The sequence below is a fragment of the Chiloscyllium plagiosum genome, unplaced genomic scaffold (genome assembly GCF_037043375.1).
Source record: "Chiloscyllium plagiosum isolate Xiang-an unplaced genomic scaffold, Cpla_swu_hap1 HiC_scaffold_8, whole genome shotgun sequence".
NCBI classification, from domain to species: Eukaryota; Metazoa; Chordata; class Chondrichthyes; order Orectolobiformes; family Hemiscylliidae; genus Chiloscyllium; species Chiloscyllium plagiosum.
The window spans coordinates 19,683,681-19,913,947 of record NW_028270146.1 but is presented as its reverse complement, the minus strand read 5'-3'; the positions used below and the strand labels follow the sequence as shown (position 1 = coordinate 19,913,947).

General features: G+C 42.1%; 3 protein-coding genes across 5 annotated transcripts; 2 read left to right on the top strand and 1 right to left on the bottom strand.

Moving 5' to 3' along the window:
• Positions 1-10,562: 10,562 nt before the first annotated feature.
• Positions 10,563-57,919, bottom strand: LOC122553380 (activator of HSP90 ATPase activity 1b). 2 transcript variants are annotated; one of them, XM_043697067.2, is made up of 10 exons: positions 57,811-57,919; positions 57,510-57,607; positions 40,202-40,392; positions 38,382-38,464; positions 36,039-36,156; positions 33,775-33,863; positions 30,382-30,510; positions 24,618-24,719; positions 23,816-23,867; positions 10,563-13,104 (listed from the first exon to the last, which is right to left on the bottom strand). In XM_043697067.2, the coding sequence occupies exons 2-10, from the start codon at positions 57,587-57,589 to the stop codon at positions 12,932-12,934; spliced, it is 1,017 nt and encodes a 338-aa protein (XP_043553002.2). In that variant the 5' UTR covers positions 57,590-57,607; positions 57,811-57,919; the 3' UTR covers positions 10,563-12,931. The 2 variants fall into 2 exon arrangements, with proteins under 2 accessions (XP_043553002.2, XP_043553001.2); XM_043697066.2 differs by lacking the exon at positions 57,811-57,919 and having other exon boundaries at positions 57,510-57,774.
• A 19,856-nt stretch (positions 57,920-77,775) lies between these two features.
• On the top strand, positions 77,776-140,177 carry vipas39 (VPS33B interacting protein, apical-basolateral polarity regulator, spe-39 homolog). Of its 2 annotated transcripts, none has more exons than XM_043697060.2 (20): positions 77,776-77,841; positions 79,720-79,809; positions 81,535-81,634; positions 84,708-84,854; positions 87,970-88,038; positions 89,790-89,854; positions 104,130-104,186; positions 105,361-105,453; positions 107,567-107,600; positions 113,108-113,210; positions 113,806-113,833; positions 118,771-118,844; positions 120,670-120,745; positions 123,248-123,382; positions 125,725-125,766; positions 129,241-129,330; positions 134,865-134,951; positions 136,279-136,368; positions 137,531-137,635; positions 139,506-140,177. In XM_043697060.2, exons 2-20 carry the CDS (start codon positions 79,720-79,722, stop codon positions 139,524-139,526), a joined length of 1,506 nt encoding a protein of 501 aa, XP_043552995.2. In that variant the 5' UTR covers positions 77,776-77,841; the 3' UTR covers positions 139,527-140,177. The 2 variants fall into 2 exon arrangements, with proteins under 2 accessions (XP_043552995.2, XP_087845757.1); XM_087989631.1 differs by having other exon boundaries at positions 77,807-77,825.
• A 2,314-nt stretch (positions 140,178-142,491) lies between these two features.
• ak7b (adenylate kinase 7b) lies at positions 142,492-224,862 on the top strand. The gene is made up of 18 exons (XM_043697055.2): positions 142,492-142,609; positions 148,263-148,439; positions 150,653-150,761; positions 160,795-160,889; positions 164,298-164,399; positions 172,550-172,633; positions 182,080-182,168; positions 191,560-191,650; positions 192,843-192,917; positions 193,922-194,071; positions 201,588-201,716; positions 203,359-203,485; positions 206,811-206,939; positions 214,890-214,958; positions 215,610-215,807; positions 220,276-220,496; positions 223,027-223,185; positions 224,664-224,862. Exons 1-18 carry the CDS (start codon positions 142,511-142,513, stop codon positions 224,700-224,702), a joined length of 2,142 nt encoding a protein of 713 aa, XP_043552990.1. The 5' UTR covers positions 142,492-142,510; the 3' UTR covers positions 224,703-224,862.
• Positions 224,863-230,267: the final 5,405 nt, after the last annotated feature.

Sequence of the window (230,267 nt, the reverse complement as noted above, 5' to 3'; positions counted from 1 at the left end):
TGCCACATTCACCACTGGCTGCAAGCTTGGATGTTTATTTTAACAATTGGTGTACAATGACACCCAGGTCTGACTGCACCTCCCCCTTTCCCAATCCATTGCCATTCATAATTTCTGACGGTAATTGCTTTAAAACAAGCTCCAGTGAACAGAGAGCCAGTATATCATCAGATTTGAAGCTATGCTAGTGTTGGATTATGCGAGTTAAAAGGGGGAGGAGGTGGGCAGATAAACTTATACATTGGAATTTACTAGTATGGTAAATGGTGATATTTACATAGGAGGAAAACCATTTCACCCAGCCAGGAGACCATAAATTCTTTAATTTTTTTTTTGTCACCTTCACTTCCCAAATGCAGAATTAGTTTGTACTCAAAATGGTTCCAGAGTTCTCTGCCTCTACTGTTCCATCTGAGAATCCATGTATCAGTCACTTTATCTCAAGATTATCATTAGGATTGTGGACATTCAATTTATGGGTAACCATTTGGCCCATCTGGACTTGGTCAGCAGTGCCAATTTAATCCTTTTAATTTCCTTCTCCATGTGACCAGCTTTGCAGTACTTCTCCATAAACTGGTGCTGCAAGATGTACTCATTGTGGTTACAATGTCACTGAAAACAGAATCTCCAGAAGCTTTTTCATCTTGCATTCATCAGCATAACTGCAAGAATGCAAAATCGTAAATGATCACAACAATTTGTATTACAGGAGGAAAAAGGTACTGATTGGTTGTTTGGTAGTTTCACTCTGGTTGAGATTGGTCATGGAATATTTCCTACTGCTTTATCATTGGGGGAGAGGCAGAGTCCTTGCCAATCAGGATCTCTTTTCTTCCTGTGGTATAAATTGTGACAATTTGAAGTTTGGCTGTCTTTAATGAGTGCAAGACAAAAAAGATTCAACTTCTGTTTATGTTCTGGAGTACGGAAAGATTAATGTCTCCCTCAGTCTGAGATGTTTTGCTGTCTTACACTGTACTGGCTAGAGTACATTGCATCATTGAGGAGAAAGTGAGGTCTGCAGATGCTGGAGATCAGAGCTGGAAATGTGTTGCTGGAAAAGCGCAGCAGGTCAGGCAGCATCCAGGGAACAGGAGAATCGACATTTCGGGCATAAGCCCTTCTTCTTACATTGCATCATTATCAATTGGGAAGATAATAAGTGTTTGGCTCTTATTTGTATGGATCAGAATTTTTTTTAAGACAGAAACTGACCTTGACTTCTGATACTTTATTCAAATCAATAAATGTGAGCATTTTGTTATTTCAGTTTTCATATCAAAAGGCTTGAACAGGAGAGGACTGTATTTAAAATGTTCAAAATTTGAGCATTTTTTGATTAAATATAGTCTGTCTAGTTTCTAATTGTATTCTGTTCTGTTTTAAAGGTTAAGTGTTCATAATAGGAGTATTGTTGAGAACAGGGATATTGTCATTTTTATCATATCCAGTAATATAACGAGTTGATGTGTGAAGAGACTGTGATTATTCATTACTGCTTTACATTTTCTTTTTGAAGTGAATGCGCTTTTGCACAGTAGCTGCACAAATCTTTGAGCCTTTTCCAGCTTGTGTGAATTAGTGCATGCAGACATGTCAGCAGCCTGGCAAGTTGTGGTACACCCTCCCTTCAGTTTCTAAATCATTGGGGTATGGGAAGATGAGCAGGTAATTTTTGCTGAGATCTGCTTCTCTACCTGTGTATGCATTACACAAATGCATAAGAGGTGAGGCTTCCTGATGCATTTACGTGCCCACTTTTGATGAAAAGACAAAGACAAAACTTCTTCTACCAAACAAAAATCCAGTTGTTTTATTTCTGGAAATTCTCTCCCCACTTCCTGCGCTCCCTTACAAAGCGACAAGAATGAGAGCATTGTTTTGATTTTGAGTTGCCCCAGGTAGTCATTTTAATGTGGAACGAAGTAATAGTATGAAATTGAGCTGGGGTTTGTTTGCAGCTGTCAGAGTAATGGGTATTTTGTTTTACAAGTGCATGACAATTAGACAAAGAGGCTGATCTATGAATCCTACATTTATTAGTTGCAGATCTACACATTATTTATGTCCTTAATTGTAAAGAACAAGAAACTCATTCTGATTCCAAAGCTTGTGGATAATTGGAAAGCTTATGTTAGCACTCTACCGAGACCAGAAGATCAGTTTTCCTCTCCATTATTCTGGATAAATACAACATGGTCCTTTTGTGGGCGAATTAAACCCTTCTGTGATTGCTTTAATTACACTATTTTCAATACTCTTTTTATACCATCCTTATACTTTGAGGAATGAGTTTTATGTGAAGTATTCTCCATGCATTTTAAATTGTAATATTATTGAAACTGATCTTGATGTTTTCCTGTTTTGAGGCTAGTCCAACCACGGCTGGATAACTGTGCAAGATTGGGTGGTATGTGAATGGCCAGTTTTCAGCCTATTAGAGACAGCTTTTCAAAATCCACTGGGGAGAGCTTCTCTTTCCTATATGAAAGGAAGTGACTATTTCAGGAAGCTTGATATTTACACAGAGAGCATATGCTTTTTGGACTGTTTGCTTTTATTAAAATGTTTAGTGGTATGGTGGTTCTGGATTCTGACTTGGAGTTACTGACACTGTGAGGAAGCTGGTCTCGCTTAATGAAGAGCAACGACAATTCATCATTTTGAATTCTCTCCACTCCACAGCCAACATGAGATTTGTTCTGTGATTTTTTTTTTCTTTTTTCTCAGCAACTTATCTTTCAAAATTAATCCTGTACTTCAGCTATAACTCCTGCCCTTATAAGAAAGCATAAACTAATAATCTGTCTTCTGTACTTGTTATTTAATGTCATTAACATACATAGTTAACAATAAATGTTCAAACTAATCATTTGAAGGTGGACAAATTTCAGGGCCCAAAGATATGGATGGGAGAGGGGGGAAACACCTAAATATATGAACCTCTTCAAACAATTCCCTTTTTTGTCAGAATTGCAGTCAAAGCATTATTGCATATTCAAGCATAGTGTGTTGTAGACTGACTACAGAGAGGGACCAATTTCTATAATAGCTATTAATTTTTAAACATAGCAACCAAAAAACGTTTTTAAAAGCGATGGAAATGTATTGACAGCAATCATTTTTGACAAGTTAATACATTTTTTTCAGTTTTAAGAAAATGTTCAGTCTTACCTTTTTCTCTCTCAACCATCCCTACCCCATCCTAATCAATTAGTGATCCCTGTTTATTGGCAAGTGTATCTCTGGGTTTAATGAAAATACTGATGCCTGGATGTTTTTGAAAAAAAAATTCCTGTAGCTGATTTTAACTGTCTGACGATTGTAGTAATTAGAAACTTAACTGTCATTTTAAAGATCCATGAATGTGTGAGAGAGACAGAGTGTTATGTATGCATGAGAGATGTTCTTTCATACCTGGTATTCTATTTGGAAACAGTTAGATCAGTGGAACTTACAATGTATAGTCCTCACTGAGCTTGCTTGGTTGACTGTAACTAAGATCTTTTAATGCTGATTTGTGAAGAACTTCATTTAATTCTTTTTGAAGCACTGGCTAGCATTCTTTAATTGGAGTGCTTGATTGTACCTTTTTATGTATAAATATTCTGTCCCATATCTGGGACTAAAATATTAAAAAAAAAAACTGCCTTAAGTCAACTGCTCCTCTTGTCATCTTTTTGTGTGTTCCTGAGTTTTCACGGCATGATTGCAGTGCCAAATGAGGAGCTTGTGAAATGCAGTCATGGTTCAAATGTGAGGTACAGCCCTGTTTGTACAGAGCAGTGTTCCATGAGAAGATTGTCCATACTGCATACACTGGCTGACCATGTTGGTTTGGGGGTGGGGGAGGGAGCTCTTCTTGCTCAAACATGGTCAGAGTGGGGCACCTTCGCTGCTTGTAATAAGGACACTGCAAGATTTTTATGCTACCACTGAGTCAAGATTGATGCCTGTTGTCTTTCATAACTAGTGCTACTTCATTGTCATGTTTCTGATCTACGTACCCCAAGTACTGTCCATAACACGTTGGCACAACATTGACTGGAAGAAAGGTTTCACTGACATTTTGGCCTCTTTACAAAGCTTCATTTAAAAACATTTAAGACCATAAGGTATAGGAGCAGAATTAGATAATTCGGCTCATCTTGTCTTCTCTATTTGAAGGCTGATATGTTTTTTGACCCCATTTTGCCTTCTCCCTCTAACCCTTGATCCCCTTACTAATGAAGAACCTATCTGCCTTAAATACACTCAATGAGTTGTCTCCACAACCTTCCGTAGAAAGGTTCTACAGATTAACCACCCTCTGCCTGAAGAAACTGCTCATCTCAGTTGTAAAGGGTCGTCCCTTCACTCTGAGTGAAATATGATGTGAAGTCCTTTGATTATAGGAGTTCGGAATGTCATGGTGAGATTGTACAGGACACTGGTGAGGCCTGTTCTGGAATATGGTGGCCAGGTCATCCGTTATAGGAAGAATATTATGATGTTGGAGAGGCCTCAGAAGAGATTTACAAGGATGTTGCCAAGTATGCGAGGTTTCAGTTATAAAGAAAGGCTGCAGTGAAGGAGTTTGAGGAGTGACCATGAAGAGCTTTATAAAATCATAAAGGGTATAGATAAGGTAAATGGCAAGTGTTTTTTCACTGGGGTGAGAGATTTCAAGACTAGAGGGCATATTTTTAAGGCGAGAGGAGAAACATTTAAAATGGACATGAGGGACATTTATTTTATAAAGAGTGGTTTGTCTATGGAATGAACTTCGAAGAAATTGTGGATGTGGGTACAGTTACAATATTTAAAAGACATTTGGATACATTCATTCATAAGAAATGTTTGCAGGGATGTATGCCAAGCATAAACAGGTTGGATTAGTTTGGGATTATGGTCAGCATGGACTGGTTGGACCAAAGGGTCTGTTTCCATGCTAACTCCATAATTGTAAATGGATGTGAAACCTCATCTGGTTCCTTTTTAATTTTAGGGAAGGAAATCTGAAACCAGAGCAAAGAGTGCAGAGGACACTGAAATTCTGCAAAGTATACAGTTAGGTTAAGCAAGTGGGCAAGAGCTTGGCAGATGGAGTGCAATGTTGGTAAATGTGAGGTCATCCATTTTGGTGGGAATAACAGCAAAATGGCCTATTTTTTGAAATGATGAAGAACTGCAGCATGCTGCTGTGCAGTGGAGGTTCACTACAGATTGAGAAGACTAGGATTATATTCATAGGAATGTAGAAGAATGAGGGGAGTCTTCGAGAAGCATAAAATTATGAAAGGAATGATTAGAATAGAAGCAGGGAGATTGTTTCCACTGGCCTATTCCTATTTCTAATATTGTTTTGTAAGAATGAAGGGATTTTCCACAGACTTGTTGAATAGGTATAGTGCATTTTTATTGCAGATTTAGAGTATTTTGCTTTGACTCTTGCCAAAGGCAAATATCAAGCTTCATTAACATCTTGGCTTATCATGGTTTAGTTACTTTTTGATGCATTGCAAGCATGTGAACATAGCCATTTGAATGGATGTTAAGTAGTTATACTAATTGGTTTGACTGGCGAGGTGACACTGGAGCAATTTAGTACCACCTCCATTTTCCTGAATCTGCCATTCTCTCTTTCTCCTGACAACTGTCCTGATCTCACTAACCTCCTCTTTAACCTGCTTTTTCTTTGTACCCACTGTCTTCATCTAATCATGTTTCTATCTTCTGGTGTCTTTTTTTTACCCTCTATCTTCCTTACCCTGATCCTTCACCCTTAATGGTCAGTGGTACGAAGGCAATCTCTAAGATATCCATATTAGGCTCCATATTATGCCATTACCTCAATAGCCAAAGTTCACTCCCAAACGATCAAATTTATGACTGCAACTATTGTCAAATTTAACAAGTGGAGGCAATGGAAATTGCTCTCCTTCAAAGCAGTGGGAAACAAGGGTACGAGAAAAGTGAACATTTGTAGTTTAAAATGAACAATCCAACAGAGATGCTCGAAAGCTCTCCACTTCCATCAAATGGATGAACCTAACACCAAAAGTGATCTCGTGCCAAAGCGTGTGTGAACACAACTTGCAAAAACCTTGGTTTTTTAAAAAAAAATTAATCAAAGTTAAGAACATTAGTAACATTTCCTAATAGAAATGATCACTGAAGCAAAACTGGTGAAAGCTGTACATTTTATTAGTGCCTTTCTGGTTGGAATTGTTTGTGGAGGTGAAGGGCTTATGCCCGAAACATCGATTCTCCTGCTCCTCGGATGCTGCCTGGCCTGCTGTGTTTTTCCAGCACCACATTCTTCAACTCTGGTACTCCAGCATCTGCAGTCCTCACTTTCTCCTAGTATCCCCACCGACCCCTTGTAAACTTAAGGCAATCCCATCTCATTCTCAGAATAGTTACAGATCTGACAATTTGATGAAACCGAGAAATAGGCAGCCATTTGGGCCTGCTCCATCATACAATGTGATAATGGCTGATTATATGCTGTTCTTGCTTTCTCCCCAAACATTTTGCCTTTAAAAACTACATTTAACTCCTTCTTTAGGACACTCAATGTTTTGGCCTCAGCTGCTTTCTGTGGTAGAGAAATCCACAGGCTCACCACTCTCTAGGTGAAGAGATTTCTCATCTCAGTCTTAATACCCTATTCCTTGTCCTTAGGCAGTGACCCCGGTCATGAGAATTGAACTGTTTTAGTTTCTGAAGTGTTTACGCAAGGAGACTTTGGAATCCTCAAGTGTTAGGCCACCAAAATTGTTAAAGTTTCATGTCTGTGTACTCAAAGGAATTGTATTCAAATCTCCATGACCCAAATTAAATAGGAAGTCAGTGAGTTATGACAGCAGTGAAATTTCTCTGGAATTAAGTATCTGTAAAAAAATGGGGGAAAAATGCTAAAACTTTGTTTTGCTATTGTTGTTAATGTCTTTCTACCTGTGGTATAAATAATAGCTAATTGGACACAAAATTGGCTTGATGGTAGAACGCATAATGGTACTAGAGTGTTGTTATTCAGACTGGATGCCTGCGACCAGTATGCCGCAAGGTGTGTTATGTCCACTCATGTTCACCATTTATAACAATGATTTGGATGAGAATGTAAGAGGTTTGGTCACTAAGTTTGCAGATTACACCAAACTTTGCAGCAGACAGTGAAGGTGATTTTCTAAGAGTACAATGAGATCTTGATCAGATGGGCCAAGTAGTAGTAGATGGAGTTTTATTTATTTAAATATAAGGTGTTGCATTTTGGTAAGGCAAACCAGGATAAGATTTGTTTGTTAATGGTAGGACCCTGGGGAGTGGTGTTAAATAGAGGGACCTAGGGTTGCAAGTTTAGTTTCTTGCATGTGGTGTCATAGATAGACAGGGTGCTGAAGGAAGTGTTTGGCATGCTTAAGAGCACAGTATAGGTGTTGGGAATGTCATATTACAGCTACACATGACATTGATAAGATTACTTATAGAATACTGCATGCATTGCTGGTCATCGTGCTGCAGGAAGGATGTTGTTAAACTGGAGGGTTTGGGTTAGGAGTAGCTGGACAAGCTTGGACTTTTTTCCCCTTGAGCATTGGAGGCTGAGGGGTTACCTTATGGAGGTTTATAAAATGAGGTGGTGAATAGCTAAGGTCTTGTTCCAAAGCTACTGGAGTCCAGAACTGGAGGGCATAGGTTTAAGGCGACAGGGGGTGTATGTATGGAAGCTGCCAGAGGAATAATAGAGGTAAGTACAATTATAGCTGTCCTTTGCATATAACCTTTCCAAATGTCTTAAATGTTATGAACCAAATGGCAAATAGGACTAGTTCAGTTTGGGATACCTGTCAGCATAAACAAGTTGGGCCAGATGGTTTGTTTCCATGTTGTGTTTACTGTATGACTCCAATAGCTTTGCTTTCTTTGTGTTGCATAATTCAGCTCAGTTGTTCAAGATCAACAGCTATCACCATAACTAAAAATAAAATTGTGATCAATCAAAATGTTTCATTGAGATTTGATTTATGACCCCAGTTGATATTGCTGAACAATTGTTTCAATGAGATTGTCTTGTTTTTCTCAACTCCCAGCAGAGTGGTTTCCCACCAGCTACTGTGACAAGCGGTGTACGGTGAAATCAGTAGAAAAAGCAACAGTGCTTCCCAATATCTTATGCTTGTTGCAACAGTGGGAGAGTGGAAACAGTTCGCAGTATCTGATGAGCAGCACCATGCACCACTCAGTACATGGGGGCAGTGAATCTCTCACCTTGGGCCTTTGCCCCTTTTGCTTGGTACGCACTGCTGTGACCATGGGTTTGCAGCGCAATTATGCGGCGGAGCAGAGAACATGGTGAGTATGGGAGCAGCAACATGCAGAGCTAGCCCTTTGGAGTTGAATCTGGGTCATTATTCAAGTCTCAATGAATTATCTTGATGATCACTTTTTTAAAAAAAAGTTATGGTGACAGCTGCTGTTGATGTTCTTCAACAATAGAGCATAATTATGCAACACAAAGAAAGCAAAGCTATTGGAATCAGTAATGCAACATGGAAACAGAGAGTTTGGCCCCAAGTTATCTATGGTGAAAGGTTTGTCTGTGGGGTTACTCATCACCTCTCCTGTGTTATACATAGTGTATTCCATCACTCCTCACTTGTGTCATGTAGACTGTAGAATTGCTTGCTGCAGTATTTCTAGCCTGAACTGCTCTTGTCAGTGTTTATGTGGTGAGTCTAATTCAGTTTCTGGTCAATAAGTCCCAGGATGTGGAGGAATTCAGTGACAGTAACACCATTAAATGTCAAGGGACAGTGGTTAGATTGTCTCAACCTGTCATTTGTGGTAGGACGATTACTTGCCTCTGGATGTCATCCAGATCCTTTTGCACTTGAACATGGTCAGCTTCAGTATTTGAATTATCACAAAAGATGAACTTTGTGTAATCATCATGTATCCTGGTGGCTAGTTTTCTGTATGTTTGTCCAATGTAGTGTTTATTACAGTGCTTGCAAGGTATTTTGTCAATGACATTAGTTTGCTTGTTGTCTGTATAGAGTTGTGGGGTATAGGTAAAGTAGTGTTACTTCTGCAATCATAATTACTTGTGCAATGTAAATGAACTCACCAGTATATAATTGTTTCAACCAAGAGCTGAGTCAACAAGAATGAAAACTGAAGGAAATAATTGTTTTTGTGTTAGCTAAAATGTGCATACAAGAATGAAATGTGCCTGTAAACAATGGTAGATGTTACAGACAAATAAGGTGCTGTGAGGATGTAGGTTAAGCCAGATATGCTTGTACAAACAGTAGTTATAAGCATCTGTTTCCCACTTCCGCTAAAACAAAAAAAAACCCCAATTAAAAAGGTCATAAGGTTCAACATGGTTGAGGAATGGGAGGAAACAAGTAAGGGAAACCGATGGCAGTGAAGGAAGATATACCTAACAATGGACCACAGCAGGATGTGGTGAAATGGCTAAGTAAAACTTATACTTTTGTTATGCACAAGGCCAGATAAGGCAAGATATAAACAATAGTATGGGCACTGGGTTTGGAGTAGTGTATCCTATAAGATATGTACTCACTAAACTCTGCATGTCTATTTTAGGCACCACACTTGCAAGCGTATAAGCATACTGATTGTTTGCTTCAGATCTTGTCTCAGACTGAAGTTATTGAAGTGAGTGAGCTTTGTTTCTCACAGGGTCTTTCAAATTAATCAGCTGCTGTTTTAATGTATGGTGGGTTTGTGAGCTACCACGATGCCAAGGAGTCTGAATAGTCTGACAGTCATTTCCGATAGGTCTTTGATGTAGGGGAGAGTGGTTAGGATACATTGTCAACTAGTTACAGACATAACCCACTCACTTTACATACTGATGAGGAAGGACACCACTTCAACAGGGACATCACATCAATCCGAGGATAGGCCAAACAGAGGCACACACAAATTCCTAGAAGCATGACATTCCAATCGGAACTCTAGAAACAAACACTGACTTGGATCCCATTTACCACCCCATGGGAAATGATGTCACCACAAAATGACACCACCAACCCACAGAAACCCAAACAAATAGGAAGCAGGGTACACCACCAGTGCTTCATCCAGAGGTTCCCTGAAGAGGTTACCTCGTAGGGTGTCAAATGTTTGAAAACGAACCTTCCAGCTCAGCGAGCAAACCTACATCCACAGTTGAGCACAGAAATATTTACTAGAATGATTCCAAATATGAAAAACTTCAGTGAAGTTGTTGGGACTATTCTCCTTGGAGAGAAGTAGCTGAGGGAAAATTTGAGAGAGAGAAGGTTCTCTTACTTCTAAAAGGAAGAAGATCAAGAAGATATAGATGTAAAGTTATATGCAAAAGTAATAAAGGTAAGAGAAAAAATTCTCAGCAAGTTGTTAAATCTACACCATTCTTTTGAGCCAAGACTCATGATTATTCTCATGTTATCCTTTATCAGAATCCTTCTCCCTTCACACTAATTTGTAACCAAAAACCTAAAACTATGCTTAAAACAATTAATTGGCACATTCAAGACACTGGAAATCTAGGCACACAAATGTTAAGTAGAAATTGTATTTAATAAAGTTAGTTGTCACAGTGTCATATGTACATGGGAATGGACAACCAACCTACACCTACTGTTCAGACAATTCAGTATGTTAATCAAATATCTACCAATCCACTGTTGCCAACTCGAGAGCAGGCTTAAAAAAACTTTAGTTCCACAAAAAGCACAATGCATAAGTCACCCGAATTAAATCTTGTAGTTTGATCCAATCAATCTGAATAAACCTTTCTCACAGAGTTGAAAGGCACACAACATAGTCAGCAATTTGTGGAGAGGAGGAGATATCTTGTTTGTTTTGAATTGCAATCAACTCCTGGATAATTTGCCCCAGTCTGCTGTCAGCTGGAATAAAATGGCTGTTCACCTGCAATCTTTTTTTCAAAAAAGTTGCTGTGGAAATCAAGATGAAATGACAAAAAGGAATAATTTTGGCAAGACAAATAAAAAGGGAGTTACCTTTTACCCTCCATACTAGAAAAATCTGATGAGAGAGGGAACAGACAATATTATTACTAACTGCCATTAAAAACTAAAACATGTAGATGATCTGAAATTGCTGAACTCAAATTCCAAGTGCAGAAAACTGTCAAGTGTGCAATTACTTTGCACTATAACCCCTGCTGTCACTTAATCTCTCCCAACCACCTCCCATAGGCAATTGTTACTCTAGCTCACCTGCTACTCATCCTCTACTTGATTAAAACTATTACATATCCAACTTTTCTTCCCCCAGTTGATTCTAAACTTTTGTTTTCTCTCCACATGCGCTGTCAGACCTGCTGTGTATTACCAGACTTTTCTATTCCTTTCTAATATTTACCTAGATTTCCTTAAAATGAATTGATGCTACTTGCTTCAAATGCCACAGATTTATCTCAAATTTTCTGAATTTCATTGTTGAGTACCTTATATTTGTAGCACCTAGTTCTTTCTTCACGATCCAATTTAACAGTGAAATCAAATTTCCCTAGGACATTGCTAGTTGATTTTAAAATGCAATTCTTTCCAGAGTTTCACTTAAGTTTTCTCTTTTCCACTCACACCTACCTCCACTCTAACTCAATTCCTCTTGCTTTATGTTCCTACTTAACTCAGATTTATTTTCAGTGGTTTGTTTTTTTTTTCAAATATTGAACCTCAGTACTCTGGAGATTTTCAAATGCTGTACTTCCTTCAGCCTGTCATTATTAGCTCATACTTTCAGCAAACTGCATAAAATTCTAATTTGAAAGGCAAATTAAAAAAAAAACATGCACAATGCTCTGCTCTAGCATTTCCAATGCCAGTATCAAGACTACCTATTCTATGTGCTCATTAGTTTTTTTTAATTTCAAGCTGACTTTTGAGGGAAAAAAAAAGTGTTAAATTAGGAAATCTGAATATTTACTCCCTTGCAGTTCTTTTGAAAGATGCAGTATTGCCTGTTATGGAATGAAAACAAAACAAGTTTCACAGTTTTGCAAATAGTTGCTTTGATGGACTTTCATATGATTTAAAGTTTGTAAGTGGTCCAATTCAATGAACTCATAACTGAAACCCAACTGAAAAGTTTTTGCTAGACACAGCAATTACATTAGAACATACGTAAAGCACCTAATCCACCAGTCATTTAAAATAATTACATTTGACAAAAACAAACCATCAGTAAAGTTTTTCTTCCACTCCTAGCTTTTATTTGATCCTGTCACTGTCACATTGCTATACTGAGTTTATCAGTGAACAAGCATCAGATGCAAACAGATGGTTGGTTTGAGATCTGCTTTTCTTGAATAGCTGCAAAAAGGTAAAGGTGCCCTTTTCAGATTTTGGGAGTAGGCAAATACCACAGATGAAGGCAAATACTGCACATGGAGTAAAAGGGAATGAGAGATTTATGGTTTGTAGGTGAGTTAGTGTGGTGGTGGGTGGGAGAGGTGGGGGAAGACAGGAGGAGGGGAGGGGGAAAGGGAGGGGCAGAAAGCAGAAGTAAAACTTAAGGGAAGGCAAGAAACTTCTTTAATCTCTCATTTGCTCTTCATGTACTCAATCCACACAAACATGAAAACTGAAAGTATGTTGCAATCACTACTGGTGATGAGATCTAGTCTTTTACACATCTCTACAATATAGTGGAAAATTCTCAGATCTCAATTTCACAATTGACACAATTGACTCTCATTCTTTCCCATTCTAAGGCTGTACTTAACTGAATGGAGATTTTTGGCTGCTGGAATAAAAAAAGGACATTCTTTTGAAAATATCCACTGTCATAGTTGCAGGTTAGCTTAACTAACAGAATGAACAGAACAGTGAAATGAACAAAGGTCTAAAGCTTTTCGGTATTCATAAGTTAGCTAGGTGTTTTCAGATAGATCATCCCTTTAAAACAATCGTACATTGTATCCAAAAGTCTGCTTAATGCCTTCAAAGTAGTAACGCTGCCACCCTGATTTCGTCTGCTCTTCCTCCCTCACTGGGACACCTTTGCACTCCACTTGAAGTTCTGTTCCATCATCCTTGCTGCAGAAACTTAGTTTTATAGTTGCATAATGTTCTGAAAATAAGGTAAAATCACAATTACCAAGTTTTTCAACAATCAGGCAAAATTAAACTTCAGATTTGAAAATCAAAATCAAATGAAATAAAGTAAACCACAATTACATAATGCATTTTAAACATGCAATAATTTAGCTTGTGGTACACAACTTTACATAGAAAAACCCCCAATACACTTTGCAAATGCAAACGCAAACCAAACAAAAACCCGACAAAGGCAGATTGCATTTATCTAAATTAAATTCTAGGTTCTGAAATTTGGAAAGGCAATCAGGGCAGGACATATACACTTAATGATAAGGTTCTGGGGAATGTTGTTGAACAAAGAGACCTTGGAATGCAGGTTCACAGTTCCTGGAAAGTACAGTGGCAGGTAAATAAGATAGTGAAGGCAGTGTTTGGTATGCTTTCTTTTATTGGTCAGTGCATTGAGTACTGAGTTGGAAGGTCATGTTGCGGCCGACATTGGTTAGGCCACTTGTGGAATACTATGTGCAATTTTGGTCTTCTTCCAATAGGAAGGATGATGTGAAACTTGAAATGGTTCAGAAAGGATTGAAGGATATTGCTGGGGTTGGAGTGTTTGAGCTGTAGGGAGAGGCTAAATATACTGGAGCTGTTTTTCCTGGATCAAAGGCTGACGAAGGACCTTAGCGATTTATAAAGTCATGAGGGACGTGGATAGGGTAAATGGACAAGGTCTTTCCCTGGGCTTGGTGAGTCCACAACTAGATAGCATAGGTTTAAAGTGGACTGAAGGGTCTGTTTTCATGCTGTATATCTAAAACTGAAAATGCAAGCCCTAAAGCTCAGTGTCAAATTTAAAAGAGGGTCTTCCTTAGGAGAGGAAACTAATTTAAAAAGATGGAATTTTAACCTGGGATAAAAGGCAGCTGAAGACCTCTGCCTAGAATTAGAGTGAAGAGATTTTAGGGTGCAAAACAAAAGGCCTGAAGTAGATGTGGCAGCAGTTGCGGTGGTTGGGAGCAGAGAGCTGCCTTTTTAAAAAACACTGCAGTCCTTAGGATATGGAGACAGCAACAGTGCACAAAGACTAAGTTCCAGGATTTTGACCCAGTGAAGGAAGACACATTATAGTATGGCTTGGTGGGAAATTTGCAGATGATGCTTCCATGTTTCTCCAGCCCTTATCTTGAGGTAATAGAATTTGAGTGTTTAGAGGCTGTTGGTGGCACCTCAAATGTGTTACTGCAGTGCAACCTGCAAATCATACACATTCTTTCGATTGTGGTGGTGAAAGTAGTGAGTGTTGACAGTAATAGATGCTGGACCAATTAAGTAGGCTGCTTTACTCTGAGGGATGGCAAACTTCTTTAATCTTGAAGTTGCACTTATCCTGGCAAGTAGAGTGTACTCCATCACACTGTTGACTTGTGCCCTGCAGATGGATAGGGTTAGGGAATGAGGTGAGGAATTGCCTGCTGCAGGATTACAAAACATATCTGTTCTTGTAGCCAGAGTATTCATATGCTAGTCCAGTTCAGTTTCTAGTCAAATGGTGATCCCCAGGATGTTGCTTGGAATGCAATTCAATGTCAGGAGGCAATGGTTCAATTCTCTTGTCAGAGATGGTCATTGTCACCACCAGCGCAAGATAATGTTTCTTGCCACTAAGTGTGGATACTGGCCAGGTCTTGGTGCAGAGGTACACAGATTGCTTCAGTATTGGAGGAGGAGTTGTGGATGATGCTGAATACAGTGCAGTGTGCATCCACACTCTGACCTTGTGATAGAATGAAAATCATTAAGGAAGCAACTAAAGACACTACCCTAAGAAATTAGAATATTTACTCCCTTGCAGTTCCTTTGAAAGATGCAGTATTGCCTATTATGGAATGAAAACATAAGTTTCACAGTTTTGCAAGTAGTAGCTTTGATGGACTTTCATATCATTTAATGTTTGTAAGTGGTCCACTTCAATGAATTCATAACTGAGAAACTCCTACAGTGATCAGCTGAGGTGATTGACTATCAACCACCATAGAGGTAAAAACAATGACTGCAGATGCTGGAAACCAGATTCTGGATCAGTGGTGCTGGAAGAGCACAGCAATTCAGGCAGCATTGACATTTCGGGCAAAAGCCTTCATCAGGAATAAAGGCAGAGAGCCTGAAGTGTGGAGAGATAAGCTAGAGGAGGGTGGGGGTGGGGATGGAGTAGCATAGAGTACAATAGGTACCTGGGAGCCACTGATCCAGAATCTGGTTTCCAGCATCTGCAGTCATTGTTTTTACCTCGTTGATTTTAACCCTACTGCGAATCCTCTTGCAAGGATGCCTGCCTTGAAGAAGTTTTCCTCCTCTCTCTACAAGAATCTCAGGGAGTCTCTCTCCCACTGCAACTCCCAGGTACCTATTGTACTCTATGCTACTCTATCCCCACCCCCACCCTCCTCTAGCTTATCTCTCCACGCTTTAGGCTCTCTGCCTTTATTCCTGATGAAGGGCTTTTGCCCGAAACGTCGATTTTGCCTGTCCTCGGATGCTGCCTGAATTGCTGTGCTCTTCCAGCACCACTGATCCAGTATCAACCACCATAACCATCTTTAATAAAAGAAAACTGAATGCTGGAAATGAGAGCAAAACAAATTGCTGAAGAAACTGAGCAAGTCTGGTAGCATCTGTGCACAAAGTAATAAACAATGTTTCAAGTAAAGTGACCCTTCTTCAGAGTTATTAGCAGTAGGGAAAAGTGGCATATATGCTGAGGAGGGTAGTAGTACAGGAGAAAGTACAGCTGGAAATAAGGACCACAAGTAGATGAAAAAGTGCTGGTTGTACTGAAATGGACAAGAGTGTGGGGGGTGGATAAGTGTACAAACAAAACTGGCATTCAGGTACTAAAATTATTGAACTCTACTGGCCCTGCAGCCTCCAGGGTTTAAAGTGGAAAACAAGAAGCTGTTTCCTCCAGCTTGTGCTAAGTTTTGTCGAAGTACTGCAGCAGGCTAAAGATAGAAACATTGGTCATGGAACACTGCTAATAAGGGAAGCAACTGTAGCTTAGGGTCATTTTTTCCAAACAGAATGTAAGTGTTCCACAAAGTGGTCGCCTAATCTGTGTTTTGTCTCCCAAATGTAGAGGTCACACTGAGCAGTAAATACAATAGACTAGATTGAGTGAAGTGCTGCTAAATTGCTGCTTAACCTGGAAGATGTCTGGGGCCCAACATTTCTGCTGCAGTCACGGAAGGTGTAACACCCGCCTGGTTAATTCTACCATCCGTCTGGAGCCTTAAATAGTGAGGAGTGTGGAATTAAACAGGCGGGTGTTACACTTTCTGTGGCTACAGCAGATGTGTTGGCTCCATACATCTTCCAGATTAAACAGCAATTTACGTGCACCGCTCAATCTAGTCCACTGTATTCGCAGTTGACAATGGTTTCCTCTAGATGAGGAAGACGAAATGAAGATTGGGCAACCGAACGCAAAAATCATGTCAAGCTTTCAGTTCCCGGTCACTTCAACACATTGTTCCATGGCAAGTCTTTCCATCTCAGGGCGACTGCAGTGCTTGAGCAAAGGTCAGTGTAAGCTGGCAAAATAGCATCTCACTGAACTTCAACATCAAGTTCAATACTTTCTTTTAGTCCCTTACACACCCCACATCTGTAACAATACAGGCTGCTTTCAGAACAGGCAGTTGTTTCCCACCAATTTATGGCCTCCATCATCAGCTTTTCTTTTATTCAAGCTTTATGGTCCTCAGCACAAACACCACTTTTTCCTAGCTACTAATAGTTTGGGAATAAGATGAATGGATCCGAAAGTGTTAACGCTGCTTTCCCTCCACAGACAATGCCAGTCCTGCTGAGTTTCTCCAGCTTTTTTTTTCATTTGCTTAAACAAGTATGCGGTTTTGGAAAACGTACAGGGTGATGGACTCAGGGGAACGTAGCACGAACAGCCAAGTTTCTGATACCGAGACCAGCTCTAATGTAATGGAAGGAAAACTGTGATAGGGACTCTCTAGTCAGAAGCAAACAAACAGATGTTTCTGTGGCTGACAGTGAGAGATCAGAATGGTGTGTTGCCTCCCTGGGCCAGGATCAAGAATATCTGAGTGTACAGAATATTCTCAAAGATGAAAGGGAACAGGAGGCCATTGTGCACATTGGAAATAACGACACAGGAACAAAAAAAAAAAAATTCTGAAGGGAGAATATAGGAAAGTTAGGCAGGAATTTAAAAAGGAGGTCCTCAAGGGCAGTAATATCTCGATTACTCCCATTGCTACTAGTGAGTGCAGGAATAGGATAGAGCAGATGAATGAGTGGCTAAGGAGCTGGTGCAGGGGAGAAGGGTTCACATTTTTCGATCATTGGAATCTCTTCTGGGGTTGAAGTGACCTGTATAAGATTAGATTGCACTTGAACTGGAAGGTGACAATATACTGGCAGGGACATTTGCGAGAGCTGCTCAGGAGGTTTTAAACTATTAAGGTGGGGGAAACCAGGGAGATAGTGAGGAAAAAGATCAATCTGAGAATGGTTCAGTGGGAAAAGGAGCAAGTCAAACAAACAATGCAGGCAGGAAAAAAGAATTAGGTAAATTAAACTGCATTTATTTCAATGCAAGAAGCTTAACAGGGAAGGCAGATGAACTCAGGGCATGGTTAGGAACATGGGACTGGAGCGTCAGAGCAATTAGAGGCATGGTTCAGGGATGGACAGGATTGGCAGCCTCATGTTCCAGGATACAAATGCTGTAGGAAGGATGGGGGAGGGGGCCCCCGAGACACGAGGTGGAGTGGCATTTTTGATAAGGGATAGCATTAGGACTGTACTTGGGGAGGATAGTCCCGGGAATATTTACAGGGAAGTTATTTGGGTGGAACTGAGAAATAAGAAAGGGATGATTACCTTAGTGGGATTATACCATAGACCCCCAGCCCAACAGTTAGCAAGAAATTGAGAAACAAATTTGTAAGATCTCAGCTATCTGTAAGAATAATAGAGTGGTTAAGGTAGGGGATTTTAGCTTTCCAAACATATACTGGGCCTGCCAGTGTTAAGGATTTAGATGGAGAGGAATTTGTTAGCTGTGTACAAGAAAACCTTCTGATTCAGTATGTGGATCTATCTACTAGAGAAGGTGCAAAACTTTATCTACTCTTGGGAAATAAGGCCGGGCAGGTGACTAAGGTGTCAGTGGGAAAGCACTTTGGGGGCAGCGACCATAATTCTATTAGTTTTAAATAGGTGATGGAAAAGGATAGACTGGATCTAAAAGTTGAAGTTCTAAATTGGAGGAAGGCTAATTTTGACATTATTAGGTAAGAATTTTTAAGAGTTGATCAGGGGCGAATGTTCACAGGTAAGGAGACAGCTGGAAAATGGGAAGCCTTCAAAAGTCAGATAACGAGAGTCCAGAAACAGTATGTTCCTGTTAGGGTGAAAGGCAAGGCTGTTAGGAAATGCTGGATGACTACAGAAATTGAGGTTTTAGTTACAGTATAAAGGCAGTAGGAGTGTACTTAACAGGGAAATCAGGAGAGCAAAAAGGGGACATAAGATAGCTTTGGCAAATAGAGTTAAGGAGAATCCAAGGGCTTTTACAAATACATTAAGGACAAAAGGGCAACTAGGGAGAGAACAGGACCCCTCAAAGATCACCAAGGCTGCCCATGTGTGGAACCGTAGGGAATGGGGGAAGATACTAAACTCGTATTTTGCATATGTCTACTGTGGTGAAGGATACGGAAGATACAAATGTGGGGAAATAGATGGTGACCTCTTGAAAAATATCCATATTACAGAGATGATGGTGCTGGATATCTTAAAATGCATGAAGGTGCATAACTCCCCAGGACCTGATCAGGTACATCTAGAACTCTATGGGAAGTAGGGAAGTGATTGTTGGGCCCCTTGCTGGATATTTGGAGCATCGAGAGTAACAGGTGAGATGCCAGAAGTCAGCTAACGTGGTGCCACTATTTAAGAAAAGCTAGTAAGGAAAAGCTAGGAAACAATAGACTGGTGAGCCTGACATCAGTGCTGGACAAGTTGTTGAAAGGAATCCTGAGGGACAAGATTTACGTATTTGGAGGGGCAAGCACTGATTAGGAATAGTCAACATGGCTTTGTGCATAGGAAATCATGCCTCACAGACTTGATTTGAGTTTTTTGAAATAGCGAAGAGGATTGATGAGGGCAGAGTGGAGTACGTGATCTATATGGACTTCAGTAAGGCATTCAACAAGGTTCCTCATGGTAGACTGACTAGCAAGGTTAGATCACATGGAATACAGGAGAACTAACCATCTGGATACAGAACTGGCTCAAAAAAGGTAGAAGACAGAAGGTGGTGGTGGAGGGTTGCTTTTCAGACTACAGGCCTGTGACCAGTGGTGTGTCACAAGGATTGGTGCTGGGTCCACTATATTCTGCCATTATATAATTGATTTGGATGTGATTAAGGAGGGTACAGATAAGTTTGTAGATGACACCACAGTTGGAGGTGTAGTGGGCAGCGAAGAAGGTTACCTCCGATTACAACGGGATCTTTTGACCAGATGGACTGAAGTGGCAGATGGATCTGAATTTAGATAAATGTGAGGTGCTGTATTTTGGAAAGGCAAATCAAAGCAGGACTTATACCCTTAACGGTAGTGAGTGAGGGGGGGGGGGGGGGAGAAGAGGAGTGAGGGGAAGAGGAGTGAGGGGGGGGGGGGGAAGAGGAGTGAGGGGGGGGGAAGAGGAGTGAGGGGGGGGGGAAGAGGAGTGAGGGGGGGGGGAAGAGGAGTGAGGGGGGGGGGAAGAGGAGTGAGGGGGGGGGGAAGAGGAGTGAGGGGGGGAAGAGGAGTGAGGGGGGGGGAAGAGGAGTGAGGGGGGGGGAAGAGGAGTGAGGGGGGGGGGGAAGAGGAGTGAGGGGGGGAAGAGGAGTGAGGGGGGGGAAGAGGAGTGAGGGGGGGGAAGAGGAGTGAGGGGGGGGGGAAGAGGAGTGAGGGGGGGGGAAGAGGAGTGAGGGGGGGGGAAGAGGAGTGGGGGGGGAGAAGAGGAGTGAGGGGGGGGGAGAAGAGGAGTGAGGGGGGGGAGAAGAGGAGTGAGGGGGGGGAGGAGTGGAGTGAGGGGGGGGGGGAGTGGAGTGAGGGGGGGGGGGGAGTGGAGTGAGGGGGGGGGGAGTGGAGTGAGGGGGGGGGGAGTGGAGTGAGGGGGGGGGGGAGTGGAGTGAGGGGGGGGGGGGGAGTGGAGTGAGGGGGGGGGGGGAGTGGAGTGAGGGGGGGGGGGGAGTGGAGTGAGGGGGGGGGGGGGGGGGAGTGGAGTGGGGGGGGGGGGGGGAGTGGAGTGAGGGGGGGGGAGTGGAGTGAGGGGGGGGAGTGGAGTGAGGGGGGGGAGTGGAGTGAGGGGAGGGAGTGGAGTGAGGGGAGGGGGGGGGAGTGGAGTGAGGGGAGGGGGGGGGGGGAGTGGAGTGAGGGGAGGGGGGGAGTGGAGTGAGGGGGGGGGGAGTGGAGTGAGGGGAGGGGGGAGAAGAGGAGTGAGGGGAGGGGGGGAGTGGAGTGAGGGGGGGGAGAAGAGGAGTGAGGGGGGGGAGGAGTGGAGTGAGGGGGGGGGGGAGTGGAGTGAGGGGGGGGGGGAGTGGAGTGAGGGGGGGGGGAGTGGAGTGAGGGGGGGGGGAGTGGAGTGAGGGGGGGGGGGAGTGGAGTGAGGGGGGGGGGGAGTGGAGTGAGGGGGGGGGGGGGGGAGTGGAGTGAGGGGGGGGGGGGGGGAGTGGAGTGAGGGGGGGGGGGGGAGTGGAGTGAGGGGGGGGGGGGGGGGGGAGTGGAGTGGGGGGGGGGGGGGGAGTGGAGTGGGGGGGGGGAGTGGAGTGAGGGGGGGGGAGTGGAGTGAGGGGGGGGAGTGGAGTGAGGGGGGGGAGTGGAGTGAGGGGAGGGAGTGGAGTGAGGGGAGGGGGGGGAGTGGAGTGAGGGGAGGGGGGGGGAGTGGAGTGAGGGGAGGGGGGGGGGAGTGGAGTGAGGGGAGGGGGGGAGTGGAGTGAGGGGGGGGGGGGAGTGGAGTGAGGGGAGGGGGGGGGAGTGGAGTGAGGGGAGGGGGGGAGTGGAGTGAGGGGGGGGGGGGAGTGGAGTGAGGGGGGGGGGGGAGTGGAGTGGGGGGGGGGGGGGGGAGTGGAGTGAGGGGGGGGGAGTGGAGTGAGGGGGGGGGAGTGGAGTGAGGGGGGGGAGTGGAGTGAGGGGAGGGAGTGGAGTGAGGGGAGGGGGGGGGAGTGGAGTGAGGGGAGGGGGGGGGAGTGGAGTGAGGGGAGGGGGGGGGAGTGGAGTGAGGGGAGGGGGGGGGGAGTGGAGTGAGGGGAGGGGGGGGGAGTGGAGTGAGGGGAGGGGGGGGGGAGTGGAGTGAGGGGAGGGGGGGAGTGGAGTGAGGGGAGGGGGGGGAGTGGAGTGAGGGGAGGGGGGGGGAGTGGAGTGAGGGGAGGGGGGGAGTGGAGTGAGGGGAGGGGGGGGAGTGGAGTGAGGGGAGGGGGGGGAGTGGAGTGAGGGGAGGGGGGGGGAGTGGAGTGAGGGGAGGGGGGGGAGTGGAGTGAGGGGGGGGGGAGTGGAGTGAGGGGAGGGGGGGGAGTGGAGTGAGGGGAGGGGGGGGAGGGTGGAGTGAGGGGGGGGAGGGTGGAGTGAGGGGGGGGAGGGTGGAGTGAGGGGGGGGGGAGGGTGGAGTGAGGGGGGGGGGAGGGTGGAGTGAGGGGGGGGGGGAGGGTGGAGTGAGGGGGGGGGGGGGGGAGGGTGGAGTGAGGGGGGGGGGGGGAGGGTGGAGTGAGGGCGGGGGGGGAGGGTGGAGGAGGGTGGAGTGAGGGGGGGGGGGAGGGTGGAGTGAGGGGGGGGGGGGAGGGTGGAGTGAGGGGGGGGGAGGGTGGAGTGAGGGAGGGGGGGGAGGGTGGAGTGGGGGGGGGAGGGTGGAGTGGGGGGGGGGGGAGGGTGGAGTGGGGGGGGGGGAGGGTGGAGTGGGGGGGGGGAGGGTGGAGTGGGGGGGGGGGGGAGGGGGGAGGGTGGAGTGAGGGGGGGGGGGGGAGGGTGGAGTGAGGGGGGGGGGGAGGGTGGAGTGAGGGGGGGGGGAGGGTGGAGTGAGGGGGGGGGGGAGGGTGGAGTGAGGGGGGGGGGGGGAGGGTGGAGTGAGGGGGGGGGGAGGGTGGAGTGAGGGGGGGGGGGTGGAGTGAGGGGGGGGAGGGTGGAGTGAGGGGGGGGGAGGGGGGAGTGAGGGGGGGGGGAGGGGGGGGGGGAGGGTGGAGTGAGGGGGGGGGAGGGTGGAGTGAGGGGGGGGAGGGTGGAGTGAGGGGGGGAGGGTGGAGTGAGGGGGGGGAGGGTGGAGTGAGGGGGGGGGAGGGTGGAGTGAGGGGGAGGGTGGAGTGAGGGGGGGGGAAAAGAGTGAGGGGGGGGGAAAAGAGTAAGGGGGGGGGAAAAGAGTAAGGGGGGGGGAAAAGAGTAAGGGGGGGGGAAAAGAGTAAGGGGGGGGGGAAAAGAGTAAGGGGGGGGAAAAGAGTGAGGGGGGGGGAAAGAGTGAGGGGGGGGGGAAAAGAGTGAGGGGGGGGGGAAAAGAGTGAGGGGGGGGGAAAAGAGTGAGGGGGGGGGAAAAGAGTGAGGGGGGGGGAAAAGAGTGAGGGGGGTGGAAAAGAGTGAGGGGGGGGGGAAAAGAGTGAGGGGGGGGGGAAAAGAGTGAGGGGGGGGGGAAAAGAGTGAGGGGGGGGGAAAAGAGTGAGGGGGGGGGAAAAGAGTGAGGGGGGGGGAAAAGAGTGAGGGGGGGGAAAAGAGTGAGGGGGGGGGAAAAAGAGTGAGGGGGGGGGAAAAGAGTGAGGGGGGGGGAAAAGAGTGAGGGGGGGGGAAAAGAGTGAGGGGGGGGGAAAAGAGTGAGGGGGGGGGAAAAGAGTGAGGGGGGGGAAAAGAGTGAGGGGGGGGGAAAAGAGTGAGGGGGGGGGAAAAGAGTGAGGGGGGGGGAAAAGAGTGAGGGGGGGGGGGGGGAAGAGGAAGTGACAGAGGCTGGTACAGGTACAAGTGTTTTCAAGGGCATTATCATGGGAACATGAACATGAATAGGAAGGTTTAGAGCAATATGGGCCAAGTGCTGGCAAACGGGACTAGATTAATTTAGGATATCTGGTCAGCATGGATGAGTCAGTCAGAAGGGTCTTTTTCTGTGCTGTCCATCCTTATGACTAACTTATTTTGTCAGGTATGACTCCAACTAGCAGAGATCCCATATCCCCCAATGATTCCCATTGACTCCAGTTTTCTTGAAGCTTTTGATGCCATACTGTCAAATGCTACTTTATGGTAACTACCCTCACTCCAAGTTCGACTCTTTGTCCATGGTTGGATCAAGTTAATGAGGAGGGAGCGGAATGGCTGTCTTATTCCAACCTGAAATGTCCGAGATCAGGTTATTTTTTACAGGTGTTATCAAGTGGTACTATCAAAGACTTCCCTCCATCACTGACAATAGAGGAGACTGAAATGATAGTAATTGGCCAGGTTTAATTTGTCCTGCTGCTTGTGTACAGGACTTGAATAATTTTCTATATAGTTAGGTAGATGCCAATGTTGTAAGTGTACTGAAATAACTTGCCTGGGCTAGAATCAAGTATATACATTGTACGGCACTACTCATTAATGCATTGAGAACTTTAGCCAATATAAAGTTTAGTCAAATTCTTGCTCTGTCGGGTATAGTTATATTTAACAATTAACTCTACAGGGACAAAAACATACCAGTTGGCCATGACTTGTACCTCCATTTCATAATAATCCGTTGCTCGGAAACCTGGTCAATAAAATTAGGTCATCAGTATGTTGATAGTGTTTATGTGAAAACATCACCACTAACAGCAAGCACTACTCCCCACGGTCATTCCCCTCTAGAAGTCAGAACTTACTCTCACATCCTTCACATAGGAGCAAAGAAAAAACAAAAATTATGAAGTCACTACACTAAAATTAGCCTTAGTTGAGAGACTTCAGCACTGCAAATTTTACTACAGATTCACATCGCATGTGGTTTTGAATTTCTCTTCTCCAGTTTTTGGAGAAGTAACAAGCATGGGAAGGCTTTTCCCTTGTAAACACCAGGAACCAAAATTTTTTGGATAAGTGTGGGGAAAAGCAAATCAAATAAAATTTTGATTCAAAAATTCTTCCCGTATCACTACCCCCTCCCCCAATCAATTTATGGAGTGTGATCCCAGAAATTAAACTGCCTCTAAGTATGAGTTGATAATCAAATCTTTTAACATGACAATTACCTACCAGAAGGGTGAACTAAATATTTTGTGCATTTCAAATTTAATCTTAGTTCAATTCAACATTACCATATGGGTTCTTATATTAATTTCTGAACACAAAATTAGATAGAATTATTTTTTAATCAAATCACTACCATATGCTACCACTTGGATAAATGTACCTTAGATTTAAACATCAAGAGGCATGGAAAGTTGACTTCGATTCTAGGCCCCAAAAAGATTTTTAAAGTCCCCAACTTGTGATGCAAGATTTTAAAATCACAGACACTCACCAGTTCCAAGAATTCCCCACTGACATTCCCATCTAGAAGTCGAAACTTCCCTCCTTTTGTAGCCTCAACAACTGCTGGTGCATGTGTGAAAGCCTGAATAAGCTAAAATAAGATGAACGGTATCACGTCAGCTTTAGAACAACGAAACATATAACAAGGGTTTCTCTCTCTCCCCTCAACTCCATTAATATTGTTAACTACAACTCAACTGTTTCATTTTAATGAAACAAGTTCTGAGACAGAATTAATTACAACACCAGAGAAACGAGTTGATAATCAAATCTTTTAACATGACAATTACCTACCAGAAGGGTAAACTAAATATTTTGTGCATTTCAAATTTAATCTTAGTTCAATTCAACTCTGCCTAAGGTTCTGGAGTGGTCAAATGTAACAAGGAAGGAGGGAAGTCAAACTACAATGAACTTTCAAATTTGTGCCATGCAACCATTTTAATATAGGTCATGTGCAGCTGTTTATTCCTTGCATGGTGTGTTATGGGTTGCTACATATTTCACAGCTTAGAAAAATATTGATTATAGGTCAGCTAGCTGGAGTCATTGGGAAACAATCCATTAAAACATGAACAAAGTATCAATAAAGTCAGTTTAAATAGGTAGTCAACAGTTTGATGAAAATGAAAATTAGTTTGATAAATCTAACCAGTATGATAACAGTACATGTGACTGAGAAATCAATGGATGCTCTATATTTGGATTTTTAAGAGGAATTCTATAAAGTTAAAGATTGCTGTGCAAGATAAAGACTCATGAGATTAGGGTAGAGGCTTGGTTTGACAGAAGAAATTAGAGCCTGTCAAATAAAGTTACTGCTGGGATGCTGCAAAGATCAGCATGAGCATCAACTGAAATCTACTTTAATTGTGGAGATAAACCACAGTATATCCAAGTTTGTCAATAACAATACTAGATTTAAAAGTAGGCTGTGAAGATGACAATTTGCACAGGTATACAGAGGATTTTGTGGACAGGACAGTGTAGATGTAGAAATGGAGAAATATTTTATCGTCTTGAAGAATAAATTCATATCACCATAGAAACAAAATAATAAAATTCTGATATCTAGAAAAATTGGGATCATGTGATTGGTTTTCAGAGGTCAAGCAAGCTATTAGGAAGGCAAATTATATGCAAGGTGATTGAGTACAAGATTAAAGGAAGTTTTACAATTGTTAGAGACCTTTGATATCCAGAGTTTTGGTCTTCTTTACCCAAACAGAAGACTATACTTGCCTTAAAACCAAACCAGTGGTGGCAGCACAGAGCTGGACAGTCAGGAGGGACTTGCCCCGAGACTCCTCAGCACTGACTTTAGAACCCACAAAGTCTCATGGCTTCAGGTAAGACACAGGCAAGGAAACGTACTGCTCATGACTCTTCTCCTCCAGCTGACAAATCAGTACTCTGTTAAACAACACTTGAAGGAAGCACCGAGGGTGCCATGGCCACAAAATGTTGTGCGCGCGCACGTGTAAGAGAAGAGAGAAAAAGGAGGAGACGTCACTATCTACCATGGGTCCAAAAAGACATTGCTACTGGATGGGCTCTGTGGCAGGTGGTGAAAGAACCAAGATAAAAAACATAATTCACCTCATCCTTACCGGTCTACCAGCTGCAGATGCATCTGTACAGTGGTCACTTTTAATGATACAGTCCTTGTGGAGATGAAGTCCCGCCTTTATATTAAAAACACACTCCGTTTGGTGTGACACTATCACCATGCCAAAAACGGGAGACTTCAAACAAATGTAGCAATTCAAGACTGGGCATTCATGAGACATTGTTGGCCATCAACAGAATTGTACTCCAGTGCAATCTGTAACTTCATGTCCTGGTATATACCAACTCAACTACTACCAAACAAGCCAGGCTCAAATGGATAGTTCAGGAGGGCATGCTAGAAACAGCTTAAGGCATATCTATGACACCAACTTTTCAGGTCAATCTGGTGAAGCTACTTAGACTTCTTGCATGCCAAACAGCATAAGCAGGAAGTAACAGGCAGAGGTAAGTGATCCCACAGCCAGGAGATCAAATCTAAGTCTGCAGTCCTGCACATCAAGTCATGAATGGTGGTAGACATTTAAACAACTCACTAGAGACGACACTACAGATATCCTTATCCTAACGGTGGAACAGCGCAACACATCATAAAGATATGTCTGCAGCACTTACAACAATCTTCAGCCAAAGTACCAAGTGGATCATCCATCTCAGCCTTCTCCAGTGGTCCCCAGCATCACAGATACCAGTCTTCAGCCAATTCAATCAATTTTAACTTGGTATCAAGAAATAGAAGGCAGTGGATATTTCAAAGACTACAGGCCCTGACAACATTCCAGCGACAGTACTGAAGACATGATCCAGAACATGCCACTCTGCTAACCAAGGCATGTCACAACATGGCATTTACCTGACATTGTAAACGTTGTTGAGGTACATCCTGTTCACAAAAAAGCAGGACAAATCCAACCTGCTTGATGTCATCAAGCAGCTTTCAAGCAGCATTTGCTCAGCAACACAGTTTGGGTTTTGCCAGGGCCACTCAGGTCCTGACCCAAATATAGCCTTGGTTCAAAAATGATCAGAAGAGGTGAACTGTAGAGATGAAGTGGCAGTGTGAGCTCTCAACATCAAAGCCAGTTTTGAAGAAGTGTGGCATGAAGGAGCCTGATAAAAAGTCATGTGTACTAAGGGCAAATTCTCCACTGGTTGGTGTAGTATGTGGCACTTTGGAAGATGGTTTTGGTTGTTGGAGGTCAGTTATCTCAGCTCCAGGACAACTCTGAAGCAGTTCCTCAGGGTAGTGTCCTAGACACAAATATCTTCAGCTGTTTCATCAATGAACTTCCCTCAGTCATCAAGTCTGAAGTGGGGATCTTCATTGTACAATTATCAATGTTCAGCAACATTTGTGACTCCTCAGATACTGAAGCAGTCCATGTTTGAATCTGGACAATGTCCAGGCTCGTGTTGATAAGTGGCAAGGACCATTCATGCCACACAAACACCAGGCAATGACCATCTCCAATAACAGACAGACAATCTAATCACCACCTATTGACATTCAATGGGGTTACCATCACTGAATTCCCCACAAACACCATCCTGGGATGGATACTACTGACCAGAAACTCTACTGGACTCACTACATAAACGCAATGGCTCCAAGAGCAGGTGAAAGACTAGAAATACAGTGACAAGTAACTAATTTAACTCCTAAAAGCCTGTTGACCACTTAAAAGGCACAAGTCAAGATTGCAATGGAATACTCCTCACTTGCCTGGATGGGGGCAGCTCAACACTCAAGAAGCCTGATACCATCCAGGGCAAAGCAGCTGGTTTGGTTGGCACCATATTCACAAGCATCTACTCCTGCCACCAAACCTTCAGTACACACTGTTGCTATCTACAAGATGCACTGCAGATATTCAAAGATCCTTAGACAGGACTTTCCAAACCCATGACCACTTCCATCTAAGAGGGCAAGGGTAGCAGATATATGGGAACACCACCACCTGCAAGTTCTCCTCCAAGCCACTCGCCATCCTGACTTAAGTATCTTTCCCTTCCGTCACTGTTGCTAGATCCAAATGGCATTCTGCATTAACCTATAGCATGTGGACTCCAGCAGATAATCCCTACAGCGTGGAAGCAGACCACGTAAGCCCATCAAGTCCACACTGACCCTCTGAAGAGCATCCCACCCTGACCCATCCCCTACCCTATCCCTGCATTTCCCATGGTTTTTCCACCTAAGCTGCTCATCTTTGGACTATGGGAGGAAATAAGAGCACCCAGAGGAAACGTATGCAGATATGGGGAAAATATGCAAATTCCACAGTTACCTAAGGATGGACGTGAACCCTGGCGCTATGAGGCAGCATTGCTAACTACTGAGCCATCCTCCACCAGCACACAACCACCTTCTCATGGGCACTTAGGGACAGGCAACAAATGCTGGCCAGCCAGCAATGCCCACCTCCCACAGGTGAGTTACATAAAAACTATTTCCATGATGGTGATTGGTAGTCTACAACTAATCAAGCTTTTACAATCAAATCAAGCTTGGTGTGGTGCTCTCACCTGCGCTTTGGCAAGCTGTAGGTTCCAGGCTCACTCCAAATATTTGAACACATTTAAAACTTTGTTGAGAGAAAATGAACAGCCAGTTAGACAAGCACAAACAGAGGAGAGCCAGTATGGATTGAAGGGTAAATTATGTTTAATTAACTGGACTTTTTTTGGTGAGGTAACAAAGGGCAGTGTAGTTGATTACTGTACAACAATTTTTAAAGTATGATAAAAACATTTGCAAAAGACTTTAGCAAAACAAACTTCCTGGGCATAACACTGGCCAAGGATTAGCAAAGATGATAAATTGTACTCCTTTCGTGACCAGGATTAGGGGATATCTGGAACTCTGCATTGTTCACCACTAGCACCACTGCAGTCAGATATAATGACGGGTTTTGTAGAGGACATAGAAGTTGTACAGTAAACTGTAAGAAAGGCTTACTGTTGCAAAGTTGTCCAACAGACCGATGAAATGAATGACACTGACAATTAAAATTCAAAAAAAGGTGAAGTAAAGGGGGCGGGGGATGCAGCAACAATACATCTGCTTTTAATATTGTACCATTTTAACAAAAACAATCGAGACCAGAGAGCATTTGGCACAAATCTTTGAAGTGACAGGAGAGATTAACAAAACAATTAAGAGAATATACAGAATTTGGAGTTATTTCAAGAGGCAAAAGCAAACAGCCATAAAACACTACTGGTATCCAATTTGACCACTACCAGTTAAGGATACAAAGATTTGAGGTTAAGAAGTAGAGAATGATTCCAAGTGAGAAATTAATTACATGAAAGTAGCTGGTTTCTTTGGTAGCTTGAAAGCCTAGAAAGACTTGCAAGGATCCCATGCAAGGATACCCGGCATGAGCAAAACCAATGTAGGTGTACAAAATCCCATGCAAGGACTGCACAAAACACTACATAGGACAGACAGGAAGACAGCTAACGATCCTCATCCATGAACACCAACTAGCCACAAAACGACACGACCAGCTATCCTTAGTAGCCCCACACGCAGATGACAAGCAATATGAATTCGACTGGGACAACACTACTATTATAGGACAAGCCAAAGAGAACAGCCAGGGAATTCCTACAGGCATGGCACTCATCCACAGATTCAATCAATAAGCATATCGACCTGGACCCAATATACCGACCACTGCAACGGACAGCTGGAACTGACAACCGGAAGCGGCAGAGACAAATCACTATAAATGCCGGAGGAAAGATCACAGAAGCGCTTCACAGGAGGCTCCCAAGCACGGAGGATGTCACCTAGACAGGGGACGAAACGTCTGCAACACAAATTCCCAGCTCGGCGAACAGAACCACAACAAATGGGAGCTCAGAAGTAAAAAAAAATCAGTTCTGACATCAGAAAAGCACTTCACGCAATGAGTCATTAGAATTTAGAATCCACTTTTACACAGTAACAGCCTTCCAAAAAGATATTTGAAAGGAGAAAATAAAGAGCAGCAAGATTGACATGATTGATTTTTTGAAGTTAAAAAAAAAATTGGGGATAACTCAATGATCTCTTTCTGTTGCATGGACTTTTTTGATTCTTCTGCCAAAAAAAGAGACAAGACAGCAGCTCCTAAATCTTGACATACTTCACTACAAGGTGTACTAAAGCAACATACATACTGTTTCATACTTGCCTCTTGTGTAATGAAGATTCTGTATAATTCTTCTGGTGATGTCATAAAGTAGTCCTTTAAGTTAAACTTACAGGTTGGAATCTTGACCCCAACTGATGTAAGCTGACTGGGTAAGTGCCCCACAGCAACCTGAAAAGAAAGTAATTCATGTAAAGTATAGCACAATGACAGAGGAAGTAGTAAAAGCTTCCAAGAGCAAGGTGAAACAGTGGATTAGGAAGTCACCAATTAGTGATCAATATGAACAGCTAAATTCATTATTGAATTGAACAAACTGAAAATCAAACAAACCCAGCCTTAGATTGCATTAACCTTGGACTATGGTTTTTAACATGAGACAAAAATTATGTCACCTTTCAGCTCTAGTAGGGAAATGAGAGTTTGACTTAAGCTCTATTGCCTACTTTAGGTGAATTAGTGCCATACTACATGCATTTTTTTTTTAAAAAATGTCACAGCTTATTTGCTATTGACAGCAATTTTTTCAAAAGCCATATCAATAGGGGGATTTAAGAAAGGTGGTAAGGAAAAGCCAGGGAACTATAGACCAGTAAGCCTGAAGTTGTTGGAGGGAATCCTGAGGGACAGGATGTACATACATTTGGAAAGGCAAGGATTGATTAGGGATAGTCAACATGGCTTTGTGCGTGGGAAATCATGTCTCATGAACTTGATTGAGTTTTTTGAAGTAACAAAGAGGATTGAGGAGGGCAGAGCGGTAGATGTGATCTATATGGACTTCAGTAAGGCATTCGACAAGTTCCTCATGGGAGACTGGTTAGCAAGGTTAGAGCTCATGGAATAGAGAGAACTAACCATTTGGATACAGAACTGGCTCAAAGACTGAAGACAGAGGGTGGTGGTGGAAGGTTGCTTTTCAGACTTCAGGCCCGTGACCAGTGGTGTGCCACAAGGATCGCTGTTGGGTCCACTGCTTTTCTTCATTTATGTTCACATCCAAATCACTGACTTAAGAGGTAGATTTAGTAAGTTTGCAGATAACACAAATTGGAGGTGTAGTGGACAGTGAAGAAGGATACCTCAGATTACAACAGGATCATGATCAGATGGGCCAATGGGCTGAGAAATGGCAGGTGGAGTTTAACTTAGACAAATGCAAGGTGCTGCATTTTGGAAAAGCAAATTAAAGCAGGACTTATACAATTACAAAGGTCCTGAGAAATGCTGCTGAACAAAGATCTTGGAGTGGAGGTTCATAGCTCCTTGAAAGTGGAGTTGGAGGGAGATAGAATAGTGTAGGTGTTTCATGTGCTTTCTTTTATTGGTCAGAGCACTGAGCTGACTATCAGAGCTGGGAGGGGCTCCAGAACTAGAGGGCATAGGTTTAGAGTGTAAGGGAAAAGGTACAAAAAGGGACCTATGGAGCAACCTTTTCCACACAGACGGTGGCGCATGTCTCAGAGGAAGTGGTGGAGGCTGGTACAATTACAGCATTTTAAAACAGGATGGGTAGAATGAATAGTAAGCATTTAGAGGGATATGGGCTGAGTGCTGGCAAACGGCACTATGTTAGGTTAGGATATCTGGTCAGCATGGACGAGTTGAACCAAAGGATAGATTTCCATGCTGTACACTTCTGACTCTGAAAAAAATTCAATACTTGAGCACCCAGCATCAGATCAACCTTTAGGAGATTTCCATTATGCACATCTAACGTTTGTAGGCACTGAATAAAAAGGTTGCTGCCAAGTGAACAGCTGAAAACTTACTAAGAACTGATTAATGCAAACCCAAAACAGAAAAGTAGTTTTGATTTTGTAATAAAGTGTGCTCACGTATCATTTAGAAGTTTAAGCTGTTTCAGACCTTTTTTTGGAGGGAATAGGGGTGGAGGGAGAAAAATGATTTAAATGCTATTTTAACAATTAATGTTCAAGAATTTAATTCCACAACACATGAAAAGGTTTCAGATGCCATAAGTCTAAAATATCCATTAACCATAAGCGACTTAGTTGGAAAAACAACACACAGTGGATTCTATACATCACTTGGATAGTTTAATCTGGATGCGAGAGATGATGCATTTGAAGTCAAATGCAAGACTATGAAGTAAAAGGCTGGACCCTTAGGAGCACTGATATACAAAAGGAATTTGGAGTGCAAGTCAGTAGCTCCCTGAACATGGCAACACAAGTAGATAAAGTGCTAATGATGTATGGCACGCTTGGTTAGAAAATGGAGTCAAAAGAATTGCTAAGTCAAGCTGCAGTTGCATAAAACTTGAATTAGGTAACATTTGGACTACAGTGGGCAGTTCTGGTCACCACACTATAGAAGTACATGGAGGCTTTGGAGAGCGTGCAGATGAGATTTACCAGGATATTACCTAGGTTGGAGTGTATTAGCCATAAGGAGAGGTTGGCCTAACTGGAATTGTTTGGTTTTGCTTGAAGAATTGAAGGCTGAGAGGAACTCGATAGAAGTTCATAAAATTATGCAAGGCACCGATAGGCTGGATAGGTCAGTGTTTCTCTCCCCCCCCCCCCCCCCCCAGAGTATAAGGGGCATAGATTTAAAGTGGGAGGGAGAAAGTTCAAATGGAAAAATCAAAATAATCACAGATGCTGGAAATCAGGGGAGGCAATAGTTTAGTTTGTATTATTGCTGGACTGTTAATCCAGAGACTCAGATAATGTTTTGGGGACCTGGGTTTGAACCCTGCCATGACAGAAGGTGGAATTTGAATTCAATTAATATCTGAAATTAAGGGTCTAACGATGACCATGAATCTATTGTTGATCGTCAGAAAAATACGACTGGTTCACTAATGTGCTTTAGGGAAGGAAGCTACCAACCGTAGCTGGTCTGTCCTACATGTGACTCCAGACCCACAGCAATGTGGTTGATCTTTAACTGCCCTCTGGACAATTAAGGATGGGCAATAAATACTGACTTGGCCAACAATGCTCTCACCCCATACATGAATATTCTTTAAAAATCAGAAACATTAAAATAGATATTACTGGAAAAATTCAGCAGGTCTGGCATCTTCTGCGGACAGAAATCAGTTAATGTTTTGGGCCCAATTTCTATTTTTGTGGAAGTTTAAGAGAAGGAAAAAGTTTATTTTTAAAAATACACAGAGGTAATGGATGCCTGCAACACACTGACAGGGGAGGTACAAGATGATATGACTGCAATGTTCAATAGTCATTTAGACAGACAAACAGGCAGAAAACAGAGGGGTATAGGCCATGTGCAGGTAGATGGGGTTATTTTAGATTGGCATCATAGTTGGCAGAGATATAGTGGGCCAAAGTCACTTTTCCTGTGTTGTACTGTTTTATGGTCTATTAGGACACAGACAGAAAAATGCTAAAAAAAAAACTGTCAGCTATGATTTGAAGAGCAACACACAAAATACTTTTTAACCTTTGTCTGATGATCAACCTTGGGCTTCGATTTTGATGGTTCTTTTTGAACTCCATTAACCGTTGGCAAGATCATTCCCTGAGTAAATTCTGAAATAAAATCCAAAAGCAATAGTGAATTCTAGTGTATGAACAGAACAAACTTTATATACAGCCCATCAGTCGTGTCAATTGTAAACCTAATCATTGGACAGTAGGATACATGATAGCCTAATTTGCAAACTCGTACATAAAGCAGTGATCTTTATGATCAGAAAATCCATTTGATGATGGTCGAGGACAAAATAAACATTGGTATAACACTAGAAGGATTCCTTTGGTACACTTCAAAAACAAGCATTATTGGATTTTTACATTTTCACCTGAGGACAGATACTCCTCTTTAGAGCCTTTGTTCAGTATTTCACCTGAAAGATGAACCACCAATACAGTAAATGTTTGGTAGTGCACTTTAGTGCCAGCCTCAAGATTGTGCTCCAGGCTCTGGAAAAAAAGAATCACAGGATTCCTACAATGTGGAAGCAGGCCATTTGGCCCATCAGGTCAATACCAACTCTCCAAAGAGTATAGCACCCAGACCACCTCCCACTCCCAACCCCATCCATGCAATTTCCATGACTAACCCACTTAAGCCTACATATCCATGGACACGATGGGTAATTTAGCATGGCCACTCTTGGGTTCGTGGAGCTCCAATAACAAGCAGCTTGACAAGCTGCTGCTTAATTGATACTCCGTCTATCACAATCACAGTGACAAAGTGGCATCATATCCCATCTACAAGATGTCCTTAGTAACCCATTCAAGGTCTTTCAACAGTACCTTCCAACATGTGCATCTACCACATAGAAGAACAAGGGCAGCAGATGCACAGGGACATCACCTGCAAATTCCCCTTCAAGTTACGAAACCTCCTGTGCGTAAGTTGTGGGGTCAAAATTCTGGAATTACTGACACACAGGACTGCAGGGGTTCAGGCATCACTAAGGGCAATTTGGAATGGACAACAAATGCTGGCCTAGCCAAAGATACCCACATCCCACGAAAGAATAAAAGAAACACTATCCCCCAAATATGGAATTCAAAAATCCTCAGCTTTAATAACTAATGGCTTAACTTCTCACTAATTGTTGAGCTGAAGCATATCACACAACTCAGTTCCGATCATCTTTTTACATTCTATACTTTTTGACCTACAATTATGTAGCCGTCTACTATTTCAGTCCTCAAATTTGTTGCTAAACCATTTGGTACCATCTTCCATGAAGTACTTTCAAAAATTAACTCTTTATGCTGCCTCTTAGACAATCTCAGGATTGAGAATGATTTTTCACTCCAGTTCTATGGATTGAGATGAATAACAAGTCCAACATGAAATGCATAGATTCTTCCACATATTGTGTAGCTTGTGCTCGAAAAGTTCGGTAAGTGATTTGGAGGTTTGTGTAGTCTCTGCAACATCACTAAAGCATTTCACTGTCTTCTTGGGCATCTCCTGTCATAACAGAAGACCTATTATACGTTGCATTCATCACTGCAGATACACAATCTTCATCCGAAATCCAGGGGGTCAGTTGTTATTCAGAATAAATAATATTTTCAGTGAAATTTTTAAAATTTACCTAACAGCAGACAGATATGTGAATAGTAAGAGTGCTAAGACACAATTGACACCTGTCAGTGCTGGGCCACATTGCTAAGTCAATCTGACTGACATGGTTCAAGTGGGTGTGCAGTTGGGTCACCTGCTCGCACACCAAAATGACGCTCCACATTCCACAAGAAAATTTCAGATTTCAAATAAAGGATTAGGTACCTATTCTAATCTTGCACTCAAAAGTTAGCCTAATACCACAGCCCTTATCTACAACAGCTTTACTATGGTGAAGGTGCTATAAGCACAGGATTCTGCCTGTGTTAATAAATACAAGTCTCTATAATAATGCTGAATATGGTAATTTCCAACCTCAATTCCACCCCCCCAACTTTAAAAAGTATGATTATATTTTGCAGTGGTGTTCTGTATCTGGTAGCAAGAGGCTCAGCAACTATAAAGGCAAAAGAAAAAGTCAACTTAGACCTAAATTTGAGTTAATTTCTAGAATTAAGCCAATGACAGCAGCTCATGTGCAAAAATGCTTTAAATGGACAACTAAGGATGCAAGTGTTTAGTTGACATTTAGTGTGCTTCAAGGCTTGGTTAATTTGAGCATTGATTATGGTTTTCCTGGCGAGCAAAGTTTTCAATGTTTACTCTACACTTACCTAATTTCAGTGTATCAATGTAATTGAGGAGAGCTTCCCTGATCTTCTTCACGCCTTCGCTTTTCATTAAGGCCAATAGTATTGTGTCAGGCTCATCTTTTGCAAGCCCAACAGTAACCTGGAAAACAAAATTCAAACATATATTCACTCAGTCTTCCAATCAATAGGAGTCTAAAAGCAGGGAAAGACAAATTGTTTAGAATCACATTGTGCGACAACTTCTTGCAATTACCTTTTCCTGCATTATTACCACAAATTTCAATCTGTCACAGTATAAATATACTGTTGATGAAATGCAGTTGAGAACATTAAAGATTGCACATTAAATTAGTTTTAGATGAGCAAAAAAAGCCAATTTTTTCTCTTTCACAAAATCAGATACCAATAACTTAATCAGGCAACATAAAGAAAAGACACTGCAGATATAGACATTCAAATGAAAGAGATATATCTTAAATAAAATCAACAGATATTTGACAAAAGCAAAAAGCTTACGCCTATCTTTGAACTTTAATTCTAGACTCGCGCATATACAGACATGCAATCATTTGACCCAACTGAGCTAGTTAATAAAAAGTCTAACTGTACTAATGCCATTGACGCAGTGTTGGAAGCTATGACAATGCTAATTAATAAATACTATTGAAGCTGAAAGATTTTACAAACCCCACCATCCTCAATGGATGAAACATTCTCAACCATCCTCTTAGCCTTCTATTGCTTCGAGTAATCTATGCCCTTGATTATTGACCCTTCTACTAATGGACAAAGTGTCTTCCTATATGCACTTCTCAATCTTATATACCGCGATTTGTTCCTCTCAAACAAAACAATCCCAATCTCGCCATCTTTCCTCCCTCCAGTCCTTGCAGCATCCTGACAGGTCCCCTTTGCATCCCCTTTCGTAAAAACATTTTTATTGTGACCAGAACTACGCACGTGACCCACCTGTCACCTAACCAGTGTTTTAAACACATTCTCAGCATAACCTCCCCGCTATAGAATTCTACAGCTCAACTAAAGGCATATATCCCATATACTTTACTACCATATCCATTGCCCTGCTACCTTCAGGCTTCTGTGGCTTGGCATATCAAAGTCCCTCTGATCTTTAATACTTTCCAAGGTTCTACCATTCATAGTGCAGTAGCATACCCTGTCAGCTCTGCAAGTATATTACCTCATCTTTGAGGGGAATTCCATTTGTCCTTGCCCTGCCCAAATAACTAGCCTATGATATCCTCCTCAAATTTTACTCACTGCTAATTTTAATGTCAGTCGTGAAATTCTTGACCATAACCCCAGTCAAGTCCAAATCAATAACATACACTATAAACAAGGGCACCAGCACTGAGCCATAGCTACTGGAAACAGATTTCCAATTCCAGAAACATCCCTTTACCATCATCCTCCACTTCCCACCTCAGCCAATTTTGATTTCAATGTGCCACTTGCTTTGGACACCAATGACTCTTCCTTACTTGAGCAGTCTGTCATAACAGACTTTTATCACCAGCCTTGCTAAAGTCCAAGGAGAACTTCTTTAGCCAGAGTGGTGAATTTGTGGAATTCAGTGCCACAGGCAGATGTACATTTAAAGACGGGAGATAAACAGTTTGAGTATCAAGGGGATCATGGGTTGTGACAAAGCAGGAAAATGGAGTTGAAAAACCCATCGACCATGATTGGATGGCGGAGCAGACTCGTTGGGCTGAATGGCCTAATTTCTGCTCCAATGTCTTCTGGTCATGCAGACTATAAATACATTATCCAGATCAACATATTAATTGACTTAAAACCGATTGATATTGGAAACAAAATATGAAAAGTAAGATTAAAGCAGCAATCAGCCTCTACAAGCTTGGTGCTACACTTGCAGGAATAAATCCTTTTCAAAATATTAATTAATAAATATTTCAAGTCTCAGTCTCTTTTGGTGTACATCTTGAATGTTATTTGTAGGTCATATTAAATGTAAACTACACGATGATAAAACTGGTTGCACCCAGAAGATACCTATTAATAAAATAAACAATTAAGAGTTTCTCACTCTAGTTTGCTTCACAGAACAACACAGGTTCAACTTGCAACTTGGGTTCCAATTTTGACTGTCCCAGCCTCTGTTTAGATGATGAAGAATAAATAGTACAAAGGAGACACAGTCACTTTTTTTTTTTAAAAGCAGCACTGGAAGAAGCCTGGAACAATTCTTATTTAAGCAAAGCAAACTAAAGAAAAAATGGCAGATCCAAAACAAAAATGGCTCATTTGACAGTGACTCATGCTTCCTCTGAAGAGCAGTTCAATTTAGACCAGCATACAAACAATAATATAAAAACTTACATCTACATCATCAATATCATTTTCATCTGAGAGGTTTGGTATCTCCACAGTTCCTTTATATTTAATTCCAGTTTTTGAAGTTCCTATAATAAAAAAAAAATCTAGTTTATGATATTTCCACCTGTATCACTATCAAGTCCAGCAGGTGAGGGGAGGGGAAATAAAGTGAAGGAAACTTAACCAGGTTTTTAAATTATTTGATACCAATAAATGTAATCAAGGTGAAAACACCACCACCCTCCCATTTTGCCAATTTGAAAGTATTTCTATTTCTCCTCAAAAGTATCGTACTGTATAAGCTTCATACTTCTTGAAACAAAAACTCCAATATAATGAAGGTAATTAGCTAAATATCTTGTTTACATACACAAGAAACATGGACATCAGAAGCCACTTTCAGTGCAGTGAGAAACTGGAAGTGTAACTTGCAAACCTGGTATAGAAATAGCAATACAGGCCACAAGGCATAGTTGGGCGGCATGGTGGCACAGTGGTTAGCACTGCTGCCTCACAGCGCCAGAGACCCGGGTTCAATTCCCACCTCAGGTGACTGACTGTGTGGAGTTTGCACGTTCTCCCAGTGTCTGCGTGGGTTTCCTCGGGTGCTCCGGTTTCCTCCCACAGTCCAAAGATGTGCAGGTCAGGTGAATTGGCCATGCTAAATTGCCCGTAGTGTTAGGTAAGGGGTACATGTAGGGGTATGGGTGGGTTGCGCTTCGGCGGGGCGGTGTGGACTTGTTGGGCCGAAAGGCCTGTTTCCACACTCAGTAATCTAAAAAAAAAACCACAGTCTGCACTTTTTTGAATAATTAACTACACTGGAAAGCCTCATCTTCAAGAGAAATTTTAAAATCCATTGTACTTTGAATTTGAATATGGAGTTAAAATCACCAAAGATTGACTCATTCATTTTCTCCAGCCACCCATTTTGCCATCCTCTTACATCATGCATCTTGCTTTAGTGAAATTTTGTATAACTGAACTGGTCACCTTTTCCTATTCATGGACTTGTTTCTAAATGGTAATCTGTTAATTGAAACTTCATCATCAGTCTTGGTCACCTGTCACTTTGCATACTCCCTCTTCATTTTCTAAAACTGTCAGCAACAGTGTCATTTATTACTGAATGCTATCCAACAGACATCATTAGTATTTTTGCACAGGCAGACTGCACTGAAATCACAGCCTTTGCTGCCAACTGGTCAGCTTACAAACGTTAGCACATGTAGGACCATCCCCAATATAAGCAATACCATGTTTGGTGGCAATGGTTATAAACAGCTTTAAACTCTGATGCAATTTTAGCTATTAGAAGACAGCAACAATTTTTGTTACGACAATTTAGTAACTAAAATCAAAGAAACAGTGCACCAGCACTACGAAACAATTCAGTTTTGGACATGTAGGGGTAGTATCAAGCTTAAAGTTGTCCCCTATAGCGTGTGTTTTTACTGGAAGAAATGGGCCTGCAACATACATTCATTCATCCCTCTACACAAGGCTTTTTGCCAAGATACTGTTCCATAGATTCTGGTCATCTAATGACATTATGACGGCATGGCTAGAGTCACATTACCATAGATAAAGTTGTCTTCATTTAACGGAAATGGGTGTGAATATCAAGTTATTGATGAGTGAATAAGAAATGGATGCTGGCTGTTTTCTATCCTTTCAAAAGGGTAATGCAATATTCTCATCACTGCCACAAACAACATTAGTTAACAGGCAAGACTCAAAACTTTTCTGAACTGTATTACCACACTACTCTCTTTGTAAATGGGATCAATTGCTTAGGTAAAAAAGGTTTATGTTTTACTCACCTATCCATGACATGTGGATGTTCCACTCAAAGAAGAAAATCAGTTTTCCTTTTCTGTTGTTAATTGAAGCTTCACCATCCATCTTGGTCACCTCTGTCACTTTACATACTCCCTCATCATTTCCTACACTGACTGCCAGCAACAGTGACTTAAGCTTATCTATGGACCAATTCGAGGCATCTCTTTCTGTCCTGTTAATAAAATTGACATTCAAATTCATCATGAACAAGTTAATGACTCAAATAGATCACAAGCTTTAACAGTACATGCTAGCTTTGAAGCTATCAATTTTAACCAAGTGCAATGTTTTCTAAATAAATGCAATACATTACATAAATTTCAAGTACAGAAGGTAGACATTTGACATCCTGGAAAAACTTAATCTATCAGATTATACAAACTGTTTGTTCGGGGCTGTCATAAAACTTAAGGTCATGTGTTTATGATTTTACAAGCATAAAATCATAGCTCAAGCCAGTGAAAATTTTACAGATGTGAAAAAGGCACAATTTTGAGTCAAAGATATAGCTGTGTTTTAAGTTGGTTTAGTTTCATGAACTTAAAAAAGTCACTGTCGTCTTACCAGACCGTACAGTTGCTCTCTCATTAAAGAGGTTAAGGGTCACATGCCTCAGGTGAGAGAGAGGTTGAGTAGAAAAGCTGGTCATGATAACCTCAGCTGGTACAGGACTTGAACCCACACAGTTGACATCACTCTAAATTACAAACTAACTGTCCAATCCACTGGGCTAACTGACTCCAACAAGCAATGTATATTAGTTGTGTGGGTTTTTTTTTGAGTTTCACATATTTTGTAACTTATGCATTTAGCGGTATCTTGCATCGGTACTTTGCAATCAGTTTTAACATTCAATCCAGTAATAAAGGTAATTCTGGAAAAACCAAAAATACTCTGATCGCAGGAAAGTAACTTCAGTTAATGCGTTATAGCATTAACAATAGAGATGTACAGCATGGAAACAGACCCTTCGGTCCAACCCGTCCAGATATCCCAACCCAGTCTAGTCCCACCTGCCAGTACCCGGCCCATATCCCTCCAAACCCTTCCTATTCTTATACCCATCCAAATGCCTCTTTAATGTTGCAATTGTACCAGCCTCCACCACTTCCTCTGGCAGCTCATTCCATACACATACCACCCTCTGAAAAGGTTGCCCCTTAGGTCTCTTATATCTTTCCCCTCTCACCCTAAACCTATGCCCTCTAGTTCTGGACTCCCCGACCCCAGGGAAAAGAAAGACTTTGCCTATTTATCCTATCCATGCCTCTCAAATTTTGTAAACCTCTATAAAAGGTCACCCTTCAGCCTCCGACGCTCCAGGGAAAACAGCCCCAGCCTGTTCAGCCTCTCCCTATAGCTCAAATCCTCCAACTCTGGCAACATCCTTGTAAATCTTTTCTGAACCCTTTCAAGTTTCACAACATCTTTCCGATAGGAAGGAGACCAGAATTGCATACAATATTCCAACAGTGGCCTAACCAATGTCCTGTACAGCCGCAACCTGACCTCCCAACTCCTGTACTCAATACTCTGACCAATAAAGGAAAGCATACCAAACGCCTTCTTCGCTATCCTATCTACCTGTGACTCCACTTTCAAGAAGCTATGAACCTAAATTCCAAGGTCTCTTTTTCAGCAACACTCCCTAGGACCTTACCATTAAGAAACACTGGGAGTTCACATTTCATACTAACCAAACATAAATGACTTCATTGGTGCCACATTATTGCCAGTGAACAGCAACATTGACAAGCTGATATAACAAAATATAACAGGTTGATATGGCAGAAGTGGTGATTTAAAAAAATGACTAGCAGATCAAAGAATGAATCACAAGAGTGTAGAAGTAATGTCACTTAAGATGACCATTACCTTCTAAAGAAACATAGCATAAATTTGGCATACACCATTCAGCTAATCGGAGACTGATCATATCCAGTGCATGCACTACCAAGCCAATTAAAGTTCAGGATCTTTCTGATCATGCACAGTGATTAGTGTCAAGCAGAAGTTCATGAGCAGAAAAACTTACAAGCTTGGTGCACAAGAAAGGAACATAGTTCAGAAGGAGAACTTCAGTCAACTGATGAGGTAAAAGACAGACCCAGGCAACCAGTATTACAAGCTGGTACCCAGAGGTGGATCAACAAAAGAACAGATTTTATGAAGCATCACATTCTTGCACTTATTGCAAGCTTAAGAAATTTGTGAAAACATTTAGAAGATCCATTTCAGGTCTTGAAACTTCTCAATTCAGTGTACAATTACAGCTTACTTCTGGGTGTACTCCAAACTCTTGGCAGTAGCAGCGTGTACCTTCTGCAAGATACACTTCAGCCATAAGGCTCCCTTGACATTTACCTTCTAAACCCAGGACCAATACCACCTAGAAAGGCAAAAGATAGCAGATACATGGGAACACCATTAACTACGAATTCAAACTCCGAAGTGCACATAATTCTGACTTGGCAGTGTTTTGCCTTTCCTTGGCTGTCGCTGGAAGAAACTCCCTACCTAAAAGCATCGTGGGTGTATGTACCTGCATCCAAAGAGCTACAGTTCACTACTAACCTCAAGTGCAATTAATGATGAATACCCAGACACACAAGTGCCATGAATGAATTTTTTTTAAAAAAGTCAATGGAAGCATGTTTATAAATTAAAAATGCAACTTCTATGTGGTGCTACGAGCAGAGTATTGCTTAACTCAGCTTTGTTAGTATTTCAGTAAACCTTCATCCATTCAAGACGGGAGATTCCACTTCCCTCTTTAAAACTTTTCCTTCTGCTTCTTCAATGTAGGCTAAATTAACTGGCGTGATCTTAAAATCCTCACGCGCAGTGTATCAACTTACTTCAAATCAGAATCAGAATCATACTTGCCACAAGAACCAAAGCCCTTCAGGTCAAATACACTCATCAGGCCTAAAGTAAGAATGCAAAATTTCTAATGATGAAAATAATTCATACTGTAGGAAGAAAGGTTGCTGATAATGACGTGCAAACTTGAACTGAAATAGAGCATAAAACTATCTACAAAGACAATATCTATCCTGGTCAGGTTGTTGGCTTTGCACAATGCAGAGTGAATAAACTGTCCATCACACACAAAATAAAAACAGCCTTCCTTCCACTGACTCCGGCTACACTTCCTTCTGCCTCAGGAAGGCAGCTAACATAATCAGAGACCCCTCCCATCCCTGTTGCATCAGACCGAAGATACAAAAAAGTTTTAAAACACATACCCACAGATTTAAGAACAGCTTCTTCCCCACTGTTAAGAGTTATGAATGAACGTCTCATATTATAGAGTTAAATTTTTCTGAATCTTCAACACAATATTCTGCACTTTATTACCCTGATATACTTACTTAAGGTTTGATTTGACTGGATAGCACAACAAAACAAAATTTTTCACTATCAGTACATGTGACAACAATAAATCAAATCAATCTACAGGTCAAAAGGCTGCTACTTTTGGATCTGAAAGCTGCCTGGTCCACCTCAAGTTACCCTAGAAAGGCATGAACGCAAATTGAAACAACCAAAAAAAAAATTTCATATTACTGCCAGATCACAAAGGATGTTCTGCTTAGTGCACACAGCTGAGCAATGGTGTGCATATATTGATGTGATGCCAGGTACACTTGACATTAATCAGATCAAACAGCACATTCCTTCGGATTATACTCAACCAGTTTATGCTAGCAAACATCATGGTAGTAAGTTTAGCTAAGTTAGATGACATGGATCCAGGGAAAGCTAGCCAACTGGATACAAAATTGGCTTGATGGTAGGAGACAGAGGGTTGTGGTAGAGTGTTGCTTTTCAGACTGGAAGTCTGTGACCAGCATTGCTCCGCTGGTCCCACTGTTGTGTCATTTACATAAACAATTAAGATTAGAATATAGGAAGCATGGTTAGTAAGTTTGCAGATGACACCAAAAATGGTGGCAGCGTAGTGGACATCAACCAAGGTTATTAAGGGTACAATGCGATCTTGGTCAGCTTGTGGAGGAATGGTAGATGGAGTTAATTTAGATAAATAAGGGCAGTACTTACACAGTTAAGGCAGAGTACTGGTGAGTGCTGTCAAGCAGCAAGACCGAGGGGTTCAGGCACATAGCTCCTTGGAAGTGGTGTCACAATGTAGACAGAGCGGAGGTGGTGTTTGGCACACTTGCCTTCATTGCTCAGACCATTGAGTATAGGAGTTGAGACACATGATGTGGCTGTACAGGACATTGGAGGGGCCACTTTTGGCCTACAGCATATAAATCTATTCCCCCTTCTATAGAAAGAAAATTAATTTGGAAAAGGTACAGAAATTATTTAAAGATGTTACTGGGACTAGGTGAGTTTGAGTTACAAGGAGGGGCTGGAGAGTAGGAGATTGAAGGGTGACCTTTTAGGTTTATAAAATCATGAGGGCCATAGTTAAGGTGAATAGCAAAGGTCTTTTCCCTCAGGTCGTGAAATCCAAAAAGAGGGGGCATAGGTTAAAGGTCAGAGGAAAAAGACTTAAAAAGGAACCAGAGGACAACATTTTCACAGAGATGGGTTCGTATGTGGAATGAATTGCCAGAGGTGGTGGCAGGCACAGGTACAGTTGCAACATTTAAAAAAACTGAACAGGTACAGGAGTAGGACATGGCCAAAATACAGGAAATGGGATTAGTTTAGTTTGGGAAACCTGATTGCCATAGACAAGTTGAACCAAAGGACCTGTTTACGTGCTGTGAGACTAATTGGACAGCACTTTCAGAATAACCTTGAGCGTGCCAACAGCACACTGAATATTCCCAACTGGAAATAATCAGTGGAGTTTCATAACATGGTCTATTTAGACTTGCAAGAAGTGATATATTTCATATACAACTGTTCTTTGCAAACAGAAATAATACATTCAAACCTTAAGGAACCTGTCCTGCCCTTGAGGATCTGAAATCTGAATACAGGTTGAAGTAACTAGTTGTCAGGAACAACCGCTTAACAGATGTTCTTAATTTAAGCAGCAATAAAATGGATTCTCAGTGTAAATAATATGGCAAAATGGTTGTGGTTCTGTTCGCCAAGCCGGGAATTTGTGTTACAGACGTTTCGTCCCGTCTAGTTGATATCCTCTGTGCTTGGGAGCCTCCTGTGAAGCGCTTCTGTGATCTTTCCTCCGGCATTTGTAGTGGTTTGAATCTGCCGCTTCTGGTTGTCAGTTCCAGCTGTCCACTGAAGTGGCCGGTATATTGGGTCCAGGTCGATGGGCTTATTGATTGAATCTGTGGATGAGTGCCATGCCTCTAGGAATTCCCTGGCTGTTCTGTTTGGCTTGTCCTATAATAGTAGGTGTTGTCCCAGTCGAATTCATGTTGCTTGTCATCTGCGTGTGTGGCTACTAAGGATAGCTGGTCGTGTCATTTCGTGGCTAGTTGGTGTTGGCAAAGATTAGAACAAACAGTCTTACCGCAAATTCAATCCAAACTCTGGGTCAGATATGTGGATGACACCTTTGTAATCATTAAAAACACAAAGAGAACACACACCGGATCATCAACGCCACACTCACAGGAATCTGATTCACGAGAGAGGAAGAAAAAGGACAACCAACTCACATTCCTAGACGTAATGGTACAGAGAACACCTAACAGAGAATTCACCACAAAGGTATACAGGAAAGCCACACACACAGACCAAGTCCTGAACTACGAAAGCAACCACCCCAACACACACAAGAAGTTGCATCAGACACTATTCAAGAAGGGCCACAACACACCGCAGTACACCAGAACTGCAAAAAGAGGAAGAAGAACACCTATACAATGTATTCACCAAAAACAGATACCCGCGCAATTTCATCAACAGATGCCTAAGGGAAAGACAACGGAACGAGGACATGCCACAACCCAAAGGACTAGCCACACTACCATACATCAAGAGCATTTCCGAACTGACAGCCAGACTACTGCGACCACTAGGACTCAACAGCACACAAACCAACAGCCACTCTCAGACAACAACTCAACAGGACGAAGGACCCGATACCCAGTATGAGCAAAACCAATGTAGTGTACAAATCCCATGCATGTCTGCACAAAACACTACATAGGATAAACAGGAAGACAGCTAGCGATCCGCATCCATGACCAAGTAGCCACAAAACAACATGACCAGCTATCCTTAGTAGCCACACACGCAGATGACAAGCAACATGAATTCGACTGGGACAACACTACTATTGTAGGACAAGCCAAACAGAACAGCCAGGGAATTCCTAGAGGCATGGCACTCATCCACAGATTCAGATTCAATCAATAAGCCCATTGACCTGTACCCAATATACCGGCCACTGCAACGGACAGCTGGAACTGACAACCGGAAGCGGCAGATTCAAACCACTACAAATGTTGGAGGAAAGATCACAGAAGCTCCCAAGCACTGAGGATGTCACCTAGACAGGGGACGAAACGTCTGCAACACAAATTCCCGGCTCAGCGAACAGAACCACAACAACGAGCACCCGAGCTACAAATCTTCTCTCAATCTTTGAATGGCAAAATGGCTTCTAAGCTGCAAATTGACAATTCTGCTAAAAGCTGCATAAGAAACTGGGATGAGGTTTGTCCTCATGTCCCTGTAAACTGTTTGAATGGTAGGGTTTGGGGCCTGGCTTTGCTGCTCCTCTCCCTTGTAAAATTGCTGTATCTTGTATGCAGCTGTAAATGTACCTGTTTGTTGTAAACTGTTTTTATAATTTGATTAATAAAAAAAGCTGCATAAGAGGTCCGTAGCAGCGAGGGTGACCATGGTCGGGGACGTGCTGGTTGCCAGGGGCCTGGGCGGGACCCTGCCACAGGACATAGCAAGCAGAGCAGCGGTAGAGGTCCGGTACGTGGCCACCCCCATCTGACGCCTTAAAACGGCGGTGCTCGGAACCGATGTAGTGCACCAGTTGGAGGATGCTCAGGTGTGCGGTGGGATCCCGTCCACGCTCACCCCAGCCCAGACGGAATTTCACATTGGCCCCAAAGTCCCGAACTCCCCATGGGAGCCTGTGCCCCAAAACCTGAGCTGCCTCCAGAATTTTAATTTTGTCCCTTTTAAGAACGTAAAAAGGCGGGCCCTGTATCGACTGCTGCTGCACACTGTCCACCTCTTCTCCCTCATCCACCGTCCGGACACGCCTTGGCGGTCCCCTTTTGCCACTGGGTGGTGGGGATCCCCAGTGGAGGGCTCTCTACGCGGGAGTCCTCCACCTTTCTCTCGGGGATCTGGGGTGGAGCGTGGTGCACGCAGCGGTCCCCTGCAACCGCAGATTGCGGTGGTTCACAGACTCCCAGCCCAACTGCTTGTTCTGTGGCGCTATGGAGTCAGTGGACCATGTGTATATTGGGTGTGGGCATTTTTAATTTTCTTTTTTGATTTTCTCAAATACCTCCTCTGCTTTTGGCTGCACCTTAGTTCCACACTCCTGATCTTCAGGCTCCTGGTACGGAGGAGGGAGGGCAGGTCTGAAGACCTCCTCGTGGGTTTGCTCCTGGGCCTGGCCAAACTGGCCATAAACAGGTCCAGGTAGCGGGCGGTGGAGGGGGTCGTTCGGGCCGATTGCCTGCCTCTCTTCCGCGGTTACATTAGAGCCTGGGTGCCCTTGGAGAAGGAGCACGCGGTCTCCACCAACACTCTAGTTGTTCAGGGAGAGGAGGGCGCCACAGGGAGTGGAGTGCATTATTTCCCCTTCCAATTCTATTTTGATTTAATCCCTGCCCTCCCCTTCACTGTTTGATCACACAGCATTGCCCTTTGATGTGAAGGGCACTGCTGGTCACTGGCCACTCGGTTGTTTTCTTTCTTCCTGGCGGTGGAAATTTGAATAAAAAAATAAGCTGCATAAAATGGCTTTTAATTTTGATATGGCTGCATAACTGACTAACTGCATAACTGTTTCAATAGAGATTAGCAGACAATGCTCCCTTTACAGCATAGAAATAACTAGACAAGACATTACTGGCCATCCTAACTGACTTTCAAATGTAGGTGCAATGGCTCAGTTAGTGAGATAAGGGTGGCCTGAGTATTGGAAAACAAAGTTGGTTTCCAGGAAATATCACTGGATCAAGTACCTGCCAAATAAAGCAATATTGTGTATTGATTGGTAAATGTCTGAATGTACTATGCGATCATAGTCTGCACCTTTAAGAAAAGTCTAAAAATGTCTTTATTTTAAGCCATGTGTGCAGCTCCTCTGAGGAACACAGAAGCGCATAACCTCTATTTCTGGACGATCTGTGCCTGGTCATAAGAAATAGAGTGTTAAAGGGCCAGACCGATCACGAGTGTTTATTGAGCGATTGCGGAACCGAGACACCCAATCTTCACCCGGTTATGACAACACATCGGCAAACAAGCATCAACTAACAAACTTTATGATCATTTGAAACATGGTAAATTTATCTTGATAAATTCTAGATGAAATCCTTGTTATGTACCTCGCCAGCAATATTCATGTTCTGCACTCAAGCGAAACTGTATATTCATGCTCCAGGGCTGATGTCCGAAACAGAGATTCACCTGCTCCTAGGATGCTGCCCGACTTGTGCTTTTCCAGCACCACATTTTTCAACACAAACTGTACATAAAGTTAGTATGCTATAATTATACCTTTCTTATAACAGTAATGTTTAACAAACTGATGAAGGCTGAGTAGAGGACAAGGCATTATATTTAGCTCAAGAAAAGTCTAACTAAAGAAAGAGCAGAGTTTAATTTTGTGGTCTTCTTAGGAGCTAAAGCTGCAATCAGCTTTAGTTTTCCCTCATTAGAGGGAAGTGTCCCCTTTACTCACAAGATGACATATACGGTTTTAAAAAAGGTACAGTAACATGCATCTTTCCCATCCTAAGCTTAGCTCCATTTCAATGTTCCCCTTGTCTTTTTCAGAGATGATTCTAATGCTTTATCAATTCATCACAAGCAGCTGACAAGCATGTCAAAGCACATTTGATAGAAGCAAGCCAACAGATTCACTCAAATCACTAGATTCCCAGTGATTCTTCAATCCATGTAATTTACTGCCAACATCCCTGCTCCCAAGTTTAAGGGCCCCTAAGTTTCTTCATATCATGAAGTGAGGCAATGGCATCCTTATCAATTAATACTGTTTAAGATATTAAGGACAGAAAACACATCCAATTTCAGAACTGACACTAACCAAACCCAATTAGTGCCCATCAAAAAGTACACAAAACCAAGTTCATAAGGGGATTATTAGGAATACGCACAGCTTATCAAAAGGTGCCAGAAACACTCCAACATGGGAACATCTGACCAAAGACCTACCTTAACCATTACCTTCTTTCACTCCTCACCAATACTACCTTGAGACCATAATAGCATGGAGGGAGACAGAGGCCTGTCAATCAAGCCTGCACCACCATTCAATGAGATGTGATCTGATAATTCACAATTCCACTTTGTCTCATAACCCTTGATTTTCACACTAATTTTAAAATCTGTTTCGCTCAATCTTGAATAAACAGTGACCATCCATGCTGCGAATTTCCAACAACTGCAGTATTCTAGAGTATATACATAGTTTATCTGCTCAATATACATTTTCATTCACATCATTTCTGGTTCATTTCAAAAACTGTGCATTTAATGGTGACACAGAAAAGGGCAGAAAGGAGGAAATGAACAATACAAACAAACCTGAGGAAAGTATTCAGCATCTACCTTGATTCTATCTAAAAGAGGACTGTATGCTATTTTTATTGTACAACCATCTCATCACTGTCAACTAACTATGCTTGTTAAACAATTCCAACATTTCTATCTATTGGGAAGGCAGCTCCAGGTTATTGTGAAGGTAAATCTAGTACATTCAGAATCAGCCAAGTTTATCATTTCTCGCTTCTGCGTTCAACCCTGTCCTACTTACAAGTAGCTGGTTGAGAGAATAGCAAACTTGGTTCTTCTGTATACATTCTTGTGTATTTAAAACAATAAAAATCATCAATCTAGAAACTCAGTTTATATTCTGGAAACCCAGGAGTGAATCCCACCATGGCAGAATTCGAATTCAATAAAAATACCTACAATTAAGAATCTATCAATGACTATGAATCATTATCACTTGTTAAAAAAGTCACCATGCTCAATCACAGCAACGTGTTGGATCTCCTCTGCCTTCATATAGACGAGCAAGCCACTCAGTCGTATCAATTGTTATAGTGTCTACAAAGACATAAAACTGGATAAACCACCTGGCATCAACTTAGGCACCTGAAAAAAAGACAAGGACAGAAGCAGCCCTGTTGGCCTTGCAAAGGACTCCTTCCTAACATCTGGGGGAATAGTGCCAAAATCAGGAGAGCTGTCTCACAGACTGGTCAAGCAGCAGACTGGCACAGCCAAACTCAAAGAACCATACCTTACAGACAGACAATGTCCCAAGCACCACGATCACCAGATATGCCCTGTTCCACCAGCAGAGATGATGGCACAGTGGCAGAGCAAAACTGGAATCAATGGGTATTCGGGGCAAACTCTGTTTGGGCTGACTGTAGTTATACCTAGTTTCCAGGGCCCAACCATCTTAAGCTGCTTCAACAATGACCTTACCTCCATTATTAGGTCAGAAGTGGAGATGATCGCCGAGTGCAAAATGTTCAGAAACACTTGTGATTCCTTAGATACTAAAGTAGCCCACATTCATAGTGCAACAAGTGTATATCTGGTCTCTTTCCTATTTGAAGGATGTTGTGAAACTTGAAAGGGTTCGGAAAAGATTTACAAAGGATGTTGTCAGGGTTGGAGGATTTGAGCTATTGGGAGGTTGAATTGGCTGGGGCTGTTATATAAACAAACAAACATAAAAGAACAGATCAGAATCTAATAATACTGCAGGGAGTACCTCACCTCCTGACTCCCCACATCCTATCAAATATCTAGAAGGCACAATTCAGTACTGCGAAGGCATATGTCCCACTTGGTTGGACAGGTATAGTCTGACACCATTCAGGACAAAGCGCCCCACCTCATCGGCATCATATCCACAAACATCCATTCCCCTACACCGACATTCAGTCGCAGCAGTGCATACCATCTCCAAGTCGCATTGCAGAAATTCCCTAAAACGCCTTAGACAGAACTTTCCAAACCCACAACCACTTTCATCGAGAAGGACTAGGACAGCAGATACACCATCACCATCTGCAAATTCCCTCCAAGGAACAAAATGGCAGTCCTTCAGTGTCACAGGCTCAAAATTGGGTAATTCCATCCCGAATGGAATAGTGGGTCAACCTACAGCACATCCCGCACGGCCCGGTTCTAACTCCTTCCCAAGATCCACAAGCCTGACCACCCTGGCCAACCCATTGTCTCAGCATGCTCCTGCCCCACTGAACTCATTTCTACCTACCTCGAAATGGTCCTACCCTCCCCTAGTCCAGGAACTCCCCACATACGTTCGAGACACCACCCATGCCCTCCACCTCCTCCAAGACTTCTGTTTCCCTGGTCCCCAACGCCTCATCTTCACCATGGATATCCAATCCCTCTACACCTCCATCCGCCATGACCAGGGCCTCCAAGCCCTCCATTTCCTTCCTCTCCCGACGTCCCCAACAGTACCCTTCCACAGACACACTCATTCGTTTGGCCAAACCGGTCCTCACCCTTAATTCCTCCTTCGAATCCTCCCACTTCCTCCAGACCAAAGGGGTAGCCATGGGCACCCGTATGGGCCCCAGCTATGCCGGTCTCTTTGTTGGCTACGTAGAACAGTCCATCTTGCGTGATTACACCGGCACCACTCCCCACCTCTTCCTCAGCTACATTGATGACTGCATTGGCGCCACCTCGTGCTCCCGTGAGGAGGTTGAGCAAATCATCAACTTCACCAACACATTCCACCCGGACCTAAAAACTTACCTGGACCATTTCTGACACCACCCGCCCCTTCGTAGACTGCTCCATTGCCATTAATGATGACCGGCTTGATACCAACATTTTTTAAAAACCCGACTTCCACAGCTACCTGGATTACACCTCTTCCCACTTTACCTCCTGCAAAAATGCCATCCCATATTCCCAATTCCTCCGCCGCATCTGCTCCCAGGAGGACCAGTTCCACCACAGAACACACCAGATGGCCTCCTTCTTTAGAGACCGCAATTTCCCTTCCCACGTGGTTATAGGTGCCCTCCAATGCATCTCGTCCGCATCCTGCACCTCCGCCCTCAGACCCCACCCCTCCAACCGTAACAAGGACAGAACGCCCCTGGTGCTCACCTTCCACCCTTCACATAAACCAAACCATCCGCCAACATTTCCGCCACCTCCAAACAGACCCCACTAACAGGGGTATATTTCCCTCCCCACCCCTTTCCGCCTTCCGCGGAGACCGTTCCCTCCATGACTACTTGGTCAGGTCCACGCCCCCCTACAACCCACCCTCCCATCCGGGCACCTTCCCCTACCACCGCAGGAATTGCAAAACCTGTGCCCACACCACCTCCCTCACCTCCATCCAAGGCCCTAAAGGAGCCTTCCACATCCAAAGTTTTACCTGCACATCCACCAATATCATTTATTGTATCCATTGCTCCCGATGCAGTCTCCTCTACATTGGCAAGACTGGACACCTCCTAGCAGAACGCTTTAGGGAACATCTCTGGGACACCTGCACCAAATCAACCACACCACCCTGTGGCCCAACATTTCAACTCCCCCTCCCACTCTGCCGAGGACACGGAGGTCCTGGGCCTCCTTCACTGCCGCTCCCTCACCACCCGATGTCCGGAGGAAGAACGCCTCATCCTCCGCCTCGGAACACCAACCCCAGGGCATCAATGTGGACTTCAACAGTTTCCTCATTTCCCCTTCCCCCACCTCACCCCAGTTCCAAACTTCCAGCTCAGCACGGTCCCCATGACTTGTCCTACTTGCCTAAAATCTGTCCACCTATCCACTCCACCCTTCCCCGACCTATCACCTTCATCCCCTCCCCCACTCACCTATTGCACTCTGCTACTTTCTCCCCACCCCAACCCTCTTACTTATCTCTCTACCCTTCAGGCTCTCTGCCTCTATTTCTGATGAAGGGCTTTTGCCCAAAACGTCAATTTTACTGTTCCTCGGATGCTGCCTGAACTGTGTGCTTTTCCTGCACCACTCTAATCTAGTCTCTGGTTTCCAGCATCTGCAGTCAGTCAGTAATTGTTTTTACCTAACCTACAGCACATGGACTACAGTTCAAGGAGGTGCTCACCGGTGTCTCAAGAGTAATAAATGATGGCCAGCCAGTCACATTGACATCCTACAAGTCGAAGAAAAGAAAAACAGGTCTAGGCCAGTAGGATTCTGATTTAACTCAAATTCCTGATGCCTACTTTTCTGCCTTTCCCACTGTCAATTCCCCTATTGATCAAATTTAATTGAAAAATACACAAGGACTCTGCCTCCATAACTCTACAGAAGGACTCTCAACCTTCATGAAATTTCTCCTTATCTCAGTCTGAAATTGGCACCCCTTTATCCTGAGATTATGCACGGTAATTGTAGATTTTCCTGTCAGGGAAACATCCATTCAGCATTTATTTACCAAGCCCCTTTAGAATCTTAAAATGTTTCAATAAGATCACCTCTCATTCTTCTAAACACGAGTAGAGAACCAACCTGTTTAGTCTTTGATCAAAGACAATCCCTCCACATTGGGATCACCTTACTCAACCTTCTCTTAACTCCAATGAAAATGATCTTTAAATAAAAGGGACAAAACCGCTGACAGTATTCCACACGTGATTTCACCAACATTGGTACACTTTCAGTAAACTTCCACAATCATGCGCTTGAAATAAAGGGCCATCATTCCTTTAGCCTTCCTGATTATCTGCTTCACTTCTATGCTACCTTTCTGTTTCATGTACAAGTATCCTAAAGTTCCTTTGTGTTCAAAGTTTGTGTAAGATTTGCAGCTTGGGTGCCTGTTATCATGGTTGCGGGTATGTTCGCTGAGATGGGAAGCTGATCTACAGATGTTTCATCCCTTGTCTAGGTGACATCACCAGTGCTTTGGAGCCTCCTGTGAAGCACTGCTGTACTGTCTCTTCTGGAATTTATTTGGTTCTGTTTCTGCTGCTGCCAGTTGCTCATTGTGGTGGCCAGTATATTGGGTCCAGGTCATAGCGCTTGTTGATTTAGAGTCCATGGGATAAGTGCCATGCTTCTAGGAATTCTCTGGCTATCCTCTGCTTAGCATGTCTTATGACTGTTGTGCTGTTGCAGTCAAAATTTGTGGTCCCTGTCATCTGTGTATGGCTCCTAGGGATAGCTGGTCATGGTGTTTAGTGGCTAGTTGGTGTTAGTGGATGTGGATTGATAGTTATCTGCTTGTTTGCCCTATTGTGTGATTTCTGCAGTCTTTGAATGGAATCTTGAAAATTACTTTAGTCTTGGACTTGACAGGCAAGTTTTGTCTGAGCGTGGCTGTCGGTTTATGAGCAGTCATGAATACCAGTGTTCAGAGAAGTCTGGCTGTCAGCTCAGATGCTTTTTACTTGAAGATAGCATGGAGTGAGAGTTAGGTCACGGCACATCCTTGTCATGTTGTTTATCTGTTAGGCACCTGCAGACAAAGTTGCGGGGATAGCCATTGTTGGCAAATACTCTGTGAAGGTGTTCTTCTTCCCTTCATAAGTTGGGAGTGCTGCAGTGTATTGTAGCCCTTTCAAACAGGGTCCTATTGCAGCTTCTCATGTGTTTGGGTGGTTGCTGTTGTAATTCAGGACCTGGTTGATGTGTGGGACTTTGTACACTTTTGTGGTACATCCACCGTTCTGTGCTCTTCATACCATCACATCCAGGAATGGGAGTTGATTTTGCTTTCCTCCTCCCCTGTAATTATGATCCCTGCGAGTATGATGTTGATGATCCAGTGTTCTTGATTTCTGTTCCCTTAATGTTAACACAAATGTCATCCACGTATCTGATCCAGAGTTTGGTTTGGATTTGTGGTAGGGCTGTTTGTTCCAATCTTTGCATCACTGCTTCTGCTTGGAGCCCAGATATGGGTGAGCCCATAGGTGTGCCATTGATCTGTTCATACATTTAGTTGTTGAATGTGAAGTGTCATCAAGCACAGGTCTAGTAGTTTCAGTATGCAGTCCTTGTTGATAGATTTCCTCGTTGTGTTGTCTGTTCTGCCTGTCCAGGAGGTTGGCTATTATCTCCCTGGCTAGAGTTTTGTCAATTGAAGTGAACAATGCTGTTACATCAAATGAGACCATTGCTTCGTCCTTGTCTACGTCTACATTTTTGATACTGGCTCAGAATTCTTGCGAAGATTCTCCAATCACTGGGATTCATGACAGCCCGTAAACCGATAGCCATGCTCAGACAACTTAGGAGGACAAAAGACCCAATACTGACCATGTACAAGACTAATGTAATTTACAAGATTCTATGCAAAAACTGCATGAAACAATATACTGTATAGGGCAAACAAGCAGACAACTAACAATCTGCATCCACAAACACCAACAGTCACTAAATGCTACAACCAGCTGTCCCTAGTAGCCACACACATGACAGGGACCACAAATTCAACTGGGACAACACAACGATCAACGATCATAGAGGCACAAACAATGACTGCAGATGCTGGAAACCAGATTCTTCCTGATGAAGGGCTTTTGCCCGAAACGTCAATTTCGAAGCTCCTTGGATGCTGCCTGAACTGCTGTGCTCTTCCAGCACCACTAATCCAGAACAATGATCATAGGACAAGCTAAACAGAGGTTGGCAGAGAATTCCAAGAAGCATGGCACTCATCCCACAGACTATCTACGAGCACATTGACCTCGATCCAATATACTGGCCGCTACGATGAACGACTAGAATCAGCAAATAGAAGCAGCAAAAAATGGAATCAAATAAATTCCAGAAGATCAGTACAGCAGCGTTTCACAGGAATCTCCAAAGCTTGGAAGATGTCACCTAGACAGGGAAATGAAATGTCTGCAAATCAACTTCCCTTTATGCTGCAGTTTTATGTAGTTTCTCTTCATTTAAGTAATATTCTGTTCTCTTGTTCTCCCATTCAAAGTGAAAAAATTCACATTTCCCACAATATATTCAATGTTTTGTCCCCTGACTTAATGGATAGTTTTCTAAACTTCTAGTAGTGCCCAAAATCTGACTTTCCACCTACTTTTGGTCTCTCCAGCAAACCTGGCTACAACACATTTGCTTCATTCCTTTAAGTAACAATTCATATTGCAAATAATGTGATCCCAGCACTGATCCCTATAGAACTCCACTGGTCACAGATCTCCAAACCAAATAAAAATCACTTTGCCCATTCACTATTTCCTGCACGTTAGACAATTTTTTATCCAAGCCAATATTTTACTTCGAACACAGCTATTATTTTACAACCTCACCTTTTGTGAAGTATCTTGTCGACCTTCTCCAAATCCAACATCATCTCCAGGTAACCCTCTATCCACTCTGTTTGAGTCTTCCTTGAAAGATTCTATTAGTCAGACATAATTTCCCTTTCATGGACTTATGCTGACCGTGCTTCATTAGGATTTACCAAGTGTTATACTATTACTTTCTTAATTATTTTTCCAATATTAAGCTCAAGTTTGTTGAAGTTTTGACATGTATAACTGAAAGTTGCTCAAACCCATGCAAAAACAAACCCCTTACTAAGGTTGTGAATGAGGTTTGCAGATGAGATGGGGGGGGGGGGGGGGGGGAGAGGAGAGAAAGGAGAGAAGAGGAGGAGTATGGAAGCAAGGGATCGGGAAGAAAAAAACTTCGATCCCAACCTCACGTTATATTTAAGCAAAACGATGGCACAGAGCTCAGTAGGTTTTATATATAGAAAACATGAGTTATCAAAACAATTCTCTGCAGACTACCAGAACTGTTAAATCAAACAAAATAAACATTTTGCGACAAACTTTGCTATCTGGTAAGGAGAAAACATGAAACTGAAAGAATTAAACCAATATATACATTTTATACATACACACGCAAAGGATAGGGAGCAGGGGAAGAGGGGGGGGGAAGCAAAGAATAGGGAGCAAGGAAAAGAAAAAGGCGAAGAATAGGGAGCAAGAGAGGAATATGGAGCAAGGGAGAGAAAAGGGGGATAAACAGGGTGCGGGGGGGGTGGGGGAAGGAAGACTAAAAAATAGCAGAACAAGAGACAGATATGGAGCGAAGGAGGAACAAAGATAGAGCAAGATCCACAGACAGAACAGGGGTTAACAGCATCCTTACCAATGCCAATTATTGACATTAGTAGCATCGGCCCGCTCCTCCACGATCCAACGCGGGTCGCCCTGTCCCCACTTGGCCATAGTGACAAGTCGGAGCGGCTGGGGAAAAGGTGGCAAACGAGACAAATGAATTAACCCGGCGGCGGCAAGGACTCGGAACACCGCGGCTGGGAGAAGACCGGCGGATGGTATTTCAGCCAGATTCTGGGGGAAATAAGAATGAACGTCTGGTGTGTTTTTTTTGGGGTGGGGGGGGAAGCGTTAAAAATGCGATATAATAAGCAAGGCCACAGGTTACAAACCCTGCCCGCGGAGACTACTCTTCCCCAAAGCGTCCCGCGAGCCGCTCTCCTCCAGTCTTTATCCGGTTGCCGTCAGAACATGCTAGAAAGCCGTGACGTCGACGGCGCCGGTTAGGTAGGCGGGGCCTGACTAACCCCTTCATCCGCACTGTAACGCTGCTCGCCAATGATCCTGACATCACTTCCGCCCCGCAGTGCGCTTCACCACCCTCCCGCTATTGTATTTTGCTGACGTGATGGCAATGAGCATTCCCACGCTTATCCAACCCCCATCGTCATGACGCTGACGCACTCACTGCCATCCGCCCCTCTTAATTGACTAGACGCTAAAGCACTTCCGCCCCGCTGCCTCCCAGATGCCCTACATTCCGGTACCCACCGACCTTCGTCGTTCTATTGAATGCTCACTGAGGAGTTTTATTTACCCTTTTGATCGGCTAGGTGAAATAATATTAAAAAAATTAATTTTGTTTGTTTGAAATTGTCTGATCTGTGATCAAAATCTCTGGCTGTGTTTCTTTTATTTTTGATCGTGGGCCGTCGCCAGTTTTAGAAAATGCTAGAAAAGCGAACGTCATCATGTGGAACTTTCTGGATAGTTTCCGGAAGAAGCTCCTTGTGAATTTTTTTCTGGTGACTGTATTGGGCATTCGCTGTGATTTAGAAAATCCATAGTATTCAGTTTTTCGAAGAGTCTTTACTGCATGGAGCTAGGCCCGTCATGAACGCCACTACATCAAACATCTATGGATTCTAATCCAATTTGGATGAGAATAGACAGGCTTTTTTGGGGGGAATAGTTTGCATTTCTACATTGCTTTGGTATTGAGAAATAATTTAGTTGTCTAACGGATTCCATATTCGGTATACAGTGTTGGGAACCTTATCATTTAGTTGTGTCATTTGAAGCTTGTTCATTAAAAACATTGTATACTTTCACTAAAATAAAACAAAGTACAATGAATGTTAAAGTTCTGAAATAAACCAAACCCGAAATTGCTGGAGATACTTGGCAGGTGTGGAGAGAAAAACAGAGTTGCAAACATAGACCAGTCCATCGCACAAACCATTGACTCCATCTATACTTCCCACTGCCTCGGGAAAGTAATTAATGTCATCAAAGACCCTTCCCACCCCTTCCATCGGGCAGAAGATAAAAAAGTTCCAAGATACGTACAAAGTGATTCAAGAACAGCTTCCCTGCTATTATCAGACTTTTGAATGACCCTCAAATGTAAATTCTGATTCCTGTCTCTGCATCTGTTCTGCATTCTGTTTTCCTATCCTGCTGCACTTTGGTACGATCTGCCTGTACAGCATACAAAATAACATACTTCACTGTTCCTCAGTACAAGTGACAACAATAAGTCAGTCTATCAATCCCAGGAATCATTTGTTGCACTCAATATATATTCATCACAGGCTTCTTGAGCTCAGGAGACCAAAGCTGCACAAACATTCAGAAGTGTGGTCTCACCAAGGTCTTATGCAATTGCAGCAAGACATCATTGCTTCTGTACTCAAATACTTTAAAGGCCAACAGACAAGTGCCTTCTTTACTGCCGACTGCACCTGCATGTTTACTTTCAGTGACTAGCATTGAAGGACACAGAGGTCTTATTGCACATCTTCTTTCCAATCTATCACTATTCAGATAATAATTCACCTTCCTTTTTTGCTACCAAAGTGGATAACCTTACATTTATCTACATTATACGCATCTGCATTTGCCCACTCATTCAACCTATACAAATCACACTGAAGCATCTTTGCATCTTCCCACAGCTCACACTCCAACCAAACTTTCTGCAGTTACAAATTTGGAGATAATACATTTAGTTTTCTCATCTAAATCATTAATATATATTGTGAATAGTTGACCTGGATCCCTGCAGTATATCATTGGTCACTGGCTGCCACTCAGAAAATGACTCATTTATTCTTACTTTTTGTTTCCTATTTGCCAGATAGCTCTCTATTCATGTCAGTGCACTAACCCAATCCCATGAGCTTTAAGTTTACATGCTAATTCTTAAATTGGGCCTTATCAGGTGCCTTGTGAAAGTCCAAGTCAATCACATCCATCCGATAGTCAACTGTCAATCATGATTTCCTTTTCATAAATCCATGACTGTTTTCCAAGTGCTTTGCCATTAAATCTTTTATAATGAACTTTGAGCATTTTCCTTATTACGGATGTCAGGCTAACTAGTCTGTAATACCCTGTCCCCTTCTACGTCCTTTTTAAACAGTGAGGTTACATTGGCTACCCTCCAATCCAAATGAATTGTTCCAGAGTCTAGAGAGACTACAGATGACTACTATTTCTAGAGCCATTTCCTGAAGTACTCTGTGATGTAGATTGTTGGGCTCTGGGGATTTGTTGTATTTATTCCTAAAAAATTCCTCAACACCATTTCCCGAACTAATACTGATTTTCTTCAGTTCATCTCCCTCACTAAATTATGAGCCCCAACATTTTTATAACATTATTTGTGTGCTCCTTTGTGAGGATGGAACCAAATTATGTATCTGATTGGTATGTCATCACTTTGTTCCCTATTATAACTTTCTCTGTTTCTGATTGTCAGGGATATACATTTGTCTTCACTAATCTTTTTCATTTCACATATCGCTGGAAGCTTTTATATTCATTGTTGTGGTTCTGTTCGTCGAGCTGGGAATTTGTGTTGCATACGTTTCGTCCCCTGTCTAGGTGACATCCTCAGTGCTTGGGAGCCTCCTTTGAAGGACTTCTGTGATCTTTCCTCCGGCATTTGTAGTGGTTTGAATCTGCCGCTTCTGGTTGTCAGTTCCAGCTGTCCGTTGCAGTGGTCGGTATACTGGGTCCAGGTCGATGTGCTTATTGATTGAATCTGTGGATGAGTGCCATGCCAATAGGAATTCCCTGGCTGTTCTCTGTTTGGCTTGTCCTCCTCCTACTGCCCCCTTGACCATGACCCCACCCCCCACCACCAAACCATCATCTCCCAGACCGTCCATAACCTCATCACCTCGGGTGATCTCCCATCCACCGCCTCCAACCTCATAGTCCCACAACCCCGCACCTCCCGCTTCTACCTCCTGCCCAAAATCCACAAACCTGACTGCCCCGGCCGACCCATTGTCTCCGCCTGCTCCTGCCCCACCGAACTCATCTCTGCGTACCTTGACACCGTCCTGTCCCCCTTAGTCCAACAACTCCCCACCTACGTTCGGGACACCACCCATGCCCTCCACCTGCTCCATGATTTTCGCTTCCCCGGTCCCCAAAGCCTTATTTTCACCATGGACATCCAGTCCCTGTACACCTCCAACCCCCATCACGAAGGACTCAAAGCCCTCCGCTTCTTTCTTTCCCGCCGTACCGACCAGTACCCTTCCACTGACACCCTCCTTCGACTGACTGAACTGGTCCTCACCCTGAACAACTTCTCTTTCCAATCCTCCCACTTCCTCCAAATGAAAGGAGTAGCCATGGGCACCCGCATGGGCCCCAGCTATGCCTGCCTCTTCGTAGGATATGTGGAACAATCCATCTTCCGCAACTACACTGGCCCCACCCCCCACCTTTTCCTCCGCTACATCGATGACTGTATCGGCGCCGCCTCGTGCTCCCACGAGGAAGTTGAACAGTTCATCCACTTCACCAACACCTTCCACCCCGACCTCAAATTCACCTGGACAGTCTCAGATTACTCCCTCTCCTTCCTCGACCTTTCTATTTCTATCTCAGGCGACCGAATCAACACGGACATCTACTACAAACCGACCGACTCCCACAGCTACCTGGACTACACCTCCTCCCATCCTGCCCCCTGTAAAAACGCCATCCCATTCTCCCAATTCCTTCGACTCCGCCGCATCTGCTCCCAGGAGGACCAGTTCCAAAAACGCACAACCCAGATGGCCTCCTTCTTCAAGGACCGCAATTTCCCCCCCGACGTGGTCGACGATGCCCTCCACCGCATCTCTTCCACTTCCCGCTCCTCCGCCCTTGAACCCCGCCCCTCCAACCGCCACCAGGACAGAACCCCACTGGTCCTCACCTACCACCCCACCAATCTCCATGTACAGCGCATCATCCGCTGTCATTTCCGCTACCTCCAAACGGACCCCACCACCAAGGATATATTTCCCTCCCCTCCCCTATCAGCATTCCGTAAAGACCACTCCCTCCGTGACTCCCTCGTCAGATCCACACCCCCCACCAACCCAACCTCCACTCCCGGCACCTTCCCCTGCAACCGCAGGAGGTGCAAGACTTGCGCCCACACCTCCCCCCTCACCTCCCTCCAAGGCCCCAAAGGAAATTTCCATATCCGCCACAGATTCACCTGCACCTCCACACATATCATCTATTGCATCCTCTGCACCCGATGTGGCCTCCTCTATATTGGGGAGACAGGCCGGCTACTTGTGGAGCGTTTCAGAGAACACCTCTGGGACACCCGGACCAACCAACCCAACCACCCTGTAGCTCAACATTTCAATTCCCCCTCCCACTCCACCAAGGATATGCAGGTCTTTGGACTCCTCCATCGTCAGACCACAACAAAACGACGGTTGGAGGAAGAACGCCTCATCTTCCGGCTAGGAACCCTCCAACCACAAGGGATGAACTCGGATTTCACCAGTTTCCTCATTTCCCCTCCCCCCACCCTGTCTCAGTCAAATCCATCAAATTCAGCACCGCCTTCCTAACCTGAGATCTTCTTCCCGACCTCTCCGCCCCCACCCCAGTCTGACCTATCACCCTCACCTTGACCTCTTTCCACCTATCACATTTCCGACGCCCCTCCCCCAAGTCCCTCCTCCCTACCTTTTATCTTAGCCTGCTGGACAAACTTTCCCCATTCCTGAAGAAGGGCTTATGCCCGAAACGTCGATTCTCCTGTTCCCTGGATGCTGTCTGACCTGCTGCGCTTTTCCAGCAACACATTTCCAGCTCTGATCTCCAGCATCTGCAGACCTCACTTTGTCCTATAATAGTAGTGTTGTCCCAGTTGAATTCATGTTGCTTGTCATCTGCGTGTGTGGCTACTAAGGATAGCTGGTCATGGCGTTTCGTGGCTAGTTGGTGTTCATGGATGCGTATCATTAGCTGTCTTCCTGTTTATCCTATGTAGTGTTTTGTGCAGTCCTTGCATGGGATTTTGAACAGCCAGGGAATTCCTAGAGGCATCCACAGATTCAATCAATAAGCACATCGACCTGGACCCAGTATACCGACCACTGCAACGGACAGCTGGAACTGACAACCAGAAGCGGCAGATTCAAACCACTACAAATGCCGGAGGAAAGATCACAGAAGCGCTTCACAGGAGGCTCCCAAGCACTGAGGATGTCACCTAGACAGGGGACGAAACGTATGCAACACAAATTCCCAGCTCGGCGAACAGAACCACAACAACGAGCACCCGAGCTACAAATCTTCTCACAAACTTTGAGCTTTTACATTCAGTTTGTTTGTTCACTTTAAGCTTACTCTCATACTCGTATTCTTCTCTTAATCAATCCCCTTGTCCTCTTTGCTGAAGTCTAAACTGCTCCTTTATGTTCAATGCTGAAAAAAATATCTTTTTTGTGTCATTTAATTAAGAAAAATGGAGTTGCAGCAAAATACCAGCATGACCATATTGGATAATGGAGTAGTTTTAGTCCCAACAACTATTTCTTGAATTCTTATTCTTGAATTTGTACATTGTAAAGTGTTAGCATAACTTTCTTATTTTTGTACTATGTGCTTTGATTTCAAAAAGCAGGGATTTCTACTCATTTTTAGCAAAGTTGTCCTGCTTCCTTCAAGGTTTTTCGGCTATAGTGCACATTTGTTCCTAAATCCCATTTAAAATTGTGCTATAGATTGTTTACAACACGGAAGACAACTATTTGGTCAAGTCCCACTACCATTTCCCCATATCCATCAAGTACTTTCTCTTCAGATGCTTATCCATTGTTTTTTGAAAGTTACAGTCAAATCTGCCTCAACACATTACCTAGCATTCCAGAGCCAAACAGTCTGCCATGCAAAAGGTTTTTTCTTATGACAACAACAAGAGCTTGTATTTACATAACAACTTTAATGGCATGTCCCAAATATGGAGATTCACAGTAGCATTATAAAATCAATGTTGTGGTTCTGTTCGCCGAGCTTGGAATTTGTCTTGCAAACGTTTCGTCCCCTGTCTAGGTGACATCCTCAGTGCTTGGGAGCCTCCTGTGAAGCGCTTCTGTGATGTTTCCTCCGGCATTTATAGTGGCCTGGCTCTGCCGCTTCCGGTTGTCAGTTCCAGCTGTCCGCTGTAGTGGCCGGTATATTGGGTCCAGGTCGATGTGTTTGTTGATAGAGTCTGTGGATGAGTGCCATGCCTCTAGGAATTCCCTGGCTGGTCTCTGTTTGGCTTGCCCTATAATGTTAGTGTTGTCCCAGTCGAATTCATGTTGCTTGTCATCTGCGTGTGTGGCTACTAAGGATAGCTGGTCGTGTCGTTTTGTGGCTAGTTGGTGTTCATGGATACGGATCATTAGCTGTCTTCCTGTTTGTCCTATGTAGTGTTTTGTGCAGTCCTTGCATGGGATTTTTTACACTACATTGGTTTTGCTCATGTTGGGTATCGGGTCCTTCGTTCTGGTGAGTTGTTGTCTGAGAGTGGCTGTTGGTTTGTGTGCTGTTATGAGTCCCAGTGGTCGCAGTAGTCTGGCTGTCAGTTCGGAAATGCTCCTGATGTATGGTAGTGTGGCTAGTCCTTTGGGTTGCGGCATGTCCTCGTTCCGTTGTCTTTCCCTTAGGCATCTGTTGATGAAATTGCGAGGGTATCCGTTTTTGGCGAATACATTGTATAGGTGTTCCTCTTCCTCTTTTTGCAGTTCTGGGGTGCTGCAGTGTGTTGTGGTCCTTTTGAATAGTGTCTTGATGCAACTTCGTTTGTGTGTGTTGGGGTGGTTGCTTTCATAGTTTAGGACTTGGTCTGTGTGTGTGGCTTTCCTGTAAACCTTTGTGGTGAATTATAAAATCAAATATGACACTGAGCCACTTAAGGAATAATTAGGTCAGATGACCAAAAGCATGGTCAAAGCGGTAGGCGTTAAGGAGCATGTTAAAGGAAGAATGTCAGATGGAAAGGGAGGAAATTACAAAGCTTAGGGCCTTGGCAACTGCGGGCACAATCGATAATAGTACTGTAATTAACATTAGGAAGGCTCAAGAGGTCAGAATTGGAGGACATTAGATGTAGCTGGTAGGGATTACAGAGATAGAGAGGGGTGAGAATTAAAGGGATTTGAAAATGAAATTGAGAATTTCAAAATTAGGATGCTGCTTGACTTGGAGTCAGCATAGCACAGAGGTAATGGGGAATACAACATGGTGTGAGTGAAGCCACAGGCAGTGGAGCTTTGGACAAAATCAAGTTTCTAGCAGATAAAACATGGGACACCAGCCAGGAAAGGATTGGAATTGTCATGTTTAGAGATAACAGAGGCGTGATTTGAGGTTTCAGCATCTGATCAGTTGATATAAGCTGGGCATCTTTTCTTTGGAGTTTAGAAGAGTGACAGGCGATATTTTTGAAACATACGATCCTGAGGATTTGATTTGATCTATTATTGTCACATGTCCCTGGTTACAGTGAAAAGTTTTGCTTTGCCTGCAGTCCAGGCAGATCATACCTCACAAAGTGCATTAAGGTGATAGAACGAAGAGTATAATATTATTGCTACAGAGGCATGGTGGCTCAGTGGTTAGCACTGCTGCCTCACAGCGGCAGGGATCTAGGTTTGATTCCAGCCTTGGGCAACTGTCTGTGTGGAGTTTGCACATTCTTGCCATGTTTGCGTGGGTTTCCTCCAGGTGCTCCAGTTTCCTACCACAGTCCAAAGATGGGCAGGTTAGGCAAACTGGCCAAGCTAAATTGCCCATTGTGTTCAGAAATGTGTAGGTTCAGTGCATTAGTCAGGGTAAATGTAAAGTAATAAGGATAAGAGAATGTGTCTGGGTGGGTTACTGTTCAGAGGGTTGGTGTGGACTTTCCACACTGTAGGGATTCTATGATACAGAAAAGATGCTTAAGAGCGAGATCAACATTAAATTTAAAATTTGAGATGTCCTTTCATAAATCTAATAACTGTGTGGAAGAAGCTGTTCTTGAATTTGTCGGTAAGTGTGTTTAAGCTTTTGTATATTCTGCCTGAAAGAAGAGGTGGGAAGAGATAATAACTTGGGTGTAAGGGTTCTTTGACTATGTTGGATGCCTTCCTGAGACATCAAGAAGTATAGATGGAGTCAATGGATGGAAGTTTGGCTTCTGTGATGAACTAGACTGTGTTCACAACTCTCTATAGTTTCTTTCAGTCCTGGGCACAGCAGTTGCTGTACCAAGCCATGATGTATCTGAATAGAATGCTTTCTATGGTTCACCTATAAAAATTGGTAAGAGTCTTTGCGGACATGACGTATTTCCTTAGCCATCTGATGAAGTAGAGGTGTTGTTGTGATTTCTTGACCGTAGCATCAATGTGGGTGGACCAGGACAGATTGTTGGTTATCATTATTTCTAGGAACCTGACACTCTCGACCATCTCAATCTCAGGGACAGGGATATGCCCTCCACCTCGCTTCCTGAAGTCAATGACCAGCTCTTTTGTTTGAGGGAGAGATTATTATCTTTACACCATGCCACTAAGTACTCTATTTGTATCCTGTATTCTATCTTGTCAATGTTTGAGATCCAGCCTAAAATGGTGCTGTTGTCAGCAAACATGTACAGTAGATGGAGTTAGGATGAAATTTGGCCACACAGTCATGAGTATATAGGAAGTATAGCAAAGGGCTGAATACACAGCCTTCTGAGTGTTGAGGATTATCATGGAAGAGGTATTGTTGCTTATGCTCACTGACTGCGGTCTGTGGGCCAGGACATCGATGATCCAGTTACAGAGGGTGGAGCAGAGACCTAGGTCTCAGAGTTTGGAGATTAGTTTGGTTGGAATTATAGTGTTGAACATGGAGCTTTAGTCAATTAATAGGATCCTTACCAAAGCATCATTGTTATCCAGACATTCCATGGATGAGTGTGGGGCCAGGGGGATGGTGTCTGCCATGGAACGTGGTGCCACTATTTAAGAAAGGTGGTAAGGACAAGCCAGGGACCCACAGACCAGTGAGCCTGACATGGGTGGTGGGCAAGTTGTTGGAGGGAATCCTGAGGGACAGGATGTACATGTATTTGGAAAGGCAAGGACTGAATAGGGATAGTCAACGTGGTTTTGTACATGGGAAATCATGTCTCACTAACTTGATTTGAGTTTTTTGAAGAAGTAATGAAGAGGTTTGATGAGACCATAGTGGTGGACGTGATCTATATGGAATTCAGTAAGCGTTTGACAAGGTTCCCCACGGTAAACTGGTTAGCAAAGTTAGATCACATGGAAAACAGGGAGAACTAGCCATTTGGATACAGAACTGGCTTGAAGGTAGAAGATAGAAGGTGGTGGTGGAGGGTTGCTATTCAGACTGCAGGCCTGTCACCAGTGGTGTGCCACAAGGATTGGTGCTGGGTCCACTACTTTTCATCATTTATGTAAATGATTTTGGATGTGAACAGAGGAGGTACAGTTAGTAAGTTTGCAGATGACACCAAAATTGGAGATGGAGTGGGCAGCAAAGAAGGTTACCTCAGATTACAATGGAATCTTGAATAGATGGGCCAAAGGGCTGAGGAGAGGCAGATGGAGTTTAATTTAGATAAATGTGCATTTTGGAAAGGCAAATCAGGGCAGGATTTATATACTTAATGGTAAGGTCCTGGGGAATGTTGCTGAACAGAGAGACCTTGGGGTGCAAATTTATAGTTCCTTGGAAGTGGAGTCGCAGGTAGATAGGATAGTGAAGAAGGCATTTGGTATGGTTTCCGTTATTGGTCAGTACGTTGAGTATAGGATTTTGGAGATCATGTTGCAGCTGTTCAGTAGTTCAAGTGCAGTAGTCCACTTTTGGAATACTGTCTCCTTTAGGAAAGATGTTGTGAAACTTGAAGGGGTTCAGAAGATTTACAAGGATGTTACCAGGGTTTGAGCTATTAGGGAGAGGCTGGATGGGCTGGGGTTGTTTTCCCTGGAGCATCGAAAGCTGAGGGGTGACCTTATAGAAATTTATAAAATCATGAGGGGCATGGATTGGGTAAATAGACAAGGTCTTTTCCCTGGTGTGGCAGAGTCCAGAACAAGAGGGCATAGGTTTAAGGTGAGAGAGAAAAGATTTACAGAGGATGGTGCATGTTATAGAGGAAGGAGTGGAGGCTATTACAATTACAACATTTAAAAGGCATCTGGATGAGTATATGAATAGGAAGGGTTTGGAGGGATATGGGCCAAGAACTGGCAAATGACACTTGATTAAAATAGGATATCTGGTTAGCATGAAGGAGTTAGAGCAACGGGAATGTTTCTGTGCTGTACATTTCTATGACTGTGTGACCTGTTGTAACGGTAGGCAAATTGGAAGGGATCAAGGCAGGCTGGGAGGCTAGAGTTGATGTGAGCCATAAGGAGCCTTGATGGGTTGGATGTTGAAATAATGTTTTGCCTTGTGGCGGAGACTAGAACTAGGGGGCACAGTTTAGAAATCAGTGGTCTCCAATTTAAAATTGATTTGGGGAGGATATTTTTCACTTAGAGGGCTGTGAATCTTTGAACCTCTCTTGCCCTGATCATTGAATAATTTTAAGGCAGAAGTAGATAGATTCTTGACTGACAGATGAGTCATTATTTTATTGGGTTAGGTGGTAATGTTGAATTGAAAGCATAGCAAATCAGCTGAATGCCAGAGTTGGCTGTATGGCCAAATGGCCTAACAGGTGACATCTGGTAATATCACTAGATTATTAACCTAGACGACTAGGCTAATGCTCTGGGGCCATGAGTTCAAATCCCACTACAGCAGCTGGTGGAACTTAAGTTCAGTCAAAAAATCTAAACTATAAAATGTTAGCATCATGATGACATGAAACAAATGGTGATAATTGTAAAACAAAATCTGAATCACTGATGTCTTTTCGGGATGGAAGTCAGTCATCCTTACCTGGTCTGGCCGAAATGTTACATCAGACCCACAGCAATGTGCTTAACTTGCTATGCCATTTCAGAGTCATTCAGTTCAAAGGCAATTAGGGAGAGATAACACATGCTGGTAATGCTAGGGATGTCATGAAAGAATAAAAGATAAAGCAAATATTGCTCCTAAGTCTTATGTATTTTTGCACAAGAATGGCAAAGTCAGAAGATGCTACTGAGTAGGAAATAAGTATTTTAGCAACAGCATGGACAAAATTTTGGAGGCTCATATAACAATCAACTGTAACAAAAAGGTTGTGAACAGACTGGCTTAATCTCAGTCACTAGGAAAAGGAACAGAGCTGGCAAGGAGGGAGCAATGATCGGACAAGGGTGAGAAAACAATTGCTTCAAATTTCTGTCCATCCAATACTGCACGGCTGATAAGCAGTCTGATAATTCAGGAGAACTGCTAAGCCCCGGCGGGTAAAAAAAACTGCATGAAAAATAGCTGTCTTAAGAGTACCTTTTTGATCAGTAACCTGTGAAGCAGAATCTCTAAGAAGAAGAAGAAAGCTGCCTGGCTTTGAGATAAGAAGTGTTGTTTTGTAAATCTTCATTGGGAGTTTTATCAGACTAGTATTATAGAAGGGAAGATAAAAGATATGTTAGAGGAAGGACTTGTACATAGTTAGAACATAGAACATTACAGCGCAGTACAGGCCCTTCGGCCCTTGATGTTGCACCGACAAGTCATACCAATCTGAAGCCCATCTAACCTACACTATTCCATGTACGTCCATATGTTTGTCCAATGATGACTTAAATGCACTTAAAGTTGGTGGATCTACTACCGTTGCAGGCAAAGCATTCCATACCCTTACTACTCTCTGAGTAAAGAAACTACCTCTGACATCTGTCCTATATGTATCACCCCTCAATTTAAAGCTATGCCCCCTCATGCTCACCGTCACCATACTTGGAAAAAGGCTCTCCCTGTCCACCCTATCTAACCCTCTGATTATCTTATATGTCTCTATTAAGTCACCTCTCAACCTTCGTCTAACGAAAACAGCTTCAAGTCCCTCAGCCTTTCCTCGTAAGACCTCCCCACCATACCAGGCAACATCCTAGTAAATCTCCTCTGCACCCGTTCCAAAGCTTCCACATCCTTCTTATAATGTGGTGACCAGAACTGTACACAATACTCCAAGTGCGGCCGCACCAGTTTTGTACAGCTGTAGCATAACCTCAGTTCCGGAACTTGATCCCTCTATTAATAAAAGCTAAAACACTGTATTGCCTTCTTAACAACCCTGTCAACCTGGGTGGCAACTTTCAAGAATCTGTGTACCTGGACACCGAGATCTCTCTGCTCATCTACACTACCAAGAATCTTACCATTAGCCCAGTACTTTGTATTCCGGTTACTCCGACCAAAGTGAATCACCTCACATTTGTCCGCATTAAACTCCATTTGCCACTTCTCAGCCCAGCTCTGCAGCTTGTCTTTGTCTCTCTGTGACCCTACAACATCCTTCATCACGATCCACAACTCCACCGACCTTAGTGTCATTTGCAAATTTACTAACCCACCCTTCTACGCCCTCATCCAGGTCGTTTATAAAAATGATGAACAGCAGTGGACCCAACACCGACCCTTGCGGTACACCAGTGGTAAATGGACTCCAGGATGAACATTTCCCATCAACCACCACCCTTTGTCTTCTTTCAGCAAGCCAATTACTGATCAAAACTGCTATATCTCCCACAATCCCATTCCTCTGCATTTTGTACAATAGCCTACTGTGGGGAACCTTATCGAACGCCTTGCTGAAATCCATATACACCACATCAACCAATTTACTCTCATTTACCTGTTTGGTCACCTTCTCAAAGAACTCAATAAGGAGGCCATTTTTTACAAACCCACCAAGTCCCACAGCTACTTGGATTACACCTCTTCCCACCCTACCTCCTGCAAAAATGCCATTCTGTATTCCCAATTCTTCCGCCTCCGCCGTATCTGCTCCCAGGAGGACCAGTTCCACCATAGAAAACACCAGATGGCCTCCTTCTTTAGAGACCACAATTTCCTTTCCCACGTGGTGAAAGATGCCCTCCAACGCATCTCGTCCACATCCTGCACCTCTGCCCTCAGACCCCACCCCTCCAACCGTAACAAGGACAGAATGCCCCTGGTGCTCACCTTCCACCCTACCAACCTTCGCATAAACCAAATCATCCGCCGACATTTCCGCCACCTCCAAACAGACCCCACCACCAGGGATATATTTCCCTCCCCATTCCTTTCCACCTTTCGCAAAGACCGTTTCCTCCTTGACTACCTGGTCAGGTTCACGCCCCTCTTCAACCCACCCTCCCAACCTGGCACCTTCCCCTGCCACTGCAGGAATTGCAAAACCTGCGCCCACACCTCCATCCAAGGCCCTAAAGGAGTCTTCCACATCCATCAAAGTTTTACCTGCACATCCACCAATATCATTTATTGTATCCGTTGCTCCTGATGCAGTCTCCTCTACATTGGCGAGACTGGACACCTCCTAGCAGAGCGCTTTAGGGAACATCTCTGGGACACCCGCACCAATCAACCACACCACCCTGTGGCCCAACATTTCAACTCCCCCTCCCACTCTGCCGAGGACATGGGGGTCCTGGGCCTCCTTCACCACCGCTCCCTCACCATCCGACGCCTGGAGGAAGAACGCCTCATCTTCCGCCTCGGAACACTTCAACCCCAGGGCATCAATGTGGACTTCAACAGTTTCCTCATTTCCCCTTCCCTCACCTCATCCCAGTTCCAAATTTCCAGCTCAGCACTGTCCCCATGACTTGTCCTACCTGCCTATCTTCTTTTCCACCTATCCACTCCACCATCCTCCCTGACCTATCACCTTCATCCCCTCCCCCACTCACCTATTGTACTCTATGCTACTTTCTCCACACCCCCACCCTCCTCTCATTTATCTCTCCACTCTTCAGGCACTCTGCCTATATTTGTCGATTTTACTGTTCCTCTGATACTGCCTGAACTGCTGTGCTTTTCCAGCACCACTAATCCAGAATAGAGTAGACTGCATGGTGAGCAACAATTACGATAGACCAGATTGAATAAAGTGCAAGAAAATTGTTGCTGCAATTGGAAGAAGGCTTTGGACAATGTAAGGGTGGAAGTAAAGAGTTAGGTTCTTTACATTCTGCCATTTCATGAGTAGGTGCCATGGACCAGTGAAGAGATATTGGGAGTGAGGTAGGAATAGCCCACAGTTTCTTGTACACATGGAGGTGGCAGCAATGGTGGAGGATGATACTTTCAATGCAGAGGCTGGTGGAGTAGAAAATGAAGACAAGGGGAACTCTTTTGCTGTTCTGGGAGGAACAAAAATGTGGAAATGGGTTGGAAACAGTTAAGGGTCCTGTCAACCTTAGTGGCTGTGGAAGGTGACATCACTGGACTGAGTTAGAGAAACTTGGGGAATGGATTGGAAGCCGAGTATGAGGAAGTGTGGTCAAGGTAGCTGTTGAGTTGGTGAGTTTGTTATGCATATTAGTGGAAAGCCTATCCCACAATATGAAAACAGACAAATCAAGGAAGGGACAGAATTATCAGAGTAGGACCAGGTGAAGGTGAGAGAAGTAATGGAAGCAAAATTGAATGTTTCCAACTCGCAGCCCCAATGCAGTCATCAATGTACTGGATGAAGGCATTGTGGTCAGGGGTCCTAAGCAGGACTGGAACAAGGAATTTTTAAAATACCCTCAAAGAGGCAGGTATAAATGGGACTGTTAGCTTTGTTTTCACAGATGATGGCAGACCCACTGGGCAAATCATAGAATTCCCACAGTGCTAAAAGAAGCCATTCAACTTAAACAGCCCTCCAAAGAGCACCTCATAAATTCTGCATTTACCATGTCTAATCCACCTAACCTGCACATCCCTAGACTCTATGGGGCAAGTTAGCATGGCCAATCTTCCTTACCTGTACATCTTTGGACTGTGGGAGGAAGCTGGAGCATCTGGCAAAACCCATGCAAACTCCATTCAGTCACCCAAGGCTGCAATCAAACCTGGCTCCCTGGTGCTAGGAGGAAACAGTGCGAACCACTGAGCCATATGCTGTCCGCCCATAAATTTCTGTTTTTGTTCGCTTCAAATCTCCACCTGGAGTTACATGGGTACACATAGCCACAAAAAAGGAGAACATGAGATGGATAAATTTTTCAAAGAGAGAATGAATTTGTGATATCAGTTAATCTCATCAACAGTTCCCAGCTGCCTAATACAAAAGAATTGGGGTCAATACTACAGTTGAGGCCATGTTTTATAATGCCTCATTATAACTTTTTTGCGTCTGTTCTCTTCCTCTGTTTGTGTATGCTTTTGTAATCACATTCTCCACTCCATCTTTAACAGTATAAATATCCTTAATTCTCCTAATTCCTTTCCATCCCCTTTAAAATTGGATCCTCTAGATTTAACAATTCAATTTTTATTTCCTCTTTTCTTTTCAAATACACTTTGTGCAATATATTTTATCTGAAAAGAGGGCAAAGGTTTGGCAGATAGAATACAATATTAATAAATGTAAAGTCATCCATTTTGGTAGGAATAACACTAAAAAGGATTATTACTTGAATGGCGCTGTTTAGAGAGACCTGGGTATCCTTGTGCATGAATCAGAGAAGATTGGTCGACAGGTACAACAGGTAATTAGGAATGTAAATGGAATTATGTCCTTCATCACTAAAGGGATCGAGTTTAAAAGCAGGAAGGTTATGTTGCAGCTGTATGAGGTGCTGGTGAGGCCACACTTGGAGTACTGCATCCAGTTTTGGTCTGCTTGAGAAAGGATGTACTGGCACTAGTCGGTGCAGAGGAGGTTCACTCGGTTAACTTTGGTGTTGAGGGGTTGGGGGGAATGAGAGACAGTAGACTGGGATTAGATTCATTGGAATATAGAATATGGGAGACTCTGATACAAACATATTTTGGGAAAGCAAATCTTAGCAGGACTTATACACTTAATGGTAAGGTCCAAGGGAATGTTGCTGAACAAAGAGACCTTGGAGTGCAGGTTCATAGTTCCTTAAAAGTGGAGTCACAAGTAGATAGGATAGTGAAGAAGGCAAAAACAATGACTGCAGATGCTGGAAACCAGATTCTGCTGTGCTCTTCCAGCACCACTAATCCAGGATAGTGAAGAAGGCATTTGGTTTGCTTTCTTTTATCGGTCAGAGTATTGAGTACAGGAGTTGGGAGGTTATGTTGCGGCTGTACAGGTCATTGGTTAGGCCACTAATGCGACAGGAAGGATAGAAAGGGAGGCAAGAGAGGAGGGGGAGTGGCATTTTTGATAAGGGATAGCATTACAGCATATTCATGGAAATACATCCAGGGAAGTTATTTAGGTAGAATTGAGAAATAAGAAAGGGATGATAACCTTTATTGGGATTGTATTATAGACCCCCAATAGTCAGAGGGAAATTGAGAAACAAACTTGTAAGGAGATCTCAGCTATCTGTAAGAATAATACGGTAGTTATGGTAGGGGATTTTAACTTTCTAAACATTGACTGGGACTGCCATACTGTTAAGGGATTAGATGAAGAGGAATTTGTTAAGTGTGTACAAGACAGTTTTCTGATTCAGTATGGGGATGTATCTACTAGAGAAGGTGCAAAATGTGATCTACACTTGGGAAATAAGGCAGGGCAGGTGACTGAGGTATCAGTGGGGGAGAACTTTGGGGCCAGTGACCATAATTCTATTAATTGTAAAATAATGATGGAAAAGGATAGATCAGATCTAAAAGCTGAAGTTCTAAATTGGAGAAAGGCCAATTTTGACGGTATTAGGCAAGAACTTTCGAAAGCTGATTGGGGGCAGATGTTCACAGGTAAAGGGACGGCTGGAAAATGGGAAGCCTTCAGAAATGAGCTAAGAAGAATCCAGAGAAAATATATTCCTGTTAGGGTGAAAGGAAAGGCTGGTAGGTATAGGGAATGTTGGATGACTAAAGAAATTGAGGGTTTGGTTAAGAAAAAGAAGGAAGCAAATGTAAGGTATAGACACGATAGATTGAGTGAATCCTTAGAGTATAAAGGAAGTAGGAGTGTACACTTAAGAGGGAAATCAGGAAGGCAAAACGGGGACATGAGATAGCTTTGGCAAATAGCATTAAAGAGAATCCAAAGAGTTTTTACAAATATATTAAGGATAAAAGGGTAACGAGGGAGAGAATAGGGCCCCTCAAAGATCAGCAAGGCGGCCTTTGTGTGGAGTTGCAGAAAATGGGGGAGATACTAAGTGAGTATTTTGCATCAGTATTTACTGTGGAAAAGGATATGGAAGATATAGACTGTAGGGAAATAGATGGTGACACCTTGCAAAATGTCCATATTACAGAGGAGGAAGTGCTGGATGTCTTGAAAAGCATAAAGGTGGATAAATCCCCAGGACCTGAACAGGTGTACCCTAGACCTCTGTGGGAAGCTAGAGAAGTGATTGCTGGGCCTCTTGCTGAGATATTTGTATCATCTATAGTAACAGGTGAGGTACCGGAAGACTGGATGTTTGCTAACACGGTGCCACTGTTTAAGAAGGGTGGTAAGAACAAGTCGGGGAAATATAGACCAGTGAGCCTGATGTCGGTGGTGGGCAAGTTGTTGGAGGGAATCCTGAGGGACAGGATGTACATGTATTTGGAAAGGTAAGGACTGATTAGGGATAGTCAACATGGCTTTGAGCATAGGAAATCATGTCTCACAAACTTGTTGAGTTTTTGGAGGAAGTAACAAAGAGGATTGATGAGGGCAGAGCGGTAGATGTGGTCTATATGGACATCAGTAAGGCGTTCGACAAGTTTCCCCATGGGAGACTGATTGGCAAGGTTAGATCTCACAGAATACAGGGAGAACTAGCCATTTGGATACAGAACTGGCTCAAAGGCAGAAGACAGAGGGTGGTGGTGGACGGTTGTTTTTCAGACTGGAGGCCTGTGACCAGTGGAGTGCCACAAGGATCGGTGCTGGGTCCTCTACTTATTGTCATTTACATAAATGATTTGGTTGCGAGCATAAGAGGTAGTTAGTAAGTTTGCAGATTACACAAAAACTGGAGGTGTAGTGGACAGTGAAGAGGGTTACCTCAGATTACAACAGGATCTTGACCAGATGGGCCAATGGGCTGAGAAGTGGCAGATGGAGTTTAATTCAGATAAATGCGAGGTGCTGCATTTTGGGAAAGCAAATTTTAGCAGGACTTATACACTTAATGGTAAGGTCCTAGGGAGTGTTGCTGAACAGAGACCTTGGAGTGCAGGTTCATAGCTCCTTAAAAGTGGAGTCGCAGGTAGATAGGATAGTGAAGAAGGCATTTGGTATGCTTTCCTTTATTGGTCAGAGTATTGAGTACACGAGTTGGGAGGTCATGTTGCGGCTGTACAGGACATTAGTTAGGCCACTATTGGAATATTGCGCGCAATTCTGATCTCCTTCCTGTCGGAAAGATGTTGTGAAACTTGAAAGGGTTCAGAAAGAATTTACAAGGATGATGCCAGGGTTGGAGGATTTGAGCTAGTGGGAGAGGCTGAACAGTTTGGGGCTATTTTCCCTGGAGCGTCGGAGGCTGAGGGGTGACCTCATAGAGGTTTACAAAGTTATGAGGGACATGGATATGATAAATAGACAAAGTCTTTTCCTTGTGGTCAGAGAATCCAGAACTAGAGGGCATAGGTTTAGGGTGAGAGGGGAAAGATATAAAAGAGACCTAAGGGGCAATCTTTTCACACAGAGGGTGATAAGCGTATGGAATGAGGTGCCAGAGGAAGTGGTGGAGGCGAGTTCAATTGCAACATTTAAAAGGCATTTTGGGTGGGTATATGACTAGGAAGGGTTTGGAGGTATATGGGCTGGGTGCTGTCAGGTGGAACTAGATTGGGTTGGGATATCTGGTAGGCATGGATGGGTTTGACCAAAGAGTCTGTTTCCATGCTGTACATCTCTCTGACTCTATGTAAAACTATGAAGGAAATTGATAAGATAGACATAGAGAGGATGTTTCCACTAGCAGTTGGAACTAGGACAAGAGAACATTGCCTCAAAATAAGGGGGGCACAGTTAGGACTGAATTGAGAAGGAACTTCTTCACCCAGAGGATTGTGAATCTGTGGAATTCCCTGCCCAGTGAAGTAGTTGATGCTACTTCAGTAAATGTTTTTAAAGCTAAGATAGATTTGTCTTTGAACAGTAAAGGAATTAAGTGTTATGGTGAGAGGGTGGGTAAGTTATGGTGAGAGGGTGGGTAAGTGAAGCTGAGGTCATGAAAAGACCAGCCATGATTTTATTGAGTGGTGGAGCAGGCTCGATGGACCAGATAGCCTTCTCCTGCTCCTAGTTCTTAGGTTATTATTACAACTTATGTGTTTCTGCAGTATGAGGGTTGGGTCGGTGAAGGAAAAATCGAAAACAGACACGTTATTTTTAAAAAAACTGTAGAGACGCGAAATAAAAAAACTTGAAAATCCGTAGTATAGTTGGAAAGATGTGTCCGATCAGGAGCACAAGCGGCCTTTAGGTAAAAGTCACCGATGCTACACGGGATCAATTCATCGACGCACCTATTGTACAACAACACAATATATCCCTGAAGTGAAATTCTGGCAATGATCCTGTCATGGAAAAACAATAATAAAGAGAGAGAAAGAAAAACAAAATCCAGGTTTCGTTGTTGCGGTTTAAATGCGACCTTTCACTTTCTTCTCGTTCCTGGATAGTGGCGACCGAGTCCTCTCTGCGCCGGAAACCCATGTCCTCGCAAGGGCTGAAGGGGGTTGTAGTCCACGGATCCAGTTGGAAACTACAGTTCCCGGCGCCCCTCGAGCTTCGGTGCATGCGCATAGCTGTCGAAGATACTGCCAGTTCCTGAGGGGCTGATGCCGGGAAGTGAGTGAGTTCAGGGGTGAGTGAGGGGGGTTAGTGCATTCGTTTACCTTAGGTCAGCACTGGTGTAAGTGAACAAACAAAACATGTGTACCTGGTGGTGTAAAACAGAAAGTGGGTTCTCTGTTTGAGCTGTTAGCCCCAGACCTCCACCAAGTGTGTGAGCCTGAGTGACCAGCTGTCAGTGTGTCCTGAAATTTGCTGTTGACCACCAGGAACACCGTAGGCAGCTAAGGCCCTCCAGAGGGTCATCTTCCAATATTCAACTGGCATTGTTTTATGTGAGCAAGTGTTCTCTGCTGACGTTGTGTATTTTGCATGAAATCTGGTCCCAGTTTACTTCCTCTCCCTCATTCAAAAAGTACCAGTTACTATCCAACCGATTTTCAGCTTTCTTCCCCTAGAAACTAACTCCCCCCATCCCCAACATTGGACTGCAGTCCTGCAACTTGCCTACTGATGTCGTGTCCCAAGTTATTGTTGTAGAGATGTACAGCACAGAAACAAATGGTCCAACTCGTCCATGCTGATCAGATATCCTAAATTAATCTAGTCCCATTTGCCAGCACTTGGCCCATATTCCTCTAAACCTTTCCTATACAGCACAGAAACAGACTCTTTGGTCCAACTCATCCATGCTGATCAAATATCCTAAATTAATCTAGTCCCATTTGCCAGCACTGGGCTCATATCCCTCTAAGCCCTTCCTATTCATATCCCTATTCATGTGCCTTTTAAATGTTGTAATTCTACCACATCCTCTGGCAGCTCATTCCATACATACACCACCCTTTTTGGGAAAAAGTTGTCCTTTAGGTCTCTTTTAAATCTTTCCCCTCTCACCCTAAACCTATGCCCTCCAGTTCTGGACTCCCTCACCCCAGGGAAAAGACTTTGTCTATTTAACCTATCCATGCCCCTCATGATTTTATAAACCTCTATAAGGTCACCCCTCAGCCTCTGACGCTCCAGGGAAAAAAGCCCCAGCCTATTCAGCCTCCCCCTATAGCGCAAACCCTCCAACCCTGGCAACATTCTTGCAGATCTTTTCTCGAGGGAGAACGTGTCAGGTGCCCTTTTCTGGCAGAAGTGTTCATTCTGCAGTTGTGAATTCTGGTCTGCCAGAAGTGGTGGCAGGCAGGCGATGTCATGGTCAATGACATTGTTCTTTGTTGTGTTTCCACTGCTGCCTTGCTTACAATGTGTACTAGGCTGGTTAGTGCATCCCCAAAAAGTCACCAGTGAACTCAGGCAAGAGACTTTGCAAAGAACAGCAGAAACCTCAATATCAGTTAAACTTGGGGACCATTCCTGTATTGCATAAACATTGTGATTTATTTTCATCTTTGTTTTCAAATCCCTGTATGGCCCAACCCTTACTATCTCCTGCAGTCTCCTCCATTTCGGGCAGCACAGTGGTTAGCACTGTTGCCTCACAGCACCATGTATCTAGGTTCGATGGGTTAGGGTGGGATGCTGCTCTTCCGAAGATTGGTGTACACTCAATGGGCCAAATGGCCTGCTTCCACACTGCAGGGATTCTGAGATTCTCACAGCCCTCTGAAACATCTGCATGCATCTAATTTAAGCTCCTTTTGCATTCACAGTTCTAAAATATCCACCATTTGTGGCTGGATCTGCAGTTGCCTACATCCCAGGCTCTGAAATCCTTTCCTGAAATGTGGCCATCTCTCTTGCTTTCTTGCTTTAATATAATTTGAAAAAGCTAGCTCTTTGACAAGGCTTTTAGTCAGCTGATCTATTATCTCCTTATATGTCAAGTGTCCTACTTTATTTCATAATGCTTCTGTGAACTACCTTGGGTGGTTTCATTACATGCACTATGCAAATATAAGTTGTAAATGCAACTTTTTCAGTTTTTCTATCGTATTTGCAGATGAGCAGAATTAAAAATGATGAAGAAGATTATTGGAACAGTACTAAATGCAAAGCTTTTGTATTTGACGACGATGATGAATTTACAGAGGTGAGTACCTTGCGTGCATTTAAATTTACAAATTAAGTTTTTGTAAGTTGCTTTGAAGGTACTCTTTGCTTACAATCCTCTTTTTGTTGGTGGAGGCGTGATTCTTGTCATATCTTCTCATGTCCTCAGGACATTCCAAACTCCTTGCAACCATTGAAGTAATCTCTTGTAGACAACTAGAATACCAACCTTTGTGTAGCAGGATCCCACAATTATCTTGAGACAATGTCCTATGGTTCTAGATACTCCCATAAGGGGAAACATTCTCCCAGCATTTACCCTGTCAAACCCCTTCAGAATCCTGTATGGTTCAAAGAAGAACAAAGAAAATTACAGCACAGGAACAAGCCACTCCAAGCTTATGCCAATCCAGATCCTCTATCTAAACCTGTCACTTATTTTCTAAGGATTTGTATCCCTCTGCTCCCTGCACATTCATGGATCTGTCCAGATACATCTTAAATGCTATCATGCCTGCTTCTATCACCTTCGCTGGCAATGCGTTCCAGGTACCAGCCACCCTCTGTGTAAAGAACTTTCCACATATCTCCCTTAAACTTGTCCTCTCTCCCCTTCAACTCGTGATCCTTAGTAATTGAGTCCCCCACTCTGGGAAAAAGTTTCTTGCTATCCACCCTGTCTATATCTTTCATGATTTTGTAGCCCTCAATCAGGTACCCCCTCAGCCTCTGTCTTTCTAATGAAAATAATCCTAATCTACTCCATGGCTCCTCATAGCTCACACCCTCCGTTCCATGCAACATCCTGATGAACCTCCTCTGCACCCTCTCCAAAGCATCCACATCCCTTTGGTAATGTGGCGAACAGAACTGTGTGCGGTATTCCAACAGTGGCCAAACCAAAGTCCTTTTCAACTGTAACATGACCTGCCAACTCTAGTATTCAATACCCAGTCTGATGAACGAAAGCATGCCGCATGCCTTCATGATCAATCTATTGACCCATGTTGCCACCTTCAGGGTACAATGGACCTGAACACCCAGATCTCTCTGTCCATTAATTTTCCCCAGGGCTTTTCAATTTATCATATAATTCGCTTCAGTGAAATCACCTCTCATTCTGTTAATCTCCAAAGAGTAGAGTTCCACTCTGTCGAGTCTAATGTCGTAAGAAATTCCTCCATACTGGGGATCATCAAGGTGAATCTTCACTGAACTACCTCCAATGAAAAGATATTTTTTCTTAAATAAGGGGACCAAAACTGCTCACAGTACTCTTGATGTGTTCTGACAGCACCTTGTCGAGTTGTAGTAAGGCTTCCCTATCCTTGTGCAACAACATTCCTGCGTTCTAGCTTTCTGTGTTTAAGCACATGCATACCCAACACCCTTTATTTGTAGCTTTCTGCAATTTCTCTCCATTTAAATAATATTCAGTTCTTTTGTTTTCCCTTCCAAAGGACAGCTTTGCACTTATCTATACAGAGGGACCTCGATTATCTGAATGAGATGGGCGGGCACTATTTCATTCAGATAATTCATTATTCGGTTAATTGATTCATGCCTTTCCTCTGGGGCTTGGAGTTTTCTGTTAAGTCCGCTCCCTATTCAGGAGATGAGGCAGCAGCACACCGCTGCATCGGAAACCAGCATTCAGTGACCACGTGACATTTGAATATATCCGGTCTCGCACAATCTGACTCACCAACTCATAAAGAGCTTGTTAATCTTGTATGACAGCTTGCATTTTGTATTGTCACTTTAGTTGAAAGAGTCCAAGCGAGCAGTTAACAGTCTTGCTGGTATCGTGGATGATGATGATGATGATGTGGAGAAGGTTAGCTGGAGTGGGGAGCCTGTGGGAAGTAAGTATTGGGGGTTTCACTCACTTCACTACAACCCAAAACCTTTTTTTCCTCTCATTCTGCCACTAACTGTCCATATTCGTACTTCCTCCCCGACTCTTGTTCACTGTCTCTGTCAGACACCAACTCTCTCACCTTCTCCCTCACAATTGTCTCATCTCTTCTCTAAATCTCTCAGCTTTACCCCCTTGCAACTCTCTTGTCTCTTCCTTCCTCTTGTCCTGTCCCCCATCACCACTGTCCTGTTTCTCCCCTCCCCTACTCTCTTGTTTTGCATCCCCCCAAGTCTTGCGACTCTCCCCATGTCCCTGCGTCATCTTTCCCAGCTCCACCCTCTGTTGTTGCTCTCTGCCCTGTCTTGTTTCCCCTCCACTCTCTCATCTCTCTCTACCCCCACACTCATCTCTTCCCCCCATCCCTCTCACCCCCAACTCTCTCTCAACTCTTCCCCACTCTCTTGTCTGTTCCTCCAAACTCACTTGTCTCTCCCTCCCAACTCTCTTCTCACCCCACAACCCTCATCTCACCTTCCTCAACTCTAATCCCTCCTCTTACTTTGGTGTAGCCATAAATACATTTTCCAAAATTCTTTAGATTTTAGACCTGTTGCAATGAATTGGAAGTTAAAATTGTTATTCAACACAATGAAGGGATGTCATGTCAGATCAACTTGATTGAATTTTTTAAAGACGTGACCAGGTGTGTAGATGACGGCAATGTTTTTGATATAGTCTGCTTGGACTTTGATATTATTTGCAATTCTGGAATCCACATTATAGGAGGGATGTGATAGCACTGCAGAGAGTGCAGTGGAGATTTACTAGGATGCTGCCTGGACTAGCGATTTTCAGTTATGAGGAGAGGTTAGACAGACTGGGATTGTTTAAAAACTGAGAAGGGACATTATTGAGATATATAAAATTATCAGCGGCATAGACAAGGTTGACAGGAAGGAATGTTTCCCCTTGATGGAAGGGTCAGTAACCAGGGGCATAGATTTGAGGTAAGGAGCAGAAGGTCTCAAAGAGGTGGGAGGAAAATTTTTTTTCACCTAGAGAGTGTGGGAATCTGGAGCTCACTGTCTGTAAGGGGTGGTCGAGGAAGAAACCCTCAAATGTTTAAGAAATATTTAGATACGCACTTGTGATGTCAAGGCATAGAAGGCTATAGGGAAAGTGCTGGCAAATTAGATTAGACAGGTTTTGACTAGCATAGACACAGTGGGCTGAAGGGCTTTGCTCAGTGCTGTAGTTCTCTATGATACTTTAAAATATAGGGAAAGTGTAAACAAGCATGCCTGCTTTCAGTCATCAGGGAAATGTTGAAACTTATTTTAAAGAGTTCTTAATGATGTGCATTATGTGGAAAGAGTAAATGTGTTTGCCAAATTTTCAGAATTTTATGACGAGTACATGAAAACAAATCAGTAGATGGGGTATTTATTTTCATTTTCTAATCAGTCTGTTCAGAACGATGTTAATAAAATACCTCTGGAGCAGGTAGTACTTGAAACTGAGCACACTTGCTTTTGTGACAGACATTTCATAAGGTGCCATATGACCAGTTAATATAGTAAAATATGGAGTGAGGGATAATATTTTAGCTCAGACAGGAAGCAGAAAGTAAAACTTAAGCAGGGCACTTTCAAACTGGTGGGTACCAACAAGTACTGGGGCCTGAGCTATTTACATTCAATGACTTGGATAAATAAATTAAAAACCAGAAACTTTGGGACAAACTGCACGCTGATCTCTACAAATTTTGAGTCAGACAGAGCCGGTTTAGAGAGGTCAGGGATCACCCTGCAGTGGGAAAAGATGGGGATACAAAGTTGATAACTAGTCAGTGCCAGTGCAGTATCGAGCTGCACAAGGTCAGTTATTTTGCTCATTTAATAAGAATCAACCTTTATGGCACCTGATAAAAATGTCTAGTTTTCAGATGGCTAGATTTGAGACAATGTTGCATTTAATTCTATTGACAATGCAAAGTTTGTTAGGGATGCTTGTTGTGAGAAGGATATAAAGAAGCTGCAAAGAGATATATTGTTGGCAGATTAAGTGAGTGGGCAATAAAGTATTAGATAGAATGTAAGTTTGGAGATTGGACAGACTGAGGTTGTTTTCCTTGGAGCAAAGGAGACTGAGAAGGGACATGATTGAGATGTATAAAGTTATTATGGGCATAGATTGGGTAAACAGGAAGGAATTTTTCCCCTTAATGGAAGGTTCACTGACCAGATGGCATAGATTTAAGGTAAAGAAGGTTTAAAGGTGTGAAGAAACTTTCTTTCACCAAGGCTGATGGGCATCTGGAACTTGCCTGTAAGAGTAGTGGGGCAGAAACCACTAAATACTTCTCAAATGTGCACTTACAGTGCTAAGTCATACAACGGTGTGGTCCTCGGGATGGAAAATGGGATTAAAACAGTTAGGTATTTGTTTTTTGATCAGTGCAAACTTGATGGGATGAAGGGTCTTTTTTTGTGCTCTCGACATCTGTGGCTTCCCCACTCTCTCTTCTCCCCTGCTCTGTCACTTTTTCTCCCTCTCAGTTTTTCTCTAATCCCTCTGTGCTCCCTCCCCTGTGCTCTTTATTCTCTCCCCACGCATCCCCATGCGCTCAACTGCCCACCATTTGCTTCCTTTCCCCAACCTGATTACTCTTCCTCTCCCCCGACTCGAACAGTCTCCCCTCCCTCGCATTCATCCTTTCTCGTTCCCCTGACCTCTTTCTCCCACATCATCCCCATTCACCCTTTGCCCTGCCTTTCAAATCCCCATGTCAAGAATGTATCAAGAAAACAACTTTTTAGGCATTGCCTTTCAAGACTTCAATATGTTCTCACATTTTACAAGTGTGAAATTACTGTTACCAATATAGAAGGCAGAGAAAAATTCCAAATGTGAAGGGATTCAAATCCTGATTGCACTAGGAAATGATCAGAATGTTGCATTGGAAATTGGCGACAATGCATTTAAAATGTCTCATATGCAACCAAGGTGAAGGCGATCTTAGCACCCCTATACCAGTACCTGATGCACTTCTGAATTATATATTTCTTTGTCCTCAGGTATCTCCTGGTCAATCAAAGAAAGCACAACAGGAATTCGAGCAGGTGACATCCGAGACTCCACTCCTACAAGGTCTTTTTCTGATGCAGCACAGCCGACTATATCCAAGCCTGCCTCTACGTATTCCCTAAGCAGCTTCTTTAAAGGTAGTAACCACCATTTGGGCATTCACTGAGCTTGCTGCACTGCAGATGAGCACACAAAATTACTGCACCAGGGTGGCACGGTGGCTCAGTGGTTAGCACTGCTGCCTCACAGCGCCAGAGACCCGGGTTCAATTCCCACCTCGGGCGACTGTCTTTGTGGAGTTTGCGCATTCTCCCCATGTTTGCGTGTGTTTCCTCCGGGTGCTCCGGTTTCCTCCCACAATCCAAAGATGTGCAGGTTAGGTGAATTGGCCATGCTAAATTGCCCATAGTGTTAGGTACATTAGTCAGGAGTAAATGTAGAAGAATAGATCTGGGTGGGTTGCTCTTCGGAGGGTTGGTGTGGACTTGTTGGGCCGAAGGGCCTGTTTCCATACTGTAGGAAATCTAAACTAATAAAAAAGGCCAGGTGGTCCGTCAAGCCTGTCTTTCCCTTACAGTTGTGGTTGCTAGAGCATTGTGTATATGCATATCCCACTGTTAACAAAGTGCCTGCTCCACAGATGTCTAATCTCCTTAGATAGTGGGGAGGAGGACTCAGGATTGTTAGCAGAAGAAAGGATACTGGAAAATTACTCTCTGAAGACCACCCCGCTTCCCCATTTAGGCTCCTAAATTGCTGAGTTTTGAACTGCTAACCACCTTGGCAACTGTGCAGTGATGCACCATTCATCTTTTAACTGTTCCATACCCTGAAACAAGATATGCTTTAGCAGTTTTTCCCACCCCACATTGAGAGGTGAGAGTGGTAGATCTGGACAAAAGGCCATATTTGACCGAATATGGCATCAAGGAGCCCTAACAAAACTGTAATCAGTGGGTATCCACTGGTTGGAGTCATACCTGTCATGTCAAAAGATGGTTGTAATTGTTGGAGGTCAGCCATCTCCAGAACGTCTCTGCAGGAGTTCCTAAGGATAGTATCCAAGACCCAACCATCTTCATCTGCCTCACCAATTACGTTTCCTCCATCCTAAGGTCAGAAGTAGGGATGTTAGCCGATGGCTAACAGTGTTCAACACCATTTGTGACTTCTCAGATACTGAAGCAGTCCATGTGCAAATGCAACAAGATTTGTACAATATTCAGGCCTGTTAAGTGGCAAATAACATTCACCCCACACAAATGCCAGACAATGACTATCTTCAATAAGAGACAATCTAACCACTGCCCCTTGACATTCAATGGTGTTACCATCAGTGAATCCCCTACAATCAACATCCTAGGGTGACTATTGACTAGTAACTCAACTGGCTTCACCACATAAGGACAGTGGCCACAAGAGCAGGTCCAAAAGCTAGGAAGACAATGGCGAGTAACTGTCCTCCTGACTCCCCAAAGCCTGTCCACCACTTACAAGGCACAAGTCAGGAGTGTGATGGAATAGTCCCCACTTGTCTGGATGGGTTCACCTCCAGCAATACTCAACCATCCAGGACAAAACAGCATGCTTGATTAGTAATACTGTACATCCATAAGCATTCACTTCCTCCACCACTGACACTCAGTATCAGCAGTATGTACTGTCAACAAGATGCACTGCAGAAATTCACCAAAGATCCCCAGATGTCATCTTCCAAACCCACAAACTCTTCTATCTGGAAGGACAAGGGTAACAGATACGTGAGAACACCACGACCTGCAAGTTCCACTCCAAGCCACTCGCCATCCTAACTTGGAAATATATCAGCATTCCTTCCTTGTTGCTGGGTCAAAATCCTAGAATTCTCTCTGTAAGGACATTGTGGGTCAACCTACAGCACATGAACTACAAGAAGGTTCAAGAAGGCAGCTTACCACCACCTCAAGGGCAGCTGTGGATTTGCAATAAGTACTGGCCAGCCAGTGATGACCACCTCCCAACAGGGAATAAAAAAACATTGACCATTTGAATCCCTTTAAGTCGTGCAGGCTCTTAGTGTCTTCCAATATCCCAACTCAAGATGCTGTCCTTTGTGTGAGTCTGGATGTTCACTGTATTCAAACAGTAATGGGAACCAAAACTTCACTGCCAGTTCCCTTTGCACCAAGTCCCATTCCCCCATCTACCTTGTGCTTGCAGACCTGGATTGGCTCCTGTCTGCCAACATCGTGACTTTAAATTCTTGTTCACGTGTTTAAATGTTTCTTGCTGTATCTGTGATCTGCTCCAGCCTCACAACCCTCAGCACTGACTTAATTCAGGTCTCTTTCTTATCCCAATTTTCATTGCTCTGTCATTCCCTCCGTAAGTTCACTGTCTCTTGATTTATCTGCTCTTTTTTAATATTCCTGAGGACCTGTCACTTTTGACTAAGCTTTGGTCACTTTTCCTAATATCTCCTTGTGTGACTGATGTCACAAATGTTTGAATGTCTTTTTGGAAAATTTTGCACTTGTGAAGTGTATTGGAAGGTTTTTCTCCCTTAAGGGCATTGAATGAATTCAAGTTATTTTCGACAACATACAAGCAGTCACACCCCAGAAGTGCTTTGTATATATCATTCAGCAAGTGGAAATAGTTGAGGAGGTTGATCTCCAATGTATACTAATTGTGTTTAATTGTATGCAGATAGAGCATTAACTGGGAATGCAGGTAAATAGTAATGACTGAAACAGTGGTGATTGGGTTTGGAAGTGCATGCTTGGAATGTGTATCTCTATGAATATTGAGCTTGTAAAAGTACATAAAGATTTGCTCTAGTTGTATCCTTCATTGCCTGGCTTTTCAGAATAGATTGGGATGTAGAGTCATCAATCTGTTCTTAAGTGGAATCCTTAATGTACCCACCTTTGAATGCTGTGAACTCTGCTTTTGGCTGTATGCTAGCTATTTCAATTTCTATTCCTGATGCCAAAATCACTAGATGTAATGCAATTGCAGTAGATCTGTGGCAAGCGGAGAGTCACTTAACACATTTTAAAAGCACGTGCATGTGTTTTATCACCAGAAAATGTGATATTCCACTAAAGTATAAATCCAGTTAAATCTCAAAGTCTGAAAGATAATGTGACATTTGTTACTGCCAATCTATTCCGATGATGGGTAAATCTGATTTTTGTAAAATGAGTGTAATAAGTGATAGTCCTGTGCTGTCTTGCATTCATCTGACTTTGGGCTTATTTTATTTCACAGGTAAAAGGGATTCTTCGAGTGCTTTATTTGGGGTTGGTCGGCCTGGGAATTTCCAGTCACTTTCTGATTGTAAGTTTGTCCAGTGTTTAATTGAATTTAGATCAGTTGGTCCATTTTGAGCTTATTTTGCATGTAAACCTTCTCCCGTCCTTTTCAATGTAACATTATTGCCAAATCCTATCCTTTTCTCCCTTGTATTTATCCAAATTTCTCATACGAGTTTCTACGCTCATTGCTTCAACCAAATGGTAGCGAGTTCCACATCCTAACCACTTCCCAATAAAGAAGTTTCTCTTCCTAGGTTTATTAGTGACAATCTTAGATTACTGCCCCTAGTTTTGGCTCCCTTTGCATTCAGAAACACTACATCTACTCTAACAAACCCTTATATAACTTTAAAAGCCTCTATCAGGCCAGCCTGGAGAAAATAGAATAAAACAAAGAACTGTGGATGTTAGCGATCTAAAGCAAACACAAACAGAAATTGCTGGAGAAACTCAACAGGTTTGGTGGTATCTGTGGAGCGAAGACAGAGTTAATGTTTTGAGTTCAGTGACCCAGAATGGGTCTGACTAGTTTTGCATTCCTGCAGAATGTAGACTCAGCTTATTCATTCATTCCTGATTGATCTAAGTTCTTCATATTGTGTACTTGAGATTTTAATAATTTCCCCTAATTGCCAGCCTTTACTTATGGCTTCACTACGGAGCTTGCAAAACTCTCTGTAAAATTATTTATGGAATCAGCTTCAAAAACTGCACTGGCCATCCTGATCCCTGGCTCAGCTCTCCCCTCTTTTGAAGTGGAAGAATTAAAATGATGTGAAATGTTGGTGAGAGAGGGTGTTGGTTTTCTTTTTGAAGACTGCTCATCAGAGGGATGACAGCATGATAGAATATAGTTTCATACTTTTTGCTTTCTCTGCATGGAATATGTCTAATTTCTGCTGTGCTACAGTGAGTAGATTATGCAATTCTCTTCTCCCCATCTAAAAGGGGAGGAGGAAGAATTAGACAGAGGGTTGGCGTGTTGTTAACACTTGAGTTCCACAGAAAAGTAGAAAGCTCTTCTGCCATTTCCTCAAGAGTCCCTCTTGGACTCTATGGGAGCCATCCTTTGAGTGAATTTCTTTTTTAAAAAACATCAGTGATGTAATATAAGCCTCACTAACTAGACTGACCTTTAATGCCCATTTATAATTACACTTGAGAAGGTGATGCTGAGCCACCATCATTGCCGTCCTCATGCTTCAGGTGGACCAGCAATGTGGTTGACTCTTAACTGCCCTCTGGGCAATTAGGGATGGACAATGAATGCTGTTTTGAGAGTGTGGCGCTGGAAAAGCACAGTAGGTCAGGCAGCATCCGAGGAGCAGGAGAATCAGCGTTTTGGGCCAAAGTCCTTTATCAGAAATCAGGACTAAGTGCTGCCTAGCCAGCCTGCCTCATCCTGTGAATGAATTAATTTTTTAAAAAAAGGTGCACCCACAGTGCTGTTAGGGAGGGACTTCCAGATTTTTCATGTTCCTAGATGTTGTGTGGGGCATTTGGAGGGGATCTTGTCGATGATGCTGTTTCCATGAGTGTTGTCCACTCTACTGCCACTGTGACTTTGGTGGTGAGTAGTATGAACTTTTAAGGTGCTGAATAGGATGCTGATCAAGAGACTGTTCTGGGAACGCTGAATGAACAAGTTTTCGTGGAGGAATTGTCATCTGCGAGACTGCTCAACATTAGGACAAGGAGATTTAAAAACAAATTTGAGGTTGCTTTCTGTTAATTTGTCATGATAGTAATTGCTTTTCAATGCTTCTTTGTCAGCTGTTGTAGGCACAGCCAACACAAGCTATGCACCTGATCTACGTAAATCAAAGGCCGATTACAAGGTAGGTAGAATTAATTAATTTTCTAAAGTGTTTTAATTTTTTAATTCTACTTTACAATCCATACCTGCAGCCTGTAATGTTCAGACATTTCTTAGATATGTTTATTGCCTGAGCATCCATAGTTCTCTGTTGAATTTAAAAGGCTCTCATTCACCTGAGTGAAGCGATTTCTCCTTAATAGCCAATCCCTTATTTATACAATATGATCCCAGCCTGGATTCTCCACACAGAGGAAACTCAGCACTTATGCTGTGAACTCCCTGAAGAATTTTATATTTTTCAAAGACAGTAATGGCTGTGAATATTTAAGTTAATCATTTTAAGCAATTTTTGGAGATAATGTTTGGAGAACTAGAGATTTATGACAGCAGCAGACCCTCTCTGGTTAACCATAATGTAAGCAGCTTAGAATCATGAAAGGTTATGGCACAGAATGAGACCATAGCAATATAGGAACAAGGGTAGGCCACTTGGACCTTCAGGACAACGCCACCATTCAATAAGAGCTCAGTTTCACTTTCCTCCTTGCACTCCATAACCCTTGCCTTCTTTGTCTGTCAAAAATCTAACCATTGGCAATTGCATATGTGTCGGCAAAAAATGAGCCACCAAGTCTAATCCCGTTTTCTAGAATTTGGTCCATAGCCTTGTAGGTTGCGGCATTTGAGGTGCATTTCCAGACATCCCTCTGAGTTGAGGGTTTCAGCCTCCACCACCCTTTCAGGCCATGAGTTCCAAGCCACTATCATCCGATGGATGACAAAGGATCTCCTTATCTCTCCTCGAGCCTTTCAAAAAGTTACTTTAGCATTTTGCTAACTCACTGCACCATCACTGCATTTCTTCTCTCCAACCCACCCCACTAAAACAATTCCTCAGTCATCTTGCCAAAAACTTTGGCATAATTTTCCAGCAGGAGAAAGTGATATCTGCAGATGCTGGAGGTCAGAGATGTGAGTGTGGTACTGGAAAAACACAGCCGGTCAGGCAGCGTCAGAGGAGCAGGAAAATCGATGTTTCGGGCCTAAGCCCTTCGTCAGGAATGAAGCTTGTGGGTCGAGGCTGAGAGATAAATGGGAGGGGGTGGGGTTTGGGGGAAGGTAGCTCAGAAAGCAATAGGTGGATGAGGTGATGGGGAGAAAGTGAGGTCTGCGGATGCTGGAGATCAGAGCTGAAAATGTGTTGCTGGAAAAGCGCAGCAGGTCAGGCAGCATCCAGGGAACAGGAGAATCAGGATGAGGTGATGGAGGATGAGGTGAGGAGGATGAGGTGATGGAGAAGGGGGGAGTGATGGACAGGTCTGGAGGGTGGTGTCGAGTTGGAGGCTTGGGTATGGGACAATGTGGGGGGAGGGGGAACGAGGCTGTTGAAATCCACGTTTATCCCATGTGGTTGCAGGGTCCTAAGGCTGAATATGAGGCATTCCTCCTCCAAGCGGTTGGTGGTAACGGTTTGGCAGTGGAGGAGGCCCAGGAGCTGCATGTCTTGACGAAGTGGGAGGGGGAGTTGAAGTGTTCAGCCATGGGACGCTGGGGTCGGTGGGTGTGGGTGTCCCAGAGATGTTCTCTGAAACGATCCACAAGAAGGTGTCCTGTCTCCCCGATATAGAGGAGACCACACGGTGTGCAATGGATGCAGTAGATGACATTGGTTGAGGTACAGGTAAATTTATGGCGGATGTGGAAGGATCTCTTGGGGCCTTGGATGGAGGGGAGGGGAGTCGTGTGGGTGCAGGTTTTGCACTTCCTACAGTAGTAGGGAAAGGTGCCAGGAGTGCGGTGTGGGCTGGTGGAGGGTGTGGACCTGACGAGGGAGTTGCGGAGGGAATGGTTTTTTCGGAACGCTGATAGGGGTGTGGAGGGAAATATGTCTGTGGTGGTGGGGTCTGTTTGGCGGTGGCAGAAGTAGCAGAGGATGATGCGTTGTATGTGGCGGTTTGTGGGGTGGAAGGTGAGGACCGGGGGAGTGGTTCTGTCCTTGTTGCGTTGGAGGGGTGGGGTTCAAGAGCGGTGGTGTGTAAAGTGGATGAGATGCGCTGAAAGGCATCGTTAACCACGGGGAAGGTTTTCCCACGTTTTTCCAGTAGCATATTTTTAGTTTCTAACCATTTGGCCATCTTGGAATTTTACCATACATAAATGTGTAGACAAGGTAGATGGTGTTTCTCACTGGACTAGTCATCCAAAGGCCCAGGCTGCTGCTTTGGGAACATGAGTTAAAATTCCATCATGGTGGCTGGTGGAATTTAAATGCAAATACTATATCTGGAATTGAAAGCGAGTCTGATTTGGTGACCATGACTGTTAACTTGGTAAAAACAATGACTGTAGATGCTGGAAACCAGATTCTGGATTAGTGGTGCTGGAAAAGCACAGCAGTTCAGGCAGCATCCGAGGAGCAGTAAAATCGACGTTTTGGGAAAAAGCCCATCATCAGGAATACAGATTGTATTCTGTATTCCTGATGAAGGGCTTTTGCCCGAAACGTCGATTTTACTGCTCCTCGGATGCTGCCTGAACTGCTGTGCTTTTCCAGCACCACTAATCCATGACTGTTAACTTGCCATGCCAAAGCAATCTGCTTTATTAGCACAACATGGACAAACAATCACACCTTCCACTAAACCATGACTACTTCCATCTAGAAGGACAGCAGCAGCAAAAAATGGGAACGGCACCACTTGCAAATCCCCTCCAAGCCACTCAGCATCCTGACTTGGAAATATATCACTGTTCCTTCACTGCTGCTGGGTCAAAATCCTGGAGTTCCCTTTCTAACAGCATTATGGCTATACCTACACCAAATAGATTGAACTGTTCAAAAAGGCACTCATCACTGCCTTCTCAATGACATCTAGAGACTGCTAGTAAATGCTGGCTCAGCCCATATCCCATGTCGGTGCATATTTGATAGGTAGAAGGGCCTGTGTGTACTCTATGATTCTATGCATAAATTAAAAACATACCTCCGATCTGAAATTATTGATAAAACAAAACTTGATATCTTTGTCCTGATGGATAGAGCTAATTGATTATTTAGTCACTCAGCTCCTACCACATTTAATACCACTTGTTTTCTCATGAAATGTTTTTAAGCAGTCTATTCGGATATGTTATGACACACCTCTGGGGCAGGTTTCACTTTCTGAACCCAGACTTTCTGGCACTGAGGCAGGAATGCCTATGTCAGGAGACTGCAATGGAGTTTTATTCCATTGCCATAGCCATTTGGCCCCATCTACAGATCCAGAAGGTAAGCATTTCCCATGAAGCACAGCAATGACCCTGGCCAGGACAGGAATTGAACCAATGTCCTTGACATTACTACCACAGTGAGGCCTCATTCCTGATGAAGGGCTCCGTCCCAAAATGTTGATTCTCCTTCTCGGATGCTGCCAACCTGCTGTGCTTTTCCAGCAACACACTCTCGACTCTGATCTCCAGCATCTGCAGACCTCACTTTCTCCCATTATTATCACAATGGTCTAACCATCTGGGCATGAGCTTTTTCATGTATTTTTAGTAAAACTGATTGGGCATGGTATGTCATATCCCACATAGAAGACAGAACTAGAACTGGCGCAGAGGTAAGGATGCTACTATTGCATCACAAAACCCCTTTTGAAATAATTTTTAATAATATCCAGGACAGGTGGTACTTGAACCCAAACTTTCTGGTGCAGAAAGTGATGCGAACACTACACCACCCTTTGTTCCCATTTTGTATTTACACAGTCACTTATTCGATTAAGCTCATTCAGTAGCTTTGCCATTACTATACTGACATGTTTGACTCTCCTCTTTAGACATGTAAACACGTTAATGAAAAGTAAGCAAAAATAATGTTTTTGATGTTGTGCATTTTATAATCTTCCATATTCCCCTTTTTCTAACTCAAAAAATTAAACATTTTTAACCACAAAATAACCAAAGCATAATTTTCTCTTCTTTATGTTATGTAAACTTGTTTGCCACCAGATATCCCTCTTGGAGGATCTCTAATAATTCCTTTAACTTTTATTGTGAAACATTATGCTGGTGACCTGCATCTGCCTACTTTATTTTGCAAATGACTTTTCTATCTCTCAATTCCTTTATGCTTGCAAGATGAATCCTCACTTTTTTTCAGTGGTGCCCTTTTGTCAAATAAACATTATCCCAAAAAGAACGGTTATCAACATAATGGAGGTTGCCTCTTGTAGGCAATTTCCTTAGAATACTGGATAAAGACTGCCCTGTACCTACAGCTTCTAATAGCATCAATGTTTCAGCAGATAAAGTACTTTTAACCCATTTTATCTTCTTGGTTTCCCAGCCCAATGAACAACATTGATTATTCCTTTTGGCCAAGAATGACAAACGTAGATATACTCTCATATCTTACCAGAAGATTGGCATGTCAAGTATCTGGAAAATGAGCTAGATTTCATACCTGTTGGTTTACCCAAGGCTGGAAACTTGACTGTGCTTTTATCTGAGCTTAATTTTGTTAATATTTTAGTTGCTGTTAAGACTTCCTCAATGTAGTCTGTCTCCTCTTCATTTTCCTCTCCAATACACTATAACTAGCATTGATCTAGTCAGAGTGCACAACATAAGATATAGGAGCAGAAGTAGGCCATTCAGTTGATCGAGTTTGCTCACCATTCAATGAGATCATGGCTAATCTGATGATTGTCAACTTCACTTTCTTGCCTTTTACCTTTAACCCTTGATTCCCTGTGTAAAGTTCTGTCTATCTCAGCCCTGCATGAAAGAATTCCAGAGATTCACCACCCTCTGACTGAAGAAATTCCTCCTTGTCTCTGTCTCAAATATTGTGACCCCTTATTCAGAGATTATGCTCTCTGGTCTGAGCTCTCCTATAAGGGGAAACCTCTTTCTATATCTATCCTGTCAAGTTCCTGAGAATCTTGTGTTTGATAAGGTTACCTCTAATTCTTCTAAATTCCAATGAGTACAGGCCCAACCCACTCAACCTCTCCTCATAATACAATTCATCCATACCTGTGATCAGTCCAGTGAACCTTCTCCAGACTGTGTCCAATATCAATATATCTACACTTAGGCAACGGGCCTAAACCAGTTCACAATATACCAGTTGTGGTTGAACTAGAGCTTTGTGCACTTTTAGCAAAACCTCCCTACTTTTTTTACTCTATTTCCTTTGAAATATAGGCCAACGTTCTATCTGCTTTCCTTGCTCTTTACTGAACTTGGATGCTAGTATTTTGTGAACTCCCAAATCTCTCTGTTCTCTAATTTTCTGCAGTTTTTATTTTATTTTGTTTAACACATGGCCACACTTTGTTAAATAGGAGACTCGCCATAAGCCATGATGGAGTCTTGATTTTTTTTGCAGATATCACATTTTTCACTGGTGTCCTTTACAAATTTAGTTTCCTCATCTTACTTCTGTAACCTTTAATAGACTCTTTAACCTGTGAGCTGATGCATGGGCAAATTGCCAATGTAACTTTGATATCTTGAACCTTTTTTTCCTTTAAAGTTTTATTGCCTGCTGCTAATGACACACAATATTTTGATGAGAGACATGAGATCTAGTTCACAGGAAATGATGATATCCAGATTGTGAAAATTGTAAATGCACTGGCTTGCCAAAAATGATCGCCTTGCTGTGTTCCGTCGCAAGTTTCATTTGAGCTATTTTCCTATGCTGCCGGCTTAGCAATATAGTTATTTTATTTGACACCATGACTATGCTGATAAAGCAGCTAACCACAGCTATTTTACAGGATCACCACTCTTCTGAGTGACGAAAGCATGTTGACAATTCCCAAACGTGAAGCAGGCAGAACTCTCAAATGCCTTAACGTTCCTCCAGTCTTTATTATTTAGAATCAAAGTAACAATTTAACCAATCCGCTTGATGCACTGAGAATATGCATCCACTGTCCAAAACCACATCTTTAAGTCCATGACTAAAATCTTAACTATTGGATTGAATTAAGCTCCTTGTAACTATTGCCCCTGCCTAGTCAGTATCACCACCTCTTTGCAAATCTTCTGTGTCTTGCATAATTTCAAAAGCCTTATTGTTCCAATTAAGATTAATTTATCACATATAGGATTTTTCGTCATATTGATGAAAGCTATTGACTATCTCTGGCCATTCCTGAGGTTTATTCTAATGTTATAATTCCTCGGTTCCTGCTGAATTAATAAAATTGCTGAATGCATATCTTTCCTCACTCCTTTTAATTATGATTCTCCTTTCAAATTGGTGATTGCAGTCTATAACTGATAGTTGTGCATTGCTGCCACCATCAAATCTTTTGTGTAAATGTAAATTCCCAGAATTTGCTTTAAAGCTTTGGACATTTCTCCAAAAGCATGCTTCTTTCTGAAAATCTGACCCATTATGCTAGAAATCTATCCATGTTCAATACTTTAGCACAGCCAACAATTTAAAGACAAGCACTGAGCTAAGGGCTTTCATATACGTTTATTTCAATTTTGAACACTGTTGCTTAAATTCCGTTACATATTATTGAATGGAACAATCTAACTTTCTAAATTTATTGTTTGAACATGTCTCGTGTGCATTTAACAGACTAATTTCTTGTACATTTTGTCCATAAATGTTAATAGATCATCCAAACCATCATCATTATTCAATTTTTCTACTTTACATCTGATCATGCTTCTAGTAGAAGGTGACGGTGCCAAGTTCACATTGATTTCCTTTGGTAAGGTTATAACCAGTATCTATATTATCGAGTCAGAGTCATACAGCACAGAAACAGACTCTTCAGTCCAACCAGTCATAGAGCATTAAACAGTACAGCACAGTACAGGCCCTTTCACTCTCGATGTTGCACCAACCTGTCATACTGATCTGAAGCCCATTGAACCTACACTATTCCATTATCATCCATATATTTATCCAATGACCATTTAAATGCCCTTAAAGTTGGTGAGTCTACTACTGTTGCAGGCAAGGCATTCCAAGTCCTAACTACTGTCTGAGTAACAAACCTATCTCTGACATCTGTCCTGTATCTATCACCCCCTCAATTTAAAGCAATGTCCCCTCGTGCTAGCCATCACCATCTGAGGAAAAAGGCTCTCACTGTCTGCCATATCTAATCCTCTGATCCCCTTGTGTGTCTCTATTAAGTTACTTCTTAACCTCCTTCTCTCTAATGAAAGCAGCCTCAAGTCCCTCAGTCTTTCCTCGTAAGACCATTCCTCCATACCAGGCAACATCCTGGTAAATCTCCTCTGCAGCCTTTCCAATGCTTCCACGTCCTTCCTATAATGTGGCGACCAGAACTGTACACAATACTCAAGTGTGGCTGCACCAGAATTCTGTACAGCTGCAACATGGCTATGAAACTTAATCCCTCTACCAATAAAAGCTAACACACCGTACACCTTCTTAACAACCCTGTCAATCTGGGTAGGCATGATTTGGAGATGTCGGTGTTGGACTGGGATGTACAAAGTTAAAAATCACACAACGCCAGGTTATAGTCCAACAGGTTTAATTGGAAGCACTAGCTTTCGGAGCGCTGCTCCTTCATCAGGTGGTTGTGGAGGACACATAGAACATAGAAAAATACAGCGCGGTGCAGGCCCTTTGGCCCTCGATGTTGCGCCGATCCAAGCCCACCTAACCTACACTAGCCCACTATCCTCCATATGCCTATCCAATGCCCGTTTAAATGCCCATAAAGAGGGAGAGTCCACCACTGCTATTGGCAGAGCATTCCATGAACTCACGACTCGCTGAGTAAAGAATCTACCCCTAACATCTGTCCTATACCTACCACCCCTTAATTTAAAGATATCCCCCCTCGTAATAGCTGACTCCATACGTGGAAAAAGGTTCTCATGGTCAACCCTATCTAAACCCCTAATCATTTTGTACACCTCTATCAAGTCACCCCTAAACCTTCTTTTCTCCAATGAAAACAGCCCCAAATGCCTCACCCTTTCCTCATACGATCTTCCTACCATACCAGGCAACATCCTGGTAAACCTCCTCTGCACCCGTTCCAGTGCCTCCACATCCTTCCTATAGTATGGCGACCAAAACTGCACACAATACTCCAGATGCGGCTGCACCAGAGTCTTATACAACTGCAACATGACCTCCGGACTCCGGAACTCAATTCCTCTACCAATAAAAGCCAATACGCCATATGCCTTCTTCACCGCACTATTTTCCAGGGTGGCAACTTTCAGAGATCTGTGTACATGGAAACCAAGATCCCTCTGCTCATCCACACTACCAAGTATCCGACCATTAGTCCAGTACCCCATCTTTTTGTTACTCTTACCAAAGTGAATCACCTCACACTTACCTACATTGAACTCCATTTGCCACCTTTCTGCCCAGCTCTGCAGCTTATCTATATCCCGCTGTAACCTGACACATCCTTCCTAACTGTCAACAACTCCACCGACTTTCGTATCATCCGCAAACTTGCTCACCCAACCTTCTAGCCCCTTCTCCAGGTCATTTATAAAAATGACAAACAGCAATGGTCCCAAAACAGATCCTTGCGGAACACTGCTAGTAACTACACACCAAGATGAACCTTTACCATCAACTACTACCCTCTGTCTTCTTCCAGCCAGCCAATTCCTAATCCAAACCTCCAACTCACCCTCAATGCCATACCTCCGTATTTTTTGCAGTAGCCTACCATGGGGAACCTTATCAAATGCCTTACTAAAATCCATATACACCACATCTACCGCTTTACCCTCGTCTACCTCCTTAGTCACCTTCTCAAAGAATTCAGTAAGATTTGTGAGGCACGACCTGCCCTTCACAAAACCATGCTGACTATCCTTGATCACATTATTCCTATCCAGATGTTCATAAATCCTATCCCTTACAATTCTCTCTAAGACTTTGCCCACAACAGAAGTGAGACTCACCGGCCTATAGTTACTAGACACAATAAGACACAGAATTTATAGCAAAAGTTTACAGTGTGATGTAGCTGAAAATATACATTGAAAAATACCTTGATTGTTTGTTGAGTCTTTCATCTGTTCGAATACCGTGATAGTTTCACTTCTTTCCTGTGTAAATCACAAAACATTTTTAAAAGAGTTGCATTCTCAGGTTAACTGTAACAATTGGTATTCGCTAGACAATATGTTGAAGGTGTTAGCCCCCTGTGTTCTCTGTCTGTGCCATAATGTTTAGACTGATTCTAATCTAAAAGTCTGGGTGGGAACTTTTAGGGATCTATGAACATGGACTGATTCCTCTCTATTCATCCACACTACTAAGAATCTTACCACTAGCTCAGTACTCTGTATCCCTGTTGCTCCTTCCAAAGTGAATCACCTCACACTTTTCAGCATTAAACTCCATTTGCCTCTCTCAGCCCAGCTCTGCAGCTTATCTATGTCCCTCTGTAACCTGCAACATCCTTCTGCACTTTCCACAACTCCACCGACTTTAGTGTCATCCACAAATTTACTAACCCATCCTCGACGCCCTTATCCAAGTCATTTATAAAGATGGTAAACAGTAGTGGCTCCAAAACAGATCCTTGTGGTACACCGCTAGTAACTGAACTCCAGAATGAACATTTCCCATCAACCACCACCCTCTATCTTCTTTCAGCTAGCCAATTTCTAATCTAAACCACTAAATCACCCTCAATCCCAAGCCTCGGTATTTTCTGCAATAGCCTACCGTGGGGAACCTCATCAAACGCTTTACTGAAATCCATGTACACCACATCAACCATTTTACCCTCATCCACCTGTTTGGTCACCTTCTCCAAGAACTCAATAAGGTTTCTTAGATCTCTATAAAACCTATCTCTTATAATCCTTTCCAACGTTTTACTCACAACCAAAGTAAGGCTCACTAGTGTATAATTACCAGGGTTGTGTCCACTCACCTTCTTGAACAAGGGGACAACATTTGCTATTCTCCAGTCTTCCTGTACTATTCCTGTAGACAATGACAACATAAAGATCAAAGCCAAACGCTCTGCAATCTTCTCCCTAACTTCCCAGAGAATTCTAGGAAAAATCCCAATCAGACCCAGGGATTTATTTATTTTCACACTTTCCAGAATTGTTAACACCTCTTTATTCACCTCAATCCCATCTAGTCTAGTAGTCTGTATCTCAGTACTCTCCTTGACAACATTGTCTTTCTCATGTGCGATTACTAATGAAAAGTATTTATTTAGCACCTCTCCTATCTCTTCGGACTCCACACAGAACTTCCCACTACTGTCTTTGACAGGCCCTAAACATACTCTAGTCATTCTTTTATTTCTGACATAGCTACAGAAAGCTTTACTGTTTTCCTTGATCTTACCTGCCAAAGACTTCTCTTGTCACCTCCTGTCTCTTCTTAGCTCTCTCTTTAAGTCCTTCCAGGCTAACCTGTAACACTCGTGCACCCTAACTGAGCCTTCACGTCTTATCTTCATGTCTCTTGACAAGAGGCGGCACGGTGGCTCAGTGGTTAGCACTCCTGCTTCACAGCACCAGGGTTCTAGGTTCGATTCCAGCCTCGGTCGACTGTCTGTTCGGTGTTTGCACATTCTCCCTGTGTCTGCGTAGGTTTCCTCTGGGTTCTCTGGTTTCCTCCCATAGTCACAAAGATGTGCAGGTCCGGTGAATTGGCCATGCTAAATTGCCCATAGTGTTAGGTGCATTAGTCAGAGGGAAATGGGTCGAAGTGGGTTACTCTTCAGAGGGTCGGTGTGGATTTGTTGGGCCAAAGGGCCTGTTTCCACACTGTAGGGAATTTAATCTAATCTAAGAGATTCGACTTCTTTAGTAACCCACGGTTCCCTTGCTCGACCACTTCTTCCCTGCATGACAAGTACATATTTATCAAGGACACGCAGTAGCTGTTCCTTGAACAAGCTCCATACCGTACAGAATCCCAAACTAAACTAGTCCCACCTGCATGCTCCTGGTCCACATCCCTCCAAACCTATCCTATTCGTATACTTCCATACAGTTAAACGCTGTAACTGTATCTGCATTCACCACTTCTTCAGGAAATTCATTCCATATGTGAACAATCCTCTGTGTAAAAGATTTTCCCCCATGTCTTCTTTAAATCACTCTGCTCTCACCTTAAAAATGTACTGCCTAGTCTTGAAATCCCTTATCCTGGGAAAAGACACCTACCATTAACACTATCTATGTGCTTCATGATTCTCTTCTCAACCTCCTACGCTCCAATAAATTCATTTTTTTCATAATAATCGGTTTCAGCTTCATGAAACAGTGCTGGAAATATTATCTTGACACCTTGTTATGAACTAGGCCAGATCCCCTCAAAACATTTCAAGAATGTAGCCCAGACTCGAATTTTGCTAGTCGTTTTAAGCAGGTGTAATATGGATATTCCAGGAGAGATGCAGCTGGTCAAACCCCTTATTGTTAAACAAAACAGTATTTACTTCCAAGGTTACTGAATGAAACACAAACAAAGAAGAACAGAATATTGAATAACTTAACCTATCCAGAAATGCAAATGATCGTCCCAACTTAATGATGCTGTTTCAAATACTTGCAACAATCCTCATAAACCCCCCTTGGCTAAAAATGTCAAATCAAACACAGGTCTTACAGGAGAGAAGTCAAAGAGAGGGATCAGCATGGAACTGCTTCTTTCATTTAGCAGTTTCTTGGGCCAGCAGCCTCAAACTGCCTGACTGCTTTCAGGGAATAGCCAAACTGCCAAAACCAAAGAAGAACTGAGCTGGGAGAACTGGCCACTCCCCTTTCATCATACAAGTGTTTTTTATAAACTTGAAAGCCTTTTGCCTCCGGCAGTATCTGTTAGCGATAATCAAACTGCCCCAAAACCCTTCAAACTTAGACTTTTCAGAGCCTCTGCCTTTTACAATCTCTCTGAAATAGAAAACAAGGACAAAATAACCTATTAAAGGAGCATTATCACACCTTTCAGTTATTATTAAAAGTAACTCAAATTATAGCCTCACATCTAAGAATAAAGAATAGAAAACTACACAGAAATAGGGTCTTTGACCCATCAGGCTTTTGGGATTCTACTTGTCCAGGACATTATTTGGTTCCTTTTAGCCCTCTGAATTTCTTGTTTAAGATTTTTACTGCTTCCTTTCCTTCCTTAAGGGCCTTGTCTGCTTTCAGTTCCTTGTAGCTTACACATGTTTCCTTTCTCTTTTTGATTTAATTTCAATCTGTCTTGTCATTCAGGATTCCTGAATCTTTCCATTCTTATCTTTCAATCTCACAGAACATGCTGGCCCATAACTCTAATCAACTGGCCCTTAAAAGACTCCCACGTTTTCGATGTAGAGTTACCTTCAAACGACTGCCCCCAATGTAACTTCCCTAATTTCTGTCTAATATTAATGAAATAAGTCTTCCTCCATGTTAGTACTTCCATCTGAGGGCCTTCTTTTCCTTGTCCAAAACAATCTTAAAAATTATGACTGAAGATCTCTGTCACAGAATGTGTTGAAAGTAAAAGTCCTAATTCTCAATCTTCACCTTTAGACAAACATCCTCTGCTACCAATGTTAACTTGAATCTAAGCCTGTTTGAGGAATGCAACTCAAGATAACTTTTCTTTATGGGTAGAATTTAGTGACCATTAGTTACCCAGCTTCTACCGCACTTGCTGCCACCTGCCCCAAACAGAACCCCCACCTTAAAATAAAATTAAATGCAGTATACCAGTTCAGACATGTTAAGGTATACCTCTATGGCAGGTGGGACCTGAACCCAGATCTTCTGGCTGAGGTGTATGGAGATCTGCTTGTTTCTTCTTTAGATTTGCATCTTCAATCAATCAATTAACCCGAGCCATCAACATTAACGTTTGCAAAGTTGACACTGACAATTATCATCAATTATTGTAAAAACTCATCAGGTTTTCTAGTGTCCACTAGGGCAGGAAATTTGCTGTCATCATATGGGCTGTGCTGTATGTGTCTGCAGATCTACAGAAACATTCAACTGGAGGCTGTTTGGCCCATCATTCCTGCATCAGTTCTATTACCTAGTACCAATCTGCTGCCTTTACTCCATATCCCTGCACACCTTTTCTATCCAGATAATCATCCAGTACCCTCTTGAACCTGCCTTTGTCACGTTTTCAAGGAGTGCATTCCATATCATTGCTCAGCATATGAATCTTTTTTCACACATTACCCTTGGGCGTTTCCACATCACTTTAAATCTATGCCCTCTTTTATTTTCTTCCTTATATGAGCGGGAACAGATTCTTCCGATCTGCTCTGTCGAGCCCACTTATGATTTTGAAAATCTCTTTCAAATCTTTTCTCAATCATCTCTTGAGGAATACAGTCCGAACTTCTTCAGTCTATCCCCATTCTGAAGTAAGGTGGTTGACTCTTTAAGTAAAAACCGAAGGAACTGCAGATATTATAAATCAGAGATAAAAATTGAACTTGCTGGAAAAGCTCAGCAGGTCTGGCCGCATTTGTGTAGAGCAGTCAGAGTTAATGTATCTGATCGAGTGACCCTTCCTTGGAACTCCAGAAGGGTGACTCGACCCGAAACATTAACTCTGATTTCTCTCCACAGATGCTCCCGGACCTGCTGAGTCTTTCCAGTGATTTCTATATTATTTCTTTGTGTCCTCTGAAATGGCCTTGCAATCCATTCAGTTGAAAAGCATTTAGGGATGGACAACAAATGCTGGCCTAGCCAGAGGCTCCCATATCCCATGGAAGAATAATATAAATGTGCTGCATAACTTCAAGATGAATCTTTTCTCCACAATAGTACAGAAAGCAAAGCTAGACATAGCAACAAAAATGATGATTATTTGTACTTCTATTCATTGAATGTTTTTAGGCTATAAACAACAGACAGATATGTGGAAATGTGCTTTTCTTCCACATACCTTGCCCTTTAAGAATTTATTTTTAATGAATGCTGCTTATTGTGGCATTTGTAATGTGGTGATTATTTTACTGGACAATTATCAAACACCTGAACCAATGATCTAGAGCACTGATCTCTCCATTGGAAATTTGAATTCAGTTCATTGACAAAATATGGAATAAGAAGCTATTCTACACACAATGGAGTGTGCCTCACCACCATCTTCTCAAAAGTATTTAGGATTGGGCAGGAAATACCGGCCCTCCTGGCGACATTCACATCCTGTCAATGAATAATGAAAGATTTGACATTAAAGGAGTTAGCTGCGAACTCATTATGTTTTTGTGTAGCTTGTTCTGTTTTGATTCTGACTGGTGCTTCACCTTGAGTTTCCTGCTTTCTCTTCACAGGACATTTCAATTGATTGGAGTCCACTGGAGACAGTTAGACAGATGCAGAAAGGCAGGGTATGGTGAAATACTGACAAAGATTCTTTTGCAGTCTACTTCTTTCTTTGTGATATAGTGTCATTGACACCAGGGACTTGCCACTCCCTTTCCCCAGTGTCATTATAAATCTATGACACAGCGAACGTTTCCAACCAGAGAGAATCTAACCATTCAAAGGCATGATCATTGCTGTATCCCCACAGTGAACATCCTAGTGGTAACCATGGATCATAAACAACAATATTAGCCATATAACTATTGTGATACAAGAGTAGGTCAGAGTCTAGGAATTGTCCAGTGAGTAACTAATCTCCTGACTCTCTAAAACCTGTCCACCATCTACAAGGCACGAGTGAGAAGTATGATGGAATATTCCCCATTTGCCTGATTGGATGCAGTGCCAGCAACACTGAAGAAGTTGAGACCCCTACTGTCTAAAAGACGCAATATGGCAATTCATCAAGACTCCGTTGACACCATTGTCCAAACCTATGACCACTATCATTTAGAAAAGTGAGGGCAGCAGATACATGGGAACAACACCTCCTGCAAGTTCTCCTCCAAGCCACTTACCATCCTGACTTTGAAATATACCCCAATCCATCAGTGTCACTGGGTCAAGATCCTGGAATTTCCTCCCTAATGTCATTGTGGATCTAGCTAAGCACATGGACTGCAGCATTTCAAGAAGACAGCTTGTCCTTCTCAAGGGCACCTAGACATGGGTAATAAATGCTGGCCAGCTAATGTCATCCACATCCCAAGAGTGAGTATAAAAAATAAAGTGTAAGCACGATGCTGTGTGTCTACAGGAAACGTTCTTTTCAAGAGGGATTGCAGGGGGAATGGAATAGTAGGGTAGGGTGGAGACCATGATAGCTGAGACTAACCAACATTCACAGATGATTTATTTCCTGGGATTGTTGGTCACATTGTTTCATTCTTGCTTCACCTCCAGAACTATGACTGATTGTAGTGAACCAATTGCTGGGGTATGTTGCAGTAGAGAGCCAATAGGTTGTGAACGAAAACATTGAAAACAGAGTACTTAAATTAGTTGGAGAAAGCTTGAACTAAATGAAATGTAGTTGCCCTCTTCCTCTCTGACATTTACACACACCCACATACATTGTTTCTATCTTTATGAAACCAGCATTTATTTTTGCTGATTGTGTACCAATTTGTTTTTCAGATGTACTCCTTAGAGAGGTTTCGCTCCTTGAATGAGAAACTACATCTCGTGGATGAAGCTGTTCGTACACACGATGGAAATGTCATCACTGCAGTGAGTGCTTATTGGAAACACCACTTGGTTTATGATTTCTTTTGCTGAATACAGTGTGAATCTCAGTCTGATGGAGAATAGTGAGAGTGTTAGGGATATTTCGGCCTGACTGGGATATTTAAACTTTTCTCACTCACTCTCACTGTGTCTCTCCTCTTTTCAGATGCACCTTAAAGCTCACCAGTTTATCCCAACTATCTGCTCCCTGTTTATCTGTTTAAGAGGTCTTTGGTGGGAGAAAGTGAGGACTGCAGATGCTGGAGATCAGAGCTGAAAAATGTGTTGCTGGAAAAGCAACCCACCAACCTCCAGATACATCGTATCATCCTTTGTCATTTCCGCCACCTCCAAACAGACCCCACCACCAAGGATATACTTCCCTCCCCTCCCCTATCAGCATTCCGGAAAGACCACTCCCTCCGCGACTCCCTCGTCAGGTCCACACCCCCTACCAACCCAACCTCCACACCCGGCACCTTCCCCTGCAACCGCAAGAAATGCTCACACCTCCCCCCTCACTTCCCTCCAAGGCCCCAAGGGATCCTTCCATATCCGTCACAAATTCACCTGCACCTCCACACACATCATTTACTGCACCCGATGTGGCCTCCTCTACATTGGGGAGACAGGCCGCCTACTTGCGGAACGTTTCAGAGAACACCTCTGGGATACCCACACCAACCAACCCAACCGCCCCGTGGCGGAACACTTTAACTCCCCCTCCCACTCCGCCAAGGACATGCAGGTCCTTGGCCGCCTCCATCGCCAGACCATGGCAACATGACGCCTGGAGGAAGAGCGCCTCATCTTCTGCCTAGGAACCCTCCAACCACAAGGGATGAATGCAGATTTCTCCAGCTTCCTCATTTCCCCTCCCCCCACCTTATCTCAGTCCCAACCCTTGGACTCAGCACCACCTTCTTGACCTGCAATCTTCTTCCCGATCTCTCCGCCCCCACCCCTTCTCCGGCCTATCACCCTCACCTTACCCTCCTTCCACCTATCGCATTCCCAACGCCCCTCCTCCAAGTCTCTCCTCCCTACCTTTTATCTTAGCCTGCTTGGCACATCTTCCTCATTCGTGAAGAAGGGCTTGTGCCCGAAACGTCGATTCTTCTGCTCCTTGGATGCTGCCTGACCTGCTGCGCTTTTCCAGCAACACATTTCTCAGCTAAGAGCTCTTTGGTGGCTGGTTCTCAAATTTTGTTTCATGACTCTGCTGCGAAGGGCTTTGTGATGCTTCACAGTGTTAAAGGTGCATTTTAGGTATGAACAAATTGTTCTTGCTGTGCTTTGGCTCCGTGCAGCAATCATGACAAAATCTGATGTCCTTAGATATGTATCTCCACTCAGTTGGTTCTGCTGTAGTCAATGCATAATCAGAGACTGATCACCCAACAACGTCCTGGTTAAGTTGAAAGCAGAGTTGTTATGAGAAAAACATTCATGGCTAACATAAAGGGAAATCCCAATGCCTCCATGAGCAGGTAAGGAGTAGATAGGTGGTAAAAGGGGTCAATTAGGGACGAGAAAAGGTATTTACAAATGGAGGCATGAGGCATACCTGAGGTGTTAATTAATACTCCACATATGTTTTTTAACTGTGAGCCAGATGATACCCAGACCATGATGACAAAGTGTCACTGGGTTAACGAGCTAGAAATCAAGCCTGGCTATTCCCAGGGTCATCACAAAATTTAAAGTCATGATTTGGAGGTGCCGGTGTTGGACTGGGGTGTACAAAGTTAAAAATCACATAACACCAGGTTATAGTCCAACAGGTTTATTTGAAAGCTCTAGCTTTCGGAGCCCTGCTCCTTCACAATCATCTGAAGGATGGTTGCAATGCCAATGAAGTAAAGAATTTATATTTCAGTTTGCAAGTTGGCATTTGAGGGGAGGAAGGATGTGAAGTAGTGAGGAGCTTGTAATACAGATTGTCCACTATATGTAATATTTTGAAGGTGAGTGGGATAATTATATTCTTATTGAACAGCATTCGTTCAGTTTTTCGCTCACGGATGATAGAGAAGCTTGTTTAATTATCTGACTTTAATGTTTATTGTAACTAGGGTCAATATTTACGAAAGCTTTCTCAAATTATTTCTTACAGGTTTTGATCTTTTTGAAAAAATCATTAAGCAAAGGTATGTACTTGTTTAACTTCCATGTTATAGTAACTAGGGACCAGTATTGAGAACTGAAATCCTTGGCCAATTTTTATCAGCAAGGTACCATTCACTTCTGGTGGCTTAGCAACTGGGCTTATACACACCAGTAATATTCCATATGCAATCATAACTTTGCATGGAGTAGTGCAATGTCAACACTGGGAAAGCAGGGATAGGAGAGTTACAATCAGTTTCAATGTTTGCACGTTTCTAAGGGGGGGTCACAGAGGTGTTTAAGTTGAGGTTGGTTAGGATGCCTGAACGTTTTTAGTGTCTAGTCACCTTTGTCATGCAAAGGTCAAAGTGAGGACTTCAGATCCTGGAGACCAGAGTCAAAAGGTGTGGCACAGGAAAAGCACAGCCAGTCAAGCAGCATCCGAAGGGCAGGAGAGTCGATTCTCCTGCTCCTCAGAAGCTGCCTGATCAGCTGTTTTTTTCCAGCGCCACACCTTTTGACTTGGTCATGCAAAGGCAGATGAACTGTGTGCCCTGCACAGTACAAACAGGTTACCTGAAATGAACAGTGCAGTTTGTAGATGAAACTGCATTTACAGTTGAGAGATATGTGACTGTACAGTGGGACGGTTTATAACAGTACTTGCTTAGAAAGGCTCACTGAATTTACAGGACTGTATTCGTCCTACCCTGTTGAGTGAAGATAACTGGTTGGCGTGTATCTTCAGTGGCATGATAAAGTGAACTCTCAGCACATTTCTACTTGGAGAGCCTGTACTAAAGGTTTACCAGATTGATTCCCGGGGTGGCAGGATTGATGTATGAAGAGAGACTAGATTGATTTGGTGTGTACTTCTTGGAATTTAGTAGGATGAGGGGGTGGCTCTCCAATCATAGATCATCTCATCGAATTCTAACATGACCAGACAGAGTAAGTGAAAGGATGTTCCCTATGACTGGAGGGAGTCACAGTCTAAAAATACAGTTAGGCCATTTAAAACTGATTTGACGAGAAATTTCTTCAGAGAGTGGTGAGATTTCAAATTCTCTATCACAGAAAGTGGTTGAGGCCAAAACATTGAATGTTTTCAAGAAGGACTTAGATATAGTTCTTAGGCTAAAAGGGATGAAGGGTATGGGAAGAAAGCAGGAACAGGATACTGAAATGAATGGTCAGCCATGATCACAATGAATGGTGGGGCAGGCTTGAAGAGCCCGGTCCTGTTCTTGTTTTCTGTGTTTCACTTACTTGATAGAGAGAAAGTGAGGACTGCAGATGCTGGAGATTAGAATCGAAAAGTGTGGTGCAGGAAAAGCACAGGTCAGGCAGCATCTATAGAGCTGGAGTAAGCCCTTCGTCAGGAATGTTGGCGGTGGGGGAAGGGGGCTGAGAGATAAATGGGAGGGAGCGGGGCTGGGGGGATGGTAGCTGGGAAGGTGATAGGTCGATGCAAGTGAGGGGGGTGTGTGATGGTGACACGTCTGAGAGGATAGTGGAGCAGATAGGTGGTAAGGAAGATGGACAGGTAGGACAGTTCAAGAGGACAGTGCCAAGTTGGAGGGTTGAATCTGGGATGAGGTGGGGGAGGGGAGATTTGCAAACTAGTGAAATCTACCTTGATGCAATGTGTTTGGAGGGTCACAAAGCAGAAGATGAGGCGATCTTTCTCCAGTGGTCAGGTGGCTTTGATTTGGTGATGGAGAAGGCCCAGGACTTGCATGTCCTTGGTAGAGTGGGAGAGGGAGTTGGCCACAGGACAGTGGGGTTGTTTGATGCACGCGTCCCAGAGATGTTCCCTGCAACATTCTGCGAGTTGGTGTCCTGTCTCCTCAATGTAGAGGAGATCACATCAAGAGCAACGGACACAGTAGATGAGGTGTTTGGATGATTAGATTAGATTAGATTCCCTACAGTATGGAAACAGGCCCTTTGGGCCAACAAGTCCACACTGACCATCTAAAGAGTAACCCACCCAGACCCATTCCCCTACCCTATGGGTACCCCTGACTAATGCACCTATTACAATGGGCAGTTTAGCATGGCCAATTAACCTGGCCTGTGCATCTTTGGATTGTGGGAGGAAACCAGAGCACCTGGAGGAAACCCATGCAGACATGGGGAGAATGTGCAAACTCCACACACACAGTCATCTGAGGCGGAAATCGAACCCAAGTCCCTGGCGCTGTGAGGCAGTGGTGTTAAACACTGTGCTGCCCCATTGTGCAGGAAAATCTCTGCTGGATATGGAAGAATCCTTTGGGGCCTTGGATGAAGGTAATGGGGGAGGTGCGGGCGCAGGTTTTACACCTAATGTGCCTCAAGGGAAAGTGTTGAGAGTGGAGGGTGGTTTGGCATGGGTTGATGGAGGTGGACCTAACAAGGGACTTGTGGAAGGAATGATCTCTGCAGAATGCAGTTTGGGGAGGCGACAAAAATATATTTCTGGTGGTGGGTCTGATTGTGGGTTGCGAAATACAACGTATTATCCTCTGCCATATAGCGCATTATCCACCACAATTTCTGCCATAGAGCGCATTATCCTCCGCTGTTTCTGCCACCTACAATCAGACCCCATCACCAGAGATATATTTCCCTCTCCACCCCTCTGCATTCCGCAGAGACCATTCCCTCCGCGACTCCCTCATTGGGCCCACACCTTCCCTTGCCGCCACAAGAGGTGCAAAGCCTGTGCCCATACCTCCCCCATCACCTCCATTCAAGGCCCCATTCTCAACATCTTCAACATCTGGCAGAGATTTTCCTGCATTTTCAAACGCCTCATCTACAGTGTCCATCAATGTGATCTCCTCTACATTAGGGAGACAGGATGCCAACCTGTGGAATGTTTCAGGGAACATCTCTGGGACACAAGCACCAAACAACCCTCCCGCCTTGTGGCTGACCACTTCAACTCCCCCTCCCACTTCCCCTCCCACTCCCCCAAGGATATGCAGGCCCTGGGCGGCCTCCACCACCAAATTCAAGCCACCCGACGATTGGAGGTAGAACGCCTCATCTTCCACCTTGGAACCCAACCACACGGCATTGACGTTGACTTCACCAGTTTCCTTATTTCCCCTCCCCCCACCTCATTCCAAAACCCACCCTCCAACTTGGCACCACCCCGACCTATCCCCATCACCCCCAACTTGCATCTACCTATCGCCTTCCCAACTACCTTCCCCCACCCCCACCCTCACCCTCCTATTTATTCTCAGGTGCTCCGCCCACCTCATTCCTGATGAAGAGTTTATGCCTGAAACGTCAATTCTCCTGTTCCTTGGATGCTGCCTGACCTGCTGTGCTTTTCCGGCACCACACACTATTTGAAAGAGGATTATATGAATATTTCAAACTAATAATAATCTCTTTCCTAATTAATTACCTCAAATGCTTAACCTTAAATTCAGGACTCTTTCATGTAAGTTGTTTGAGGATGTGGTTAGCGCTGGCTTGGCCAGCATTTGTTGTGTATTACTTACTGCCAAAGAGAAGGTGATGCTGAATTGCCTCCTTGACCCACTGCAATTCTTCTGGCATAAGTTAAGATACAATGCTGTTTGTAAGGGAGTTGCAGGACTTTAAGCCAGCAACCTTCATCATCAATCTTTTCTAAGCCAGTACCTCCAATCATGTGACCACATATCTCATGGAAATGTCTACCTTGCCATGAATTGTCATGCTGCAATGCTCCATTACTGAAGTCAATCAGTAGTGTTGTTAACACTAGTGATAATTGCTAATCCTACTTCCTCCACACAATGGCACTACTACGAGTTAAATTGAAACTTACATTGCAAGTTTTTGTTTTACCCCTAGATGGTGCTGTCAGTTCTCTGTACAAGCATAAACTGAAACTTCAAGCTGGAGTTTTACCTAGGTGACAGTTATTTCCAGCCAAATTCCAGTGAATCACCCAAAATTGATCAAATCAGCATTGTGTCAACACAACAGCTTCCATTTATATAGTGCCTTTAAAGGAATGAAATATCTCAGGGTGCTTAAGTTACAGAAACGTAACTGGCATTGAGCAGGATTGGCATTTCCTTAAACTTAAAATCAACTAAAACTTAACACTGTCTTAAAGAAATTTTAGCTGGAAATCAACTCCACCCACAAATTGGCTGTCCCAGATTGAATTAATCGACATTGTGAGTTTTCAATAATCTCTCCACTTTTCTGGCCTTCAAGGTGATTCTTAGTTTTAATTTTGTGTGCAAGAGCAGAGATAAGCAGGTTTTTAAAAAGCTGGTATGTATTAAAATATTTAATTTCTTTTGAAACCGTTTGCATTACACCAATGAAACTAGTAAGTGGCTCTGTATAGTTTTTACGAATTTCAGTTCTTTAAAATCTGGCTATTTACAGGTGGTGGAACTCAAATGTTTATATTTGGTAATAAACCAATTTTCAGTTATATCAATAAAACAACACCAGATTATCACTTCGAAATACTTCGGGGAACATTATTTGAAAAGCTATAGCATTTTAAAGTGCTGCCCAATTGTGCTGATTCATGGACCATTTTCCAAGTATACAGAGGAGTTTGAGTAAAATCTTGAACATAGAATAAATCTGCAGCATTTATGGTGTAATCTTGAGAGCAATTTGCACTCATAGTGGAAATTATATCCACAGAATTCAAGAATAAATATACATAACACCCAGGAAACCATTTTGCGCAGGCATGATGGCTAAATAGCACCCTGTGCTTTTTCATTCTTTGAGAGAGGCTTCAGATACTGAGAACCTTTTCAATTGACATGGAGAAGGCGGAGTAGAAACAATAGAGGTTATTAAAATTCTGAAGTATTTCTGATGAAGCAAGGAAATACAATTTCCTCTGGTCAAGAAAGCATTGAGAAAGAGTCATAAATTATAATTGTCAATGAGATTAAGGACAGAAGCCAGGACATTTTTTTTAGAGGAAATTATTAAAGTGTGAAATATGTTGCTACAGGGTGTGATTGAATCAGAGATCCATTTAACTTTTAGAAGATTGATGAGTATTTTAAAATATTACGGGATAAATGCAGAACAAAGGGATTAGATTGCTGTCATAAGAAGCTTGTACAGGCACATTTGACTGATTGGTATCCTCTGTGCAGCAGACATATCATAACCTCTCTCAGGCGGTTGAAACAGACATAGTTAAAAGACATTTTCACTACTGAATGTGGGTGGAAGCAGAATTCAAGTTAATGTTTAAAAGGGGAGAAGAGTAAATATTTGAAAAGAGCAAAAAATGGAACAGGTATTGTGGAGAGGAATGGATGACATGAATAGCTCTTTTTGAGAGTTGGCAACTGTGAGGGCACAAATGGCGTTTTCATGTTGTGACATTTTGTGGTTTTACATCTAACAAAAAGGAAATTGATTAATATGTATTTTTAAGGTTAAACTGACTTTTCTCTGGTAGAACGCTGATGGTAAGAGCACTTTTCAAAAAAAGTTGTATAATTCAGTAACTAACGTATTTTGTGTGTTGGCAATTTGCCATGCCTATCTGGATTTGTGTGTATTGTAGAAGTATTATTTCGAGAGCTGGAGTACCGGCAGGTTGCCCTACAACATTTTATCTACTATCTGAAAGAGACGGGGGAACAGAAACTACTGTTGGAGGTGCTCAAGTAAGGAGGCCTTTTTGTATTCTGCTGTTCTTGTTCATTTTTGGAATACAATCAGTCTGAGAATAAAGCATAAAAGACTAATTCAAATGAACACAGGTTAACAAGAAATTGTGCAAATAAATGAGCTCTTAGAGATCAGGAGCTTATGGCCAAAATTGAGAACAATGGGTAACTTGGCAAAAGGGCAAGCTATTAGAAAAACTCCCGTTCCACCCCACACTCAATCACTCAAAGGCTGTCTGTGTCTGGGATGGAGGCAAAGAATGGAAAAGGAATGATAAATGTAAAGAAAGCAGCAAGTTAGATAAGTTTGACTCCCAGTCTCACTGCAGCTGATCTGAAGTAAGGAAGCACCAAGATGCTTGAATGGGCCTCAGGAATAGGAAAGGTAACGTGGTATTAGCCAGGATTCCCACTCGTGATCAATATCTAGTCATTATCGGGTAGGGATAGAATGAGCTTTTGCCAGATGACATTAGTGTGGCAATAAGTGACAGCTTCAAAAGTAGATAAAGAAGCAAGGTTAAATAAGGATAAAATCTCTGCAAATGGTAAGCAAAGTGACATTAAAAGTCTACTTTTTTTTTAAATGCAGGGTTCTGGGAAGAACAGAAGAGGCTGCAGTAAGTATGGTGCAGCTTAGCGATACAGAATAGAGCTCTGTACGATCCACTCATACATTCACCAATTGAGTCTAGTAACTGTTTTGGGGTGCGATGGTGTTGTGGTCATCCAGAAAATATAAATTTAATTTAAAAGATCTGGAAATACGGAGCTGGCATGTGACCATGGAGTTGTAAGATTATTTTAATATCCTGTAGAAAAATAAACCTGCTATCCATACCTTGACTTGCTTATATATGACGCCAGTCCCACACTGACTTGATGGACTCTTAACTGCCATATTCTAATAAAATGCTGCTGGGCTTCAAAAAGAGATCTGCTTGTCACCACCAATTTTTTGAGGGACCTAGACATGAATAATCAAAGACTGTGGCACTCACGTCACAAGAGTGAATTAAAATGAAATGTAAAATGCACAGTCAAATCCTCCTCTATACTTTCCCATTGAACACCCCCAGGTTTAGTGCAGCATTAGTGAGGTTGTATAACCTTCTCAACAATGTATTGTGGCTTCACACCTCGAGTGGCTAAAGTGACTATGTCACTGTTGTTTTGCTGTGATATTTTAAATTCCTACACAGTCATTCTAAAGGAGGTTTTCCCAGTAAAAATGAACAATAAGTGATTTCAATGAACTGATATGCCAATAAACTGACAGAGAGAGATAATGGCCATGTCTTTGGGCCTGGGCTGAAACTGAATCCAGGCCCAGAGGTACGATAATGAAGGATTCCCAGTTGTTATTTAATCCCGCAACTGTCCTGTAATTAAGTGGCATCCCATTAATAACTTTTATAAGTCAAACGTTCCTAACCCGATGTGATCTTTTACCCACGAAATACTATAAGGAATGACTAAATTACCTCATAGAGAGAGTCATGCCACATAGAAACAGGCCTTTCAGCCCTACATGTCTGTGCCAGCCGTGCTACATTAATCTTACTTAGCTGCACTTAGAAACATAGAAAATAGGTGCAGGAGTAGACCATTCAGCCCTTAGAGCCTGTGCCACCATTCAATACAAACATGACTAATCATGTAATTTCAGTATCCCACTCCCGCTTTCTCTCCATATCTTTTGCTCCATTTAGCTACAAGGGCCATGTCCAGCTCCATCCTGAATATATCTAACAAACTGGCCCCAACAACTTGCTCTGTAGCCTACTTTGCTTTGCAGTTTGTGTTCATCCAGATGTTCTTAAGTATTGCAAGAGTACCTAACCTCCATCTCACAGGCAGCACATTCCATATAAATGTTTTTTCAGATCTCCACTAAACTACTTGCTCCTCACTTTAAACTAATGCCGTCTAGCCTTAGACATGTCTGCCACGGGGAAATGATTCTTACAATCTACTCTGTTATATGCCTTTCATAATTGTGTATACCTCAATTAGATCCTCCCTTAGCTTCCTCTGCTCTAAGGAAAATAAATCTTCCTCGTAGCTGAGACTTTTCACCTCAGGCAAGTTTAGATTAGATTAGATTACATTACATTACAGCGTGGAAACAGGCCCTTTGGCCCAACAAGTCCACACCGACCCGCCGAAGCGCAACCCACCCATACCCCTACACTTACCCCTTACCTAACACTACGGGCAATTTAGCATGGCCAATTCACCTGACCTGCACATCTTTGAACTGTGGGAGGAAACCGGAGCACCCGGAGGAAACCCACACAGACACGGGGAGAACGTGCAAACTCCACACAGTCAGTCGCCTGAGGCGGGAATTGAACCTGTGTCTCAGGCGCTGTGAGGCAGTAGTGCTAACCACTGAGCCACCGTGCCGCCCATAAGTTCTGGGTGAATTTCCTTTCTACTCTCTCCAGTGGAATCATGTCATTCCAATAGTGTGACAACCACAACCGCAATTTGTGGCCTAAACAATGTTTTATAAAGTTGTCGCAAGATTTCCTTGTCCATATGTTCTATGTCCCAGCTAATGAAGACAAGCATCCGACATGCCTTCTTCATCACCCTTTGTACCTGTACTGACAGCTTCAGGGATCTATGGACCCTGAAGGTCATCAAGGTCCCTTCGTTCCTCAGTATTCCTGAGGGACCTAGGTATCTACCATTTTTAGATTAGATTAGATTAGATTAGATTACTTACAGCGTGGGAACAGACCCTTCGGCCCAACAAGTCCACACCAACGTGCAAACCCACCCAGACTCATTCCCCTACATTTTACCCCTGCCCCTTACACTACGGGCAATTTAGCATGGTCAATTCACCTGACCAGCACATCTTTGGACTGTGGGAGGAAACCCACGCAGACATGGGGAGAACGTGCAAACTCCACACAGTCAGTCGGCTGAGGCGGGAATTGAACCCAGGTCTCTGGCGCTGTGAGGCAGCAGTGCTAACCACTGTGCCACCGTGCCGCCCATTTGTCGTGTATATTCTTCCCTTATCAGACTTCCAAAAATGCATCACCTTGCACTTAATGGGATTAAATTCCATTTGCCAATGCTGTGCCCAAGTTACCAGTGGATCAATATTAGACTGTAGCCTGAGACCATCCTCCTTTGTATCAACAATGCTACCATTTTTAGTGTCCTCTGCACACTTAATACGTATACCTTAAACATTCATATCCAAGTCGTTACTGTACATAACAAGTCCCAGCACCAGTCCCTGTGGTACACCGCTGGTCACAGGCTTCTAATTACAAAAACAACACTCCAGCGTCACCCTTTTTCTCCTATATGTCAGCCTATCTTGGATCCTGCGGGCTGTTACCTTTTGCATCAGCCTTCCATGTGAGACATTCTTAAAGGCCTTATTGAAGTCCAGGTAAACCAAATCAACTGCACTACCCAAATCAATGTATTTAGTCACCTTCTCAAAAACTCAATTAAATTAATCAGACTGGATCTCCCTCTGTCAAATCTGTGCTGACTATCCCTGATTAATCTATGCCTTTCCAAGTATTGATAAATCATGACATTCAGAATTTTTCCAATAATTTTCCTACCACTGACATCAGACTAATTGGTCTGTAATTATCTGGCTGCCCTCTTGAACAGAGAAACCACATTAGTTATTATCCAGTCATCTGGCACTTCATCTGTGGCCAGTGAAGTATTAATTATATCCACCAGAGTCCCAGCAATCTCCCTTGCTTTCCATAGCAGACTAGGATATGTCACATCAGCCCTAGGGATTTATGCACATTTAGGCCCTTTATAATGTTTAATAACACCTCCTCCTTATTAATCTTAAGAATTTTAGAACTTTAGCATCCCAACTGAAATTGCTGGTTACAATGTCTTTCTCCTCTGTGAATACAGATGACAAGTATTCATTTACACCTCACCCTCATCCCTTGGCTTCATGCACAGATTGCCCTTGTTTTAAAATTCATTTGTGAGACTTTGGTGTGGCTGGCTGGCCAGCATTGATAGCCCATCCCTATTTGCCCTTGAAAAGGTGGTGGTGAGCTGCCACCTTGAATTGCTGCAGTCCACTTGCTGTGGATTGACCTACAGTGCTGGTAAGGAGGGAATGGTAGTATATTTTCAAGTCAGGGTGGTGAGTGGCTTGGAGGGGAACTTGCAGATTGTGGTGTTCCCAATTACCTGCTGCCCTTGTCCTGCTATATGGAATTGGTTATGGGTTTGGAAGGATCTTTGTCTAAGGATCTTTGGTGAATTTCTTGGTCTCTAATCCCTGCTAATTATTTTATTCTTCGTATACTTCTAAAAAACCTTGGGGTTTTCTTTGATTCCATCTGCAAAAGGTATTTTGTGGCATCTCTTTGCCCCCTAATCTTCTTTATAAGCAACCCCCTACTTCTCTATACTTTGAAGGACCTCCCCTCCTGTTTTTAATGCACTGAACCTGAAATATGCTTCTTCCTTTTTCTTTATCAAGCACTCTATATCCCTTGCCATCCAGACTTCCCTGGACTTGCTGCCCTTTTCCTTCACTCTGGGAAGAACATGCTGACCCAGAATGCTAACAACACTACTCTTTCCCACTTTCCAAACATAGACAAGTAGCTGCTCTCAGTCCATGTTTGCCAGATCCTGTATAATGATTTTGAAATTGGTCTTCTCCCAGTTTAGACACTTCTGCACTATACTTATCCCTTTCCATAATGACTTTGAAATTTACAGCGATATGGTTACTATCCCCAAAATGCTTACCCACCGAAACTTCAACTACTTGACCAGTTTCATTCCCCAGCATTAGGTTTCGCACTACTCCACTATCTACATACTGGCACAATAAAATTCTCCTGGATACACTTTTAAAATTCCACCCTGTCTAATCCTTTCACACTAAGGCCGTCTCAGTTGTTGAAATCCCCTACACTATAATCCTGTTTTTCTCACACATCTCTGTGATTTGCTGACATACCTGCACCTCTATCTCCCTGTGACTGTTGGGACACCTGTAATATAATTCCAGCAAGGTAATCAATCCTTTTTTATTTTAAACCTAACCTGTCGAAACATTGACTGGAGCAGAATTCAAATTGGTGCAACACTATCGTACCAGCATCAGATTCGTTACCTGCATATTACTCATTAAAATATGGGATGGTATGTGAGCGTGTAGTGTTGATTTGCAGCAGAAGGGAGAGACCTGCAAAAGTTTTGGTGTAAAACCAGAAGGCTTATGAATACAAAACAGCTCCGGAAGGGATAAACATTGGGTTAAAGTTTCACCCAAGATATTTATCCCCTCTTTAGTGCCTCTTGTACTTCGTAGAATTTTCTGATTTTATTCCAGAATTCCACTATTTGCCTTGATCTCTAGTTGTCATCACAGTGGTTTGCGTTTTGAGCACAAGGTTGTTAATTTGCTGCCATATGTTTTTCTCATAATACCTGAAGCAAATGATCAGATATAGTAAAAAAAAAGTTTGGATTCATTGAATACTGTTTATGTCAGCTCTTTGTTGAATTGTTCCATCTCTTGTTACAGCTCTTGCAGTACAAGGAACATTTGAATATCAAAGGACAAGTGAAAAAAACAGAATATTTAAAAAATTGCATTGGGTAAGTATCCCAAAGAGATATGTACTAGTACCTGATTAGAAGCCTGTAAATCTCTGCTTGGAGTTCATGATTCCTAGCTTAATGTTTCTGTTTTCTGCTTTATTTCCTTTCCTGATGATGTTGACCCCTTGCTATAGTGTGGCTTTTTGATCTCTCTTGAACAAGTACCTCATCCAACTCCCTATAATTGGTGTGAGTTGAGGCAGGCTATGTTGAGCATGCAAATCTTGATCTTCACACAACTGTACTTTCTAGCATGTTCTACTTGTATTAGAATCCTCTGCACCCCTCCAGTTCTGGCTTCATATGATCATGGCTGCAATTTTAATCACTCTACCATGACCAGCAGTACCTTCTGATAACTAGGTTGAATTTAAATGCCTTCTTCTCTCCTCTTTTAAAATACTTCTTTTACTTTGATGAAAGCTTTAGTTACTTATCCTTATATCTCCTTTTGTGGTTTAGTGTCAGATTTTGTCCAGTGACATTCTTGTGAAGTGCCTCGAAGCTACTTTAACTCTGTTAACGGTGCTATAGAAATGCAAGTTGTTGCACCCTGGCCATTTGTTCTCCCTCTTCCTGACCCCAGGTGACCAATCGCAAGACATCATCTCCAGCTACTGGCTGAGATCTGCTCCGAAATCAAATCTGATACCTTAGGTAGAATGTTTTGAATGGAATAGAATAGAATAGCAATTTATTGTCACTGTATTTATGAAAATAGTGAGATGTGGATAAATCACCACAATCGGGTGCCATTTTATATTACAGAAATTACAAAAATAAATAATTGAGATAGAGTTAGGACAAAGTTCATGTGTTGTTACCTCCACGGCTCCTGGTTTTCTCAAGGGCCGCCAAAGCTGCCCCTGAGGCTCCAAGCAAGGATTTTCAGACCAGACCCTTCACACTTCCACTTCCGAAGCCAATGCTGAAGCCACAGCATCACCACCTTAGCAAGGTGGGACAGACTGGGCTCACAAAGTCACTGATGCTGTTGCCACTTCAGTCGCCACCAAAGTCACCACATTGTCGCCATAGCCACAGCGAATGAACTGGAACTACCATGCCGTCACTACTGCTGTAGCCATTACTGAAACCGCCACACCACGACCAGGTGGAATGGACCAGAGCCACCGATGAGCCACAGCCACTATAGCCAAAAGGAACGGACGTCCAGATTCACCATGCTGCCAGCCTTGCAACTACCTTTCTCCACCACAGCAGCAGAAAAAAAGAAAAGGTGAACTTTGACACAAAATAGAAATGAAGAAATGAAACAAAACAAAAAAAAAACAAAGAAGAATGTGGCCAGCTAGGAGAGCAAGAGTGGGAATTTATGGGCACATAGCCCAAACACTTCCTACCCTATCATCGCTGTCATCTTGGGAATCATGAAAAAGAGTCCATCTTTTGTTCTGATTCCTTCCTTCCCCTGTATTCTGATGTAATATTTTGGGTTCAGGTCACACTCAGATTGCTCCCAGCTTGGATTGTACACGTTGGGTACATGATGGGATAGACTGAATATTCTTGCATTTCAAGGGCAGGTAAATTCATCAAGCAGTTGAGTCCAAAACATAAACTTCATTAAGTTATATATGTAAAGAATTTTAAGAACTTGGTGGGATACCATATAAATGATAAACTTTTTTGGTTACTACTTTTAAATCTATGTCATTGCAAAAGACTCAGTGAGTAAGTATTCTCTTTGCAAATTGTTATGTCCAGGGTAGCTGTTTTAATTAAGTCCCAAAGAGATGGTGATTCTTGAAGTTTCAAAACAGCCATCCCACATGACTGTCTCTCCACATTTTATCTTTAGACTTCCACTTGCTTATGATGATTCCACGTTTGTTAAGGACCACTACACACTGCTGGAGAGACAAATTATTATTGAGGTAAGGACAATTTGGAAAATTTTACTTTTTTCTGATAACATTTTGTTACCCTATTTTTTGAATTTCATGGTTCACATTCTCTGTACCCAACATTGTTTCTCGTTTCCATACCCACTAGTGGTCTCTGCCCATGTGCACAACAATGTGCTCCCTCATTTCCATCCTGGAAGGAGCAGCACTGTTCCTGATCAGCCAATGACCACATGCTAAATCTACTGCTCAATGGGATTAATTCTTGGGGTTGATTATAGAGTACAAAATGCCCTCCGAATTTGTCAAATTCATTATTTTTCATGAGCACATATATTATTTCTCATGGTTGAGCCACACGACCACACAGCTTATTAAAAGGATCAGTATATATTATTCAGGAAAAGGGATTATAACTTGTTCCTTCCCTTCCCCTCAGTTGAAGGCACCCATACTGCTGCCTGCTTCTAGTTAAAGACTTTGTTGAAATAATGAAAAGAAAATCTGGAAGACTACATTAAACATTGGTATTCTAATATAATATTTCCAATCTTTGCTGTTTGGGAAATGACAGCATTGTAGCAATAGCAATACACCACAGAAACTGATGGAATTTGATCTTAGTTAAATATAGAATATAAATCTTGTCTCAATAATGATGACCTTGAAATTATTTTTGATTGCTGGGAAAACCCATTTGGTTCATCAGTTGCCTTTATGGGGGAAATCTGCTGTCTTTGTATAGTCTGGCCTATATATGACTCCATGCCCATTGTATAAAATCTCAACCCCTCTGGCCCTGAAAATGGACCTGTTCAGAGTTTATTGGAGATGTCTTTTGTTTTTGTTTCTTATCTCTTGTTACAACACAACAGTGAACCCTTCTGGTAATTAAACCAAACACCCAGAAAAGCTCATTTCACTTTACAATCTATTAAAAGATGAGTGACAGAGAACTCCTATGATTTAAAGAAAATAATATCAATTTATTCTTTAACTCTAAAAGTGAACATTAAACAACAACTATTCAAAACTCCAAGCCCCCTTTCCCTTAACTGCTTATTACCTGTCTCCAAACTTTATAACAACATACTGTTCCAATAAAACACTTATTAAAATTCCAATAACTTAATTTCAAAACCACACAGTAGCTGTCAACTTTGGTGTCTTTCATCCTTCAACTGAAGATCTCCCTGGGTTGTTTTTTTTGCTACAAATAGTTTTCATATGAAAAGTTACCTTTGACAGAGAGTGTTTCAATATCTTCGGTCTTTCTCGATGGCAATTATTCTGTCTGACCTTCAAACTGCCTGCCTTTTTTATACCCCAACATTAGTTTGTCTCATTGGTTTGATGTTGGCAAAATAATAAATTCACACTCGATTGGCTTTTAGTATCCTGGGGTGTAATTTAATCTGGTTAAGTTTGAATTGTTGTCAATACAGCAAGCACCTTGGGTATCTATTTCACAGCCAAATGTTACATATTTTCAATTTCCAGTACACTTTTAGACTGCTAGTGGTCATATGATAAGTGCTTGTAAGCTCTCAGTGCAGAACAGCATTCACTCTCTCTTAAAGCACAGTACACGCCATCAACTTCATAACACTCTTTTATTCATGTCTTGTTTATTTCTATCTTTAAATCTTTTTATTTTGCTTTTTAATTTAAATGTAATTTATAATTCCTGATTTATACTTCTTGGTTTAAACTTGGAGTATTTGACTGGAACTTTGAGAAGATTTGTGGCTCAGGTTGAGGTTTTGGATGTAGGTTTGCTCGCTGAGCTGGAAGGTTCATTTCCAGATGTTTATTTACCCTACTAGGTAACATCTTCAGTGGGCCTCAGGTGAAGAAATGCTAAACATTCCTTATTATTATTTATATGTTTGGGTTTCTTTGGGTTGGTGATGTCATTTCCTGTGGTGAAGTCACTTCCTGTTCCTTTTCTCAGGGGGTGGTAGATGGGGTTTAACTCGATGTGTTTGTGATAGAGTTGCAGTTGGAATGTCAAGCTTCTAGGAATTCTCGTGCATGTCTTTGTTTGGCTTGTCCTAGGATGGATGTGTTGTCCCAGTCGAAGTGGTGTCCTTCCTCATCCGTATGTGAGGATACTAGTGAGAGAGGGTCATGTCTGACTGGAGATTATTAAATCCAATTCGTTGCAAATGCTAAACGTTGCTTTTCCTACATTAACATTCCACAGATCTTTATAGAGATGGCCACATTGTGTCAGAGTCCTGATGATAGTGATTCAATGCTCAAAAGCCTGCAAACCTTTGCAGGCAGCAATTGACTTTGTCAAGGCAGCTCCTGCTCCTTTGCCACTGATCGCAAAAACAGGGCTATTGTATATTTCCTAAGGCCTGAGTATACAATCCAGTGATGAAGCAGTGACTTTAGCTGAACAGCAAACTGCAAAATAAAAATAGAGCATTTCATATGTCTAATTTCCTTTGTAACTCAGCCTAACTGTGGATGTATTAAATGCGAAACTGCATTTAGAGTCACAGATTGCTTTGTATTTTTCAGGAGAATGACAAACGCATTGAGGCATCTGGACAAATGGAGGTCTTCAGAAAACATCCCAGGAAAGCCTCCATCCTCCTCATGCCGCTAGTCACAACACTTTACTATTCCTGCTTTTATCATTACGGGGAATCTGAAGTGAGTCGTTTCTTATATGTATATGTATATTAAATGCGATAAAGTTGATAGTTGGAAGGAATTGCTTTGCAGTGTTTTGAATAGAAATACTATCACCTCGAGTCAAAGCCTCAATTCCATCAGTGCAGGTATACGTTTGGATAATGAGCATAAATTAACCCACACCATCCTCAAATAAATGTATGCAGAAATAAAGTTACTCATTTTGCCTGTGTTTTAAAAAATTCTCAAGGTCAGGTTCGTAGGAGAGTAGTCTGACACAGAACAAACGACCAAGAGGCGAGTCTGCTAGAATATGGGCATTTTATTCCCCGCAGCGTCGCCAGAACGGGTCTGGCTTATACTCACTCTACATGTTACCAAAACTGGGAGCCGTCAGTTCTCGTAGAGCGGTTGCCAACAACCCACGCTCGGCGGTTAAACGTAACCCCGGAGCAGACTCACCGAACTGGAGACTTTTCCAGCTGATATACTCTTTTCCAGATATAAACATTCATGTGAACAGCAGAGCAAGGCTAAAAAACACATTCCATTCTGGTTACATACAGATAAGAAGATTCACACGGGACTAAGCAACACCTCCATTCCGGTTAGATTCACACATGTATTGGGACATAATTTTTAACCGTTTCACCACATTCCACTGCTTGGAATTTTACACCACAGCCTGGCAATAAAGTAACACTGGTCTGAAAGCATCAAATGAATTTATAACACCTTCTTTTCAACTTCACTTTAGCAGTAAATTTAGATACCTACCTTTTTTTGAGGCATTATCACCAATGAACAGATATACAGCATTCAGATTAAAGTTTGTTACCAGTTCTTTCCCAGTTATTACCACCAGTGAAAGGTGCAGCAGCACCTTTTGAATTCACCATGACCTCCATACTCTGTGCTGTCCCTAGTTAATCTTCACTGGGTAAACATCACTGAAATCCCTTCTTCACATTATTCTCAGAGAATCCTCACAAGATGTACTACAGTATTTGAGGGGGATTTCATCACTGACTTCTCAGGGTGCTTGGTGACTGATGCTAAACTGAGTCTTGACAACATGGCCTTCATCCCAGGGTGAATATTTTTTAAAACATTGCACAAATCACTCTGATTGCAGTTGGAATGCTGCACACCAGTGAGTAAGTTAGCTAATTTCCTTTTGCCTGAAGCCTTCAGAAATGTCAGCTACAGATTCACAAACTAATGTTACTTTATTAACACATCAATTCATAGCAACATGAACACATAAAAAGAACTTGGTATACTTGTGAGATATTTCATTCATTGGTGTAACTTTTTGCAGGATCAAACTGTTACGACACGGCAGTGAACCCTTCTGCTAATTAAACCAAACACCCAGAAAACTTCACCTCCCCTTATCATCTGTCAAAGTATGAGTGACAGAGAACTCCCAACTTTCACTATTTAAAGAAAAAATATCAATTTACTCTTTAACTCTAAAAGTGAACATTAAACAACAACTATTTACAGATCTAAACCTTTTTTCTTTTAAATGCTTGTTATCTGCTTCTCACTCTATAACAATATACTGATCTAATAAAAGTCCCTATTAAAAGTGCATCAACTTAATTTTCAAAACCAGACACAGTGGCCGTCTCTGGTGTCTTCCTTCCTCTGGCTATAGGTATCCTTGGGTCGTCGTCTTCGGTCTTTTGCTGCAAAGATGTTTCATATGAAAAAGGTACCTTTGATAGAGAGTGTTCGGCTGGCCTTTACACTGACAATGGCAGTTGGTTGCTCTCTCTGACTAACTCTCAAAATGCTGGTTTTTATATACTCCAAATATTGGATCATCTCATTGGCTCAATGTTGACAAAACAATTAAATTCAAATTTGATTGGGTTTTAGTATCATGGGGCATAATTTAAAGTGATTGGTTAAATTCAAACTGTTGTGAAAACATAGCAACCAAAAGTCAGGTATTTGTTTCACAGTCAAATGTTACATATTTTCATTTTTCTAATACACTCTGAGACTGCTGGTCAGTCACATGACATGTGCCTGCAAGCTCTTAGTGCAAAACAGCCTTCGCACTCTCTTAAAGATACAGCACTCACCTTCAACTTCATAACAAAAAATAGTAAAATGTATTGCTGTAACATCAGATGGAACACAGAATAAGGCTACCACTCTTGTTCAGATTATGTAAATTGACACAGCTGTTTTAAGATTGAAGATAAACATAGAAGGGGAGGTCAGAATACCTCTGCTGGTGCTGCTACTGTGATAGAGAGTATCATTAAATCATGAAATGCTGTGGTTCTTGTTTAAAAGTGAATATTTGTGATCCTAACGGTGTTCTCATTTTGTTTCTTTTGTAGGGAACATTCAGTAGTCCAGCCAATTTGAAAAAAACTTTCAAAGTAAGTACTATACAGTCAAGCATTCATTGAGTAACATGTTGGTCCCAGGTAGTGTTTGTGTTTCATTGGTCACATACGACCTACCTCATCACTGATTCCAACCTCCCTATTTAATCCATGAATAGAAAATGCTTGGAATTTCTCCAAGCCCCCCTCAGTTTTATGTGTATAAATTCAGTGACATTCCTTTCAAGTGATGAATGTCTTCTTCCTTTTGAGGTCACCCAAGAATGAATAATCATCAGAATATTGTCATAATGTCATTTCATTCTATTGTCAAAATGAGAAAAGTGAAACCGGATGGACAACTCGGGGTTACCCAAGGCACAGGAAATGGCAACATCACATATAGCTCTCTACATCTCACAGAATCTTCCTTATAACATCTGGGGATCTCGGACAAAATTCAAGAGAACTGTCCTACGAGCTAGTCAAGCCAAAACTGAATTATCATACTCCTGGAATTGTACTTTACAGATAATGCCCCAGAAACCATCATCACCATCCTCCAGTATATCCTGTTCCATAGCAGAGGTAGCAGCACAGTGGTTAAGCAGTCAGGACAGATTTGTGCTAGGAGATCCACTTGTAATGGCTTCTGTTTTTGAGTTGCGGTTGAGGAGAAGAACATATACCATGTGTGTTACTGAGGTCTCAGCTGATGATACTATAGGGCATCAGATTCCAAAATGAAACCTGGCTTTGTAGTTTTTGTTAATTACTGAAACATATTCACACAGAACTTTTGATTTTCTTTAATAGAACAGCAATTTATAACACAAAAGAAAAAATTTCAACAAGAAACAAGCTATCTAAAAGTGTACCACAGTTAGAATGATCTGAAAACATATTACAAAACAACATTTCAACCTGTTTCTCAACATTATCTATTATAGAGAGATTACTCCCTGTATTTCTTTATAGTTCTAACTGACTCCTGACAGTTTCTGTGCTGTGGACTGTGCAGACAATTTTTGGTCCTTTCCAAATCTGATGACGAAACTAGTCCACAAATCTGATAACCTAAACTTTCTCACTTCTGAAAACCTGCAGATTTTTAACCACGTACTCTTGGGTTCAAAGTTTGACAAACTTAATTCTTGGAGATGATAAAGTGTAGAGCTGGAAAAAGCACAGCAGGTCAAGCAGCATCAGAGGAGCAAGGGAGTCTGTCTGAAGTCTCGGGGGGATAAGCTGACTATATAGGCAGGTGCTAAGGAAGGACACGTGGATGTAGTAGCGGGTGTATTTCAGGATGTGGTGGAGGAGATGACCAGGGGATTGTTTGATGGTGCTTGACCTTTTGTGCTTTTTCCAGCTCCACACTTTATTGATTCTGACTTTCCAACATCTGCAGTCCTCACTATTTCCAAAACTAAATTCTTGTGCTGGCTTAACTGGTGTTTGAACGGGCCTCAACTAATCCTAGGAAAGAAATTAAACTGGCTCAAAAACTCTATTTTGGTGTCTTCTGAACTGAACTGAAATTCTTGCTTCTAACTGAACTCTTAAAAAAAATTGCTCATCCTAGATTCTTTTGAACTGAAAACAAACCTAATGGCTGTTGTTCTGCTTGTTATAAACCCAATAGTATAACCATCTTTTTATTAACAGCACAAGGGTCCACAGTCAGTTGCCCTCAGACAAAGCTTTGAATTTAAAGCACCACTTCAAAGGTGTCTCTGACCTTATTCTTTTCAAAATTAAGAATACTGTTCATAGAAGTAATCAGCACTTATATGTCACTATTTTGAAATCCAAACTGGCAACAATATATGTGTCAATCATACAGTTTTTACCATTGTAGCTATAATATAAGTAGCGACAGAGATAGTGGATGCACTGGTAAAATCTTCGAAGAATCTTTAGATTCTGGAAAAGTCTTAGAAGATTGGGAAAGTTAATATGTAATGTTTTATTCAAAAAGGGAGACAAAAGAAGGTAAGTTAGTTTAGTATGTTATTGGCCAGTTAGCTTAACAATGTTTTATTGGCAAAATGTTACAGTTTATTATAATAGATATAATGGATTATTTAGAAATACTTAATATGATCAAGCAGAGTCAGCATGTCTTCACAAAGAGAAAATCATGCCTGACAAATTTATTCAAATTCTTTAGGAGGTAACAAGCAGGATAAGGATAAGAGAAGCAATGTATGTAATATATTTGGATTTTCAGGAACTGTTTGATAGATACCACACATTAGGCTAATTATTAAGGTAAGTGTCCATTGTGTTGGAGGTAGTATATTAGCATGGATATAGAATTGGCTAACTAATAGAAGACAGAGTTGTGATAAAGCAGGACTTTTCAGATGGCAACCTGTAACTAGTGGAGTGCACAAATATCAGTGCTGGGGCCTCAATTATTTACACTATATATCAACGTGGATGAGGAAAGTGAATGTATGATAGCCAAATTGTGGATGACACAGAAATAAGTGGAAAGACAAATGGTGATCATGACACAAAGAGTACAGAGGGATTTTGACAGATTGGTGGGCAAATGCTTGGCAGTTGGAATATAATGTGGGAAAATGTGATATTATACACTTTGGCAGGAAGAGTAGAGCTGAATATCATTTAAATGAAGAGGGACTGCAGAAAGCAACACTACAGAAGGATTTCAGAGTCCTTGTACATAAATTACAAAAAGCTAGAATAGAAGTTCAGCAGGTAATCAGGAAGGCAAATGGAATGTTGGTTTTTATTTCAAAGGGAATGAACTATAAAAATAGGAAAGCCATGATAAATTGTGCAAGGCATTAGTTATAGGCACTGAGAATATTCTGAACAGTTTTATCCTTTTAAACATATCTTGGCATTGAAGGCAGTCCAGAGAAGGTTCACGAAGTTCATTATGGGTATGGAGGTTTAGTGGACTGAGAAGAGATCTTATTCAAACATATAAGATTTGAGAGGGTTTGATAGAATGATTGGAGAGAAGATTCCCCTCATGAGGGACTCTAGAATCAGCGGGCACAATCTCAGAGTGAAGAGTCAACCAATTAGGACACAATTGACGAGTAATTTCTTCTGTGTGTGTGTGGTGAAAATATGGAATTTCTCATCACAGTGGGCTGTAGCAGTTGGGTTATTACGTAGATTCAAGGCTGAGATGCAAGATTTTTAATCAGTAAACGAATCAAGTCGAAATGATAGGAGAGTGACGTTGAGGATTATTAGATCAGCATTATCTCATTGAATGGCAGAGCAAGCTCTGGCTGAATGGCCTGCTTCTGCTCCTTTATCTTGTACCTTATGGTGTGAATGCAAATGTTGGGCTTCTTGAATTGGAATTCCAAAAATAAGTGCTAATAAGGTCAAACTGAACACCTTTTAATTGTTTCTGTTTCAGAAAAGTCAAGAGGTTCGAATAGACTATTATTTGTAGATGCACTTTATCCTGTGTTGAATCGTTAGAATCTGGATATATTTGTGTGCAGCAGAAAATTATTTCTGCATGTGTTTCAGATTTCAGACAAGCAGTTCTTGCTCACTACACTCGCAGCTCGTGCCAAACTAAAGGCTTGGAAAGATGTTGATACTCTATTTACTACAAAGGTAACTTGTTTGTATCACTATCAGTCTGCAGTTGCAGTAGAATGGGATATTTTGGTACTTTAACCTTCTTATGTGTTCGTTGGTAAAATGTTGCATTTTACTAATGTTATGACTGAGGTTGGAAGAGTGCATGTCTCTTTCTAGTTCTGCACTGGTCATAGGATCTATTTAGATATTCTACTCAGTTACGTAAATGGCCAGTCACTCAGTTGGCTGGTCTGAGATGTTAACAACATGGGTTGAATTCCTGCATCGGCTGAGGTCCCACCTTGTCAATCATGCCCCTCAGTTGAATGTGGTGACCCTCTGGTTAAACATCACAAATTATCTTTTCTGATGAGAAAGCAACCCTAAGGATCAGGAGGACTATGGTCACTTTACCTATATATAGAGAACAAATAATTAACCATGTTAGAATTGATGTGAGAGAGTTGAACTAAAATTCTAATTAGAAAACCATATGTCTGGTTTCTGTTTAAGTAACATTTTCACCTCTAGTGTTTTCTAATGCTGAGGACATTTACAAATAATTATCTTTTGCCCCCAACATTCAACTTTTGGCCAAGAATTGAGAAGTAATTTTCTCTCCAACTTTATTTTCAAACAAATCATTCAGTTCCTGAGGTATGATAAGATGCAAATTATGTTAACAGACAAGTAATTCCGAGGCTTTGATTACTGATCAGGAGACAGGGGTTCAAAACCCACCATGGTTACTAGGGAATGTAAATTGAGTTGGATTTGGAATGAATAACCAATATTGGTGGTAGTGTCTATGAAAGTACCTGATTGCCATAAAAGCCTGTCTGGTTCACTGGTGTCCTTTAGGGCAGATAATCTGCCACCTTACCTGGTCTGGTCTACATATGACCCCTGTTATAACCAGGTAAAGGATGATGAGTCAGTTTCCTCTTTTCAGCCTCTACATTTGGTTGTAACAACAGTTTTACATTCATTTTAGCACACAACTATCCCTGTCTGACAAAAGTGTAGTTACCTAGTGGCTGCCATAATAGGGAGCCAATTACAAAGTTTTGTTGAATGAAAGAATTAGCAATTTTATATTCTGTTAACCCTGAAAAAAAACGAAGAGCCTATGTTAAACATTACCTATATAATGGTATAAATTTAAAGGGGTATAGTGTCCACTATGAAAGTTATATACAGTTTAAAGTCCTTGATTCCAAAGATCTGCAAGTTATGTGGATTTGCCGTGCTAAATTATTTGTCGTGTCCATGCATTTGCCATGGGAAGTGCAGAGGTTACAGGGTTAGGCTCTTCAGACAATCAGTGCAGACATGATGGGGCAAATGGCTTCTTTCTGCATTGTAGGGATTCTATGATTCTTAGGGTGTTCTTGTGGTGTAAAGGTTTTACCTCAAACCATGATTGATTAACTGATGGGGAGAAAGTGAGGTCTGCAGATGCTGGAGATCAGAGATGGAAATGTGTTGCTGGAAAAGCGCAGCAGGTCAGGCAGCATCTAGGGAACAGGAGAATCGACGTTTCGGGCATTAGCCCTTCTTCAGGAATCCTGAAGAAGGGCTAATGCCCGAAACGTCGATTCTCCTGTTCCCATTGATTAACTGATATCTTGTATCTTTAATGGTGGCAAATATTGCAGATTTCTTTAATTTCTCATGTCCAGGTGTTTCCAATTTGTGTTGTCATCCAGGTACCTTGTCCTTCGTGAAGCAGAGACAGCAGTTGTTCCTGCTGCTTCCATTCACAAATGCACCTTTCTGTCCTACCAAAAGCAGCTAAAATACAAGCTGGGTTGTCTGAGTTTACAGTTTACAACTTGATAATTACAGGTGGTAACTTTCATCTCCAATATGTGAAACGTAACAGGTGTAAATCATAAAATGGATATAAGGGTTTCTTCAAGCTTGATTGGGTGGACTTACTTCTGTGTCTTTTGATAAAATGTTAATTTCAATTCAAATTATTTTTGTTTATTCCATGTTAGGTTTCGTAAAGGTTGGCTAATCTGTGTGATCAGCTGACTGCGGTGGCCATTTTAAGTCAGTGTATTTATTTCTTTAAAACTGCTTCAGTCTTTGGAAGTCCCAGGTATTAAAATCATGTGATGGAATTTGAAAGTTGATAGTCCACGTTTTACAACAGTCATGATGCTTCAGACCCCAACAATGTAGTTGAGTTCTGAAGAGTCATAGAGTCATACATATGTACAGCATGGAAACAGACCCTTTGGTCCAACCCGTCCATGCCGACCAGATATCCCAACCCAATCTAGTCCCACCTGCCAGCACCTGGCCCATATCCCTCCAAACTCTTTCTATTCATATACCCATCCAGATGCCTTTTAAATGTTGCAATTGTACCAGACTCCACCACTTCCTCTGGCAGCTCATTCCATACACATACCACCCTCTGCGTGTGTAAGTTGCCCCTTAGGTCCCTTTTATATCTTTCCCGTTTCACCCTAAACCTATGCCCTCTAGTTCGAGACTCCCCAACCCCAGGGAAAAGACTTTGTCTATTTATCCTATTCATGCCCCTCATAATTTTGTAAACCTCTATAAGGTCACCCCTCAGCCTCTGACACTCCAGGGAAAACAACCCCAGCCTGTTCAGCCTCTCCCCCTAGCTCACATCATCCAACCCTAGCAACATCCTTGTAAATCTTTTCTGAACCCTTTCAAGTTTCACAACATCTTTCCAATAGGAAGGAGACCAGGATTGCACGCAGTATTCCAACAGTGGCCTAACCAATGTCCTGTACAGCCACAACATGACCTCCCAACTCCTGTACTCAATACTCTGACCAATACAGGAAAGCATACCAAACACCACCTTCACTATCCTATCTACCTGTGACTCCACTTTCACGGAGCTATGAACCTGCAAGGTCTCTTTGTTCGGCAACACTTTCCGGGACCTTACCATTAAGTGTATAAGTCCTGCTAAGATTTACTTTCCCAAAATGCAGCACCTCGCATTTATCTGAATTAAACTCCATCTGCCACTTCTCGGCCCATTGGCCCATCTGATCAAGATCGTGTTGTAATCTGAGGTTACCTTCTTCACCGTCAACTACACCTCCACCTGCAAACTTACAAACTGTACCTCTTATGCTCGCATCCAAATCATTTCTGTAAAGTAGAGGACCCAGCACCGATCCTTGTGGCACTCCACTGGTCACAGGCCTCCAGTCTGAAAAACAACCCTCCACCACAACCCTCTGTTTTCTATCTTTGAGCCATTTCTGTATCCAAATGGCTAATTCTCCCTTTATTCCATGAGATCTAACCTTGCTAACCAGTCTCCCGTGGGGAACCTTGTCGAATGACTTACCAAAGTCCATATAGATCACATCTACTGCTCTGCCCTCATCAATTCTCTTTGTTACTTCTTCAAAAAACTCAATCAAGTTTGTGAGACATGATTTCCTATGCACAAAGCCATGTTGACTTTCCCTAATCAGTCCTTGCCTTTTCAAATATATGTACATCCTGTCCCTCAGGATTCCCTCCAATAACTTGCCCACCACCGACGTCAGGCTCACTGGTCTATAGTTCCCTGGCTTACTACCCTTTCTAAAGAGTGGCACCACGTTTGCCAACCTCCAGTCTTCCGGCACCTCACCTGTGACTATCGATGATTCAAATATCTCAGCAAGAGGCCCAGCAATCACTTCATAGCATTCCACAGAGTTCTAGGGTACACCTGATCAGGTCATGGGGATTTATTTACCTTTATGCGTTTCAAGACATCCAGCACTTCCTCCTCTGTAATATGGACATTTTGCAAGGTGTTACCACCTGTTTCGTTACTTTCTATGTCTTCCATATCCTTTTCCACAGTAAATACTGATGCAAAATACTCGTTTAGTATCTCCCCCATTTTCTGTGGCTCCATACAAAGGCCAACTTGCTGATCTTTGAGGGGCCCGATTCTCTCCCTAGTTATCCTTTTGTCCTTAATATATTTGTAAAAATTCTTTGGATTCTCTTAACTCTATTCGCCCAAAGCTATTTCATGCCCCCTTTTTGCCCTCCTGATATCCCTCTTAAGTATACTCCTATTGCCTTTATACTCTTCTGAGGATTTACTCGATCTATCCTGTCTGTACCTTACATATGCTTCCTTCTTTTTCTTAAGTAAACCCTCAATTTCTTTAGTCATCAAGCATACCCTACACCTACCAGCCTTTCCTTTCACCCCATCAGGAGTATACTTTCTCTGGATTCTCGTTATCTCATTTCTGAAGGCTTCCCATTTTCCAGCCGTCCCTTTACCTGTGAACATCTGCCCCCAATCAGCTTTTGAAAGTTCTTGCCTAATACCGTCAAAATTGGCCTTTCTCCAATTTAGAACTTCAGCTTTTAGATCTGGTCTATCCTTTTCCATCACTATTTTAAATCTAATAGAATTATGGTCACTGGTCCCAAAGTGCTCCCCCACTGACACCTCAGTCACCTGCCCTGTCTTATTTCCCAAGAGTAGGTTAGGTTTTGCACCTTCTCTAGTAGGTACATCCACAGACTGAATCAGAAAATTTTCTTGTACACACTTAACAACTTCCACTCCATCTAAACCCTTAACATTATGGCAGTCCCAGTCTATGTTTGGAAAGTTAAAATTCCCTACCATAACACGGTGGCTCAGTGGTTAGCACTGCTGCCTCACAACTCCAGGGTCCCAGGTTCGATTCCGGCCTTGGGCAACTGTCTGTGTGGAGTTTGCACATTCTCCCCGTGTTTGCGTGGGTTTCCTCCCACAGTCCAAAGATGTGCAGGTCAGGTGAATTGACCATGCTAAATTGCCCATAGTGTTAAGTACATTAGTCAGTGGGACATGAGTCTGGGTGGGTTACCCTTCGGAGGGTCGGTGTGGACTGGTTTGGCCGAAGGGCCTGTTTCCACACTGTAGGGAATCCACAAAAAAAAACCACCCTATTATTCTTACAGATAGCTGAGATCTCTTTACAAGTTTGTTTCTCAATTTCCCTCTGACTATTAGGGAGTCTATAATACAATCCCTTTCTTATTTCTCAGTTCCACCCAAATAACTTCTCTGGATGTATTTCCAGGAATATCCTCCCTCAGCACATGTGTAATGCTATCCCTTATAAAAATGCCACTCCCCATCCTCTCTTGCCTCCCTTTCAGTCCTTCCTGTAGCATTTGTATCCTGGAACATTAAGCTGCCAGTCCTGCCCATCCTTGAGCCATGTTTCTGTAATTGCTATGATATCCAGTCTCATGTTCCTAACCATGCCCTGAGTTCATCTGCCAGGATCACTGGACCTGAAATGTTAACTCTGCTTTCTCTCCACTGATGCTGACAGACCTAGAGTTTTTCCAGCAATTTCTGATTTGTTTGTGGTTGACTTTTAACAGCACTCATAACCCAGTTGATTATATTCAAGAAGATAGTTCATTAACAAGTTCTGTTGAGCAGTAAATGCTGACCCTGTCACTGACACCAACATTCTGCAACTGCATTTTGTAACCTTCTATCAGAGCAACCTTTCTCCCTCTTAAGAGATGTGTTTTGTTTTATTTAGAATTGGCTAGGATATACCAAGAAGAAAGCCCCAATTGGATTTCATAGAGTTGTGGACATCTTACACAAAAACAATGCTCCAGTTGAGGTAAGATGCTAGTCGAATACTTGGAGAGTAATTTTCCTTTATTCTGCTCCATTGGGTAAACGGATCACTATCTTGGAGAGGTTTGAGAATAATAATAATCATTCAGGATGTCTTTAGTGTAAAAGAGTGGATCAGCAGAATGCATAAGGTGGGAACGCCAATAGATACTGTTACACATTAGGTCAGTTAGCCTCCTTCAGCACAATACTGTTCTCTCAGTTTAAAATACACTGCCCTTGCTCCTCTATATTGTTAGTTTTTTTTTAGCAGTTTATTAGTGAGTTTGTCATGTAAATGTCAATAATCTAAGTTATAATGTGATCGTATTTTCAGGTTTGGGTGACTATCACTCCTGTTTTGTTTGAGCAACATGACATGGTCACTATTAATATGAGGGCTCGTATTATCGCAATGACCCAGATCTATTTTCCATGCATTTAAATGCCTCCACCAAACAAAATGATATATAATGTGATCTCTCTATTCAATTTTTTTCATGTAAAAATGACAAGTACCACATCACCCTAAATGCTCAAGCAGCAATCTTTAAGTCATTGAGAGGGTTGCTGGGAGAAATGAAATTATTACATAGGTGATATAGGAGATGGCAAGGTGAAATGGTGAGGTTGGAGTCTATCCATTTTGTTCTGGGTGCACTGCACTTTCTGTCTCAGCAGTTCAGGCAGCAACTGTGGAGAGAAAAGGAAGTTGTTGTTTTAAGTCCAGTGAACCTCTTCGGAACTGCAGAATTTCAGTTCTGAAGAAGGATTACTGTACTCAAAATTTAACTCTACAGATGCTGCCAGACCTGCTGGGTTTCTCCGGCAATTTCTATTTTGTTCCAGAATCTGCAGTTGTTTGTATTATTTTGTATCTTGGTCATCTTGTCCTGATCTCTGGGCGCTTGATATGGGAGAAATCCATGATTATCCATCTCTAATATCTCTCATCGCAAATAAATATTGGGTTGGAAAGAGATTTCAGAATAAGGTCAAAATTCCCTCAAACTGTGTGATAGTGACTTGGATATCAGCAAGGGGGTATTAAGCCTGCAATGCAGTCTCTCTGATACTTTTAAGGAAGAAAGTTTCATTGAATTTTGTCACATTTTATTCATCATGCCTCTTTTGAATTTTTTGTGAAGCTACTTGACTGGACGCAGTCACCTGCTCTTTCCTTTCAACTGTTTACCATCTGAGTATTTATCTAATTTATTTCTGTGAATTAATATTGAATCTGCTTGCAGGCAGTGCATTCCATTGTTAAAGAAAAGTCTTCCTCAAGTCACCTCCAATTCTTTTGTCAATTGTGTCATTTTTTTTTCCAGGTTATCCAGGAATATGTTGCTTTAGTGGACAACACAGAACTGAGGTTGAACCTTGCCTCAAAGTACAAGTGCCATAATATTGTGATTGATGTAAGTATAAGTGTGGATTTATTTTTGCTACAGTAGAGAGAAACTGACAAAAAGACAGAAGATAATGCACTTATTGCAAGGTGTCTTTGCTGAATATTTTATATCGTGAGTATAGACAAGTCCTGCTGCTCACATGTCTGCCTTCTGTGATTTTCTCTAATGTGTGTAAACCTTGCATTGGGTGAAACAGTGAGTCTAATCTTCACTTATCTGTGGTTTCGAAGAAAAGGAATTAAAAGAAAATCTATTTCCTTGAGAAGCAAGTGTGCAAGTACATGCATCTATTACTGTGCATTCTCAGTCTACTGCATTCACGATTGGCGGAAATCCCCATTCATATTTTTGAAGAAGGCAATTCCACAAATAGAGTTTCTTCTACTCTCAGAAGTCCACATGAGCAAGTTAATGTCAAAAATTGTATGAATTGATTCAACTTCTGGATGTCCCCTTGCTGCATTTATACATTCCTGATAAAGGGCTTATGCCAGAAAAGTCGACTCTCTTGCTCCTCAGATGCTGCCTGACCTGCTGTGCTTTTCCAGAACCACGCTTTTCAACTCTGATCTCCAGCATCTTTGTCCCACCTTTTCACTTCAGCAGACTTCCTGCTCCCAAACATTTTGTTCATGCTTTACAGAGACACTCATCTTGAGGATGTGAGGTCCAAATACACTTGAAAATAAATTGTGATCTGAGAATGCAAAACTCTGCTCAGCCTCCTCCTATGTTGCACGATTTGTTGCCCAATTCCTAAGGTTGCTTCAGCTGGGAGGTCATGATTGTTTCTGGGATTCCAACTTATAAAGGAGGGTAAAATGAGTCACCAGTGTCTGCTGACACCCAGTGTTGTTTGCAACACAGGTGGTCTAATCCAAAAATGCGCATGCACACAATTCCAGAAACACTACTTCATCCCATAGTAAAGTCAATCCTTTTTAAATGTGCATGTGCGAATTGAAGCAGTGCTTAGTGCACATGTGGGGAATGGTGGGTGTCAATAGACATTGCTAAATCAGTCCTGTTAAAAAGATGAGAAATGGAAATTATATTGCAATTGAAGTGTTTAAATTGAAGTTTTATATATCACTTAGGATCACAGAAAGTAGATGATGTAGTGATTTGTAAAAGTTGTTTTACATCCCTTTTCTTAACTCGAATTTAGACCTACAGGGACCTCAAAGATCGACAACAGCTGGTTCTGTATAGAGACAAAGTGGAAAAAAACTCACAAGAACAGAGGAAGATTGACTATATCCTGAGCAATTCTGTAAGTTGAAACAGCGTTATTATGAGAATAGATATGTGAATGTTTGAATGAGGAACATGAGTATGCAACTCATGGCTGAGCTGATTGTCCTGATAACTTGACTTCTTTGTCGATCCCTGGAACTCTTAGATTCTTGACCAAGAAGGAAATCAATCGACCTCTGCCTTTAAAAATATTCATTGATCCCATCCCCACCGTCTTCTTGGGAAGAAAATTCCAAAGCCCCTCAACACTTGGAGAGAGAAGATTTCTCCTCATCTCTGTCTTAACTGGATAATCCCTGATATCCCCGAGCTCTAGTTTCTCCCCCAAGGGAAATCTTTGTCTCAGCATCAATCTTTTAAGTCAGCTCAGAATCTGATATATTTCAATAAGATGACCTCTAATTCTTCTAAACTCTGAGTTTGGGTCCTACCTGTCCAACTTTTCCCTTATGAGAAAGGTCTGCACACCGCCCCCCACCCACACCATCCCAGTATCAATCAATAAATCTTTTCTGAACTCCTTCTAATATATTTGCATCCTTTCTTAAATAAGGAGACCAAACTCTACAGTACTCCAGTAGTGGCCTTACGATACTCTATGCAACTGCAGCAAAACTTTACAACTATAACATTCTCCTTGCAATAAATAACAACATTCTGTTTGTTTTCTGAATAACTTGCTGTACCTGCACGCCAAACTTTTGTGATCCATATACCAAGATATCCAGATCCTTTGTATCTCAAGTACTTTGTCTCCATTTAAATATGTTGCTTTTCGCTTCTTTCTGCCAAAGTGATGAGTTCACTTGTCCCCTTCACTATGTTATACTCCATTTGCCAACTTTCTGCCCACTAAATTAACTATCTATATCTCTTTTCCCTTTTAGAGACCGTTATGTCCTCTTTATAATTTACATTTATATCTATCTTTGTGTCATCAAATTTAGCAGTCGTATATTTGTTCCCTTAATCCAAGTCATTGGTATAAATTGTAAGTAGCTGAGGTCCCAGCACTGATTCTTATGGCACTCCAATCTTGCCATCTCAAAATTTATTTATTTATATCTATTCTGTTTCCTGTTAACTAGCCAATTGTCTTTCCATCTTAATATATTACATCCAGTGCTGTTAGTTCTTATTCTGCATAGCAAGCTTTGGTGTACCTTGTCATGTATCTTCTTGGAAAGGTTCCTCTTTGTCGTGATGTTTGTTACCTCCTCAAAGAACTTCCTCCTAATAGCTGTTCCTTCTAATAACTGTTCAACTAACTGACTTGTTATTTCCTGCTTTTTGTCTCCTTCCTTTCTTGAATAGAGGAGTCAGAGTCCTATTTTCTGGTGAGATGGTGATGTAAGCATGATTAACAACAATAGCAGCATCATGTGTGAGACACTGTGAAGAAAGAATGGAATAATCTGTATATCTGTGAGATGTAGTTACTCAGAACATTATTATGCCCGGCATTGTAAATAAGAGTTCGCAGAACCTGCTCAAGTCAGATTGCAGTTATTCATTAAAGACCACAAACTGAGTTGGGCAGTGAAAGCTGTCTGTTAAATGTGCAGAACAGAACCTGAACCACAAGCCTTGTGGTAACATAAAGCAAAAATGATGCTTTAAACCTTAACTTCCCAGAATGGAATGTGTGAAGCATATATAACATCCGACTTCAGTGATCTGGCCAGGACTGATGATATCAGTCCACAACTTAGTATTTTTAAGGCAACAGCCCACTGTTACACAAATAGAGACCATCACTGAACTGTAAAAGCATTTGCCTTTTTTAATTGCCAGAAGTGAGATCTACATAATATAAAAATAAGTAAATGAAAAATAAATATAATCGCTAGATTGGTAATAGTAGTTTTGAATGTTGTGTTTTGCAGCAAATCAGATGGAAAAATTGACGAACCAAGACTTCTGCAGGAATGTCTTCTGTATGTCTGATTATTAAGGGAGCTGGAGGTCGGAGGATTGATGATCCTAGCATTCAGCAACAAGGAAGAATGATCAATATCCATCTTCTGAAAATTGCGGACGCTCTTCTCCCTCATGATAAAAATGAATCATTATATAGGAGCTTATAAATTAAGTGTCTGAGCCATACATTTGTATATTTCATATGTATCAAGTTGATCAATTGCAAGACTGTGACTTTTAAGGAGGAAGGGCAGGATGGAGTGGGGTAAGCTGAAGGAAGTATGACTGGTGAATGACAAGAGCAAAGTCCAGATTCCCCCAGCTAAAATTTGAAAATGCTGAGCATAAGAGGGGAACTTTACCACAGAAATCTTGGAATTTGTTTTTTAACCACAATGTTGCTAGCTGGCCTTATGGATTACATCTAGAGATGGGAATAAAATTGTATTAGAGAATAGTTCATGTATTTACTGGATCCTTCTCTTACTACTCATAATTACAACTTAAAAATATAAGTAGTATAATTCCTGACTATTACTCTAAAATGAGAGGAGATAGATCTGTTGTACAGAAACTGAAAAACAAGTCGCTCATTAAGAATACTTTTTTGTAATAAAATATAAAACTTTGGTAGCTTTCTATGTTGCACTTCATTATTTGTTCTCATAGTTTATTATTTTCTTCCTGGGTTTGGCACCACTTCGGGCCTATCTTGGGTCTTAAAAAGAAAAAAGGTGGCTGAGGGAAGTGTGAGGAATTTTGTTTTCCTTTTGACCCATCGCTATAGGGAGATTCTTCCAATACTATGGAGCTGTCTGGGATGTAAGGGCTAGGATTATTAACTCAAAGTCCAATAAACTTTGTTTCTCACACACTGGAATTTTGATGTGCAAGGTCTGACCTTCAGATTGGCAATGTTGCAATCCCTGTTACCACATTTCTTCCCTGTTCAAAAAAGGGAATAGGGATAACCCCGGGAATTACAGGCCAGTTAGTCTTACTTCGGAGGTAGGTAAAGTAATGGAAAGGGTACTGAGGGATAGGATTTATGAGTATCTGGAAAGGCACTGCTTGATTAGGGACAGCCAGCACGGATTTGTGAAGGGTAGGTCTTGCCTTACAAGTCTGAATTCTTTGAGGAGGTGACCAAGCATGTGGATGAGGGTAGAGCAGTGGATGTAGTATACATGGATTTTAGTAAGGCATTTGATAAGGTTCCCCATGGTAGGCTTATGCGGAAAGTCAGGAGGCATGGGATAGAGGGAAATTTGGCCAATTGGATAGAAAACTGGCTAACCGGTCGAAGTCAGAGAGTGGTGGTAGATGGTAAATATTCAGCCTGGAGCCCAGTTACAAGTGGAGTTCCGCAGGGATCAGTTCTGGGTCCTCTGCTGTTCGTAATTTTTATTAATGACTTGGATGAGGGAGTCGAAGGGTGGGTCAGTAAATTTGCAGATGATACGAAGATTGGTGGAGTTTTGGATAGTGAGGAGGGCTCTTGTCAGCTGCAAAGGGACTTGGATATGATGCAGAGCTGGGCTGAGGAGTGGCAGATGGAGTTCAACCCTGCCAAGTGTGAGGTTGTCCATTTTGGAAAGACAAATAAGAATGCGGAATACAGGGTTAATGGTAGGGTTCTTAGTGAGGTGGAGGAACAGAGGCATCTTGGGGTCTATGTTCATAGGTCTTTGAAAGTTGCCACTCAGGTGGATAAAGCTTGTAAGAAGGCCTATGGTGTATTAGCATTCATTAGCAGAGGGATTGAATTCAAGAGTCGTGAAGTGATGTTGCAACTGTACAGGACTTTGGTTAGGCCACATTTGGAGTACTGTGTGCAGTTCTGGTCGCCTCACTTTAGGAAAGATGTGGAAGCTTTGGAGAGGGTGCAGAGAAGATTTACCAGGATGTTGCCTGGAATGGAGAATAGGTTGTACGAGGATAGGTTGAGAGTGCTAGGCCTTTTCTCATTGGAACGGCGAAGGATGAGGGGTGACTTGATAGAGGTTTATAAGATGATCAGAGGAATAGATAGAGTAGACAGAAACTTTTTCCCCGGGTACAACAGAGTGTTACAAGGGGACATAAATTTAAGGTGAAGGGTGGAAGGTATAGGGGAGATGTCAGGGGTGGGTTCTTTACCCAGAGAGTGGTGGGGGCATGGAATGCGCTGCCTGTGGGAGTGGTAGAGTCAGAATCTTTGGTGATCTTTAAGCGGCAATTGGATAGGTACATGGATGGGTGCTTAAGCTAGGACAAATGTTCGGCACAACATCGTGGGCCGAAGGGCCTGTTCTGTGCTGTATTGTTCTATGTTCTATGTCTCTTGCCGCTGAGCTTTGGCTATCAATTATTGACTGTAGGAGACTCCTGGGCAATCTGAGAGGGTTGGGAGTGCCGCTCAAAATGGTGCAAAGTCAAAATGAATTCGTTATTTGGAGAAGCTAGGGCCTTTATGTCCAATTTAGATCCTGGAAGTTGAACCAAAGCAAGATGTAGCATGATTAGTTTTGGATTGTTGCATAAAATGGACAAAGTAACAATGGTTTTCACCTTATTTCCAATAAAATTACTTCAATAAAGTGCTTCATGAGTTGCCAATAGTTTTGGAGATGTTTCAAGGTCATGAAAGGTGTTACCTAGATGCTGCTTCAGTACTTTCTTTGCTATGCAGTGCTGAGAGTGCTTCCTTCCAACACTGTTCAAGGTTGACGCTTTTGGCTGCAGGGCATTGACTGCCACTTCTACAACCCGTAGCCCACAAACTGGCTGGCTGCATGTCCTTGTGCAGGGTTTGCATGTCCAGCATCATTCTCAGCACACAGTGGGGACAGGCACTGGGATTCCCTCCTCCCTCCCTTTGCAGCTGGAGGTGGAGTTGTCCTCCGCCCACTTGGCTGTCCGCTGGCCCCGCCCAGGACACTCCCTTAGCAACGCGTCCGTCTGGCTGCGTCTCCAAGGGCGCCGGGCAGCCATGGCGGAGGAGGACAGTGAGGTTTCACCTGGCAAAGTCCGCAGCAAACGGATCTTCCTCAACCACTTGGACTCGTTCGTCGGGAGCCACACAGGCAAAGTTAGTGAGATCCGAAATTATTTACTGAGGGGCATTACTGGGATGGTTGGGGTTTTCATATGGCGGGGGAAGGGTAAGAGTTTTTGGAGGTTCAGCGTGTGTATCTGTGAGGGGTATGTGTATGGTTAATGTTTTATTTAGGGAGTTAAGCAGCTGAGTTGGAGGTGATGAGTCAGTGTGTAGAGGCTCTCGTGTGGTTTGGTAGCAGTGCCCTTACCCTGAACCCAGAACAGAGGCCTGGGTTCAAGTCCCATCTGCTCTGGAGGTGTGTAAAAACATCTCTGAACAAGTTGATTAGAAAAATAGCTTAAGTACAAAACAAATAGAGGCATGGAGTGTATATTGTGTGTGTGGACGAAGACTGTGCGTTTGGTATTGGGGGGATTAAGTAATTGTGTATCATTGAGAGATAAGCATGTGTGTTAGAGGTGCCTGTATGTGTGGATGTCATGAGTAAGTTTTTGTGGAAGGGACACTGAGAGAGGGGTATGGATAACAAGATGTTATGTGTTGTGAGGGTAAATGTGGTTAGAGGGTATGTGTGTTGTGAGGAGTATAAGCATACATGTTGGGTTTTAAGTGTGTGTATTCAGGGATACATCTATGTGTTCATTATATGTTGGTAAGTGTATGGGTGTGTAAGCCAAGGTGCTTGTGTAGGCAAGTTTATCTAGTGTACATGTATGTGTGAGTGCACACATAAATAATTCTTTGTGCACACACTTGTGTACACAACTTTGGTTGGGAAAATTCCAGAAGGTTTTGTAATATAGTATCCAACAGTGTCCACACCTTCGGCAGAATTATAGCCACCAACTTTGATTTGAGGTGTCCCCAGCCAGTGATGTCTGAACATAGGACACTCTGAATGCATTGTATTTGCCAGGCAAAGGTTAGGTTACCCCCGCAGTTGAGTTCCTAACTGTTAGCTGTTAGGCAAAATGTTTACAGAGTCAGGAGGCCATCTGTCATTTTCATCAATAGAATATGTGGATTTGGCTTTTTGCTTTGCCGTCATCTTTTTTTCTGAGTTTTATTGGACCTATAGTTAATGTCCTCCATCTGTTTCTCTAATTGTTGGAGTTGCTGATAGAGCTTGACAGTATTTTCAAGTACGTTGAAACTTTTCAATATTGCTGAGAATTGCAGTAGTAACTTGTATAAACTGATTTGAATTTTTGATTTCTTTATTGTCACATTATTTTGTTACAAAATACAGTGAAAAGTATTGTATAGTGTTCAGTGCTATTGTAAAACACAGAAAAATAAACCAAAATACAATGTAAAGGCAGAAGAATAAAGAAAAAAAGTTCAACTTTATAAAGTTAAAAATCACATAACAACAGGTTTATTTGGAAGCACTAGCTTTCGGGTGAACAACCACCTGATGAAGGAACAGCGCTCGGAAAGCTAATGCTTCCAAATAAACCTGTTGGACTGTAATCTGGTGTTTGATTAGATTAGATTGCCTACAGTGTGGAACCAGGCCCTTCGGCCCAACCAGTCCACACCGACCCTCCGAAGAGTAACCCACCCAGACCCATTTCCCTCTGACTAATGCACCTAATACTATGGACAATTTAGCATGGCCAATTCACCTGACCTGCACATCTTTGTGACTGTGGGAGGAAACCCACACAGACACGGGGAGAATGTGCAAACTCCACACAGACAGTCACCCGAGGCTGGAATTGAACCTGGGACCCTGGTGCTGTGAGGCTGCAGTGCTAACCACCGAGCCACCGTGCCACCCACTATTTGATTTTTAACTTTGTACATCCCGTTCCAATACCGGCGGCCAGCACAAGTCTGCTCACCATGCTGGAACAAGAGTTGCCATTCTTCAGCACCATCTTGCCTCCATTAATGCCGCCACCACCATGAGATGTACCTCGCCAACGCAGTCACTTGCCAATGCTGCTGGGTCCCATACTGGACCAAACTTGACTCCGCCACCACTGCCAAGAGTCCGCTCCAGGCCCACCTTGCTGATGCTGCCTGGTTGTATATTGGGCTCAAACCTGCCTCTGCTGCAACCTCCATCAGTCTGCGCTGGATGAAAATGCTGTGGGGAAGCCAAACTTGCCTCTGCTGCAGCAACCATGAGATTGTAGTGGTAGGCTTACACACCGCCAATGCCATTATTGCCAATGCTGTTGCCATGACTAAGCTCTTCACTAGAGGCAAATAAAAAGAAGAAAAACAGTGAGAAATGAGGAAAAAAATAGAAAAGAGGAGTGGGCTAGCCCTGGGCTCAGGACCTCCTACTCTGCCGCCATCTTGGATCAGCAAAAGCACAGGAAAAACTAGAAAACTGGCTTGATCAATAACACAGAAACTAACATGCTCCCCAGCCACAAGCTCCATGAGACAATCTGATCTGATCCAGGGTTTTACAAATGGGGTTGTGAACTTGGAGGAAGTTGCTGTGCAGCTGAGACCAAGTTATAACTACTGTGTTCCTGCACTAATAGACAGGTACCTTCTTTCATAGACCTCACTTCTCACTGAAGAGTCACAATAATTTTCAAGCTTCAAGTTGAGGCCACAGTGGGAAAGCCTTTGGGAAGCATGGAATTACGCTTCTTTGCATTGTTGTTCTTACACCTGGAATATCGTGCTCCATTTGCCAAATCACGTTAAAATCTTTCCAATTCCCTGTGGCACAACACTACAAATTGTTGTCAGTGAAAGAAATAACATTTTTTAAAAGAGCCTGGAGACTGAGAAGTGCTGAAGTAATGAATTGATCCCCTCAGCTAAAGTATAGTGAGCAAAACACAACTGTACATGCTGGAAATCTGAAACAAAACAGAAATTGTTGGAGGAATCAGCACTCTGTTTTTTGTAAAATACTGTGGGAATCAACATTTGAGAGTGGAGGCAGAGGAGGTTAACTAGATTTACCCCTGTAACAGGGGTGTGAGGTTTCAGGTACATGGCAAAACTGGAGCCATTTTCTTGAAAGCAGACTTGTTTGTAAAAATGAATAAAGCATTCAAAATCATGGAAATTTGGAACAGAGTAAATAAGGAAAAGTGTTTGAACTGGCAGGAGTGTTGATAACCAAAGGGCACAAATTCAAGGTGATTGATGGAAGAACAGGTGCATATTTTCCCATTTGTGAATCTAAAATTAAGGACATAGTTACTAAATAAGGGTCTCCCGTAAGATGTCTTGAAAAGGATTTTCTCTCAGAAGGCTGTTAATCTGTGGCATTTTCTAACCTCGAGAGCAGTGTGGGCTGTGGCATTGAATAGATTCATGGCTGAAATAGACAGATGTTTGAATACAAGAGAATCAAGGGTTATGGGAACAAATAAAAGTGGAGTTAAAGTCTTGATCTGATCAACCACGATTGTATTGAATAGTGGAGCACGCTTGAGGGGCCAAAGATCCAACTGCTGCTCCTCTTTTCATTTAATATATTTAGAATAACTGGGTGAAAATACTTGAGAAAATCAGAGCTTCACTTTGTAAGAGCAGCAACTGTGCAATGTGTAAAATATAGAAATGGTGAATGAAAAAGATAATTTAACCTGAAATTACAAAAGTAATATAGTTGGAGCAGGCTCAAAGGGCCAGATGGCCTACTCCGACTGTGGTGTTCCTAAATTCTAAGATAAATTTGGGGCTGATGTTTGGGAACGTTTTACACTAAATTAATACAGAGGCTAGGGCAATGGTGGCAACACAATTCGAATCTGTTTGAGAAACATTTGGATTGTACCTGGGAAACATGTATTGCCTTCCTTGACAGATGAAATAACATGATATGAATTCTCCGTTTCAATCACTGCCCATGTGATTTCTGCCTTTGTCTCTCCCTCCTTTATAAAATGCTGTTGTTTTGATCTTTTTCCCCCAAAATTCAAAAACAACGCAACAGCTTTTAAAACAGTGATTACTGCATCTGGAATTTGAAGGAAATCAGCTCCACCACTTAAAATATCTCAAAAAAGGAGCAGCTGTTACAGCCACAATTTTTTCCCATCCTCCATTTTGGATTATCCAGAATCCTGGGTTTGAGCTATGGGGAGAGCTACAGGGACAGACTGAATAGGCTGGAGCTTTTTTCCCTGGGGAAGATGAGGGGTGACTCTATAAAGGTTTATGGAATCATGAGAGACATGGATAGGGTAAATAGATAAAGGTTTTTACCTGGGGTGGGGAGTCCAGAAGTAGAGGGAATAGGTTTAAGGTGAGAGGGGAAATATTTTAATGGACCTAAGGGGCAACTTTTTCATGCAGAGGGTGGTGTGTGTATGGAATGAACTGCCAGGAGAATTACAACATTTAAAAGGCATCTGGATGGGTATATGAAAAGGAAGGTTGAGAAGGATATGGACCAAGTGCTGGCAAATGGGGCAAGACTAATTTAGCATATCTGGTTGCATGTACGGAAGGGTCTGTTTCCATGCTGTACAGCTCTATGACTCTATGAATGGTGCTCCTTCTCTGTGCCTAGCTTTTGATTTGTTAACTTCATGTTCATTTACTACACTACTCCTCAAACATTTTTCACAGCTGTTCCTGCATTACTTCTTTAAGAATAAGCACAATAAAAACACATTTAAGAATATGTTTGATAAACATATAGATAGTCTCTAGATAGTTGAAGCTGATTTTAATTTGACTTGATTATATCAATGAGTTGACCTCCTGACTTTTAATTTTCCGAAGGAAAAGGACTACAGTTTGGCAAGATTAGTTTCTGTGTCCAGGAAAACAAGGAGCAGGTATTTTGAAGAGGGTATAAAGTTGGCTGTATGAGAGCAGCTGAAAATTGGGTGGGGTGTATAACAGGTGGTTAATTTGATACTAGTAGTTTTACTACTCTTTGGCAGCAGTTAAATGCTTCTGTATAGGTTTCAGAGTTTAAAAGTTCCTCTTTTACACACTTCCATAATGAAACATCTGTCTAATTGACATTTACTGTGACTGCCAGTGCTGGAAGTTAATAATTGCAAAGGAGAACTGTGCAGAAATTTCTTTTAAATCTTATTTAGATTCCATTAGCAAATTTCAATTTGTAACATTTCCTATGGTAAATTATATAAAGTACTAGTTCCACTCCAGTTGTAGCAAGTTGTCCTATCCTGGGCAGCACACTTTAAGAAGGATTTCTCGGCTTTCCAGAAGCTACAGAAGAGATTTTCTAGAATGGGTTCAGGTATGAAACATTTCAGTGTTACATATAGATTGAAAAAGTTGGAGTTGTTCTCCTTAGAGCATGGAAAGTAAAGAGAAAATTTAATAGAGGTAGTGATGATGAATTTAGATAGTGTAAATAAAGTGAAACTACTTCTAATAGCTGAAGGACTGAAATTAAGAGGGCACAGATTTCAGATGTTTGCCAAAAGAACTGGATTTATTATGAGGAAAATCTTTATCTAATGCAACAAGTGTTCAGGATTCAGAATGCACCGTATAAAAGGGTAACGATTCAACAGTAACTTTCAGAAGGGGTTTCAATAAATATATGAAGGAGGAATTGCAGCATAGGAGAAGGAGCAGGAATATTGGACTTGCGCTTCATGTCTTCATGTGAACGGCCGAAGCCTTGATGAGCTGAATAATCTACTTCTGTGGTGCGCTATTGTATGGTTCTCTGAATTCAAAGATTAAATTCTGATACCTGATTCATTTCTAGTACCTATCAAACTGTGTGGTTGGAGCATCATTGGAGGCACCACTAGAGGAAGAACAAATTGAGGAAGAGAATGATTCAGTCCGAAGCATTCCAGTGGCCAAAGGGACATATCAGGTGGTGGGAACGCAGAGAAACCCTGATGCCCAGAAGCCTGATTTTGCTTTTGAAATCTTCTCTGTGAGTCCCCAAATTCACTTTATGAAATAAAAAATGTTTATAGAATTATTATTTTAAAAGTTTCTTTAAAACAGAATTTATGTCTTAAAACTGAGCTAGAGTTTTTATAGTTCGGTAGACATAAGTGTGTATGGTTTCTTGCCAGGTCACTAGCTGCTTGGTATATAGCAAAGCAGATGGATAAAGCAACTCATCTCAAGACACAAAGGGAAGCAAAAAAAATTACAAAAGCTAACCAGACTTTGGAATGTGCCGAGTTGAGGAGTGCAGTGCTGGAAAAGCACAGCTGGTCAGGCAGCATCCGAGGAATAGGAGAATTGACGTTTCGAGCATAAGCTCTTCATCAGGATGAAGACCTTATGCTCGAAACGTCAATTCTCCTGATCCTTGGATGCAGCCTGACCGCCTGTGCTTTTCCAGCACCGCACTCAGCGACTCTGATCTCCAGCATCTCACTTTCCCCTTTCGAATGTGCAGAGGACACTAAAAGTCTGCAGGGGGATATAGATAGGTTAAGTGAGTGGGCAAGAATCTAGCGAATGGACGACAATGTTGGTAAATGTGAGAGGTGATCTTATAGAAACATATAAAATTATAAAGGGAATAGATAAAGTAGAAGCAGGGAGTTTGTTTCTATTAGTGGGTGAAACTAGAACTAGGGTACACAGTCTCAGATTATGGGGGTGCAGATTTAGGACTGAGCTGAGGAGGAACTTCTTCTCCCAAAGGGTTCTGAATCTGTGCAATTCCATGCCCAGTGAAGCAGTTGAGGCTACCTGTTGAATGTTTTTAAGATAAAGATGGATAGATTTTTGAACAGTAAAGGAATTAAGGGTTATGGTGAGCAGGCGGATAGGTGGAGCTGAGTCCACGAGAAAGATCAGCCATGATGTTATTGAATGGTGGAGCAACCTCAAGGGGCCAGATGGCCTACTCCTGCTCCTATTTCTTAAATTCCTATATGTTCTTATGTTCTTCTGGAAGAAACCCATAGGTTAATGTCCAAAAAACAGCCTTCATGAGAACTAGTGCAGTAAGACTAAGGAAGACATCCAGTTTCAATGTTAAAGCAGCTACATTAGAGTTTAACCGAGTTCCCTATTTTTGACTTAGATCACTCATTAGGTATCATTCACATTCTGTTGTTGATTTTTGACAGCACTCTTTTGTCCTCTTTGCCTTACCTGTTCTCCAGCTGCTGTTCTTCTCTCCCCTCTATTTAGTTAGAGTGAACCTCGTCAATTGTATAAGAGGGATTTCTCCAATCTTGTCTTTACAAAGGTTTCCTCATTGGCATCCCTATCATTAGATTACATTGGGTTAGGGTGACCTGTTACTTGCAATGTCACGCCTTTCCTTGCCAACCTTCGTTAGTTCTCTTTCCCTCACCATGTCATCCTCAGAATCTTCTATAAATGTCTCTACTAGTGTTCTTTGCTCTTTTAATTTTAATCTGTTGTATGTCCTGTGTTCCCTGCAGAACGTTTTCTAACCAATGCACTGGAAAGCTGACCAAATGTCTCTATCTGTTTTCATTATCAATAATCTAACATTTCCCATTTGTAATGAATTGCGATGGGATGTTAATGATTTTGTCCTCATGGGACGAACTGCTCAGCATCACAAGCATGTTCTGATTTTTTTTATTTGAGGTTCAATAGGGAAATAATACTGGCCCAGCAATGACGCTCACATCTCATGATTGACTAAGAACAAATATTCCCTAAGTTAGTCAGTTCCACTTACTCCAACTCACTTTCGTGTGTCTGTGCTTAGAAAAGAGGATGTCTATCTTGGTTTCTATTCCAGGGCCATCTGTTGAAAAGTTTGTATGTGTAGACACTATGTGAAGCCAGGATTAGACTTGACTACAGTGATTAATGAGATTTGAAGTGAAGAATGAAGAAAATTGAATTGAGTTGTCAATGTGTACATGCCTGGAGGTGCAAAAAAAAGTATTTAAATTTCCATTAACACAATTTCAAAATACTGTTCAATAATGCAGAAGATATTTCAAAAGTAAACTGCAAGTATATGCACCCAAAATAATCACATTTCCCTTTAGACATAAATTATAAATAGGGTTTAAAAAGTTGACATCTAACACACTTTATAGGAAATCTTTTTAGAAAGGTAAAATTATGTTCATAGTTAGGAATCATTTTATATGGACATCTGTGAAAAAATTGTTTATTTTTCCCTTCGTTTTTCAGTTTAACTCAAGGGAACAACTATTGGAGTATCTTCTGGACTGTGACATAATTATCTATAACATCACAGAAACAACTGAGCAAATTGATGAAGCCTCCTGGGCAGTTTCAGGTTCTTATTTATCACTTCCTTGATCAACAATAACTACGTGTCATCTTTCATATTTTTTGTTCCCTAAATGATCAGTGTTCCATCAAGATCAACATAAAAATCCTTGTGAGTTTTGAGAAGATTTGTAGCTCAGGTTGAGGTTCTGGATGTAGGTTTGCTCGCTTAGCTGGAAGGTTCCAGAGGCCCACTGAAGATGTTACCTAGTAGGATGATGAAATATCTGGTAAATGAACCTTCCAGCTCAGCGAGCAAATCTACATCCATAAAAATCCTTGTCTTAGTTACCTGTTGGAGAAGATGTTAATGTTTCAGTGTACTGAAATGGTGTGCTGAATTTCATAAAATGCTCGAAAGGAAGCTTGTATCTTCCCCCACTAATTCAGAACAGAACTTCTGCTAGGCTGTACAAAAACAGAAGTTGCTGGAGGAACTTGGCAGAGTCTGTGGAGAGAGAGCAGAGTTAATATTTTGAGTCCAGTGACCCTTCCCCCTAGATATCCTCTCCTAATAGAGCTGAAACACATAAATGGAGAATGGTACAGTTGAGACATGTAACTTATCTCTTGTCAGTGAGATTTGTGTCTGTAGAGACAAACTTAATACACCCTATTATGGAATTTAGATTATGGTCTATTGATTCAATCTGGCGCATCATCTTCAATATTGGTTTCACTTTATTTGTTTTCTGTACATATACAATATATATATGCCTTTTTATCAGGGTATTTAGGGTAATTTGTATTCCACGTGAATTATCAATGATTAAAGTATTAATTTGCATTTAGTCATTTCATTTATTAGTAAGGTAGGAACATACAATGAAACAATTTTACTTTGGCAATTATTTTATTTGTCTAATAATGTTATTGTGCATTGTAAAACTTAAGTAACAATTCTACCTTTCACCCTTAGGCAGCCAACCACCTCAGGGAAATATCTTCAATAGCTTTATCAATAGAATATGAACTGTAACTTACAGAGAGAAGTACCAACATGAATATATTTGCATGAAAATAAAACTATATACACTCTACACATGCTTTCTTTCTTAGTTTTCTCTTCTTATTGTCTCTTTTTCCCTTGCCACTTGTCTTAAGTTGAAAATGGGACTTTTCATCTTCTACCATTCAATTACCAGCTGTGGGAGGGATTTTTAAAAGTAAGAGTTTTGACAGTTGAAAGCTAATTTTAAAGGCCACTACTCCAGCCAGTGAACAATACTTCTGGCAAGACATGGAGAGGCATTTCCTAAATATGACCATGATCACATAGGATATTTGGCAAGGAAACATGTATAAAATCACCAAGATAGATTTTCTGATATCAGGTAATATGCTTAGTACCTCTGATACAGTTCAGGATAGATACAGTGTTGGCCACCATGAATCTAAAATGATATGTATTTTTTCTTATCCATCTAATTTATGTAATTATGCATAGCTCCAAGACTAGTTGCAGTGTTGGTGAAATCCAAACAGATGTGTACAATTAATCACAAAATGGTGGGATTGGAAACCTAAAATCTTTACAGCTTTGTGAAAGGCTTGAAAATATCGGATTTAGGAGCAAGAGTAGCTTCGGTCCCTCAAGTTTGCTCTGTATTCTTAAAATTATGGCTGACTTAATTGAGGCCTGAGCCATGTTCCTATCTTGGCTCCTTTTGCTATCAAAAATTTATCTAACTCTGCCTTGTATAATTTCATTGATTTCATCTCCATTGCCTCCTGATGAAGACAATTTCACATGCTAATGACTCCCTAAAAGAAAAGAAAACTAATCTCTGTACCAAACGGAGACCTCATACACTTATACTGTGTTCCCTAGTTTTTAATCTCCCCCACAGAAGAAACATCCATCTGATATTCTCCTCAAGTGCCCTCAGGACCGCATATGATTCATTAAGATTGCCTATGGATATAGGCACTATCATTCAAATCTTTCTGCATAAGATAACCCCTTCATCCCTGGAATGAGTTGAGTGAACAGTTTCTAACACAATTACATCATTTTTTGAATAAGAAGGCCAAAGCTATACACAGTTTACTGATTATGATCCCATCAAGTTCTTGTACAGCTGCATTCCCTACTTTTGCATTCAGACTCTGACTCTATGATATTTCATTCCACTTGCCATAAATGCCAACATTCCATTTGCCTTCCTAATCACTTGTACTTGTATATGAATTTTTGGGATTCATGTATCAGGACATCCAGTTCCCTCTGAAACAGAGGTCCACAATCTCTTTTCATTTAAATAGCATACTTACTCTCTATTCTTCCTGCCAAAGTGTACAAATGAAAACTTTTCCACATTATACTCCATCAGTCAATTTTCTTTGCTTACCTTATCTATATCCTCTTTACATCTCTTGACAACTTATTTTCGACCTATTTTGCTGTTGCTGGCAGATTTAGCTACCATACATTTGGTTTCTTTATCCAAGTCATTGATATAGATTATATATAGTTGAAGCCCCAGAAATGATCCCTGCAGCACTCCAGTAGAAGTAACTTGCCAACACAAAAGAGAGCCATTTATCCATTTGAGAATCCAAAAAGTTTTTACAAATACATTAAAGACAAAAGAGTAACTAGGGAGGGAATAGGACCCCTCAAAGATCAGCAAGGCGGCCTTTGTGTGGAGCCGCAGAAAATGGGAGAGATACTAAATGAGTATTTTGCATCAGTAATTACTGTGGAAAAGGATATGGAAGACATAGACTGTAGGGAAATAGATGGTGACATCTTGCAAAATATCCATAATACAGAGGAAGAAGTGCTGGATGTCTTGAAATGGGTAAAGGTGGATAAGTCCCCAGGACCTTGTGACATCAAGGACCTTAATTTCTTGTTCCTGTGGACACAGCCTTAGAATTAGAGGGGGTAAATTCAGAACAGAAATGCAGAGACATTTCTTCAGCCAGAGAGTGGTGGGTCTGTGGGATTCATTGCCGCAGAGTGCAGTGGAGGCTGGGACGCTAAATGTCTTCATGGCAGAAATTGATAAATTCTTGATGTCACAAGGAATTAAGGGCTACGGGGAGAATGTGGGTAAGTGGAGTTGAATGCCCATCAGCCATGATTGAATGGTGGAGTGGACTCGATGGGCCGAATGGCTCCTATGTCTTATGGTCTTATGGACCTGATCAGGTGAAGCCTAGAACTCTGTGGGAAGCTAGATAAGTGATTGCTCGGCCTCTTGCTGAGATATTTGTATCATCGATAGTCACAGGTGAGGTGCCGGAAAACTGGAGGATGGCTAACATGGTGCCACTGTTTAAGAAAGGTGGTATGGACGAGCCAGGGAACTATAGAGAGTGAGCCTGACGTCGGTGGTGGGCAAGCTATTGGAAGGAATCCTGAGGGACAGGATGTACATGTATTTGGAAAGGCAAGGACTGATGAGGGATAGTCAACATGGCTTTGTGTGTGGGAAATCATGTCTCACAAACTTGATTGAGTTTTTGAAGAAGTAACAAAGAGGATTGATGAGGGCAGAGCAGTGGATGTAATCTGTATGGATTTCAGAAAGGCGTTCGATAAGGTTCCCCATGGGAAACTGATTAGCAAGGTTAGATCTCATGAAATACAACTGGAACTAGCCATTTGGATACAGAACTGGCTCAAAGTAGAAGACAAAGGGTGGTGGTGGAGGGTTGTTTTTCAGACTGGAAGCCTGTGACCAGTGGAGTGCCACAAGGATCGGTGTTGGGTCATCTACTTTTTGTCATTCACATAAATGATTTGGATGCGAGCATAAGAAGTACAGTTAGTAAGTTTGGAGTTTAATTCAGATAAATGCGAGGTGCTGCATTTTGGGAAAGCAAATCTTAGCAGGACTTATACACTTAATGGTAAGGTCCTAGGGAGTGTTGCTGAACAAAAAGACCTTGGAGTGCAGGTTCATAGCTCCTTGAAAGTGGAGTCGCAGGTAGATAGGATAGTGAAGAAGGCGTTTGGTATGCTTTCCTTTATTGGTCAGAGTATTGAGTACAGAAATTGGGAGGTCATGTTGCAGCTGTATGGGACATTGGTTAGGCGCTGTTGGAATATTGCGTGCAATTCTGGTCTCCTTCCTATCGGAAAGATGTTGTGAAACTTGAAAGGGTTCAGAAAAGATTTACAAGGATGTTGCCAGGTTTGGAGGATCTGAGCTACAGGGAGAGGCTGAACAGGCTGGGGCTGTTTTCCCTGGAGTGTCGGAGGCTGAGGGGTGACCTTATAGAGGTTTACAAAATTATGAGGGGCATGAATAGGATAAATAGACAAAGTCTATTCCCTGGGGTGGGGGAGTCCAGAACTAGAGGGCATAGTTTTAGGGTGAGAGGGGAAAGATATAAAAGAGACCTAAGGGGCAACCTTTTCATGCAGAGGGTGGTACATGTATGGAATGAGCTGCCAGAGGAAGTGGTGGAAGCTGGTACAATTGCAACATTTTTGAGAGGTATTTGGATGGGTATATGAATAGGAAGGGTTTGGAGGGATATGGGCCGGGTGCTGGTAGGTGGGACTAAATTGGGTTGGGGTATCTGGTCGGCATGGATGGGTCTATTTCCAAGCTGTACATCTCTATGACTCTATGACTCTATGCTCCTGATAGCTGACATCTTATCCATACTACTATGTTAACCCCATGCCATGTTCTCTTACTTCATAGCCATTGTTGTAACACATTAACAAATGTCTTTTGTAAATCCAAGAAACCCACATCTATGGGTTCCCTCTCATGCACCTCAGTTGTTAACTTACTCAAAGATTGTAATGAATTGGTTAAATATGATTTTCTTTTCACCGAACAATGTTGACTCTGACTGATTAGATTATGATATCATTAGTGTTGTGCTAGAACTTACTTAATTTATTCTAGCAATTTCTGTGTGATAGACATTAGACTAATTGGCCTATAATGTCATGCTTTTACTTTCTCTCCTTTCTTTAAAAAAAATATTATGTTTGCCATTTCCAATATACTGATACTTTCCAGAATCTAAGGAATGTTGGAAGATTATAACCAGTACATCTTCTATTTCTGCAGCCACTTCAAGACCCTCGGACGCAAATCATCTGTTCCTGGGGACTTGTCAGCCTTTGGGTCTAATAGTACACCCAAGACCTTGACTCTGGTCATGGTGATAGTTGAAGTTCCATTCACCTCTTAATTTTGAAGTGACTTTGGGAAGTTTTCTAAATCTCCTACAGTGAGGACTAACACAAAATACCTGTTTAACGTCTGCCATTTCCCTGTTTTCCAACATCAATTCTTCAATCTTACTCTCTGGAGGACTGAGGCTAATTTTAGTTACTCTTTTCCCATTATGGTACCTATATAAACTTATTATTGTGATGAAGGTTCATATGTAATATTATTTTTTTCTGAATTTGTCTTCTAACCTGGAAGAAGATCTGTAACTTTAAATTTGTTTGTATTTCTATATTGTGAATATTAAGAATGAGCAAGACATGGTTTTTAATCTCATTTCAGATGTGCTGTGTTAATGGTGTAGGAATATCCAGGGATTTGTTTTGTTTATGTGTATTTAAATGAAGTCTTTAAAACCCTTGAAGTGGATAGTTCACTTCTTTAGAAACAGAGTAGAAGAGAACAAATGAAATAGCTGTTGCTTAGCGACAAGAATTCAGTAATACAGAAAATCAGAATTATCCATAAGCAATCATGCAGTATGACATTCATCCAGGGAGAAAATGTCTATATCAGCAGAAGTGCTGTTAATGGCAGTCTCCAAAGTGGCCAAGGCTGTAGAAATGCCATACCTGGAATTTTGTGAATAGTTTTCATCCCCATATTTAAAGCAGTCCAGAGAAGGTTCAACAGATTGATTCCAAACTTGCAGAGATTATCGTTGCATTGGGAGGGGTGGGGTTCAAGGGCGGTGTTGCATGAGTGGAGGAGATGCACTGAACATAAGCTAAACAAACTTTCATGTACTTCCCTCCAAGGTTTCCTCAAATCTTCCAAAAACATTCTTCCACAATCGCAACTTCCCTTCCCACGTGGTTGACGAGGCCCTCCGGCACATCTCCTCCACTTCACGCACCACCGCCCTTGAATCCCACCTCTCCCAGTGCAACAAGGACAGAACCCCACTGGTCCTCACCTTCCACCCCACCAACCTCCGCATACAACACTTCATCCTCTTCCACCTCCAAAAGGACCCCACCATCAGAGATATATTTCCCTCCCCACCCCATCAATGTTCCAAAAAAGCCATTCCCTCCACAATTCCCTCATCAGGACACATCCACCACCAGCCCACATCTAACTCCTGGCACCTTTCCCTGCCACGGCAGGAAGTGCAAAACCTGTGCCCACACCAGTCCCCTCACTTCCATCCAAGGCATCAAGGAATCCTTCCACATCTGTCAGAAATTCACCTGCACCTCTACCAATGTCATCTACTGCATCTATTGCACTTGCTGTGGTCTCCTCTATATCGGGGAGGCAGGACGCCTTCTTGTGGATAGTTTCAGAGAACACCTCTGGGACACCCGGACACACCAACTCCATCGCCACATGGCTGAACACTTCAACTCCCCCTCCCACTCCAACAAGGATATGCAGGTCCTGGGTTTCCTCCACTGCCAAACCGTTACCATCCGACGCCTGGAGGAGGAACGCTTCATATTCCGCTTTGGGACCCTGCAACCATGTGGGATAAATGTGGATTTGAACAACTTCCTCATTTCCCCTACCCCCACATTATTCCCAGTCCCAAACCTCCAACTCGGCACTACCCTCCGAACCCATTCATCACTGCCCCCTCTGACCTATCCCTTCTCCCTCACCTTTATCCACCTATCACTTTCCCAGTTACCTCCCCCAAACTCCACCCCCCTCCCATTTATCTCTCAGCCCCAACCCACAAGCCTCATTCCTGATGAAAGGCCTATGCTCGAAATGTCGATTCTCCTGCTCCTCGGATGCTGCCTGGCCTGCTGTGCTTTTCCAGCACCACACTCAAGATTTGTCGGGAGGTTTGCATGGAAGATGCTGCAAGGTTATCTCCCCTTGTGGAGATGTCTGGGACCAGAGAACATAATTTCAGAGCAAGGTGTTACTTATTTAGGACAGAGATGAGGAGGAATTGTTTCTCCCAGACTGTAGTCATTCTGTGGAAATATTTTCTGCCAGAAGGCTTTAGAGGCTGGATTGTTAAATATATTCTAGGCTGAGGTAGACAGATTTTTAATCAGTCAGGGAATCAAGGCATCTGGGGAAAAGGTCGAAATATGGAGTTGAGGATGATCAGATCAGCCATGATCTCACTGAATGGCAGAGCAGACTTGATGGGTGACATGGTTTACTTCTTTTCTGTTATCCTATGGTCTCTTTCTGAACTAACTATAGTGAAGGATTGCGATATAATTCCAATTCTGGGCGGTATTTTGTTTGGAGCGGAGCTTCCACGTGGTACTGTTCCATGTGTCTACTACTTTTTTTCTTCCAGGAGTAAAATTTGTGGGTTTGGAAGGTACTGTTAGAGGAGCCTCGGTGAGTTACTGCAGTGCATCTTGTAGTGCTTTGCATCAGTAGTGAAGAGAGTAAATATTGAAGGTGGCAAATGGGATGCCAATAAAGTGCATTGAGTATCAGAGTTGGGACGTCATGTTGTGGCTGTAAAGGACATTAGTTAGGCCACTTTTATAATAACACATTCAATTCTGGTCTCATTGCTATAGGAAAGATGTTGCGAAACTTGAAAGGGTTCAGAAAAGATTTACAGGAAGGTTGCCAGTGTTGAACGGTTTGAGCTATAGGGAGAGGCCAAATAGGTTGGGGCTAGTTTCCCTGGCGCTTTGGAGGCTGAGGGGTGACCTTATAGAAATATATAAAATCATGGCAGGCATGGATGGGGTGAATAGTCAAGGTCTTTTCCACAGGGTAGGAGAGTTCAAAACTAGAGGGCAGAGGTTTAAGGTGAGAGGGGAAACATTTAAAAGGGATGTAAGGTGCAATCTTTTCATGCAGAGGATGGTGCATCCATGGAATAAACCGCCAGAGGAAGTGGTGGAGGCTTGGTATAATTACAACATTTAAAAGGTCTCTGGATGGGTATATGAACAGGAAGGGTTTCGAGGGACAAGAGCCAAATGCTGGCAAATGGGACTAAATTAATGTAGGAAATCTGATTGGCATGGATAAGTTAGACTGAAGGGTCAGTTTCCATGCTGTACATCTCTATGATTCTAAGTGGAGTGCTTTGTCCTGGAAGGTGTCAAGCATACCAAGCAAACTTAACCAGAAGTATAGCACAGAGGGGGAAGCAGAAAAGAGTCCACTTCGCCATTCAACAAGATCATGGCTGATATTTTTATGGCCTTCAGCTCCACTTTCCCATCCTCTCAATATAACCCTCAACTCCTTTACTCTTAAAAAAATTATCTATCTTTACCTTAAGAACATTCAACAATGTGGCCTCAGTTGCTCCACTGGGCACTGAATTCCACAGATTCACAACGTACTGGGTGAAGACATTCCTTCTCTCTTCGGTCCTAAATCTACTCCTCGTTATTTTGAGGCTCTGCCCTCTTGTCATAGTTTCACCCACCAGTGGAAACATCCCCTCAATTTCTATCTTACCTATTCCCTTCATAATTTTATATATTTCTGTAAGATCCCCCCTCATTCTTCTAAATTCCAATGAATATAATCGTAATCTACTCAGTCTCTCCTCATAAACCAATCCCCTCAACTGCAGAATCAATCTAGTGAGCCTTCTCTGCACGCCCTTTAGTGCCAGTGTATTCCATTTGCCTTCTTAATTACCTGCAGACCAACCTTCTGTGATTCACGCACAAGGACACCCAGGTCTCTCTGCACAACAGCATGTTGCAATTTTTTACTATTCAAATAATCGCCCTTTTTACTGTTATTCCCACTGAAATGGATGACTTGACATTTATTGACATTGTACTCCATCTGCCAGACCTATGCCCACTCACTTAATGTATCTATATCCCTCTGCAAAGTTTCACAGTCCTCTGCACACTTTGCTCTACCACTTGTCCTAGTGTCATCTATAAACTTTAACACAGTATACATGGTCCCCAACTCCAAATCATCTATATAAATTGTGAATAATTGCTATCCCAACATTGATCCCTGAGGCACACCACTAGCCACTGATCGCCAACCAGAAAAGCACTCATTTATCCCCACTCTTTGTTTCCTGTTAGTTAATCAAACCTCTGTCCATGCTAATACATTACCTGTAATGTCATGGATCTTTATCTTATGCAGCAGCCTTTTGTGCTGCACCTTGCCAAATGCCTCTTGGAAATCTAGATACACTACATCTACTGGGTCTCCATTGTCCACCATGCTTATAATATTTTTATAAAATTCCAGTATACTCGTCAGGCATAACCTGCCTTTCACGAACCCATTCTCCGTCTGCCCAACCATCTAGATGTCTTGCTATTTCTCCCTTGATAATAGATTCAAGCATTTCCCCACTACAGAAGTTAAACTAACTCTTTTGTATATCTCCCTTTTTACACAGAAATGTCACATTTGCTGTTTTCCAATCTGCTCAGGCCCTAAAATTATTGAACTTGATATTGAGGGGGTAGAAAATGAGATGTTGTTCTTCCACTTTGTGCTGAGCTTTTCTGGAACACCGTAGCAAGCCCGAGACAGAGATGTTGGCCAGGGAGCATGGTGGTGTGTTGAAATGACAGGCAAACAGAATGTAGGTGTTCTGCAAAGCAGTCGACCAGCCTGTGATTTATCTCCCCACTGCAGAAGAGACCACATTTTGCGTTGCTAAACTCTACTTTCTCTCCACAGGTGTTGCCTGACCTGCTAAGTTTTTCCAGCAGTTTCTGACTTTCTCACAGTGAGGGAAAACTGACCAAGTTATCAATCATTTCAAGTTCTCAGTGTTTTGCAATTAAATTAAAAAATACAATTCTGAATAAATATTGTACATTTTCTTGGCTTTTTCTGAACCACATAAACAATGAAAAATGCGAAAGGGTAGTGTTTATTTTCCTTTCTCTTCTTTCTTTACAGCATTGCATTCAGAGATAGGAAATTTCGAAAGCTCAAAAACATTCATTCTGTTGTCAACAATAATGACATGGGGACAAACCAAGTCCACCGATCCTGTAAGAAAATTTCAAAATATTTTGGCATTTGTTATTTAATTATTAATAAAATTAATTTGCATAGCAGCTGTCTTTTAATTGTGTTACAAAATTAAGCATTTATTGCAGTTGAGTTTTACTAACATTTAAGAAGGAACTAACATTCAGAACACAAAACCCATTGATCATGAGTGATTTGTGCATTAATTTTAACTGCCTGAAAATTTTGTAGATGTGCTGATTGATTGAACAAACTGTGGCCAATTGAAAATATAGTTGAAGTGCAAGTTGCTCCTCAATAAACTTAGTGATGTTACATTTATTAATCCTGAAAGGAAATTGGCTTAAAATCTAAATTACAATTTCAGATGGACACTGCCATCGTGATTTCCCCATCAGTCACTGTATTTGCTGAGCATGTTGTAGTCATGTCCCTAATGTGTTTTTCTAAATTGCTCTAAAACTGAGAATAAATGAACTGAGCCGGTTTGCAAAATTTTACAGAACTAAAGGTATTACTCAGCTTGCCATATTTATGTTTTATTCCCCCGAAAAGGGAAAGGAAAATGCCACCAGTATTCCAACTACTGATTGCCATCTAGCACTTGTGATGATACCTCTACTAGATTTCCTAATATTGATATAGTTTTGACATTAATGATAAGAACATTTTAAAAATCTGCATGGAAGTACCTAAATTTGCATTTGGTTTTCTGTATTTAGGTCCAGTTGAGGATTTGTATGGGTGCAGGAAATACAATGTGTGCACTGATGAAATTTAAAAGGCTGGGGACCATTAAAAAGATATGCAAAATGAGGTTGCAACATTTCTGAAATGCTTTGAAAATTTCTAAAAAGCACCTCAACACATTAAAAGCCTTTGTTAAAGCTCAAGGATGAGGAGGATGGCAAATACCAGGCATGCATGAACAGAAAGACAACCCAAGATCATGTCACTCTGCAATGGTGCTGTAGCCCAGCTATTGACTCCTTGTTTCATTGCTTCTGAAGTAGAAATAGAAGGACTTTTGGTACAGTAATATTATTCATACCTCTGAACCAGAAACTTGCGGTTTGAGCCCCACACCAGAAATTCGAGTTCGTTATCATATTATAAATCCTTCCAATATGTCTGATGGCAGGTGATAAGAGTAGGAGACTTTTCTGATGAGCTATCCTTCAAAACGCAATGGCAAGCCATTGCAGTTCCTTTCCCAGAAGTGTAGACCAATCAAATGGGATATATATGGCCCAAACCTCAGAAAGAAAGATTGGAAAAATGACAGATATAAGTAGAGACAGTCCTGTATTAGTTAATTACATTGAATTTGGACAATTTTGTCACTCCTGGGCACCATTCCATAAGAAGAGACAGCTTTGAAGCTGTGCTGCTTGATTGCTGCAGATGTCTGAGTTTAAGATTGTACAGCTCTGCACAAAGGCTCCCTTCTAAATTTATAATTGTGTGTGCCCAGTTTTTGAAAGCATTGTACCTTTAAATTTTCTTGCTCTGCCATGCATTTATAGTATTTAATACAGAGTAAATCCTGCATAGTACCATCCAACTGACTTCAAATGCATGTAATTCAGCAGGAACATTGTGCTGCCTGACCTGCTGTGTTTTTCCAGCACCACACTTTTCAATTTTTTTTTGCCTGGACTCTGTGATTTCATGGAGCTTTTTGAAGGCAGATTAAACAAAACTGCAGATTTGATTAGTGACTCCTTTGCAGATGCAACCAATAAGGCTATGCTATAGATATTTTTAATCAACCTGTTCAGAGATGTTTGTATATAGCTCTGGAGCATGTGGGCCATGAACCCGGACTTCCTGGCTTAGAGGAAGGGACAAGATCAGTGCACCATAAAGTTATGAAACATGTTGATCTCCAGATATTGCTGTTCATCCACTTCACCAACACCTTCCACCCCGACCTCAAATTCACCTGGACAGTCTCAGATTCCTCCCTCCCCTTCCTCGACCTTTCTATTTCCATCTCAGGCGACCGAATCAACACGGACATCTACTACAAACCGACCGACTCCCACAGCTACCTGGACTACACCTCCTCCCATCCTGCCCCCTGTAAAAACGCCATCCCATTCTCCCAATTCCTTCGACTCCGCCGCATCTGCTCCCAGGAGGACCAGTTCCAAAAACGCACAACCCAGATGGCCTCCTTCTTCAAGGACCGCAATTTCCCCCCCAACGTGGTCAACGATGCCCTCCACCGCATCTCTTCCACTTCCTGCTCCTCCGCCCTTGAACCCCGCCCCTCCAACCGCCACCAGGACAGAACCCCACTGGTCCTCACCTACCACCCCACCAATCTCCATGTACAGCGCATCATCCGCCGTCATTTCCGCTACCTCCAAACGGACCCCACCACCAAGGATATATTTCCCTCCCCTCCCCTATCAGCATTCCGTAAAGACCACTCCCTCCGTGACTCCCTCGTCAGATCCACACCCCCCACCAACCCAACCTCCACTCCCGGCACCTTCCCCTGCAACCGCAGGAGGTGCAAGACTTGCGCCCACACCTCCCCCCTCACTTCTCTCCAAGGCCCCAAAGGAAACTTCCATATCCGCCACAGATTCACCTGCACCTCCACACATATCATCTATTGCATCCTCTGCACCCGATGTGGCCTCCTCTATATTGGGGAGACAGGCCGGCTTCTTGCGGAGCGTTTCAGAGAACACCTCTGGGACACCCGGACCAACCAACCCAACCACCCTGTAGCTCAACATTTCAATTCCCCCTCCCACTCCACCAAGGATATGCAGGTCTTTGGACTCCTCCATCGTCAGACCACAACAAAACGACGGTTGGAGGAAGAACGCCTCATCTTCCGGCTAGGAACCCTCCAACCACAAGGGATGAACTCGGATTTCACCAGTTTCCTCATTTCCCCTCCCCCCACCCTGTCTCAGTCAAATCCATCCAATTCAGCACCGCCTTCCTAACCTGAGATCTTCTTCCCGACCTCTCCGCCCCCACCCCAGTCTGACCTATCACCCTCACCTTGACCTCTTTCCATCTATCACATTTCCGATGCCCCTCTCCCAAGTCCCTCCTCCCTACCTTTTATCTTAGCCTGCTGGACAAACTTTCCCCATTCCTGAAGAAGGGCTTATGCCCGAAACGTCGATTCTCCTGTTCCTTGGATGCTGCCTGACCTGCTGCGCTTTTCCAGCAACACATTTCCAGCTCTGATCTCCAGCATCTGCAGACCTCACTTTCACCTTAATGAGAAAGGAAATTTGGAGAAAAAAATCTGAATGCTTTAATTGCTGCCTTGTACACTCTCCATGATACATACATTCTGCATTTAATGATAAGGTGATGTATATTTTTACATTTGCTTTTGATGTTGTAATGTGTTTTATTGCCATAAAAACTCAAATAAACTCCTTTTTTTGCAGGAAGATGTGTTAACAGAAGATGAGTATCGTAGAAGAAAGGCCCATCCAAACTTTAAGGATCACCTCAGCCTTGAGAAACTAGTTATCAAACTTGGAAAAACTGTATGTTATCACAGAAAATACCTTGAACTTTAAAAAAAGTAAACTTCCTGTGCGCAGCTTTAATAGTCCAGTGTTGTTGAGAATTTAGGAGAAACTTCTTTAGCTGAACGTTGGCAAGAATATGAAATGTGCAACATCAGAGTACCTGAGAAATGTAGCATATTTGATTTCAGGGATAGTTAGTTAGGCAAAATAGCTAGTTTCTGTGTTTGCATACTTGATTTGAAATACTAAGTAAAATGCAGCTTGGGTGGCACGGTGGCTCAATGGTTAATACTGCTGCCTCATAGCACTAGGGACCCAGGTTCAATTCCAGCCTCAGGTGGAGTTTGTGTATTCTCCCTGTGTCTGCCTGGGTTTCCTCTGGATGCTCCGGTTTCCTCCCACAGTCCAAAGATATGCAGGTTAGCTGAATTGGCCATGCTAAATTGCCCATAATGTGCAGGGATGTGTACGTTAGGTGCAATAGTCTGAAGTAAACGTATGGTAGGGAAATGGGTCTGATTGGATTACTCTTTGGAGGGGTTTGGTGTGGACTTGTTGGAAACAGGCCCTTTGGCCCACTCTATAGGAATTCTAATTCTAAAATATGTTCAGTTCCTAATTTTGGATGAGTCTCTCATGCCATAAATATGGGTCCAAGGCTATTTTTTAAAAAATTAAGTAAGGGGTACTATGAGGGCATGAGAGCAGAGCTGGCTAAAATTAATTGACAAATTAGGTTAAATGAGTCAATTGAGATGCATTGACAAACATTTCGGAGGATATTTCATAGAATGTATCCCAATGAATTAAAAAAACCAAAGAAATGGAACTATATTCAGTAGTTGACTATGAAGATTGTGACATCAAACAAAAAGTAAAAGCATATAATTTTCCAAAGATAAGTGGTAGGCTAGAAACTTGGACAGAATATAAGAAAAAAGAATGACCAAAATTAAGGAGGGAACACCCTGTAGCTCAGATCCTCCAACCCTGGCAACATCCTTGTAAATCTTTTCTGAACCCTTTCAAGTTTCACAACATCTTTCCAATAGGAAGGAGACCAGAATTGCACGCAATATTCCAACAGTGGCCTAACCAATGTCCTGTACAGCCACAACATGACCTCCCAACTCCTGTACTCAATACTCTGTCTAATAAAGGAAAGCATACCAAACGCCTTCTTCACTATCCTATCCAACTGCGACTCCACTTTCAAGGAGTTATGAACCTGCACTCCGAGGTCTCTTTGTTCAGCAACACTCCCTGGGACCTTACCATTAAGTGTAAAAGTCCTGCTAAGATTTGCTTTCCCAAAATGCAGCACCTCGCATTTATCTGAATTAAACTCCATCTGCCTCTTCTCAGCCCATTGGCCCATCTAGTCCAGATCCTGTTGTAATCTGAGGTAACCCTCTTCGCTGTCCACTACACCTCCAATTTTGGTGGCATCTGCAAACTTACTAACTGTCCCTCTTATGCTCGCATCCAAATCATTTATGTAAATGACAAAAAGTAGAAGGCCCAACACCGATCCTTGTGGCACTCCACTGGTCACAGGCCTCCAGTCTGAAAAACAACCCTCCACCACCACCCTCTGTCTTCTACCTTTGAGCCAGTTCTGTATCCAAATGGATAGTCCTCCCTGTATTCCATGAGATCTAACCTTGCTAATCAGTCTCCCATGGGGAACCTTGTCGAACGCCTTACTGAAGTCCATATAGATCACATCTACTGCTCTGCCCTCATCAATCTTCTTTGTTACTTCATCAAAAAACTCAATCAAGTTTGTGAGACATGATTTCCCACGCACAAAGCCATGTTGACTATCCCGAATCAGTCCTTGCCTTTCCAAATACATATACATCCTGTCCCTCAGGATTCCCTCCAACAACTTGCCCACCACTGAGGTCAGGCTCACTGGTCTATAGTTCCCTGGCTTGTCCTTACCATCCTTCTTAAACAGTGGCACCACGTTTGCCAACCTCCAGTCTTCCAGCATCTCACCTGTGACTATCAATGATACAAATATCTCAGCAAGAGGCCCAGCAATCATTTCTCTAGCTTCCCACCTGATCAGATCTTGGGGATTTATCCACCTTTAACCGTTTCAAGACATCCAGCTCTTCCTCCTCTGTAATCTGGACATTTTGCAAGATGTCACCATCTATTTCCCTACAGTCTATATCTTCCATATCCTTTTCCATAGTAAATACTGATGCAAAATATTCATTTTGTATCTCCACCATTTTCTGTGGCTCCACACATTTGGATGGGTATATGAATGGGAAGGGTTTGGAGGGATATGGGCCAGGTGCTGGCAGGTGGGTCTAGATTGGGTTAGGATATCTGGTCGGCATGGACGGGTTGGACCGAAGGGTCTGTTTCCATGCTGTACATCTCTGTGACTCTATGACTAGTTAGAAATATAAAGACAGATGGTAAGAATTTCTCTAACTATTTAAAGAAGAAAGGAGTTAACTAAGTGAGCATTGGTGCTCTCGGAATGAGACTGGATAATTAATAATGGAAAATAAGAAATTAGTAGCTGAAACTGAATAGGTATTTTGACTCAGGCCTCACTATATAGAATAATGTTTACACTCCAATGGTGCTGACACCATTCAACTCCTTGCATGCTCCCAACAGCAGATTTAACTCTAAAACTTCTTATAATCATTCTACACTTTTAAACTTAAATTATGTCTCTGCTTAAGTCTTTTTACAACCTCTGATCTGTACATCCTTGCTTACTATGATCTGCTTGTCCTGCCCACAAACAAAGTTTTTCCCTGTAATACAGAACACGTAACAGTAAATCAATCAATCAATTAATACACACTTGTACAAATACTAAAGTTTCTAGATTAGATCCTTGGACAAGGTAAAGGAAAACTGCCACACCTATACAACCATGCATGACATGAGTTGGCAACATTATGAGAGGGAAAATTATACCATCATGCATATATATTACTTGATAACATTGGTAGATACATTGATACATTGGTTTTAATTTTCTAAAACACCCTTGATTCAGATTGGAAAATGAGACAGAAACCTGGAAGTTACAGGCCAGTTAGATTAAATCTGTAATAAAGGAAATATTAGAAGCTGATATTAAAGAAGCTACAGCAGATCACTTAAATAAGTTCAAAGTAATCAGGCAGAGTCAACAAGGTTTTATGAAAGGGCAATCTATTGGAGTTATTTGAAGAGGTAATTCATGCCGTGAATAAAGAGAAACATTGGAAGTAGAGTACTTACATTTCCAGAAGGCATTTTTATGGGACGTCAGTCAAAGGTCACTGTGATAAGTAAAAGCTCATGTGTAGGGGTAGTGTATTGGCATGGCTTGAAACATTGGCTGGCTAACAGAAGGCAGAGAGTAAGCATAATGATCTTTCTCAGATTAATAAAATGCAACAAATAGTGTGCTATAGGGATCTCAACTATTTGCAATCTATGCAAATGATTTAGAAAAAAGGACAGAAGATATGGTGTCCAAATTCACTGATGACACAAAGAAAGGTGGGATAGTCAGTTTTGCAGAGGACATAAGATGGTTACCAAAGAGATTGCAGTGCTTTGAGATGCAGAGGGTTCTGGGTATCTTCATACATCAATCAGAAAAGGTTTGTATGCAAGTAAAAGCAAGTATTTAGGAAAGCTAATAGATTATTTTCATTTATCATGAGGGGAGTTGAATACAAAAGTAGAGAGGAAATGCTTCAAGTATACAGGACTCTGGAGACCCCATCTAGAGTATTGTGTACATTATTGGTCACTTATAAAGAAGGATGTTAATGCAATGGAGGCAGTTCAGAGAAGGTTTACAAGATTAATACCTGTAATGGGGGTGGGGAGTGAGGGTTGCGTTCTGTCCTACGAGGAAAAGCTGGAGAGGATTGGCTTATACCTGCTGGAATTTAGAAGAGTAAGAGGTGACTTGATTGAAACATAGAAGATCTTGAGGGGTCTTGACAGGGTGGATGTGAAAAGAATGTGTCCACGTATGGGAATAGGATGTGCCCACTGAACATGGGTTCAGTATTTAATAATCATGGATCACCCATTTAAAACAGAGAGAAGGTGGCTTGTTTTCTCTCTTGGGGTATAGGGTTTCATGAATCTTTGAAACTCTCTCCCTGAAAAGCTGGTGGAAGCAGTGTATTTTTGAATATCTTTAGAACAGAATTATGTACATTCTTGCTAAGCAAGGAGATGAAAGATTATCAGGGGTATTTAGAAATGCAAATCTGCTGCTACAATCCAATCAGCCATAATCTTATTGAATAGTGGAGTGAGAAAGAGAGACCTGATGGCCTTCGTCCTGCATCTAATTCATATAGAATCATAGAGTCACACAGGAAATCTGAACCTCCAAAAATATACCTGGACCTACAGCAGTCCCATGTTCCTTCACTAGATCCATAGCCTTGAATGTTATGACACTTCAAGTGTTCATCCAAGTACTTTTTAAAAGTTGTGAGGTTACTCACCTCAACTATACTGCCAGGCAGTTCATTCCATATCCCCTCTGTGAAATAACTCCACAGAGGCCAGTATCCCATCATTAAGTCATCCATTGTTTACACATAGAAAATCCTTGACTCTGGTGCAGTCTCGTCAGAACCAGGTCTCAGACTGTCAGGATGTTTGACACTTCTGTTTTTAATCTGTTTGGCCAGGGATCCCCCTGATTGGACCAACTAAATAGTCCTAATCAGGGAACTCATATTCTGTGAAGTCGACATGGCTGACCTCATTACAATCACTAAACTTGAGGTGAAAATTCTTTCCCTCAAAGTCCCTCTAAACCTCCTGCCTTTCACTTTAAAATTGTATCCCCTTGTTCTTGATCTTTCAATTAATAGCTACTTTCTATTTACCCCCATACTTCTCGTAATCATGTATATCCATATCTTGTGTATCCATATCCCTGAACCTTCACTAATCCGAGTTTATCTGCTTCTCTTCATACCTGAAATGTTCCATTTAAATGCAATGTGAGTCTCCTCTGCACCCCTTCCAGTGCAATCATATCCTTCCTATAGTGTGTGTAGTTGCATCCTTTTCATTATATCCATCAAATCACGAGTGACTCAAACAAGTTCTATGTCAACTAGCTTTTAATTTTTTTAATCAACATTGACAAACTTTATTTTCAGAGGATGTAAGAGAAAATTACAGTGAATCATATTGAAGAATGTTGTTTCTGCTTTTAATACATTCTTTCACATTACATCAGCCTTTTGTTGTCAAGAAAGAAGTGAAATACATTAAGAATGACTTCATTGTTTAGCATTGATATGTAATGTTTTTTACAGGGAAGTTTATCAGCTTGTTCCCTGAGCACACAGTTGGCATTGTGCTTCAGCGTGGTGCTATAGAATCCAACATAAAAATTTTCCAAAATAAAAATGAGTAGTTTGATGATGGACAGTTGATCCACAATGTCAAGTTTCTCCCCAGCAAGCAATTGAGGCTAGGATCAATTGGAAACTTAAAAATCTGAGATTCATGTGTTTTTATTCAGGGTATTAATGGTTAGGAAACCAGGGGAGATAAGTAGAAATTAAAATGGAGTTCATTAGTCTAATTAACTTTTCTGTTACTATATCCTTAATGTGGCTAGTAAGAACATCAAGTTATCATATAGATCCTTTCTAATGATCATGAAAATTAATATAAAGAGTATAAATATGGAACAAGGCAACATTATTCTTTTTGATGGGGGAAGTGATTGTGGAACAATGTCCGTGCTTGGGATTTCCCTGTATGGTTAAAAGAACTCAGCTACTCCAGTGCCAACTGGAGGTCAAATCCTGAAGGAGGGAAAAATTACAAAGAGAGTATATTGGCATTCACAGCAAGATGGAAATGGTGGTTGAATGAGAAAGGATGAAACAGGACAGGAGTGACAAGAGTGTGAGGATAGGACTTGGTTGCCATTGCAAGTATTCGATTGGAGCTTGAGGGTAAACAGTGTCAGTTGAAAAGTGTGGTGTTGGAAAAGCACAGCAGGTCAGGCAGCATCCGAGGAAGAGGAGAGTCAATGTTTTGGGCATAAGCCCTTCATCAGGAAGTTAAGGGGTTGGGAAGTGGGCTGACAGAGCAGGAGTGGGGGAATGGGGCTGGGGGAAAGATAGCTGGGAAAACGATAGGTAGATGCAGGTGGGGGTTGATGGTAATAGGTCGGAGTGGAGGGTGGAGTGGATGGGTGGGAAGGAAGATGGACAGTTGGGACAGTTCAAGAGTGCAGTGCCGATTTGGAGGGTTGGATCTGGGATGAGGTGGAGGAAGAGGAGATGAGGAAACTGGTGAAATCAATGTTGATGCCATGTGGTTGAAGGGTCCCAAAGTGGAAGATGAGGCATTCTTCCTCCTGGCGTCGGGTGGCTAGCATTTGGCGGTAGAGGAAGCCCAAGAATTGCATGTCGTCGGCAGATTGGGAGGGGAAGTTGAAGTGGTCGGCCATAGGGAGGTGGGGTTGTTTGGTGCGTATGCCCCAGAGAGTTCTCTGAAACACTCTGCAAGTTTGTGTCCTGTCTCCTCAATGTACAAGAGACCATATTGAAAGCACTGGACACAATAAATGAGGTGTTTGGATGTGCAGGAAAATCTCTACTGGATGTGGAAGGATCCTTTGGAGCTTTGGATGCAGGTGACGGGGGGAGGTGTGGACACAGGTTTTACACCTCTTGTGGCAAGGGAAGGTGCCAGGAGTGAAGGGTAGATTGTTGGGCGTGTGGACCTCTTGGGGTGGCAAGGGAAGGTGCTGGGAGTAGAGGGTAGGTTGGTGGGGGTGTGGACCTAACTAGGGAGTCATGGAGGGAATGGTCTTTGCGGATTGCAGATAGGGGTGAAGAGGGAATGACAAGAAACCTTATTGAAACAAAAGATTCTTAAAGGACTTCACAGGGAAGATGCAGAAAGGTTCTTTCCCCTTGAGGAAGAGTCTAGGACCAAAGGGCATAATTTCAGAATACGGGGTCGCACATTTACGACAGTAATGGGTGGTGGGGTCTGACTGAAGGCGGCAGAAATGGCGGAGAAAGATTTGCTATTTCTGGGGATTGGTAGGGTAGAAGGTGAGGACCAGTGAGGTTCTATCCTTGTTGCAATTGGAGGGGTGGGGTTCAAGGGCAGACACGCGGGAAGTGGAGGAGATGCACTGGAGGGCATTGGTGACCATGTGGGAGGGGAAATTGCGGTTCTTGAAACAGGAAGTCATATGGGATGTTTTGGAATGGAATTGTTCTTCCTGGAAACAGATACAGTGGAGGAGGAGGAATTGGGAGTAGGGGATAGCGTTTTTACAGGAGCAGGAGTAGGAGGAGGTATAGTCCAGGTTACTGTGGGAGTTGGTGAGTTTGAAGTAAATGTCCGTGTAGAGTCGGTTACTGGAACTGAAGATGGAGAGGTCCAGGAAGAGGAGAAAGGTGTCCGAAATGGTCCAGGTGAACTTGAGGTCAGGGTGGAAGGTGTTTGTGAAACCTCAACAGTGCGAGGCCCATCAAAAATTGCACCGTATACATGATTGGTACATTATATTTTAAGTTGATCTTGATGCTGTCTGTAAAAGGTTTGAAATTTATTTAGTTTGGTATTTGTTACCATTTTTTTCAGCTAAAGGTTGTTAGTAAAGTTACCACAGACATAGGAACAGAAATAGACTATTCAGTCATTGAGTCTACTCCACCATTCAATGAGATCATGGATGACCTGATAATCCACAACTCTGCTTTCCTGCCTTTTCTCCATAACCCTGATTCCCTTGCTGATTAAAAAAAACTAGGCCAACCTTGCATATGCTTAATGAGTCAGCTTCTGTGGCCCTCTGTGGTAAAGAATTCCACAGACTCACAACCATCTGAGAGTTGAAATTGCTCCCCATTACTGTTGCAAAAATGTGCGACCCCCTATTCTGAAATTATGCCCTTTGGTCCTAGACTCTCCCTCAAGGGGAAAGAACATTTCTGCATCTTCCCTGTCAAGTCCTTTAAGAATCTTTTGTTTCAATAAGGTTTCTTGTCATTCTTCCATGTGGTCAATGATTGTAAAAGTCTGTTTTATATAGTAATATATAATTTCATTAATGAATGACTATCAATGGTGCATTGATTTGATTGTGAAGAAAATATTTTCTATATCTTTTATTTTAGAAGAAGCGCAGATTTACTACATTTGTTGTTGCTTCTGGGCTTGTTTATGGAATGGAAGAAAGTGTTTTTCACTACTTTTTTAAGGTAATGTTTTACTATTTCATGACACTTGTGAGTACATAGAGACTTTAACTTGACCTGCAGTATAGAAACACAGAAACTAGGCGCAATAGTAGACCATTTATCCATTCAAGCCTGCACTCCCATTCAGTATGATCAGGGTGATCCTCAATCTCAATGCTATATTCCCAATTTCGCCCAATACCCCTTGATGCCTTTAAAATCTGAAAAATTAACTATTTGTTTCTTGAATATACACAATGACATGACCTCCACAGCTTTCTGTGGTAGAAAATTCCACAGGTTCACTACCCTTCAAGTGAAGAAACCTTTCCATATCTCAGTCCTAAATGGATAGGATCTCTACAGTGTGGAAACACGCCCTTCAGCCCAGCAGGTCCACACCAACCCTCTGAAGAGTAACCTACCAGACCCATTCCTCTACTTTTACCCTGACTAATGCACCTAACCTACACATCCATGAACACTGTGGGACAATTTAGCTTGACCAGTTCACCTAACCTGCACATCTTTGGATTGTGGGAGGAAACCCATGCAGACATAGGGAGAACATACAAATTCCACACAGACAGCCACCCAAGGCTGGAATCGAACCCAGTTCCCTAGTGCTGTGAAGTAGCAGTGCTAACTACTGAGCCACCGTGCCACCCTGTTGCATATCCTGTATCCCCAACTAGAAGAAACATCCTCCTTGCATCTAGTCCATTCAGCTCTGTAAGAATTTTATGTTTTAATCAGATCTGCTTTCATCCTTCTAAATTCAAATGAAAACACGCCGAGTCCAACCAATCTCGGACAGTTCTTCTATTACAGGTATCAGCCTAGTGCACTTTTAATGCATTCTGTTTATGGCAAATATATCCTTTCTTAGTCAGGGAGACCGAAACTGTATGCAATTTGCCAGATATAGTTTCATCAAGGCCCTATTTAATTGCAGTGAAACATCTTTACTTCTGAATGCAAATCCTCTTGCAATTACAGCCAAGATACAATTTGCCTTCCTAATTGCTTGTTGCACTTGTCTGTCTACTTTAATTAGAGACAAAAAAAACTGCAGATACTGGAATCCAAAGTAGACAGGCAGGAGGCTGGAAGAACACAGCAAGCCAGGCAGCAAGAGGAGGTACAGAAGTCAACATTTCAGGTGTCCTGAAGAAGGGTTACACTCGAAACGTCGACTTCTGTACCTCCTGATGCTGCATGGCTTGCTGTGTTCTTCCAGCCTTCTAACTGTCTATGTTAATTGACTGGTATAGAAAAACCATTAGATCCCTTTGTATATTCACATTTCTCAATTTCTCAATTTAATTAATTTCTTTGTTTGTTTTTCACTCTGAAGTGTATAACTTCACATTTATCTACAATGTGCTGCTTCTGCCATGAATTTTTCCATTCACTCAACTTGCCTAAATCACCCTGAAGCCTCCTTGTACCCTCCTCACAACTCAAAATCTCACCCAGTTTTTGAAACTTGGAAATGTTCTATTTGGTGGCCTCAATCCAGGTCATTTGCATACATCATTAATAGATGGGGCCCAAACACTGGTCGTTGTGGTACCCGATTAGGCACTGTCTACTACCCATTTATTCTCACTCTCTATTTCCTGTCTGTCAACCAATTCTCAATACATACCAATATATTACCCATTAACTTCTTAGGAAGGACCTTATTAAAAGCATTCTGAAAATCAAAATATATCCTGGTTACATTTTGAAAAACCTCCAGTGGATTTATTAAGCATTTCATAAATATTTCATAAATCCATGTTGGCTTTGTCCAATCTCATTACTACTTTCCAAATGTTCTGTTATCATGTCTTTCATAATAGATCTAGAATTGACTTTAGCAATATTTTTCTTTCCACATATTCATAGAAGATTTTGCAATCTGTTTCTATGATCCCTGCAATTTTACCATGTTATTCTATTTTCAGCTTCTTGATCAAACATTTTGTTCTCTTTTGTGAAAGTCTAAAATATTCCTAAACCTCTGGCTTGTTACTTTGTTCTGGCAATTTTATATATCTTTGTATCTGATAATATCCCTGATTTAATTTGGATGCGAGCATAAGAGCTACAGTTAGTAAGTTTGCAGATGACACCAAAATTGGAGATGAAGTGGACAGTGAAGAGGGTTACTTCAGATTACAACAGGATCTGGACCAGATGGGCCAGTGGGCTGAGAAGTGGCAGATGGAGTTTAATTCAGATAAATGCGAGGTGCTGCATTTTGGGAAAGCAAGTCTTAGCAGGACTTATACACTTAATGGTAAGGTCCTAGGGAGTGTTGCTGAACAAAGAGACCTTGGAGTGCAGGTTCATAGCTCCTTGAAAGTGGAGTCGCAGGTAGGTAGGATAGTGAGGAAGGCGTTTGGTATGCTTTCCTTTATTGGTCAGAGTATTGAGTACAGGAGTTGGGAGGTCATGTTGCGTCTGTACAGGACATTGGTTAGGCCACTGTTGGAATATTGCATGCAATTCTGGTCTCCTTCCTATCGGAAAGATGTTGTAAAACTTGAAAGGATTCAGAAAAGATTTACAAAGATGTTGCCAGGTTTGGAGGATCTGAGCTACAGGGAGGGGCTGAACAGGCTGGGACTGTTTTCCCTGGAGCGTCGGCGATTGAGGGCTGACCTTATAGAGGTTTACAAAATTATGAGGGGCATGGATAGGATAAATAGACAAAGTCTTTTTCCTGGGGTCGGGGAGTCCAGAACTAGAGGGCATAGGTTTAGGGTGAGGGGGGAAAGATATAAAAGAGACTGAAGGGGCAACTTTTTCATGCAGAGGGTGGTACATGTATGGAATGAGCTGCCAGAGGATGTGGTGGAGGCTGGTACAATTACAACATTTAAGAGGCATTTGGATGGGTATATGGATAGGAAGGGTTTGGAGGGATATGGGCCGGGTGCTGGCAGGTGGGACTAGATTGGATTGGGATATCTGGTCGGCATGAACGGGTTGGACCGAAGGGTCTGTTTCCGTGCTGTACATCTCTATGGCTCTATGACTATAAGTAATAGTTGAATCCTCTTTCCTTTTTTTATTTTTGTGTTAGTTGGGAATAAATAATTTCTGTAATTTATGCACACATTCTTTAAATATGAACCATAACATCAGTTCTCTATGTACAGAAGTGTATAGAAGGTTGATGTAAGCAAAATTTGCCTAGCAACACCTGGTCATTGACACACAGTTTGGGCTCCATCAGTTACAGACAATTTCTGACCTCAGTAACGTCTTGGTCCAAATATGGACAAAAGAGTTAAATTCAAGAGATGCAATGAGAGTGACTGCCTTTCACATCAGTAAGCCCTAGCAAAACTGAAGTCCCACGGGAACCAAAGGGAAAAGTCTGTACAGGCTGCATTAATATTTAGTACAAAAGAAGCTGGTTGGGTTGTTTGTATTTTGTGCAGCTTTTTTTTAATGAAGAACAGTTGAAACAGAGGTACCAAGTGGTTTGCTCAAAGCCAATAGAGGAAATATCTTACGAGGCATTGGGGATTTTTTTTATAATTTGGAATAATAAAAGCCTGAATGGGTAGAGTCAAACTCCCATAGAACCAGATGTTTATTTTTAGCTTTCTGTAGTTGCTGGGGTATTGAAGGAAGTTGCGTGTGGGAGCTCTTATTCCTCTCTCTGTTAAGTCATAGTTGAGTTCATCTTTCCTTTTTTATTTTTGGTTCATGTGGGGTACTCTTCCTGCTGCCAGAATTGCATGTGAGGCAATCTAATTTATCCTTTGCCAAGGCTATGTTTATGGATATTATTATATTGGAACAGTTAATTAGTAGTAATTAAGTATCTATTATTTTGTTAAGCATGTCAATAGTTACAGTTAAACCAATTTTATATTTTATTTTGTCTATAGTGTAGAGGTATAGTGTGTTTTGCTTAAAATCGATAGTTTGACCAATCAAATTGAATCTGGAATGCAACACCTTACCTTTAACATAAGAATAAAGTTAGGATCTAGATTCTCTTCTTAATATATTTTGAGGGGGTTTGGACTGGTCCATAACAGTTACAAGACATTATTGTAGGAGCTGCTCAGGGTAGTGTATTGGGCCTAATCATCTTCCTATTTATTTTATGTTTGCAGGGGTGTGGGCCAGTGTTTGTTCCCCAATCCTAATTGGGCTTGAATTGGTGACTGTGTAGGGCATTTCAGAGGATAATGAAGAGTCAATCATATTATTCAGGTTCTGGTTCACCAGATAAAGACAGCATATTTCCTTTCCAAAAGAACATTACTGCACCAGATGGATTATCATTCCAGTTGATAATGGTTACATGTTCATCAGCCTGTCTTTGATTCCAGGTTTTTTGAAAATTAAACTTCACTGTTTGCCACAATGGGATTTGAAATTTGATTTGATTTGATTTATTGTAGTCACATGTGCCTATTTTGCAAGCAGTACAGGCAGATCAACGCAAACAAGGACATATAGATCATAGGCTGCTTAGGCAGAGCAAGGCACACAAATTACACTGCACAGAAGTTGCAAAAAGCAACATAAGCAAGATCAACATTACTTGAAGTTAGAGAGGTCCATTTAGCAGTCTACCTGGGGCTCTAGATTATCAATCTAATGACATTATCACTAAGCCACAGCCTCACCTGCTTTGCTTCAACTGTGACCATCTCTCTATCATTAGGACAGAATTAGGAATGTTCGCTACTGATTGCAGAATATTTAACAACATTGACAATTCATCGGATACTGAAACAGTCTTTGTGCACATGCAGCAAGACTTGGACAACATTCATAGAAATATAGAAAATAGGAGCAAGTGTAGGCCATTCCATTCTCGAGTCTGCTCCACCACTAAATATGATCATGGCTGATTATCCAACTTAATACACTGTTCCTACTTTCTCTCCATATCCCTTTTCCCCTTTAGTTCTATTTCATATAGTTCTGCTAGAATTTTATAAATTTCTATAATAACCCCTGATTCTTCCAAACTCCAACTAATATAGTCCTAACTGATCCAATGTCTCTTCATACGTCAGTCCTGCCACTCCTGGAATCAATCTGATAATCCCTACATAACCAGAACATTATTCTTCAAATAAGGAGACCAAAATTGGACACAATACCTCTGGTGTGGTCTCATTACACACCTGCAGAGGTGCAGCAAGACATCCCCATTCCTGCACTCAAATCCACTCACTATTCAAGTTTGAGCTGATAAGTAGCAAGTAATATTAATGTAGTGGAAGTGTTAGGAATTGTCATCTGCAACAAAAGAGAATCTTACCATGTACCCTTTATATTCAATAACATTGCCATCAGTGAATCCCCACCAACAAAGCAGCTCATTTGATTGACACTGGATACACCATATTAAATATCCATTTCTTCCTCCATCAATGAACAGTGCCAGCTTTGGCAAGAAGTGCTACAGGAATTCACAAAGATTCCTTCAACAGCACCTTCCAAACCCTTCACCTCTATCATTTAAAAAGTCAAGAGCAGCAGGAGCTTGGGGACCTCACCAGCAAATTCCATTGAAAGTGACACAACTTCCTGACTTACTCCTTTGCTGTCACTAGATCAGACTTCTGGAACTCTCTCTCTAATAGTACTGTGTTCCAGATGGATTGCAGCTGTTTTAAAATATAGTTCACCACCACATCCTGAATGATATTATGGAATGGGTAACAAATGCTGGCTTACCCATTAATGCCCACATCCTATGACATTTTTTTTAAAGTTATGCAATTTTATTTTCCAGGAGCAAGTTGTTTTACTTCAGATATTTTCTTGAAAAGAAACATAAATTGGCAGTGCTTCGAGGAAAGATCATATTCTTCTGAAATAAAAGCAAAATACTGCAGATGTTGGAAACCTGAAGCAAACACAGAGAATGCTGAAGAAACTCAACTGATCTGGCAGCATCTGTGGAAAGAGAGAATACCAGTTCATGTTTCAAATCCCATATGACTCTTCTTACAACTGAAAGGTGTTGAAAATGGGTTTTTAAAAATATACTTTTAAAAAGACAAAGTAAGCTTTGTCAAAAGTATTTTAAAATTCCACAGAAAGAGCCAAACCTGTTGGCCTTCTGCAGCATTCTCTATGTTCTGTATTCTGCTGAAACCTTCAATCAAATCTTTGTTAACTCATAACTTGATTATACCATTGAACTCTTAGCTGGTCTCACCTTCCATAAATGTGGTCATTTAAAACTTTATTGCCCTTATCTTTATTCACACTAAATCTCATCCAAGTACTATTCCTAAGCTTGCTAAACTGTGTTGGCATAAATCAAATAGTGCCTTGATTTTAAAATTCTGATTCTTGTTTTCAAAGCATACTATAGTTTTGCCATTCCCATCCCTGTAATCTTATCAAGCCTCACAGTTCTCCTATTTGTACTATTAAATGGAGGCAAGTTTCAAATTTGGGAGAGTTGTCTCACAGACTAATTAAGTAATGGCCTGATATAGTCATACTCAGAATAATGTCCTGGACAACATCACCACCCTTGGGTATGTCCTGTCCAAAAAGCAAGATGTGATGCTGCATGGTGGTATACAGCCAGGAGGGAGTTGCCATAGGATTTCTCAACATTCCATGAAGATTCAAGATTCCATGAAGTCTCATGGCATCAGATTAAACAAGAATGAGAAATTCTCCTGCTGATTACTGCTCTGCTCAACTAATAAATTAGCAATCCTCCATGGTAAACTCCACTTGGAGTCGATCTTCTCCAAAGATGCTTTGTTGATCAGAGTTTTGAGTACAGGAGTTGGGAGGTCATGTTGTGGCTGTACTGGACATTGGTTAGAATATTGTTGGAATATTGCGTGCAAATCTGGTCTCCTTCCTATCGGACAGATGTTGTGAAACTTGAAAGGGTTCAGAAAAGATTAACAAGGATGTTGCCAGGGTTGGAGGATTTGAGCTACAGGGAGAGGCTGAACAGGCTGGAGCTGTTTTCCCTGGAGTGTCGGAGGCTGAGGGGTGACCTTATAGAGGTTTACAAAATTGAGGGGCATGGATAGGATAAATAGATAAAGTCTTTTCCCTGGGGTGGGGAAATCCAGAACTAAAGGGCATAGATTTAGGGTGAGGGGGGAAAGATATAAAAGAGACCTAAGGGGCAATGTTTTCATGCAGACGGTGGTACGTGTATGAGCTGCCAGAGGAAGTGGTGGAGGCTAGTACAAATGCAACATTTAAAAGCCATTTGGATGGGTATATGAATAGGAAAGGTTTGGAGGGATATGGGCCGGGTGCTGGCAAGTGGACTAGATTGGGTTGGGATATCCGGTCAGCATGGACAGGTTGGATCGAAGGGTCTGTTTCCGTGCTGTACATCTCTAGGACTCTATGACTCTATGCAGAATGTACTCTCGTATGGGGATTTTAGCATCCATCACTAAGATTGGCTCAGTAGCATCACTACAAACTGACCTGGTTGACTCTTAAAGGACATAGCTGCTGGATTGGATCTAGGGCAAATGGTGAAGGAACCAACCAAACGAAAAAACATATTGGACCTCATCCCACCAATCTGCCTGCTGCAAATGCTTCTCTCAATGACAATTTTAGTAGGAGTGACCACTGCAAAGTTCTTATGGAGACACAGTCCCTTCTTCAGACTGAGGATACCCTCCATCATGTTGTGAGGCACTACCATTGTGCAAAGTGGGATAGGATTTGAACAGATCTAACAACTCAACACTGGCATCAGAGTCAAGAGTGTGGTGCTGGAAAAGCACAGCAGGTCAGATAGCATCCAAGGAGCTGATCTCCAGCATCTGCATTCCTCACTTTTTCCGGCCATTGGCATCAGCAGACTTGTGCTCCAATATAATCTGCAACCTCATGGCTGGTGTATCGCATATTACCATAAAGCCAAGGGATCAACACCAGTTCAATGAAAAGTGCAGGATGCCATGCCAGGATTAACATTAGGCACACCTAAACACGCGGTTAAGTCACAACACTGGAATACGTGCATGTCAAATGACATAAACAGCGGGTGATCAACAATTCTAAGGGCCATGCAATTCCACAACTCGTAGTCAGACCTCAGTTCATCTAGTTGTGAATTGGATAATTAAACAACAAGGATGGGGGAGTCCAATACATCAATGAAAAATATATGGCTGAAGCATCTGCAACAATCTTCAGCCAGAAATGCAAAGTGGACAATCCATTTCAGCCTTCTTTGGTGGTCCTCAGCATCACATACCAGTCTTCAGTCAATTTGATTCACTCCATGTAATATCAAAAATAGCTGAAGGTACAGGATATTGCAAAGTCAGTGGACCTTGAAATATTCCAGCGAATTTACTGACTTGTGCTCCAGAACTTGTCACCCCCATTTGTATTACCATCACTGAAATCCCACTATCCACAATTTAAATGGTTACAATTAAAAAGAAACAGAACTGGACTAGCCATGTAAATAGTGTGGCTACAGCAGAAGTTCAGAGGCTATGAATTCTACAACTTAATTCCTGACTTCTCAGAACTTGTCCATATTCTAAAGGCACAAGTCCAGAGTGCGATGGAATACTTTCCTCTTGCTTGGATGAGTGCAATTCAAAAAGCTCGTTACCATCCAGGACAAAGCAGCCTACTTGACTGGCACCACATCCTCAAATATTCAGTGCCTCCACCACAGACGCACAGTAGCAACAGTGTACCATGTGCAAGATGCACCACAGCAATTGACCAAACATCCTTATACAGCACCATGACTACCAGCATTTAGAAGGACAAGGGCAACAGAAACAGATGAAGACCACTACCTGCAGGTTCCCTACTAAGCCATGAACCATCCAAGTTTGGAAATACATCATCATTTTCATTGTTACAGGATCAGATTCACTCCCTAACAGCATTGGATTGCAGTAGTTCAAGAAGGCAGTTCACTACCACCCACCAGCACACTCATCCTTTCTACTAAGGATGGGCCCATATTCCAAGAATGGGCAAACAAAAAAATGTACTCATCTACTTCTGGCCTCTGAGCAGCTCTGATTTAATTAGTCCACAACTGGTGACCATGCCTTCAGCTGCCTGGACCCTGAACTCTGGAATTTACACCCCTAACTTCTGTGTCATTATCCCTCTCATTTCTTTTTAAAAAATTCTCCTTAAATGCCACCTCTTTGACCAGGTTTGTCTATTTTTGTGACCTCAGTTTTGGGATATTTTACTTTGTTAAAGGCTCATCCTTGCTAATGAAATCCATTTTATCTTTTTGTGATTGGGACTACATTATCTGATGGTTTTTAAAAAAAAAGTCATGTTTTTCCGAACTTTACTTACACTGAATCTGTCAAAAATAGATTCGACTTTGGTCTGATCTTACTGATGATTTTATGTTAATTGCAATTAATTCTCGTAAAATTTGCAGGCTTCAAATAGAATGCACTTGTGTAATGCTGGATTTGTGCAAATTTTCTTTCTGTATTTAGGAGGCCTGGCTTGGGCTGAATCCAGCAATACCATGCTTTGGAGAAGGAAAAAATGTTGTTCCAACCATTCATGTCAAAGATTTAGCTGGGTAAGTGTAGACAGAAGAAAATGGAGCAGACAATATCAATGGTGCAGTGCTCGTGCTGAATTAAGCCATAGAAATATAGTTTGTCAAACTGCCTCAAGTATAGAATTCTGTTGCATATTGCAATTCTACTATTATTATTATAATTATAGATAATCTGCCTTGTAGATGTTCACTGGTCTTTTAAGGTAATTAGATCTCTGAGGAACTAGTTGTGACTTGTACTATATTGTCCTCAGCCTAAGCTGAAAGCTATACTTTATATTGTCAGTTTCTTCAAAGGTGTAATATTCATCAACATTATATGGATATGATTAATAAATGGATCTGGATTCCTCATAGGGCTATTGCGGTTGAGGTTGGTCCTGTTTAAATGCACGGCTTGCTTGTACTTTCTCTTTGGTTTTATTCCATTATATTAGTACAGCCTGAAATGGAAGGACAAACAAACATTTCCTTGACAATTTTCTTTTCTGCAGAATGTACTGGCCTCTTGTTGGATTCCTGTATTAGGTCTAAATGCTGTTCAAAAGAAAAAGCAGGACTTGTGTTCATGTAATAACTTTCATGAAACACGGATGCGACTTTATAGTCAATGAAATACTGTTAAAATGTAACTACTGCTAAAATGTCATAATAAACTTTCATATAGGAAGTTTTCACACCAGTAATGTGATGACAGTAACCTGATAATCTATGTGATGTTGATTGAGGGATACATCATGGGTAAATCCCCTACTGTTCTTTTTAGTTCAGCTGAAAAGTAGATGAGCTTCAGTTTGCTCTTTCACAAAGGTTGGTAACTCAAACAGTGCAGCAGTCTCTCATTATTGCACTGAGGATCCTGCTTCATTTTCATATTCGATGTAAAAGAAATGTAATCCCTTGGCCTTTGCAGCTTTGTTCTGTCTGTCTCATTGCTACCACCCAAAGACTGACCTCTACAGAAGGATAAATGGTAAAATCCATCATGGGCTCAGTGCTAAATTTCCAATTGTGTACAAAGTTAAAAATCAGACAACACCAGGTTATAGCTGAAAATGTGTTGCTGGAAAAGTGCAGCAGGTCAGGCAGCATCCAGGGAACAGGAGAATCGACGTTTCGGGCATAAGCCCTTCTTCCTGAAGAAGGGCTTATGCCCGAAACGTCGATTCTCCTGTTCCCTGGATGCTGCCTGACCTGCTGCGCTTTTACAGCAACACATTTCCAGCTCTGATCTCCAGCATCTGCAGACCTCACTTTCTCCTCAACCCTTTTTTTAAACCAACTATTGGTCCCTGTTATCAGCTTTTCTTCCTTCCCGGCTCACTATTATTCTTCCCTTTGTCTGCCTAACTGCTGTTGTATCTCTCTGGACCTCATCTGAAAGAGTACTTAATATGCTGGACATGAGCCATGCATACTTGCAGTTGTGGTTGGATGAGGATTTCCAGAAATATGATACAATATAAGGGTTTGTACCAATATACAAGATTGCCATTTGGGGTATCATCAGCCTGTGTAACTTTTCAGTGGGCAATGGAGAACATTTTACAAGGTCTACGCCAGGTCACTATTGTCTAGTTCACGTGCTAATAACAGGGAAAATCAATAAGAAGCACTAAGAAAACTTGGACATAGTCCTTAGATATTTCTCCTATATTCTCCTTTGGGTGGCATGGTGGCTCAGTGGTTAGCACTGCTGCCTCACAGTACCAGGGTCCCAGGTTCAATTCCAGCCTCGGGCGACTGTCTGTGTGGAGTTTGCACATTCTCCCCATGTCAGCATGGGTTTCCTCTGGGTTCTCTGGTTTCCTCCCACAGTCCAAAGCTGAGCGGGTTAGGTGAATTGGCCAAGCTAAATTGCACATAGTGTTAGGTACATTGGTCAGAGGGAAATGGGTCTGGTTGGGTTGCTCTTCGGAGGGTCGGTGTGGACTTTTGGGCCGAAGGGTCTGTTTCCACACTGTAGGGAATCTAATCAAATCTAATCCAGACAGTAGAAGAGAAAAATCTTGTTCCAGACATACAAAATGACCTACTTGGGCTACAGAATTGACAAGACTGGATTACACCTGTTGGAGGATAAAGTGAGGATGATCAAAGGTGTCCCGACTCTGTACGGGAGCTTAGGTCTTCCATTGGGCAGGTGAATTATTACAGAAAGTTCATATACACTCTGGCCTCCATCGTGGAATCTTTTCATCAACTCTTAAAAAATGAGTCAGCCTTGAAAATGGTTGCTTAGCCAAGCCATAGATTTCAGGGAAGTGAAGAAACAGCCATCATCTACTAAGCCTCTAAGCACACCATGATCCCAAGCAAGATCTGGTATTGACATGTGATGCCTCCCCACACAGCATCAGGGTAGTATTAGCTCACAGTAGCCCAATGGAAAGGAACACCCAAGGGCGTATACATCCAGCAGTTCGGCTAATGCAGATCATAAAAACACCCACATAGAGTAAGAATGTTTGGTGGTCATATTTGGAGTCAGGAAGTTCCACCAATACCTTTACAGATGTAAATGTAATAATAGCGAACCATAAACCCCTGCTAGGTCTACTTAAAGAGGATAGGGCAGTGCCGTTTATAGCATCAGGCCAAATTCAGTGGTGGGCTCTAATACTAAGTGCGTATAATTGTAAGTTGGGAGTTAATGTAGCAAATGGGGCTGTATTGAGCCACCTCCCACTGGCAGATACACTGCTGATGGTAAAGCCATCGGAAGAGTCTTAATGGTTTTTAATTTTCTGGACACACTTCCAGTCACAGCTGACAACATCAGACTTTGGATGCAGAAATATCCTGTCCTGGCAAAATTGAAACAGCTGGTGGTAATAGGGGCAACCAAAGAGCCATTACAACTAGAAGTTTTCGACCCGGAGTGACCAGAATACAGTAGAGGATGGCATATTAATATAAGGAGGAAGTGTGATTGCCTGAGTGAAGGTTACCGCCAGATATTGGCTGAACACCAGGGTCATCAGAGGTTTTCAAAATGCAGATGTTGCCAAGAAGATATCCCTAGTGGCTGCACTGGTGTGGCAATGCCCAGAGTGCCAACAAGAAAAAACATTACCATCAACAGCTCCCCCACATTGGCAAGAATGGCCGGGTAAACCTTAGATGGTTATATGTCGACTATGCATGTCCTTTAATGGGCTCAATGTTCTTAGTCATTGTGGATGAGCACTCAGAGTGGCTGTATGTGCATAGCGTTCATTTGTCAAACATGGGGGACAACGATAGAAAAACTGCATGCATCTTTTGCAATACATGGGCTCCCAGAAGTGTTGGTTACAGATAACAGACCGTCGTTTACCTGCAGTGAATTTTGAGTATTTCCTAAATTCAAATGTCATTCAACATTTAAAGATAGCTCCATTCCATCCATCATCCAAAGTACTCCCTCATCCAATTTGGCAGAAAGTACAGTCCAAACTTTGAAGGCAGGCTGATAAAAACAGCCTACAACTTCACTAGACACAAAACTGTTCCAGTTCCAATTTGATTACAGGGCAACCCCCCGTCAACTACAGGGATAGCTCCGACAGTGTTACTAATAAGGAGAAGACTCTGCACCAGGTTAAATCTGATCTTCCTGGACCTAGCTGGAGAAGGTAAAATGGCATCAGGAATACCAATTCCAGACAGACGACTCTAAAAAAAAGAGAACAAGAGTATCAAATGTTCTGTTCCCTCTGAGAACTGGCTCTGAGGGAGCTGGATCTGTGATAAGGACTCTCCGTGTCAAAATAAAGAGTGACTTGGCGACGGGATATCGGCCAATGTGGAGTTATTTCATGAAGTTATTGTTCAATATAAAATTTCATTTATGGGTGTAGGTTTGCTCGCTGAGCTGGAAGGTTTGTTTTCAGATGTTTCACCACCATACCAGGTAATATCTTCAGTGAGCCTCCGGATGAAGCACTGGTAGTGTAGCCCGCTTTCTATTTATATGTTTGGGTTTCCTTGGGTTGGTGATGTCATTTCCTGTGGCGACGTTATTTCAATAGACAATAGGTGCAGGAATAGGCCATTCTGCCCTTCGAGCCAGCACCACCATTCATTATGATCATGGCTGATCATCCTCAATCAGTATCCTGTTCCTTCCCTATCCCCATAACCCCTGATTCCACTATCCTTAAGAGCTCTATCCAACTCTTTCTTGAAAGTGTCCAGAGACTTGGCTTCCACAGCCTTCTGGGGCAGTGCATTCCATACACCCTCCACTCTCTGGGTGAAGAGGTTTCTCCTCAACTCTGTTCTAAGTGGCCTAACCCTTATTTTTAAACTGTGTCCTCTGGTTCAGGATACACCCATCAGCGGAAACATGCTTCCTGCCTCCAGATTGTCCAATCCTTTAATAATCTTGTACGTCTCAATCAGATCCCCTCTCAGCCTTCTAAACTCAAGCGTATACAAGTCCAGTTGCTCCAATCTTTCCCCGTAAGATAGTCCCGCCATTCCAGGAATTGACCTCGTGAACCTACGCTGCACTCCCTCAATAGCCAGAATGTCTTTCGTCAAATTTGGAGACCAAAACTGCGCACAATATTCCAGGTGCGGTCTCACCAGGGCCCTGTACAGCTGCAGAAGGACCTCTTTGCTTCTATACTCAATTCCTCTTGTAATGAAGGCCAGCGTGCTATTAGCTTTCTTCACTGCCTACTGTACCTGCATGCTTGCTTTCATTGACTGATGTACAAGAACACCTAGATCTCGTTGTACTGCCCCTTTACCTAACTTGACTCCATTTAGGTAGTAATCTGCTTTCCTGTTCTTGCCACCAAAGTGGATAACCACACATTTATCCACATAAAACTGCATCTGCATTGCATCCGTCCACTCACCTAGCCTGTCCAGGTCACCCTGTATTCTCCTAACATCCTCTTCAGATTTCACCCTGCCACCCAGCTTTGTGTCATCAGCAAATTTGCTAATATTACTTTTAATACCTTCATCCATATCATTAATGTACATTGAAAAAAGCTGCAGTCCCAGCACTGATCCCTGCGGCACACCACTGGTCACCGCCTGCCATTCCGAAAGGAAGCCGTTTATTACTACTCTTTGTTTCCTGTCAGCCAACTAATTTTCAATCCATGTCAGTATTTTGCCCCTTATTCCATGTGCCCTAATTTTGCTCAGTAACCTCCTATGTGGGACTTTATCAAAGGCTTTCTGAAAATCCAGGTATACTACATCCACTGGATCTTCCTTGTCCATCTTCAGAGTTACATCCTCAAAAAATTCCAGAAGATTAGTCAAGCATGATTTCCCCTTCATAAATCCATGCTGACTCTGACCTATCCTGTTACTGCTATCCAGATGTGTCATAATTTTGTCCTTTGTAATTGACTCCAGCATTTTTCCCACCACTGAGGTCAGACTAACTGGTCTATAATTCTCTGTTTTCTCTCTCCCTCCTTTCTTAAAAAGTGGGACATTAATAGCCGCCCTCAAATCTGCAGGAACTGATCCTGAATCTATAGAACATTGGAAAATGATCACCAATGCATCCACGATTTCTAGAGCCACCTCCTTCAGTACCCTGGGATGCAAACCATCAGGTCCTGCGGACTTATCAGCCTTCAGACCTAACAGTCTCTCCAACACCATTTCCTGCCTAATATAAATTCCCTTCAGTTCAAGTCCTTCAGCCACTATTACATCTGAGAAATTGATCGTGTCTTCCCCAGTGAAGACAGATCTAAAGTACCAATTCAACTCTTCTGCCATTTCTTTGTTCCCTGTAATAAATGCACCCGTTCCTGTCTTCAAGGGCCCAATTTTAGTCTTAACCATTTTTTTTCTTCTCACATACCTAAAAAAGCCTTTACTATCCTTCTTTATATTTTTGGCCACTTTACCTTCGTACCTTATTTTTTCTTTGCATATTTCCTTTTTAGTTATCCTCTGTTGTTCTTTAAAAGCTTCCCAGTCCTCCGATTTCCCATTCATCTTTGCTATGGTATACATTTCCTATGGTAATGTCATTTCCTGTTCTTTTTCTCAGGGAGTGGCAAATGGGATCCAAGTCAATGTGTTTGTTGATAGAATTCAGGTTGGAATGCTACTAGGAATTCTCATGCGTGTTTCTGTTTGGCTTGTCCTCGGAAGGATATGTTGTCTCACTCAAAGTGGTGTCCTTCCTCATCCATGTGTAAGGATACTAGTGAGAGTGGGTCATGTCTTTTTGTGGCTAGTTGATGTTCATGTATCCTGGTGGCTAGTTTTCTGCCTGTTTGTCCAATGTAGTGTTTGTTACAGTTCTTGCAAGGTATTTTGTAAATAACATTAATTTTGCTCGTTGTCTGTATAGGGTCTTTCAAGTTCATTAGCTGCTGTTTTAGTGTATTGGTGGGTCTATAGGCTACCATGATGCCAAGGAGTCTGAGTAGTCTGGCAGTCATTTCTGAGATGTCTTTGATGTAGGGGAGAGTGGCTAGGGCTTCTGGACGTGCTTTGTCTGCTTTTTTGGGTTTGTTGCTGAGAAATCAGCGGACTGTGTTCATTGGGTACCCGTTCTTTTTGAATACACTGTATAGGTGGTTTTCCTCTGCTCTGCGTAGTTCCTCTGTGCTGCAGTGTGTAGTGACTCATTGAAATAATGTTCTAATGTAACTTTGTTTGTGGATGTTGGGATGATTGCTTCTGTGGTTCAATATTTGGTTTGTATGTGTTGTTTTCTTGTAGACGCTTGTTGAAGTTCCCTATTGGCTGTTCACACTACTGCGAAATGACATTTTGTTGATGTTTTGCTCCCCTTAGTGAATTTTATACCAGTAAGGGTATTATTGATGGTCTTGAAGGTTTCATCTAATTTGTTCCGTTTAATGATGACAAAGGTATCATCCATGTAGCGGACCCAAAGTTTGGGTTGGATGGTTTGTACAGCCGTTTGTTCGAGTCTCTGCATTACTGCCTCTGCTAAGAGCCCTGATATTGGAGATCTCATGGTTCCATTGGTTTGTCTGTAAGTTTTGTTGTTGAAGGTGAAGTGTGTGGTAAGACATAGGTCTACTAGCTTGACGATACTGTCCTTGCTGATGCAGTTGGTGGTGTTTGGTGTTTGGTGTATGTGGTGTTTGGTGTATGTGTCTTTGGTTCCCCTAATAATGTGATCAGTGTTTCCTTGGCCAGGTTGATGTTGATGGATGTGAACAGGGCTGTTACGTCAAAGGAGACCATTATTTCATCCTCTTCTATCTTGGCGTCTTTGAAGGTCTTGAGGAATTCTTGGATGGAGTGAATGGAGTGGAATGAGTCTTCTACTAAGTGTTTTACTCTTTGGTGTAGCTCCTTGGTCAGTCTGTAAGTTGGTGTTCCAGGTAGCAAGACTATGGGTCTGAGGGAGGCTCCTGGTTTGTGAACTTTGGGTAACTCATAGAAGCGTGGTGTGTTGGATCCATCTGGTTTCATTTTTTGGAAGTCGGTCTTATTTATTTCTCTAGATTTCTGTCTTTGATCCCATTTACCACCTCCTGAGAAAAAGACCAGGAAAGAACATCACCATAGGAAATGGTGTCACCATAGGAAATGATATCACCAATCCAAGGAAACCCAAACATATCAATAGAAAGCGGGCTACACCACCAATGCTTAATCTGGAGGCTCACTGAAGATGTTACCTAGTATAGTGACGAAACGGCTGAAAACACACCTTCCAGCTCAGCAAGCAAACCTACATTCAGAACCTCAAACTGAGCTAAAAGTCTTCTCAAAAAAAGTTTCGTTTATTTTAAATGTATTGAATCTTGGAGTATGTCAAATGGATGATGCACTAATGCCCACTTAGCACACTGATTTAAAGTGAATTTCTTTCCTATCCTTACAGCAGAGCTCACTGGACAGTAATCAGGAATGATACTTTGATGAATTTTGCCCTTGCTGAATTGAGTATGGTGTCAATTGTGGCTCTCTGCCATTCTCTAAAACTGAGGTGAACCAACTGAACTCTTGAAAAGAGCTTGAATCTGGGATCTTCCTCATTTGAATGACTCAGATATTTGATAAAGTTGCTGACCATTAAGGAAAGCCTCTCACACTTACTTTCTGCTCCAAGGGCTTAATTGTCATGGACTCGAAGAGTCATAGAGCCATACAGCATGGAAACAATCTCCTCAGTCCAACCAGTCCATGCTGACCATGTTCCCAACTAAATTAGTCTCACCTGCCTGTATATGGGCCATATCCTTCTAAATCTTTCATATTCATGTCCTTATGTCTTTAAACATTGTAACCGTACCTGCATCCATCAGTTTCTCTGACAGTTCATTCCATATACTAACCAGTCTCTGTGTAAATAAAAATGCCCCTCATGTCCTTTTTAAATCTTTCTCCTCTCATTTTAAAATACACCCCATGGTTTTGAACTACCCCACCCTAGGGTGTTGAGATAAAAAGTATATTGTGGAATTCGAATACTTTTCCTGAGCAAAGTTCTATCTTTTGGTTCTCCTTGTCTTCTATTGTTTCAGTTGCACCAATATTTATGTCTGTACTGATACATGTACAGTTGTTTTTAGAACCAAAGAACAAAATGTATAAAAGTAAATGTACTTGTTGAAAGCAAGCATTGACTTCATCACAACCACTGCAATCTGTAGATCAATTGGCAGCACACTCAGCTCTGAATTAGAGGGCACTCCAGGACATCAGCATAAAAATGAAGGTTAATAGACTAGTGAAAAAAATGAAGGACTACTTAATTGTAGTAGGGGGTTTACTTTTACGTTGAGAGGAGACAGATTTAAAAAGGACATGAGGGGCAACCTTTTTCACATAGAGAGTGGTTAGTGTATGAAATGAACTGTCAGGGAAAGTGGTGGATGCAGGTATAATTACAACATTTAAAAGACGTAAGTACTTTATTAGGTGAGTCATTAAGCTCTTGGATCATCTGACAGATGGCTATAAAAGACCCCATGGCACTATTTTGAAATGAGAATTCCCAAAGCAATAACCAATATATGTCCCTCAAACATTGTTACTTTTTTTTCTTTTTATTACTCAGCAATCACAACTATTTTCCTTTAATTTCAATAGCAAACAAAGAGGTGAGAATAAACAGATTTTTATAATAAGCAGAAATGTTACAAGGAGTGACTCCTCACTCCCAGTCAGGAGCTGATCTCAGAAATTGTGCAGATCAGAGGATAGGCATACAGCTGTACTATTTCCTACTCTTGCAATCCTACCTTAGTGGATCCTCCCATAGGGATAAGAGAAACACTCCCTCATTTAAAATTGCTGAAATATCGGATGAATTTGGATTGATTATTTTTGCCTGTTAAACTATCTCAAATTTCCAAGTTGTTTGGAAATGGAGTACGTGTGGTTATTTCAGTGTGGGTGATTTTTGGACCAATGAGTTTATGAGTGACCTGTTTTTGGCCTTATCTTACAGAGTGATACAAAACATATTAGAACGAAGACCAAAAACAAACTACATTCTTGCAATGGATGACTCAAAGCACAAGATGAAAGAAATAATCAAGGTAAAGACTTAGAGATTGTTCCTGAAATAAAGGCATTTATGTGTCTTTCACTTCCACCTGCTATCTCAAAGTGCTTCACAGCCAATAACATACTTTTTAATTATAGACACTGTTATAATCTAAGAAGCTAAGTTTTAAACTGTTCTAATGTGATAAAGTGTATAAATTCTAATTGTGCATTTATACTTTGAATAAAATATTATTTAACTTGTCTTAACTTAATTTTGACTTGTGAAGAATACGTTACCGATATTCCCCTCCTCCATTTTTATGAAACTCTGGTTGCAGTTCCATTCACTTATGGATCTCGGAACTGTCTTTTGGTTGATCCATTGAGCCAAACGGAGTCATAGTCAAGTTGGCTACCCTCAGCGCTGACTAGAAATTCCTGTCAGCACAGGAATGGTGCTCTTAAACTTTTACATAATTGATAATAATTGGGTTCAGTTGACTGCTTGCCACTTTATGGCAGTTAGTCCGACCAAAGGAAATTCACATAAAATAGCTTAGGTGGGATTGAATACCAAACCAGCATGGAAGCCAGTAGTGGAAAATTACACGTTCGCCCACTTCCAATTTGCTTGTCCTTCAGCTGATTTGCTGGGCATCATTGTGTTGAAGTGTTTCACAAGAGTGTTAAAGTTACTACAGAAATTTTCAAAGAAAAAGAGTTCTCACGGTTTCCTGGTCAATAATGCACCCAACCAATAGCACAGAAAGGAGAAAGTGAGGACTGCAGATGTTGGAGATCAGAGTAAAGAGTGTGGTGCTTGAAAAGCATAACAGGCCAGGCAGCATTCGAGGAGCAGGAGAATCGACGTTTTGGGCATCAGTACTTCATCAGGAATAGCACAGAATAGCTAGCCATCTATGTCAGTTCTACTTGTTCGATGTTATTAGTATGGTATGTATGTCTCTTTTGCTTGTATAACACTGAATGAATGCATGCATGATTCATCACATGAAGTGCTTTGAGACATTTAGACATGATAATTCATTATATAGTTATTTCTTCTTATCATAAGATAAACTGTATCAAGTAAGAAATTCAACCATTGCCCTTCTGTTCTATATCATTTAATTATCTGTTGGATGACTTGGTAATTAAGAGTTCTGGAAAGAACAGTTCAATCTAGATTCCAATTCTACTATCTTTAGAGACTGCAAGTAAATATAGTAATTATCTTGACAGGCGATCAGCAAACTTGGGCCTGGCAAGGTTCAACACATTCCTGAAGCAGATGCCCTGCTCAACTATGACTTGACGGTTAGTATATCATTTATTGCAATTTTTAACCATCCTTCTGCTTAACTTTTGAATTTCCATTTAATTTAGCTAAGTAATAAATAAGGGGCTTTCCATAGTCATCACAACCTTTCTATTGTTGTTCATTTCCTTAGAACAAAAAGAGCAGATTGTTTTTATAGAAGACATTAGATGCTGCTGTGCTTACCTTCTTCTATAGCTTTCATGTTTGAAAATCTTATTTGTATGGCCTCTGTTTCTTTTATAAATATGGGAATTTTATTGAATCTTTTACTCTGTATGCCACACTAATCTGATTAGAAACCATTACTGGGAAAGGACAGAATAGCAAGTCATGAGTAAATGAGAAGAAAGAGATAGATTAGCTAAGTAGATAGAAGAAACATGACTGGAGAATATGGGAAATAAGAATCAGAGATATGTTGGAGCAATAAGAAGTTGTCAGGCATTCTTAGAGGGAAAATGTAAAACAGGGTAGATTACGAGAAGAAAAGACATAAAGGAGGAACCATTACAACATGTACTCTGGGAGCTGTTTGCTGTAAGGGGAAGTGACACTGGTTTATTTTGTACATGCATTCCAAATAATAACAATTGCAAACTATGAAATTGAGGAGCTTCGTCATCATTTGAAAAGCAATTGCAGATAAGTATGTTAAATGGAATATGATAAGACAATGCTGCACCATTAGACTATGAAACATAGATAAATTTTCAGGCTGATGACTGAGCACCAGAAATCTGAAACATGAACTCTGCATCTCTCCACAGATGCTGCCTGACTTGCTGAATATTACCAGCATTTTCAAAATTTACTTCACGTTTCTAATGTTTATTGTTTCGCTCTGTAACGTCGAGCGGATTTGGTTCAACAGAATCTTCCACATTGCACAGCTACTGTAATTTTGATTTTACCTACAAGACAAACCTTATTTTGTTTTGTTTTAAAAAATAAGCTCAATCTTTCAAAATTTTAAATTTAAGTCTCCTTTCTGCTCCAACAGCAATCAGATCTTGATCACTTGATGGTGAATCTGACAATGGAGGCTTTTTTCATCAAAGAAAACTTCAACATCCACTGGGTGGCTGAAAATGGTATTGTGGAAAACATTCAGAACCTTTTCAAAGAATTCAAGCAATCTCGAATACTTCTGGTAAATCTGTATATTATCTCAAGATAATTTCTTATGGTGATTTTTTTTGCAGGTTGTATTTTGCATGCCCAATTCATCTTCATATTCCTTCAATCTTATAGAAAGATTGAACAGTGGCAAAAACTGATAAAAGGTCACTAACTTGAAATGTGAACTCTAATTTCTTTCTTCGTAAGTGTTGACTAGCCTGTTGATCATTTCCATCATTTAAAGTTTTAATTTTTTGCAGTCTAAAAATATTTTGATGTCCTCACACTCAGCCTTACTGTCCTTTGGACCATTCATTCCATTCCTGCATTTGACAGTGAGAATTTATCGATACTTTGCCCAGCTTGAAGAAAGCTAGAGGAATATAAAGTTCATCTCTATTGTTGTCTCTTCTCCATCATATTTTCTCCCAACCTGTTAAAAAGAGCCTTGAATCATGCTGGAGTACTGTTTGCTTCCCTCATCCAAATGATCTTTCTTCATAAGTGAGACCTGGATCAAAGGTGTTCAAAACTGCACCCAATAACCACACACAGATCCCAAGTGCTACCAATCTGGCTTCAAAGTAACTCCAACAGTCCAAAGTTGTGCAGGTTTCGTGGATTAGCCATGCAAAATTGTCCATAGTGTTCAGAGATATGCAAGCTAGGTTGATTATCCATGAGGAATACAGGATTATAAGGATAGCATGGAGGGGGGGCTGGGCCTGGGTGGGATTCTCTTCGGAGGTTCGGTGTGGACTTGATGGGCCAAGTGGCCCGCTTCCACAGTGTAGTAATTCTGTCATTCTATTTCTCCTTAGCCTTGTTTGAATTTTGTGGGAATTAATTGTTTTCCTTTATTCTCTAATGGAATGTGAAGAGCTGGCAAAGCCAGCCTTTGTTGCTCTTGAACTGGAATACGAGGATTGAGCACATGAATGCATGGCTGAGGAACTGGTGGAGGGGACAAAAGTTCACATTTTTGGATCATTGGAATCTTTTTTGGGGTAGAAGTGGCCTGTATAAGAAGGACAGATTGCACATGAATTGCTCGGGGACGAATATACTGGCAGGGAGATTTGCTAGAGCTGTTTGGACGGATTTAAACTAGTAAGTTTGGGGAGGCAGGAATGGAGGTTGGGGAGGAGGGGGAGGACCCGAGGGATAGTGAGGAAAGAGATCAGTCTGAAATTGGTACGGTTGTGAAAAAGAGCAAGTCAAACAATCAGGCAGGCTGGAACAAAGCAGAGAATGATGTAGGACTGATAAATTAAACTGCATTTATTTCAACGCAAGAGGCCTAACGGGGAAGGCAGATCCCCTCAGGGCATGATTAGGAACATGGGACTGGGATTTCTAAGCAATTACAGAGATGTTGCTCAGTGATGGACAGGTCTGGTTGCTTAATATTCCAGAGTATAGATGCCACAGCAAGGATAGGAAGGGGGACAGGAGAGAAGGGGCAGTGGCGTTTATGATGAGGGATAATATTACGTATGTACTTAGGGAGGATATTACTGGGAATACATCTCAAGAAGTTATTTGTGTGGAACTGACAAATGAGAAAGGGATGATTACCTTATTGGGATTGTACTATAGACCTCCCAATAGTCAGTGGGAAATTGAGAAACAAATTTGTAAGGAGTTCTCAGATATCTTTAGGGTGGTTATGGTAAGGGATTTTAACTTTCCAAGCATAGACTGGGACTGTCATAGTGTTAAGAGTTTAGATGGAGAGGAATTTGTTAGGTGTGTACAAGAAAATGTTTTGATTCAATATGTGGATGTATCTATCAGAAAAGGTGCAAAACTTGACCTCCTCTTGAGAAATAAGGCAGGGCAGGTGGCTGAGGTGTCAGTGGGAGAGTGCTTTGGGGCCAGTGACCATAATTCTATTAGTTTTAAAACAGTGATGGAAAAGGATAGACCAGATCTAAAAGTTGAAGTTCTAAATTGGAGGAAATCCAACTTTAACGATATTTGGCAAGAACTTTCAAAAGTTGGTTGGGGGCAGATGTTTTCAGGTAAAGGGACGGCTGGACAATGGGAAGCCTTCAAAAATGAGATAACGTGAGTCCAGACAGAGTATATTCCTATTAGGGTGAAAGGCGAGGCTGTAGAGAACGCTGGATGACTAGTGAAATTCAGGGTTTGGTTAAGAAAAAGAAAGAAGCATATGTCAAATATAGACAGCAGAGATCAAGTGAATCCTTAGAAGAGTATAAAGGCAGTAGGAGTGCACAGAAGAAGGAAATCAGGAGGGCAAAAACGGGACATAACATAGCTTTGGTAAATATGGTAAAGGAGAAGCCAAAGGGATTTTATAAATACATTAAGGACAAAAGAGTAAATAGGGAGATAATAAAGCCCCTCAACGATCAGCAAGGCAGCCGATGTGGAGGAGATGGGGCATATACAAAATGAGTATTTTGCATCAGTGTTGATTGTGGAGAAGGACATGGAAGATATAGAATGTGGGGAAATAGATGGTGACATATTCAAAAATGTCCATATTACAGAGGAGAGAATGCTGGATGTCTTAAAACACATAAAGGTGGATAAAAGCCTTGGACCTGATCAGGTGTGACCTAGAACTCTGTGGGAGGCTAGGGAAGTGATTGCTGGGCCCCTTGTTGAATTATTTGTATCATCAATAGTCACAGATGAGGTGGCGGAAGACGGGAGGTTGGCCCATGTGGTACCACTATTTCAGAAAGGTGTTAAGGACAAGCCAAGGAACTATAGAACAGTGAACCTGACATCAGTAGTGGGCAAGTCGTTGGATGGAATCTTGAGGGAAAGGGTTTATATATATTTGGAAAGGCAAGGACTGATTAGGGACAGTCAACATGGCTCACTAACTTGATTGAGTTTTTGAAGAAATAATGAAGAGGATTGATGATGGTAGTGCATGATGTATATGGACTTCAGTATGGCATTCAACAAGGTTCCTCATGATAGACTGGTCAGCACAGTTAAATCACATGAATACAGGGAGAACTAGCCATCGTGAGAGGAACAGACAGGACATTTGTGGTCGTCAGCGAGAAACTCGGATGGCGTGTTGTCGCCCAAGTTTTCTACAGGCCCCCCAATAGCAACAGAGACACGGAGGAGCAGATTGGGAGGCAGATTTTTGAAAGGTACAGAAGTAACAGGGCTGTGTCATGGGTGACTTTAACTTCCCTAATATTGATTGGAACCTCCTTAGTTCAAATAGTTTCGATGAAACAGTTTTTGTTAGGTGTGTCCAGGAAGGTTTCCTGATGCAATATATAGATAGGCTGACCAGAGGGGAGGCCTTATTGGATTTGGCGCTTGGCAACATGCGAGCTGTCAGATCTCTCAGTGAGAGATCATTTTGGTGATAGTTATCTCAATTTCATGACCATTACTATACTCCTGGAGAGGGATAGGAGCAGATGGTATGGGAAAATATTTAATTGGGGGAGGGAGAATTACAAAGCTATTTATGCAGGAACTGGCACGTCTCGAATAGAAACAGATGTTCTCAGGGAAATGCACAACAGAAATGTGGCGGTCGTTTAGGAAGCATCTGCTGATAGTGCTGGACAGGTTTATGCCCCTGAGGCAAGGAAGGGATGGAAGGTTGAAAGAACCGTGGATGACAAGGAATGTGGAACATCTAGTCAAGAGGATGAAGGAAGTTTAATTAAGGTTGAGGAGGCAAGGATCAGACAGGGCTCTGGAGGGTTACAAGATAGGCAAGAAGGAACTGAAGTTTGCACTTAGGAAAATGAGAAGGAGCAATAAAAAAGCTTTAGCTTTTAGTGTAAGATTAAGGAAGACTCGAAGATGTTCTACACTTATGTGAAGACCAAAAGGATGGCCAGCATGAATGAAGGGCCAATCAGGGATAGTGGAGGGAATATGCCTGGAGTTGGAGGAAGTAGAGGAGGTCATTCATGAATACTTTGCTTCAGTATTCACTACTGAGTGGGACCTTGACGTTTTTGAGGATAGCATGAAACAGATTGACATGCTTGAATGGATTGATGTTAAGAAGGAGGATGTGCTGAAAATTTTGAAAATCATGAGGACAGATAAATCCCCTGGGCCAGACATGTTATTTCCTAGGTTACTACAGGAAGTGAGGGAAAAGATTGCTGCACCTTTGGCGATGATCACTTTCCACTGGAATAATGTCAGATGATTGGAGGGTGGCGAATGTTATTTCCTTGTTCAAGAAAGGGAATAGGGATAATCCTGGGAATTACAGACCAGTCAGTCTTATGTGTGAGGATTCAGAGAGGTTAGATTTGATTACTTGGAAAACCATAGCTTGATTAGAGATAGTCAGCATAGCTTTGTGAGGGGCAAGTCATACCTCACAAACCTTGTTGAATCCTTTGAAAATGTGACAAAAGACATTGATGAAGGTAGAGCAGTAGATGTGGTGTACATGGATTTTAGCAAGGTGTTTGATAAGGTTCCCTATGATCGGCTCATTCAGAAAATAAGGAGATTTGGGATAGAGGGAAACCTGTCTGTCAGGATACTGAAGTGGCTGGCTCATAGAAGACACATAGAAAACAGAGGGTGGTGGTAGATGGAAAATATTCAGCCTGGAGCTTGGTGACCAGTGGTGTTCCGCAGGAATTGGTTCTGGGACCTCTGCTCTTTGTGATTTTCGTAAATGACTTGGATGAGGAAGTGGAAGGGTGGGTTAGTAAGCTTGCTGATGACATGAAGGTTGTTGGAGTGGTAGATAGTGTGTAGGGCTATTTTAGCTTGCAACGGGACATTGACAGAATGCAGAACTGAGCTGTTTAGTGGCAAATGGAGTTCAACCTGAAAAAGTGTGAAGTCATTTACTTTGGAAGGTCGAATTTGAATGCAGAACACAGGGTTAGAGGCAGAATTCTTGGCAGGGTGGAGGAACAGAGGGATCTTGAGGTCCATGTCCATAGATCTCTCAAAGTTGCTACCCACGTTGATAGGGTTGTTAAGAAGGTGTATGGTGTGTTGGCTTTCGTTCATAGGGGAATTGAGTTTAAGAGCTACAAGGTTATGCTGCAGCTCTATAGAGCCCTGGTTAGACCACACTTGGAATATTGTGTTCATTTTTGGTCACCTCATTATAGGAAGGATGTGGAAGCTTTAGAAGAGTGCAAAGGAGATTTGCCTAGACTGGGGGGGTATGTCTTATAAAGAACGGTTGAGGGAGCTAGGGTTTTTCTCATTGGAGCAAAGAAGGATGAGAGGTGACTTGATAAAAATATACAAGATGTTGAGAGAAATAGATAGAGTGGATAGCCATAGATTTTTCCCAGGATGGTTTTTAAGGTAATTGGAAGAAGGCTTGCAGGAGATATCAGAGCTAGGTTCTTTACTCAGAGAGAGATGGGTGCGTGGAATGCACGACCAGCAGTGGTAGTAGAGTCAGACACTTTAGGGAAATTTAAGCAACTCTTGGATAGGCAGATGGAAGTCAGTACAATGAAGGGTATGTGGGTTAATCTGATCTTAGAGTAGGATAGAAGGCCGGCACAACATCGAGGGCTGAAGGGCCTGTACTGTGCAGTACAGTTCTATGTTCTATGTTCTATTTGGTACAGAGCTGGCTTGAAGGTAGAAGACAGGGGATAGGGGTGGAGGATGGCCTTTCAGACTGGAGGCCTGTGACCAATAGTGTGCCACAAGAATTGGTGCTGGGTCCACTGCTTTTCATCATTTATGTAAATGATTTGGGGGTAAGTTTACAGAAGATACCAAAATTGGAAGTATAGTGGAAAGTGAAGGTTATCTCAGAGTACAATGAGGTCTTGATCAGATGGGCCAATGGGCCAAGGAATAGCAGATCGAGTTTAATTTGGTTAAATATGAGGTGTTGCATTTTGAAAAGGCAAATCAGGGCAGAACTTATACACTTAATGGTCCTAGGAAGTGTTGCTGGTGCAACACTTAGAGTGCAGGTTCATAGTTCCTTGTAAATGGAGTCACAGGTGGATAGGATAGTGAAGGTGGCATTTGGTATGTTTTCCTTTATTGGTCAGAGTATTGACCAAAGGAGTTGGGAGGTCATATTGCGGCTGTACAGGGCATCAGTTAGGCCACTTTCGGAATAGTGTGTGGAATTCTGGTCTCCTTCCTGTCAAAAGGGTATTATGAAACTTGAAAGGGTTCATAAAAGGTTTACAAGGATATTGCCAGGTCGGGGGGGGGGGTTGAGTTATATAGAGGCTGAATGGGCTGTGGCTGCTTTCCCTGGAACATTGGAGGCTGAGGGGTGATCTTATTGAGATTTATAAGATCATATGGAGCATGGATAGGATAAATAGGCAAGGTCTTTTCCCTGCGGTGGGGCAGTCCAGAACTAGAGGGCATAGGTTTGGGGTGAGAGGGAAATGATTTAAAAGGGACCTTAGGGGCAACCTTTTCATGCAGAGGGTGGTGTGTGTATAGAATGAACTGTCAGATGAAGTGGTGGAGGCTGGTACAATTGCAACATTTAAAAGGCATCTGGATGGGTATGTGAATAGAGGGATACGGGCCAAGTTCTGGCAAATGGGACTAGATTAGTTTCGGATGGCTGGTTGGCCTGGACAAGTTGTACTGAAAGGTCTGTTTCCGTACGGTTCATCTCTATGACTCTGCGACTCTGACTGGGTTGCTGGGCCATTGCTGAGTACAATTAAGCACTCAGTCATTGTTGTGGGCTTGGAGTCATGAGTCGGCCAGTCTGGGAGAGGACTATCAGACTTCCTTCCCTGTGGTCATTAGCGATCCAAAACAATTTTTTTGCCACTAGGTTCATGGGTGACTATTAATAAGTTGAGCTTTATATTCCAGGTTTTTATTAATTGAGTGTATATTCCACCAATGACTGTCATTGGATTTTGAACCTGTTTCACTGGATTACTACAGTAACATTATCACTATGCTATTTTCATCCCCTGAATGTTTGAAGTAGATTGTCTTCACACCTCTGCTTCATTACTAAATACTCACAAATACCAAGCAGGTGTGGTCTTCTGGGCCCCACGAGGAAAGACAAGATTTCCCCTGCTCAACCTCTGCCCTCACCACTCTCCATCTTTCTCTCCCATCTTCCCTTCCTGAAACCCTTTTGTATTTTCCCCATTCCCTCTGTGCTAGTAGCCAATATTTACTTCTTGTCTTTCTGCATAGGTGAGATGCAGACTGGCAACATGTTAATGAACCCCAGCAGTTAAAATTCTCAGCCCTTCAATCACCTTCCCAGAATACAGTCTTAGCTAAATTAGCTGAGAAGTCACATGACACCAGGTTATAGTGCAATAGATTTATTTGAAATCATGCACTTTTATAGTGCTTCCCCTTTGTCAGGTCAAGTTACTGACTTCTGATCTTATCCACCCCAGTCCAATACCCGCACCTCCACATTGTGCTTAATTAGCAAAAAAGGAATATTGAACTGCATACCTCTCTGTGTTTATTTTCTACCTTATTGTTTACAGATTCTTTGTTACTTTCTGGAACTCTTGTAAGATTTTTTGATTTTAAGCCAAAGTAGTCAATGGGTTTTTGCAATTTATTTTTCACAGCCACTAAAAATCGCAATTCTGGGACCTCCCGCAGTAGGAAAAACCTCAATAGCAGAGAAGCTGGCTAAGCACTACAAGCTACACCATATCAAAATAAAAGATGTCATTGAAGAAGCTATTGCAAATCTGGTATGTTCACTTTAACAAGACGTAGAAAATGTCAAGAATGAGAAAAGATCACTTTACCCAACCAAACACATCCCCCCCGTACTTTCATTTTAGATTGTATGTAAAACAATCTCAATATTCTTGAGAAGATGGTAGCTCATCACCACCTTTTCAAGGGCAACAAGGGACTGGAATAAATGCTGGCCAGCCAGCAATGTCCATGCCCCATAAATGAACAAAAAAAAAACTTTAATTGCCAACTTTTTCAAGTACAAAGCTTAAATTTCTTCATCCTTCCTAATAGTTGATCTTTGCATGTGAGGGTCACTATTATGAAGAGGAGGTGTTGTGGTGCACTGTGTAGAATTCCTGCCTCTCAATTAGAAATTCTGTGTTGAAATGCTACCCCAAGACTTGATGCATTCATAATGTAGCTGAAAGGTTGCATGTCAACTTATGAATCCTTCCAAGACAGGTTATAAGTATGCAAGAGATTCCTGGTCAGTCATGTAATGGAAAGAAATGAGTACTTCCACCATCAGTGTCCATAGCTCCATCTGATGTAGATCAGATTGGAGCCAACAAAATAAAATTCAATCCCTGTTCTCGCTGGAGTAGATTTGAGACCAATTCATAGTGGACATTGCAGCAAATTTGTCTTTGGGCAGAGAACTCAAAGGAGAATTGCTATTATATTTCTTCAGTTACTTGCCACTGGAGAATTAAATCATTGCCAAGAGATTTTTTCTTCTGTCTTCTAGGCTTATGATTAGTAGGAGAATCAATGGGTATGGGAAAGTGGGGGAAAGAGGATGTGAGAAATGTCAGATTAGCCATGATTTTATCAAATAACGGAGCAGGCTCGAGAGGCCAAACAACCTTCTCCTATTCCTATTTTTTATGGTCTTATGGCAATGTTATAAGTATACAATTACTCTTGCATTTTTTTCATTGCAAGTTTTTTTTCCCCCAAGATAGGGTAACTTACACTACTCCATGGTGCCAGGGGATTCCTTATGTGGAAACCTAGTCACAGTCAGCAGTTAGCTGTTTAACCATTGATCACTGTCCTGCTACCTGCTGACATCCACGCAAACTATGTTCTTACCTGAAGGGGAGTTTACTGAATAGCAATCAATCTGCAAATTGGGGTTGATCTCATATTACTTATTCGAGAGGCACTAAAACCAATTGAGACATACTTCCTTCCAGCTCGACTGAGACCGTGAACACAGACTAACAGTGGCTGATGTCCACCTTGTTTTTGATTAGATTAGATTACTTACAGTGTGGAAACAGGCCCTTTGGCCCAACAAGTCCACACCGACCCGCCGAAGCACATCCCACCCATTCCCCTACATTTACCCCTTTACCTAACACTACGGGCAATTTAGCATGGCCAATTCACCTGACCTGCACATCTTTGGACTGTGGGAGGAAACTGGAGCACCCCCACGCAGACACGGGGAGAATGTGCAAACTCCACACAGTCAGTCGCCTGAGTCAGGAATAGAACCCGGGTCTCTGGCGCTGTGAGGCAGCAGTGCTAATCACTGTGCCACCGTGTCGCCCACTAGTTTTTGCCTTTTGGAAATGAGCTGAGAGTGCTTTTATTTTTAAAAAAAGTTCAAAGCTTTGTTTAAAATTAAGTTAATGGTTTTAGGAATTAAAAAGTACACAGCCTGAAACTGAAGAAGCTGAAGAAGCTGAGGAAGAAGGTGATGACACAGGTATCAAAGATGCCCAGGACCTCCTTGACCAAGTCAGAGACAATATGGAGCAGAATGGGGGTAATCGATGTTTATTTTGCATTTATTTAACCTGTTAATAAAAAGAGCTTAGAGTTGCAGAATTTTTAAATGTTGCCTTAAGTTGTATGTCCAAATATGGCATGCAGATGAAATGACTAGCTCCCTCTCATTACACTGAACATAGATCATAGAACAATGCAGCACAGTACAGGCCCTTCGACCCTTAATGTTGTGCCGACCTGTTCTCCTACTTTAAGATCAGATTAACCTACATACCCTTCATTGTACTATCTTCCATGTGCCTATCCAAGAATTGCTTAAATGTCTCTGACTCTACTACCAGTACCCGCCACTCTCTGAGTAAAGAACCTACCTCTGACATCTCCCCTAAACCTTCCTCCAATTACCTTAAAATTATGTCTCTTTGTGATAGCAATTTCCGCTAATTGGCAAAAAGTCTCTGCTATCCACTCTATCTATGCCTCTCATCATCTTGTACACCTCTATTAAGTCACCTCTCATTCTGCTTTGCTCCAATGAGAAAAACCCTAGCTCCCTCAACCTTTGTTCAGAAGACATGTCCTCCAGTCGAGGCAGCATCCTGGTAAATCTCCTCTGCACCCTCTCTAGAGCTTCCACATCCATCCTATAATGAGGTGACCAGAACTGAACACAATATTCCAAGTGTGGTCTAACCAGGGCTCCATAGAGCTGCAGCATAACATCGCAGCTCTTAAATTCAATCCCCTGCCAATAGAAATCAAGACACCATACGCCTTCTTGACAACCCTATCAACTAGGGTAGCAACTTTGAGAGATCTGTGGACATGGACCCCAAAATCCCTCTGTTTCTCCACACTGCCAAGAATCCTGCCTTTAACCCTGTATTCTGCCATTCAAATTTGACCTTCCAAAGTGAGTGACCTTTCCAGGTTGAGCTCCATCTGCCCAGTTCTACATCCTGTTAATGACCAGTTGCAGCCTACAACAGCCCTCCACACTATCTACCACTCTACCAACCTTCGTGTCATTGGCAAACTTACTAACCCACCTTTCCACTTCCTCATCCAAGTCATTTATGAAAATCACAAAGGGCAGAGGTCCCAGAATCAATCCCTGTAGAACACCACTGGTCACCAAACTCCAGGCTGAATGCTTTCCATCTACCACCACCTTCTGTCTTCTATGGGCCAGCCATTTCTGTATCCAGACAGTGAGATTTCCCTGCATCCCATATCTCCTTACTTTGTGAATGAGCCTACCATGGGGAATCTTATCAAACACCTTGCTAAAATCCATGTACACCACATCTACTGCTCTACTTTCATCAATGTTTCTTGTCACATCTTCAAAGGTTTCAGCAAGGTTTGTGAGGCATGACTTGCCCCTCACAAAGCCATGTTGACTACCTGTAACCAAACTATGGTTTTCCAATTAATCATAAATCCTCTTTCTCAGAATTCTCTCTAGTACTTTATCCACAACAGAAATGAGACTGACTGGTCTGTAATTCCCAGGATTATCCTTATTCCCGTTTTTGAACAAGGGAATAATATTTGCCGACCCCGAATCATTGGCAGTACTCCAGTGGACAGTGAGGGTGCCAAGATCATTGCCAAAGGTGCAGCAATCTCTTCCCTCACTTCCTGTAATAACCTAGGGAATAACACGTCTGGCCCAGGGGATTTATCTGTCCTCATGATTTTCAAAATTTTCAGCACATCCTCCTTCTTAACATCAATCCATTCAAGCATATTGGTCTGTTTCATGCTATCCTAAAAAAAGTCAAGGTCCCTCTTAGTAGTGAATACTGAAGCAAAGTATTCATTAACGACCTCCCCAACATCCTTCAACTCCAGGCATATTCCCTCCACTATCCCTGATTGGTCCTACCTGCAAGGAGAAAGTAAGGACTGCAGATCTTGGAGATCAGAGCTGAAAATATATTGCTGGAAAAGCACAGCAGGTCAGGCAGCATCCAAGCAGGAGAATCGACGTTTCGGGCATGAGCTCTTCTTCAGGCCCTACCCTTCTTCAGGCCCTTTTTGGCCCTACCCTTATGCTGGCCATCCTCTTGGTCTTCACATAAGTGTAGAATGCCTTCGAGTTTTCCTTAACTTTACCCTAAAAGCTAAAGCTTTTTTTATTGCCTCTTCTCATTCTCCTAAGTCCATACTTCAGTTCCTTCCTGCCTACCTTGTAACCCTCCAGAGCCCTGTCTGATCCTTGCCTCCTCAACCTTAATTAAACTTGCTTCATCCTCTTGACTAGATGTTCCACATTCCTTGTCATCCACGGTTCTTTCAACCTACCATCCCTTCCTTGCCTCAATGGGACAAATCTGTCCAGCACTATCAGCAGGTGGGTCCGAAACAACCTCCACATTTCTGTTGTGCATTTCCCTGAGAATATCTGTTTCTATTCGAGGCGCACCAGTTCCTGCCTAATAGCTTTGTCATAACACCCTCCCCCAATTAAATACTTTCCCATACTATCTGCTCCAAATCAATAGTTCCTTTCATTGATTCTTTCCTGACCTTCTATTTCATTGACATTGACTAACACCAAATTGTTGCATTTCAAAAAGGACCAGGAGAGTGAAATGTTGAATAACAGGAACGCTATTAAGGAAACGTTCGCTCTGCAGGTAGCAAGGTTGGACTAAATTGCCTCTCACCCAAAATGGATGATGTCATTGCATCACATAATCAAACTCTTAAAGTGTCAGTCTACCACACTTACACAACCCATCAAATCTATGCTGACAATTCAGTCAATCCTGTTTTCCCATTCCATCCCTCTCTCTCTTCAAATGAATTACTATCAAGTGTCAACCCAATTTCACTTTTACATAAATTCTGCTGCTGCCACCTTTATAGGCAATGAGTCCCATATCACTGCCACTATCTTAAGTTCTTCCTCAAATTCCACTTGTATCCCTTAACTAAAACTTACCCAAAAGCTAAAACCTCTGTTGCCTAGTCTTAGCATTATCAGTCAGTGAGAATAGCTTTCCTTTGTCTACTTTATTCAATTAAATCAATCAATATCTAGTACACTTTCCACAAATCTTCTCTGAAACTCTTTTATTCTAAGAACAGCAATCCAGCTTCTCCAGTCTAACTTGGTAGCTAAATTCTGTCCAACGAATCATTCTACTAAGTCTGTACTGAATTCCCTTGTTATATATTAGTTTTGACCTAATCAGGCTTTATAAAGGTTCAACATAAATGTGCTGCCTTGTACATAACATCTCCATGCAACTTAGGATTTGATATGCTTTGCTAACAACTTTAGTTTTTTATGATAGATACTTTTCCCTCTGCATTCTAACTGATGGACTGTTTCATTGTCAACTTTGCAGGTCGTTTGGATGATGGATTTGTCATCAAGTTTATGAAGGAAAAGTTGTCATCGATGCCTTGCCAGAACCAGGGTTTTATTCTTGATGGCTATCCTAAGACATACTTACAAACCAAGGAACTTTTCAGTGGTGAGCTATTGCACTTTAAAATAATTTCATAATAGAATTGCAGTTATAAAGTCATAGAGATGTACAGCACGGAAACAGACCCTTCAGTCCAACTCGTCCATGCCAACCAGATATCCCAACCTATTCTAGTCCCATTTGCCTGCGCTTGGCCCATATCCCTCTAAACCCATCCTATTCATATACCCTTCCAGATACCTTTTAAATGTTGCAATTGTACCAGCCTTCATCACTTCCTCTGGCAGCTCATTCCACACACACACACCACCCTCTGTGTGAAAAAGTTGCCCCTTAGATCTCTTTTATATCTTTCCCCTCTCACCCTAAACCTATAACCTCCACTTCTTGACTCCCCCATCCCAGGGGAAAGACCTTATCTGTTTATCCTATCCATGCCCCTCATGATTTTATAAACCTCTATGAAATCACCCCTCAGCCTCCGACACTCTAGGGAAAACAGCCCCAGCCTGTACAGCCTCCCACTGTAGCTCAAATCCTCCAACCTTGGCAACATCCTTGTAAATCTTTTCTGAACCCTTTCAAGTTTCACAACATCCTTCTGATAGGAAGGAGACAAGAATTGCACGCAATATTCCAAAAGTGGCCTAACTAATGTCCTGTACTGTCACAATATGACCTCCCAACTCCTGTGCTCAATACTCTGACCAATAAAGGAAAGCATACCAAATGCCTTCTTCACTATCATATCTACCTGCTAAGATTTTCTTTCCCAAAATGCAGCATCTCACATTTATCTAAATTAAATTCCATTTGCCACACCTCAGCCATTGGCCCATTTGATCTAGATCCTGTTGTACTGTGAGGTAACCTTCTTTGTTATCCACTACACTTCCAACTTTGGTGTAATCTGCAAACTTACTACCTATACCTCCTATGTTTACATCCAAATCATTTAGTTGACGAAAAGTAGTGGACCCAGCACTGAACCTTGTGGCACTCCACTGGTCACAGGCCACCAGCCTGAAAAGCAACTGTCCACCACCACCCTCTGCCTTCTACCTTTGAGCCAGTTCTGTATCCATATGGCTAGTTCTTCATGTATTCCATGAGATCTAACCTTGCGAACCTGTCAAACGCCTTACTAAAGTCCACATAGATCACGTCCACCACTCTGCCCTCATCAATCCTCTTGGTTACGTCTTCAAAAAAACCCAATCAAGTTGGTGGGACATGATTTCCCACACACAAAACCATTTTGACTATACCTAATCAATTCTTGCCTTTCCAAATACATGTAAATCCTGTCCCTAAGGATTCCATCCAACAACTTGCTCATCACTGACATCAGGTTCATCGGTCTATAATTTCCTGGCTTGACCTTACCACCTTTCTTAAATGGTGGTACCATGTTTGCCAACCTCCAGTCTTCCGGTACCTCACCTTTAACTATCAATGATACAAATATCTCAGCAAGGGGCCCGGCAATCAATTCCCTAGCTTCCCACAGAGTTCTCGGGGACACCTGATCAGGTCCTGGGGATTTATCCACCTTTATGCGTTTCAAGACATCCAGCACTTCCTCCTCTGTAATATGGACATTTTTCAAGATATCATCATCTATTTCCCTACAGTCTATATCTCCCATGTCCTCCTCCACAGTAGGGACTGATGCAAAATACTTGTTTAGTATCTCCCCATCTCCTGTGGCTCCACACAAAGGCTGCATTGCTGATCTTTGAGGGGCCCTATTTGCTCCCTAGTTACCGTTTTGTCCTTAATGCATTTGTAAAAACTCTTTGGATTCTCCTTAACCCTATTTGCCAAAGTTATCTCATGTATCATTTTTGTCCTCCTGATTTCCCTCTTAAGTATACTTCTACCATCTTTATACTCTTCTAAGGATTCACTCAATCTCTCCCCAGTGCAACTTCACATTTCAGCCCAAAGGATTGTATTGATGTTGATTAGAGTAAGGCAGAGATACTTATATGTTGTGCAAACTAAGGAATATCCTGTGAGAACACCTTTTTGTTAATATGTTTAATAAACAAAATCATATCCCTTCCATTGCTATTTTTCAGTGAGTTGATGGAAAATTTGCCACTTGCCCGGAGCAGTGCAACTTCTGTAACACTCAAGATGTTCAACATCTTGAGTGTTACAGTGGGCGGCACGGTGGTTAGCACTACTGCCTCACAGCGCCTGAGACCCGGGTTCAATTCCCGCCTCAGGTGACAGACTGTGTGGAGTTTGCACGTTCTCCCCGTGTCTGCGTGGGATTCCTCCGGGTGCTCCGTTTTCCTCCCACAGTCCAAAGATGTGCAGGTCAGGTGAATTGGCCATGCTAAATTGCCCGTAGTGTTAGGTAAGGAGTAAATGTAGGGGTATGGGTGGGTTGCGCTTCGGCGGGTCAGTGTGGACTTGTTGGGCCGAAGGGCCTGTTTCCACACTGTAATGTAATCTAATCTAATCTAATCTTCCAGGACAAAGTATCCCACTTGATTAGCATCCCAACCTGTTGCAGAAATTACACTCCCTCCATCAGTAATGCATAATGGCAGTCACGTAAACCATTTATAAGAAGCACTGCAGTAACACATAAAGGCTTCTTTAACAACACCTTTCAAAATTACGACATCTCTCACCTAGAAAGACAAAAGTAGCAGACACATGAGAACATCACTCTCTTTGAGTTCCCCTTCAACTCACACACCACCCTGACATGGAATTATCTCCGTGTTCCTTCATTGATGCTGGATCAAAACTTAAAACTCCCTAACAATACTGATGATGTACCTGAACTATTGGGACTGCAATGTGGCTCAAGAAAGTGGTTCAATAGCATCTTCTCAAGAGCAATTAAAGATGCTTAATAAATGCTAGCCTAGTCAGTGTTGCCCACATTCCATAAGCTAAGCTAAATAAAAAGTAGCATGAAGTTTAAAAGTTGCCAATTTTGGAGGCAACAGACATGAACATCATCCATATGCCCCTTTTCCGTTTTGCAGCCTTCATCCCAGTGTCTATTCTCTTTCTCAATTCCCCAACTTTCTAATTCTTTCTATTTCTATTTCTGTCTATTGCAGAAAAATAAACAAAGGAGAAACAGATCCCTAGAAAATAACAATGTGAATCTTGTTGTTCAGTGCAGCATATTCTAGATGAAACTAATGACCCTGACCCTCATTCACACTATTTTGCTGTATGGCTTGGCTTTTAAAAATATTGAAATAGTTGAGGAAAAATTATGTGTGAGGCACAGAGACAGGGGATGATAATGAGGGACTATGACAGAGAATAGGAGAGAGAAAAAGTGACAGAATGAATGAGAAACCAACACAAATAATTAGAAAACAAAGCCATCTAATGGTAAGGATTAAACACAAAGAATTAACTCGGAGAAATGAGAAACAACAGAGAAACTTGTGCCACGATTTTGAAAATGGTTATGGGTATTCTGAAGTGAGATTATGCTGCAAATGTTGCTTCTGATAGTGGCAATATAAAGTCAGCTAAAGCCATTTTGAGCCACTTAAAGAGAAGTGCATGTTGACTGAAGCAAGATGTTGAAAGAATTCTAAAAGTGAATTTGATTTGGTGACTGCTGAATAATCATATGACATACCAAAAGTGGAGGTGTAGTGGACAGCGAAGAGGGTTACCTCAGATTACAACAGGATCTGGACCAAGATGGGCCAGTGGGCTGAGAAGTGGCAGAGGGAGTTTAATTCAGATAAATGCGAGGTGCTGCATTTTGGGAAAGCAAATCTTAGGACTTATACACTTAATGGTAAGGTCCTAGGGAGTGTTGCTGAACAAAGAGGCCTGGGAATGCAGGTTCATAGCTCCTTGAAGTGGAGTCGCAGGTAGATAGGATAGTGAAGGAGGCGTTTGGTATGCTTTCCTTTATTGGTCAGAGTATTGAGTACAGGAGTTGGGAGGGCATGTTGCGGCTGTACAGGACATTGGCTAGGCCACTGTTGGAATATTGCATGCAATTCTGGTCTCCTTCCTATTGGAAAGATGTTGTGAAACTTGAAAGGGTTCATAAAAGATTTACAAGGATGTTGCCAGGATTGGAGGATTTGAGCTACAGGGAGAGGCTGAACAGGCTGGGGCTGTTTTCCCTAGAGCGTCGGAGGCTGAGGGGTGATCTTATAGAGGTTTACAAAATTATGAGGGGCATGGATAGGGTAAATGGACAAAGTCTTTTCCCTGGGGTCGGGGAGTTCAGAACAAGAGAGCATAGGTTTAGGGTGAGAGGGGAAAGATATAAAAGAGACCTAGGGGGCAACTTAGAGATGCAAAGGTTGGACATGCATGGAATGAGCTGCCAGAGGATGTGGTGGAGGCTGGTACAATTGCAATATTTAAGAGGCATTTGGATGGACATATGAATAGGAAGGGTTTGGAGGGATATGGGCCGGGTGCTGGCAGGTGGGACTAAATTGGGTTGGGATATCTGGTCGGCATGGACGGGTTGGACCGAAGGGTCTGTTTCCATGCTGTACATCTCTATGACTCTATGCCTCTATAATCTCATCATGATGAGGCACAGCCCTGAACAGCATGCGACATGCAATTAGCAGAGAACAGGCTCCATGTTCTTCTGAAGCTACACTGGAGGCTGTGGTATAGGAAGTAGAGGGAAGAAGTGATGTCATCAATCCACAAAGGTTCAGCAGGCTTTCCAGGTGAACTTTGCTAAGTTATTGGGACCAGCTAACCCCAGTAACCAATGCCAGGTATCACCCTCTGAGAACCTCAATGTAGTGTGACAAGAAATACAATGAGGAGTGAGTGAATGCATCCTCAAATACCACATCCTACCAACTGTAGCTTCATACACAATGGACCCACTCCCATCATACACATACCAACAATCCTTGTTAAGACTCATACCTCTCATGAGGTGCTGAATGACTTTTTGTGTTCTATGTTCTGTGACATGCTTTGAACTGCTGAAAATCTCACACCCACATTTCACAACTTGTATATACTATTAATTATTCAACCAATACAACCACATCACCCAAATTTATTGCCATAATCATAGAGACTGATCTTACTTTCATCTTTATGAACATCTTTTATCCTTGCCTACTTTTAAAATTTGTATGTGTATATCATGAGTAAAACTATGAATTTTACTTGAATAACTATAACAGTAATTTTGCATAAACTACCTTTATCCTGTTTAAGATTCAGACTTTGATGTTTTTTGTTTATAAATTAACCAACTTCCAAATGGAAAAGGGGATAGATGTATGCATTTACACAAACATACAAAGTCTTAGCCCACAGATCCCATTGCAGAAATGTCTTTTAAAGGGTTGGGTTAGTGGAAATGACGACCATTTCTGTTAGTACAACCAACCATGCTGCATGTGTTTGATAATTGATAGTTCAGTTTCCATTGCATCACCTGGGCAAGCCACACAGCATCTGGATGCCGCAGTGATATCACCATAGTTGATTCTCCAACAACGATTGGAGAACAACAACTCTCTTTAATATATCAATATTTGTCCTTCCACACTGCTTCTTCACCATTGGCCAACCAATTCAGACTGCTGGTGTCCATTCCAAGATGGGAATGACAAATGGCCTTTCCGGGCCGTCTTTCTCAATGAAATTCAGCAGGCTTCCATGCTGTGACCACTACGACAGCTCTGTCTAGGAACATAGGGTAAGTATAAATGGGTTCAGGATCCACCATAGCAATTTGTGGACTTGGAATTCAGTTAATTGTTTTGGAATATAAAGCTAGTCTTTGGATGGTGACTATATCAAACATCATTGATTACTGTTTTTAAAAAGACGAGTTCACTAATCCCTTTTAGAGTTGGAAATCTGCCCATTTTACTCATTCTGGCCTACATGTGACTCGAACCCACAGCAATTGGCTTTTGACTGTCTTCGGAAATGGCCAAGTTAATCACTCAATTCAAGAGCAATTAGGAATGTTGGTCTTGCCAGTGCCATCCACATCCCATGAAAGAATAAAGAACACAGGCCCTGAAGGAAAGCATGGATGATTAGTTGGTGCAAATGACATGCTTAATTTGACTTGGAATATTTATTTGATGACGATTTTGATTTTTGCATTATAGCCATTGTGATTGTCAGTAATGCAGTGAAAGTGAACCGTGGAAATGTCAAGAACCGAGGAATTGGTGTTGCATTTACTGCTTTCTCGGCCAGATAAGTCAATCAGAAATGACTTATCCAGAATAGTTGTAGTTGTCTCCACACTCACCTCCTCCACTGCTAATTGTCACATAGTATGATGTTCGAGAATGTGCCTCATCATTATGAGGTTAACCACCATGAATCTTGAAAATTAATAAGGTGACTAGCAAGTATCTTTTCTCTCGAGTGGCAGTTCAAAACTAGGGGGCTTTTTTTTAAGTGAGAGGAGAAAGATTTAAAAAGGATATGAGGGGCAACCTTTTTACACAGACAGTGCTTTGTATGTCGAATGAACTGCCAGAAGAAGTGATGGATGCAGGTACAGTTACAATATTTAAAAACAATTGGATAAAGTATACAAATAAGAAAGCTTTGGACAGCTATGGGTCAAATGCAGGCAAGTGGAATTAGTTTGATTTGGGAACATAGTTGGCATGGACAACCAAGGGTCCACGCTATATGACTCAATGACTGTATTACTCGAAGATTGTTCTGAGAACACTGCAGAGCTCCCACAAAGCAGTTCAGCAGTGCACTCAGGAGAAAGTGAGGTCTGCAGATGCTGGAGATCAGCGTCAAAAGGTCTGGTCCTGGAAAAACATCCAAGGAGCAGGAGAATCGACATTTCGAGCATAAACTCTTTAAAGACGCAGTTTCCACTCTCAAGTGGTTGAGGATGCCCTCCAGCACATCTCATCCACTTCCCACATCTCCGCCCTCGAACCCCATATACCCCTCCCAACCGCAACAAGGACTGAACTACCTCCCCCCACCCCGCTCCTCACCTTTCACTCCACCAACCTCTGTCTGCATCGCATCATCCTCCGCCACTTCCACCACCTACAACCGGACCCCACCAGCAGAGATATATTCCCCTCCATACCCCATCCACTTTCCGTAAAGACTTCGTGACTCCCTTGTCAGGTCCAACCCACTCCCCTCACCAGCACCAACCCACCTTTCCCTGCCACCGCAGGAATTGTAAAACCTGCACCCGGACCTCCCCCTGCCTCACCTCCATCAAAGGCGCCAAAGGAGTCTTCCACATCCATCAGAGTTTTACCTGCATTTCCACACATGTCATTTACTGTATCTGTTGCTCCTGATGCAGTCTTCTCTACATTGGAGAGGCAGGACGCCTACTTCAACAGAAAGCTTCAGAGAACATCTCCAGGACCAAATAACCCCACACTTCAACTCCCCCTCCCACTCCACCAAGGACTTGCAGGTCCTGGGCCTCCTCCATCGCCACTCCCTAACCACCCGACGCCTGGAGGAAGAACGCCTCATCTTCTGCCTCAGGACCCTCCAACCACATGGTATCAAAATGGATTCCACCAGTTTCCTCACTTCCCCTACTCCCACCTTATCCGAGATCCAACCTTCCAACTCAGCACCACCCTCATGTCCTTCCAGTCCATCTTCCTTCCCACCTATCCACTGCACCATCCTCTCCAACCTATCATCATTAACCCCCTCTCCCATATATCTATCACACTCTCAGCTACCTTCCCCCAGCCCCACCCTTCCCATTTATCTCTTCACTCCCTCTCTCCACCACCCCTCACCTCACAGCCTCATTCCTGATGAAGAGCTTTTGCCCGAAACATCGATTCCCCTGCTCCTTGGATCTTCCCTCTCTCTTACTTTTACTTTGTCATATGGATGATTTGGGGTGGTTAAAAAGAAACCCAGAGGTGTGTAATAGTATTTCGGTGTCTCTGCAGCACAGACATTACTAAGCCTTTTAGCATTCGCCAGTGTCTAAATTAATCCTTATGTGTCTTGTCTTATTGACAGTTGAAGAAGATGAGGAAGAAGAAACCACCTTGAATAAATCACCTCAATATGACAAAGTAATTACTCCAGGTTAGTAATAATTCATTGCATTTAGGATTTTGTAAAGCTATGTCAATAATATCTGTCATATTTTATTCTTTGTTACTGCCAACCTTTAAGTACCAACAGAAACTATAATCTTCAGTTATAGACGCTTATCTGTTGCTGATCAAATTAATAAAGTTAAGGGAGCAAAGGTCATTTAGACTATCAAGCTTACCCTCTCCATCTGTATAATCTATCCCATAGTGCATTTCATTACATCATCTTAACTCCTAAATGGACATTTGATGACCCTCAAAGGTAACCGGTGAAAACGCCACAGTATTTATACATCATTGAAAGTTGAATCTGTCATGACTCACTCCTCATCCTTGTGGAATTCACTTACACTGAAGACCTCAATCCCTTCTTCTCTGACTTCTCTGCAAGCCTCAATTACTCAATTTTATCATACGTGGAAATTCTGAAACCCAGTTAAACGCTAATAGCTTTACCTTCTCTCTCCTCCTGACGTCTTAAATTTCAACAAGGCTACCTCTGACTATTTCTTTGTCCTCATTATTATCCATACCGCCTTCAAACTGTCTTGGTAACTTATTTTAAAAATTCCCATTCTTCTGACCTTTCGCATATCATTTCTATGGCAATAATTCAAGTTTCTATAATTTTTCTCCACAGAATACATCTTTTCTTTGGAAGCTTCCAATGAGTTCCTGAAGAATCGTGCTTTAAACCTGCCAGAGAGCCTTGTGGTTGGAACCCACTATACACAAGACAAGTTCATGCGCCATCTTGCCCAGTATAGGGAACAAAATACAGAAGACGAAACACTCCTTAATTATTTTGATGAGATTGAGATTCATCCTGTGCACATTGGTAAGCTTGATAGATGTCAATTAAGTTACTAACATAAAGTATATGATTAGGAGCAGGCCATGCAATGTACATTCAGACAAAGTTGGCATTACATTTTTTAAAAATTGCGACTTTAAGTAAGGCATTGATTCCCATAGGAACAAATCTTAAAACTGGAATTAGTTTCTGTAGGATCTTCATTAGAAAAATAACGAACATGTTATATGTGAACCTTCTAAGTTGAAATTCTATACTTTAAATCGTTAAATTCTGCCATTGATAAATCAAATAACTGTTAAAATAAAATACATTTCAAAATGTTTTTAAAAAGGAGCATTCGACTTACAGTGCCTCCTGTAGTGTGCTCTCTGAAAGTGGAAGTGGAGGAGATTGCTGCCAGGCAATCTACTCATCAGGCTGTGGGCCACCTACTGGAGCCAACACTTGTTCCTGGCCATATCTGCTGCCTGGTGTGTGTTGTATGGTGTCTTTCAGGAGTCTGTGGCTCCCTTTTCTTGCTGGTTGTTGCTGCCACTTCTGAGATTTGCTCAGGCTAGTACTTGTTTGGCCCTTTTGGATGGTCAGCTGTGTGTTTGGCAATGAGCTTGAACTGAAAACAACCAATAGATTCTATTCATCCAACTTAATGTTGCAGAGAGTATTTTGAGCTGTATTAAACTGGGGTGTGGGACTGGTGTATTCAGAAAACTGCATTTTCCAATCCTTTACAGTCTGACGTTACTAAGGACATTGCAAATATTGAGTGTGGAATTGACATTGTTAAATCTATTTATTGATACATTTTGAATAGCCTTGTCTTCTTTGAATTAGAGTGGTGCTGGAAAAGCACAGCAGTTCAGGCAGCATCCGAGGAGCAGGAAAATCAATGTTTCTGGCAAAAACCCTTCATCTATTCCTGATGAAGGGCTTTTGCCCGAAACGTTGATTTTCCTGCTCCTCGGATGCTGCCTGAACTGCTGTGCTTTTTCAGCACCACTGATCCAGAATCTGGTTTCCAGCATCTGCAGTCATTGTTTTTACCTTGTCTTCTTTGAAGCATGATACTACCTAAATTCAGGGAGTAAATGCCCAGAAATTTGCCCTATATCATTTCCTTTTTTTTAACTTAACCTTTGCTGAAAGTTAGCATTATTAAACATTGGGGAAAAACAAATGAATATGGTGAGTATTGAATGAAGATAGCCTGTCTTCCTTTTCATTTAAATGCCACCTCTGGTGGAGCAATCATAAGACAAAGATGCAGACAAATGTTTAAAATGTATTGCCTTGTATTCTTTTTACCTACAGTTTATGGTACCAATGTGTTGAATAAACCAAATCATGATATCATTTACAGGAAATATTAGAATATTTTCTCTTCAGTTGTGGTTGATATTAATCATTCTCCATGTAGCCACCAAGTAAAATGTCTTAGCTTGGAATGATGTGGTTAGAGATAAAAAAAGACTGCAGATGCTGAATTCCAAGGTAGACAAACAGGAGGCTGGAACAACAGAGCAAGCCAGACAGCTGGACAAGTGAAGGTGTAGATTTCAACATTTCGAGTATAAGCCCTCTTGAGGACTTCAGGATGTGGTCCCAGATAAAATATGCTGTTTGTTTTACTCGAACTTACCCATTTTCTAGACTCTAAGTCTTCTATAGCAAACTTTAATGATCTCTACATTTCCGCATACACAAACAAGCCCTGCAAAGTATTAAAGGGAGATAACAAACATTGATGTTTTTCCCATACAAAACACTCACTTCTACACTCATAGATTTTGTCCTTCCACTTATGCTCTTCCCCCTGCCCTTTTTTTCTATCTATTTCAAGCTTCTCCTGCTACCTGCCATCAAGACTTTCTTGCCAACCAACTTGCAGCTCTGTGTCACACCTGGGACCCATGGTTTGCTGCCTTGTGACTGTAGCTATTTGACATTTTGCATGATTTAACTTCCCATCTTTTTCAGTACTAGTCCAGGAGTGGATGTTAACTGTTCAAAACGTTGTTGTATTTTTAAAATGATTAAGAGAAAATTAGGACTGCAGATGCTGGCGATCAGAGTCGAGAGTGTGGTGCTGGAAAAGCACAGCAGATCAGCATCCAAGGAGTAGGAGTAACTGTTTCTGGAGATTTTAGATTTGTGGTAGGTAGTTTTGGATTTGAGCCTATTCCTAATGAAGGGCTTATGCCTGAAACATCGATTCTCCTACTCCTCAGATGCTGCCTGACATGCTGTGCTTTGCCAGCATCACATTCTCAACTTTTAGCATGATAATCAGGAAAAGTTTGCACTTTATAGAAACAAAAGGTATTTTTATTCACACAGGAGGGTCTCACTTAGAATTACTCATTTTAAACTCAAGGATATATTTTATATTTTCTAATCAACCTGTTCAGTGATGTTATTACGCATCTGGAAGAGGTGAGACTTGAACTCAGACCTCTTGCTCAGATGCAGGGACTCTACTGATGTGCCACAAGCACCCAAAAAGAAACCCTTATTTACGAAAAGTCCATCACACAAAGATCAGCCACTCCCCTTCAGCGGATTAAACTCTAGTCTCCTCCATGATAGTGGGGATAATAACCAGTATACTAACAAGGAATTTCCAAGCTCACAGTTTACAGGAAAATAGGAACTGCTATGGACCATTGAGCCTGTTATACCATCCAATTAGATCATGATATGTGCTATGAATAACCAGGCTATTAATTGAACAAGTCAAATTGCAGTGGGGGAGTTATTTTAAAGAGGTAGATAAGCATATCAACAATCTGGACGGCACGGTGGCTCAGTGGTTAGCACTGCTGCCTCACAGCACCAGGGTCCCAGGTTCGATTCCAGCCTTGGGTGACTGTCTGTATGGAGTTTGCACATTCTCCCCATGTCTGGGTGCTCTGGTTTCTTCCCACAGTCCAAAGATGTGTAGGTCAGGTGAATTGGCCATGCTAAATTGTCCATAGTGTTAGGTGCATTAGTCAGAGAGAAATGGGTCTGGGTAGGTTACTCTTCGGAGGGTCAGTGTGGACTGATTGGGCCGAATGGCCTGTTTCCACACTGTAGGGAATCTAAATCTAAAAATAATGTTCTTCATAAGTAGTGAAATCACATGTCCTGATGTTGTGAAGAACACTATATGAATGCATTTTTTAAACTCCGTCACTCGAGAGGACTTTCTTTGATTTTCCTTCTCTCCCTCCCAAAGGAGAAGTATCTCAGCTGTCTTCAGTCCTGTCTGTAAAGATACAATGTGTATGGAAAATCTTGGATGCTTTTGCATTTATTTCTTAAATATATTTGCCCATTTTAATATATGTTTTACTTTTAGCTCTGATAGAATTATAACTAGTGATTTCCATGACAAAGGATGTATCTAATTAGAGTGTGATCTCTGTTTAAAATAAACCAGTGAGTATCAAAAATCTGAAATAAGACACTTAAATGCTAGAAATATACAGAAGGTTCGTCAGTGTCACAAAGAAAAAGAAATGTAGATTAATAGCCTGAGTTTTATGGTCAGTAGTGGTGTCTATTGATAGGACTGACAAAATATAGGTAAAATATGAATAAGTGATAAAGTTTATGAATACAGATGTGATACCAACAACCAAATGTTTAAAGGCATGTAATTAAGAACATGTGTTATGAAGGTATAAGGGGTAGTGTACCTTTAAGAGAGTTGAAGGACTTAGCAAGCACACAGAGTGCTGGAGAATTTACAATGTAACATTTGGTTCAGCAGCTAGGAGTTGCTCTGAGACAAAACAAATTCAAATTTGGCCAATCAGTTTAAATTATGCCCCAAGATACTAAACTCCAATCAAGTTTGAATTTGATATTTTGACAATATTAAAACCAATGAAACGATCCAATGCTTTGGCGTATAAGACCGGGAAAAATTGAACAGTTGGGGCAGGACTTCTAAAAGACCAACCAATGTAGGCTGCTGGCAAGAACTCTCTGACAGGTACCTGGAGAAGGAGTTTGCACAGGAACAAAGATCGACACCGACCTGGAGAATAAATTTACAGAGGAAGAAACCAAGAAAAGATTCGACAGCTGGCTGGTTATGGAATTAGAATTTTTCAGTAAATCTTAATCGGGGGTTTTATTGGACCAGTATTGTAGAAGGAAAGGTAAAAGATAGGTTTAGATAAATGAGTTGTAAATAGTTGTTTGTTAGTTAAAATTGTTAACTTTTATTTTAAATAGTAACCTTTGGGATAGTTCTTTACCTCTCGAATTTTCACAAATTATAGCACGGGGTGAATCTTTTATGTGTGTTGGGTTTAAATTAGCAGAGGAGTTAACCCTGTATTGTAACACATGAAATAAAGGAAAGACATGTAATGCAGAAGTCATTTTAGCCAGCTATATGCATTTGAAATGCAATTTCCAACACAGAAATTTTCAACTGTGTTGAGGATTACAGTGAATGTACAAGAAAACTTGAAGTGCAGCCTATAACTGTTCCTTTCAGATGTTTCTCAAGACAATGATGCTGAAAACACTCCAGTCATTGATGATATTATTAAAATCGTGGGATCTGCTAAGAACTATGGGCCAACGCCTGAGGAGCTGAAAGAACTACAACGCAGACAGGCAGATGAGCGCCTGGCCAGAGAGGCTGCTGAAGTTGCAGAGCGAGAACGAAGGGAAGCAGAGGAAGCTGCAGAAAAAATGGCACGCTGGGAGGAATGGGTAAGTGGGGGAAATGTATTCACAAACGAAACATACTGCAAGTTCAGATAAGACCCAATATCCGCAGTAGCCCGTGATACTCAGAAAAAATATAACTGGGCATCAAAATATGCCATTTGATCACTGTCAGAAGCTATCTTTCTACGTTTTGCTTTTCTCCAACTATGAAGGTAAATTGATCAGCTACAGTGCCATCTCTTTAATAAAGAACAAACGATGTCAGCAGATCCATAACTGCTGATATTTATGTTACAATGGGTAAAGTTTCTCTCTATGCCTTTATGTCCTACTAACAGCTACCAGGCTGAAATTCATGAGGACTATCCTGTGTAGAATTCTCCCTGCCTTCAGGTTTTTGTTATCCACTTGATATTTAAATAAACAAATCTTTTGGTTCTGACAATCAAAACAGTTAATAACATCATTCATAATTATTAACCTCCAAATTACATCTACTAGTCCAGTTCCATAATTTGACATTTACTTACACAATTTACTTTGATTGATTTCTCATATACTTTTCACTCTGTAATAAGTAACATGAAAGAAAACACCATAGAGGCCAGTATCCCATCACCAAGTCACCCTTTATTTACACTATGAAAGTCCTTGACACTGATCCAGCTTCCTTAGGTGCCAGCTCTCAGAATGATAGAACCTCTGACACTCCTGTCTAGAGCTGTCAGCCAGGACTCCCAGATTGGACCAGATTAACAGCCCCAGTTAGGGAGCTCATATTCTATGACCTCCACTTGACTGACCTCATTCTAATCATTGCATAACATATTCTTATTAATGTCTTGCATTACTATCCCCAACAGACTAGAATTGGTATCTAAAGCTAATATGTCTCACATCTCTAATGTAAGTATTTTCTCATTTTCAAATAAAATCTTTTCAGTGCTGCTTTTAAAACAGTATATTAACAAACTGCTCCCTTGAAAGGTATCTGCCAAGAATGTTACACTCCGTACTTTTTCGAAATGCTGACGCCATGTAAGTTCAGCAGTTGTGTTCTTATTCCAGTTTACCAGCATTTGACATATTTCCTTTTATTTTTACAAGTTTTGTTGTGCCTAATGAGCAAATATAGCTATCATGTAATTCAATTCATTTTTTACATTCACAAATCATGATCAAACATAATGACTACATCCTTCATATTTGAATGAAAACTGAACTTAGTGATCTCAGAAGCTTCAGAGTCAAAATCTGATTCTTCAGTATTTCTTCCTTATTATTTTGCACTTCTCAGGTTCTGCGCGGGCCTTTGGCTTATGGCCTATTTATGAGTTTGTGCAATATACAGTGAGATATGACCTGATCAGAGTAGTCATTACTTCAAGTGCCAGTCTACCTTGGCTTACTCTGGAAGGCTAATAGGATGCTGCTGGCAAGCCAGAAGAATGGTCTGCCTATAACACAAATGAGTCAGTTGCACTTGCAGTATGGCACATCCACACACATAGGTATTATAGAACCCCTACAGTGCGGAAGTAGGCCATTTGGCCCATTGAAGAGCATCCCACCCAAACCTCCTCTCATCCCTGTAACCCTGCATTTCCCATGGCTAATTCACCAACCTGCACATTTTTGGATGCTACAAATAACCTTACACTCCATTCTGTTCTTTACAGACATGTAAATAAACTGTGTCTAATAGGTAACAACATTCTCTGGTAAGTTTCTCAGGGCAATGTCTTGACCAGAGTCAACCTAAGTAAGTTAAATATTAAACAAACTTGGCAGTTAACTGTTAGTCATCATCTATTTGGTGCATTGCCCATTGCAATATCTCTACCAAGCCATCTGCAACTAATCAGCACTGTCCTCATACAGTCTAGATGGTTTATTCCCCTTACACTGATATCTCTGGTATTCTTATGAATTAGCCCAATGAGCACAAGAGTAAAAGCTTTGACAAAGTAGGTGCAATTACAACATTTGAAAAACATCTGGATGGATATACGAAAAAGAAGGATATAGAGAGACATGGGCCAAATGCTGCCAAATGGGACAAGGCCAGTTGGGATGTCTGGTCAGTGTGGATGAGTTGGACCGGAGGATCTGTTTCTATGCTGTATGTCTCTATGTATTTTTTTTCAACAGCACAAAGTTGTGTATGTGTGTTTATAATTAAGAACATTAGAAATGGAGCAGGAACGGACCTTTGGCCTTTTGAGGGATTTCTTCTGTTTACTTTGACTGTGGCTGATCTTTTATACCCACTTTGCCTTTCTGCTCCATCCACATTTCCTTTCTTTATTCTTTTAAGATAAGGCATGTTGGTATGAACGCCCACATTTGTTGCCTATTCCTAATTTCCTGTAAATTGAGTGGCTTGCTAACCCATTTCAGAAAGCCAGGCAACAATATTGCTGTGGTTCTGCAGTCAGTTTTAGGCTAGACTGGTTAAAGACAGAAGGTTTCCTTCCCTAAAGGGCATTAGTGAATCAGATGGATTAAATGGGTTAGATCCATGACCTCTTTGTGTATGTTGAAAAGTTAATATATTTGAATTTTTATACAGAGCAAGCGCCTGGAGGAGGTAAAGAGACAAGAACAGGAATTTCTTGAAGCCCATTCAGTCCCATTACGAAATTATTTAATGCAGAATGTCATGCCAACACTAACCAAGGGACTGATTGAGTGCTGCAAAATCAGGCCCAGTGATCCAGTTGACTTCTTGGTAAGTGAAACAAAATAGTGATTCCCGTGCCACGACCCCCTTAAACTTGTTCATTACTCTCCTCTATTAGAACACAAACCAACAGTGACTCATCCATGCAGAGTATTGAGCTGTGAGGACTTTGCACTTATGGTAAACAATACTGCGCATGGCCATGATCAGTGTGGGGGTGAAATGACCAGTTTTCTAACAATTCAATATCTTACATAACTGTTAAAAATCACACAATACCAAATTAAAGTTTAACAGGTTTATTTGAAAGTACAAGCTTTTGGAGCACTGCTCCTTTGTCAGGTAGCTATGTTCATAGGACACAGAATTTATAGCAAAACATTACTGGTGCAATATATTGAACAAACCTAAATTCCTGTTAAGTCTTTCATCTTTTAAATTAGGTTGCAGGTTTTGATTCATTAATACGTAAATCTCAGAACTTCTTTCAAATCAAATTCCTGAGATAATTTAAGGTTTTCTAAAAAAAGTGACATCTCAGCTCAGGCAGTGCATTAAAGGTGTGAGGTTAGAGTCTGTATATATTCCAATCTTGAGTAAGACTGGTTCTGTTTCCAAAGTAGGAATTTATAAAATGCCATACGGATTGACTACCTACAGATTGTGTACTTTCTGAACAAAATAGAATGTATCTGCAAATACAATTCTGTAAATGCAAATTCACTCCATAGACTTATGTTTGTGCATATGTGGAGAGAGAGAGGGAGAGAGAGAGAGAGAGAGAGCAAGAGAGCCTGTGTGTGTGAGAGGGAGAAAGTTACATAACTGTGACTAATTAAATAGCTATGAGAGAAGATAGGTAGACAAGCAGGATGCTAGAAGAACACAGAAAGCCAGGCAGCATCAGGAGGTGGAGAGTTTCACTGTTTCGGCTGTAACCTTTCTTCAGGATTCACATCTGATGGAGGTAGAGAACTTCTTCAAAATAAGCATCCTTTGACGAGGCTTCGCAGTGGTACAAACTTAATTAGAGATCAAAAGCTGCAGATGCTGGAATCCAAGATAGACAAGCAGGAGGTTGGAAGAACACAGCAAGCCAGGCAGCATTACGAGGAGGAGAAGTCAATGTTTCAGGTGTAACCCTTCTTCAGAAGATAGAGCTATGAAGCAAATAAATCACATCAGATTTAGTACCCAACATCTTTATTCCCATGCTTCAGGGAATATTAACATTTTAGCCTCTTCTGCTGAAGAAATATGCATGGCATCACAGGAGTCAGTAGTACTCTGTTGATTTCTCTCAGAAAAGAAATGTAGGCACCTGGAATTCTAGTCAAACAATTATCATTGATTATCTAATATTTTTCAGAACTAATACTCTGATAATCATACGATTAGAAAGAGGTTACCATTGTCCTAATTAAGTTGTGTCTCCCTTATACACCTGCATATTCTAACTCTGTTATCCTAATCCAGAATTGACAAATCATAATAATATATTAAAATGTTTTTTTTTAATTTTTAAGGCTGAATACCTGTTCAAGCATAATCCACAAGTTGAATGAAGAGAAAGTGGAAGACTTTGAATTGTTTCTCCAAATTATATAGATGAGAAACCAGTTTTGATATATTTGATAGACTTTATCTTTTTAAATTGTGTTTTAGCAAAATTAGTTGTAGTGGAAATGTAATTTGTGCCATTAAAGGAAATCCTGCTTATATGAATTAAGTGACTCCTATTAGTTTGTAATCTTATAGTACAATACATTTTGTATTGCTCCAACTTGAGAACAGCATGGTAGACTGGTTAGCAAGGTTAAGTCACATGGAATTCAGAGAGCTAACCAATTTGATACAAAATTGGCTTAAAGGTCGGAGACAGAGGTTGGTGGTAGAGGGATTTTTTTTTTAACTGGAGGCCTGTGAACAGTGGTGTGCCGAAAGAATCGTTGCCAATTCCATTGATTTTCACCATTTCTTTAAATGATTTGGATGTGAATATCGGAGGTGTTCAGTAAGTTTGCAGATGACACCAAAATTGGTTGTGTAGTGGTCAGCAAAGAAGGCTATCTCAGAGTGCAACAGGACCTTGACCAGATGAACCAATGGGACAAGGAGTAGCAGATGCAGTTTCATTTAGGTAAATGTGAGGTGCTGCATTTTGGAAAGGCAAATCAGGGAAGCACTTATACACTTAATGATAAGGCCGTAGGGAGTGTTGCTGAACAAAGAGACTGAGAAATACAGATGCATAGTTCCTTGAAAGTGGAGTTGCAAATAGACAGGGTGGTGAAGAAGGCACTTGGCATATTGCATTCATTGGTCAGTGCATTGAGTATAGGAGTTGGGATGATATGTTATGGCTGTACAGGACATTTGTGAAGCCACTTTTAAAATTAAATTCTGGTTTCCCTGGTATGGAAGAGATGTTGTTCAGAGAGGTTTTACAAGGTTGTTGCTGGTATTGGAGGGTTTGAGCTATATTGAGGGGCTGAATACATTGGGCTTTTTTCCCTGGAGACTCAGAGGCTGAGGGATGACCATATAGAAGTTTATAAAATCATGAGGGGCATGAATAACGTGAACAGTCAAGGTCTTTTCCCCAGAATAGGAGAGTTAAAAACTAGAGGGCACAGGTTTAAGGTGAGAGGGGAAAGTTTAAAAGACCTTGAAGGGCAAATTTTTCACATGGAAGTTGGATCATGTATGGAATGAGCTGCCAAAGGAGGTGGGTACAATTACAATTTTAAAAGGCATCTGGATGGGTACATGAATAGGAAGGATTTGGAGGAAAATGGACCAAATACTAGCAAATGGGATTAGATCAGTTTAAGATATCTGGTCAGCATGGGTACGTTGAACCAAACAGACTGTTTCCATCTGTATAGGTCCATGATTCTAAATACAAATATACAAATTAGGAGTAGGCATAGGCCACTTGGCCAAGTGAACCTGCTCTGTCATTTAACAAGATAATGGTTAATTTGATTACACAACATTTGTATTGATTCCCAGAAATCTTTCACACCATAGAATATCTTGAATCTATTTACTTCTACCTTGAAAATATAAACATCCCTACCACTGCGTTTTGAGAAGAGTTCCAATGACTCACAAACCACCCAAAGAAAAAGTACTCTCTTTAACATTGTCTTAATTCTAAGCAGTGATTCCAAATTATAAATTTTCCCACAACAGGAAGCACTTTCCATATCTCTCATCGAGACTCTTCAAGATGTATATATCTCACTCGTCACCTCTTACTTTTTTGAACCTTAGTACTCCCGCCAGACGTAGTCGACGATGCCCTCCACCGCATCTCTTCCACTTCCCGCTCCTCCGCCCTTGAGGCTCGCCCCTCCAACCGCCACGAGGACAGAACCCCACTGGTCCTCACCTACCACCCCACCAACCTCCATGTACAGCGTATCATCCGCCGACATTTCCGCCACCTTCAAACGGACCCCACCACCAGGGATATATTTCCCTCCCCTCCCTTATCAGCGTTCCGAAAAGACCACTCCCTCCGTGACTCCCTCGTCAGGTCCACACCCCCCACCAACCCAACCTCCACTCCCGGCACCTTCCCCTGCAACCGCAAGAAATGCAAAACTTGCGCTCACACCTCCCCCCTTACTTCCCTCCACGGCCCCAAGGGACACTTCCATATCCACCACAAAATCACCTGCACCTCCACACACATCATCTATTGCATCCGCTGCACCCGATGTGGCCTCCTCTATATTGGGGAGACTGGCCGCCTACTTGCGGAACGTTTCAGAGAACACCTCTGGGACACCCGGACCAACCAACCCAACCACCCCGTAGTCCAACACTTTAACTCCCCCTCCCATTCTACCAAGGCCATGCAGGTCCTTGGACTCCTCCATTGCCGGACCATAGCAACACGACGGTTGGAGGAAGAGCGCCTCATCTTCTGCCTGGGAATCCTCCAACCACAAAGGATGAACTCAGATTTCTCCAGTTTCCTCATTTCCCCTCCCCCCACCTTGTCTCAGTCAAATCCCTCGAACTCAGCACCGCCTTCCTAACCTGCAATCTTCTTCCTGACCTCTCCGCCCCCACCCCACTCCGGCCTATCACCCTCACCTTGACCTCCCTCCACCTATCGCAATTCCAACGCCCCTCCCCCAAGTCCCTCCTCCCTACCTTTTATCTTAGCCTGCTGGACACACTTTCCTCATTCCTGAAGAAGGGCTCATGCCCGAAACGTCGATTCTCCTGTTCCTTGAATGCTGCCTGACCTGCTGTGCTTTTCCAGCAACACATTTTCAGCTCTGATCTCCAGCATCTGCAGTCCTCACTTTCTCCTAGATAGAAGACTAGCATATTTAACATTTCCTCTTAAGAAAACCCATTCATTCTAGTTTAGTTTAGTACATCTTGTCTGAACTACTTCAATGCATACATATCCTTTCTTGAATAAGGACCAATATAGTGCACTGAATTCCCGATAAAGCCTCATCAATACACTGAAACATAACCCATAACCGGTTGAGCAATTTGTAATGAGAACAATGTTGTGGTGAAAGGAGTCTAAATGCTGATCACTTGAGGCTTGAAAGGTAGAGTCATAGAGTTCAGAGAGATGTACAGCACGGAAAAAGACCCTTTAGTCCAACTCATCCACGCCGACCAGATATCCCAATCCAATCTAGTCGCACCTGCCAGCACCCGGCCCAAATCCCTCCAAGCCCTTCCTATTCATAATCCCATCCAGATGCCTTTTAAATGTTGGAATCATACTAACCTCCACCACTTCCTCTGGCAGCTCATTCTGTACATGTACCACCCTCTGCGAGAAAAGGTTGCGCCTTTGATCTTTCTCGTATCTTTCCCCTCCCACCCTAAACCTATGCTCTCTAGTTCTGGACTCCTTCACCCCAGGGAAGAGACTTTGTCTATTTATCCTATCCATGCCCCTCATGATTTTATAAACCTCTATAAAGTCACCCCTCAACCTGTGATGCTCCAGGGGAAACAGTCCTCACCTATTCAACCTCTCTCTATAGCTCAAATTGTCCAACCCTGTCAACATCCTTGTAAACATTTTCTGAACCCTTTCATGTTTCATAACATCCTTCCAATAGGAAGGAGACCAGAATTGCATGCAATATTCCAAAATTGGCCTAACCAATGCCCTGCACAGCCACAACATGACTTCCCAACTCCTGTACTCAGTACTCTGACCAATAAAGAAAAGCATACCAAACGCCTTCTTCACCACCCTATAAACCTGCAACTCCACTTTCAAGGAGCTATGAACCTGCACTCCAAGGTCTCTATCCTCTCCTCGGATCTTACCATTAAGTGTAAAAGTCCTGTTAAGATTTGCTTTTCCAAAATGCAGCACCTCTCATTTATCTAAATTAAACTCCATCTGCCACTTCTCAGCCCACTTGCTCATCTGATCGAGATCCCGTTGTAATCTGAGGTAACCTTCTTCGCTGTCCACTACACTTCAATTTTGGTGTCATCTGCAAACTTACTAACTATATTTCTTATGCTTACATCCAAATCATTTATATAAATGATGAAAAGTAGTGGACCCAGCACCGATCCTTGTGGCATTTCACTGGTCACAAGCCTCCAGTCTGAAAAACAACCCTCCACCCCGACCCTCTGTCTTACACCTTTGAGCCATTTCCGTATCCAAATGGCGAGTTCTTCCTGTATTCCATGAGATCTAACCTTGCTAACCAGTCTCCCATGGGGAACCTTGTCAAATGTCTTACTGAAGTCCATATAGATCACATCCACAGCTCTGCCCTCATCAATCCTCTTTGTTACTTCTTCAAAAAATGCTGTCAAGTTTGTCAGGTATGCACAAATCCATGTTGACTACCCTACATTCCTGATGAAGGCCTTTTGCCCGAAACGTCCCTTTTCCTGCTCCTTGGATGCTGCCTGACTTGCTGTGCTTTTCCGGCACTCCTCTAATCTATCCCTAATCAGTCCTTGCCTTTCCAAATACATGTACATCCAGTCCCTAAGGATTCTCTCCAACAACATACCCACCACCGACATCAGGCTCACTGGCCTATAGTTCCCTGGCTTGTCCTTCCCACTCCTCTCAAATAGTGGCTTCATGTGTGGTAGTTCTAATTGAAATGGGGGAATTTTTTTTTCAAGGGTAGGTACCAAAGGAGGTGCAAAAAGTGACAATAAGTGATCAGAGTACCTTATTTGTGATTGACATGACAAGGATTTTGAGGTCATTAAAACCAAAAGAATTGCAGATGCTGTAAATCAGGAACAAAATTAGAAAGAGAAATTGCTGGAAATGCTCAGCAGGTCTGGCAGCCCCTGTGAAGAGAAATCAGAAACTGATGACCCTCCCCAGAACTGATTATAGTAAGCAAAATGTCAATTTTTATGCAGGACATGGGGTGGGGGAAAGAGGTAAGGAGTAAATGATAGGTGGAGATAGAGCCCAAAGAGGGAGTGGATAATGGTCTGGCTCGGAGGGTGAATAGTTATTAATGGAGACTGTTACTGGCTAACAATGGCTTGTGTGTAATAGCAGACAATGTGATAACAAGGCATGATGTGTGGGGTGAAGTCTAGGACATAGGAGTTTTAAAACCTTAAAGATATTGAACTCAATATTGAGTCTAGAAGGTTGCAGGCTCCCCAAGTGGAGAATGAGATGTTGTTCTTCCAGTTTAGGCTGAGCTTCATTGGACCACTACAACAAACCTGAGCCCATTTACCTCCTCTGTCCTCAGTATCCAAGGGCCCAAAGATACCTTTCATGGTGAATCAGCGCTTTAGATTAGATTAGATTTTAGATTACATTACAACGTGGAAACAGGCCCTTTGGCCCAACAAGTCCACACTGACCCGCCGAAGCGCAACCCACCCATGCCCCTACATTTACCCCTTACCTAACACTACGGGCAATTTAGCATGGCCAATTCACCTGACCTGCACATCTTTGTACTGTGGGAGGAAACCGGAGCACCCGGAGGAAACCCACACAGACACGGAGAGAACATGCAAACTCCACACAGTCAGTCGCCTGAGGCGGGAATTGAACCCGGGTCTCAGGCGCTGTGAGGCAGCAGTGCTAACCACTGTGCCACCGTCCCGCCCACGAACCTGCACTT

Bases quoted from the DNA above. Each gene is read 5' to 3' on its own strand.
- ak7b (XM_043697055.2), top strand. From the start codon at position 142,511: ATGGCGGAGGAGGACAGTGAGGTTTCACCTGGCAAAGTCCGCAGCAAA. The intron at 192,918-193,921 runs GTTAGTATATCA...CTGCTCCAACAG, and splicing joins TGCTCAACTATGACTTGACG to CAATCAGATCTTGATCACTT. The intron at 223,186-224,663 runs GTAAGTGAAACA...TTAATTTTTAAG, and splicing joins GTGATCCAGTTGACTTCTTG to GCTGAATACCTGTTCAAGCA.
- LOC122553380 (XM_043697067.2), bottom strand. From the start codon at position 57,589: ATGGCCAAGTGGGGACAGGGCGACCCGCGTTGGATCGTGGAGGAGCGG. The intron at 33,864-36,038 runs GTAAGTGTAGAG...ATTTTATTTCAG, and splicing joins CATTGATACACTGAAATTAG to AATTTACTCAGGGAATGATC. The intron at 30,511-33,774 runs GTTAAAAAGTAT...CTTTCTTTTCAG, and splicing joins AGGTTGATCATCAGACAAAG to GTTGCTGTGGGGCACTTACC.
- vipas39 (XM_043697060.2), top strand. From the start codon at position 79,720: ATGAGCAGAATTAAAAATGATGAAGAAGATTATTGGAACAGTACTAAA. The intron at 120,746-123,247 runs GTAAGGACAATT...TGTATTTTTCAG, and splicing joins AGAGACAAATTATTATTGAG to GAGAATGACAAACGCATTGA. The intron at 123,383-125,724 runs GTGAGTCGTTTC...TTTCTTTTGTAG, and splicing joins ATCATTACGGGGAATCTGAA to GGAACATTCAGTAGTCCAGC.